The 288,358-nt window shown below is 39.3% G+C and overlaps 2 protein-coding genes across 3 annotated transcripts; one reads left to right on the forward strand and one right to left on the reverse strand.

Moving 5' to 3' along the window:
* Positions 1-14,975: 14,975 nt before the first annotated feature.
* Positions 14,976-139,768, reverse strand: NT5DC1 (5'-nucleotidase domain containing 1). Of its 2 annotated transcripts, XM_061460081.1 has the most exons (12): positions 139,614-139,768; positions 137,389-137,480; positions 135,666-135,737; positions 134,432-134,538; positions 130,989-131,068; positions 127,344-127,425; positions 59,979-60,153; positions 56,851-56,948; positions 35,815-35,933; positions 34,981-35,139; positions 28,467-28,635; positions 14,976-15,221 (listed from the first exon to the last, which is right to left on the reverse strand). In XM_061460081.1, the coding sequence occupies exons 1-12, from the start codon at positions 139,704-139,706 to the stop codon at positions 15,103-15,105; spliced, it is 1,365 nt and encodes a 454-aa protein (XP_061316065.1). In that variant the 5' UTR covers positions 139,707-139,768; the 3' UTR covers positions 14,976-15,102. The 2 variants fall into 2 exon arrangements, with proteins under 2 accessions (XP_061316065.1, XP_061316066.1); XM_061460082.1 differs by lacking the exons at positions 127,344-127,425; positions 130,989-131,068; positions 134,432-134,538; ... (1 more) ...; positions 137,389-137,480; positions 139,614-139,768 and adding an exon at positions 119,114-119,495.
* A 12,143-nt stretch (positions 139,769-151,911) lies between these two features.
* FRK (fyn related Src family tyrosine kinase) lies at positions 151,912-207,350 on the forward strand. The gene is made up of 8 exons (XM_061460079.1): positions 151,912-154,100; positions 177,735-177,856; positions 185,413-185,576; positions 186,214-186,382; positions 196,605-196,763; positions 201,430-201,611; positions 203,773-203,938; positions 205,855-207,350. Exons 1-8 carry the CDS (start codon positions 153,670-153,672, stop codon positions 206,061-206,063), a joined length of 1,602 nt encoding a protein of 533 aa, XP_061316063.1. The 5' UTR covers positions 151,912-153,669; the 3' UTR covers positions 206,064-207,350.
* Positions 207,351-288,358: the final 81,008 nt, after the last annotated feature.

Consider the following 288,358-nt stretch of genomic DNA (forward strand, 5'->3'; position numbering starts at 1 on the left):
TTAAATCATCCAGGGTGACTCATTCCTATGCAATATCCATCTCTAGGTCTGTCCCCACAATGCAGAAGAGTAGTAGGACCTCCCAGCCAAAAGTTCCCTCAAGCCAGCAAAGAAACAAGAAGGCCAATTTGTCAATCTGCTCTTTTATATACGGTGTGACTACTTACATAGGTGTTTCCCATGTAAAACAAAAACCTGAAACACCATGGTCATTCAAGCCAGCCAGCCTGACACTTTTGCAGTCACTCAGTCAAAGATACTTACGAAAAGAATATAAAAGAGGATGAATTAAATTATCTTTTTTTAGCAGTTCTCTTTGCCTTCACAGTCTTTCTAACAAACATAGAGAAACAAACAAACAAAGAAAGCACATGAAGAATTCCAAATATTTGTCAGGTTCCAAAAGCTGAGCATGTTTTATCTTCTTCAGACTTTTGAAATGAAAATAAAAATATTTATATATGATAGGGCAGGATGGTGTCCAACTACCTAAAGTTTACATTTCACAAAGCTTACTCTTAATTTTAGTAATGTGTGTACTGATGTTATTGGATCCATCAGTTCCCTGGCTTTACAATGTAAAAGCTGTGTTTCTTGAGAATGGTTTTAAACAGGCTCTTTGCGGTTTCCACTGTGATTTTCTGCCACTCTATTAAGATTAATAAACTCGGGGAAACTAGATGAAACTAGAAACTATACATTTCCCTTCACTCCTGTAGTATTTCCCAGTGCTACCTAGTGACAGTCGCAGGATAATGAGCAGGGATCCACAAGCTGTTGCTGCAGACTCTGAAAGCAATGCCAGAGCCTGGAATGAAGCATTACTCTTTTACCAGTAATGACATGTCTAAAAGCTCTAAGTGCTTCAGTTTCAGTCATGTAAACACTAGATAGATCATTAGAAGGTATGTTTCTAAGCACCTATGTGAATGGTGCTATGCTATACTGCATTGATAGTAGAGTTGTAAAATACTAATGTTGTGACACGAATGAGCATGGGGAGAGCTACAGACTCCCCCCATCAGACCAGATGTGACTAACAGGATGATTTGACTGAAATTTCTAAAATCATCAGGATTCCTACAGTGATGAGCAGGAAGGTGTCAAAGTCCTAGTCCTGTGTCTGCGTCATTAGGTATTTAAATGTATTAAGTAACCGACTCTGAGTTAAATGGAATTAACCCTTATAATCCTACGGAACAGCATAATACCTGAATGGCTTTTGAAATCCTGACCATAGTCTGTGATTGTATGTGTCTGTATTGCAGAGAAACTGCTCTATGCTGCCTTGTCATGACTGAGTAGCTGTGCAAAGGACACTGATCCTGCCTGTTCACTTGGGGTTCTGCCTCATAGAGAATGAGCTTGGATGTGCTTGGACCTTGCTTCATGCACATCCAAGTGCTTGGCGTGTGATGGAGACAGATACATACACAGAGTGGAGAGCCACAGATCCTCTCTGCCTTATGTCCTCATGTGTGAAATGGGGCTCATTTTAATTCCCAATAACTCACAGGGTGCTTGTCAGGCTAAATAAATAGATTAAAAAGTATCAGATGATTCAGAGGTGCCTGAGAGGCAAGATCAGCTGCGTGGAGACCTCATAGCAGCCTTTCAATATCTGAAGGGGGCCTACAAGGATGCTGGAGAGGGACTTTTCATTAGGGACTGTAGTGATAGGACAAGGGGTGATGGGTGTAAACTTAAACAGGAGACGTTCAGGTTAGATATAAGGAAGAAGTTCTTTACTGTGAGGGTGGTGAGGCACAGGTTGCCCAAAGAAGCTGTGAATGCTCCATCCTAGGCAGTGCTCAACGCCAAGTTGGACAGAGCCTTGGGTGACATGGTTTAGTGTGTGGTGTCGCTGTGCATGGCAGGGGGTTGGAACTTGATGATCTTAAGGTCCTTTCCAACCCAAATCATTCTATGATTCTGTTACGTGCCCATTCTAGATTAATTTCAGCTTTGCAACTAATAATTTTGAAACGAAAATGACCCCAGTTTTAGCAGTTGTCATGAATACAGAATGACTGAGAAAATTAGCCTAAGGGTGAGAAGGTTGGGGGAAGATGTGATGTGATATGTCCTGGTTTCAGCTGTAACAGTAATTTTTTTCTCCTTCATAGCTGCTGGTGCAGTGCTGTGTTTCGGTTTTAGTCTGACAACAATGCTGATAACACACTGATGTTTTAGTTGTTGCTCAGTAGTGCTTACCCCGGTCAAGGACTTTTCAGTCTCATGCTCTGCCAGTAAGGAGCGGCACAAGAAGCTGGGAGGAAGCAGAGACAGGACACCTGACCCAAACTAGCCAAAGGGGTATTCTGTACCACAACACATCATACCCAGTATATAAACTGAGGGGAGTCACCCAGAAGGCCCAGATTGCTGCTCAGGTCTGGCTGAGTATCAGTTGGTGGGTGGTGAGCAATCGTATTGTGCATCACTTGTGTTTATTGGTTTTTCAACTTTCCCCTTTTAGTTTTATATTCTCTCCCCTTCTTATTTCCCTTATCATTAGTATTATTGTTAGTAGTAGTTATTTATATCCAATAACTTCAGTTATTAAACTGTTTTTATCTCAACCCATGGGGTTTATATTCTTTCAATTCTCCTCCCCATCCCACCCAGGGAGGGATGGAAGGGGAGGGGTGAGCAAGCGTGAGTTGCTGAGTTACCAGCTGGGCTTAAATCACAACAGATAACAGCCTTCAGCTACGTAAAAGATGCTGAAAAGAAGATAATAATCTCATATCCTCATTTTCTGAGAACAGCATGTAAGTTGCGTAAGAGAAATTCAAGCTAAGTAGGAAAAAAGAAGTATCTGTAAGGGTACATGAAGCAGGAGTGAATGGCCGCTTTGTCCCTGGAGGCTTTTTAAGTACAAGTTGGACATATATCTGACAAGAGCAGTTCAGGTCTAGAAAGTCTGATGGATCTTGCCTTAGAGCAAGGGGTGGACCAGGTGACCTGTCAAGGTCCTTTCCAGTCCTGTTTTGTATGATTATGTTCAAAATGCTACTTGCACAGGCAAGATTATGGCTTCTCTTTGATCTTCCTCTGCCCTTTACCTCTTTAACCATGGGTATAACCTCCCTTGCTAAGGTTAAGCTTCTCTTGATGGTCGGCTGCATGCCTTGTTGCGTTCCAGTGAATTTGTTGCTGATGACAGCAAGAGGAAAACAATTAAACAATAAAACAATGTCAGTCTGGAGCAGAAATTCTGGGTGGGATCCATCTAACCTCTCAATGTGTCATGCACTTTTGTTCTATACTTGACCAGCAAATACCTCTGATCTAGGCATGTTAGACTTTCTTTATAACTGCAGAGAAAACCAAATAATTTTAGGGCAGAATTCTGTCAGATCTGACCTGTTTTAGATGTCTTCTTTAGGATGTGATGAATCATGTTACATACCTATTCTTGCCACCAGCCATAAAGCTGGTTTAAATGACTCAATAACATACCATTTTACAATTCCCAGTCCCTTGGGCTGCTGTCGTCCCTGAAGTCTGTCACTCCTTCTCTGCTCCCAAGTATCAAAACCCTAGTTTGTTTGTTCCCATCTTCTTTTTTATTCCTTAACTTACATCATGCAACACTGACACATGCAGCAAACTGACCTTTCAAGTGGCATTGCTCCAGAATGGATTTAGAAGAGGAGCTAAGTTTACCTTTTGGAGCTAAGTTGTTCTTTTGCCCAGTTGTGCAGACTGTGATCCATGGAAATTGTTAGAAAACTGTTCAGTTTGACCGTTCTACTCATAATTCACATGCTCTTTAATTTGCCTTGGCCTTTCTGGCAAGCAACATTACCAGGAACATGAAATGTCTGGTGTCTGTGTGGCTGAGCCAGATGTGTGTGGGAAATGTTGCTCTTCTCCAGCAACGACAGTTTTTTTTAGGTCACACACATTGAAGTGTCTGTCTTGGACACCAAAGTATACAGTCCACATCTTGGAAATGTCCGCCACATTGGAGACATGGTGAGCAGCCAGCTCCTGGTTACAAGGTCTTGATAACATCTATCCTTTTCTTTCCCTTATAGTAAATCATGTCTGAGAAGTGAAAACTTCCAAGAAGGCCCCGCGGTTATCTGGCTTGCTGGGAAGGAAATGCACTTTATTTTCCTGCTGCATTGCTGAGCTGTGTCATGAAGACATGAGGAGGGAGCAAGCCCTTGTTGCTGTGCTCAGGCAGTGAGAAAGGAGGGCAGCGGGGCTGCATGAAGCCAGTCATGCAGGGCTCATCCTTTCTGGAGGAGACACCAAGGGTCTGCTGATGCTTCATACATTTTAAAGCCTTTGGTTCTCACTTAGTGGTGAAAATGAGGGGGATGACTCCTTTTTCTTTCTTTTTCACTGAAGATGTTAGCCTAAAGAGAGAACCTGTTTGTCATTCAGCCTGTTCCACATACATAGCTGTGGCCATTCTTTTCTTTCTTCCTGACCAGGCTATGCAACAGCACTTTTTTCCTTTTATTTTGCCTCTGTGGTTTTTTTTGTTTGTTTTTGGGGGTTTTATTTTGTTGGTTTGGTTTGTTTTATTTTTAAATACCTCCTTATCACTGAAGTCCTATTCTCTGTGTGAGCTCTTTGGTCTCTAATTTCCATGTAACAGGCACTTTGACTTTTGTCATTAAGTGTCAAAACTCTTCAAATGAAGAGAGAAAAAAATACAAAATTCTCCAGATTCTTTCACTAATTCTCCCAAAACAATTGATTTTCTTATGGTCATAACCCTTGTGTTCCCTTTATCTTTTGTGTCCAGCTGTGATGATTTCTGATCTTAGCGCTGGGAGCTGAAATCTGTAGGACAAGAACATTACACCAGTCTCTTCTTGTAGCCAAGCTCCACAATTGCAAATGTGGATACTTGCGTAATGCTCACCCTGCCCTCCTTTATTGGGGCTGCTCTGCCCAACTCTTCCTGCTGGACTTTGTTAGTGCCACATGAAGGCAGCTCTGATTTTCAAAACTTATCCCAATTACAGCCTCATACAATGAAACGTTGGCTATCTTCTCTTTTCCAACCAGGGTGTGGACCAGACAGTGTCCTAACTTTGTTCTTGGTCCTACTACATCCTCCAAGTTTATGAGAGTGTTGCATGATGCATACTATTTAATGCTTGGGGATTTGAGGCTCTGGCTGACTGTGCAGACAATGGGCAGAAATAGTTACAGCTCCAAATCTAGGCAATGAAAAGGAATGGCCTGAAATCAGCCCTGAGAGTCTGGAAGAATTGGAAATCTTGAAATCATAGAATCACGGAATAGTTAGGGTTTGGAAAGGACCCTAAGATCATCTAGTTTCTACCCCCCTGCTATGGGCAGGGACACCTCACACTAAACCATCTCACCTAAGGCTTTGTCCAACCTGGCCTTGAACACTGCCAGGGATGGAGCATTCAAAACCTCCCTCAGCAACCCCTTCCAGTGCCTCACCACCCGAACCAGAAAGAATTTCCTCTTTATATGCAATCTAAACTTCCCCTGTTTAAGTTTTAACCCATTACCCCTTGTCCTGTCACTACAGTCCCTAATGAAGAATCCCTCCCCAGCATCCTTATAGGCCCCCTTCAGATACTGGAAGGCCGCTAGGAGGTCTCCATGCAGCCTTCTCTTCTCGACTAAGGTCATCAGGACACCTTTCTGGCTGGGACATTTAGTGTGGCATGAAGCAATTTCTCTCACAGGAAAATCTAGATTGTTTCCAATGGGTCTCTCAGGTGCCAGGTGCATTTATAAGACTGGAAGGATGTGCTAATGCTTCTTCCCTGCTTTGTCTGGTGCTACATCTACAGACTGAAAATGCTTTTCTCTTTCCTATGCATGCAGTGTTACTTTTCTACTTTGTGGCAGCTGAAGTTCCACGGTAGTAGGGTAGCTGGAAGGAAAGCACTAGATGTGTTTCCTAAACAGCTCTTCTGTGTGTGTAAATGGAACATCTTTCTCTGCTTTACATTTCCTTTCTTCCCCTCTCTCTTGCTCTCTCCATGTGTTCAGCCTGGTTTATCCCGAGGCCAGCAGACAGAAAGCCAGATGAGAAAAAATTCCTGCAGATTTCTTAGCGAATGGGAAGCGGCTGCATCAAGGTAAAAGACTGGTGAGTGGAGACAGATTCATGGTCCTCAGGCTTGTCAGGAAGACAGCAGCCATAAAGTAGGTACATAGGTACTTACTGTGAAATGCCAAAAATACCCAGACACAATCAAAAATGATGTGCATCAGCTGGTCTGTGCCTTTCAACAGCAGAACCAGTTTTATTGCTTTTACATTACTGTAGACATCAACTGGGTTTAGGTTTATCTCCTAGTCAGGTTGCCCAACTGGCCTGCTCCTCCTTTAGCACTTACCTTTCCCTTTCTCGGGTGATGATGGTGGGTGCTGTGCAGACTCCTATTCCATTTGTGCTGCTGCCATTTTGTGTCCTGCACCCTCTAATTTGCAAAAGCGGCTGGAAGCCATAACATGGTTTTGAAGTGGCTGCACTGGTTTCTCACCCCTGTGCAAGTATTTAGAAGTCGTTACGGCCATGTGTGAGAGAACTACGTGTGCGCTCTGGCAGCGTGAGTGGGAGGCACAGGGGATGTCTAGCACGGTTCTGATTAAATCAGTTTAGCTGCAGACAGGCAGAAGTTAGATGCGGCACTTCAGATGTTTGCCCTTCTGTGAACTGTGACATCTGGTCAGCTGCAAAACCTCTGCGGTCTTGCCATCTTGCCAGAGGGAGGACTGCTGCGGGTACCCACCTCATCCTGAAAAGATTTCCCTTACACCTTTGTCCTCTATTCAAGAAAATGATTATCATGCTGGCCACAGTGAGTAGTCCACTGACTTGTAGGTAGGAATGCCCGGTTTGCTATTTAAAGATGCTAGCATGCTTTTTGAGCTGGAAATCTCTGAGTCTGTTTAACTTCCTGGATTCCATCTCATTTTGGCCCTGATCCAGGCTCTGTTTTCAAGTTAAGCATTTCTATTTATAATGCTTATGGAAAAGCAGGATTTGTTTCTTGCACTGAAACCATTCAGAAGAAAACCTCTATTTTTTTTACATTATTTTTTTTCCTCTTCTGTGACTCACCAAGGGGGTTTGATGTTCCACTTACTCAGAATTGCAGGAAACAAAATTATAGGCAACTGGATTTATAGTGGGATTGCGCCTTTCCCTTGGGGGACTCTGGATCAGCTACATGCCTGCTGGAAGGGGTGGTTCATGGGCAGTTGTTAGCAATAGATGTCTGTGGCTACACCATTACAGCCATTATACCACTGTAGCTGGTGCTCTGCAAAGGTTCCTGCCTCTTAGCTGCATGCTTTCCCTCCTAAATGTGATGCTATGCTTCAGCTGAAATACTATCTGCCTCCAAGCATGTGTACAGAAAGAGGCTTTTTGTGTTTTAAAACTCAGTTGCTGAAATGTAGCAGAAGACGTGCTTTGCTCCTTCCCTGATGCTGAGGAGCCCCATGCCATACCCCCTTGCCAGGGGAGTCAGAAGCAACATCTTCCTGTTAGGTCCCTTGCTCTAGTGTGTGATGCTTCTAGCTCTTTGCGCAGAAGTGACTCTACTTCTAAACCCAACTTTCTGAGAAGCTGTACTGTAAAACATCAATCTTGTGTACAGAAGCGTGTTTTACCTTTTGTGCATTTTTGTTTCCTGCGTTAGCAAAAGAAGATTGACATGGAAACTCAGACACTGCCTTCTCACTGTTGGCATCTCTCTGCTAATTTATGCATTTTTACACTCTGCTATCATTTGCCTTGGTATAATTCGATGCGTATCTGGCCCCAGGAGGAAAGAGTTAAAGGTGAAGCTACAATATTTGTTTGCCAAGTGATTGGACAAGTCATGAGTAAACACTTAAAACAAGGCCACTCTGAGTAATGTAAAACCACATCTCTACTGATGGTAAGAAAGATGATTACAAATTGTATATTGGTCTGCATGGCTAGAAAATACAGCTATATATCTATAGGAAAGAGAAGCATCACAGGCTCAGGTTGGAAACCATTCATTTTGCTAGGGCAATGGGTGTTTGCCATACCCCACTCCTCTCCCAGGTTGGCTTAGGGCTCCTGTAAAGAAAAAAAGTTGAGGTTTCTGCAGGAAAGTGACTTTATCAGGAAAACACAAGTGAAGAGTTTTGAATTAGAGCAATCTCATGATAAGACAGCTTTTACTGATGATTACATGGTTTGCAACCTGGCTATAGCCAGATCCGATCTAGAGTGTGCTAGACTCTGACTTGGAGCTGGGACAGAGTTTATTTTCCCTCAAAGAAAGATCAGTGTTGTGTATTGTGTGCGGTAGGTGATTTTCTGCATCCAGTTACAATACAGAAGCTGGTAAGTAATGTCCAATTTGCCAGTGAGGTATGTTACAGTTCTTCAATTTCTAAAGTATCTGCCAAAAAGGTTGTTAAAAACCTTACAGCCTATACAGCTGCTGGCAGAGTGCGACCTAGGAGGACGTGGCAGGCATGGTTTTCCGTTGTCATAGTGAAACAGTCATGCTGTCGTCAGTTGTTATAGCCAACTGCTACTATAAAACATCATGCCAGGCAGCGTGGGCAGGGCTAAAGGTTATTTACTTGAATGCAGGTAACATTTGGAGCACTATGGGTCATGGCAGGGGACGGGTGAGATCAGTGGCTACGCAGTGTCTTAAGCCCGAGGACACTGGAGGTCTGGTCCAGCCACTTTGCCTGGAGGGCTTGTCCAGCCACTTTGCCTGGAGCACTGAAGACTTTCCTCATCCCAAAAGCTGTGTCTGTCACATCTGTGTGTGAACTCACCTTTTTGTGATACTGCAGCCCTGTTTTACATGGCTTTTTTTTCCCCCAGTAGCTGTCATGCCGGGCTGGACAACGGCTGTTTGCTACTTACCCAGATTTAAACCAGTTTTGGGGATGCTGCTTCCTGGTACCCATCATCAGTCAGATTTTCCGGGGAATTCCCTTAGGAACCACTCCAGCGCTGCTGCAGTATCACACATCTGGGACTCAGATGAGCTGGAGAGCCCTAGCAGCCCACGGAAACACCAGCCCCAAAGGCCTGAGTCCAGCAGTGCCCCACATCTACCATGGATAAGCGATCTGCAATTGTTTATTTATCTTTCACTCACTGGGTATTAGGAGACCTTTAGTTTCCAGGAACAAGCCCTATCCAGGGAACACTTGCCATGAACTCTGCTTTGCCTCAAAGCTGTCTTCCCTATAGGTATTAAAGGTATTCATTTACTAAAGGCATTAATTTATACCAGGTTTTGGTTGATTTAGGTATCTCATTATGGGTGGGTCAAGTTTTGCTTTGTTCAGGACTATAGCATGAACCTTTCCTTGCACTGCTTTGTGATGACCTTGTCTACCTTTTTTCTTTTTGCTGCTCAGCTATAAAGCAAATTCAGAGAACATGTATATATATATATATATTTTTCATAAATATATCTCTTTATGTCAAAATTCAGACACATGTGCTTTATACCAAAACAGATACCAAAAGAGACTCAGTATTCATTTCTGCTTTTAAGAAAAACTGTGGCTGTCAGGGCTATGTAGCCAGACACAGTGATTTTAATGAATCTTAGCTTTGTCTCCCTGCTGATACTCAAGACAGTTTTGCACGCACTTCAGTGATCTTTCTGTCAATGACCTCTTACAACAGAATCCAAGAAATTTCAGAGATTTCCAGGGGTTAAAAAAACAAAGGAAGAAGGAACGATGGTGTCCTTACAGTGTCATGTTAAATATGGCAAGCTCTCCACCAATTGTCTGCCATGTGCATTTCTTCTCCCTGGTCTTCACAACACTTCCAGTTCCAACAGCTCTCCCATTCCACAGCACTGACTGCCCTCCTAAGATTTGTCCACTGCCAACCTCTGCTTTGTAGTAAGAAAGACCTGTATAATTTTCAGAGATTCTTGAATAAGAGGAGTCGTTAGCAAGAGTTGTTCAGTCATGATTTCACCTGAGCTCTGTTTTCTGCACAAATGCTTCAATTACTCTTCCTTAGTCTTCCTGCAACCACAGGCTGTGGTGGCACATAAGTCATGCTTATACTAGGCTTCTGTTAGCCACTTCTTTCTCTGCTACTGTGTGGTTCTTCCTGCAGCAAATGCAACTGGCCTATGACAGCCTTTGTCAGAAATGGGTACTATCACCTCCCATTTGAGCAAGTCTGAATATATCTTTCTTCTGGTGAGCTTTGTGTTCAGGTTGTCCTTAGAATCAGTCACCTTTACATTAAAGAAAATACTGCTTCTCCACCAAGAAGCCAAGAACTATTTAGATGATTTTCACTTCTATTGATTCAATTTTAATTAATTTTCTTGAGAAAAACCCCAAGAAAAAAATCTCCAACAGAAAGAAATCAGTTCCAAATTCAACACAAGAAAAGTGTGAGGGTACATAATATTATTTGCAGAGGATTACTTGACTCAGGTTAGAATTTCAAATGATGCTGTAATCAGGGATCTGAGATTTTATTCTGGGTATCTCTCTGCTTAATATAAATCATGTCTTTGTCATGACCCAGATCTGCTGCCCAAAACATCAATGATAATTAGAAAATTTCACAATAGACTCAAGTATTAGTTATTGTTACCTTCTTAAGTCAAATATTTTCAGCCTATACTTTTTGTGGAGGGGAATGGCTCTTCCACTTCTCTTCCTCACTCACCTTTTCCTTTTAAGGAAAGTTTTTTTCAATTTTTTTCCTCTTTTATGTTTCCCTTTCAAAAAATGATGCTTAATGTTAAAGTGGAAATGTTGCACATTACTTGTAAGTATACTGGACTACAAGAATGTAAAAATAACATCCTATGTAAAGGTAGGAAGAAAGACACGGACACAAAAGCTTGTATCTCTGAAATGAGATGGAATGGTGTCTGTGTCTGATTCTCACATCAGATATTTTAACTGGTGAGCCTGCAAAAATATAGAGTGAGCTGCGGTGACATAAATTGAGTGCTAACACAAGTTAAATCCATTCTAATAATTTTCTAGGCCTAAGAAAGAAAATTCTCTTGAAAACAAGAAAATACATTTTCTGTTTGTTGTTCTTTAAACTTTGAGGGAAATTTATCCCAAAGTCTGCCACCCTAGTGTGCCAGAACTACTGACTAAACAAGTATCTTTGATATGGTTTTGCATCTGCTACCCTGTATAAGTTACCAAAGGCTCCCTGTCCAAAGCGCTGGAGAACAAGTCTTTGGAACTGAACCCACAGAGAACAGGATTCCTTTTTACTTAAAGTAGCTGGTAAGAAAGCACATATCCAGCTTACGCTTTCAGTCTTGCTTTTCTTCTGGGCCGAGGCTGTACTTAGCAAAGATGGCTCTATATAACTGGGTGCTATATCCTTCCTGCTCTTGGAAGGGTTTCCCAGGGAGGTGGAGAATAAGGGTTTGAATCCACTCCACTTGAGGTTTCTCTCTTTCTGCAGAAGAGCTCTGAAGGTACTCGGGGTACTGAAGACTAAAGGAGGAAAAGGCATGTAGGGAACCTTACTGTTGAATAGTGGTTATGCACTTTGACAAAGGCTTTCAGGACTATCAGTCTGCATTTAGTTGCCTAAATCTCATTCAAGTCTCTTTCTGGGTATGAATGCATCTTCCTATGTGGGCCTCAGTCTTTCTTTATCTCCAAGAATAGTTACAGTTGGAGAATAAATTCCTCAGAACCTGTAAAACACTGATCTATGGTGATAACCTGGGCTGTCCAAGGTAACTCAATGAAATATGGTCGAGCATCTGGTTCATGTCTTTTCTGGGCTTGTGGTAGTATTACTTTAGAATCATAGAATCATAGAATAGTTAGGGTTGGAAAGGACCTTATCTAGTTCCAACCCCCCTGCCATGGGCAAGGACACCTTACCTTACACTAAATTATATCACCCAAGGCCTCGTCCAACCTGGCCTTGAACACTGCCAGGGATGGAGCATTCACAACCTCCCTGGGCAACCCATTCCAGTGCCTCACCAGCCTAACAGGAAAGAATTTCCTCTTTATATCCTACCTAAACTTCCCCTGCTGAAGTTTTAACCAGTTACCCCTTGTGCTGTCACTGCAGTCCCTAATGAAAAGTCCCTCCCCAGCATTCCTATAGGCCCCCTTCAGATACTGGAAGGCTGCTATGAGGTCTCCACGCAGCCTTCTCCAGGCTGAACAGCCCCAACTTTCTCAGCCTATCTTCATATGGGAGGTGTTCCAGTCCCCTGATCATTCTCGTGGCCCTTCTCTGGACTTGGTCCAACAGTTCCATGTCCCTTTTATGTTGAGGACACCAGAACTGCACACAATACTCCAAGTGAGGTCTCACGAGAGCAGAGTAGAGGGGCAGGATCACCCCCTTCAACCTGCTGGTCACGCTCCTTTTGATGCAGCCCAGAATATGGTTGGCTTTCTGGGCTGCAAGCACACACTGAAGCCGGCTCATGTTCATTTTCTCATCAACCAACACCCCCAATTCCTTCTCTGCAGGCCTGCTCTGAATCTCTTTTCTGCCCAACCTGTAGCTGTGCCTGGGATTGCTCCGACCCAGGTGTAGGACCTTGCACTTGGCATGGTTAAACTTCATGAGGTTGGCATCAGCCCACCTCACAAGTGTGTCAAGGTCCCTCTGGATGGCATTCCTTCCCTCCAGCGTATCAACTGAACCACACAGCTTGGTGTCATCGGCAAACTTGCTGAGGGCGCACTCAATCCCACTGTCCATGTCAGCGACAAAGATGTTGAACAAGACCGGTCCCAACACCGATCCCTGAGGGACGCCACTTGTTACTGGTCTCCAGACAGACATTGAGCCATTGACCACAACTCTTTGTGTGTGGCCATCCAGCCAGTTCTTTATCCATTGAGTGGTCCACCTATCAAATTGATGTCTCTCCAATTTAGAGACAAGGATGCTGTGTGGGACAGTGTCAAACGCTTTGCACAAGTCCAGGTAGATGACATCAATTTCTCTACCCCTGTCCATCAGTTCTGTAGCCCCATCATAGAAGGCCACCAAATGGGTCAGGCAGGATTTCCCCTTAGTGAAGTCATGCTGGCTGTCACCAAGCACCTTGTTGATTTTCATGTACCTTAGCATGCCTTCCAGGAGAATCCGCTCCAAGATTTTGCCAGGTACAGAGGTGAGACTGACTGGTCTGTAATTCCCCGGGTCATCCATTTTCCCCTTCTTGAAAATGGGGGTTATATTTCCCTTTTTCCAGTCATCAGGAACTTCACCTGACTGCCATGATTTCTCAAATAAGATGGCCAGCGGCTTAGCAACTCCATTCTCCAGCTCCTTCAGGACCTGTGTATGGATTTCATCAGGACCCACAGACTTGTGCACATTCAGATTTTTAAGATGGTCTCGAACCAGATCCTCTCCTACAATGGGCCCAAGGTCTTCATTCTCACAGTCCCTGCACCTGCCTTCCAAGACTTGGGTGGTGTGGTCAGAGCCTTTGCCAGTGAAGACCGAGGCAAAGAAGTCATTCAGAACCTCAGCCTTCTCCACATCCTGTGTAGCCAGCTCTCCTGAGAGCTTCCTGCATTCTCCCTAGTCTGTTTTTTATTTGCTATGTGCCTGTAGAATCCCTTCCTGTTATCTTTAATACCTCTACCTAAGTTTAATTCTAACTGAGCCTTAGCTTTCCTAACCTGGTCCCTAGCTTCCCAGACGACATCCCTGTACTCTTCCCAGGCCACCTGTCCTTGCTTCCACTTATTATAAGCCTCTTTTTTCTTTTGAATTTTCCTCAGCAGCTCCTTATCCATCCAAGGAGGTCTCCTGGCCCTCCTGCTGCACTTCCTTCTGGTTGGGATGCAACACTCCTGAGCTTGTAGCAGGTGATCCTTGAATATCAACCAACAGTCTTGGGCCCCTCTGCCCTCTAGGGCTATATCCCATGGAACCTTCCGAAGCAGGTTCCTGAAGAGGCCAAAGTCTGCTCTTTTGAAGTCCCGGGCAGTGAGCTTGCTGCACGCTCTTCTCACTGTCCCAAGGATCTCAAATTGAGCATCTCATGATCGCTGCATCCAAGGCTGCCCTGGATCGTCACATTTCCAGCGAGCCCTTCCCTGTTGGTGAGCACGAGGTCAAGCACGGCACCTCTCCTTGTCAGCTCCTCTATTACTTGCAGAAGGAAGTTGTCTTCCACACAATCAAGGAACCTCCTGGATTGCTTGTGCTGGGCCGTACCGTCCTTCCAACAGATGTCAGGGTGGTTGAAGTCACCCATGAGAACAAGGGCCTGTGAGTGTGAGGCTTTTCCTATCTGTCTATGGAGTGCTTCATCCCCAGGTTCTCCTTGATCAGGCAGTCTGTAACAGATCCCTGCAGTAATGTCTCCCATAGCTGTTCTCCCTTTAACCCTGACCCACAAACTCTCTGTGGACTGCTCACCTGTCCCCAGACAGAGTTCCATACTCTCCAGCCTATCCCTAACATAAAGGGCAACTCCCCTCCCTGCCTGCCAGGCCTGTCTTTTCTAAAAAGCCTGTAACCTTCCATTCCAACACTCCAGTCATAGGAGCCATCCCACCATGTTTCTGTGATGCCTATTATATCATACCCCCATAGACGTGCACACATCTCTAATTCCTCTTGTTTGCTCCCCATGCTACGGGCATTTGTATAGAGGCATCTGAGCCAAGCTCCAAATGAAGCCAGCTCATTGGCTGGAGTGGCTGGGATATCTCTACAGTGCTCCGAGCATTTATTACAGGTTCTGGCAACTGACTGGGTGTGTTGGGATGGAACACAAACCTCCCCCAACACATCTACATAGGGATGGTAGCAAAAATGTCCTTGAAGTTGTAGGATGTAACTTGGGATGAGTTATTATTATTACATTTCTTGAAGGCTTTGGGCAGTGCATACAAAAAGCCAGTAGCACTTTGCAAAAGGTAGTGGTGGTTGGAAGATTTGGAGAAGAATGCATTGCTCACCTGTTCCGGATGGACTAGAGAAACAAGTGAAACAAAGGTCTACACAGGAGTCTGCTTTAATCCATCATTCTATTTTATGAAGCATCACACAGCATTTTCACCAATTAGCATTTGACAGTAGTCTAAGTAAGGGCCACAGGGTTATTTAAGGAAAAAGCTGGCAACCTATTTCATAGTCACTGACTCCTCACTTGGCAGCATCACTCTTGGAGGCCTTGGGTAGTACCCAGCAGTTGCTGACCTATTTGAGGAAAATCGTGTAAATCTATAATCCAGTGGTAAATCTGAAAGACAGAAACATACCACATCTGATTAGCAACACAACCCATATCACATAAAAAATAAGCCTGTAGTGAATAGCAGCACTTCTTAAGACCTTGAGCTGTTTGCTCACTAGCTTTAGAACTCAATCAGATTGTGTGATTACATATTTACCGGATGTGTTCAGCTGTCCAAAGGATTGACTTTAAGAGTTTACTCAACTGCAGCAAAGGATATTCAGTTCCTTGATTGCTGAAATAATGCTAGTCATAGAAAATGATTTAACTAATGCTGGAAAAGTAAACAAAAATCTTCATTGAGCCTAGATGGCCTTTTCCCACTAGAGCACTTTTACATTCATACTTCAGTTTGTCACCTTTCTCTAGAAATCAGCAATCTACTCATAAGAGGGCTGTGTTTAAAACAAAAAAGTCTGTTTGTTTTTTTCGGTTGGGTTTGGTTTTGGTTATTATAGCAAAATTCCCCAAAGGCACCCGCTCTTAGACCTTCCTGCAGTCCAGTGTTAACAACATTATTTTGTATTAATTCTTAGAAATCTGCACTTGTAACCTGGTGTACTCATCACTTCCAGTTTGTAAAGAACACTGAATGCATTAAAATAGTTCTGAACAGTCAAAGCTTTCTTTTCTGTACCTTTTTAAAAAAACTTTGCTGCCAGCAGTGACCCACCCACCTTCACAGCCAGAAAACTGATACTTCCCATGCTCACCTCGTATTCAAAGTTCAAGAAACCAAATTAAAGCCCCACACAAATGAGACTTCATTCACAAAACAATCACCCTTAGAATAAATGAGAAAAACCCTAAACCAAACAAAAAGCCAAAAAAATGGTTAGCTCCTCTCCAGCTTGTCTGTTTAGAAGCAAAAGATAAAAACGATTACTTAGCTCATCTGAACAGTAATTTATTAATGACAACTGTAATCTTTTTACTTTGGAGTATGTTTGGGGTGATAATAGCCTATCAGTGTGCTACAATTCTTTTTTTTTTTTTTTAATTTTTTTTTTTAATTCAGCGGCAGTTGTGAAACAGAAAACACGATCTTAGCAGTTTTGGCACAAACAACAGGAAGTTCAGGTCTGTCTCACAAGTGATTCACAGGCAGGCACCAGGACAGCATCCAGGTCTGCAGCTTTAAAGCCATATTAAACCTAACTAAAGCAAGCAAATTAGTATTTAGATCCAGCTGAAAAATCACATAGAGGCTGGAATGAAGTACGACTGGGAGGAGACTTGATTGGAAGTAAATTACGCTTTATTAAGTGGGTTACTTCAGCTTGTCAGAGTACATTTTCTCATTGTTGGAGTCCAGCACAGCACAACAGGCAGATGTTTTTCTAGTCTGTGAAGGCCCAGTGGATTTACTGGCTGCTGAGTCTATTTATGACAGCTCTGTTTAAAACAAAGGTTTCCAAAATAACAAATAATAATGAAAAAGAAAGCAAGTATTTCTGAGTATCTTTATGAGCTATAAAAACACATGCCATACAGTTATTTTTATATAAAACCTTTCACTAGCTTTTTAGTCTAGCAGTCTGGAGTCTCCCAAGAGTAGTTTAACCAAAGAGAAGCACAAATGGGGCAGACTTGCTGCAGAGTTGCTTATGCTGAAAAGAAGAACCATTTGGATCAAAATGGTCATTTTGTTGATATTTCCTGTGAAATTAGCTTTACACAATCAGTTTAAACACCAAACACATACAATAGACAATGCATAAGACTCCAAAAGAGAATAATTACCTTTTTACATATTCAAACCCCAATCTATCCATTTAAATATTGCTTTTGTCTGAGCAAGCTGACTTTGGAAGATGACCAGAAGGTACTTATGTTTAAAAATGTTGCCCAAGGCATCCCTGAAAATTGCATGAAGCATGAACCTGACACTATTCTTCACCTATGAAGCAGATTTTATGTCTCACATAGGAAAAATCTTCACGTGTTTCCATTTTTTTTTCAGCAGTGATTTTATTTGCTGCATCTGTTGCATCTGCTCTGCCCAGAACATGCAATGTTTTATATTATTGCTTGATTTCTGATAAAATCTGGACTGATCAGAAAGACATACCTGGAATCTTAGTTAACAACTATAAATAAAAACACAGTGGGGGGACACCTTATAGCAGTCTTACGATACCTAAAGCGGGTCTACAAGAAATCTGGAGAAGGATAAGACAAGGGGTAATGGGTTTAAATTGAAGGAGGTGAGATTTAGATTAGGTATTAGGAAAAAATTCTGCACTATAAGGGTGGTGAGGCACTGGCACAGGTTGCCTAGAGAAGTTGTGCCTGCCCCATCCCTGATGGTGTGCAAGGCCAGGTTGGATGGGGCTTTGAGCAACCTGGTCTAGTGGTTGGGGGTTGGAACTAGATGATCTTTAAGGTCCCTTTCAACTCTAAGCATTCTGTGATTCTATGATGCTATGAATAATGTGAAGAATACAGGGATAAAATTAATATTTATTTGGTTTTTACTGGGGGAATGTAAAATCTATATATTAAAAAAAAAAAAACAGAAAATCCAGAAACTGTCATAAATGAAGACTGCTCATTTAAACTAAGTTTTTTGAAAACTTTTCAACTTAAAACAAAATGCAGTCGCCCTGGATTGCAAAAGTATCATTTGAAATGTACAGCAATGTTCAATCCATCTTCTTTTGATGTAAACAGCAGTGGTGTCACTGGGTGCAACAATACTGTCTCATCAACAAAAAACAGTGATACAGGTCTGCAGTCTGCCTTCTGGACATAGCAGCAATTAATTTAATATCTGGTCTTAATCCATAGTATCACTGCAGACATGAAGAAATAAGCAGTTCCATTTTCACTAAACTGACATGCTCGCACAGGCCACAGCTTGATGCAAACGCATGCAAAAAAGAAGATACAGTACTTGATAATAAAAGCAGTCTCAGGAAAAAAAACCAACCAACAAACAAATGTTGCTTATTTCCAAGTTGTTTGTTTCCCTGTGGTTTTGCCAGTAAATTTCTTCAGGTTCTGCTACTGTGCATGCTCAGAACTGCTGCTGTCATGGTAGACCTCTGCATCTTGGCACCTGCATCCCAGCTAACCCTGATAGAAAAGTCCTAAAGTAGGTAGTGGGCAGATATCCAGTCCTCTCTGAGAGATAATTTGATAGCGAGGCTCTAATTGGTCCTAACCTACAGTGATGATAAATTCAGCACAAAACTCATCCAATATTGCCACTATCCTAAAAAAAAACAACCAACCCCAAACCCAAAACAACAACCCTGAACAAACTAAACAGCTTGAGGCTAGTAGAATTAACTAGCTGGCTCTACCCAATTGCTTCAGCACAATTCCAGAATTTTTCTGTCATGTAGGCAATTCTTATTTTGTTCCCAAGACACATAGGCTCTATACTTTTAGAGCTGTAGACTTTGAGAAGTAGGACATGGAGGTTCTCAAGGTCTAGGTCCCTTTCTAGATCTACAGAAATGTCAAGTATTAGATGTATCACCCTGAGTTTCAGTCCCATTCCTCTCTTTGCTCCCACTCCAGAGCCTGAGTGCAAGTGAGTGATGAAAACCACTTCTTTTCTTTTGCAGTGACCATTCAGGATTATTAGCATTTCCCAAGAGCTTGCTCAACCCTCCTGGGTTATATGGTGTAGCCTGAGCTCAGAAGCAGGAGTCCTGCCCTGCCCTACCTTGCCTAAAGGACTCCAGCAGCCTTAGTGTAAATAAAATGGCAATGATGATATTTAAACAGCAACCACTGTCAGTAACTGTGTTCCAGCTGCTGTGTTCCAGTTATCCAGACCTAGGTATTAAGTGACATTAATTAAAACATTGTGCTCTGATGCTTATGTATAACCATATCCACACATCTGTTTAGGTGTTACGGATGGGTTTATTTCACAGTTATTGAGTTGACAATATCTCAGTTTCTGTATGCTGTTCAGTTAGCATAAGCCAAGTAAATGAAAGCCACAAGGTTTTATCAGAAGTAAAATCAGAGTTCCAGCCAGAAGGAAGGAAAAGGAAACCACAAGAAGAAGGGAAGATGTAATATTCTCGATGAGTGATCAGGAAAATATTTGAGTAACTGAATGGAAGACAATTATAATCTAATCCAGACACAGGCCTGCTTGATAAACTCAATGCTCACTTCTAATCTTTTCTCTTTTTTTTTTGAGATTTCCCTGAACAAACCAATACATTAAGCAAATAAAATCTTAACCCAGCTTTTTAGATGAAAGGCATTTTTTTCAAGTAAAAGCACAGTCCAAGACTGAAACAGATTTCTCCCAAAATGCACAGCAGAAATGTCAGGAAACATTTTGCAATATTGACCAACAAAAGCAAAGCCAACATTTTTTAAGCATGACACCACAGCAGCATCCCTATGACGAGTGAGAAGCCCTACAGAAAGCAGAACTCCCCTCCCCTCACTGAAATCTGCAGTCAGCAGGGCTGGAGCCAGGCCCTGCAGAGACCTTCCAGTAAACAGCAGGATTATGTTCTTAAGTGAATTCAGATATATACTCCCATTTATCACCAAGGAAAAGGCACAGGGAAGAAAACTAAAACCTCATTAGTGAAACCCAAGTTGTAACTTGAAAAATCTTTAAACTGCTTAATTGTGGCAAATCTCAGAAAGCAGACAGAGCTCCATCTTACAGCTCAGCATCCAGGTGGCGTGACTGCAGAGGCACTGTCAGTCAGCATCAATTCCCCTTTTAAAGGAATTCCAGTAATTTACATTCGCTTAGTATCTTTATCATACATGTTTCCTTGTATTTCAAGGTTGCTAATGAAGAAGAAGGAAAATACGAATTTCTTAATAGTAACAATTTCTAATAATAATTTCTTAACAGTGATTGTAAGCACAGCTGCTGCAGGGGAGCTCACCAGTCTGGCTGCACTGTTGACCATTTACTGCAAGTAAATGATAATGGGTGTTGGGTTTGTCTGAATACTCAATGTGTTTATCTCCTGACCCATTTCTACTTCGTAACAGTCAAAGAAGTAAGAGCTCAGAGTGTGAGCGAGCAGACTAGCAGTAAAAAGGAAAAATACCCAAGGTCACAAGTAAATTTATCTGATAGCAGTTATTTTTAGCAAAACTTCTACGGCTGATTATCCTAAACAGAAGGTCAGATGTTTGCTGTACTAAAACAAAGCTCCTGAAATACTGAACAAAAGGAAAGTGTTCCTTCTATCAATTACATGAAAGTCTGCTGCTGTCTACACACTCTGCGACTCAAAGGTTAGACAGGAGGAGGAGGAAGGGTATCTGTGCAGTGTTGTATGGGAAAGGGGGGACTGTTCAGCACAGGTATGCCTTGTAGAAGGAAGCTGCTAAAACTCCTGAGTTTGCATGTAATTTGTGATATGAGCCAGTGCAGTTTATTTCTGGGTATCTAGGAATAAAGCCAATTAATTAAGCTCTTTAGAGGGAAGGCATTTTTCTTTTTTTTTTCTTCCAGTTAAATTCCTGGGCATCCTGGAATAAAGGAATAAAGACTAAAACTAGCCTCAGTGAAAATGCAGGTTTGCTGCTTTAATTGCACTTCCATGGGAGCTTTTGCCAACACAGGTGTATTGGTTGGAGATCCTGCCTGTGGATCTGCCAGTAGACATTTGTAGCATGATGTTGGCTTGAGGAAGATCTTCACTGCCACTGGGGTTTATCACTGGTTACTATTCTGATGTATGTAACATGGAAGATTATGACACTGGAGAAAACTGAAGTGGCAAACTGTGGGGAGATGTGGAGTAGCGGCTTCACTGTAAGAGTTTTGCAGAGGGATGAGTGCCTGGGGGATGGAAAGACCATGCCATTGTTGCAATTGCCTGTAGTGTGCAGTTTCACCCAATTATCTTGGGAGTAACAATTAGCGTTACTTTGGGTCTACCCTATGCGGAAAGGACTGCTGACTCTGGCTTGAACAGAACAGCTGTGCACAAGGCATGCACTATACTTGCATCTGAGCCTGACAGAGTCTGCAGCAAAGGAAAATCTTAGAAATTCCTTTGCTGTTTTGTGTTTGTGAAAGAAAACATTATCTGTACGTGAGAGAAATTTCTCTCATTTTCGTTTTAGTTTAAATGGTTATTTTTTTTGTGATCCCTGGAGAAGATTGCACTGTGTGGTTCTCTGCTTGATCTGGAACTGATCAAAAGAAAAAACTGGACCATAATATTTTTAAATATTTAGATGAAGACATAATCTAAAAGAAATCCTAGGAGAATGCCAAGATCCCAGTAGCAGGTGTTAGTCTTTTAGGAATCTGTTAATTAATTTCTGTTGGAATGACTCATCCTGGATCTAAGAGCTGTGGGAAGGTCTTCTGAGGTAAATTGAAGAAGTTAGCCTGAAAAGCGATTGTTTGAGATGCCAGGTATTTCTGATTGATTAAGAAAAAGAAATAAGTTGCATTTGAGACTGTGCAGGGGCTATATTAAGATAAATGCAGTGATGATACACCCCTTTACTTTCATTTTGAGGTAAACTCACCAAGATCTAACTTACTCTTCAAACTTGGGTTAATGTTGTCATGTTTCCCTCTCTTGTAAAACAAATGCTTTCTTTCCTTTTCCCTATTCTTTTCCCTTCGGATGGTTTACAAACATTGGTTACCTTAAGGTAAAAAGCCACACACAGAGACACATTAAGCCTCTATTGGGTTTCTTGGTGTGTTTTACTATCTAAATCCAGAGGGAATATATTAGGCACCAATCCAGAGTACATAAATGCTGCCAGCAACTTTTTGTTGTACATGTGAGGTTGCAGGTTGTGTAAAATTCCAGCCTGGTCAAAGAAATATTTCCAATACTTCTAATACTTGGTGACTTACCTATTTCCACATTTTTCACACTTAAAAATTACCAACACTTCGTATTACCAGCCAGTGTTTTTAAAGAAGTGATGTAAACCCACCTCATAAGTCTGCGATCTAGTCAAACCCCAATTATAGCTATAATTACAGCCTGCAAATGAAATTATGCTGCCTGAGTTGAAGGATAACTTTAAAACCCTTTCTTAATGAGTTGCTCATGAGTTCTCCCTTTAATCTTTTAGACGCAGCTGTACTTTGACATCTCACAGAGCAGAGTAACGATGGCAGGAACATTTCTGTCAGTTATTGGCTAGGAAGTAATCTTTCGGGTTCTGCATGATTTGACACAGCCTTTAGGGGCACAAGTCAGTACACCTTTCTGGAGGAGGACAGAAAGGCTGATCAAACTGTAGTACACTGAAAGCTGTCCTTTCTGTGTTGAAAATTACTACCAAGGAGTCAAGTCCTTTGGAAAAGCTGGGGTCTCAGACCCTTTGGGTCATGAAGACTTTTTATAAGCTAGTTCTTATTTACTGAATAATAATTTGTTATGGTTGAAATGCAGCTGATTGTTGGTTTCAGTTATATTTTGCAGCTGAAAAAAAGAAATGCATTATATTTGTCTGTTCTGTTGAGTACGTTTTTCTTTCTGTTAAATGAAGAACACTGAAACTAGTGTCCTGGATCAGAGATCTAGGATTTACATTATCTGATGCTTTTCAACTTGCTTTTCAACTTACTTTTCAACTTAGAGAAAGATGCTGTAAATACGTTCAGAACATGTATCTTCTCTCTAGTAACTTATCTTTGCTACCTGTTTTTTCACTCGCATCAAAGACTCAGAACCAGAAAACCACAGAAATGTTGTTGTTGTATATGTATACCAATTTTCACCAAATGTAAAAAATGTATTGCTTGCATAAAAAGTTTCATTATAAAAATGACCTCTTTGGACTTTTAATAGCAACTACTATTCACAGCAGCTAAGCCCCAAAGCAGTTTAAATCTTCAGAGGATTTTGATAAACTTAGTCTTTAGATGATATCGCACAGATACCTTTTTACATTGTAGCTGCTAAGTAAAAGCATGGTTTTAAGACAAGGTATTAAATAGAACAGGTTACTGCTAATTAACAAGTAATGTATAATACAGATAGTTTTATACGTTTAAGGATATTCTATGCTATCATTGTATTATTTGAATTATTAAGAACACATAGTTATCACTCTTGTTACAGGAAACCCTAATTTAACAGGAGCAGGATTTGACTTTAAATTATGTAATGTCAATGAAAAATATACTACTAATGTATTAAAATATGGGTGATTTTAATCTTCAACTATAATTATCTATATCTTCAGGATATAGAAGTAATATGCGACTACATGATTAGTGAAATTCATGAATCATAGTAATAGTTGATTCAAGGGCATTCACCTTTAAAATACATGTTTAAGAAAGAGCCTGAAGTTTGCAATTTGTAGTTGATCTGTGATGGGCAACCCAGCTACCTGCAACCCATGAGTTGCCAGCGCTGGTGCCCCAGCCACAGCTTCCTTGGGCTTTCCACTGTGCAGATTAATTTGCAACTCTACGCAGAAACATGAACTTCTTTGCCATGGTTCACTGGCAATTTTATCATTATATTTATACAGCAAGCAGGCTGACGACTCAAACTCCTGCAGAAAGTGTCAGGGTACAGATCTCTTAAGTGTCTTTAAAGAGACAGCTTTGGTGAATTATAATGGCGATTTTTCTCTTGTACTAACTAACTGAAATAATAATAAGGTGTGAAGAAAAACTAATGCACCTGTATGGGCAAAGCATGATAAGATTTCATACAGCATGCGAGATTTAAAAGACTGCATTACCCTCATGCATGACACAAGCTTGGTTATCAAATCACCAAGATGGAATAAGCTCTGTCTCCATAGCACATTTACCATTGAACTAATTCTTCTCTGAAACTCAAGAGACTTGCAACTTTGCTCAATCCCCTATACTTGCTTGCAGTAATTTTTAACCCTATGACAAACCTCACAACTCAGAGGTTATGAGACCAGTTCAGGAGATCAGGTTAAGTAACAATCATGAAATTTAAAAGAGGGTTTTTTTTTTTTGCTATTCTCCTTATTAGGATTTAGACTCCACTTAAGCTTTTCTTTGCAATGAAGAAAAAAATCCCAACTTATTAAAATTCCCCCATAAGCTCTGAAATTCCAGTTAACCATCATGGAATTTTTTGAAGTGGTACTTTTATAAAAATACCAGCCATAATGAGATTTAAATGAAAATCATTAGCTTGAAATATATGTATCAATTTTGGAATTAAAGAATTGTTTAACCAATACCCATCTGCAATGATAGCACCAGCTATCGTTTATTTTACCACCTTTTTCCTACAAAAATTTGCTTAGTAAATAAGATATTATGTAGATTTGATCTACTTTGTAAATCAGGGAGATCTTTTGTAATTATTGTTGGCATTCCTATGTGATGCAGGACATATAATCATTTACATAGGTATCTGGAAATTTTATCAGATGGCTACAGTGCAAAAGAAAGTAAAGTTCAGATTATTCAGGAATGGTAGATAACCTCTCTCATGGACAGCTCATACCAAACTCTTTGAAGTGGAGGAGGATGTATTAGAAACTGATTTATGCAAAATGTCATTTTTCAGACAGACCCCCACATATTTGATTTCCATATGTGAGCTTGAACGTAACATTCCCATGGTAATGGATCCTGTTTTGGAATTTTCACTGTGCTTGAAAATGGTCAAAATCTGTAAGCGAGCTGTAAATGAGGCGAGATTCAACAGCAGAAAAGTCAAGGAATGGATGTGTGATCAAGGCATGTAGAATACACAGGAGTAGGGGCATTGGCTTCTACTACTTCAGTAACCATGTATTGTTAATATAATCATGAACTCATCAGTTTTCTAATACTTGGGAAAAACTTCCCTGCTTACTGAAAGTGGGTAAGGAGAATTAGCTCATAGAAGACTTGCAAAATATTTAGGAAACTTTCAGCTTAACTCATCTTCTCCTACAATTACAAAGATATATCCATAATGTTACTCTTCAGTTAAACCTTTCTAGTGTCACCTCAATGTCAAGGTGATAATGTCTTAAATGACATCATCTGATTGACCTTTATCTGATTTCCACTCTGATCTAAGGAAGGTACACAGAAGGTATTATAGAGGATCCTTTCTGTCCTTTGGGCAATTCTAACAATAAACAAAACGTCCTTTTTCATGCACAAGGAGAATGCCGATTCCCGTTCAGGGACTGTCAGGGGAGTTTAGATGATTATGACACAATAATCTGCAATCCCACTAATACTTTCCTTGCCAGAGGTGAGATTAAAGTTCACAATTTCTGATACATCTTTGAATGCAAACACCTTTTGAGTCAGATATTGAATTTTTAAGTAAAGATGACGACAGAAGATAGAAGAATGACTACATTCATGAGCACAGAAAGCTAATCCAGAATGGATTAGATTATTTTTCACAAAGTTGTCTTTTCCTAATTACATATACCTATTGTGTATATGCTCTGTTCTTTTATACTCTGAATGGCCAAAACTGCAACAGCAGCATTCCCTGTGAAACCCTTTTCCTACAAGGCTCTTTGCATCAGATTAGTTACATGTATAAATTCTTCCGGTGAGCTATCAGAAGGCATCTGCACCAAATTTACAACATCTTGGTGAAAGAAGAGAACGGTCTAAGATGTTTCTACTGCAACTTCTCAATCCAGATCTCCAGTTTATTTTTATTTTTTTGACATATTTCCTCTATTTAAAAAAATGGAAACAGGCATGAAGGGTTTTATTACTGAAAATGAATTTCTAATAACTCTCTCAAAAGAATTCTCCTATGAACTTTGATGACAGTGAGTTATTTTTGTAAAACACTGCTAGTATTGAAAAACATTGAATAGCTTTTGGAGTAGTTTTTTTCAATGAAAAATGTCTCTTGAGAAGTAAAACAAGCTGTTCTTTATGCACAGATATATGTTGCATCCAAACAACATGAACCAGTTTTAAAGTTAGCACAGCAGTAATTGTCTGCCTTTCACCAAATATTTCTGCAGAGTGTAAACTGCTGGGATATTGAATTGTATGTGGCACTTCCCATCACTCACATAGATGTACAAAAGCCTGGTGAGACATTGCTGATACAGAAGCCCTGGTGAGCCCATAACTCACAGGAGGCTGCAGCACACCTCTGGGGAGGCATCAGCTCATTTGGCTGGGCCAGTTTGGGCCAGGGCTGCCAGGGCTATAGCAGCTGGGAGCTGGGCTCATAGGGTCAGCATGCAGGCAGCCTGGCTGCACGTCTGGGCTTGGGGGATCTTGAGGAAAGGCCTGTGTTTTTGCAGCTTGGCAGTGGCAAGTCCTCTGCTGGTAATTAAAGTAGATAAATAGAAAAGGAAAAGCTGGAGCGCATCAAACTCACATAACCCATTTGAATCTCTTTTAGCTAGTTATTCCCAAATAGCTGCAGTTGAACTATGACTTACAACTGCAGCCAAAAACTTCAGGGCTTGGCAAAGCAGGGGCTCTCACAGCTTGCTGCGACAGGAGTCAGACAAGGTATTCCAGAGGATTCAGGCATTCCTCAACATCCATAATAATGAACATCTGCTCTTCAGTACAAACAAACAAGAAATACCACTCTCTGTAAGAAGCCAGAGATGTTTTCTTACCTTCATCTTTGAATCTGCTTTCAAGCACACAGCTGCAAGTTAAAAATGTTTTCTCCCCGGTCTTTTAGCTCTGAGGGATAGCTTTTGCAGACACCGGCCCCTGCCCCAGCACCAGTCTGATGCAGCGAGGAAGCACACACAGTGTCCTTTCTAATGGGTGAGCAGACTTTGCAGGTGCTCCAGTGCTGATGACAGGCAGCTATCTGGCTCACTGATTTACAGATAGGTCTTTCTGGTTCTCACCCCTTCATCTGTAGCTAGAAACTTGGTGGTATGTTTTGTGGTCTAGAGCCTTTGCTAACTCTGCAAACTGAGCTATGGTTGCTGGGAGCTGGCTGGGAGGCAGTTTCAGTGTGGCTGACCCATGTGTTTCCTCTAGGCCCATGCTTCCAAAGCAAGCTATAGAATGACTCTGGGAAAGGTATTGGAAGGGAATTTTACAGAAGTTACCTCTCCCTTGGCAAATGACCCTGGTATATTTGGGCTTTGTACCTTTAGGCTGAAATACAGACTGCAACATGGCAAATACCTGAAGCATAAATAAATTGTGGCATAATATGACTTTTCTGCTTTGAGATATCCTCATGGTATACATACAGGTGTGTAATACGGTTGCAAAGGATGGGTCTGTCATGTGTTGTGGTGTAGAAATAACTGCTGGGCAAATCTGAAATCCTCTCTCGGAACAACTTTTTATTCTTTGGAGTTATGCGTGAAGTAGGCAACAGATGCTGAACAGAAGGGTTGGTAAATTAAATGCTTACTGTGTTCTTCATACAGCTAAGCACCTAATTAATTTATTCCTTTAGATATGACCTACTGATAAAGTTCAATAAGGCAAAATGATTGCGGACATATAGATACAGGGTCTTCACCACCACTTTATAATCCAACGATATGTACTGCAGTTGTGAAGTTATTGCAGCATTACTGCTACAGCTATTGCTAGGAACCATCCAAAATAATGTATGGTCCCTCCAGGGCTGAAAATTAGTGGAGATCAGAAGATCAGCCATAAATGAACCTTTGATGCAGCTTTGATGGTAAGAAGGTAGAAAGCCTGAGCTGGATTCTCAGGTGAATTCTTGGAGAACAAGACACTGCTTGTGATTGCCTTGTCTTCTGAATAAGGAATATGTTTTAGGCTCCAGCTCCATCCATAATGACGCAGTTCCAAAAGCAATACGCACATTAAAAGAGAGAGAGAGAGAAAAGCATGGTCCTAGGCATTCTTAGCTTCATTACATTCTTGTGTTTGTTCATCTCCCTTTCAACTGTAATGGGATAAGCGAGCTGACTGAAGAAGGATAACAAGCAACACCAGAGAGAAACACATATGGACGTGTAAAAACCCCAGGTAACTTTGCATGTGTTTGTTTCCTAATGTAACTCACCATTGAAAGCAGAAACAGCAAAATACTGTGGGGAAGTCCTTAACTAGTTTAGGAACTAATCTAAATGCTGCATCCTATTTCTAACCTAGGATAAATTAAACATCTAGTGTTTGCAGAGACAAACAGTAAGTGGTCTATCAGACAATTATTAAAAGAACCACCATCAAAGTAATGAATAGCCACTGGCATTAACTGTTGTGTGAAATGAACAGAGTAGTTTTGAGTGTATTTTGGATACATGTAATCTCAAAGATAGATTTACAGTACTACAAAATTACTATGAATACTACACATTCATCAGGAAAAAAAATGCCATCTTCCTTACCTGCTATTGCTTCAAGACTAGGGATTGCAATAGTGCTGTAAGTGCTAATACATTTACAGGACCATGTGCGAACTAAGGTTTCCTCTGCATTTTCCAGGCCTGGCAATCTGTCCATGAAGAAAGAGCCCCACTGTTTAGATACAGAGTAAGGAGCTTTCAGCTGATCCCCCTGAAAGAAAAATAAAAAAAATGTAATTAAAAAAAAATAAAATCCTTTCTCTATCCAACCACAAGCATTAGTTTAAGGAACTCCAGAATTTCTCAAATTTACTAGAAAAATGGTATTGTATCTCAGGAGCAATGTGAATTTAAAATGTTATAATTCAAACAATAACAGTCTTTTAACAATAACAATCAATTCCTCCCATAAATCCCCAAGCTCCATTTTACACAATTTATGAATTCCCTAGCACATAAAAAGCTGGCTTTAAATATTTTTCTCTTAAAATAATCTCTTTTCCCCATTTTTCTGTTTTTGATAGTGTGAACAGCCTGCTGCCTTTCTCTGCTGGAAAAGCTAGGTAGCTGCAGCACCCATCCTAGACCTCCTCCCAGGAGAAAGGAGTCTCCTGGCGCTGTATGCAGTAACTGTTAAGAACACATCATGCCACCTGTGTTGCGTTATCTGTTTCTGAGTTGAGGAATGAGTGAGAACAAAGCTGCAGGATCCATGGGGAGCCATCCAGTTGCCCAGCAAATTGTGAATAATTGATTTTTTTCATGTATATTTTCAGACAACAACATGTAGACTCATTATGTTTCAAAAAAAGCATTAAAGCAGCATTGGGAAAGCTGATATTTTTAGCAGTTCATCTTGAAACCTGCTATATATTGCCAGAAAAAGCTCCAGGAGGCCTCTACAGAAAGATGAAAAAATGGAAAACAAAACAAAATATATAGAAAATCTGTTCAAGTAATTTGTGTGCAAAGTAATTTTTCAGATGAACACAGCATAAAATAACAAATAGCCTAGCATGTGCCTCCAGATTCATGAAAAATGGGGCTTATTCAGCCTAGAGGAGAGAAGGCTCAGGGGAGACCTTAAAGCAGCTTCCAGTACCTAAAGGGGACTCACAAGAAACCTGGAGAGGGGTTTTTGTAAGAGCCAGTAGTGACAGGACAAGGGGGAATGGCTTTAAACTGAAAGAGGGGAGATTTAGATTAGATATTAGGGAGAAATTTCTCACTGTAAGGGTGGTGTTTTCACTGTGAGGGTGTGGGGCGCTGGCACAGGTTGCCCAGAGAAGCTGTGACTGCCCCATCCCTGGCAGTGTTCAAGGCCAGGTTGGACAGAGCTTGGAGCAACCTGGTCTAGTGGAAGGTGTCCCTGCCCATGGCAGGGGGTTGGAACTGGATGAGCTTTAAGGTCCCTTCCAACCCAAGCAAGTCTGTGATATGATATGATTTAACCCTTTTCTTAATAATTTTGAGAATCTGCTGGAATAATTTGTGTTTATGACAGAGGTCTGTGGCTTCTGACTGCACGAAAGGTGTTGATCCAGCTGAACAGATCACATCAGTAAACACAGAGCCATTCTTTTTGTGATTCTGAGTTAACAGTTTTTTCTCTGAGCATAGCTGGGGGTGAGGAGGAAGCGTTGATTTGGGCAAGTATAAATAGTGGTTTCTGTCTTCTGATATAAATAGGTTGGAAAAAAAAACCCTTTTGTTTCAAAACAAGCAGTTAACTTAAGAGCTGGGCTCTTTTGTGGTTTTAGTTGGGAGTTTTTTTGCTTCACACATCTTTCCCTCCCCCTCAAATGTTATCTTTCCATGCAAATCCTAGGATGCTAAGTCAGTTATAGTAAAATGTAAGTGCTATGCTGAATTGAAATCTGTTTGCCAGCTGGATCGCACAAGCAGAAAACTTGTAAGGCTACTAGAGCTGATGAATCAAAACAACAACTCCAGTACTGGCCCACAGCATTTGCACAAAAGACAGGGCCTTGTTTACTGACAAAAGAAAAAAATCTGAGCCTTCTGCTTTTTAAAATGTATGACTAATACAACAGGCAATTAACACTGCAATCTGAGGAAATCAATTCATTTTTTAAGAGCTGAATCTCAGAGTGGGAATTTCTCCCCTATTACCAAGGAGTGAGTTACATTTTGTATTTATAGCCCAAGTCCTTAGTAAAACCAAGCCCAGCTAGGTATGAGAGCTGTCAAGTCACCTGGTAGAGAACCCTTGCCATTTTGCTGCTGGCTTATCTCCACATGACTGGGATGGTTTGGTAGGCTAAACCTTGATCTCAAATCTGGAAAGAGCTGTCAAAACTTTGCCTACATCCTTAGGAAGTATTGGACATTGCCTTCCTTCTATTCCTAAGTGATGCCTAGAACAAGTCTGTATCTCATCTGCAGCCTATATAGCCTGCAGTGACCACGTACCATGAATCTATACATCTGTGAAATGAAACAAAAGTCCCCTATTAACATTGCTGGTCCTTACAAGCCTGGAAGCACACATTCAACAGTGGGGCTAGAAGCTCTGGAAGGTGCATCAGACACCCCTGTAGTCCCCAGACATGGGGCTGCACTTGCAGCATGACAGTAGATCCTGGGAAGTGCTGAGCAATCCCTCTTTCTTACGCAAAATACCCAAGCATGTGGTTTGGTTTCAGGCATACTGGTGAGACAGTAGCAGGTTAGATGTTGACTGTGTCAGCTGAGGGTACAAAGCTTCAAAGACTACATCTAGACTTTAGAGAAACAAAAGGATGGTATGAGGGTTCCCCAAGTCCCAGGGCTTTCCACTAAGTTGAACCACCTGGAATCCTTACTATCACCTTTGCTTTATGAACTGCGGACAAATAAGGCCTGTTAACAGAGCAAACAGAATCTGTTAATAGGACCCTTGGGTAACACTGGTTTGTCAGCTTACAAATGACCTTTCTAAAATACAAACAGGCAGGGAGCTGAGCTCTGACGTTTTTCTACATTTGGTAGAGAGGTGAAAGAAAGAAGGATGTAAAGGAGACTGGAGTGGAAAATCAAGCTGTTGGTATTTTTTAAAGGCATTATTTAGAGAGACATGCCATCTATGCCATCATCTTTGTACCAAGTGCAGAGCACTAGGATTACTTCACTGCATTCAGTATGACAGATGGTACTGATGGCTGTATGCTTTGTGTCAAGCTAGTTAAACCATTATTGACTCTAAGTGCCAGAAAAAAAAAAAAAAAAAATCAATGCTCAAAATACGGTTTCGCTGGTATAACAGCAAGTATTTGAGGTGTTTCTGCTAGCACAACTGTGCTGGTCACAACATTCAGATGTCCCTGAATAATATATCCATGCTGGGTGTGCAAATGGGCAAGCCTGCCACCAGTCTTAACTTTTGCCCAGAACCTGCCACCCACAAGTCATAGGCAAATACAAAACATTTCAGTCTGTTCCTGAAAGTACTATCAGATTTGCGTTACAGATAAATGGGAATAAAGAGACAGAGCCAAAAGGCACAGAGTAATTAGCCTTGTCTATGGTCATGGCAAGGGAGTGTCTGAAATTTGGGGGGTTCATGGGCCCTGACCCCTCCAACGAACTAATCACTAGGCAGTACCATAAAAATTAGTTTTACTTCTAACTGAAAAAATATCTGTATCTGCCAATAAATTCTTTGATTCCTGACCCATTCATTCCTATAGCCCCAGGGTTTTTTTCCTGACTAGCTCCTCTGTAACTGTTTCCCTTGGAATCCTAGGACAAATTCCAGCTTTTCTTCAAGTTTTCATTGATGGAATTGATCACACATTTAAAGAACAGAAGGCAAAAACAAAGACTGCAGCCAAGCAAACCAACCCCCAGATCTGGGGGGAATCTTGTTTCAAAACAGTGCTTGATATTTTTCCCCCCTGCATGCTGCAATACACTTAGGAGTAATTACACAAATAGTTTTTAGTTTGCTATTCTCTTGCTCATTTGATTATGATTCATCTCCTTGAAAGAACTTCAGTAGTTACCATAATTTCAGAGTTATGTGTATCTGGTCAATATCATGCAATTAATTGAAAGGAAAAGACAAAAACTGCAATGAAAATGGAAATCACTAGCCTCCTAGTTTGTGTGTGAGGAAGTTGTTTACTTCCCGTCTCTTCATTAGTGATGAAATACCAGTTAAACAACTGAAAACAGGTTTTTGTAAATTATTTCAGAAATATGCAATTGCAAATTAGCAGTAATACTTTATTTCTTTAATAATATTTTCTAAAGATTGATAGAAAGGAGGACTGCATATTGTATTAAATTTTCAGTCCCTCTCTGCACACACAGCATGGCATAGACAATCTGCAATAGTGTATTTTTTTATTGCCAGCAAATGACCAGGCTGATGAACAAGACTCAATCTAATCTGTTAGTGCCCAGTTTTCCAAAAACACCTGACATTGTACAATCCTTTGAATTGGCTTTTTTCCCTTCTTAACCAAAGGGTTAATGGGAGAAGTTGATGGGGGAAATGAAAATAAAACTTTCATAGGCTTGCAAAGGGAGTCCCTTTGAACTAGTCCTGTTAAGTTAGTGGTGTCCAATCAACTGCAGAGATATGGATGTGACCTGTTCAGACTCCAGTGAGCAGTGTGGTAATGAAATAACGCCACTGACCTGCCACGGCCCCTCTGGTTCAGGTTCCTTTAATCAACACAATTCATTTCTCCCTTGCTTGCTCGCTGTCAGTGGTAGCGGATGTAAATTGAACAGGGGTTGTGTGTGGCAGCTGCAGTGTCCCCTCAAGATACTACAATCTCTTATCAGGAATTCTACAGCAGTAGTAAAATGTCAAGCACCTGTCTAAAAGTCTCAATTTCCTGCTTGATAACTGCAGTGATAGAAAAGATGGATCTTGTGAGCAGTCAGCCAGAGGTACTGCAACAACAGAAAATCAAATCATCGTGAAGGGCTTAGAAACACATCACTCAATGACTCTTTCTTTGTACTTCTAGGAAAAGAAACATTTTCTGTCTGGCTGTTTAAAAATGTGTGCTTCGAAAGCATATATTGAACATGCTTAAGAAACAATGATTGAATAAAAACCCCCAAACCTTACAGAGATATAAGCTCTTATGCAACAATGCAGCAGTGTCCAGCCAGAGAATGAACAAATTTATGGAGAAGAATGAGTTATTTTTATAGCATTAATTAAATCAAATTATATTAACCTATGTAGCACTACTCCTCCTCTTCCTTTCCCGCCAACCCCCGTTTACTGAGAAACACGTTTTTCTCGATAGGAGACTTGACTTTGTCTTCATTTTTGTATTAACGACCCAGGAAATAACCTAAGCATTATTATATTTTCTCATTGCTGTGACTAAAGTGTCCTTGTCTGAGCTTAGTTTAGAAATCAGCATAGTAGGGAACATGTAGATGCATCTGTTAAAAAACAAGTAGAGAAATAGATGTCACATCTATATTGTTTTAGTACCACTGAAGATAACATTTTCTCTATAAAAAACAGGGGCTTTAAAAATGCTTCTTAGTTGGATTAAACCCATTTCTAGAATAAAAGCACCCCCCAAAAACCTTCCTATCAGTAAGGTAACTTTTTAATCACAAAGAGTAATTATTAATTAAAACCAAAAAGGTTAAGTGCTTTTCAAAGCAAAGTGCAAAAGGCATACGTATATCTCTCTGCAATTAGAAGAAAGTGGCCTATTTATTTAGGAACATAAGAAAAGAAGAAACACTCCAAAGGGAGAGTAAAGCTGCACTCTTATTTCCTACACAGGACACACTGGATGTACAGTGCTGCCGTGTTGGCCATCTGAATGCTGTTCTTATCTATTCTGTCCTTCGACAGCGAAGAGAATGATAAACCATAGTAACCTTCCACCTTCTGTGGGAGGATTAAAGAGCATCTGTAGTTCTAAGGCCCTGCTTCCCAGCTGTGATCAACCTGAAAATCACATTGTCTCTCTGAGGTACCTATGAGTAGCCTGTATTGGACCAGACTTTGAAACAGTCCCTCTTACCTGAGCGCAGCTGCCACCAAAATAAACAGTCTACAAGGGAAGCAGCAAATTACAAAATCTTTGTATATATAGAAATCACAAGAAAACTCTACCTCACAGACAGAGAAAGAAAGCTTTAAAACAACCTAATAAAAATTCCTTTGTGTTTACAGTTGGCTACAACATGCAGGGAAACACCTTGAACTCAGCAGAGTTCAGGCGCTGGATCTGTGACAAGCGCCATGAAATTTCTCCTTGTAGGACAGAGAACAGGTTCTTGTAACTGAAAAGGAGAAACTATGGGGGTTTTGGTAGGGGAAAGCACATACAGCTCTTTTTCTGAGGTTGGTGATTTAGTTCTGGGTAGAGGCCCTGTGTCACCCATGCAATGCTGAGCTGGGACAGAGTGGCGTCCTCCTGGTGCTGCCAGGACGATGTCTGTGAGGGATGCTGATTCTGCCAGCACCCTGATAAGATAAGCAGGTTCATTCTCAGCACAGGTGGCATAAGGCTTTTTTGCAACTTTCTTTATTCTGTTCCAGGAAACATCTGCAAGGAACCCTTACCTCATATTTTCCTTTCTTCTCCAAGGGCTCAGATTCACCCTCTTCAGGCACTGCAACTTTGTCCCCTAGAAGCTCCTCTAAGATGAAGACAGTTTCCCAGTTGCTATAGTGACGAGCTGGGAAAATATCTGAGTGCATGCTGTCACCAAAATAAACAACCTACAAGGGAAGCAGCAAATTAAAAGTCCGTTGTATCTGAGGAAAACACAAGCAAACTGTATTTTACAGAGAAAGAAAAAGAGCTTCAAAACAACATAATAAAAATTCCTCTGTGTTTACAGTTGGTAATGACACACACAGATCTTAATGTCACAGCTTGGGGCTTTATCTTCAAATCTATAAGGAAAAGGCTGGCCCTCATGCTCTCCTCGCTCTCACCCTCCAGGGGCGTTGGATGGGGATGCCCGGCTGGGACTGGCACAGGGGACACCACTGAGTTTTTTGGCTGACAAAAATAGCCTGCCAAGAAGCAGTGGAAGAAACTACCAAGAAAATACAGTCCACAAGGACAACTCTGGAAACAAGGGAAAACATAGAGCATTTGTTGGTGAATGACAACTCTTCTGTGCCCACTAGGGTTTACCCACTAGGGAAAATGTGGTCCCACATTTCAGTGGGCATTTTCACTCATCCAGACCTGTAGTTTAAATAACATGATCCCAGTTTTCACTGATGTCACACAGGATAAAACATCTAGGAATTTTACATATTCTAATGATAAGAAGACTAAAATGCTACTTCCAGTTCTGGACCGCAGTCTGTTAAACAAGAGTTAAGTGTAACCAGAATGAAAATTGGTATTTTCAGGAAGTTTTACTCTCACTTATAATGTACCTTGGGATCCAACTTGCCAGTCATCTTCTTCAGTAGTTCATAAAGCTGGATAGCATTACCTTGGGAATACCAGCCGGGGTTGTCCAGTGATAGCAGAGCCTCCTGCTCCTCGTCATTCTCTGAAATCGCCAAACAAAACCGCTCACTCTTAGTGAAAGCAGTCCATACTTCTGTGTTAGTGACACATGTGAGAAGCTGCTGCACACAGCTTGGAGATCACAGTCTACTTTGACATTATACTAGCTCCACTGTACGGCTCTTGACTGATGGTTCAGTCAACGTGTTAGGTAGCTGGCAGTAGGCAGACATTTGTGAGAAAAGAAGCAGCCAAAGCTTGTCTGCAAGGGATACAGGAAAGCTGAGGAATCAGTCATAGGCTTTGCCTCTGAAACACAGCAGCAGTAAAGGCAGGAAACCCCATGGACCAGACTGATGGAGAAGACGCTACAGACGTAATGTGAAAGCATGAGATAAATCAGTCTGTAAGAGACAGCATGTACCTTTCCCCACACACAAATGACCTACCACTTTTAAACACTGGCATAAATGCAACAAAACAGACTGAGGTATGGGTATTTGCCAGCCTTAGATCAGCACAATCAATGAGCAATTCCAGTTATCATCCAGTTTTGAAGAAATAATAAGGGGACAATATTGCTGCTGATTGTGCTGTCCACACTGGCACATATCCGCACTGGTATCTGTGAATTGGAAAAATCAGCAAAATCCGAAAACTCCCTGGACATCCCCTAGCTGTGCAACAGACTTTTTTTCTAGCTGGTCCCAAAGCAGCTGGATCTGTCTTGGTGTCCGTGTAACCTTATTGTTCATTCAGATCCATGTGCTACTGCCCAATGAACTCTTTTTAGCTTCTTGCTGAAGCCAAAATACTAGACTTAGTGAACTGATAAACTACAATTTCGTCATAAATATTAATAGTAATGTCTTCTGTCTACTGAAATTGTTAAACGAAAGGGTGATTTTGTTACTCAGTCTCAACCAAATGTCCTATTTTTTATGCTAGAAACAGAGGGGTAGAAGTCAATACAGTACTTTGATCTGACTTAGGTGTAACATCAGGACTTCAGATTTTCTCCTGCTTTATAGAATTTTTCAAAGTACTTTAAATCTGTTAGGAAGAAGACTAAGACAAAACAATTTTCATTTGGTTAGAGACTGCTGAAAGCTGGAATGCAAATTCTGGAGAACAGTGAAATGAAAAGAGAGCTTTATGTTTAAAGAGCACTGAAAATGTACATGATGCAGTACATTGGTTCTTGAAAGAAGGAAGAAGTGAAATGTGGGAAATAGGTATGTGGAGAGACACAATAAATAATTCTTTAGTATTACGAATCTAAGAATTTGAAGAAACACAGGATTTATTCTCACACAATATGACTCTGTTAACAGCATTTTATAAACCAGGAAAAAAACAAGGAAATTCAAAGTTGATACTAACAATTCATGTAGAACTTGTGTGGAAATGTCTTTTCCTTTGTTCTGCTTCAGAAAGTTAATGATAATAATAAGTATGATAACATCCATTAAAAAAAATCTTAAATTCAGAAATCCCAACTTCCTGACTTTTCAAATATTTTTGACCAAACAACTTTTGATGAAACAGAATTTGTCAAACTTCAGCAGATTTGTTTTATTTTCCTTGTATTGTCAGACATATTTTTAAGGCTGGCTGAACAAGTAGACACAATCTTCAAGCGATATGGACGCAGAAACACATGAAAACAACTCATTTGAGCTGCTATCAAAAGTTTCTTGTGAAGGTTTGTATAGCTATCATTGTCTCTCCATTCAGTCAATCAGGAAAACACTAGAGAAAAATGGAGCTATTATGAGAGGGATTTTCAGAATCAAACCACTGCATTTACAAATAGGAGCCTTAAGTATTACAGCAACAGCAGAAAGCTCCAGCCAAGAGCAAGACCCTATTTTGCTACTTCTATGGAAAGGCATGCGGGGCCATCCTGATGGAAAAAAATCGCTCTAATTACACGGTAGAAGATCTGCCACTCTGTGAGATCTATTACTGCCACCCTTCATCTCAACTCGATGCATCTGGAATTTAGGCTTCTAATTTACAGTTACAATCTGAACTAATTGACCAGGAACCTTCTGTAGGCAGAAGAGACCACAAACAACACTTTCTAGAGGCGCCAGTTCTCGAGAAGGAAAGGATTTAATTAAGTTAGGAAATGCTTTATAGGCAGGGAAATTTCAAAGCCTTGTTTCCTTCCCTATGCTTGGAGGCACCAAACAACACTGAGATGTCTAATTCATTACGGGAACAACTTGATTTTGGAAGGAGCTTCAGAAATCTGAGGAATCAGGAAAGGTTCTTTATAATATTTGAGTTGTAGGGTCATAGGGATAATGACTGCACTGGCAAACCTTGCCTCGAATCGTCTCATATGGCTGTGCTCACAGATCTAGGGGTGACTTGTCAGTTTTATCTCTATAACCTGAAGTTGGAGGAAATGAATGCTGTTTCAGTTGCAGTAAGTCATTAATGAGAACAGTTTCTAATCCAGTTACACTTTCTCACTGGCAAAATACAGTAAGAAAATTATTCTTCAGCACTGGCTCTTAAGGCCTCTTGTAGCAGTTCTGCCATGTAAAAATTGATATGCAACAACTTAAAAATCCATTAATGGCACCACTGGCTCGGGCTTTGTATTGTATCTATCAGATAGCAGCTATGTGACAGTGCTGAGGAAATCTGCAAATTTCCTGCAAAAATGCTGCATAAATGTGATTATGATAGTTCCTAACATAATTTAGATATTCCAAGCCTAACATTGGCTAAACTCAGACAAGAGGAAAACTGCTGCTGACCTTCCTTCACTTTGCTGTTATTGATTCGTAAAAGTTCATTCAAAGGTCAGAAATGCTATAAATACTCCTTCAGCAGGAAGCAACACATACATAGGCGGGGATGCTAATGCTTCAGGTCTTACAAGCTGGGAGGAAAAGGAGACATCCTGACAATTTCAAACAGACTGGATAACCCAAAAGAATTTCTCAGATGATTTAGATAGAGCAATTTGCTTCCTTCTGAAGTCTAATATATCACTCCAACCCGAATTCCTGGCTGCAGCCTGCAAACGTGCCACAACATGAAATGTAAAGGTAACAAGCAAGTAAAATTAAAATAATTAAATCTAGAAAATTATTCTGTTAAAACACTCACCCAAACCTCAACAGCGATCCAGAGCAGTTTTCCTAAGGGGAAGTTACTGTTCCTTTTTAAAAACAAGAAAAACTTGCCTTGTGCTGGGACAGTGGTAATATTGCTGGAATGGCAGTTTGCATGTGCTGTGTCTGACAGCTTGGGAAATGTTTTCTGATTCAGAAATGTACTCACATTACCATTAGCAGATAGGATTTTGTAGATAAACCGATTCACTACCAAGACTCACTATCTTTTTTCTTGTGAGAATCTTCTTGACTGCCTTTAAATTTGCTTTGCGGGTTTATAACATGGGCTGAGGAACATCTGTTTTCGTTCTGAATGAATATGCAAAAAATAATAGTGAAGCTCATTCCCATTTAAATGATAACTGATGATAATTTACTTTGGCACGGAGTTGCTCCTCGTGAAAGACTCTGCACATGCTTACTGCTGTCTACTTTGCTATCCATTTATGGATTATACCCACTGACATGGAAACCTGAACACATGCAGGGCTGAGTCTTTGTCCACACTGAATCCTCAGCTCAGGGTCTGTACCTGGATCTCTATCCCTAACCTGGCTGGCATTTATACTGTTAAGCCCCACCTCATGGGACAGGGCTCTTTTTTGGGAAGCCTGAGGTTAAGAGAGAAGCTAAGAAATGAGGGTGAATTTACCCTTTAACAGTTATTCAGCCACTTATTCACCCAGTTTCTGGTTATTCATCCAGGTTAACTGTCATCAGCTCACCACCCTGAAGACACCACCCTGCGCTGCTCCTCTGGTTGGGTGCATTATGGTGTTGGTTACTAGTCAGGTGAGGACCCACAAGTAACTCACCCAAGGACACCTCAGAGACTGCGGTATGAAAGCAACTCTAATGCCCGGAGGCCATGCCAGCTGAAGATGTGCTAGATTTAACTGCAGTGTATGTACAGCTCCCCAGTAGCCCCTTCTGCCTTCAGATCTCTCTCTTGCCAGCTTTTTACTTGTTTCCACACAAATGTAGTTAGACAAGCTATTAGAGTTGCTTCTATTTTTTTTGTTCCTTTGAACTGTGCATCAGAATAAAAACGTGGTGACTCTGTCACTGCTTGTGCCTGTACCTGCTCCCTCTTCCCACCTATGGGCAGCTCTTGTGGGCTCTCACCCATAGAGGCACTTAGCACAGATAAGGCATATGCATTTAGATCACTGAAGCCCTGGTTACCACCTCAGGGGCTATTGTAAAACAAGTACGTTTTATGATCCACAACTATCATACACCGCTCTGCAATTTAAAATAATGTCATTTCAGGCCCTGAGGGCATCGATGGAAAAGCTGGGCTATATTCCAGCTTGGCTTGCAAGCACAGTCTGATTCTAGATGGCATTTCAAGCTTCCTTGAGAAACACAAACTCTCTTTCCCAGAAGGGGACTAGGGACAGAAAAGCTCATCATTTTAGAACTGAGGCAAGTAAAATCCTTCTGGTGGTTTCCTCCTATTGTAAAGGTAATGAGACAGGATGACATAAGCTGTAGAGTTTCTATGTGGGCATGCTCTCCATGAAGAAAGCAAGTACTTACAAGCTTGCTGGAGGTAAAACTTCATACCCCCTAGGCACCATTCTGTAGGGAAGCACCCAAAATTCCTGTGTATAGACTGACCACTTTTGCTGGGTGGTTTCCAGATATTACTGTGTGTTTCATCGTCCCTGAGTTACTTCTGTGCCCTGGAAACAGCTGTGATATCCATCTGCCCGACATGTGCACCAGTGCTTGCCAGCCTCCTGTCTGACTGGACAACTGCGGGGAAGTGTTAAGAAACAAATTATTCCCTCAGCATGTGTGCTGAAATAAAAGGTTAAGGCTTCTCAAAGGGAGTAGTGATTTTTTTGCTATCTCCCATACATATCTACCCTCGAATACGTAATAGACATTTTCATGAATTTTTACATGAAAACTATTTATACAGACGAGTTATGAGAAAGCTCCATTCTTTTTTTCCTGACTAATCACACAACCTCAAATCCCTAGTTCAATTTTATTGATTAATTGTGTCTGAAGTTCCAGCTCTCCAAATACTGGCTGCCTCTGAAGGGGTAGTTTTACGTGAACCTTTAAAGACAAACTTATGATTCAAGATTCCACCTTCCCTGGCACTCCTTCATATATGTACTAAATTGCGAGTATTTTTATAGGTTATTAATAATACTTAACAATTAAATAATAAAAAGTAATAAAAATATTTTTTTAAATTAGAATATGATGACGTTAAATAGTTAAGGACCATTTTCTATTAGAAAATATTGAAACTGCCACTTACGCTTTAAAATCAGAGATGACAGAAAATCAAACATACCGGAAAAGAATAAAATATCAAAACTATCACAGTGGGTGGTCTCAATTCAGGAGCAAATAAGACTTTTTTTTCCCCCTGATATGTTCTCTGCTTTATATTGTTTCCCTTTGCTTAAGATAATGTTCAAGGAGCACTGAAAGACAGGTCAGGACCTAACATTGATTTTAGCTTCAGAGATTCTCCCCATGGAGACATATTTCTGTTAATGTATCACCAATGAGACCAATGGGGATTTTGCAATTTTACTGCAACGAGGAAGAATCTTGGATGCTTTTATTATATTCTCCAACATTTTGTATTATTCTCTGAATTTTGTATTATTACTATCCCTTCTATGACATAAACCCAACCCTTAAAAAATTTGGGTGGTGCAGTGTACTCTTGTGCACATTAAAGTCCATCACAGAAAGCCTTTAATAGGAAGTGCTTAAGAAATAGGAGTTGGGCTGGTGAGCAATTAGGTGGCACTACAAGTTACAGCTAAACAGGAGAAAGAGGAGAACATAAACTAGGAAACCTCCCCAGACCATGGGTGTGGTGGAGTTGGGGCCAGCTGTGGAGCAGCATGGCTACGCTGCAGCCAGATCCTTGACTGAGTGCCTTGCCAAGAGATGCAGAGGATGACAAGGATGTCCTTAGAAGGGTGCTCCTCCTTGGGGATGCAGCAGGGAAAAAGCCTCCTAGTACAGCTAGCTTGGGGGATTGTGGTCAGCTGCATGGGGGGAAGATGCTGCACCCATGGTTTGGTCTGGATTAGCACGGCTTTTGGGATGGGGAGTTGCCAGTTCTGCCACTGATTTCCTATCTGACTTCAGGCGTTTTGTATAGAAAGAGAAGTGCTAAAGCTCCCATATATCTCAAGTCCTCCTATCAGTGTAAGCACATTAAGGTTCATGAATTATTTTGGTGGTAACAGTAGTCATTTAAGTGGTTTAAGGGTGAAAAGTGGCATGAAGATGAGAGACACAGAACTGCATTTATGTAGATTGGATAAAAGAACAGATAACTGCACTGTGATGTTGCTCAGGCCTTGAATGTGGAGATGAGAGACAAGAAAACTCCTGAGAGCCAGAAGAACTAAGAAATGTTTTCATCTTTCCACTGATTTGTGCCTCTTCTGTCCCTCTGCAGCTCCTGTTGATGTGGGGTGTGCTCACCAACCTCCTTGTTGAAACAACCTGTGGCGGATAGGGAACAGAAGGGAAGGACAAGGCACATGCCTGTGACAGAAGACAAAGAGGTGATGGCAAGTTCAGTCTTGAGGTCTGGGGACAATTTCATGGCCCTGTGGGCCACAGTTACGGATGAATTCAAAGGAGGGACAAAGAACATGACAGGGTTAGAACAGATGCTTTTTAATGTCTGCTATGGGGTCAGGCATGTCAGGGAACATCATAATGAAAAAAACAAGAAACCCTGTTCATATTGGGTCTATTGAGATATCGTGGAACTTCATATTTAATAAACAAAACTAAAAACATTAGAAAATAAATGTTCTAACAAAGAGGAAAAGCTTTTATATGTGAAACAGTCACTGTAAATCTCAGAACAATGTAACTGGAGACAGCACGGAAAAATGGAAACTATTCCTTTCTGGAAAAGTATGTTTAGTTACTCTTTGATGGTAAGACTGACATGAAAGATTTGCAGTAATGAGGTTTTTTTAAGAAATGATCCCTGTGACACTTCTGTAATACTTTTCCAGTTCCTTATCTGTGCATTTCTTGTGGTTTGCAAAACCACTTAGTGTCTGTATGAAATGCACTTTACCTTGTTTCTCAGAACCAGAGCATTGTGCCAGATCTCCATATGCAAGAATTTCACAGATAAAATCTCCTGATACTATTATTCCAGAAAAAAAAAATCATCTTGGAAGGCTCAGCCTTAGTCTGGTGGTATCACATAGACAGCTGGGATTTGTGGACAGTAATACTACATAAAGTGGTTGTCACAGCAGATAAGAATCAGGTTAGAATGAATATGTTTACTAATGGAAAGAATAAAGTCCTGGGGTTGCTAACTCTACCTAGAAAAACATGCAACATACATATTGAAGTTTAAGACACCTGGAGACCTAGGTGAATAGTAAAGACACACTGAAGAACAAAGAGAGTAATGAAGACGATGATACATCACTTTTACCTTTTCCTGAACTTTCAGCTTGCAAGAAATAATTCCTTCTGAACATCAGCTGCAGAGGACTTGCTACTCATCTAAGCAATGCAGTGTCCCACGATCACTTGCCATCCAAGAAATGTCTGGTTTTGTGCTCTCTGAACTTTTATTTCCCTGTATTGGCTGGGAGAGGCAGAGCTGCCCCGAAGCAGGTATTTAAAAATTGGTAAACTGAGGCAGGGATGCACTGTCATATCAAGGTGAACCAGATCTCAGCCCAGGCTTTGGTCATGATTCCTCCTCGTGTTCTCAGGTCATTTCTAGTGCTTCCTACCCATCTTCTTTTACTGCTTGCTTCCAATAGCAAATCTGATGCCCGCAGTACAAAAATCAACATGTGCTTTCTGCGAAAAGCAATCCTACAGACCAACCTTAATAAAAACTTGACATTTTGAAAGAACACACAAGAGAACTCTAAAGCTCCTTAATGAAAACCAGCACATACAGATTCATGGAAACTATTCTGAAGGGAAGCTTTCTGCAGTGGTTGCCAGCTCTCATTCTGCCAGGAATGTACCATACTTTACTTTTGCTCTGCTATAAACTGCCTCAAACCCAATTTCCAGATTAATTACAAATCAAATCACAAGGTAACTCTTCATGAAGTTCTCTGTCTGATCATCTACTTATTTTTGAATCCTACAGAAGAAAACAGCTGAACAGAGAACAGAGATGAATACCACCCCCCCCCCCCCCCCCCCCAACTTCTGTCATGTATTGCTTACATGCATGTGATCTATGCCAAAGAATGTTTTTTACTTGCAAAATCATACTGGTAAGTCCCCCCCATGACACAGGCAATCCTTCTTTCTTCCAGAAATTCTTTGTGGACTTTGACGGTTGTTTAAGAACTATAATGTGAAGTTACTTTTCACAGGTTTGCACTGAATCTTAGTGGAGCAGTAGAGTTTATGAACTTGTATTGACCCACCCCACAGGCAGCCAGACCATAGGAGCAGACTTGCACAGATCACATCTTTCTACTCTGCAAGTAGCCTGGTTCCATTTAGTTGCTAAAATACTGTTCTGTAGGAACATTTGAGATGTCCTAAGGTCATCCAGCACCTTACTCCAATCTGGGAAAGCATGGGTCTTCCATAGGACCTATGCCAGTTCTGCAAGACCTGTGTTTGGGTTCCTTGGGGTTTTTGATTAGCACTGGAGACCTATGATTAGGCAATGAGTGCACCATGGCTGGGACTCAGATGCAGAAACATAATGTAAAGGCTCTACAATAGGAAGCACAGCAGCACTTGAGTCAGTGGGGCCAATGTATTCTGTACAGCACAGGCACTGCAATTTGGGCACCTGCCCTCCACTTAACCATGTTGGCCATCTCCTCATTGCCTGCAATAGGAGTCGGCCGAGGAATACCAAATGACAGATAGCCAGAGTAGTTTCTATACACTATGGTTTCTGTGGCACTTGTTTCAAAATAGACCTCTGTGATTTTTGACATATGACATCACCCTTACAATGTAGTTATGAGTCAATTTTTGCTTAAGGGAGAGGCTTGCAACTCAATGCAAACAAATTAGCTCCTGAAAACTATCCACTTCTCTGATACAGGTCTGGCAAGAAGAGTAGCCAGGTTTTGAACTAAGCTGCAAAGGGTGTAACATTCTACTTCATAAACAGCAGTAGAGTCTGGTAATGATCTGCATGAGTTAATAAACTTTCCAGTGGGACCTTTATTATTCCATGAACAAAATAAAATGTATCTGTTTAAGCTTCTTGTATTAAAAATGCACAGAACAGATCAAAAGGAAATATGCATTTTCTTAATGCCAAAATAGCTTCTGACTTGCACATGGCTTTGTTTTCCTTGTGTTCCTTTAAGTTTGTATTTCCAATTCAGCTCTTCCCTCCCAGTCATGGGCAGACACTCTTATGTGTGCTGGGAAATAGAATGAAGGTGGAAAGAAATGTTTCATATAACATATAAAATTAAAAAAAAAAACAAAACAACCAAACCTTTTAGTCTAGAATTCTGGATATTGAGTTACCTGTATAAATAATTGCTGGACATTCTTCAGGTATTATACTAGTCTGAGCTCCCACATATCCAATGTAGAAGAGCCACAAACTCCTTGATCATTAAGGATACCTCTTAATGATCGCTTTAATAAATTAAATTTCGCTCACATGTCCTTCAGACACAATTGCTTAGCCAACCCTTCCAGTCCTTTCAGCATTTCAGTGGAGGAATAAACATGAGAACTGTAGGTAGTCTTTCAGAGTGGGTGCTGCTAATGCTGCAACGAGAGTTAGTGTTGCAAGTCTTCATCATGTATGGAAGACGTGTATTTGCTTTTGTCTTCCTCACAGAATTGGGTCTTCACTTTCAGTGCAAAATCTTCTGTAAATTCCAAGTCTTTTTCAGCATCACACACTGTTATCACACTATAAATGTGACCTATGTTGAATGCTGACTGCTTTGCTTCTAAATCTTGCATAAAGTTTGGCTGCCCTTTCTCAGAGACTATGGAGGAAAAAATCATCTCTTCTTAATAATCTTTTCATGTGTTGGAGGAGAATTCCCTTAAGTCAGACTAGTCTGTTTGCTGAACAGTTTTGTCTGGAATACAAAGTGGTAATTTAGGCATTTTGGCTTTGGTTTTGAAAACACAGACTAGGACATTGCAATTCACATTCTGTGGGGACTTACTACAGAGAGACGACTGGGTGGACAGGCCCTTAGCAGCTCATTCTGCTGTAAAAACAAGCTGCTTTTTTTTGATGAATCTGGCTTCCTAAGTGTGGGAGCTGTAGTGCCTTATCTCTCTGGTACTGCAGGCACAATCTATATCAGACTGCATTCCAGTTCCATTCTCTGCTAATATCCTGAAATAAAAGAAAATAAAATAGTAACACCAGAAGGGGATCACAAAACTATGACTGAGGACTTTCTATACATCTTGATTTTTAATGGCCTCCCAATGTGTTTAAATGCAATTATATATAGCTACTATATGTAATTCACTTTGCAATTTAGTTACTGAATGTTGTTAAAACAACTGTTACTTTTAAATCCTGCCGTCACCTCATTGGGAAGCATATTTAAAACATCACCATGACTTAGAGATTTTGCAACCTTTTTTACAGAAACAGGTTAGCTGATAAACTTCCAAGTGCGCAAGCCTGGAAAACTTGGGATAATTCACCGTATTAAGAAGGCATTTGACATGCTTCTCTATGAAGGAAGTTTCTTCCATTAAAATAAAACATAAGCATGACCTGATTTAAGAAATCATTGGTATGGAACTGTCTTCCAAAACAAACAGCAGCTCTAGCTTATCTCTTTCAATGACTTGAAAAAAAAATTGAATAATTACAGAATAATTTGAAAAATTTCAGTATAGAACGCGTCGAGTTCATAGGTCCAATTCCTTGAACATATAAAGGATATATCAGTGAACCATAAAAAGTAAATCCAGTGGAATTAATTGCGATTATGTTATCTTTATTTCCCCATTTTGATAAATCTTTGGAAAGGGCTAATAGGATTTCCACAGTCAAGACTCCCATGAAGTCTTTATGTAAGCTTAATTTACAGTTCTTCACTGCTTCTGGATTAGGACATTAGAAATCTTAGCTAAATATATAGATTTGCCAAAGAAATGATTATGGGCAGGTCATTAAATCTCTTGGTCCCTTGGCTTTAACAGAAAAGCCAATGCTTCTGTTTTTCTGCCACTTGTTTATCTGGTCTGCCTCTGGGCTCCTTGAAGATAGAGACTGACCCTTATCATGTGCTTGCACAATACCATACAGAATTGGGGTTTGTGTTTTATCCAGGCCTTGAAAATAATGTGATATAATCAATAACTAGGATTTCGCAGTTAGTTAGTTGCTGTAACTCCTTTTGAAAATGAAAATCCACTTTCCATGCAGTACTTGGAGTACTTGGCAATTATGCTAAACATGTTTTCCAGTTTTAACAAAAGGGATATTGTTGATATCATGCTTTTGAAGCAGCAGCTTTAGCTTTATTTGAACTAGCTTTCTGTAATATTCTTATCAGCTTTATGCCAAACATGGTATTTAATATCAAAGGTAATCAGCTGAAGCAACCCCTGCTGTCTTTATGCAGAAGCACATTGCAGTTTTTCACTGTTTTGATTTTTGGATGAATAACTTCTTATTCCTTTTATCCTCTGAGGTACTTTGAACACTATGCAAATATATAAAGAAGTTGGCTTGACACACTAATTTTCTTTTTAAAGAAGGATGTGCATTGGAGAATAGATCCCCAGTTCAGCATTCATCTTGATACTCAGAAACAAAGAGGGTGCCAGAGTTCAAAGACTATTTTTTTTTTCCTCTCTTTTTTTTTTTAATAAGCAAGGAGCTGTTTATGAACAACAGTGGAAATGATGAGGCCTGTTTTCCTACAAAATTGTGTCTTGCAATTGGATTCACTGAAGATCAAACAGGGGGCAAAGTCTCATGGATGCTCTTCCAGTAGCTGGGTCATTTGTGGCCAGACTTTCCTGGATGAATATTCCAATATCTAATCAGAGGTAAGATTACACTGCAGCCTTTCTCTGAGTTGGCAGTGACAGATTCATTTTTTCCTCTCCAGCCTGTTGAGGCTCTAATATCTCTGAGAATACTAGGCCACACTCAAATGTGGCTGAAGTTGCCTTACCGATCAAGGTTTTCAGTAGGGGATGGGCAGAAATTCCTACTTACACATGCCACATGATTGCATATGCCTTCATGTTTAGGAAAACAGACTAAATGTTAAAGAATTAGCTTGTGTCCTGGTAGCTCCTCTGGCTAATATGCTGGAGGCATAAGACAAAGGAGCTCAAAAGGCAGCACCCAACCCAATTTCCAGCGGATGGCTTGACTGATAACCAGGTACCTCCCATGCCAGTTAGGAGGGGCCATCAGTTGAAATCCAGCACTTGGCCTGTGCTTCAGGTTTACAGTGAATTGCTGTGGTCGGGCCAGCACTGTGCCCTCCCAATAGAAACAGAAACGGAGGTTGCCCACTCAACCTCTAGCTTCTGATGTGCTGTAAAATGCCTGAAACCCATCATTGACAAGAATGTGTATAAACAACACAATGACAAGCTGGCTTCACAGCACTTCTGAAGCAAATACCAGTAAAGCCCATTCAAATAAACCCAGAACAAACCAAAACTGCTCCATTCCTCTTCCTAGGGGAAAGCAGTGCCTTCCCTGCCAAGAAGGATGTACTGTGATGGAAAGTTGTTCTTTGGCTACCACACAGTCTAACTACTACAGGGTGGCTATTTTCAGAAATTATACCAGTTTAGCTATGGCAGTGTATGTACCATCAGTGCAAACTGCAGAGTGGCCTCTTGTGTCACGTTAACAAAAGGGTTATAAATGATACACTATCAACTAGTAATAAAATGTACTTCCTCAATTTCTAATTCATTTCCTCTGCAACAGAACAAAAATGTTTAAACCGCTTCTTTTTATGAGGCAATGACCATCCAATATGGTAGGCAACTACTTTGAAAACTATCAGAAAAGAAAGAAGTTTTATGCTAACATTTTTCTATCATCTGTTAAAAATGTATTGTGTCTGCTCTGCAAAAGGATACGGATATGCCCTGGCCCGACTTTATTTTGCTATTGCATCTGTTTTAAATGTTTTCACATAAACCAACTTACTGAAGATGTAAAAAACAAAATCCAGACTGTTATTACAAACTAAAACTATGTTTAGCAAACATGAAATAAAATTTAACTGTTAGAAAAGAAGTCCTTAACTACAATCTCCCATCTTACCTATCCCATGATTTAATTACAAATGCTGATGACGCAATAGAAAATAATTCCCAAATTGTTGGTTTCAAACTACACAAAGGTACTATCTAGCAAACTTTAAAAGAATTGGTAAATCCATTTGATTCCAATGTAACACACGCTGATTTTTAAAATGTTTGTCTATAGCACATAAATAATATTGGGAAGCCATAAGTTCCTGAGACAGATGTTTACACTGTCAGAAAAAAATCTGTTGAGTGGCTGGTATCTGTGCGAAGGTGGTCCATGAAGTGGAATAGTTTTAGACTACGATCATTTAAACAAAGGATGGGAGGTGAAACAGTCAGCCAAGAAGCCTGACACTGTAGATTTTTTGAAACACTCTCTGAACTTCTTTGGGGGATGATTTTTCCTTATGAAAACAAACCCTGCTACACGAGATTAAATTTCTTTGTATCTGTGTCCTACTGTCAGCCCTACTGGCCTACCCTAGACTGCTTTTCAGAAAATGGAATCAGGCATTGACCATGCTGCCAAAGATGGTGTCAGCTGCAGGAATCATCTTTAAAAGGCACTTGCATAATCCTTACGGGTTTTCATAGTAAGAAATAGAAAATTCTCAGGTTCTATTACTGCATATGAAGGTCTTTCTATTTCATCATCCATAACAATTAGTTGCTTAAAAAGAAACTCCTCTTTATCCAGAAATGATGGATAAAATGAAAATCTCTGGTTGAGATAAAAGTAGGGAACTATTTCTCACTGGTGGCTTGGCTATAGACCCGATACTTTATACCTTAAATCAGCGGACCTCCTATTGCCACCTATGTACAGAACCTGTTTCTGATTTTAAACAGTTCGGAGACTTTCATCTTAACATCATGATCTCATGAGGTACAAAAAGATCTAGTTTTGAAAACTAGAGTACAAAATGTGATTATTAGTTATAAGTGCTTTTTCTTCTTGAACAGTGCCAATACGCTATGAAGAATTGCTAAACAAGAGTTCATTGAAAAGAACTGCACTGCTTTCACAGACTATATGGCATTGTGGGATGTTATAACAATGTAAAAGCAGTCATTTCAGGAGACATATGGGAATCTATTATAGACTTTATTCCTCTTCAATAATGCAGTCTGCAGCCAGTGAAACCTTTACATGCCACTGTGTCACAAGGTCTCAGCAAATACACATTATTACTTTGACCGGCATTGCAGAATATTTCCAGACAGGCTGATATGAAGAGGCACTATCTCCAGAAAAATGGCAATAAACACAGCTGCATTAAATAAAGGGACAACCTGAGTCACTTGGGGAGTAGGTTACACTGGTGTCATTTGTGGATGGTGGTGTTTTTCTGCTCATGACTTCTGAGAAGTGGGAGAAGAGGTTCCTTATAGGCTTCCCTGCAGAAGGCTTCCTGAGCCCAGAGAGGCTCTGGGAGAGCAGCAACGCCATTCCTTGCTGCAGATCTGGGAGCGCCAATCCGAGCAGCACATGGGTAAATCAGTTTAAGGTCTCTGACACATTAGACTCATTTCAGAAGTCGTCCTTGAGGCAACCCTTTTGAGATTCAGAAAACCCTGTCAGAGTGAAATCCCTCTCTTCTGTGCTTTTATATGCGCTGCTCTGCTTTTAGTCTGCTTCCTCCTATGGTCTCCTTTCCCATCACCTGGCTCCCCCAAATCCTTCTAAGTCATCTTTGGCTCACACATGTGCTCTTATGCACCTCTGCATTTAGGTCAGGAGATTTTCCTTTCCCCTGTCTCCTCTGGATGCACCAGGGATCCATGTGAAACGCTGGAAGAAGAAAGTCCTGTTTAATCCCAGCAATGACCTGTGGCTGGAGGAGTTCAGCACAGATCTAATCTGCGGAAAATATGACAGTCTCTGCAGACTGAGGACCACACTAATACATTTGTGTAAGGATTCACTGGTGCAGCAAAAGACCAGGTTCCTATTGGGAGAGTGAGCTCTCCACCAAATAACAAGTCCCTACATGAAAACACCAACAACTGTGCTATGAAGAGCTACAGGCTAAATCTAAAACTGTTTTAAGATTTAAATCTATACTTAAATATAGAATCATAGAATAGTTAGGGTTGGAAAAGACCTTAAGATCATCAAGTTCCAACACCCCTGTCATGGGCAGGGACACCTCACACTAAACCATGCCACCCAAATCTCTGTCCAACCTGGCCTTGAACACCACCAGGGATGGAACATTCACAACCTCTCTGGCACACCCATTCCAGTGCCTCACCACCCTCACAGTAAAGAACTTCTTCCTTATATTCAATCTAAACTTCCCCTGTTTAAGTTTGAACCCGTTACCCCTTGTCCTGTCACTACAGTCCCTAATGAAGAGTCCCTCCCCAGCACCCTTATAGGCCCCCTTCAGATACTGGAAGGCTGCTATGAGGTCTCCATGCAGCCTTCTCTTCTCCAGGCTGAACAGCCCCAACTTTCTCAGCCCGTCTTCATACGGGAGGTGCTCCAGTCCCCTGATCATCCTCGTGGCCCTTCTCTGGACTTGTTCCAACAGTTCCATGTCCTTTTTATGTTGAGGACACCAGAACTGCACACAATACTCCAAGTGAGGTCTCACGAGAGCAGAGTAGAGGGCAGGATCACCTCCTTCGACCTGCTGGTCGCGCTCCGTATCAGATATGAATATCTGATACCAATTACAAAGCAATTATAGCAACTGAGCTATATTGCGGATTCAGTTCAGTGTGTTTTCGTTGAAGATTTAATCACAATTTTCTAGAGATGGTATTTAACTCAATTTAACTCAATTGAGTTAATGCAAAACTATATAAATGGTATATTCCCTTCTAATGGTGCAATATCTGTTTCAACACTTCCACATTTTTAATAGATATTCTACAGTTTTACTAAAGGTCTTATAAAATTTACTGGGTAGTATTTTGGTATTATTCTGGCAGTAAAGAAAGAAGTCTCAAATAAAAGGAATGACTTAAAAAGAAGTTTTATGGCTCACACGTTTAACTTCCAGGAAAATGAAGGCACTCCCTTCCTGATCCCACTCCTCAGGCCTAAAAAGCCTCAGAATATAAATGTATAAAAATAGTTATATAGGAACAGCCCTGAGTCTCCACCCAGTTCTGCATCCCATCTCTGGCAACAGTCAAGCCCAGATGTTGCAGAAGACAGCAGAAGAAAACTTAAATAGCAGACATGGGATCACATCCTTCTTCTGAAGTCTTGTAGCCCCTAATAATCAAAGACAGTCTGCACTCTGGAAGTATGTAATTTTACATCTCGTCCCATTATTTTATTTTCTAATTGGCTTATAGCGTTGTTCTGTATTTTTAGAAGGCTAGAGAAGAATGCCTGAAAGAGGAAAAAAGCTTCTGCAGTGAGTTGTTAAAGTGACAGTTTCTGTTCCTAGACAATTGAGAAAAAATGGGAGGACTGAGCTTCCTAAATTGAGGGCTACATAATGTAGCAAAGGCACCATAAATTGGAGAGAATTTCAAGTGCAAGAGTAAGGCAGACAGCCTGGAAGTGCAACTGAAAGTGGACTCTGAAAACCTGAAACTCTTCAGGAAAAGGACAGCAGGTTAGTTTCTCTGGGCATTGGGTAATGGCACACTCTCACAGAAATATGGCATTGACTGCACTCCATACATAGGATTGCTTTTGGCCTGTATATATATGTACATGTATATATGAAGATACACATACATTTTAAAATATGCATTGTACATTAAGAGACTGAATAATCAGCAACACATTTTCAGTTTATAAAAAAAAAACAAACAACAACCCAAGACAAATGTTCAAAAAAGACAGTAACTGTTTCTGAGCTAGAAAGGAAAGATATAGAAGTCTTATTTAGGACCAAGTGAGAATTCCCATGTGCATACAGACTTACAGAAGGATTTCAGGGTATTTAGAGTTATCTTTAGCATTTCTACTTTAGTTCATCATTCTAAAAAATGTATTTGACAAAGATCAGCACTGGCAGTCAGGCTAGTAATCTGACATACATTAACGAGTGATGTGATAATGGGAAAGGTCTGTTGTCAAATGTTACAGAAATCTTGGTGTACTGCAGATTATCACATGAGTCACAACTGTATTTGCCATTTGTATTCCTTCACGTCCTTCATGGAATTATATATTATTTTATATGGATGTAGTTGTTGAAAGCAAAGAAAATCCTATGTTCTCAACATAGGATTTACACAAGCATTTTCGAGCTGATCCTTAGATCCAATAGCTCAAGCTATTATTAATACTTTCAAGAACCACATAAAGAATTTCCTTGTGTAGAAGAAAATGTAACCTTGTGAATAACAAATAAATTATGGGGAATTTGTATTATGGATGAAATTTGTTTTTTTTTCTCATATAGCACTGTTCTCATAAACTATGCACTTTGCTACATAAGCTATTTACGTACAAAAATTTATGTATAAAACTTTTGCCAGGTGAAAATAAATGTGGCTGTTCTAAAATCTGTAAAGATTTTAAACTGTTCTTCCATTTAATGAAATGGTAATTTGAAAGACAATTATGCAGATGAAAGAATTAATGATTGCGTTTTTCAGCGCTCCAGTTCAATGAAAAGCAGTCACACAAGTTTTTTAAGATTTCAAACAGTGTTTTGGTTGCTTTAACCGATGCATGTCTTGAAACTCTAATGAAGCAGTGATGCATTTTTAATTGCACAATTAAAATAATTTTCCATGGTTTCTAAAGGGATTAGTTCTAAAATTACTTGTCTACTGAAAAAGCATTTCTCCAGAGCAGTTATCTGATATTACATTTCTAGACAATGCCTTCTTTGTCATCTTGTCCTGTTTCTCATCCATCATCAAATGTTTACTGAACACAGTCTCTGTTTTGAAATTACTCACTGAAAAGAATATATCCTTCTCTTTACACAACTTCAAAACCCTTCCCTTAGTAAATTTGCAGGAAAAATCCTGTTATATATTAACACCATTTAGCTCCAGGACATAATGCAACATTTGGGGTGTTTGAAATTAAAAAAACAGACCATATTTTGTGCCTTAACAATTCCTTTGGAATAGAAGGGAATACGGTTTTACTAGGAATTTATTGTAACTCAGACCCACTGATGGAAGAACATGGCTGAAACTCAGCCATGGAGAAATGGATAGGAATGACAAACAGTTATTTCACTTCATTTTCTGAAACAAATTGCTTCATGGAACAAGCTTTGTTTCACTTTCTAGAGCTTTTTTCCCCTAAATTACACTAACAAAGTTTATTCTTTGTGCTTTGAGAAAATATTTCCTTTGATGTCTACTTCTATATTTTTTCCTATTTCAAACCAAAACCTAGGAAATTTTGTGTCCCTGATGTATTTTGTCCAGTGCTGCAGAGGAAAGAGGGTCTGAAGCACAGTGGCTAACTAATCTTTTCTTCAGCCTGAAATATATAGAGGCAAATTGAAGATAGAAACTAGAAATTGAAATTTTGACTTTTCAGTGATTCTGACATAAAAGAAAGCCTTAAGAAAATTCTGGAAACTGGAAAACTGCCACTCCATTCCCTCCCTTCCCCTCCAACTCCCCACCCACCCCTTGCCATGTATTGGAAGCTCCACTGTATGCTATTTCAGAAATGAACTATGTTCTTTGGTATATGCAGTGACTGGGTAAAACTATCAGTGCCTCCTCTGAAGCTGTATGGCTGCTGTTAGGAACACAGAGGGAGGTCTGCAAAAGATACATTATGAAAACACATTATTATTCTGGACATTTTCAATTTCATAGAATTGCTCCTATTTTGATTTAAACTTCACATACTGTTACGCAAGCTGTTCACTACTTCAAAACATGTCTCTAAAAACCTGTCCTGGATGTGTAAGTCTTTGTTTTGAAAGTTCTGGTTGGTATTTAAGAAGAAACTGCCGATCGAATACAAATATATATATATATATATATACACATATAAAGTCCAGCAAATTATTTATCTGATGATTACTTTAGTTATGTTTGTGTCCCATACCTGTTTAGATAGATGAGGTCTCTACACCTCCATTCTACTCTGTATTAATAAATTTTTCATGTAATGAGTGACAAACCCTCACATGAGCCTCTTTGCAATGCCAAAATATAAAGTAAATGAAAACCAGTCAGTAAGAGGACTCCAGGAAATGCTGTTCGTGTCTGAATGCATGACAAAGAAACAACTTCATCAAACTTGGTACTTCGAATCTAATAAGGCGATTAAGTTAATGCTACACAATATTTCTCAATGCAGGCAGTAATATCAAGTCTTCTTTCTTTATTCTGCCTTTGTTTGCACAAAAAAAAAAAAGCCTTGACAAAATATCTTGGAGGTTTTTGGCTGTCTACTAAATTTACTGAAACTGGCCAACAGGTTCAAAAGTTGCTGGCTGGATTACTGACAGAGGGACACAGCAGGATTTCCTTAGGAAGTCAGGCTAATCAGATTGTTTAAAAAACATCTAAAGTGAATTCTATTTTATTTTCAATTTGCATTATATGAAACTAAATAAAAGACCTGAAGAACTGAGCCTTTTTTCACCCCTTATGGTTTTGCTCCTTCCTCCCCACCTTCATATAAATACTTTCAATTTCCCTTCTGGGTTTATTTTTTCTCAGATTGTCAACTTGGCAGTTTCCTATTTGAACTAATCCTTTAAAAAGCATATTTAGGATATTTCTTACTTATTTTCCTATATAAATATGTGAAAAATTAAAATACAGTTTCAATATAAACTTCCACTGCTCACTTTAGTTTTACTGTAGAAGTTCCACAGGCAAAATTTCTTTTGGGCTGTAGCAGCTGATTTCCTGTCATAAAATGCTAAAATACATTCAATATATGCTGTCTTACACTATTCTGGATATAGGATTGATTTTCAGGTAACAATTGCTCATAAATGTATTTACCAAACTATGGAAAAACTGTCTTCAGCCATGTTACTATTGTTATTTGTAGTTCAATGAATACTGCTCTTATAAACGTTTTTTGTCACAACCTTAATTACCTAGTGGACAATATTGTCAAATGTTTCAGAATGTTTTAATTAAATTGAGTACAGGGGCACTTCCTTTTCACCTACTATGTCATTATTTAGCCAAAGTACACACATTTAAGACCAGATTCCATAAAGCATTTCCTTCACCCTTGCCATTTTATTTGTATCATTTTCTGAATTTCCTTTAAATTCTTGAAATATTTCTGCTATTTTTTTTTTTTTTGAGTTGATGATCTTTAAGGTCTTTTCCAGCCTAGTTGATTCTACGATTTATTTTCTCTGTATGACCTTGTCAGCACAGTAAAGGATTCTTACTCTTTCATTAATCATGCAACACCTAAGCCCCAATGCCATTTTTAATCCCTGCTGTACCTCTGCCTTTTCATTGTCCTCATCACTCTAATTCTTAATTTCTCAGTTGTAAGAGAATTTTTTACTAATATCTCTGTAAGAGTCTTGTGTAGATCCACTTTTCTTTTTCATCCTCTCTTTTTATATATTCTTTTTTTGTTGGGTTTTTTTTTTTTTTTAATAGAGGTAAGCAGATGAGAAGGGAGTCACAACTGCAACTTACCAAGAGTTCGGAAAGGTCTTTGGTTTGGGGTGTGAGAGAAGAAACCAGGTTTCAAAGCATTTGTGATCATAATGTCAAAATACTCTTCAAAATTGTTTCTAGAAAGTAAAAGAAACTGAATTAGTTAAACTCGTGAACTAGCTAGGATGTCACTAAGTACACCATAAGATTTAACGAAATGGCAAAGCACTTCTTTAAGGCTCTTTTTTCTGTCACGATTTTCCTGATTTTTTTTTTTCAGTGTCACTACCAGACTTCTTTTCCTGAGGCTGTTAAAAGGTGAGAAGACAGCTGGCTGAGAACCCATAGCACTGATGTATATTCTTGCATGGAACAAAGAAGTCACAGATGGCAAGTCCAGGGTGGGCACAGGCACTAAAATGCTATCAACAGTAGAGGCAGTTTACTGGAAGTAAAGTAGCTAACTGTGTCATTTTCAAAGAATTCACAATCTCCCATGAGAATGAGATATCTTAACTAAAAGACTGTATGCTCTCCCTATGTGTTTATCTTCTAGCTTTTATTTTGTGCTCTAAATTACATTCCAGCCTTAAAATAGAATCTCTTAAAATTTCCTTCCTCTAATGAGGAAAAAATCTCTTCTACGAAGCTACTGAGTTTATGAGAGCCCATACCTTGTATTACGTTACTACGTAACATTATACTTGATAAAATCAGTTCCACTTACTGCTTGTGCTTGGTATAGTGGCCTGTGATTACAGTAAACGGCTAAGACAAAGGGTAGGATGTATCTCAAATAACTTTAGCCATCCAAAAATTGCATGCTGAGTTCACAGCTACTGATCTACACCACAGGCAGACTCAATGAAGAAACATCCACATTCTTAGAAGGCAGTTCTTCCCACTTATTTCAATGTAATTTTATGGTACAGAATGAATTGCCAAGGACAATGCCCAGTGTCTTCTTCCCACTAACCACAGAGGAAATCAAAAAATTATTTGCTTTTAGGAAGTGAAAAGGTGAAATGACACTCACTCAGCTTCAGTGACTATGTGATGACTGACTCGTCCTTAGGTGTGCCCTGCCAACACTAAACCACTCAGTTAACTGGACATGCATTCTCATGGCAGGTAAACTTGAAAAGTCACACCACGATATTGCTGCTTGTGTGAATGAACTGCCGCTTGCTTCTGTAGGTTTACATACCTTCTTCACCGATCCCAGTAATATATGTGTGCTCTGCCTGGGAAATGGTTCTCACTTTATTTCCAGAGGAGATTTTCTCTTAGACTTCTCTCCTTACTTGTTAAAGACAACTTGGTCAAATGAACACAACTGGGATAGTTTGCTCTTGAAACAGTAAATGATACACTTCAGCAAGAATTTCTCAGCGCTGATTTTACGTAGATAATAATTTCTTAACCAAAAAGGAACTTCCTGAATAAAGTGCAAAAATGTTAACAGCTACATGGTAAGGATAGTAGGAGTAACAAGCTAATAACTCACACACATCTCTGCTTTTCATCTTTATCCCTAGGTTTTTCTCGATTTAATATCTGAACTTCTCAGTGTCATATTGATTAGGGAAACAAATAATTAAAGGACTACACAGACACAATTCATAAGGGTTGACATAAAGAATAAAATGCAGTTAGCCCGATCTAATTAAAGGGCAGACATAATAGTTGTGAATCTAGAATATATGCCAGTACTACAAAAAGCCACACAGATGTGTAGTCTTATTGTCTGATATAAGAAGCATGAAAAAAATAAAAGGAATTAAAAGGTTAAAATTATTTTCAGGAAAAGAAGACCTCAGTAATGTCTGATGGACCCTGGAGTACTCCGTTCTCCAGAAGATACATTGGAAGCCATGTCGCATGAGCCACTGGAAAATGACTGTAATCAACACTGTAAGACATCCTACACTTATGTGGAAAAAGAGTGATCCAGTATCCTTCTAGCAGACATCCATCTTTTGAGAGGGAACTGACCCTTTGCTACCTTGTTTACTGTCTTCCAGTGGGATCTCAACAGCTGCCCTAAACACCTGAAATGTTATTCACCAAGGAAACAAAACCTGAAATCATTATATGTGGCCAAGAATTTAGTTTCATACCAAATTTTAATTCAGAAAACAACTAGACAGATCTAAACAAAAAAATTCAATCAAAGGCATCTTACTCATAAGAATAATTGATTTTTGTGAGGAGGTAGATTTCCCCTAAATGAGCAACTATAATTGTTCATGCAAGGCAGTGAGAGCTGGCACAGCTGGTGCTCTTTTTAGCATTTAGCTCAGAGAATATATAAGAGAAGTGAAACTGGCAGGACTGGTTTTGGAAGGTAGCTGTGTTTTTTACCTTACCTGCAGTTTTCTTATTGTGTTGCTGTATTCACTCTGCTGTTCCCTTGCCCATCCAGATAGCCAAGGCTGGCTTGCATTGCACTACTTTGTTTCTTTGATTCATTTATTAAATAGTCTTACCATATCATCCATCTTGCTATTTGCATCACTGATTAATTCATTTCTAGGGGTGTAAGAGATAGCTCTGCTGAATTTCACTGAATTTGACTTGAACAGTCATGTTCTTAACAATACAGCTAAAAATATCTGTTGTGATGAACTACAACCTCAACCAACTGCCAAGTGCAATGAACTACCTGTTTTATCTTTTCTGCTGTGGTTTATAAATGCACATTTCTCATGCACAGCCATCTCTTGGAAAACCCCACTGGGAAGAAGCATTTGTAAGCTTTTACATGCAGATTTACTGAAAGGAAATGAAATATTACTACTACTTGCACTCACTACTGGAGAAGCAAGTGACATGAGTAAGACAGTCTAGCAAAAACTGATGATAAAATTGGGATTTAGATGATATAATGGCTGTTGGCTGAAAGATATTCCCTGTCATCTTCAGTCCCATCATGATGCTCACAAAAGACGAAGGATATTAGTGTGCTGGGAATCAGATACAGCTCACAGGCTCACAGATAGACTACTTTGCCTCAAGTGCCCTGTAATACTCTACTAGAGAGAGGCCTACCAGAAACCTCAGATCCAAATAATTTACAATGCATAAAGAAACTCAAATTAACTTTCCTATAGCTCAGGCTTATCTGCTATCTGGCAGATGCAATTTGAAACGGACGTTGCACTTACCCAAGAATATGTTCACACAGAAGCCTGCAATAGTCACTGTGAGAACTAGTAATTAATAGCAGAATCTTCCCAGCACTCTTCAGTTGTTTCAGCCACTTCTTTACAGTCTCGGGACATCTTTGTAAATATTTGTCTGGATGATTTTTCACTTCTGGGAAATATGTACCACAGTCTTCTAAAAAATTAAAACATAATAATGCATTATCCAACCCTGCTTGCAAACCGCTTAATCCACACAACAAAAATCCTTTTAAGTGCAAGAAACACAATTTTAAGAAGGCCAAGAAGCAAAGTTAAAAATTTTTCCTGGGCTGTAACTCAATCTAAACCAAAAATCCAATCAAATCAAGAGGATACGCAGCAGCAGAAATGAATTTGTATGACTTTTTTTATTATGACTTTTTATATTATGGAATTTGCATAGATATTTTGTTTGATGTTCTTTTGTTCATAAAAGTAAATAAATATAAGTTACAGATAGTAGCTTTAAAAAGCAAATAATTACTTCCTATTGCAGTTGCTCAATTTGTGGATACTCAATTTGTGATTTTAAAGTCAGTTTAATGTTTAGAAAATTGGAAGGACCTATAATTCCTAATAACATCTGTTCAGTTATTTCTGGCACTGCAGGTTAGCACTGTCTGATCAGTAACACACATTTAAATATTTTTGCATTTTTCATAACTAGCACTATGAGACATGATAAAACTTGCAAAGACTCATATGTGGAATAGTGGGAATAGATGCAACACCCTCCCCTCAATTCCAATTCCAGCTTCAATAATGCTTTTTGCTGAATGTATCAGCAATAGAATTTTGCAAATACATTTGGAATGTAAGATTTTAAGAAGTGTGCAATAACGCTAACTTGGCAGTAAAAGTTACCTATTCATTAAAGTCACCAGTTACCTTATTATATAACCCATAGCTGATTAACCAAGATGTCAAATTAACATTACTTACCTTTTTCATCATTCCTACGATCTAAGACTAAGTATTTTCTCTGTGCTCGAACCTAATATAACCAAAAATGTCAAGCTAGTTAAAGGTCTAAAAAGAAATGTGATAATTGTAGAGACAGAAACGATACCAAGTATTTGGCTCTCGGTGTGTGTTATACTATAATGAAGATCATCATAGAAGATTATTTTTCTTCCAGCATTTGTTCTATATGCAACTGTCTGTGGTCAACTTTGCTGAATGATTTAATAAATCCCAGACATTACTTAGCCTTCTGGTATGTGAGTAATGTTGTTCTCTAGTTTGAAAAAATAACATTTAAACCACTTGAACTTTAGCTATTTAATGAAAGAGAACATGTATGTTTGAAACACTACTATCAAAGGAAGACTGAAAAATGCTGGATGCTAAACTTAACACTATTTCATAAATTACACACTCAAACACCTACAGATGACAGGGAAAAAGAAGTCTCCTAAAAGCAGTTCTGAACTGGCTGTTATCACTGCAACTAGACAGAAGGCAAAGCTATCTTATTCTGTACTGTGACTTGACAGATGTCTTCACAAAAGCTAGAGAGCGGATTACTATATCTGAGGACAGTCTCTCAAACAAAATTTCCCAACTCATAACCAGGTCACTATTCCAGCTCTTCATAGTATTTAGGTCAGGCTGCGTAATAGCCTATATCAGGGGAATAATGCTGCCAGCATTATGGGATGCCATGACATTTGCCTTGAGAGCTAGCCAAGACCGATGAGTTCTTTTATTAAAATAAGCTGATTTACAAAGGAATGGTACTTGTAGTGTTCCCTCTTCCCCCTGACCCTCCCCTCCTTTTCCTGGGGCATGAATAACGAATATTATTTGGGGTTGCTAATGTAGTTTTTAGGAGCAGAAGCTGCATTTTTTTTTCCCCAGCATTATCATTAGTAATAATATTCCATATGCTATGCTATGACAATTTTAATTTGATGTTTTGGAAAATGCACATTATTATATGAGAACAAAGGGGACACAAACAAAGCAGGCTTGGCATTAGCTCGCAAAGGTTCAAACAATTAAAAGAAAGATGGCAAAGTTAATTTATACATACAGGGTAGAAAACACCCATTTTAGATAGGAACTTGACTGTTGGACACTTTGCTTTTCTTTCCTTATCAAATGCTTCTCACCCTCCACTGACCATTCTTTGATGTGCAACTAATTTAAAGATTTTGACTTTACTTCACACTGTCTTTTTTTGTCCATACTCTGTACAGTATCTGCTGTGTGATAAATCTATATTTGGCCTTTTGAGTTACATCTGCATTGGAAAAGGTGGATTCAACATATGAAGTGAGAGTCTTCTTGTAGTTTTCTATCCAGACCCTTAAGCCCAGATGTTAATTGCAGACAATCAGTTCCTGACACTGGGATCTGAAGTTTGTCTCTGGGCTGTTTGCCATATCAGGCAGAGGCACCTTAGAAAAACCCTCATTAAAGCATACTCTACTGCAATTAGGCCAACATGGCCCAGGAGAATAGAGTTTAACTTAATTCCTAACATACTATTGCATCTCGTGAAGACAGTTTTGTTGAATACGTACTCATACCTGTAAAGGAGTTTAATCATCAAAGCTTGCAAGATTTTATTGAAAGCCAAATAAAATAAAAGCTGAAAACCTTGCTTGTTATCCCAGGCCAAGAGCCAGTTCTGACAAGGTCAGCAGAGCCACAGGCACCTTGTTGGCAAAAAGAGTTGTGGAAGTTTTAACATGTGATGGAGAAATAGCAATATGTAAAGCCCTCACAATCAAATGGAACGACCTGACAGTGAGAAATGAAGCACTTTTTCCAAGGGTATATATTACGACATAAGCTACACTTGGTTTTCCTAAAGCAGGAAAACCGCCAAAGTAATAAGAAAACTATCAAGCAAAGAGACAGTAAGAAATCAGAAAAGAACTCATTCTACCAGAGCCAACAGAGGAACTATAAAGTGGAACTATAATCATGCTTTAGAGAACCTTTGTTGGACCAGAAATTCACTATTATTAAAATGGTGGACTTGTGGTTACCACTACAACTGACAGTTCCTCATCTGTACACACCCTAAAATATAATCTGTACATTTTAATCTTTTTTAAGAATATCACTTAACATGCAGCTATATGGACACTGAGATGTATTACTGTGTACCCCCAAATCAGTGAAAGCAAAATGACAATAACAAAACAAATGTCGCAACTTTCACCTTGAATGCCTCTATTGCTTTTCAGTTGTCTGCATGTATGCCAAAGCCTACATTAGTAACCTCTGGCTCTTTGGCAGCGTGAACACTTTCTCAAATATAAGAAAGTATTTCATTTAAAAAAAAAAAAAAAAAAAGAGAAACAAGAAGACCATGACAATTAACATAACAATCAACGTATCTACCCCTTGCGGTTGTATGAGGAAACTTAATCCAGCGATCTGGAGCAGGAAAGAAAATGTGCATTTTATGCACAACTTTGTAGCATATTACATGTATGTTGCCATGGAGCAAATACAGTTTTTTCAGTATCCATTCTTGCTACTAAACAACTTGTAACTTATCTGAAATCTCTGAAATACAGCCTGGAATAGCAAATTAGCAACTGGCCTCTGTAGTGATTAATAATCATCTTCCAAATACACTTTCAAAAATAATAATTGTTTTTACAGTCCATTAAGTGTCCTTTCAGAAACATATACTTACTTTTTAAGCAGAAGATAGAAATACAAGCAATTAAAATGAGTTGCCTAGAACTGCCACATATAAAAGCCTTGCCAGAGCCTCTTATCAGATCTATGTCCTGTTGTACCTTCAAAGCAATAGTTTCCTCTATGTATATTAGCAGAGGTTCCCTCAGTGCCCAGTTTGGGGTTTTTTTTTTTTCTTGTCTCATCTGACACTGTAATTTGATCAAGATGTTCTTTGCATCGTCTTGCCTTACAGTTGAATTGCTTGTAATTCAGCTCTGATAGCTAGTATGATGGGAATTCTGTACAGCTGGAAATGCAGAATCCCCAGACCAAACTCAGAAAGAGGCTATAAAATGCTTGCCGAGACTGGCAGAAGTCCATCAGCACAGACAATAAGCCAGTCTTTAATCCAACTCCTCTACTACAGTCACAGAATTACTTTATTGAAGTATGCAGTTTGATGTTCTAATATAATACGTCTATTTGGGGAAAAAAATAATTGTGTTTTTCTCTTGCACTCTTTATTACACCACTTCTTCTTGGCAGGATCAGTTTACACACTACTGGCTCTGGACTTATTTGGACTCGATGTCTGTAAATCCACACTGCCAGGACACTGCAGTTTTCATCCCTTAACTGTTATTTGGATTATAAAGAGGCATTGTTTCTGGCAAGGTTTCAGAACAGAATTAAAACACAGGAACACAGTGTATTTTTCAGTTATTGTCACTGCTTCTAAGGAGTACCCACCTGATTGAATTAAAAAGAATTTATCCACTATTTATACGATTTAGCTAAGCAGAGAGGTATGAGGCTAAAAAAGTCCTAGATGAAGTAATTCAGCCAAGAAAAACAAACTTTAAGCTGCCAATTTGTAGCTTGCATTTAGTGGCTTTAACAACTAACCATCCCTTACAATGAAAGTAGTATTTGGGAATGTGAGTTTTCTCTCCTTTAAATTCAAAGGCAATTTGATAGTTTAGCTATCAATACCCATAGCCAGATTCTCTGCAGCTCTGATGCGACTAAGAACTTATGAGTAAGTTGTAGTTATTATCTGATAAAGAGTAGAGCTGAAATAAAATGTTACTATCCATAGTGATGCAGACAACTGTATTCATTGTATACTGCTTTTCATTGTAGTCCTGCAGCACTTTGGGTTTTTAGAGTGAAGAGAGACATTTCTTCGACCAGTGTCTTGTTCTCTTGTCTAAACAAACATACCCAACAACATGAGTGTTCAACAGAAACACAAGAAAAATACCTTCATTACAGAAGATTTTTCAAAATGATTGCCATTTCATCTAATGAAAGCAAGTAGGGGGTGATAGTTAAAATTACATTAGACAAGTTGTCTTTCATTTCCTTTCATTTAAGCTCAAGTGTATATTCTAGTAGGAGCAGGAGAAGCAAAACGAGAGACAGAGGGAAGGAAATGTTAACATAAAACAAGATAAGAGAGTAGAGTGAAGCATGAAGCAGGGATGACTGCGCAACATATGGTTGCATTCTGGGGGCCTGGGTTCAGGTGCTTATCAGTAACAGGGAGCAGCAGGAAGAGATAAATCATCCCTTTCCTTCCCCTAGGAGATAAAGATGTTTAAAAACAGAATAAAAGGATGAGAGTTCAGTAAGATAGGAGGTTAGGAAGAGGCAAATGTCATAAGAGCTAAAAAGAAACGTCACAGTTGTCAAATATTCTGTATTTTTATGTTGTCTGCAATTGTCTCAGTTCCTTACTGTACAGTTTCTTAACAGACCAAAGTGTTAAGGATCCTGATCCAGTTCAGGCAGAAAGAATACTAGCTATTTATACCTCTTAGTTAACTAGGAGCAGACATGAAAAGAGGATACAGAGTCTGGAGACAAAGGAGATGTCAATATTATGCTACCAAATCTCTTGTTCTCACATGAAAAATAAAAAAACAGAGAAGCAGTATTTCTGGGAGGAGAAAAGGTTAAAAAAAAAAGGAGTATGAGCATGTTGGCCAGTAGAGACCAGGAATTCAGAATGACATCTCCATGAGTTGCTGCCCATCATGGGGCTGAACTTGGCAGTAGATGAACCTCTCTGGTTGTTGTAGCTAAGAATTAGCTTGTGTGCCCACATGTATGATGGCTTTCATACAGGGCATCTTTCAAGCTACTCTTCTATGTACAAACAGAACAGGAAAAGAAAGGGAAAAAATGTCAGAAAACAGACAAGACAGAAGCTAGGAAATATGAAAAGAAATACAGAATAGACCAGTATTAAGTTGTATTCTATTAACAGTGCATACCCATTGATAGGGAACATGTATGTCAAATCGAATTAAAGAGAAAACTTTTCCTCCTGTGTTTTCAGAAAAGTAAGGATTTTTATGATTGCAAAGTAAATGCTTTGCATGTGGCACTTCAGTTTTGAACAAATGACATTATCAATGGAAATACAGGATCAACTGATCTGACATTTGTCTCTTTTGCTGGTGTATCTGTTAAAGAAAATATTTACAGCACATGTAACATTAACCTTCTCAATATTTTTAGCAACATCCAGGTCTGGTCAGGCAGAAATAGATCATATTTGCTAAAATAATAAACTATTTTCCAGTGATGACAACTCTCTGTGCACCTTAATTTCAAGGGTATGACCAAAAGGTAAGGATCCATGGTGGGCTAGGGAAAACATGATTACTTTTAGTAATAGTGACCACAGGGCTACATAAATATTTAATATACTGAACGAAACACTTCAGCAGAACACACACAAAACATCACCTCTGCAAATACTTCATGGGTCACTTCCTTTTCTACTCATTTTCTACTCCTTTGGCCTACGAGAAGCTTACTCCAAAATTTAAAATGCTTTGGTAACTAAAGACAGGTTTCAAGCTAAAAGGAGGCTGAATGATGAGAAATTATTCTAAGGAAGCCAAGAGCAGCTGTTCTTTCTCCTGGTCTGATAGAATGAGGCAGGAACCAATATGCTCCCTCTCATCCTCGCATTTCTTAGGTGAGATTCCCATGCCAAAGGCTGTCAGGAACAGCACAGGATTTTTAGCTACATTTAAATGGAAGTCACAATGTCAAAATTGGAGGCTATTGCTGCTCTGCCACATCTTAGCCGAACATCACCTCCACCCTGCTCTCTGCGTCCTACAGTGGACTGAAGACCTATGATGGCCAGCCCAGAACCTCAAGGCTGCCGGTTTCAGGGATGGTCCTAACCAAAGTCAGCTTCAAGGTGAGGCTGTATCTCTTCAAGAAAACATAACTTTATTAACTACCTTTTACCAAAAGCCTATCAAGCAACCTTAAAACCAACCATTTGCTGACACCCTTCTTTCCCTCCTATTTGAGAAAACAGCCCCATTTAGACTACCCCTAATCTTAGCCCTCTTGCTTCCCAGTCCTGCCTTATCTCGTATCACATCAACAGTATCCTGGATTCAGAATGGTCAAAGCTCCTAGAAGTGCAATGCCACAGCCAGATGCCTTTTTGTTGTTTTTTTTTTTTGCAAGTAGAATTAATCTTGCTTCTTGTTGAGGTCCACGGACAGTGAAAACCGGGCTATCTTCGTATCTTATCTGTTCTTATCAGTATTCCCAGATGGCTGAGACCAGCCCAGAACACTTCTACCTTGCTGATACTCCCACTGCCAGAGTTAGCCCAACCCTGCAATCCTTGTCCTCTCATCCCATGCTTGCAAATCCCTTCCTCTAGTGAAGGGTAATAACACAAATTAAAAAGTAATGAGAAGCACATGGTATGTGGCAAAGTTTGCAGCCTGACTTCATGAGGGCTGCTAACACATGGTATTTGTTAGAAAGGTGTCTAACATGTGGGTAGTTTGGATGACCTTCCATAGTTTTGTATACACAAAACCTGGAAACAGAATTTGTTTTTTCTTTTCTGTCTGGTTTTATGCTAATATTTACATCAACAAAGCAATGTTTCCACAGTACACTACGAAGCAGGAAGGATGTACTTTGGAGGTAGAAAAGCATCTGTTGCTACATTTTAGAGGAAATAATTTCTTTCTCAAAATAATTAACTTCCTTTATGTTACCATGGTATTCTGCAGTGTAAGAGACCAGATTTATCAAACTGTATAAGATCAATTAATTTCAGATGACACTCTTGTAACTCATGGGCTGAGCACTGAACCCATGCAGAGGTAACTACTATTTGTTGGACAAACATATTCAAACAGCATGATTGTCCAAAACTTCATAATCCCTACTGCAATGTGAATCCCTACTGCAATGTGAATCCCTACTGCAATGTGAATCCCTACTGCAAAGTGAATATTCTGCAGGTAGAAAAATCTGTTTTGTTCCATGGTCAAGAATGTTGTCTTACTGGATTCATGCAACACATTAACCTACACTTGGAAGTGAAAGACAAAAAGGTGATACAGTGATTACTCAAAGCAACAAAATCCACATTTTTTTCTCCCATTAAAGATTTGCATGGACTATTTGTTACAGAAGTATTGCCATGGTGTTAGTATTTATAGGGAGACAACCTATGAATGGGAAATTATGATAAATATTCTGGAAATCTCCCTCTTCACCTATACTCAGATTGCTGAAGCTACCCTTCTTTATACATTCATTCATCACACAAGCTTGTTTTTTGCCATAGAAGTATATTTGAGATTATTCTTCTATATACATTGTAAGTATTCGTACTGAACACCTTCTTTTCCCAACAAACTTTGCATACTCGCAAATGCCTGTTAAACTCTACCTGGGGTCAAGTCACACACCTTTAAAATACAGTCCTGGTAAACACATCATAAAAAACTGCAAAACAATTTAGGACAGAAGGATGAAATTGTTTTGTTCAACTGAATACAGCTAAGAAGGTGAGAAATGGGATCTTCTCAGGATGCTACTATAGTCTAAAAGAAATGCGGGCACCTAGTTAGACAAGAAGTAAAATATTAGAGTACCTTTTTATTTATACATCTGATGAGGTTTACTTGAGCCCATTGGCTTGCATGAAACATGCTGTAGTTTGGTGTGGAAATGAAATGCACAATGAAGAAATAAAACACAGCCCGTAAGTATTTTATAATGACATCCAGGCTACAGGTTGCAAATAAACAAACTAAAAGCTTCATAAACCATTTCATGGACGACACTGCAGAAGTGTATTTCCAGTTCCCATGTATTAAATATTAACAGGAAGATGCAGCAAGAAGGGCCATTAGGATAAGACCCAAAGAGGTTAAATGATGAGAAGAGTTGGGTTACGCTTAGACACTGCGGTGAGGCGTAGTATAAAGGCAGTCATTCATCTCAAAGAAGCCAGCACAGCTGGAGGAAACAAACCCTACATGTACGCATATTTGTTTGCCGTCTAAATAGTTCAGCCATTTGGCACCGGAAAGAGACAGCAGTTTCCCTGAGTGGAAACTTCTCCTTTCAGGCCGTATTTCTTCAGTTCAATGCGCGGGTGGTGCCATCTAGCGAGCAGAGTATCCCAGTCCCCGGGAACCCGCCGGGGTCCCAGCCCTGAAGGCATCCTTGGGAGCTGCACCATCATCGTTAAACACCACTGCTTCTCTGTTATCAAGAACCATGGGTGTCATGGGGAGGGCAAATCCCTGTTATTTCCTGGCTGTTCATGTTTTTTCTTCCCCTGATACTTATTTTTCTTTCCTCTATTTGCCTCCACCAAAGCAGAAGGCCCTTGGGAAATCCCCTACAATTTACAGATCAAATTTTTAAGACAGAACAGAATTAAAATGAGCAGTTTTACAAAAATGACCTCAAATGACAATGATCTGCAAACAGTAACCATCAGAGCTTAATGGTAAAGACTGAGTGATTGGGCAGCTTAAACATAAATCTAAGAGAGAAATAGTATCAATCTTCAAACATGCAGAAAGGTCCTGTTTGGGGAAAAGAAAGAAATAAAGAATATTCTGTTCCCTGAGACTAAGGTCAATCAGTCAAGAAGCAGTAAGCTTATACTCCTGCAAGCCTAGATTAAAGATGCTAAGAAAGTTTCTAATTTTAAGGATACTGACACACCAGAAAAGCTGCCTAAGAGGTTGCATGATCATATAAGTGTAGGTCCTTAAAAAGAAGTTAGAAAATTAAAAACTAATCCATCCCTTACGTAGGGTGGGCTAGATGCAAGATACCTTCTATAGTTCCTTAAAGTACTGTGGTTACATATTACAGATGTATATGTACACCCATTGAGTAAGTGATGCTGGTGTCTATATTCATCAAGCTCACCTATGGATAATGATGCCTATGATCATATCAGAAACATTTCCTTGTAGGCAGTAAAATGAATGAATTCAGCAAAGACTAGCAGCACAGCTGTTGACTTTTTGCTATTAATGACACAGGTTTTGAACAATTTGAACAATATACAAACTAGAGGTTTGATAAGTTCATCAAAACAAAAGAGGGAGACACAAACTGCTGAGATCATGCTCCTTTCATTGCAGACCATCACTCTCCCGTTTGTACCTGCTAACTTGCCATGGAAAGGCTGAGAGGAACTTTTGAGCGCAAAAATCTATTTATTCCATTGCAGTGCTACCAGCTTGAGAACAAAGACAAAAAAGAAACCTGCTTTCTAGAAATTTAACAAGATGTACAGTCTCTATTAAGAATGCTGTAAAAATTGAAAATCTAAACTTATTTTGTGCAAAACGTGTGTTGAGTTCATCACTCTCTTACAGAGAATGGAAAAAAAGAAATTATTTAAAACTATACCTAAAGACTGTTGGAAAAGTCCTTGCTGGCCAGTCTGCCTACAAGAATTTTGAAGTTTAGAGCCTAGGGATATCTATTTAAAAGTCACAAAAATCTTCCAGGTGTTCTATTTGTGACTCTGCGTTTTTTTCTCTCCTGGTTTTATTCTTCATTAGTTTTAACATTATCCAAACAAGGCAAAAAGTAAATTTGTAAATGTCACTTCATATAAAATAGATCCCAAATGAACAGTGGCTAGCCCAGTTTAGTTCCAGGAGTGAGCATGAGGAAGAAGTGTTTCTGTAAGAAGAATTGTGCAAGAAACAATTATTTTTATAATTTCTCACAAATTTCTCTAGGATTCCAGATTTTCCCCTCACCTGCATCAGTATTAAACAGAAGCCCTTAAAATACAGAAAAATAAGTAAGGCAGAAACACAAATGCACATTGACTGGTACTTGCTTTCTGCGTACACGTCCATTTTGCAAGGCAGGGAGAAGTACTGTTTCTGTCTTGCTGGAACACAGTTCCAGTCTGCTGAATCCTGGTGCTGACTTGGTTTTGTTTTTGTGCTTTAATCTCACTTATCTGACCCTCTCCACTTCATATGGCAACAAGGACTCAAACTTTACAATACCTACTGCATATGGGTATCTTAAGCATCAAACCTGGAATTAGTCTCTGGCTCTGTATTTCAAGCTCATGCCTTGGAAATCTCAGTCTAAAACTGCAATCTAAATCTGGCAGAAAAGGAATGATGTGAACACAGGCCCTCTTACATAACATGTAAATATCAAAGGATACCTGATATGCTTGCTCTCTCCTTTTTTTCTCACTCTAATTAGAAATTAACTGTTCAAGTGAGATTGTGCATCCTTACAGCCAGTTCCATTGCCATTTTCTTGCAAGAAGTATCTCAATTTTCTGTTTTTCTGCCAGAATTACAGAGATGCTAGCATGGGAAATTCAATTTGACAGCATTCTTGAAGAAACTTACATGTTAAGGTAGCTATATTTATTTATAATTAGGACAGCGAAGTCCAAACTTTTTTGAAGATACATTTGGATACACGTCTAAGTGTGCTCTCACTTTGAAAGAGACCTCTTGCAGCAAGTGGATTGTACTCTGGATAGACTGTATGTATTTAGACAGACCACTTTGACGTTTTAGGTCATCTATAGGCTCTATCAATTGAGAACTCTTGCCTTTATGAGGTCATCTTTGTATGAATGTCTGCAGCTGTGTCTGTTAATGAAAACTTTACAGGGCTCAATCTCTCAGGTCTCTTGCAGTGGCTGGCAGGCCTGGCAGTGGGTGGCTGGGAACCCACACTGCATATTACAGCAGTGGGCACTCCTGGGCATCCTCCTGCTATTCTCCTGGGTGGGTGGGCTGTGGAGCAGGAGGGTTTCCCTGAATCTCCACTCCTCCGCCAATAGTTCTGCTCCAATTCTCTTCTCCTTGCACTATACCTTCAATTAAACACTTTGATGAGAAAAAACAAGGCAAGAACCCTCACAAGGCTGCAAGGAAGAAAGTCCTGTCATTCAAATACCACTTAGATGGCACTTAGCCAAACAGGACGGAATATTTATGAAAGGAAACACTGTATAAACAATTCGTATTTATACATTGTAAATGTTTATAGAAGCAGCTTCCACTGAGCAACAAAACTCTTCCCTGAATATTCAGGAAGAAACCACACAAACAGCAATTTTGTTTTCCAGACTGCAGGAAAGCTTATTAAGTCCCAAGAAAACACACCTGCAAGGAGTCAAGTTTGCATGCAGCTCATGCAATGCAGAATTCATTTCACCAAAAATGAAACTTAACATTTAATCCTCATTCACTTAATTTTTGGACTGACACCTGAACATCACTGTCAGAGTCTTGTGTTAATCTCATGTGTTAGATAGGCTTTCTTTTATTACCTCCTTTCCACTAGAAGATACTAATTGAATATAGAAAATGCACCAATAATTGATGCTGGTCTTAATCTGCTTATAGTGATATAGGACACAAAAAAAAGAGCTCTCTCATTAAAATGCTCCTATCAGGACCAATTTTAAATTATATCACTCATAGTAGCTACATCACAATTGCTTTTTAAAAGGAATTTTCCTGTTGTATAAGGACTCAAGATAAGCAAGAAAGAAACAGAAGTAGAAATAAGGCTTTCTTTTTCATTTTTAAAGGGAAATTGTCAGGTGCCAGAAACCATTTGAGTATCAAAGATGTAACTGTGTCTGATAATAATATACCTGCAGATCTGTCAGGATTTTGCCCATAAAAAGTATTAAAAAATATATTAAATTGACTCTGAATTTATCTTTTTTACCTTCATACTCTTCCCATGGTTAGGCAGCCAAAGTCTATGATATTAAAAGATGATGCTGGTTTACTCTGAAAATTCAGAACTTTTGGCCTACAGTTTATGTCAGTATCCTGGTAAAAGGGAATCCAATTTAATGCTGCTAGTGTTTATTCCCTTCACTTACAGCATACAAGAAATAAGGTCTCTAATAAATCAAAGATGCTGGTGGTTTTGCCAGTAGTATGTTTTCTATATTAACATTATCAAATATAAGGTGTCAAAGTGAGGACGGAACACAATGTCTGCATCCAGCTGTTATAACTTAAACCTGCCTTTTGCAGAAATTCAAACTGTGGTAATACAGTTTTACTGCTGCCTAGAAAGACTAAGTGTACAACAAAAACTACACTAGAAATTAAAACAGAGGAATGTGTAAGACAGCAATTATAAAATAGTCAAGTGGAAAAATATCTGACAGTCTAGAAGAATGTTTTCATAAGTGAAACAATCAAAATCCATGCAATAGTCGCTTGTGGACAGATCCGGTACAGGCAGGACTGGAACAACAGTCAATATTTAGGTAAGCTGCAATATGACTGGGAAAATTAGTCAACTCTGAGGTGCCTTGATGTGGTAGCTATTTGGATGCCAAAGATGAATTCCCAGTGTGTGATTATAATATGAGTGGTTGCTGTCCATGAAATCAGTAATGTGTCTGCATTTATAGACTAGAATCATTCACCTACAGAAATATCAGCATGAGGACAGCATCACATGCTGTTACGAATGGAAAAATATAGAAAGGTTATAATATAATTTTTCTTGGAACTTTTATTTAACCTCATGCTCTTTCATTATTTACTCACCACAATTACTGTGTTAATGAAAGTTTTTCCTGGTTGCATTCTTAAATAATTTTTTTTGACCAAAGAGTGGGAGTGCTACATAGAAACAAAACGTGCCATGCCATAAGCTGTCTAAACAACTTCTATCTGCTTCTTCCAAGGTTTATACACTTTGAGATGTATGTAGCTGTTGGTACTTGACAATAGCTGACTGTGTACTATTGAGAGATTTTATAGATTAATAAAAGCATGCCTCTTAAGGATTTGTTCATATTCCAATGACAAAATTCACACTGACTTCAGTGGGATAACAGTCTTCAAGGATTTTGTTCCCCTAAACATGAATCTGAGCATCAGTAACTGAAATGTTATACACTCAAAAGACAAGCTGATTTTGTTCCTACTCCTGCTCTCATTTTCATGCCTGTGTTGCAGATGACTGCAAGTGATCAAACAAGCAAATCTAAGCAACTGCCATCTGGCAGCTGAGAAGCTGTACCTACACACCTGCTTTCTTTTCTCCCTTGTTTAGGCAAATGTTTTATTTCACCGTGGGGACAGCATTAACGTGCATGTATACGATCAGTCACTCGATCTCACCTGACAGGCAGTAACTTTTTATGCCATTTGCAAGCCCAGGAACATGCCCCACGTAACATGCCAATCTAAAAACACCTTTTAAGTGCTCATCTGGGAAGTTTAAACTCTTCCTTTCCAGCTTCTTTAGAATGTCCTTTATGTGAGCCAAACAAAATGGATATAGAGATGATTGCAGGAGTGCACGACTGGGAAAAGCACTCTGGCTTATTAAGTGCAGAGAACTAAACCAAGCAAGTGACAGTATTTCCCCACAGTGCAGTAAGAAGCTTGTCTGAGTGACTCAGAATCTTAGGCATGCAAGAAACTTCAACTGCTACATACAAAGTTTGCCTATACAATATGTGTCATATGTTGGTCAGTTGACTTTGAGTTGTAAGCACCTATCTAAATTCTAATGTAACACAACTACATCACTCCAAATAAAAAAACAGAAAGCTGGCTTATTCAAAGTTTTCTGTCATGTTAAGGTAAAGAATTATTTTTTTCCCCAAATAATGACATAACATAGAATATCAAATTTGTGTAGGAGGTGAGAACTGTCTTATACTGAGAAATTGAAGGAGTTTGTTTTTACAGAAATTGTTTGTTCAAGTGTAAGAGAAATTTCAGCTTCGTTACTCACCAATAACATGTTTAGTAATGACACCATTCTGATCTCAGTGTAAGAGCAACTGAAGTATGTATTAAACTACTAAAATAGATACAAGTACTTTGGATAGCTATAAAATATTTTTAATCTGCCTTTCCCAGGCAGCGGTCAACTTCCTGCCTTTTCAAGTATTTACTGTCACCTCCATTGCTATCCACACTACCTGTTCATGATGACCTGGTCCTGATCTTTCAAAGAGTAAAAGTCAATTGTAGCATCAATTTCACTGGGAATAAGATTGAATCCTTAAAATACATCATGTCAGATGCAAATAAAAGAGTTGCCTTCTTTCCACAATTTTGTATTCTTAAATATAATTCCAGTTCAGTTTCAAGGATAATTTATGTTCCCCAAAAAGGTTTTCTAGAAATATTCTGGCAACAATTTAAATTGGAAGTTTACTTACATGCCATGCTGTTTTAGCTTAAAAGATACAAATAGCTTTACCTTACAGACAAAACCTAAAAACCTAATAACAAGCTATGATTTTACACAAAGATTACAAAATGAGACCAACAATTTTAATTTTGTAAGCATAAAACTTGGGAATACGATGAAATAATGTAATGAAATGGAAGGATTATTTATAAGATGCCATTCAGAGGAATATAGGAAGGTATGTGTATTACTTTTTGTATTTACATTCATATTTGTATTTATATTTTGCAATTAAACCTTAGTGTGTCTCTGTGAAAACACTGGCTGAACAAAATCTTCTTTTACAGTAAGATACCATAAATTTTTAAAATAGTTTTAGAGATCTTGCAAGGAAAAGATTTCCTCATTACTGTGATGTAATTAAATTATAAGCCTGGATTCAAATGCCACCAAGCACTGGCTGTGTTAAAACGCCAGAGGGAGCAAGCTTCACAGAAGAGTAAATGTTTTTATTGAGACTCTCCGGGCGTTTCATTATTTCTCAAGTATCTGAATTTAGTCACACAACCTGGAATGGCTGAAGGTATGCTAGTGAAGCAAAGCCCCTGAGCTTGTGATGAAATACATAACAAGGAGCCATGAAACAGCAGAAAAAGTGAGGATGTGCTTCGTTTGGATGGCTGCAGGTTTTTACACACCAAGTTTAACTGACTATGGGATAAAAAGCTAACCGCCTTGCTGTCTTTGCCTAATATATATTATTTTGGTACAGACAGATTTTTACAGCTAGACTCACACTTGTTGTTCACAGCACAAACTCACAGACTCAGTTGTGAGTCACACCTCTTCTAAAAGAGGATTATAAAACCCATAACTGGGAAGTGACCACAGTGTTTCAGCTCCCACGAATGGTATGGCAGCCGTCATTCTGGATGTAACTTTTCATCTGAAGTACTAAGCTCATGCATTTCCAGTGGCTCAATGCAGTTATGTCAGTTTAAAGTTTCTGTGAGAAGCCACTTGGCTTCTCTTTTTCTTTGAATCGTGAGTATTTACCATGTTCAACTGAAGCCCTTCTGTTTTCCCATGAATCTGATTCAGTGGTAGCTCATGGTGAGAGGGCTCCAAGCCAGTGCTGTTAGCAAACCTCATTCACATCATGACAGCCACCTCTGGATGGGACAGTCTTGCAATGCAGCTTGTTCTAATGCATCTTTTTTCTCCGACAAATGATACTGTGACTACAGTTAGTGAGTAGTATGACTCCATCACCAAACTGGTATACCAGGCCTATGGAAGAAGAGTTTTTAAAGATTGGCAGGTATATTTGAATGAAAGAAATACATCTTTGATTTCGTAAACTCCACAGAGCATTTTTCTCTCTTTGTGGTAAGTAGGGAGGTCACTGTAATTAGGGAGTCTGTACTTTTCACCTGACCTTACTGAATAAACTTACTCGCTGTTGGATCCCTTCACTTGCCCTTTTTTAAACTCCAGGACGGAGGCTGTCTGGCACCTATGCAGGCTACTGAGATCCAGCAGCGCTGTCACTGCTTCCCTACTTGAAACAATCCTTTCCAGCCCTCTCACATACCACACAGGTCTCGTAGTTCAACTCTCAAGCTCCCAGAGACCACAAAATATTTGGCAGTGCAACAGGTCTAATATCTTTCCTGTCTGGTTTTGCTCAGGGCTCTATACGGCAAATAGCTGGTGCAAAGGCACGGGAGACTTAAAGGATTTCAGCAGTGGTGTTCTTCCCCTGGGTTTGTTTTGCTGTCTGTGCAGGCAGCTGTGCTGATATCCTCCAGTCATTTGGAAGTTAGTTTCCTTTTGAAATACATATTAATGCCACATACTGGCTTTCATGCTGAAAGGTGGATGCATGCCATATGCCCAGTGATTGGACATATTTCACACTGTTTTAAAATCTACCAGCAAGACAGTTCAAGTCACCTTCTAAGATTGATGCAAGTTACCAGGGTGATAACTCTGTGTTAAAGCAGTTAACATGGCTTCCTGACAGATTTCTTCGACACTTACAATTCTCAAAAAGTGGCATGTGATCATGTATCATTTTTGGTTTTAGTTTTGTCAGAAAATCAGATACCACTAGCATCAATATTTAGCAGACACTTACCTGCTTTTAATGGAAAATGGTTTAGAATTTTTTTCTGGCCTACTTAAACTGCACATGTAACTTCTGGTTCCTTTTCCTCTCCCATCCTTTTCTAAGTCTTCTGTTTTGGGCTGGTTTTTTGTTTTCGTCCTTTTAGAAGAGAAGTTGATCTATTTTTCCTAAAGTTTGATAGCAGTTACAAAGTAGCTATCACTGCATACCCCATACAGAGTTAGATCTCGTATCCCATCAGTATTCTTTCTCTTGGTTTTAATCTTGCTAAAAAGTAGTATAATCACAACACTCTTTATCAAACTTCAAAGAATTTATACATGTTATTTATCAAGCAAGTTTATATTCAGCAAATCTCTGCTTTGGACTTATAAAGCAGTTTCAATAAGTTCAAACCGTGTAAATGTAAGCAACATTTCCTTTTTTTTTTTTCTTTTTTTTGTTTTGGTGAGGAGTTGTATATATTGTCTAATTTTTCCAAACCAGTTTTTCTCACTTAATGCAAAGACTGAGGCAGGTCCAGGTAGTCATTTAGAACAAGAGTTTAACTCAGGTGCTAATTCTGCAGAGGGACTACCACAGAAGGCTCATGGCTAATGCTCTAGTGGCAGCTAAATGATTCTGCTCAGGCTACGTAATTAGCAATGAAGTGTACTGAATACATAAATAAATAAATAATGTCCTAAAAACCTAACCAAGTTACCTTTGAAGTTAATTCATCCATCCCAAGAAATCCTGAAACAATTCACTAACAAGACTTACCCAAGGAGAACAGAAAATATTTTCCAGTTCATGAGGTCAGGAAAGTTATTAGCAATCAAACAGACCTTTCATTATTAGTTTTTCGGATCCAGTAAGTATTTTTTTCTTGAATGGTTTTATTTTTCAGAATTGGGAAGTATTGGTTTCCTTCTCTCCCCTGCTAATGACTAAGATGCAATGGCTCTGCTAGGTTGGTCAGAGGCAGAGAGGCAAGAAAAATGTGTGATGTCTCCCACAGAGATTCTTTTCTCTGGACAATTTAAATGTGGCATGAAAGCAAGACCTGTCCAGGTCAGCTTTAATAGGAAAGAGGATTCTCGCCAGGGATTGTGGTTACCCTCAAGACCTCATTTAAATCTCTTGGGAACACAACTACAAAATTCCATTAACAGCTTGCTATATTTTAGCTTTCAAACGAAAGCCCTAGTGTGCTTTATAATATAGAGGAACAGCAAAGATATTGAGAATATTACTGTTTTTTTCATTAATGAAATCTACGCCAGCAAAAATTTGGACTATCGTCTGAACCACAGAGGGGTACTAATTCCTCATTATCTTAATTTCTTTATTGTCTTTTTTTTCTTCCTACTAGGAAATCTAGAACTAAAAAAGGAATAAAACCAGCACCTCCAGTATTACCTTATTAAAATACACTTCTTTCTTTCTTTTTTTTTTTTTTAAATTTTAATAAGAATGTCTCCTTGTTGTTACTCCTCTCAGGAACTAAACAATATTCACTTTTCCTCCGCTGCACCCCATGGAAGGGGCCCACAGTGGAGCAGTCTGCTCCTGAAGGACTGCACCCATGGAAGGGACCCAGCTTCAGTTCATCATTGAATCTAAGAGCACATGCATTCAGGTTCAACTCAAAGTGTTTGAAGATGCTCATACTGTAACACTAGGGATGTTTCTAAATGTGGCCTTTTACAACTGTCCACAATTACACTGGTTAGAACATCTACAATGGTTTCTCTTACTGCAAAGACTGTCTCTGTGAAAGCTTTGCTTTGTTTGCATTTCCATATTGATTACCCTAATATGTTTCCCTTTGCTGCAGGAAAATTTGCAGGTGCAAGTGGAACACTGGCAATGTCCTGAAACGAGAAGAGATCATGGGAACTCCTGTCTGCCTCCCATGTTTTCCAAAGCAGATTTTCATCACATTGTCATGAAGAAGAGTCAGAAGCTCCCAAAACAGTTTATGCCAGCACTGGTAGGTCACTTCTGGGACTTGTCCCACACAAGAGTTCTCCCTCTTGAGATGAACATACATCCCCAGCTACGTAACTTACAGCTATAATGCAATTGGGTGAGCAAAGATAGAGCATGAGAAGTTTCTCTCTGTCACATGGAAATTTCCCAGATGTGCAAGACAAGCAGAAGACTTCTTCATGAGCCACTTCTTTATTTAAAAACCTAGCCTAGTACAAGAACAGCCCTTAAGGATGGGAATCACCCCACCTACGGCTGACAATCCTTAAATCTGTACAGGATGGCAAGGCTTCTTTCATGGTCAGTGGAGACAAATGGGTGTCTCTAGCAGGCTGCTCCTCCCATGCCAGTGTACACAGATGTCTAAAATAGATCATGTGAGTCACACGCTACAAATGCCTGTTTCTTTCCTTTGCTTAAAAAAGGAATCCAGACAACAGATGCCTAACTGTCGATGTCCAGTGTTCAGTGACATGAAACCCAGTGTGGCTGGGTGAGATTTGTTCAGCTGGGCCAATTAAACATGAACATCTCTAAAATAGGAAACAATGATTAGGCAAGAATGAACTGGATTAATGAATACTAAATGAAGAACTGCAGCCTGTGGGAAGGACTCACATTGAGAAGTTTATGGAGGACTGCCTCCTGTGGGAAGGACCCCACACTGGAGCAAGGGAAAAAGGCATAAGACTGTCTGATTATAAATTATCTCCTTTTTCATCCTCTTCCTCCACTCTTTCATGAAAGATGAGTGTTAACTATGCAAATAAAAGGGTCTTGCTCCAAATATTCATTGTCTTATGCAAATAAAAATAATTTAGGGAAAATGAGATGTCTTAGCTTGAATACAGCCAGTATTAGAGTGCACGGAGACCAAAGAAACCTTTAAAGTAATATTTATGCAAAGCAAAGTTATGTGGGTTTGCTCCTTTTACTTACATTCACTTTCTCATAAAACTTTGAAACTATGCTCTTTATTGCAAATTCTGCAATTAATTATCTATATTTCAATTTGGATTAGACTAAGCTGAATGAAAAAAAAACATGGTAACTAGCTGATCCCAATCCTAAACATCAGGATACTACAGCAGGTAACAGGTGTTTCTGCTTCATTCCATATCCTGGGTTAAGAAACTGGCAATATGGAGATTTTGAAAAAGGCTATCCCAGCGACCTCTGGTTGTCATGCAAAGCATTTCTGCATACAGCAAATAGTGCAGAGTATTCCCAGAGGGGCATATAATAGCCTCCTTTCACATTTGCAAAGGAGAATATTGTCCTCTGTACTTCATTAGCATATTTCCAAAACCTCATTGACTAAACATTTGAATAAACAAGCTAATTAATCCTCTTTCTCTCCACTTAATACAGAAGGAAAAAAAAAATGCAGCCAGGTGTCATTGATGGTGAGGTGTTCTGACTTCTTAAGGAAATATTCAGTTGTGATAGTTGTAACTGTTTATTGAACTGTTTATTGCACTTGTTTATTGAACTAGCTTGCTAGGATCGTGGTCCAGTTAGCTCACAGAAACAAATGGAGGCAAAACCAAGAAGCTGCAGTCCAAAATGGCATTTATCAGTTGTATTTCTCCTTTCTTGTAAAGCAAATGACTCAAGATGGTTGCCTTACAAAGCACTTCTAAATCAAGACAGCAAAATGCCCCACACAGTTAAGGGAGAGCTACATCCACTGAGTGGAATGTGTCTACAGGCTAGTCTACTACCTTCTAATGACTTAAAATTGTGGGTTTATGTCTTAATTCAAAGTTCTTTGTAAAAGTTTCTACTTAAGCAATAATATAGTCACTGAAAACAAGCTGTGATTGACCAGAAACTCTCTTAAGAGTGCACAAACAACATGAGCTAATTTTACTATTAAACATGCATAGCTATTAATTTTCCCTTTAAAATAAATTACTCAGGACAGAAAACATAAAGTACCTTTTCAAGAGCTCCTTCAAATTTATCTGTAAATATTACTCCTCTCAGACAAAAAAAAAATGCTAAAAAGACCAACATATTGATGAAAGACCTGAGTTTCTTTATATCAAATATTCGTGTATTAACTCAAACTTCCATCTCAAGGAAAGGGAAATACTTGTATATACTGTCTCCAGATCCAAATGGACAAATAATGATATTTGATAAAGCAGAGAGCCTACAATGACTGGGAAAAGAAAACTGTCAAAATGGCAAAATTAATTACTCCTTGAAAAAAATATGCTTGAGGAAACGTCAACAACTCATTTATCTATTGGAGAGAAGGGGAAAAGTAGCTCTGGGGAAGAAGCAGAAATATCGTAGTAGAAATTCATACATGATCCCCTAAATAAATTGAAGTCTTCAGTTAAGACAATGTGGTGAGATAAGTATGTACCCATAATCACAGTCAAGGCACAAGCAAAGCTTAAAGAGCTTAATGTACTTGATTCTACTCACAAGCCTACTGTCACCTCAGAACTCTGAAAAATGGCCATATAATACCAGATAAAATAGAAAGGATTTTTAATGAAGATGTTAGTTAGTTTGAGCTACAAAACATGTTCAAATCATAACCCCAAAGAATAAAAAGTGACTTAAAACTCTTAAAACCTTTTGCACCTAAGGCTCTATGTTAATATTAGTATAAAATTTGAAGGAAAGAATAATTAATGGCTTGAAGGTAAATGGACAACAGAATAAACTGTAACTAGCTTTAATAAAGGTAGGTCATGTCAGAGTAGCCTGATTTTGCCTTTGATAGGACATCTGATTTTCCAGACAAAAGAACTGTACAGGGAGATCAGATTTTATCAGAACTCCAGTAGAACATTTGGTAAGGTGTCACAATGGAGATTACTAGGTAAACTGGAAAAAAGCAGGATTAGAAAAAGGCTATGAAGGTGCTGACTAAAGTAACTTGCAGAGGAAATGCCAATGAATTGTGCTGAAAGGGGAACCTCTGGGCTGAAAATGGATTACTCCAGTAGTGCTCTTCCTGGATTAATCTTGGCATTCATTCTGTTTACTATTTTAATTTGTGATTTCACCCCTAAAATAGGAATGAATACCAGAAGTCTGAAAAAAAACTGAGAAGCACTGCCAGTGTGAAGGGAAAAAAAGACTGGAATAGTAAACATGGTATTAACCGCATTAGGGACCAATGCTGGAGCAGCTCATGAAGAACCAGAGCCTGTGGCAAGGACTCACATTGACGAAGTTCATGGAGGAATGTCTCCTGTGGGATGGACACCATCCTGGAGCAGGGGAAGAGTGTGAGGAGTCCTCCCCATGAGGAGGAAGGCGCAGCAGAGACATGTGATGAACTGACCACAGCCCCCATTCCCTGTACTCCTGTGCTACTGGCAAATTCAACTTTAATTTTTATTTCTTATTACTCTTCTCCAATTTGATTGGTAATAAATTAAACTATTCTCCCAAAGTTCAGTCTGTTTTGCCCATGACAGTAATTGGTGAGTGATCTCTCCTTGTCCTTACCTCAACCCATGAGCCTTTCGTAATATCTTCTCTTCCCTGTCCTGCCAAGGAAGGGAGTGATAGAGGAGCTTCGTTGGGCACCTGGAATCAGTCAGGGTCAACCCACCACATACATGTTGAAATTTATGATTCTTGAATTACAGAAATCAAGTTTGAAGACTTAAAAAAGTATGTATCAGTGTGTTCACAAATCAAATAAAAAAATCACTTTAAAGGCAAAGCTCATTGTCTAAATCAGACCAACATGACTTGGACAATACCTAGAATTCTCCTATAAGGAGCAGAGTCTGATCACTCTATGGCTCTAATGGAAACACAACTAACAGCTATTAAATTCATTATAACAGAGCTAGTAACTAAGTATTCAGAATAAAGAAACAATGTTCAATTAGAACTGAAGTAAATTTCTGTGTGTGTTTGCATATGTGTGTGTTTGTTTTACGACTCTGCTTTCACATTGATCAAAAGGTTTAATGACACATTCAGATTAAAACAGCAAAGAAAATGAGTGATTAAATGTCAAACAGTGTATGAATTGAGAAAAGATACACAAATGCAGTGTTCATAACAATATTTGATTTAGGATAAATAAAAGCCTATTAAAGTGTCATATAGCTGTATGCTCTGTATGCAAGATTTACTGCCATGAAGTCAGATTGTATTAATTATGTGATTTTGGTAGTCTTTTCTAGTATTACAATGTCCTGGGTTTATTTTATGCAATACAAAGTAATTTAAGCCAAGAACCCAGGTCTGATTTACATTCAGAACAAGATTTGTAAATAGGATTAAAAATACTTGTCCTTCAAGGGTTTCCTTTACTGTGAAAAAGGCACGAAAAGAATGAATCTATAGATAAAGCACTGTATCTACAGCTAGGCTGGGTTGGCATTTCCACTCCTGAATTGAGTGACTGCTAAATTTCTACCAGTCAGTTGGGATTTTCCACACCAGACAGCTGCATCATGATAAATTTCTTTACCTTTTGAGAAAATATGATTTAGAGAGAGTTTCAGGATTTGGCCACTGCCAGAAACGCAAAGAACAAGAAAAACTTGTTTTCAAAATAATAATAAATAATAATATCAACAATAATAACCACCACCACCTAAAAATCATAGTAAGAAACTCTTACTTTTTATAATATGGGTCCTTGAAACTTATGTCATGGCACCAGCTGAGTCCGGTATTAAAGTGCTCTGGTTTTACATTTTAGCAACAATCTAAAATGCACACTTCTGAAATTTGCATTATAGACGCAGTATAACTCTCCAAAGATTCCATCTTTCCTATGTATTTTCTATTCCTACATAGCACTGCCATGCCAGTAGTATTACATATTTCATTACTCCTGCCTAGAAACTCAATACACCCTGTTCCAAGTCTCCTTAGCACAAAGAGGATCTCATCTGCAATTCCTTCCCCCAGTGAAGAAGCAGCAACAGCTGAGAGCAATGAGCTTCTCAGTTCTTAACTACCTTGGTATTCTGGAGAGGAACAAAAGAGTCTCCCAAGAAACTACATATCTTGAAGAGAAGTAGAGTGAAGATTTTTAAAGAAACAGACATGGGAAAGTGGGACTAGGAAAATACAAAGGGAAAGGTGAAAAAGCCATGATCTACTGCAAAGGAATGATGGTTTAGCATCACAGATATGTTTACTACAACAGCAATGATGGGTGAAAGGTCAAGTACAAGTGCATTTAACTAAAAAAAAACAAAAATAATTTTAAATCAGAACTGTCAAAGACTGATATATAGAAAACACTTTATGGAGACCAACAGCTGACCTGCTGCCAAGTCCTGTCTTTCTCAACACTCCTGCAGCACTTACCACTCTAGACTATAGATACTACAGTCCTAAAGTGTGAAATTAAGCTGATGCTTTAAGGAAGTTCAAATACATGTAAAGAGCTAGCTCAATAAAGATCAGAGAGCAAATGTCACTTTCATTATAAATTCTATCACAAAAATCAAGTCATGCACCCATTATATGAAGTAAATGTCTGAGACTCAAGTACCTGAAAAATAATGTTATATTCCTTGCATTCATTTTTAAATCTTAATATGTCAGGCTCACTACCCTATTTCTACATGCTTTTTACATGCTTGCATATACTTTGTACCCAAATCTATTAAGATGCAGCTATTTCGTTACCCCCATTCTACAAGAATCCCCTGTACCCTGAAGCAGGGAGATTCTGTGGCACATATATTCACTAATTCTGGGTGCTCCTTTCCCTGACATTTTTTCTTGCTTCTAAACTTATTCAGAACAGAACTTACAAACAGAAATACCATTCATTTGTACTATACTTTTCTGTTTTGGCCTTCTGCATGTCAAACCTTCAGCCCCTGAAGGACGATAAAAGGTACAGCACAAAAAAATTAATAATCACCTGGAAAGACATGTGCCTGGTGACAGCTTTGTGCCTCTACATGTAGAGAAGCTCTGAAGTTCAGTAAGAGACTGCCCCTCCTGAAGTCATTGACAAAAATGCCATCAAAATGAATGGGATCACTGCCCCCAATGCGGCAATGCCCTAACACTGGCATTCCCACTTAGTCTTCTCTATGGCACTAAGCTAAAAAATTTTCAGCCAAATGATTTTCATTCCAGGTTTAGAGCCATAACTGGCTTGAAATTTGAATGAAGTTAATGTTATATCAGAAACTTGCTCATCCTCAAGGTGGACTGACTCATATTAAATGGAGGCAGATAAGCATCTCTCAAAGGATACATTTCACGTAGGAGGATTAAGAGTTGTAGACAAATTAGCCTCACAAGATTTTGGCTACATGCAGAAAAGAATCAGAAGTAAAAAATATTTCTCCTATCATTGTAGATAAAATTCAAGGTCATAGAGCCAGTTATAATTTTGATATCTGAACTGTAAATGATTTTGCATTAAATTTTGAAAAATGGTTTGAAATATCTCTGAAACGTAAATGCAGGGAACATGACAATTAGAATTGCCTATATGTTAATGGAAGTATACAATTTTTCTGACATTGCATTTTGAAACAGCACAATAATGTAACTTCAACAGTGTTTAAGAAGCACTCTTAAGATGTAGTTACAAGTGTCACACCAGAGATACATTAAAATTGAAACAGTGACTGTAAAAAAGACAAATCTGCCACAACCAAAGGATATAATTCACACCCTAGATGAATGCACTATAATATTCACAATTTATACTTAATTTTTTAATATTTTTTGTTTCCAGGGGCGATGACAATGACTGAATGTACTCCAAAAGCAAGGTTTTCTTCCTTGGATAACAAAGAACTGTTTATGCTGAATGTAAATATCAGCATAAATCATATCTTACATGAGCAAGATAAAAGCAAGAAAACAAGAGATAAAATACGGATTCAATAAAGCACAGTGTAATAATTTTTAACAGTTTGGTACAGGACTATCATAGGCATGAAACCAGTGTTTAAAATATGGAATTTTCAAATAATCTAAATCCAACACTTGAATTAATAGATTCAGAAGTGGCAATTGAAAGAAAGAAAAGATGTTGATTTGAGATTATTCTCTTGGATTCCAGAAACACTAATACTTTGGACTTACCTATCATTCCTTAATATGGAAAAAAAGGCACAGATATTGTATCTGACCCATACTTTCACAGAAGTGGAAAAATGGATAAAAGACAGGAAGGTATTTTTAAGATCTAGGAGAATTGTCTCCTCTTTCTGAAATCTGAGTTTTGCTACAAGAATATGAATAGAGTAACAAACATGGGAAAACGCTGTAACTTTCTCTCCTAAGAAGCAATTTTTATTGGTTACAGAACATAAAGGAATTTGTTTTCTACTCTCCAAAAAAGCCTCATCCCATTAGAAGGATATATCAAATAAATTTCACACTCCTCTTTAACACAGATAAATAAGAACATGAGGGTTAAATGAGTAAAAATCCCCAATTCCCTTCCGCCTCTCATACAGAACTATTTTCTGCTGGGAAACAAAAGATTATTCTCTCCTGGAACCAAATCAGAAGGCAGAGCCGTCAGTCAGTAGCCAGAGTATGATTCAGCTCAGCTTTTCAATAAGCTAAAAAGTCCAAAAGCCATCAAAAAAAGTTTTTGAATGAGAGGGCTGCTTCTTTCTAACTCTCTTGAAATGTCTGCTGAGCACTTCTGTGAACCATGCCTGCTGCAAGAGGAGCACCTCTGAGTTAAGAAAGCAGGGATTTTCGGTGACAGCTGGCAAGCAGACACTCCCTCTATTGAGGGACAGCTTTTATTCTACTAAAAGGTAGGACAAACACAAATTCCTATAGCTGGACACTGAAAAGGAATTAGACCAATGATTAAAATACATAGCAATTACAACCCTCCCCCAACCACAGTGCTTTTAAAGAAAAATAATAAAATTGTGTTTTCTAAGAAGCAAAATGTTTGTTATATAAAAAAGATGCTTCATAATATACACTAATTTTTGCTTCTATTTTATGATTATACTAGCAAGCATTGAAATATTGAGTAATAAACACTACTGCAAGTAGGAAAAAGACATTCCATTGAAGTCTCGGGAAGCTATACAAAATATTAAAATAGCACTAAGAATTCCACTCATGTTAAATTCAGTGCTTGCACAGCAGAATGACTTAGCTGAGCCTTCAAATGCTTTTAATATTCCTTTATGCAATGTACATAATCAGAAAACTATTTCTGCTGCAATTCAATCACATTTCCAGGGGGATTCATTTTGAATGGGGGTTTTGTCCTACTCATTAAGCCAATTGAAAGAAAACCTACTTGTCTCCCAGATTAATCATACATTAGATTTTTACAAGCTTGATAATTTAACAAATTAGTGACAATTAACATTTCCTTTGTGTTCAGAAGACTGTTTAAAATATTTTAAAGCAACCTTGTACAGTATTAAAGCCTTGTAATACTTAAATTAGCAGTAGGCAAAAGTGCTTGAGCTTAACAAAAACTGCACAGAAGTGTTGAAAAATTAGATTGAAAAAATATTTAATTTTCTTTTATCTGTTATAATATCTGCTGTCACTGTTGAAATACATCGGAAATGTATCTACATGAAAATGTGTAAAAATATGGGAACAAAAATGACCATCTTTTTGGAGGAAGCAGCTTATCACAGCTATAAAACTGAGGCTGCATTGAAAACTGTCTCATTTTTTATTTTCTTTCTACCTCCCAAGATTTCTTATAAACTGATTTGGCTGTTTTTAGGCCAAAGGGGGTGAAATGTTTCAGGTATTTTTAACTATCTACTGAGTAATGTTTAATGAATACATTTTACCCCATAATCCTTCTTTGAAGTTTAGGTGCCTCAGCAACCAATTGTAGTAGTGGCCTTATTTTACATAAAACTTGAAGAATTGAAAACTGGCTTTTGAAGGGACAAAAATTGAATTCAATGCAGATGTCCCTGCCCATGGCAAGGGGTTGGAACTAGATGGTCTTTTAGGTCCCTTCCAACCCAAACTATTCTATGATTCCAGATGACCCTCACCATGCTAACTATTACAGCTCCACTCTACGAACACAGGTAGACTAAACTGTGTAAGTTCCAAAGTACCCATCTCAATAAAGTGAGAAATCATTGTATTAGAGGTTTATTGTGTTATACATTAATACAGAAGGGTCCAAATAAAGCATAGGAAACCACCAATACAACTTCTTCTGTGCCTTCTGTGCCTACTCATATTGTAAAGTGCAAGTATGGGCTTATCTTTGACCACCCACTTCATATCTGAAATTAAATAATGCATGTTGATAACTCAAAAGAACTTCATGGTTTGCTCAATATTACCAAGAGTACTTCATACCTAATGATCTTGTAGACTATTAAGTATTACATTATTTAATTTATTATCTTTTTTTACTGTGTTTTATCTCCATCATATTTACGTAAATACATTTGACCTAGTTCTACTAGAGCTTTTGTTATAAAAGGTTCTCAGATGTATCTTAGCCTGGTAGGGGAATTTACACAGCAGGACACAAATAAGTCAACATGCCCCAAAAAGAGTCTTTAAAAGGAAAGCATAAAAGCTGTCACACCTACATCTCTCAATTATGCTCCACAGCCTTTCTATACAGTAGAAGTGGAGAAGCAGAGAATCAAGGACAGAATACAAATGCTGGGTATGTTTGTTAACCTTGGAATTTAAGGAAAATCAGAATCTTCAAGCTGTTTGGTGTTTGTTTTAAGAAAATAGGTCCATGAAATTTGAAGCATAAGGCTTCATAAAGGCAAAAAGTCAGGGCAAAGATATCTCAAAACCACACATATGTCTGGGGGAGGGAAACAGCCTCTGGCGACTGAAGCTGATCTTGACTCAGGGTCCATTTTGCTGTAGAACCTCCCATCTCTCCAGTCTTCTCCTCCCAAACTCCTCTTCCCTAAAGCTCCTGGCTTTACTTCCTTTTTCCCAGTTCCTCCCAAATCTAATCTTCTGTATCCCACACTGCCAATGCTTTGCCTCCCAAAATTCCAGTCTTCAAGTCTGACAATAGCACAGCACAGCACAGTTCATCTGGAAGGGACTTACACTGATCATCTAGTCCAACTGCTTGAACACTTCAGAGCTGACCAAAAGCTAAAGCATGTTATTAAGGCATTGTTCAAATGCCTCTTAAACTGACAGGCCTGGAGCATCAACCACCTTTCTAGCAAACCCATTCCAGTGTTTGATTACCCTCTGAGTGAAGAAATGTTCTGTAATGTCAAGTCTGCACCTCCCTTAAGGTTTTACTGTCAAATTCTCTCCCACTGAAGCTTGACATCCAAGTACCCTCCTCAAATTATTATTTTCCTGATCCACCTTGTCCAACTCCACATTTCATCTGAAATCTGTTCCTATAAAAGCCCACCCTTCACCAGTCTAGTCCTGTAGCTCCTGACACTGGAATTACTCAATATTACTCAATGTGCTCAATACTTTTTGTGTTTCCATTTCTGTGTAACAAAATAAGCACACTGAAGACACTTCTAGAAAGTAATCAGCACTTCTGAAGCTTGGCATGTCCCTAACCTTTGTTGTGCTGATTCAGTGCTCAAGACTGAATATTAACAGTTGTGCTTCAGAAAAGCTCATTAATAGCCTTTTATTCCAAGCATTTGCAGTTATATTGATAATACAAGCTCTGTAAGGCTCACCACCTCTTTAACCAGGTCTGTTCAATTGGTCAGCATATTCTTAGGGACACATGTGAGATGGAGATATGCTGCAGGAAATCATCACCTGCAAAGATCTCTGCACTGACCATGAGACCTACCCCCAAACACCTTACCAACAGGAGCAGTATTAAAATAAGAGCTGGAGAGCACCATAAAGAAACGGCCTTCCTTTATGCCTAAATTGGTATTGCCTCCAATAGCATTAAAAATTTAAAAGCACTTACTTTTTAATACATTTAAAAGAAGCCAAATGTATTTTTAAATGTAACATTACAAATTTTTATATATTTTTTACATGGATTGATTTATATATATTTTTTTATATTTATTTGTGTGGAAGACCTAAGCAGCCTGTTACAAAGAGGAGAATGCTCTTCCTTTATTTTAAAATGGATATGCCAGAAGTTTTTCTATGATACATCATGCAACCTTCCCAAAACTACAGGCTTGAGGCTTTGCGGTTAGTGAAAGAGTTTAGCAAGACTTGCCATGAAAATTGATAATTCTGTCTTTTAAAAGTAGCTTGGAGAAAGAAAAGTATGCATTTTAATAATGGCCTAAATTACTTTGTGGTATGAGTCAAAGGAGCATATACTTAATAATATTAGATGGAGTGAGAGAGAAATGTACTCGGACAATACTGTTTCTCCTGAACATGGCCATTGCTGATTGAGCTTTATTTTCCCATAATAGTCAGTTACTGAATGCAGTTTTTAAAGATTCAGCGTATCTTCCATTGGTAGCCTAAAAGATCTCCAAAGTGTATGAGTGCACACATCTTAAGATTTTCATTTATTGCATTATTGCCTGCTGCTCTGGCCGCGAGCACAACAACCACAGTCCAAGTCTCTTAACTCCTAAAAGGTGCCTGAGTATTGTCTGGAAGCACAGCAGCTGCCTTGGGCCATGGACAAGGAGAGCCCTGGCACAGCACAGTTTACCAATACAAGCATACCAGATACCATATTAATACGAGTTTACCAGATCAACAATATTTCAGAAGGCTGCCAGTAGATCTGCATATCACTTACAGCATAAAGGAATTAGCAAGATCAAACTAACACAGCTGCTTCACTGAAAGTAATAAAACTGTAGCTGCTATAAATACTCTGCTCTGGATTGCCTAACCTGGCAGCAAATGTTGCAACAGGGATAACCTGAATTTAAACAGAATATAAGAAGTCTGAGTAACTCTGACAGCAAAAAATTTTACTTGTCGTTCCTCCAGTGCCAGAATTGCTTTTCAGCTTCTCTTCAAGCTCAGTGACTTTCTACAAGCATGTGGGAGACTGCAGATCACCAGCCTTTTTCATACTGTAGTTACTCAGTGAACTCAGCTCAGTTATAAATCAAATACCAATGCCATATGTGCAGTTCCTCACAGAACAGTGTATTATTTATTATTTATTACCAATCACATCAATAATTACATGTGCTAAATTTTCATTTTTAACGCTTTCCAAGAAACAGGATTAGTGCTATTTATTTTTGCATCAAGTAATTTTCTGGGTCAAATTCAAAGCATAGATGTATTTAATATTTCCACCCTAAGATTATTAAAGGTTTGATAAATTTTTCTTTGGCAAATTTAAATTAGATTAAGGATGGACTTGCTTGTTAATTATTTGGGGGATCAGAAAAAGGTTACTTGCTTACTAAACCAATTCAGAGAATCTAAATGATTCTGTGTTTTTTTTCCTCATCAACTTACCAGTGACTTTTCTTCTCCTTTTATTACTCTGAAAGCACTCTCTCCCTTACTGGTTATTTTTAGGACAGCCATCGAAATGGGTGGCATTAAGGAACATGATAATCCTCTGTTAGGCCACTCTGCAGATTATGCAAATATAATACAGAATTGGCAGGGCTCTTGCATCAGACACTGGAAGAAAGCAGTAATCAATAGCTCACTGTTCTCAAAATAAGCATAACATAAAAATCATACCCTATTTGATGAAATAGAGGAAATCACCAATCCATTGGTTCAAGGTTGCCTAAGAATAATATATGTAACTGAAACAAAACTATTAAATTTTTATTAGCACATTAGCTAATTATCTTTAATTTTTTTTTTCTAACAAATCAAAACATACCAGAAAACTAAATTTTTATCAGGAAATCAAAAGGAGATGGCATGATACGTGTACATCTCCAAGTATTCAAAAATCATGACTGAAATCCCAAGAACCATAAAACTGAACCCAAATTGAACAGCCTTTTGACCTTTTAATCTTTTAGGATGCCTACTCTGTTCCTACTTTTCCCCCCAAGCATCTGCTTAGGACTACTTTAAGTCAGCACACTGGGCTGCAGGGATATTTCCTTGACAAAGCATGTCATTGCATTCTGGAAGTTTTTTTGCAGGATTACCTACAGCCAACATTGCTTTAAATACAAATTTAAACATGTTGTCTGTGTTTCAGTGAATACACAGATGTTGACCTTCCCCTGTTGCTGGGTACGCAAAGCTGCTATTTCATCCTTTTTGAACAACAGGAAATCCTTTCCAGCTTTCCACTCCAACTCCTTTTGCATTGCTGTCTCCTTTTCCTCTCACACTTTCCTGCTGTCACATGCTTCCTCCTACCCCTCCCAGTTGTTGCCAATACCTGACATTTTTTTGTCACTTTTATGCTCCACTTTTACTCTCTCCTCCTATGATGCAGTCTGTAGCACAGTATCAGGTCACAGTCTGTCCTACTCCCCTGCCATGGCACAAGCCACCCACAAGAGGAGTCCAACCTTGGCACTCTAGTGGAGCTTAACAGCATGGTCCACCTGCAGCTGACTGACCAACCTGTGGGCATGGACAGGAGGGTGACCACATCCCGGACTCCTGCATGCCTGCACTGGAAGACTGGCTATCTGATTCAAGATGCCCCCAAACTATTAAGCAATCCAAAAGGATTTAAAACATCTAGAGTGAGCTGGTATAATCAAACTTTTAAAGTTATAAAAGATACAACATAGCTAATTTTCAGGACTTCAGTTTACTTCCAACCATGCAATGGAACAAATGGCTGTGTTTTACATGGAAGATGCAGGTTTAAAAAAACCCCACAAAACAAGCCCACCACTCAGCTTACTCACAGTGAGTAAGCTATCTGTGGTGCTGTTGGCCACAGCCAAAGACCTGAATTAAAAATATGGGCTATGAAACATGCTAAGTGGTTTATGGACCTGCTCCTTCTCTGCTCACTCCTCCAATCCAATGCTGATGAAACATCTCTGTACTGCTCTTTAACTTTCTAAAATTGGAGAAAACTAAACCAGCAAATAAAGTTGATTCAGCTAAAGCAGGTCTCAGGAGAACCTGACAATTGCCACACATAGCAGAAGAGAATGAGGAAAGCACAGAAGGAACAATGATGAGGAGCACAGAAGGACAAAGGAGTTGACCTTTTGGTGGCAGGGGTCCACTAGGTGGGCTCACCTGTCAAAATCTGTCTTAGCTCATAAAGACTGTAATTAATGACTCCCATAATTTCACATTTACCACAGGCTACTAAGCACATTCTCGCATGTTGCTGCTTTGATGCAAGGTAATTCATTACATGGCACGCCGCAGAATTATAGCACTGAAATAGAGGGGTAACAGCATTATACTTTGGACTCTGTCCACGTGCTGGCAGCTTATCCTGTCTCCAAACTACTTTGAATTAACAGACCACAACAGCATATATTACTCATAAAATGTGAACCTCTACGTACCTACCCCTGGAAATACATATAAACCACTCCAAAGGTTATGGCACTTTGGGGAGGGAAGGTTACTCTGTAAGAAAGAAGCACATATCTTGCAGAAATGTAGGGGATTTGGAGGTATAAAAACATGCACTTGATAAAGATGTGTAATGTGTGAAATTATTTAAAGTCATTGTTTAACAATAAGAGAAGAGATATCAAGTTTGGAATAAAGTTCTTCTCCTCCTGGCATTTTAGATGTTAAGGTTAACTTTTGCAAAAATGTCTCTTAGTGTTACAGTTTTCTTAGGTTTATGCTGATCATTTGTTAGGCCAAAGATTATCTTGAAAGTTATTAAATTAGGAAGCAGTATTATATTACAAAGAAAAAGAGCTGGAACACTTATAAAATATGGAAAGTCACTTGCAAATGCCACAAATGCTGAACATATTACTTACTTTGGCTTCTGTTTTTTTCCTATTTTTTTTTTTTTTGTAAAACAAGTTATGCTACTACAGTGTAAGATGGGAGTCCCCTCTTGCCATCCTTACATCTAAATCCAACTAGTACTACTTATAAAAACAGGCACTACCGAGAAATAAAATGGCAAGAACATGGGACTCAATAGTCAAGGGGTAAATTTTCTAAATACAGTCTCTCCAGTGCCATGCAGACGATATTTTCTGCACTAGACTGAACACTTAAACTGTTGAAATAAACCGCATATGAAATGGTAGGCTGAGCTATTAAAGATAACCATAATGTTATATCTGCAGGAATTACTCAGAGACACTTTTAGTTTTAAATAGAAATGTAAGAACACTCAGGTATGTATTCCTTTTGTTCTTTACACTTTTTCCTCTAAGAGCTATTTCTGGCCTGGAGGCAGGAAGATAAACCCTGCCATGTTTGTCATCTGCAGTTACCTGTATATGAACAGGTCTTCTCTGTTAATTTCTCTTATTATAATGCAAGGGAAGATAACAATTTTTGTTGGATACAAATATATGAATGTTACTGGAGGCTGCTGAAATGGCTTTGATAGGATGGTTAGGATGTGCTAAGAAAAAAGTTCTTTTCAACCATGGAGTTCTCAGTCCACTACATACCTTTGTGTAGTTCTTCTGTCCTACTGAAATAAGGAATTGGATATAAGGCTGTGCAAAAAGCCGTTGCTTAGTGCTATATATGTATTAAATGCATTACAAGAGATACAACTTGTTTCCATTTTATCCTTAAGCATATACAAACATTTATCCTTAAGCATATGCAATAATTACATATGAGGTTATGTGATATACAGAAATATTATTATACATAGGAAATGAGAAAGATCTACAAAGGAAGAAGAAACGGAAAGGGCAAACTGTGCTACTCAGTTTTAGACAATGTCACATACTTCATGCTTTTTTATGTGTTTTGTGGAAATAATGTATTTTTGTATTTCATCACATCTTTTTGGAAACTTAAGTTGAAACTCAAAATACAACGCAAAAAAACCCAATGTATATGTTAAGCATTACAAATTAATACCTACATACACCAGTTGACCTGCTGTAATTTGTCGACTTCAGTACTTGGGCAAACAAGAGAAAAACAACTGCATTCCAGCTTTATAAAAACCAGTACCCTCCCAGGCTAAACTCAAACCACTATTAATTATTTAAATATTTTCTCTATCCTCAGTGTTACTATGAATTTTACTCTTTCATGAACCACTAAGTAAACAAAATAGGTCTATAGAAAAGGGTAAGTTCAAGTGGTACTACTTATAATAGAAGATAATGATTTCTTGTAAGTCTACAAATAATCAACAGCCATCTGCCACTGGTATCTTACATTCTCTACTAGGAAAAAATATGCTTTCTCTACCACCATAGTTCCATATTTTAAAACTTTCAGTTCAAATAAGTAACACTGGTCCTCCTTGCTCAGTTTAAAACGTTTTAATAGACCTTTCAACTAACTTGGCACTGCTTGCCTCTCATACCATGTCTCCTTAAAGATCCTGCAGCCAAAGTAAACATGTTGTGTTTCATGTGAAAAAGCCAGTTTGGAAAGAGAAATTTATTAGTTTACCATATATAACTAAATTAGTGATGGGAAAACGTTTCTTAGCCTTCTGTCACCTTTTCCAGGTTGTAGGTTGCTCTTCTTTTCTCTCTCTCACTATAAACACACATACACAACACACACATATATAAAATTTCATTTGCTTTTAGTAAGAGAAAATGAAGACCATATAAAATAATGAAACGAAGCCATAAACTTCCCAGCCTTTCACAGTAATATTTAGAAGAAAAAAGGTTTAAGGGGAAAATATATTACACAGTTTTCCCAACAAAAAATTTTCTTGAATGAAAAGTGCTTTTATGAACAACACAGATTTTAAAACACTGTTGAGATTTCTTTCCGTTCGTGGGGAAAGAGGGAATTTAGTTACTGAGGAATACAATGACATTTTCCAACAGCTCACTTCTTCAACCATGTCACTTTTGTTCACACAAAACCAGTCATACCTGGCATATAACTGCTTTTGCTGCTCTTTCAAGGTATAACAGCTCATTGCTAACACTGCATTAGTAGCAATGTAAATCAATGTTCCATGGTTCCCTTAGGCTATTTTGGAAGCTTTAACTAAGCCACAACAAGGTGGAAAAGTATGCGTAGATGGACTGGAAATTCACAGACTGAACTAGGTATTAAGTTGTAGCATCATTAAACAATTTGGACACTTTTTTTTTTTTTTTTTTAATTAATACCTACTTTGGAAAATCCATACTCCATTGAATTAAGTCAGGCTAGTATAAAACACCTAGCTGTAGCCAATGTTGCAATTATTAAAGCTGTGGTTGTCCTCAAACAAGCCAATTTCTAGAGTTTTCTGTTCCTCCACATTTTTTGATGTATAACTATACCTATTTGTCTAACAGCAACAGCTAGAAAAAGTAAAAAATCCATCAGGACTGATGGATTTTTAATTTTTATTTTTTAATTGTCATCAAATTCACTTTTGAGTCCCCAAATTTGTCTCTCATAATAGCACTGGCTGACGTAATAGTAGATACTTCTTCTAGCCCATGTTTGGAGGCTCTTTCTGCTGCAAATGAGCCCCAAAATATTGCTTCTATCAGTAGAGTATCAAACATATTTTAAAAGATAAATTAAACTGTCTTCTGTGACTTCTGACCTCCTTTATGGAGGAGAAAAAAGGCACGATCATACTATCCAAAACGATAATTGTTTTCTCAACCACGTCATGGGGCTGTTCATGTGTTGTAAGCAGAACTTTTTCAGCTGAATCAGTAACTAAAAGCATGAGTCAACCTTTAAGCTAAAGAAGGTGGCTCTTATACTATTATCTGAACTAGCCTTTTTAGGAGACAAAGACTAATGCTACCTCATGTCACTTACACAAATATTTAGCTGTTCACATTGTCTAGTGTTTAAAGCAGGGCTTTTGATATATCTACATTTCCAGAATACTAACACAAAGTACGTCTATTTAAAATGAGGAAAGACAACAGCTCTAGAGACCTTCTTAGGGATGAGGCTGTGGGCTGTTTTTTTTTTTGTTTAGCTTAGTTTGGTTTTTTGTTTGGTTGCTTTTTTCTTTTTTAATCTTTTTTTAAAAACTGCAGTAGGTCTGATTTCTCAGAAAAAAGTATTTAATATATAAGTTTAACTACAACAGATGTTCTCTGCTAAAAGGAAAATATCTGCTTTTCCAATGGCTGTGGAAGTATTTATCTTTCACTTCCTTTAAAGTCGCTCAATCATCACCGTGTGAAGTTCTAGGAACACAGTGTAACAGACACCAAAGCTGTTCTTCCTGAATCCACTGCTTCACAGCATACTCCATTACTGGTTGTGAATATTTGTTAGAAACCTTTCCATTTGCCACATGCCAACTACCATATTTTGCAGTTCAGAAGGAAGAAGTTCTGCTCAGAATCATAAGCTCATACAATCACAACAGGATTTCCAGCCTCCTCAGCTCCAAAACCGTTTTCCCCTAAGTGTCCTACAGAGAACTGCTGCTTGGAGGACGCTCCTGCCAATTCCCAGTTTTGTATGCTCTGGCATTTTGATGGAAATAGTTTGGTGTAAAAGAAAATTCTTTTCCCTTTCCAGCTGCGTTTTTGCCGCCCTTCTCATGTTCTGTAATGGTACTACTATTTCTTTTTGCTGCAATTTGATAACTTATTTTTAGGTGACCAGAACTGGCAGTTCTACTCAATCTGTTGTGCACAGCAGAAACATCTACAAAGGCAGGCGCAACCTGACTCTGCTTACACTCTGGCCTGGCTGCGTACAAAGCAGTCATGACCTGGAAGCAGCTGCATTAGCATGGATGTCCCCTCACTAATATATGTATCAGTGCTCAGGTGCTGCAACACTCTCGGTCAATCAAACAGCTTCCAGCTGAGGCATGCTTCACATCCAGTCAGCCTCTGCAGAATTGCAAGTCTGGTGCCAGCCTTATGGACATGTCCAATGGTCTCAGAAACACGCCATCACCCTCAAAACAAAAAGACAAACAAATACAAAAAAGCAGAAGTTGCTTTCCGTAGCTGGCCAGAGGCACAAAATATGCTGAGGAGCATCCTCCTGTAAAGCTGCAGCTGCTAGAGAAGAAGCAACCTCGCCATAACTCAAATGGAAGTACAACAAATCTAACAGGGTCAACGAGACATAAGCAATGGAAGATGCAATGCAGCACTTGCGAAGAGTTAATGACAGCCAGAGGAAAAATACAACCTGATACCACAGTCTCAAATATAAACTGGTGTCCCAAATTTATTTCTGTACAAGTCACAGAAAGGGTTTTATATCCACTCTTCTGGCCAAAGGAGCTGTTTTGGTGTCTCTCAGCAGGACTTGCCAGATGCAATTTCAGTCATGCATCTGTCAACAGAAGCACTGTGAAATACTTCATGTAGGTCATGTAGGCTTTGGACCTGTCAGCCCTGCCAGCATTCCTTTGTTGACTCCTATTTGCTGCCACAGCCTTATTTCTACCTTAGCCTTTCCTGTTTAAACTCATTTTCCAGCTGAAAAATACACTTCAGACTAATTTAGCAGACTATCCCAATAGAAAACCTTTGACAAGTGCAGGACTTTTGTCAACATGGACAAAGTCAGGATTCCACAGACTCTACTTACAGATGCAGGGGGCCAGCCTAGACATTTCCTCTGGTGAACTGTACAATCTGTCATTCTGCTATCCATCATTTGCAGAAGAGATGAGTTTTAGTGTGTAGAGCCTGAAATAATTTTGACAATACTCCTAATTTTGCTTTTGGAAACAGCCTTGTTCTGAAGCACAACAAATTAATTGAGCTCTACACGTAAAAGCGTTAATTAATTTCCAAAAGCTTATTGCATTATTTAAAATTGTTTTGGAAAAGAGAAAAGAAAAAAGATACTTGAAAAAGCAAAGACTCTGATGCAGCTAAGGTAAAGTCTCAAGAACAGTTCAAGGAATATTCCTCCTCTGATAAGAAAAAAATAAACCTCTGTCTTTTGAATTTGGAGATGAAGATATTAAAATAGAAATTACACAGAAAACATAATAAACACATTTTTTACAAAGTTTTGCTTTACCTCTTCTACAGTGATAGTTATCTCTTGAATGTCAATTGGTATGAAAATTGAATTTTAAAGTCAGGAAGTAGTTGAATATTTTCTATGTAATTTCATAATTTTGTCTGAATTAATTTTTTACATCACTTTTCCAAAACTACTGCATATTTTATAATAAAAATTTAATTTAGGATTTTTATATATGTCCTGAAAATAGTTGTTGGAAACAAGTACTGAAGATGAGGTGGTGGTAGGTAACTCTTAATCTCCAAATATATAGGATCATAGAATGACAGAATAGTTAGGGTTGGAAAGGACCTTAAGATCATCTTGTTCCAACCTCCCTGCCATGGGCAGGGACACCTCACACTAAACCATGTCACCCAAGGCTCTGTTCAACCTGGACTTGAACACCACCAGGGACGGAGCATTCACAACTTCCCTGGGCAACCCATTCCAGTGCCTCACCACCCTCACAGTAAGGACCTTCCTCCTTATAGAATCGTAGAATAGTTAGGGCTGGAAAGGACCTTAAGATCATCTAGTTCCACCCCCCCTGCCATGAGCAGACACACCTCACACTAAATCATACCACCCAAGGCTTCGTGAAGCCTGGCCTTGAACACTGCCAGGGATGGAGCATTCACAACCTCCCTGGGCAACCCATTCCAGTGCCTCACCACCCTCACAGTAAAGAGCTTCTTTCTTATATCGAACCTAAACTTCCCCTGTTTAAGTTTTAACCCATTACCCCTTGTTCTATCACTACAGTTCCTAATGAAGAGTCCATCCCCAACATCCTTATAGGCCCCCTTCAGATATTGGAAGGCTGCTATGAGGTCTCCACGCAGCCTTCTCTTCTCCAGGCTGAACAGCCCCAACTTTCTCAAATGTCTTTTACAAAAAAGCTTATTTGTAAAGATTATTTTTGCAAATCTCTTATCCAATTTGTATACTTATATACAGTTTACGCAGATATATACATGTATATATTAATAGCAACATATGTGGTGTATCATAAAACCAACGTATATATCATCTCCAACAAGCAGAAAGATGACAGGATAAAAATCTGATCAAAACAAAAAGAGAGATGAAAACAGCACCATTGAACTAATTTTTAAAGCAGTATTTGGGAGAGAAAAGTGTTCTCAAAATACTACACTAAGAAAAATCAAGGTGCTTTGGAGATTCAGGACAGATTATATGTCTAAAGTAGCCATCTATGATAGTTCCTGATGCTTAAGATTCTCCCAAAACAAGGTCATATAGTTTTACAAAGATCCGTTTTCCTTGCATACTAAAATATTCTAACATAGAATTCACATTTAAAAGCAAAGAAAAAAAACAAATTATCAAAAAGAAGCTTCCCTATTTAGCACAAATCAGGAATGCTCCTGAGACTCAGGATCAGCGTGTGAAGCAACCACAGTTACCCCAGCTAAATAAGGGCTAGGATGTTACGCCCTTTAAGATTCGGCAGAAACAGAAGTTACTGGTCAAGCTTCTTTGGCTTGCATTATGACAGAATGAATTATTGTAATGACCTGCTCTGGCTTCAATCACTGAAAATATTTTAAACTATGCTTTGCTCAAGGGAGAGTAAGTTGGAGATGCATACCAAAACTCCAGAGAATTACTGGGAAACCTGGTAATGATTTCTCCAATAGCAAGAAGGCTCTTCAGTCTCACTGAGTTTAAATAAAATTGAAGAAAACAAGTGGCTGAACAACTGCAAGAAGAAACCTGAAATAAGTGGCATATCATAAAAATATCTGTATTTGTTCCTACTGGAATAAGCTCCTGTCAGGTTCATGGACATAAACAAGAGTGCCCTGAATTCCAAAGATGACCTGATCAAGCAGGCAGCACTCTTGGGCTGCCATCACAGCAGAAACATTTCATCACAAGCCCGAGTCACTCAAGCAGCTTCTGGGAGATAAGTGCCAAGAAGCAGGTTTTTCTTTTTTTGCATGCATACAAGCACAATGAGTGAGAACTTTAAAACTTAGTTTTTGTCCAGTACATCCGGGCTAGCACTCAAACTCAGATGACTTGCTGAATGGGAAAGATACTATTTAAGGTGAGACAGACACAAAATTCTGCTCTCACACAGAATGACAAATTGTAAAAAAAAATTAGAAAATCAAAAAACTTTCACCTAGAGGAGGTGGCGACTCTTTCTGAATTTTCAGGATTGCTGGCTTTTGTCTCAGCTTGCATTATAGGAACATATTTTAATGGACAGATGGACCAGCATCTTCAGTGGTCTAATACTAAATACTGAGTTTCAGATAGAATATTTTTTAAGACATGGAAAATATCACCTAAACTATGTGCTAGTCAAATTACTCTATTTAAAAGCAGTGATTCTATGTCAATATGGTCAGACAATTTGCAGCCAGAATACAGTGTACAATGCAGCCGTTTGTTGTTACCTATCTAAAGCCTCTATTCTAGCCACTTCAAAAATTATTTCATTCTCTGGGCGTCATTTTTCAAAAAAGGACTCACATCCTACTCATGCAGCTTGGCTCCAAGGAACCCCTACCTGATAATGTATGAACATCAAGAGCTGGTATCAGGAGCAGCAACAAATTATTCCACACATGCCTCAGATGGAACACAACAAATAGTGCAAGGAAGCAACAAATACACAGAGAAGCAGACAGCAAAGCTGGAAGATGGAAAGAATGCATAGAAAGAGCCACTGAAAGACAGAGTAAGACTTCATTACTAAAAGTTATTCCTTGCATGTTTTATGTATGAAATGTGCAAGCGTTCACATGTGTTCACATTCCTAGTTAAAAGATAACTTTCTTCTCCATTTACATCCACTTGCACCAGCCCAGAGAGTCTTCAGAAGAAATCCTGCAGCTCTAAAGGGAATGAAAACACATTCTGATGTGTTGTTGAAAAGAGGATAGCTTGAAACCAAACGTGTTTCCTTTGTTGCTCACTTACAGCTTCCTATCTTGCCTTTTGCAAACTTTGGGAAGCAACTTTCAGGAACTGTCCAGCTGAGAAAAACATCAGCAGCTGAGTGGAGGAAAGGGGAAGTATTCTTAAAATGTATTATTTTAATATTAATTGTATTCTACTAAAAACAATTAAAAACTACAAAGCAAAGCAACAAAATCCTTTGTAGATTCATATCAACAAAATAATTGTTTACAAAGAGAAGAATTATTCACTGGAACAGCCTCCCCATGGACATGGTAGTGTCACCATCACTGGAGTTTTTCAAGATGGAATCAGACAAGGTGCTACATAATCTCACCTAGGCTCCCTTTCCCACAAAAGGCTGGACCAGACGATCTTCTGAAGTCCCTCTTAAGCTGGGCTGTTTTGTGTTTGTATGATTCTACTGATTTCTATGATTCCACATCAGAATCTGCTGCTGCTGCATTGTGTCCCTCTATGCTCTCAAAACCAAAAGAAGAAGAATCAGCACGGATCATAGATATAACAGCACATAAGTTTTTACACTTGTTAAATGCCATTTAAATTACTTTGCATAACAGAACACTTCTGAAATAAGATTTTACACTTTGCCACAAGACTAAAGGTAGCAGTACAAGCAGAATGCTCCTGCCAGATCTCAGTTTCCCAGCAGTGTTGACACTCCCTACATGACTAGCCTAAATATATTTTCCCTTAAAGTACCTGCAAACTATCAGTAGACAAACAAAACACCTGTTCTAAATTACATGAGAGTCTCAGGGACAGAGTACTACATAAAGGCCTCAGAGGGAGGAGTCTGCCAAAAACTTAGCATAGTTCATATAAACATCCTGCAGTCATCAGCGAAGCCCAATGCGGAATCCAACTCTGAAACCTAATGCAATTTATGTACACAGGACATACCAGAAAAGATCTGGATTTAGCCACGTATAAAAAGCAACCAGGAGCAAAATATGCTAGTAATGTTAATTTTACTTCTACTAACCAATGCATAAGTAAGCAAACACATCCCACCATAGGTCTGTAGACTCAGGAGGTCTATTTTCTGAAACAATAAGCTCTCTCTGAATGACCTAACATGCATTCTTAGTGACCTAATATTTCAATGGACAAACAGTGCTATGTTAAGGTCCTGAAGAAAAGGAAGACTGTTTGAAGATGCTCTGCTTTATATAAAAGTATTTTAAGCTGCTAAATGAAAGGTTTTTCAACCCAAAAACCAGCTTCCAAATCTCATTTCTGTAACTTTTACTGAATTTGCAAATGGATCTTCTGTTCGTAAGGATTCTTTCTGATTCCACTGCATCTTAATTGAATACTGAAGTTTATTTCCCACTTACCCCAAACTGGAATCTGCAGCTTGTGGGAGGACAAATCTCTGCACTATTTGAATAGCTTGGAATATGTGCTAGAGAAGTTACACCCCTCTTAATTTCTGTCTGAAGTGAAGCCGTAAAGAACTCCAAGTTACTTGGAGTAGATATTCACTACAGATCTTGCTCAACTCCCACTCCCTTATATTTCAATGCTATTGCTGCAATGATCAGATATATTCCCCAGCCAGTCAAAATATGTTTAAAAAAAATTTTAAAGCTCTAATCAGAAACAGAACTGATGCAGTTTGGACAACAGACTTTCTTTTCCAAAGGTTTTCTAAAGTTGACTTTCAAGCACTGTAAAGAGCTACTAAATCCAATCAGTAGTGAGAATAAAATAAAGTTAATTTATAGCAGTTTCATACTTAGACTATAGTGAGTTTCAAACCTGTCACAACAGTATGATACATAGCAAAGTGAGTGCACTCATGAGTATGCCTAAGATGCAAATGCACAATACACAACATCAAATTAATGTAGGTGGAGATTGCTCATTCCCACAACAGCTTGGAGCACACTGCAAGCTAATCACAGAGATTTGTAGCAGCTCAACAGAGGTTGCAGCCAGACTACTAAGTAGAGTAAAACTGCTTCAGCTTTTCAGCACTAAGGTCCAACAGTCTGCGTACACCCAGAAAGGCTGGGTTCAGGCCCAGGCTGAGGCAGTTTAATTTCCAAATCAGCTGTGCCCAAACACCATTTATTTCTCTTGAATTTGTTACACAGGCTTACATTCACGTAGTATGGTGAACTACTCAGAGGTCTTCCCCATTTCATGAAAGTTTGATCAGAAAGTAGATGAGCTGAGCACCAGGCATTGCAGTGTCCTCCCTCCTCTTCCTTCACCTGTTACTAAAGAAACCCACAGGTTCTGCAAGAATTCCTCCAGAAAAATGTTCCATGAGCTAACCATGAAATTCAGACTCCATATCACTATCTAGATTATGTGGCATAGATAAATGACTCCTTCCTTCCATGTCCCATTTCCTATCCTATATGACTCTCTCACTCCCATGTCAGGGTCCTAATTCTTTATCCTGGTGACTGCAGATTGGTGGAAGATTTCCAGCACGTCAGAAGATCTTACTTGAAATCTGTTATCAGTCTTCTGCTGTAGCATATGTCACTGGCAGCAGCTGCTGACAGCAGAGCAGCTTCCTCCTTATTTCTGGACCATGAGCAAAAAGGAGTCCCAGAAATTTTATCTACATTCCTAGCTAAGCTAAAGCCAGAGAAATTGTTTCAGAACAAAATCCAGCTATGGGTTAGAGATGACACAGAAGAAAACGGCTTGTTTGTGAACGAATCAGATGGGACCTGGCATTTGTGGATTCAGTTCCTTGCCCCTCAACTTCTTTGATTTTTAGTAAATCTGCTGAGACTTAAACACATTCATATTACAGCAATTTAACCACACACAATCCAAGCAGCCATTACCTTTTCACAGCTACACTCTTAAGCTGTGACAATTACAAAGTCAAAGGTGCAGTCAATTTATTGTGAATGTTCAGAAAGTTTTAATGGCTTCAGTGGAATCTGCACACCTAAATTTAAGAGTAACACACTCAAAACAATTTCTGCTTGCAAACTTACCCACTTTTACTTCTGTAGGCAGCAGAAATAAATAAGGCTTTTCTGCATTAATTCCATGGAGATCCTTGCTTACACCTCACCATCAATGAGTTCAGAAAGCCATCTAACATCACCTCCAGCAGGAGTTCAATTTTTAGTTTTATTTTTCCACCATTTACCACAGTAACAGCAAGGTCAGAAGTATCACAATTGAAAAAAAGCTGGCAGTTTGGTCAGGCTGTCTGTCATGAGTTTAGGAGTCCCTATCCTTCCCTATTATGTGGATGATTTTTTTTAATCAATAGTTTGAGAAGTATTTACCTGCTACACACACACATGTAAGCATTTATATATAACTACCTTTCTTTCAATCTTCAAATCTTCGAATATGAGAGCCTACTGGTTAAAGTACTTTAAAAAAAAAAAAAATCATCCTTCACATTCATGTCATTTTTCTCCTATGAAATGCAAGAGACATTGAAGCCCGTAGATTTGAGTCAGGTTATACAGTTAAGTGTCACCTATAAAGCCTTGCAGCCCTGATGCATTTTCTGTAATAATAAAAGCAGCCATTTCATTAGCACTTTATTAGAAGCAGGTAATTATGACTTTCCTTTATGACAACATAATGCTTGTAAAAACCTAGTCACAGCTAAGTGAAACTAGACCCAGTCCTATTAATAATCATCAGGAACAATTAGGCTCCATGGACTCAAACTTATTTTGCATAAGGGAGAGAGTACATCAAGTTTATATAGAATCACAGAATCATTCAGGTTGGCAAAGACATTTGAGTTCAACCATCAACCTAGTGCTATCAAGTCCACCACTAAACCATGTCCCTAAGCACGTCTACGTGTCTTTTAAATACCTCCAGCGATGGTGACTCCACCCCTTCCCTGGGCGGCCTGTTCCAGTACTTGACAACCCTTTTGGTGAAGAGGTTTTTCGTAATATTCAGTCTAAACCTTGCCTGGTACAACTTGGAGCTGTTTCCTCTTGTTCTGTTACTTGTTACATAGAAGAGACTAACATCCACCTGGCTGCAACCTCCTTTCAGCTAGCAGTGCGTGATAGTGCAGTGAGTGATAAGGTCTCCCCCCTCATCCTCTTTTTCTCCAGGGTAAACAAGTTCCGTTCCCTCAGCCACTCCTTGTAAGCCATGCACTCACCACACGCATATCCGCCCATATACATATCCACCAACAGAACTTTTAAAGTTTCAATAAATGAAAACAGCAGTATCTAAAATACCAGACTTAAAGAAGCCAAACAAATCCCTTATTTTTAAAGTGAACTCAGACAACTTTTATTTAAAGTCTGTATTTCCCCAACACATACACCTTTTGCACCTGTTTTTAAACACTGCAGTTTAAAAACAACTGTGCCAATTGTCCAAACCACAGCAGGCTCTAAGGTCAATGAATGAGATGATTCAGCAGGCTGACTACCTGCTCCAGTAGGTACACTAGAAAAAGTAGCTGTTACACCTATTTTTCACCAACTATTTGGAAGATTCCCCTAATTACGGGATACTTTAGGAAGCTGCTTGAACTTTTTCACCTTTGGGAAAGTAGGAGTGGTTCCCACCCTTCTTTTAACATGACTTCTACTTTATTCACTATGGTCCAGGGGAGTCTGACAGGAACCTCAAGTTCAGTAGGCAGAGAGGCAGAAAATGATACCAAATAATCTTATAAAAATCAGAAAAAAATAGAGCATGAATTAAAGAAAGCATAAAGATACTCATTCCCTACTTCTTCTCAGGAAAATACTACTATTTAGCATTGTTATGCATTTATGTGAATACTCTTTTTACTGTTCTATATCAGGTTTTCAAACAAGAACATCAGGACCATACTAAAAAAGAAAGAACACTTGCAGTAAACTTTAAAGACCAATTACATATTTCAGGTGTTTAAAAATCATTTAACAGATCCTGTGAAATTATCTGGACCTGTGGAAAACGAGTCTCCCTCCTTCCATCATTCCCAGGAAAGCCTGACTGCATTTTAGTCCAAATCAAATTCTTGTTAATTTGGCTTACAGAAAAGCTTCATAAACCATTCTACTGACACAACAGAGTGCAGACAGAAAGCTGATAATTAGCATTTCCAGCTAGAATGAACTGGAAAACTATTTACCTTGGTATGTTTAAGCCACTTTAGAAACAGTTCTGTGGAACCTCCTTGTCAAAATCCAAAGTCAAATTTTTATATTTGCTTAGGCTATTCAGTGGTCAGGTCCTTTTTGTTTTTTTTTTTTGTCCTAAACTGTGCACAAAGTTAACTGGATATTTCTACTCCTCCCCTCCATCAAGAAGAGGATGCAAAGTCCTGCCATCACCTGCATGTTCACACTTTTAAACAGATCTAGTGGCAATCCAAAACTTTAAACGTACAAATATTTACACAACTTAATCAGAAAAGCATTTGTGGAAGAAGGGATTAATATCAATATATAAAAACAGCTTTGTGTTTTCAAGAGTTTGAAAACTAAGCAGTTTTCATTTAAAGCCACATATCTGAGTTGCAAATTAATGCATGCATTTGAACAGTATTTGTCATTTTTACAAGGGAGGGATGAATAAAAATGAGGGAGGAATAAGGTCATCCCAGCAGCATACCCAAGGCACCGGAAAACATCTTTCCTAACACCAGTACTTCTGTTTGGTATTCTTTTACTCTAGTATCATAAATTCTCTAAGACAGGTGAAGAGCATCTTATCGTTATAGAAGCATAATGAAATTAAGCCACAAACAACACAGTGTTGTTAGAAAGCACTTATACTACCTGACTGAGGAATAATCAGTGTATAATCAGAAATTCAGGTCAGTCTCAAAGCTTTCTCTATATCCTAGGCAGGATACATATTTTCCTGAGGTTTCAGCATGATTATTCAGTGTCTCTTCAAGTTAGCTCAGTTAGAATACAAGTATAAATATTTAACTAGGTGCCATCTATTTAAATACACTGCTATACTAGAGCTCTTGTGATCAACAACCTGAGCTGAACAGAACAAACTGGTCAGCAGTCAGTTCTGCTGTGCCAGAATAAATACAGACCATCTTTCCATTACTACTTGAAAGCAGAACATTTATTCAACCACAATTATAACTGTTAAAAGAATAAGGGCTTTAAATCTATAAAAAGACTAGTACAGGTGTCTAGTAGTAACACAGATTCTTTTGTTTTGTTTGTTTCAAAGACAGAATTTTTATCGTGTCTCAAAATATGAATACAGATAGGACTGCACAGCCCTGCAGGTTACCTCAACAAGCCTCTATGAATTACTAAGCACAACACACATTCTGAAACTCAAAACCAATGTAAATTATTTATTTTGCAATTAGCAAGGTAAATATTTTCCTCACCAAGATGTTTTCTAGTCCCATGCAGTCCAAGTGGTAGCATGGAAAACACCTTCCATATAAATACAAAGTAACAACAGCAAAACTAACCTAACAAAAAAAAAAAAAGTCAAACCAAATCACATAGATTTCACACAGCTACTGAATTCACAAATTTTCCCAGTTCCTATTTCTTTGGGTACATTTGACTGTGAGCAGCAAGAAGCTAAAAACCCTCTGTATTAGTTTTCCCCATTAAGGTACAGTGGAACACTTCTTCTGCACTCCTGTTGAGGGTTTACCTGGTTGCTATCATGGGAGGGTGCAAACATTTCACCATTGTGTGATGGAAAGGGAGAGAGAACAGTTTTAAACCATGGAGTTGAGATGATTTAGGAGTTTCCAGAGTGTCATAAAGTGCATTGCAAAAATAGGAAACAAAATTACTCCTTCAATTTCATTCTAGGCTTTCAAACTCCTCTTAGAAATTACCAAGCACTTTTCTCTGAGAATAATGGAGACTGGAGAATTTCTTCACCAGAGAAGGTGCCACAAGCTAATCTCCCAGGTTCCTCAGGTACCGTAGTTTAACATAAATAATAATTGTAAAAAAGGAAAAAAAAACCCAGCCAGGATTAAGACTAAAATAAAATTATTAAAAATAAGGCAAATTCCAAGTTAAAGCTGTGAATTAATGCTTTCAAAGAACCCCCAGTTTCATGCAACTAAGCACATCTAAGTGCTTAGATGGTACAAAAATCAAGATCACAAAGTCAAAACAATAAATCTGAGCATATTCACACTGAAAATCCTCATTATCAGGAAAATATATAGCCAGTTCCCAACTACTGCAAGGACCTACCCCAACCTTACTCTGATTTTTGCTTCTCCTCTTTCCTTTCTTGTTTTTTTTTTTTTTTTTTTCAGGGTAAGGATGGGGATGGGGTGTGTGACAAGGAGTGGTTGCTTGTTTTATTACAATTTATACTTAGCTAAGATGTTCCACATTTCTCCCTTGTAAGTAGCTGCTTACTCTGGGACTTACTCAAGTCACTTTGTGAGTAACTTGAAGAATTTGGAGAAAGTCAATTCCCATTTTCCCAAAAATGGTGTCGCCTCAGTATTACTTATACATGTGTTTTCACTGACTGTGGTAGTAAGACATTGAAGCAACAGGGGGTTTGGAAAGCATGTGCGAGTGCATGCTTTCTAACAACATCCAACAAACTGAACGTTCGGTCGGCAAATATGACGGAACTGCAGACGGCTGCAAATGACATTCAAAACTCTGTGATTCCAGTACTTACTTCACATAGTCCAGAAAAACTCTATTTTGAGTCTTTTTATTGCAGTTAAGCATCAGACTTAAGCTATTACCTTGCCATAACAGCTACCATGGCTACCCTTAACAAGAGAAGAAGCAGCCAATACATAGCTAAAAAGTAAGTTCTGGAGTAGTGAAACAGATCAAATGTTATTACAGTAGTGGGACAGGGAGAGCAGCAGGGAGCAAAGACACCTTCATTTGTAAGCAAAGACAACCTTCTAAATGCATAACTATAAACCAAAAATATCTGAATGTTTATACTTTGAAAACAGGTATGCAAATAACCTTTCTTGTTTAACATGTGCTGTTACTGTAAATAGATTTACACAAGTGTCTACTGCATGTATTTTTGCATGTGCAAGTATATACCAAAGCCCACCTTTCATATGCATGCTTAGAGCTAAATGTGTGTTAGCACTCTGCCAATAGGAAATGTCCACAGCAAAAGGGAAAATACACAAAAGCAGTCAACACCAATTCTACCGCAATTTCCCACACCCACAAAAAACAAAACCTCAAACCAAAGAAGTAGGAGCAGACAGCACAATGGGGTGGAGCTTATGTTAAACAAAGGGACAACAGATTTGCCTGTATATACCTTTTGACCCTACAATCATCCCTATTTATGCAGACACACAGAGATTATTCATCTTCCTGCCCAGGAGGAGACAAGGCAGGAAGTGAGGCTCCTGGGCAAATATCAGTGTACATTATTGATGCTTTTGTAACCTAAGTGTGCCTGCTTTGAGTGTATTTATGAGTTAGGCTAGAAATTAGCATGGAACTGTGCATGTATAAACCTGTTGCCTGCTGTTCTTAACCAAATACTATCAAATTAGGAACAACCACCCTTCCCACTGAGGGCTGTGTACTTAAATGTTTTAAAATCAAAAGCTATTTTTGGATTTATGTGAACCAAAAAAGGGGATGGAGTTGCATTTCTTCAAGGAGGAAATAAACTCTATGCCAACAGACTTGCTGCCTCTGTCAAATGCGGATGACCGGATTCTCTTTTCAATTTAGAGACTAATTTTTAAACGAAGCACCTTGACAAGTTGCACAAACAAGCTGAGGACGAAGCCTCCTTCTCCAAAAGATTAAAAAGAACTGAATGCACATAGGGAGAGTAGAAATGCCAGCTCAGACATGCAAACATTCTCTGAAAACCACTGACCAAATTGGGCCTGCATGCTTAATTGAGAAAGCAGGTTTCAGTCTGAAGACCCCTGCAGCAGAAAGGGTTTATTAACAAAAATGGAACATAGCATTGTTTAGAGCATGGCTAGGAAGAACTGTTCAACAATACATTAAATAAATTATTGTAGCAGTCAAAGTTGCAACATTAATACAGCCCTCTAGTAAGCAAAGGTATTAGCACAATTGTAAACAGAACAGACTTGATGGTCCATTGGTCTCTTTCAGTACAGTAACTTGTGTTCTAGGATATTTGCCATGATACATAAAAGCTAAAAAGTTGAAGAGTGTGGAACTAAACAAAGACACAAAGCAGGTAAAATTCAGTCCACATTAACCTGTCATTCCACAGGACAGCCATGCAGTTCAGGGCCACCAGCCCTGTCTTCTGGTCAGAACTCACAGTAATGCATGTTATTTATTAGTATTCCTATAACATAACATGCTAGTACTCTTGCCTAATTACAGTATTTCTACAGTTGGCATTAGGATATGGGTGCATATACATTCCTCTGCATAGATAATTGCCTGTACTTCACCAAAAGGCTTCCAAGACAGCTTCCGCAACTGGTATAAATTAACTTGTAAAATAAATACCTGCTCACTTCATCAGGACAGTAACTTGTAGCACACACTCATCTTTCTTTAGTAACAACACACATCATTCATCATTCCACTATTATTTGGTTCTAGGGAAACAAAGAACCTCAAATACATCCAAAAAATCTAATTCCTACAAGACTGAATACCACATAACAATGTCAGAGGAGTCTGAAACTGGCAAAGAACTTTTAATGCACAGATGATTTACATGAAGGTATTTTTGCTGTGATTTTTTGATAAAAGCAAAGTTATATTTAGTTCTACAGTTTCATCATAAAAGAGAAAGGTTTGTTTCTTCTCTCTTATTTTTCCCTTTGATCTTATGTTTCAGAGTCCCAAACAACTCAAGGACTGAAAGTTACTGCCTATTTAGTCCTGAACACTAATCAAAGTGATGCTGAAACACTCTTAAGATTCCATTATTTATTCAAAAAAGAAAATACAATGTGTGGACACAGTCTATTAAGCAAGAATGGTTTAATGAACTTTTTTAATGGCTAAAACCCGTTTATAATCTGACAAAAAAAAAAAAACAAGGCAAAAAAAAAAAGCTGTGATCAAGCTTGATCCACCAATACTAAAACAGCAGTAGTTCAAATTTAAACTGAAACTGTTAAATAGGAAAAGTACAGCAACAACTGCATTTGACTGAACAAACCTCCAGAAAAGCTCAAAAATGCTCCTTCAGCCCAAAACATCAGCTGGTATCACACCTGCAAATTTAAGCAGTATGGTTTTCAACACATTTGTTATAACTAGAGATGATGTTTTCATTGTGTACGGTAAGCTTGTATTTCAAGAATTCATAATACAGAAACATTATATGCAGAATACATCATATATGTAGCACTGCTCCTCCAGCATCAAAACAGAAGTCTAGGAATATAATGTGAAGATGAAAATCTCCTAAAATAACTGCTTAAAAGTAATCTTCAGGTTCTCACATAGCTCCTTATTAACATCTTAGTTGATTTTAAGTTCTCCACTCATATCCCAATGAACTTTAGTGAGGTTACCCCTGAAAGTAACAGCTCACCAACATTCAAAAGGTATACTTCTTTCCTTAAAACATTTACAGAGAAATCCAAATGAAGCACTTAGAATTACCATCCTTACTTACAAGTTCATGATTTTTTCCAGTGTTACCTTTCTCAGTTCTAAAAACAGAGGGGCTGTGGAATTTTAGAAGATACAAGCTATGAGCAATACAATTTCAACAATAAGAAATCCAAGGGAAGAAGGAAAAAAACAACTACAAAAAAAATGTTACAGGACCTAGGATGACTGCCCAAAATAGCTTCCCCACCCCTAAAAAACACATATGCACACAGATAATTACTGCTTACTGATTTTTGGGGAGGAGCTTATGCCCAACAGTCACCCAAATAGGGGAAAAATTGTATAAAAGCTCAAGGGTGACACTTGAAGTCATAAACTTCTGCTCACTCACCAGTGGCAGAAGAACTCTTCAATAGAAGAGGATTCACTGTTTTATCACTCTCCATTAGAGCTCCACAACATTTTGGTATGTTATGATTTCATTTTATTCTATTTAGCTTTGAAGGTAACTTTTGCAGGATACATGTTGTCTACCTGGGGAAGGAAGAGGGTTGATATTTAAGGGCCAGTGTCAGCATCCTTAGCGCCACTGGGGCTATTTGAAAGGCTGCAGATAAAAGCCAGTTTTCAAGCAGGTGATATGAGATTTTTGCTACTGGTGCTGAAAGAACAAGAACTTCGTGCTTCATTTGCTATAGCATTAGACAAAGGCAATAAAATCATGGTAGAAGGTCTATGTATTTCCACTGAAAAACTTTCCTTCATTTCAGTAACTGATTTATGCAGCTCCTGAATTTACTTTTGGAGTCCTGAGTAACTAGGAAAGTAATCAGTGTTTTTGAAAACAGTGGTTTCTAATAGGCTGGCATCTATTTAAAATTATTCTTTTCCTAAGACTGAGACTATTGCCTCTAAGATATATATACCAGAGTTCTATCATTCAGAGTGATAGCAATACTGTTTCCCTTAGAGGATTTTTCACTAGTGAAAGCAGGAGGAAGTAAGCACAAAATAACATTACTTTTAATACCAATACTTTAAGAAAACTTTTTATTCATGCAGAACAGAACTGAACAGCTTTTCTTTATAGCAACCTTTTTCTCCCCTTTCTAACAGAACAGTTGGAAACATGCATCTACAAATATCCTTACTGCTGCTGTTTTGTCTGAACGTTGTCCAAGGTAGCGATGGATATTTTTCTGAGCGATACCAGAAACAATCCAGCATCAAGGGGCCACATTTCCTACCATTCAATGTAAAAAGTCAAGGTAAGTTTACTGTTTTTTTTGATAATAAATTAACACAATTACTTCTAGTGGATCAAAAAACAGTTGAACAAAAGCTCATTGTTTACAGTCTTCATATTCAACTTTTACTAACAGTTTAGGTTTATTAAAATAATTTCTCACTGCAAAAGGAACTGGCAGTTGCTCTGGAAGTTGGCTCCTAATGATAAAGATGCACACTTGTCAGGGTTTTTTGGGTTTTGTTTTGCTTTTGGTTTTTTTACACAATAATCATTAAAGGCATATAGAGCAGAAGCAAAAATCACAGCTACAGATCTTATTCTCAGTAGTGGGAATAATACAACATGGTTGTGTACATAATTACGTACAACGATTATCGAATTTCTTCATTCAACACAGATTTAAACAGTACATCTGTCATCTACAGTATTCAGAAAGAACTTTCACATGGCCTGTCATGTCGTCTCTACTCAAAACAGACCGTTGGTCTGAATGCAAATATATATACAAATATATATCCAATACATCTCAAATGAAGACCTGTTAAAGTCTAGAAAGGCAAAATGAGTTGATATATAGTCACAAAAATGTGTCATAAACCTCTATAGTTTTTTCATGACTTATTTAAGCTTATACTTTAACTATCAGACTAACCTCATGGTAATGTAACATTTCTAGCTTTATTACAAAAAGTTCATTTCATTAATCAGTCATATGGCAGACTGTATAGGCAATATATAATTGCAATGCATTGTGACATCTTATTTCTGGGTATCTTCTCTGTCCTCGTAAGTTAAATGGGTGGCTATACTTAGTGTTTGAAACTGAGTTCTGTTTAATTTTCCCATGCTTAGGCCAAAATACATTTTTTAAACTTGAAATCAAAACTTCTGACTTCCTAGGTACTGGTTTTATTTCATGAATTGTCCCCCAGATTATGATCAGGAGTCTCAATTCATAATTATTATAGCTGAAATTAAGAGAACTGAATCTTCCTTGTAAACATTCCACTCTTGCAACCAAAAACAACATTATTTTCTTTCAGACATCAACTGGCTATTCAGAATAGCTTTCACTTTTGCTGCATCCCACCTACTTTCAGATGTAATAAACATACCTGGGCAGAAATGAGGAAACTGAATGAGGGACTTGGAAAATAGCATTTGCAAATAAGCTTATTTTCACCAGAAAAAGGACATTTTAGGCTGTATCTGCATTAGAAAATAGGGTAGCACAACAGAAGCAGATCTGGAGAGCAGAACAGTTGCTACTCAGGACACTGCATTTCCACTACCTTCATTTAGTTTTTTATTCAGAACAGCTCTAGTTTGATCCTAAGGACTAGATGCTCATGAGCAGCACACATTGGGTCCAAAGTCCCAGCCCTGGTCTCAGCCCAACCAGCTCCAGCACACATGCTCTAAGAACACCCTGCTGTAAGAACAAAGTGAAAGCATTATGGCTGCAAAACTTAACCCCAAAATGTTCTTCTGGGCTGTACCAAAATACTCAGTTTCATCCACTGCATTCAGTATAAGGACTCTCAGATCAAATTTAGGTACACATACATAAACAGCTACTCTAAGGATTTTCTAACTGTAATTCCCACTGACTTAAAGTTTCATTTCCTTTCTCTCCCCTCATTAACTTTTCATGGTGTTTTTCCATGACTTTATTCAGAATAATTTACATATTGATATTGTTTATAACTGAGAGTATTATACCTACATGTGAAAAGTGCAGACCTCAAAAGCAGGCACAGCCTACAGTTTTACTGATGTGGGAGTCCAGTAATTTAAAATTGCTTGACAATTTTCATTTGGGGAATAAGCATTAAAATGGAGGACTGGAAAACCACTTCTATTCTCCAGTCTCGAATATAAACCATTGATCTGGAAAATCCGATTGAGAATTTTTAGAAGAGTTTAAAGAGGGCAGACTGTTAAGAGATCACAATTTCAAGTCTGAGATGATCACAGAAGAATAAAATAAGAGACTGCAGAACCAAGTTCATCTAACTATGGTCTAGTGAGTTCTTCTACATGCAAATAGCATATGGCAAGCTTACTTTTCTTACCTGGCCACCAAACATTGGCTTCTAGAGATTTAGTTGCCATTACATTCTCTTTTTGTTTTGTACAGCTTTGTCAAAAAGCAGCCTGGAACTGAAATTTCATTCTAGGCCCAAACTGGTGACTCAGGACAACATGTAATAGATCATACAATTTCTGTTGGCAATCAAAACCTATTTAAGCTTCATTTAATTTGGTGAAATTGCTTTAACAGTTAAAAAAACCCCACAAACTCTTGTTCTTGATAGCTATCCAGTCAGAATATACTTTCCTTTCTGAATGCATTTACTTTTATAATTTTTTTTGTTTAAATTACCAGGATATAATTTTTAAACCAGTAGCTCTCTGAAAAGTCCCAGTTGAGAATAATCACTGAATTAAATCTGACTGTTCAGCAGTGCTTAAAGAAGCTGTTATAGGCTATGTTAAAGTCTTCACGCTTAATACATCAATAAGGTTTGACTGCACCCAGAGAACATAAACCAATTTTGCATCAAGATACATGCCAAAAAATATAGAAGAGTAGCCAACCACTACTTCAGTTTTCCTGGTAAAAATCCTACTTCATGAATGCATTCAGCTGTCCTTTCTCAGACGACTTACCATTGTCTCCAGACAGCACAATTACCAGACATTTTAACCTAAAAGCAGCATAGCTTTGAAACAATATAGCTCCTCACAGAAAATCTCTTTTAACATGAATACTGACAAAGGTTTTAGCATCTTATACAAAAAATGCAGCACCCACCACTTTGTGAAGCTAGGACTGACATAAAGTTGCATCTAAATCATGGTAAAAAGGAAGAATGAGAAACACTTTGAAGCTAAATTCTGGAAATTTGCCAACAACAGGTACCCACATAAATGCTATGTTTTGGATCTGATGCAGTTGACATAAACCCATATTTGTATTTTTACCCTAATGCTTTACAACTGAAATAGCATTAGCTCAGGAACCTGTTTAGGTATTTGTACTGAAACTTTGATCTGACCTGCCTGAGTTCTCTGATGCGAATAGACAGTTTTTGAAGTTCCATCCATAGACAGAAGCTATGAAATAAATTCAGAGTCCTCCAGCGCAAACTGTTTTTTGTGATGGCAACTCCCTTATGATGGCAAAGAGAAAACTTGTAATGTGTAAAAAACATTTATATGCCACTTCTGCTACAGGGTACATGTTAATTCTGACATATGTGACGTAGCTTTAAAATTTGCCACATATTAAGTCACCTCCTATATAACCAGGAAACCAACTTGCTACTGCACCCGCTTGAACCTGGGAGTTCAGCACTAAGAAACTGAATAATATTAGTAAGATACCAAACACTGCACCAGACTTGTCACTGGTATTTACAGATTCTACAATCTCTTTGCAGCTGAGGAGATGTGTTTGCATTTTCTGTTTGTCAATAAATCACTTTTGCTTTCTTTCTCTGTGTAGGATTTTAACAACTATCTTCCTTTTCATTGGCTTAAGAAGAACAAGATAGAAAAGTGTGAAAATAAGGCAATATGCATTTGTGGGCTTTTATGCATCAGCAAAAATGAAAATGTGTTGTCTATACTTGGTAGCTAAGAACAATTTCCCTGGCAATCTAGGAAGAAGGCAACCTCAGAGATCCAATATCAAACCACAATCAAATGCATTTCATATACACATCTCCATTATTTTTTAAAATATAGTATGTATAAGAACAGTTTTCTTCCTTCTTCATCTCATTTTTAGTTCATCAAGACTAGCCACAGATTGGAAAAGCAATTTATTATCTGAGAGAGAGAATAGTCGTTGCATAAACGTTTACATACACACAAATGCTTGTTTTTGTAAGAGACTAAAACGCAAATGTTAGCTGATCCAGTTGTTAATTGACTGATGTTTATTCAGAAAAAAATAATAAATAGAATATGTTGCCACTATAAATGACAGAATCCTCTTCCTGTATCCCTCAGTTCTTAATTTAAAAATTACACTGTAAATTAACATTCATCATAGGCATGGTATTTCGCTCTATAACGCTGTCAATTGCTGGAAACTACTGAAGTAACCAAATCCATGTTAATCTTTTCTGTAACGTCCCACAAGTAAGCATCCTAATTCCAACAGGAGGCTAAAAGCTCCCCCAGAGTGTACAGAAAACTAAGCAGTGAGCTCGTTTATTCCTTTATTTGTGACATTTGGTTAAGTGACTCCACCTGCTGTTTTGATAACTAAGAAAATTAAGTATTATTAACAGAACAAAACAATGCCAGAATTCTGACTGCAGTAAATTATCAATTGTGGCCTTGCCACAGTTTGAAATTTTTATGACAAATAAAAATATTTCAGACAGTATTTAAAAATACAAAATTCATATGTTACCAAAAAAAAAAAAAAAAAAAAATCAGCCATGGCCCACATCTGGAAGGGTGGGTGGGGAATGATGACAACAAAAACCTCACTACTTAAATGTAACACGAAAGCAGCTAAACCTACATGGGAAGCTTTTCTCTAACGTCAGATTCTCAGTGACCAAGCAGTATTAGAAACTTGGGTTCTGTGAGGTTTAAGTTAGCACTTCACATATTTCTCCACCATTCTACAAGTCTGCACATCATTATAGCTGCCCTGGCTGAATTGGTTTCCTCTTTCTCACAGGTGTACAGATAAGGGGTGAACAAGGACCCCCTGGTCCCCCAGGCCCTATTGGACCAAGAGGACAACCAGGTCCCGCAGGAAAGCCAGGGTTTGGAAGTCCCGGTCCCCAAGGGCCCCCTGGTCCCCCAGGACCACCTGGATTCTCTGCGGTTGGGAAGCCTGGTGTGCCAGGTCTGCCAGGAAAGCCAGGAGAAAGAGGACTGAATGGTGAGAAAGGGGAAGCTGGACCTGTTGGGCTCCCAGGACCAAGAGGGCCACAGGGACCTCCTGGCACTCCAGGCCCCTCAGGACTGTCTGTTCCTGGCAAGCCAGGCCCACAAGGACCTCCAGGAGCTCAAGGGCCAAGGGGCCTCCCTGGTGAGAAGGGAGAGCCAGGTATCCCTGGTATAAATGGACAAAAGGGAGAGAATGGATTTGGCATTCCAGGACGCCCGGGTAACAGGGGTCTTCCAGGCCCACAGGGACCCCGGGGCCTCCCTGGTCCTGCTGGGGTAGGGAAACCTGGCGAGAATGGTCTTCCAGGTCAGCCAGGTATGAAAGGTGATAGAGGTTTACCTGGTGCACCTGGAGCAGCTGGAATCCCAGGTCCCCAGGGTCCCCCAGGAGAACCTGGAGCAGTTGGTATTGGCAAACCTGGACCAATGGGACCACCAGGAGCAGCTGGCATCCCTGGAGCCAAGGGACACCCCGGACCCGCAGGCTTGCCTGGATCCCCTGGCCTTCCAGGATTTGGAAAGCCAGGATTGCCAGGGATGAAGGGACACAGAGGGCCTGAAGGTCCTCCTGGCCTTCCAGGCTCGAAAGGAGACCAAGGCCCAGCCGGTGTGCCAGGAGAACCAGGGCCTGTTGGGCCACCAGGGAACATGGGCCCTCAAGGACTCAAAGGCTTGCCTGGTGCGAACGGCCTTCCTGGTCCCAAAGGTGATGTGGGTCCTGCAGGCGCCCCAGGATTCCCAGGGGCAAAGGGTGAACGGGGTCTACCAGGATTAGAGGGAAAACCAGGATATCCAGGTGAGCAGGGTCTTGCTGGTCCTAAGGGACACCCAGGTTTCCCAGGTCCAAAAGGTGACACTGGCCACGCTGGGTTACCTGGCTTGCCTGGTCCAATGGGTCCACAAGGAGTTAAGGGAGTGCCAGGGATCAATGGTGAGCCAGGTCCCAGGGGACCTTCAGGAATACCTGGTATCAGAGGTCCCATTGGCCCCCCTGGCCTGCCAGGAGCCCCTGGAGCAAAAGGCGAGCCGGGAGCACCAGGACTGCCAGGCCCAGCAGGTATTTCTACAAAAGGTTTAAGCGGACCTATGGGACCACCTGGACCACCTGGGCCTAAAGGCAACACTGGAGAGCCTGGCTTGCCAGGCCCCCCAGGTCCTCCTGGTCCCCCTGGCCAAGCTGTAATCCCACAGATGCCTGAAAGCTATGTTAAAGCGGGAGAGTCTAGGGAGATACCAGGAATGTCCTTCACGAAAGGAGTAAACCAAGCTCTTACAGGGATGCCAGTGTCTGCTTTCAGTGTCATCCTCTCAAAAGCCTACCCTGGGGCAACAGTCCCCATCAAATTTGATAAGATCTTGTACAACAGGCAGCAACACTATGACCCCAGAACAGGAATATTCACCTGCAGGATTCCTGGACTGTACTATTTCTCCTACCATGTACATGCAAAAGGAACAAATGTTTGGGTTGCACTCTACAAAAATGGTTCCCCACTCATGTACACCTATGATGAGTACAAGAAAGGATACCTTGACGAGGCTTCTGGCAGTGCTGTCATTGATCTCATGGAGAACGATCAAGTATGGCTCCAACTGCCCAATTCAGAATCTAATGGTCTCTATTCCTCTGAATACGTTCATTCTTCTTTCTCAGGTTTCCTATTTGCTCATATCTAACAACATCCCACTTACACTTTCCTCACACTCTCTCCTTCAGACCCTTTTAACTCTCCGCTGATCTGTCATCAGCAGGTCATGCTACTTCAATTTTTTAACAGAAATGGAGGAGGGAATGAGAAGGTGGAAGAGTGGTTCAGACCTAATAGAATAATATTGTGTGCTTTAGAGAATTGTCATGAAAAATTTGTTTCAAAATGATCAATTGTCTGACTGAATGCAACATTAAAATTTTACGAATTAATATAATGCACCAGCTTCTCTCGTTTTTGCCGTTTTTTCTAATAACATTTAACCAAAATTTCTATCACTTCTCATAACACATAAAGTAGTAATTCCAGAACTCTAGATCATACTTCTCTATACCTGAATTAAATTAAGGTATTATTCAAAGTAAACAATCTCAGATACACCACGGTCATCACAACAGCTCGACAGTATCAGGAACATTCTGTTACCTGTCAGCTTCGCCTTTAACCTATCAAACAGGAGTCAAGAAAACAACTCTAATACAGTGCATACTGTGTCACAGTTTTAATTTAGTTCTACTTTTCTTACTAAGGAATAACTACCTTGGAGAAATGTAGATTTACAAATTATTACCACTTACTGAAGATCTAAGACTTTCATGATATGAAAAAGCAATCAGATTTGGAGCCTAGTAATCCACTTAGCTTTGGTTGATGCACATTTTGTAATCTGCAGCAACAAACTAGCTCAATATTTTTAAGCTCCTAACATTCTGCAAAACTACAATATTCAGGGTACTGTAAAAAAACTGCCATCAAATCCAGCCATTAAGAGTGTATCTTCACAAGCCTACAGACACAAAATCAGAACTGCTTTGCCACCCCAAAATTGTAGACAATCTTTCCACTGCTTTTCCCTGAACAGTTCATTCATCTAAAACACAATTGTCTGGGGAATATATTTTACTTAGATGGTAAATTTATCAGGTGATAACAGTAATTAGTCAGTAGACATATTTACCATACATACACACACTCATACTCACGTCTTACAAAGATTAGACATCATAGTAATCTATTATGGAACTACGAAAAGTATATGGTATGAAGTAAACTAGCTTAGTAAAATTAGTGCTTATAAATTATGAAACTATAATAGCTTGATCACACATTTCTTCCAATGACAGCTGCCACTCATGCACTTTGAAAGTATTATACCTATCAAAACTTTATGAACTTTTAAACTGTTAAGCTTCATTTTTTAAAAATCAGAAATTTATAACCATTTGCACTAAAAGTAGGTAGGCCTATATTGGCAGGTTTTGTCATATTATCATTTCTTCACAAAAGCAAAACCTGAGGCTTGTTATGTTGTGTATATTTGAAATCAGCAATTGCCTAAGTACTTGATAACACACTGGGATTAATAAAAAAAATGACACCTTTAAGTTGATCCATCATTATCAGAACTATATAATGGTTTGGAAACTGTAAAGAACTACCAGGAAAGTAACTTTGCAAAACTGTTTTTTCTCCCCTTATTGAGTGCTGTTGGATGAGGAAGCCTGTGGTTTAGGCTATACTTTAGTAAAATAACAAACGCTTAAGGAGAGAGTACATGTGAGAACTGCTTAATTTAGCAGCCACGTAAACCTAGAAAAGCAAACTGGCACTATTATAAAATCTGCACACAAAATGGTTGTATTGAAATAATACAGGGGGCAGTACCACTATTTATAAGTAGCAATCCTCCGGTGATACTTTACTTTCAAGCCAAAATAAAACTCAGGATACTTGAGTCCGAACTGTCCCCACTTTTCTACCTTCCTGGTTTAGGCCAAATATTAATTACAGATCTCCTAAGAATTATCTCATTTTTGCACTAAAAAAGGTCTTCCTGTGCATTCATTTGCATTAGTTCAACAGCACTTTCCAGTATTTAAACATAGCACATGTTGCTATGTCCATACACTTTAAATCAGGTTTTTTCCTTTAATGCTTGTGTTCCTTAAATGAGCACATAGGACTTCAAATAAGTCTACAGGTTAGTATCTCATGCCTGTCTTTTTGAAAGCTTTTCATAATTATCGAGACATTAAGTCATTAAGAAAGCAACTCTAAACACTGAAAAGCTAGAGATGACACACAATTGAGGCGCAGGCACAATTTACACCTTGATTTTAGCTCTGGATTCTCAATTTAGAGGAGACCTTGAGAAAATCTGTAAGATTTTTAAGTATGGTTTTTAATGTTTTCTCCACATGAAGATCAGCAACCTACCTAAAGCTAAAGCTCTTTCAGAAACCACATCTCTTCTATATCATGGGCATTAGAGGTAAGAAAATCCAATATGAGATTAAAATGAAAATATAACAGCCTGCAATAGTACAAAACTCACTTCCAAAGAACTACTGAATTTTTTTAAGCTTTAAGGTATCCAAACACACTGAGCACTCAATCTCTTCTGCATTCAGCTGGAAAGCCCAGTAAAGAAGTGGAACACATACACTTGCAATTACCTTTGTTGCAGTTTTCCCAATTAAGCAAATAAAGATTTCTCATTACTGGACTACTTGACATTAGGAATTTCTAATGTTTTGCCGAACTTATGGAAGATTGCTTTTTTTTTTTTTTTTGCCACAGAAGCATCTTTTTTTTTGTGGTATTTAAGGTTGTATATAAAAAATATAACACACATCACAGACCTCCAGATTCATTATCTTCTGCCAACACAAAAGGGTAATGCCATAAAGTTGTGATCAAAACCCTCCGTGTTTGGGTGTATATGCATACATTTTTGGGTATAGGACAGAGTAGTTTAGAAAGATCCAAAGTTTTCCTCCCCAAAGTAACACTTCTTATGTATCACATGACACTTGAGAACACTGATCGATCATATAAACCTTGTTTTTTTAATAACTTGCATTTTGTCTTTTGGCTTTAAGTCTTTCATTTTCTTTCTCTGATAATTTTCCTTTTTTTATAAAAGATGATCAGTGACAAATTTCTCATATGCATCCTGAGGAAACGTCCCATCAAGTCTTTTTTTGGCAATTTATGAAGTCCTCTGCCATACTAGCCACAATATATTTACTTCCAAAATTAAACATAATCTCATGAACTGATTGAAAATATTAGAAATACATCACTTTCACTATGCAACCAAAGATGCTATAGTTTTGAGAAGCGTCAGGGAAATCATATGTAAAGGCAATGTAAGAGACAGAAAGTAGCCTTTAAGAGAAGAATTTTTTACAAAATTATGCTTTAGGAAATTATATTAGGCAAGTTCCTCTTACAAAAACTATTTTTCTGTCAAAACCCCACCAAATCTGAACTGTTTCACATGAAAATAATTATACAGTACTTCAAGCCCCCATTACTCCTGAGAAAATCAAACTTTATTTCCGTAACATGTTGTGGACCTTTGTCCACATATTTATATAGTGTAAAATACAGTACCACATGATGTTTCCTTTAAAACTACATAATATTCCAGTAATAAGTTCACAATTTGCAAAAAAGGATTCTCAATTTAATTCTCAACTTGGATAATTGCCAAGGGCATTCTTGCAGCTATTATTTGACAAGAAATGACCATTTTGCAAATATGAGTACCTGTGTTTATTGCAATCAGACATCATACTTTCCTGATAGTACTTTTTAATAGATTTTCTTTATTTTGTTTCAGTTATTCTTCACAAAGAAAGGTTTGAATAACGCAAGACTTTTGGAACTCTATTACTTTCCCTCTACAAGCCTCAGTTCTTCATTTCATTACAAGCAGAAGAGTGGGTTAATATCCTTCATTAAGCTGAGTTAGAACAATCATTCCTATCTGAAAGAGCCATCCAAAAAAAATATCATAGGGCAATTACCTAAGGCGATTACCATAACTAAGACAATGAAAAGCAAAATTCACCAGACACAATTATGATCAAAAAAATCATGTGAAAAAGCAAAGCACATAAAGAAACAAGGGCATACTGACAACAAACCAAAGTGAACTGCAAACACTTCATGGATTTCAAAAAATAAAAGGGTCAGTCGTTCTGCTCCGTCACTGACAATGGCACTACTAAGATGTTGTTTCAACTTGGGAACTTTGTGTTTCTTCAACTAACCTCTTAAGTTTGCTTTTGAAATTTTACCTTCACTAACTTAATAAGCACTGCTTTCCTCTGAAGGGTTAAACCCTCTATAAGGTATTGGGGGCATGGAGTTAAGTCAAGTGGCTGTGGTTTCCAGGCCATGCTCTGAGCTAAGAAAGGCTGAAGCCAAGTTTAGGAGCTTCCTCAGGAAGCTATGTTAAGCTTGTAACTGGAAAAAAAAAACCAACTCTTTGGCATAAACTTGGGACAGAAAATTAGTATCATTGTTCTCATTTCACAGAGGGCCCTGAAGGAAAAAAGAGATGTACAAGACAAATATCAGAGGTAAGTGATACAGGAAGACATTACCTCTGGCTCTTCTGACTCCCTGCTGAGTACTTCATCTACTGGACCATGTTATTAAAGGAATATAAGACCACTGTGAAGCCTTTCAAAGTTATGCATGACACAGCATAGACCCTAACATGTATTAAAATATTTAAGTAGTATATAAAGTCAGCATTGTTTCACTTCTGAATTTACAGGGCTTTATCAAAAATAACTCATACCTGTCAGTTACTATGTTATTCAGAGCAGCCCTGCAGAGCAAGACTTGGGGGTGTTGGTTGATGAGAAACTGAAAATGAGCCAGCAGTGTGCGCTCGTAGCCCAGAAAGCCAACCATATCCTGGGCTGCATCAAAAGGAGCATGACCAGCAGGTCGAAGGAGGTGAAACTCCTTCTTCTACTCTGCTCTCATGAGACCTCACCTGGAGTACTGTGTGCAGTTCTGGTGTCCTCAACATAAAAAGGACATGGAACTGTTGGAACAAGTCCAGAGGAGGGCCACGAGGATGATCAGGGGCTGGAGCACCTCCCACATGAAGACAGGATGAGAAAGTTGGGGCCGTTCAGCCTGGAGAAAAGAAGGCTGCGTGGAGACCTCATAGCAGCCTTGCAGTACCTGAAGGGGGCCTATAAGGATGCTGGGGAAGGACTCTTCATTAGGAACTGTAGTGACAGGACAAGGGGTAATGGCTTAAAACTTAAACAAGGAAAGATTAGATTGGATACAAGGAAGAAGTTCTTTACTGTGAGGGCGGTGAGGCACTGGAATGGGTTGCCCAAGGAAGCTGTGAATGCTCCAACCCTGGTGGTGTTCAAGGCCGGGTTGGACAGAGGCTTGGGTGACATAGTTTAGTGTGTGATGTCCCTGCCCATGCCAGGGGGGGTGGAACATGCTGATCTCTAAGGTCCTTTCCAACCCTAACTATTCTATGATTCTTATATTTTCACTGTTGTGAAATACGCACTGCTTCGTTATGTTGTCTCATGACTTTTAGAACAGCAAATGAGGTATATTAAATTAGGTACCAATTCTGAAGGAGCTAGAAAGGATTAAGTCATATCACACATTTCGTATGCAGATTCCATGCTTACATATACAAATAAGTACCTGATAGGTAGGTATATGAATAAACGCACAAATGTACACACAAGTAGACATATATAAATAAAAGCAAGGAATTATTTCTGAGTTCAAGAGTCAGACTTTAACTTTTGTTTTCAAAGAGCACTTTTAAAAATTATTCTTTTTGCCAAATGCTGCATGATCCACATCTTCTAAAGCAAAAGGCTTTCACGAATTGAAAAAAAAATAATGCTAAAAAAAATAAAATAAATAAACATAGTTGATTAGGACTGGTATAATATCAGTAGGAAACAAAGGATAAATGTATTTCATGGATGAATGAATTCTTAGAGGAATTCTTAACTAAAAATCACTTTCTAAATTCCAATGAAAACACAGTAACAACAACAAACAGATCATTTTAGGCATATTATGCTGTCTTTTACAATATACATCCTGACATCAACTTCTTTTTTTGTTTGGAACCTCTCTGAGACAATTTTACCAATTACATTTGACAGGAATATAGCAAGTAGTACAGCTCTGGTGAAAAAAAAGTTAAGTTTTAAGAAGGTCGAAACTGCACCCAAGCCTAATGAATACTGCATTAAGAGAGGTAATTCAATCGGAAAATACTGTCAGCAAAATGATACAGAATTCTCAACCGAGCTGCATATAATCATTTTACCAAAAACCCCACAGTAATTCAAAATAATTTCAATTAACTGTGTGCACACATACAATGGTCAGCCATTAATATCAACTTACTATTTTATATGCCTAATAGAAACTCCGAAGTTAAGTCTGTCGAAGAACAGACTTAACTTATTAGAAAGTAATTTCTAGCTGAAGGGTATCCAAGATGCTTTCCAACTCTAATTTGTATTAACAGCATTATAAAGTTAGCTTTGGGTGGAGGAAGACTGTTTATAAAAAAAGAATAAAATATATTCCTTTGCGATTTTTAGGAAGTTTATAACAAAATAATAATCACCTCAATATTGTGTCAATAATATATGAGGAATTCTAATAAAAACTAGAGAGCTAAAGAAAATTATCAAGTATTAGTACTTTCATCTTTTTCCCAATGAGCTTATGATTTTATTTATGATTACAAGAACACAAGGAATAGAATCAAAATATAGTTAGAGGATGTCTACATTACTGTATCAATCACAGCAAGAAATCGTTTTTCCTCTAAATTCAGTGAACTAGCACAAGTGTTATTAAAGACAGCAAAATGGTTTCAGCTAAATGAAACAGAAATAGCAATGATAAATATGTTCTGTTCCAGAATAAACATGTGTCTACTGTACAACTAGTTGTAAGATTTAGAGTTAAAAGCTCTGCGTAGCCTACAGTGCACTTGAAAATGTATTTGCTCTGGCAACCACATGTAATATTTTCAGTGAACCCACTTACCTTTAAAAGCTGATATTTTATAATTATGCTGGACAGCAGCCACCATGTCCTTCCAAAAGTCATATTTTTTCTGACCATCATGCTGCAAGTGTGAAAAGGAACCTAGTCATTATATCAAGTATCAGCTATTTTGAGCTTTCCTACTGAGACAGTGACAGGAATGCCACTAATAAATAAAAGTATGTGAAGTAAAACAGCCTTAGTAGGATTCAGTATTTAGTAGTACTTTAGGCAACCGTAGCTAAGTTACCTCTTGTTTATGCGTTATGGGGAGTTATGGGGTTATGAGGAGTGGGGAAGGAGAAAGGATCTGTATTTGGGATGAGTTCTGAAATGCTACAGCAAACAGGGGCATTAAACAGAACAGCAACTTGCTCAATGAGCCATCTCAGTAATATTTGGGGATTAAAAAAAGTACCTAGAGCTGCAGGTACTGTACTTAATTAGCAGGTTGACATTACCTACAGCCTGGCATTTGGATCACCTTCCACCCTCAAAACTGGCAACCCCTCTTTGCTATAATAGTGCCCTTCTGCCAGTAACTCCACCCCAAACACTAAAACATTCATGCAGAAGCTAGGCTGAGCAGCATTGCATTGCACTGCATTGCACTCTGAAGACTGCCAAACCCCAGCTCCGACAGAAGGGGAGGGGAAGGTGATCTGTGGTTGTGCAGAGTCTCTCGCCATTCCTATAAAGCTGCCCAGGCACAGAAGAGTTCTGGCTGACCTCAATCACACCATCAAGCATCTCACCAAGGGAGTGGAAAAGCTTCTGAACCAGCTGAGCTCCACAGCACTCAAAGTCCACAAATTTTAGGATGCTGAATCAAACAGATGTAATCTCACAGCCAGCCAATATTACAGAAATTAGCTATAGAGCCGGTAAGAAGTGCCCAGAATTACAAGGTAACCTGGCAGCAATAAATCAGGCAGTAGTTTACTTGAGTTTGTACCCCGTGGAAAGTGTCTTTGTAGTGTTGTACAGGCTTTCCATACCTACATTACAATGAAGTTCAAGGCAATTGTTAACAGATTTCACCTCATTGCCACCCTCTGTGTCCTGACCACTGCACTGATACTTGAATAATAAACCCTTTTGTAAGCATAAAACATTTTCTAAAGATGGAAACGTTTAGAAACTAAAAAAAAATCTCAAACCCTTAATATTGACATGCATTCTGTATATACACTGAAGTAAGCTCCTATTTCAGGCCTAATCTGACATGTAGGCTTCCAGAGTAAAAGTTCACCCTCAATTCCACAACCAGCAAGTCACACAAACAAGGCCTTTTGTGCATGACTGACAAGCGCTATGGCAATCTGCTTACCATCCACGGGCTCTACAGGTTAAGAGCTTGAAAGATACAATGCTGTGGCTTTCAAATTGTTTTCTAATCCATTCCTACACCAAACTACCACAGAAATACAGGAAAGAACTAATATAGAGAAAAGGTCTCATATATGTCAAAATTCAGTTAGCTGTTCAGTTATTATTCAGAGCAGTGTCCAAGGAGATGCTGGGGAGCCTATCTATAGAGGTGATGGCACTAACCTACACCAGCATTAACCTTGAGACTGGTGGATTTAACTGTCTGCTCCCCTCACATTACATGTGGTTAGTTTGCTTCTGAGTTTGGGGTTTATGGGATTTTTTTCTGTTTGTTTCTTTGAAAAAAAGAAAAATCAGTGCAATGAGCCAATAGTTGCTCAGAGTGCTGTTTTGAGGACAGATGACTTAAAAGTGGGTATAATTCCTTCAAACCACTTGACCTCAGAGAAGACTGAAGTAACTGCCAAACTATTTCCTTGAAAATCTACAGCCATTGTATACGAGAAACTCAGGAATACAGACTGATGCCCAGAAAACAGAAAGAAAACTGCGTGCTCATGCAGTCCACCATGGCTTTGGTGCTATAATCAAATGTGATTTCAATAGCTGAACTATCAGACAAAGCAGTATTTTGTGCAGCTCCTCAATGAAAAGGTCCAAAACACCGAAAAGCTCCTCTGTTTTGTCTGAAAACACATAGGAGTTCTGGCTGTGAACACAGTAAAAGCAAATTCATCTTTACAAGTGTAGAGCAACCCAACACCCAGCTCAAGTCTAAACCCACTCTGAACCCAAACCTAGCAGTTCTTCCATCTGTTTCCAGCAGAAAACTTCCTGATCCTAGAATGTTGTCTGAAAATGGTAAAAAAAACAATCCTTACTAAACAGGCTTCCAGAACAGGAAACAGAAGCCTCTGCTTCCTTTTAGAGATGTGGAAGAAAAAAGTGTGATGGTTTCTAACATTTAGGATGCAGAATTTTACAGCCATGAGAGCTGGAGAGGTCTACCACCTCCTGCCTTACATCTTTCTCATCTGACTGATGCTAGCCTTCCTTACTGTAGCCCTCCTGCTGAAACTGGGCCATCATCTATTAAAATATTCAAGAACTGCTAGCTGATAAAGAAGGTGCATGACCCACTTCTGGTGCCTTTCTGGAGAAACACCATGGGTTTAATTCTCTCTGGTTAAAGACAGAACTGATCCAGGGTCAGTGCTTCAGCTTGTGAACTAGCAACTGAATGTGAAAGCTTACTACACACAGGCTATCACATGCTTCCTCTCTCAGTGAGTAGGTGATTTGTGTCAAGTCTAAATTAAAGTAATGCAATGCAGGTGTTACATCAGAGACAGGGTTCTAAGCCTTGAACAGCTTAAAAGGAGATTATCGGGCACAAACTTAAGAGTCTTAAGGCACACCTGTCCTCAGTGCTTCTTGATAAGCTAGTTTTAGCTAACTTTTCATGGAGCACTTGCGCTTGGGCAGAAATATACTCAGCTGGAGTGGAGGCTAAAGCATCAAGTCAGCTGATACCTGTATCTCAGCTCTAAATTCGACGTTTAGTGCTGCAGTGCTTTGGTACCTTCAGCCTTTGGTACTCTTTTTACACTGATATACTTACTCTATGAGAAGAACCTTCTCCTACCCCCAGCTGCACACAAGTTAAAGATTAAAGCCTTCTTTAACACAACCAAATCAATCAGCATCAAACTTCAAAGGTAGGATTTAGAACATTCTACCTATCTAAAAAGCATGGGGAAAAAAAGTTCAAGCAATTGTACTCTCCTCCTTGAAAATTTAAGTTATTCTTTGGCAGAGAAAAAAGCCTGGATACTATTCTAGAGGTGTATTTACACCTGTGTACACAGATCAATCCATTTAAGACAAAAACAAGTCTATAAAAGGATGGAATTAAGCTTTCAACTCATTAACACCTTGCAAAGTAGGAAACCATGTTATTCAGAAGACTTACATTAGATTTAATTCAAGTATCATCAAGTCTAATTAAAGGAGATTTTAAGAACTACACTCTGCATATCACAGGGTAAACTTGAGAAAACAGTGCATTTCTATCTTAGTTATTTGTGCCCTCTAGTGGAAGTACATTTATTTTGAACATGGCCATGTAGCTCACACTTATCTTCAGAGCCAACTTTTAACACACTAAGTTCGACCTGAAAAATTCTAAACAAGAAGAAAACTGGAGACCTTAACGTTGTTCAATACGCTATTTGTATGCATTTAATAATGCATCCAAAAAGCATGGTGGAGGAAGAGAAAGATAATGCAATACTTAAACAATTTAGTTCTTACCTGATCTAAGCTGTCCACAACCCTTGCACACAAGAGAGCTCCTGGCAGGTCAAAATAATTATCATACAGATAGTATTTAGCTGGAAAAAATAATTTAAGAAAATCTTTTTAAAAAATCCATACTGTATGCTTTAAGAGCAAGTTAAAAAATACATTAAAATAATAACACAAGCTCCTACTTGGAGTTTACTGGTAATAAGCATTATCTGCTTCACAATCTGTGCTAGCCTTTATTCCCACTTCTGATTCTCATAATTGGCTACTGAAAGTTGTTCACCTATATCAAGGCAGTGAGATTTTAAAAATACATTTTAAGGTTCTAAAAGTTAAGGTGGAAGAGATGGGGGAGAACCATGAGTTTTAAAGAGTGAGGACTGTATCATTCAACTCTTCCAAAGTGCCTATTTCCCTAGCAGTGAAAACACAAATAAAGGGTTTGAGAATCTGTTCCAAAAACATGTGGACAGGTTTTACACAACGTGCTGCCCTTTGCACACACGCATGATGCCAACAGCCGCTTATCCCAAGGAGAAGCATGCCCCCATTATTACATAAACCCCAGAACAGAACTAAATGAGGAGGGTGCAAATGCCTCCCAGGCTGAGGTCATGTTCAACAACTCTTTCCTAGGACTGAAATGACTTAACCAGTGATGTTTTTCGTATTCATGATCTTGTCTGTGCTGTCTCTTAGGTAAATGAAAGAACAAGTCAGCAAAACACTCCCAAGGGAGACCAAATGCACTTTTCAATGAAAAGGAAAATTGCATTCGCTGTATGCCCAAGAATATGTTCCTCTTCTACCATCTTGCAAAAGACTACTTGCAGTTTAGAATAAGCATCATAAACAAGTTTATGTCAGCAAGATCTCAAGGAAAATATCTCCATTATACAGCATAATGCAACTTAACACTTTATGTGTATTACTCACAATTGCCAAGATCAAATTGTGGAAAAGAAGCACAGAGAAAAACACAATTGTAGACACAGTGCCTTCAAAGTGACTCCCATCCTAAATCTAATAAACTTCAACTACAAGAGGATAAGTTTTGTTCCCAGATCTGCTCTGTTCTTTGCTTTTGCACCTAGGCCTCCATTAACAGCACTGATGGTAATGAGTCACTAATTAAGAAAAACTTAAGATTTGCCCAATATGTCCTAATTGAGACAGGCTGGTAATGTCATTCCATTCCATCAAGGAACAAATGTGCCCACCTCTATAACCAAAACATGTCCCTAACATCAGCTCATTTGTCTCATAGAATCATAGAATAGTTAGGGTTGGAAAGGAGCTTAAGATCATCTAGTTTCAACCTCCCTGCCATGGGCAGGGACACCTCACACTAAACCATGTCACCCAAACCTCTGTCCAACCCAGCCTTGAACACCACCAGGGATGGAGCATTCACAACTGCCCTGGGCAACCTATTCCAGTGCCTCACCACCCTCACAGTAAAGAACTTCCTTATATCCAATCTAAACTTCCCCGGTTTAACTTTTAACCTGTTACCCCTTGTCCTATCACTACAGTCCCTAATGAAGAGTCCCTCCCCAGCGTCCTTATAGGCCCCCTTCAGGTACTGCAAGGCTGCTATGAGGTCTCCACGCAGCCTTCTCTTCTCCAGGCTGAACAGCCCCAACTTTCTCAGCCTATCTTTATACGGGAGGTGCTCCAGCTGCCGATCATCCTCATGGCCCTCCTCTGGACTTGTTCCAACAGTTCCACGTCATTTTTATGTTGAGGATGCCAGAACTGCACACAATACTCCAGGTGAGGTCTCACGAGAGCAGAGTAGAGGGGCAGGATCACCTCCTTCGACCTCCTGGTCACGCTCCTTTTGATGCGGCCCAGGATATGGTTGGCTTGCTGGGCTGTGAGAGCACACTGAAGCCGGCTCATGTTCAGTTTCTCATCAACCAACACCCCTAAGTCCTTCTCCACAGGGCTGCTCTGAATCTCTTCTCTGCCCAACCCGTAGTTGTGCCTGGGATTGCTTCGACCCAGGTGTAGGACCTTGCACATGGCATAGTTAAACTTCATGAGGTTGGCATCAGCCCACCTCACAAGTGTGTTAAGGTCCCTCTGGATGGCATTCCTTCCCTCCAGCGTATCAACCAAACCACACAGCTTGGTGTCATTGGCAAACTTGTTGAGGGCGCACTCAATCCCACTGTCCATGTCAGCGACAAAGATGTTGAACAAGACCGGTCCCAACACCAATCCCTGAGGGACACCACTCGTTACTGGTCTCCAGCTGGACATTGAGCCATTGACCACAACTCTTTGTGTGTGGCCATCCAGCCAGTTCTTTATCCATTGAGTGGTCCACCTATCAAATTGATGTCTCTCCAATTTAGAGACAAGGATGTCGTGTGGGACAGTGTTGAACGCTTTGCACAAGTCCAGGTAGATGACGTCAACTGCTTTACCCCTGTCCATCAGCTCCGTAGCCCCATCATAGAAGGCCACCAAATTGGTCAGGCAGGATTTCCTCTTAGTGAAGCCATGTTGGCTGTCACCAAGCACCTTGTTGTTTTTCATGTGCCTTAGCATGCCTTCCAGGAGAATGTGCTCCAAGATTTTGCCAGGCACAGAGGGGAGACTGACTGGTCTGTAGTTCCCTGGGTCATCCATTTTCCCCTTCTTGAAAATGGGGGTTATATTTCCCTTTTTCCAGTCATTTGGAACTTCACCTGACTGCCACGATTTTTCAAATATGATGGACAGTGGCTTAGCAACTTCATTTGCCAGCTCCTTCAGGACCTGTGTATGGATTTCATCAGGTCCCATGGACTTGTGTATGTTCAGGCTCTTGAGATGGTCTCAAACCAGATTCCTCTCCTACAGTGGGCCTAAGATCATTCACACAGTCTCATCAATACCTACAGTATAAAAATCATCAATATCTAAAGGGGGCCTACAAGAAAGCTGAAGGGTACTTTTTACAAGAGCATGCAGTGACAGAACAAGGGGGAATGGCTTTAAACTGAAAGAGGAGAGATTTACATTAGACATTAGGAATTCGTTATGAGGACGGTGAGACACTGGCAGAGGCTGTCCACAGAAGCTGTGGCTGCTCCATCCCTGGCAGTGTCCAAGGCCAAGTTGAACACGGCTTTGAGCAACCTGGTCTAGTGAAGGGTGTCCCTGTCCATGGCAGGTGTTTGTAACTAGATGATCTTTAAGGTCCCTTTCAACCTAAACCATTTTATGGCTCTACGATGATCACTGGTGACCTAAATTTAAGTTGAACTTTTTCATTAGAAGTTGAAAATACTAAAAAAAAACCAAACCCAACAAAACAGCTCTCCCCCAAAACATTTACCTATTCCAGGAATTCTCAGCTCGAGTATTTTTAAATATTTGTGATAAGAACTAACAGCATGAGGCACTGAAGGGGCCAAAGGAATTTCAATGAAGATGACATGCTAAGGCATAGCTACCTGAGCGGGAAACCATTCCGCTGACTGTATTAAAATGCTTCCACTCCCTCCTTCCATACGTCTCCAGAATCTCTTCATTTGTCATACTCTTTGTACCATGGCTTGCCCTATTTGTGTTGTTATTTATAATAAAAGAAAAGAAAAAGGTTGAAAACAGCCAAACTACTCCTTGTGCCCAGTAATTCATGACAACTGAATACTTAGGTGCAGGCAAGTTGATTGAAAGCAACTCTCTTTATAATGTAGAAGCTTCCCAGGACCTAAGCTTTTAGCATATACATTACAGTCCTTGATAAAAGCCTTGCTACACAGAGGTTTGGTTGGCTGGGAGCACAACTACTGTGCCTCACCTGCTAACACAATCATTCTGTATTGCTCGAATGTTCTCAATTGTGTGAGGACACTCACTATACTTAAACTATCAATATAGGCTGCACAATAAAACACAGTGCAGAAAGCCTATACATCATTCTGAAGCCTGGTAACATTCACAGAATGCAGGGCAGAACTATGGAAAAGTGCTAGTTTGAGTCCTGCAAGCAGCTGTGTAATACAGAAGTACACACAAGCCTTTTTAGGAAGTAAAAATCAAAACAGCAGTCTTCTATATTTAAATAAAGAAAAAAAAAAAAAAGGAGGTAAAGAAGAACTAAGGATGTACTGAAATTATGGCTGAAGGCAAAATATAGCTTTTAAGAGAAAAAAAAAACACCAGAAATTTGAAAGCAAATGTGTCAGTTTCTGTGTTTAATTTACCTCAGGTTATTTAAACTATGTGTCATAAGCCTGAAGAATTTTGAATGTGTATGGTACAAAGATAATAGTGCTCCCATCACTAGCATCAGTCATTAGCATTGACTTCGAGTCAGGTTTTCACGGTCCAAAGAAAAACATTACCCTAGATCACAGCAGAACAGGATCAAGAGTACACTGGTAGCCACTGAAAAAGTGAAGTTACCTTCAAGATCACTATGCCCTCAGAGTCTTAGACCTTTATTAAAAAGCAGATATTCTTTACTATTAGCTAACATGTAAATATTATGAAAGGACTGCATATGTAACATTAAAAGACACTGAGCACCATATTACTAAAGCGTATTTATACTTTAACAGCTAATAAAGAAAGTACACTGAAATTAATTTTTAAAAATTTAGTAAAACTGACAGATGGCTTTCAGAAAGAGGATAAAATTTTGGTGTCTGCTTAACAATATAAACTTACTGTCAATATTACCTTAAAACTGTTCCATCTTCTGCAAGTTTCAGGAAGTTTCCTTCTTCAATGTCCAACACCAAGCCTTTGCAACTAAGAATAATTTTATTTTAAGGAAGAAACAAACTATTAATGCTTTCAGAGGAATGCCTTCTTATGTATCAGTGAAATGCAGTTATAGAAGCTATACAATGCTGCTACACAAAACCAACCAAGTCAGAACCCTTCAAATACTTCCATGTTTGAACAATGCTCTGTATATGCAAATACGCATTACTCAACAAGGAATGGGTTTCATTTACATAGCAAATTCCTAGTGACTGTTCATATAGATAAGGTTGGAGGATTAAGGTCCAAGTATATACAATTAAGAAATGTGATATTTAAGTCACATCCACTAAAGAAATCGCTTTTCTTGGTGGCAACTCCCCTGCTTATTATTACTAGACTGGTAACACCAATTATTAGGACAATGTTCTACCCTTCTCTTAAATGAGGCAACTGAATATCCAAGGAACAGGTAAAGTAAAAGCATTGCCATGCTAGCCAGAATTAACAAGGTAAAGAGTTGATAGCATAGGGCAGACAACAAGAGTTTCTGACTCTCCTAATAAGTCTACCTTCCAGACAATTGCATCTATGTTTGCTCAGGTTGCTTGAAAAGTTAATTCAGAATTCAGTGGCTGAAATAATAATGAGACTGAAAAAGTAATAGCACCTTCATCCCCTGTTATAAGGTACCCAAAGGAAAGACGGTATATCAACAAGGCAGGAAGCATTCCCCAGTGTTTCATGAGTGACACCTGGATGAGCAGCATCAATACACATCTACCAGCACAGTAGGCTTGCAGGTCCACATTAATGAACCTCCAGCTCCAAAAAGGGACCAAGACAGAGATATCTAGATCTTAACAAAGAATTTCATGCATCAAAGGCCTCAAAAAATGAGAAATACAGATAAATTGCTTGTCTCGTGGAAGTTTAAACTGATCTTGTTGGGAACTGTTCAGTGAAATACTGACTTGTAAAAATAACTGATCAAAACCGTTACACACAAGTGTGTGCATTACTTAAAAAAAAAACAACAAACCAAAACAAAAAAAAACAGTAAACTGTTTCTCCTAAAAAATTTAGTGATTATTTGGCCTTCAAGCTCCCACCCTGTGGCCTAGATAGTAACCTATCCAAGTTGGAAGATCAGAGATTCAAGTTCAAGCTCCTGCTCAGAAATCACTGAATTCAGAGCATGGACTTCCATTTTAGTGTCTTGCATCACAGCTTTGTGCCTGACATGCCACCCAAGGGCTACCTCCTGGCACCTCACCTTTCCACAGTTCCTTAGAAGGCTGTTGGGATTATTTTGCCTTAAACAAAACTACATCTGTTGAGATAAAAATGACTAAATTCTGATGGTTACTGGATTTACCAGTTGAACTGAAGGTAAAAGACAAAGGAGACAGATAAAACAAGGGAGTAAGTCAGACTAAAATACTTGTGTCTAGACAGCTAGAAACTCAAAGCAAGCTTGGGTGCTCAGTTCTCCCTTCAAAATACCACCTTAGAAGTATCTCATGACAAATACTTGTTCAAACAAGTATTTAAAACTGTCAGTTTGGATTCATCTATTGGGCTTGACAATCAGGACAACAAATGCCTAGCAAAACCAGCTGTTTCCCTAGCTTTGTAAAAGTTACAGCTTAAGGGAAGTTATAAAGAAAGTTTCTGTTATTTTCAATGTACTCACCAGAAGTCTAAGCTGTCTGGAGCTAGAGTCAGCAAGTCTTTGTCATAACCCTTTTCTGTTACCAGGTACTGGGCAAAACTATCATATATTAGCTACAAATGAAAAAAATATATGCATTAATTATATTGATTAAGCAAGACCAAAGATACTGCTTCCCCAGAAAATGACAAGATGCAAGAGTTAGTACCTCCTAAGTGATATCAAACCAGGGAGCTAGGGGCCCTGTCTCACTGCATCTGCTAATGGGAAATAGTGCTCCACATTATTTCTGTCACGGCTGGGAAACAGCTCAAGATGCCCACACAACAGTTCTGGTGCAATGTTTCCAGCATAACCAAGTTTACAGCATTCTACCTTATTGCCCCTGTGCTTCAGGAACATTGGGAAACCAAGATGATAAATACTTCAGACTAGTCACTGCTTCCCCAATCATATTTTGTTTTGCTTTGCAATTTTAAATATTGTGGTTATCAAGATTCAACAAGTAGCTTCCAAACCAATGAACAACTACCCTTAGGGCCATTTCAAATGTATTCAGAAGAACATATTTTGAAGGAAACAGGCAACTATTAAGAAAGTTTCTAAGATCAGAAAGAACACTGTTAAACCCTGGTACAACAGTCAGCAATTTATTGATGTAATGTGCTGGTGAAGTACATGGATGCTGCCAGGCCCTTAAACTACCAGAAATGGTAATTGCTCCCTTTTTCTCATGGTTCTTTCATTGAAGCTGTTCCTTGGACTTTTTTTTTTTTTTTTTTATAAATTACTAAGGCTGCTCTTAGAATGAATAATGCCTGAGAAGGAGTAACATGAAGGCCAACACTGGAAGAGTAAGAACTAATTGCATCTTCAGCTGTGCCTGTCAGCCTATTTTATTTCCAATAAATAAGGAGGAATGTCATAGGCACGCATCAGCCTGTCTCTGTGCTGTGTGAGAAGGGCAAAAGTGAATTAAGTTTAATAAATGTTTGGGGTTTTGTGATATTTTGGGGGGATTTTTTTTTGGGGGGGGGTGTGTGCTTGTTTTTCCTCTCTTTTGTTCATTGGTTTGGTTGGTGTTTTCTTTTCTCCTTTGGGTTTTTTGCACGCATTTTTGTTAGGTTAGGGTCCTAGGGGGTTTTGTTTTCATTTTTTATTTTTCTTCTCCAAACTCTTCCAGTTAGCAGTTGCCTTCATTGTACATAATTCTTACTGGGAAGCAAGTGCCTGCGTAAGATGCTACATGTGTGGCACGACAGAGAGAACATGGAAGGCAAGCCTAGAGCTGCAGCATTTCCATCAAGAACTTAAAAGAGCACATAAAATTTATAACTTTACACTATTGAACCCCCTGTTGTAAGGAAGATGCCTCTACAGAAAGTCACCCACAGCTAAAGGAAGCAATGCAATTTTTGAACACAGGATGCATTGAACCATGCCTATTTATAAATGAGGGTCCTCAAACATTTGCTTCTATACCAGATTCTGAAGTACCCTGCAATTGTGTACAAGTTTTCTGTGCAGTGAACAATATACCGTAGATAAATGGAGGCAAAAGGAGAGAGTGGGACACCATGAGCATCCATGGCACAAGACTGCTCCATGGCAAAGTCCCCACATCAACAAAGAAATACGAGTCAATGAAAAACTATCAGGGAATTAAAAAAGTGCCAGTTGGGAAAAAAAAAAAAAAAGCAGCGCCAAGGGCGGGAATGCACAAACCCATGCCTCTAGCTGCTCTCCGCAACCGGCAGCAGGGCTCAGTCAGAGATGCTAAGCGCCTTTAAGCTCGGTGTTTCATTTCAAGCACCAGAAAGTCTGCAAAGGCCGCCTGGCCAAAACGCTGCAGGCTTCTAACCGTCTGCAGCATCCCTAGGTTTGGGGGGGGGGGGAAGGAACACTCCACCTTCTTCTCAGCGGCGCTACAGTTCGGAGTACTCTCAAGCGGCAGAGCTTTCAAGGAAGAAGACATGGCTGTCCCCCGTGCTCGGGCAGAGGCCTGCTGAGGAAGCACCGGCAGGAGCTGCGTTTGTGTTGCTGCTCTCTTCTGGGGTTTCCCCATGGGCACGGAGCAGAAGCCTCAGGGCTCGCTGCCCTGTAGCGAGGTCTCGCTCCCCGCCGACACTTCCCTTTCGCTTGGACAGGCGGCGAGCGGGTCGGGGAGGAGCGGAGCTTGGAGGGGGAGAGAGCGCGCGGTTCCCAGCTGTGCCGTGCCGTGCCCCACCGTACCGGCCCGCACTCACCCGTGCGCTCTGCGGAAGATGATACCGGCAGAGCGTGTGGTCCAGGTCGAAGCCCACCACGTCGCAGTCAGCCAAGGAGAAGTACTGCTGCATTGCCGAGCCGCCGCCGCGGGGAGGCGGGCGGAGGAGGAAGGGGCAGGGGCGGTGCTTCCTGCGCCGCTGGGCGGGGCGCGGGCAGGCCCTGCTGCTCTGCGGGTCCGTCGTCACCTGTGCGGTGTGTGGGGCTGTTCCTGGAGCCGAGGGGTGGTGATGCTCGCTCCGCCCCAATAGGCCAGCAGGCCGTCTGTGTTCGGGGTGCTTAGTGGGAGAGCGCCAGGCATCAAGCCCGGGGGTTAGAAAGGCGGGTGCAGAGCAGTTGGGCGGAGGCGTGTTTAAATGCTGGGATTTAAAAGGCACGTTTCTCACACAGGGATCGTGTGCTTGCGAGCGGAGTGGCTCCTTCCAGGTCAGCCCTGGCTGCAAGTCGTAGGTGCGAGGCTGGGGGGGGCCTGCGAGCCGAGCCGAGCCGAGCCGGGAGGGGAGGGGAGTTAGATTTGTGTTAGGTGGTGAGAGGGTAGTCGCGCCGTAAGGGCCCTGCTTCATGCAGTCTGCTTATGCAAATAGACAAGCAGGGCTGCTACTACATGACCCAGGTCCCTGCAGGGTTTAAGCAACACTAGACGGTACGAGCAACATTACACAGTAAAGCATATTATACTCTACACTGAGCTCTGGAAAAACCAAAACCGCGGAGGTAACTACCTACCTTTTAATTTATTGACAGCTTTGGTAGGCAAAAAAAAAGCATAACATGAAGAACGGAACAGCTGCCTCCAGGTGACATTATCAAACGGGCATATTAGTAGGTACTGGCCCAGCAAGTATTACCATATCACAATTAGAAAGGAAGTGTTGTGTTTGGAGGAAAAGGAACAGATGAGGTTTACATTGACTTAATTCTGTTCTCTGTGGTTGGACTTGAATATAGTGGCTCGTTAAGGCCAGGGGCAGGGTGCTTAAATAGCTGGGCTTAACAGCCTTGCTTGCAGGACATGATGATTCCTTTCTACAGTTGTTTTCTCTTTGTAGACCAATGACACCATCAAAACTTTGATTTGATTCGCGAAAGGTGAAAAACACCTAGTTCAATTACTGTGCAAATATTATTTTTAATTCTTGTATGGTTATAACTGGAATAAAGAGAGCCCAAACGTACTTGAATTGAGAGCAATTGTCATAAAACATTGAATGCAAATCATCTTTTTTAGTGTTGCCTTCCTGTGTGCAGCTGTATGGTGTTTTGCAGGTGGGTAAGTTGGGGTGCATAACCATAGCAGCAGTGCACAGCAGCAGTTTTGATTATACAATAAATAATAATTATGTTTTGATTATATCAAATTATTTGATTTTTGCAGGCTGGTTCAATGATTATTTGGTATTCCAGAGCAAAATGCTTTTGAAAATACTTTCAAGTAGTTGAATGAGATACAGTGTACTTGTATATTAAAATTCAGTTTGCTATGCTCAGGTAGACACAGATGAGAGAAATTTAAATAGCATGACCTATCACATATGTTTAAAAATGCTACAGAGAAGTTCAGTATCAGATTAAAAAGTGGACTAGATGGGAAAATACATAGAAATAAGGCATGAAAATTCACTAATGCTAATAGTATGACAGGATGAGCACTTCAGGTGTCAGAGGAAGAAAGAAATGGATTGCATAATTTTACCTCAGCCCCTTATAGAGCAGCTTCTTTTAAAGGTTCAGTACCTCCCACTAACATTAATATACCTTCTACTGCTGTTGTGCATATATATGCACACCATACATTATATCTGCACTGTATATTATATGCATTTTAGCTATACGTTAAATAAATATGTGCATATATGCTTAAATAGAACTAAATTACCAGGTGTGAAACCTGAGCAGATACTTTCAGGATCATACCCACAAGAGGGATCTATGTATCTAAAACATAGCACAAAACCAACACACTGTAGTGTTGAAACATCTGGACAGATATTGAAAATCACATATTCATTGGTAGAATTATAGGATGTTTTGGGTTGGAGGGGACCTTTAAAGATCGTCTAGTCCAGCTCTCTTTTCACTATATTCACTATCAACTGAATATAACCTTGAACGCCACACAATTAGATCAGCAGTAATGACAAGCTCTCTTAGAATTTGCTACACAAAAGTACTAATCATATCTAATTTTAAACCACTTTGAGAAACAACCCTCACCAATGGAGAGATTCAGCAAGTTAAATTTCAGGTATGTGAAGCTGAAGATTAAATTGGAGGTATGACAGCAAGAAATATTGAAGAATGTTGATGAATGGAATTCATTTTCAGTTCTGAGAAAAGAGACGATAAATGAGAGAATATCACCTTCATCTTCAGTATTTGCAGCACAAACCTGGTAACAGGAAAATCTCAGAAGTTTACTTTCAGCACACTACTCCAAGTTTTTTGGTTTTGTTTTTTGCCTTTAAAGTGTTGCTTTGTTTCTCAGTTCCTTGCTTTCAGATGAATCCTTTAAACATACTGACATCCCACTCTAGGGCTTTTCTCAGAAAAGAGCTGCCTTTAATCAAAATCCTCTGTAACAACTGAAACACCTTAATGTGTTAACAGCATCATTTCAGATTACTTTTTCAGCACTGTTTCAGATTTGATGGCACCATGAGCCGCTCAGAGATGTCCACATAACTGAGGTTGTCCTTTTGGACTATCAGGTCCTAACTGGAAATATTTTAGGTTTCCCCATGGTTAATTTATGCATCACTGATTACTCTTATATTGTAAATACATGGTATTAATCCATTGGGTGCTCCCCATGCTCAGCATCTTCACAATTAGCAGCCTTCAGGAAACACGCATGAAGTGAGAGATCTGACATGTCAAAGCCTTTGAGACACACGGAAATGCATTTCAGTTTTCATTGTGCCTTATGCCTGCTTTCCACGCAGAAGAGGCTCCTTCCACCATGTAGCTTTAGGGTGCAGGAGCGTGCTGACATGCCTTGGAGGGTGAAAGGAATGTAATAGAGTGCAGTAACATACATAAAAGCATGAGAACCATGTGAAAATACCTTACATAAATCTTTGCTGTCACACAGAAGTTGCAGGCCTCTTTGCAAGAGAGGTTCTGCAGCTCCTCGCTTTCTTTGTCCTTAAGAGGGCAGCATTACGATACAGTGGAGCATCTCCGAGTTTGAATCGTCAGCACCTTAATCTATTTTACTTTCCTTAAACTTCGTCTTTATTTTCTAAGCCTATGTAAGCTTTTTCAGTTGTGTTTTGTCCTAACTATGCAGTTGCAGCCGTTTGCCTATTATTTCGGAAAAGGTCATAAGAATTTAGTTAAAAAAAAAAAAGGAAAAGGCTCTGCATGTTGCTACAGTATACAGTTGTGCTGTGTGAAGATAAAACAAGAATTTAGACAAACAAGAAGCATTTTCATTTTTAGACAAGTAACACCTTATGCAAAAGTGAGCTGAGAAGAGTCTGGATTTTTCCTTGTTTGTTTTTAAAAACAACTGAAAATACTTTTGGAGTAGAATGTCAAACCAAAAAGTGCTGGTTTTTTTTTTATAGAATTTATTTTAGCACAGTACAGTCTCAGGTTTGCACTCGATTTTGCTTTTAGCCCATGAGCTGTTCAATAGCCAAGTAGAAGAGTGCCTTACAGCCCAGTATCCCCATTCTGCAATGACAGAATATCTCCATTCCCCTTGAAGCATGATGTCTGCTCCCCGCACTAGGATAACTCCATGCTCTTCACAACACAAACTCCCCATCTGAGAATTGTCACTTTCATCCCAGAGTGACAGGAGGACAGAGCCCACATCTCAGGCTCACCCCACTGGCCCAGCTCAGGAAGCTCTGCATGCATGTCTCCTGAGAGGACACTTAGAAGGAAACACTTGTGTAGAAACCATCAGAGAAATCAAATAAAAATATACAGGAGCAGACTTCTGACTTATTACAAAGTGATGCTTTATTAGACATAGATCTAACAACTCTAATTCATTTCAAGGATAACCTGGTTCTCTGTGAGAGAATGAAAGCTGTCGAGAACACATTTGCTTTGTAAAACAGTCACTGGCATTTACTGTTTCTTTAGTAGACCTTTAAAAAATTATCAAAATGGTACGTAGTCCTCAAGGCATCCCTCTGTGACACACAGGGTGCCTTGTTCCTAGGTACAGAATCCTGGTGAGCAAGCTTGACTATTGATTGGGATTTAGGATTAGCTTAAAGAGATTCCAGAAGTTTTACTGTTTATTGTGTTGTTTAATAGCCTTTTTATATGGCATAAAATATGTACACATTAACTTTTTCAGCAGAATCATGCACATACAATTTATAGCATCCTGCCAGGAGTACTGATTACATCTGGCACCTTGGTAATATAGTGGTTGCATTCTCTGTCTCACCAGCATAGAAATGAGACTCATGCTGCTAAAGATTCAAGATTCCCCAAACTATACCCAAGAGATCACTAAAAGGTTAAACAAAGAGTAATCGACTAGATGCTGAGAATCTTTCAGAAGCCTGCTTATTGTCCTTATCACCTCTCTCAGATCTTGTAATCTAACTGAGGCTATTCCCATGCAACGTGAAAGAAGGAAATGAAAATCGATGATTTTGGCAATGTGATTAATAGCCATGACTGATTGCTGGACCCTTAGTGAGTATATATTTTAAAACTTGGAATGGTTTTCTAAAGGTCCTTTGAAAGATTTTTCTTTTTGAGCTGGATAGATGTTACATTTAGTCAAAAGAAATTGTACTGGAAATATGGACTTTTTAGGAAACTATACGTCCAAAGTAGACCTTGTGTGAATTTTATGGTGAGAGAATTGTGCAGTTTCTATAATCTGTGGGACATGGCCTTATTTCTTTTATGTTTTGTTGTTTTAGTTTTGTTTTGTTTTGGGGTGTTGTTTTTTTGTTTGTTTTTTTTTTTGGGGGGGGGGTGTTTGGTTGTTTTATTTAACATACCATTTTTTTATTTTTACAAACTTCAGAATAAAATCCAGAGTAAGACTCTGAAGTTCTCCATCCTCATTTCCCATTCATTCATGGTGTATTAGCGGGAAGATAACTTAATTGCTTATGGCTTCAATTTCTTCATGAGTAAAATTGGAATATGTCTAATTCAGACATTCTGAAGATTTCTGAGTCATTCAAGAAGGTTACAGGTTTGCATTTGAAGCCTGACACTTGCTAATGATTGCATATGAGATAAATTTGATGTATTTCAATACACAGTCTGCACAAAAAGAACAGAGCTATTGAACAGCCAGTGGGAAATGCCACAACTGTAAAACTATGGACATGAAGGTAACAGAACCAGAAAAACCTAAAGACAGTCATCTTTTTGCCTTGGGGCAGGATCAATCTGCCTACAAACATCCTTAAAAGACAATTGTCTAATTTCGTAAAAAGGAACAAAGACCTGAAACAATTTCTTCTGGTGTTTAACAGTCCTTACACACAGAATGCTGAATTTTCACGCTCCCTCCATGTCACACCAAAGTCTCTGTTGCTCTAATACGTCTTCTTTCTTATGTTGTGTCCTATTCCTTGCAGATCAGGGAACCACAACATTGCACATCAGCCTTCTATTTCTTTGAAGGCTGCTATCATATATTTTCCCACAGACTGTTATTTGTTTAGTTATTTAAGGTCCTTAAAGGCTGAGGTGTTTTGAGCCTGCTTATCTTATCTTTCATTCTCAACCTAGATGATATTCATTCATCATTTATTCATTATCAAATGGATTAATATCCGGTTTTTATTTGATTTGAGGTTTGTTTTTTTTTTTTTTGGAATCAAAACCTGGATGCTTTGCTCCAGTTTTGGCTTTCTTAGGGCTGAGTACTGAAATAATGAACCCACAGTAATGTAACACAACAATCTGTGTTTTCAAAATAACATCCAAGTTACTTAATTCATTACAATCATTGCCATGTTAGGATTTTCAAGATGAATTTCCATTCTATCACTATGATGAGATCTTCCCCCCTCCCCTTCTTTTAACAATGTCATCTTTTCTACCTGATCTTCTATTTAAGAAATATTTTCTTCTATATATGTTCATTGATGAGCATACTGGACACCAAGGGTGATGTTCCTTGGAGCTGCAGTAATAAAATTCTAACAGTAATTCTTATAAATCTCAAATATAAGATCTTATTTGGAATATAAATTGCATTTGTTATTTACTGTTCTGTTTTTGCCTCTAGAGGGTGTCTAATTATCTTATGAAAGGATAAAAAAAAGAGCTTCTGGGTTTTTATAAGAAGGAAGTGATCTAGAAGAATATATGCTAAAACTCCAAGTGTATACTGAGCATCAAGAAGATTCTATCATACTGATGTAACTCTTTAAAGATCTGTACTCTGTTTCTGTGTACATCTGTGAAGAAGGTCGAAGCCACCTCTCCTATTTTAAGGAAAACAGTATGTTCACATTTACCTATGCTGTTGTGTTGAGTATCATGCTTTTCTCAGGGAGAGCAGGTTAAGGTTTAAACCTATGGAAACAAAGACAGAGGAATATGAATTTGGGAAAATTTTGTCAGAGAAGGAGAGTGAATTATTTTGTTTAGTACAACAGAAATTTGTACCACAAGTGCTCACCGGAGGTATCACTAAATGTGTTTACTTCCTATCCCCTTTCCTTATGTTTACGGATACCATGTGTTGCATGTTGGGTAATGTTCTTTTTACCGCATCTCACCGCGTATCTGTGAAAGACACAGCAGAAAGAAAAGAGGAGGTAGGAAACTATATAGGAAAGATATAGGAGAGAGGGAGAGAAGAACACGTAAATGGAAAGGAAGAAGAGTAAGAGTATACATATTTGCAGTACAAGTTACATCAGTTTCATTTGTAAAACTCTATTTTGAACACACAGGAAATGGGTCGGACTGCTGATGAAACATAGTAAAGAAGTAACATCACATACTGCATCTTTGCTTTTACAGAAAGACTATTCTAAACATAAGTCAATATCTGCTAAAAATAATAAAACATTAAGCATAAAAATGAAATCCTGCTCTCCGTTAAACCAATGTTTACAGTATATTGTCACTGACTTCACAGTAAGAAAACCATGATTTTAAGGCCTTTTATAATGGGTCAAATAAAGAAAGAAGCGACTTAAGCATCGGCATTTGTTGACCTTCATATTATACCTATGCTTCTGAAGATGGGTAGGTAAGAAAACAGTTTTTAAATCAATTGTGCCTTTGGCCATAGCTATGTTATGGCGTTTAAGATTGTTTCCACAGTTTAATTTATGCCCTGGCTGCTGCTTCCCAACATAATTTTGAAGTAAACCCCAGGATTATAGTTTTCTTTTTAATATGGAAAATATATAAATGCACATCCTGAAGGGACTCTGGGGCACGTCTGATCCTGTTCCTCTGGCTTGAAAAGACAACGTCTTCCATGTTGGTGATATTCTTTGTACAACATTTCATTTCATACCTGTGAAAGACAGATACAGCAGAAAGAAAGCAAGAGATAGGAAACTAAATAGAAAATATACAAGGAAAGAGGGAGACTTAATTCGGCAGGTTGATGGACCATGCACAGTATACATATAATCACCAGAACTCATGGTAGATCCAGCCTTTTTCCCGTAGAGATTTTATCTGTACAAAATCCTAGTGTGTTGCACAATTTACAGTAATGTGGAACAATCTTTGTAAGTATGGTTTACCTAATCAGGAAGAATAAAAGAAAAATGGTGTTGAGAGGAAGGTGCTGATGTCTTCTCCCTCATAGTGATAGGAGACATGGAAATCCTTTGAAGCTGCATTGAAGGTTTAGACTGGACATTAGGAGGCATTTCTTTACTGAAAGAGTAGTCAAACATTGGAACCAGTTTCCTAGAGACGTGGTCAATGCCCAAGCATGTCAGTGTTTTAGGGGCATTTGGGCAATGCCTTTAATGATATGCTTTAACTTTCGGTCAGCTTCAAAGTTGTCAGGCAGTTGAACTAGATGATTGTTGTAGGTCCCTGTCAGCTGAACTATTCTATTCTAAAATTAATAGCTAATGTTTTTCTATTGGTTTTGTGTGTAATATTTCAGTAATTTAAAGTAATTGAAAAGATGGGTTCTTTTATATAGTGAATCAATGTATTCTAAGTTTTAGTTCCTTGCCTCTCTCACATACACAGTACAGGAGAGAGTGCCGATTTTATATTTTGGAAAAAAACCAACACTTTCATTCACAGGTGAAATCATGAGAACAGTACTTCGATATATTATTCCTTTCCATCCGTCTTTGGATTCTCTGCCTCTCTTGATGGAATTGCAACTTCTTAAGATAAAGATGGTAAATCATGTTTGTAAGTCATCTGTGGCATAGCATACGTACAGTTACATGAGAAATTATCTTGACCCGTCATAAAATCTTCATAAATGTATACACTTTCTAAATTTAAAACCTCTTCATAACAGCGTCAGTTTTGGAATACATTTTCTTAAAAGAATGGGAAAGTCATGTTCACTGATAATTCTTTGTCATCCACTTACCATATTTTTTCCCACTCACAGATAGTTTCTATTAGAAGTATTTTTCATGCATCAGAGTGCCGCAGTGGTTTTATTCAAAAAGGCTGCTTCATGGAAAGCAAATTAACTTAGAGTTTTTAACAGTGTGTGCTGTATATCATGTAGAATAATGTATGATAAAATGAAAAATAATGGCTGAGGTCTGGTCCCATTGCACATAATTGCAAAACTCACATTATATTAGGCAGAGTGAGATCTGATTGTTTGAACAAATAAAGATAGTTTCTGTTCTTTCAGTTCTTGACAGAGCCTTATTGCATTGTGTTCATTTGTTGTCAGACATAGCCTGTTCTAGGCCCAAATTCAGCTAATAAATAAGCAACCCTCATCACTGAAGCACTTGAAAATGTACTTTTAATGCTTTTCAGAGTAGAGATGGATTATTGGATCAGCCTTATGAAAATAAATAGCCAGAGTTTTCTCATTAGGAATGTAAAAGATTTAAGGTTGGAAAATGCCGAATCAAATATATCTCTATGTCTTTGTGGATTTATGGTTTAAGATTATACACAAAACCAGGAAAGTGATTAATCAATAAGAATAAGCAATTTTGTCAAGAATAAAATTACACACATAATTTATTTTCATTGAAAAGAATCGCAATTTGCAAATTACAGAAACAAAATGGAAGTGATGATTAAATGGCTTTTAAAAATCCTACAAAGTGGTGGTAATGTGTTCCATTCTAATGGGCAAATGGCAAGAAATATAGCTGAAAAGACAGCTGTAATAAAAAAATTACTGTGCTCCATTTCAATTTGTTACCTTAAAAAAAAACCAAACAACACAACTTTAAAATGTTCAATCATTTAGATTATTTCCCAAGCACAGGTTCAGAGCAGTATTCATTTACTTTTCTTATAATTTCTTTAAAGATCATATTATTTGAATATTTTACTTTGCTGGAACATTTTACTTGCTTTATCATAATGTATTAAAATTTTTTCTAAGTGAGGTATAATATATCAACTATTTAAATTAGCATATATTAATGCATCAGTATAATGACTTGAAAAAGATTATACAATATAGAAAGTTATGCTACAGGCAGCAGTTTCATACATTATTTAATTATGATTCTTGTATTTTATGTCTTAATTTCTCATTTTCCCTCATGGAGTTTTTTCCTGTTTACCAAATTTGAAACAATTCTGGAGGAAAATGTTTCGGTTCTAATCTCATCTTATTATGAAGAAAAAAACTACTCTCTTTTTCAATTTCACTTTGAACTGACTCATATTTATTAAAAAAACTCATGGTGGATATTGTCTTGGAATATTCTTTTTTTCCCCAGCAGAGTGCTGTTCTAGCTGTGATTCTGTGCGTGGCATAAGGATATTGTTTCAAACATCATGTATCATCAGTACCAAAGGCTGGTGCTTAGTGATCTCCGTCATATTTATGAGGTGGAAGATGGTTCATTTTTTCTAAAACTTTAAGGGTTTATGTAATTATACCTATAGTTACATACAGACCACATACCAATCAATAAACATATAGGAAATATCTGTAATAAAAACTCGTACAAGATTAGTTTTGAAAGTGTGGAACAGAAATAAAAATTATATCTAAAACAAGGCTTTTGAATTATTACGGATTCAAATATTATCTGTACTTATTTAATATGCCTCAGTTTGATAACTTAATTCATGCAGAACAGTACCTCATTCAAAGAGCATTTCAATTAATATCAATGTTGTGGATTAGGTTTATACTAACTTTACTAAAACATATCATATTAACACATTGTTCTTCTGTCCATTCAGTCAAGTAAGAGAAATGTGTTTCACCACCATGTTTAAACATGATTGTTTTGTAGAATAAACAAGGCCTAAAGTATATTGACTTCCAGTCAATTACAATTCGATTTAATGAATTTAGAGTACTGCAAATTAATCCTCTAAGCGGGTGTATGGTTCTTTGCAAGATTCTTACTTATATAGGACTTTGCAAGCAATATGCCAAATATAAAAAGTTACTTCAGATATCTGTCATTCTCAAACCTATAGTCTCATTGTGAACTTTTTTTTTATTGAACAAGGAAATATACTTTAAAAGCAATAGGGAATTGTCTAGTTTGAAGGGGGAAAGTACTACTAGATTGGACAGATTTGTTTGCTTTTCTAAAATCTAAGTTTATATGATCCTGTCATACAGAGATTGTAAATGATCCATCTTTGCTTTAAGGTGTTCCATATTTCAAGAAACTACTTGCAAAACTAATGAGTTTTTAAATAATATATGGATCAGAATACTAAATTTCAGTATCCATACTGTAAATGTTCTATACTGATCATAATAAATTCATCTTTCTCACCAGCTATTGCTGGCTGTAAGAATGAGGTGAGATTCTTGTGTCCTTCTGAAAGCATTTTTGCTAATAAAATTCATCAATATACCTGATTAAGTCTTTCACAGACACTTTACATCCAGTAGCTTATTTATTTGGACAATTTCTGGTTTGACACTCAGCCTCCAAAAAAAATTAATTAAAGAATAGAAGGCCAGTAAGGATTACAAATCTGTTTGGCCTCCTCTGTAAAAAGAAAATATAGTGGAATGCAAAGCAGCAAAACTAAATTAAGTCCAGAAATAGGTGCTGCGAAGATTATCCTGTAAAATTATATGTAATACCAGTGGGGAGGATTCGAACAATAGTTTATATCAAAAAGCCCCATAATATACATGATTATCCTAATTTATTCCAAACTGTGAGCATGAAAATTAGGATCATGGGTTTTATCAGCTGGGTTCGGGTGTTTTTTTTTCAGTAAAACCAGCAAAACCGATTTTTATTACTTGTTCATTTTTTCTTGCCTGTGATAAAATTATATAGTCTCTAAGAGATAGAGTACTGCTTTATTTTCAGAAATTCAGAGAATCCTCAATGAAGTCAGCAGGATGGGAACAAAGCCTTGCAGACACACTGCTTCACCATAGCCACCACAGCTCAGCCACAGTCCCGCCCCATACAGGCTTCGGAATCTGCTCAGCATTTCTCAGTAACCACGCTCCTCTCTTTTTGAGGGGTGTTTTTAATCTGACTGCTGAATTTCATGGCTATTTTTTAAAGCCTGCTTGTTTCATAAATAGAACTGATCCTGAAGAGTTGGTTGGGAAGTAATCTGATTTATGGTTATTGATCACTTCCAGCAAGTCTTTCTGGTCTTGTAAAGCCAAGCAGGGCCATCAGTTTGGAGACAAGATCAATTTAATGCCTAGGTTTATTTCAGGTAAGATACTCATATACACAAATGTTTGTAGGCTTAAGCCCCATTCTAGCTACAGTTACAAATATTTATCTGAGTGGTCTCAGTGAATGCAGTGTGATTTCTAATATGTATTCATATTGGTACCTGAGTATAAAGATGGGTCTTGAACCAGAAAAGAACCATACATGAGATTGATTCTGTACAATGCAAGTAGCTCTATTGTCATGATGAAACTATTCTGTGCAGTAAATGTCTATGCAAATCTTTGCTGGATTAATGCCCAAGTTGCCATAACCACAAAACTACAGGAAAATCCAATAAAATAGTCAAACAGAAAAAAACACAGATTTAATACATTTTTTTCTAATATTTTTGATTTTAGTAAATATAGACAATTCTTTAAACAAGACTAATGAAGGTAGTTTCTTTTCAACACAGGCCTTTTCTGACTTTACATATTGTCCTTCAGAGCCAAGAAAAGAAAATATCTCTTGGGTACCTCTGTTGTTATTGATCTGGATAATGACTAATAATTGCTGTGGAGAAAAAATAATCTCCAGTGGTGCTTCAGAAACTACATACAATTCCCATAATCTGCAAAATCAGTATGCCACTTTTTTACCAGACCCAAAGGGTTCACTACAGATTGTGAGGTTTATTGATCACTCAACATGTATAGTACTTTCATCTTTATTCAGTGTCTTTTTCAGCACTGCAAAACAGGAGTAGGTAAGCAGTTCCCTATCCCTTTTGAGTGGAGATGCACCAGAAAGTCATGAAGTTTCAGTGGAAACTTCTTTCAGTCATCCCACAGCTCCAAGTCCATCAGTATGCTTCTGCCTGTGCCACTGGTCTCCTCATTTAGAGGACTGAGACACATAATAAAAACAAGTGGCTTTGTTTTCTAAGTGATTTAGTTGGCTTTTCTTTCTAGTAAAGCAACAGAAGCCAGCAATTCTAAATGGAGCTGAGAGATGTGTAAATGGTTTAGGAAAACAGCAGTTATTCCTGGGGGACAGGGGAAAGAAGCCAGCTTTCTTTATCACCAGGAAGCTATAGGTCCATGTGTGGGTTTTGATTGATGTCTCGTCTGGAAGAGTTTGCTTCTTACTGAAATTCCACTGCATTGCTCAGATAGGTTATCTCCTGTGCTTCCTGACGCAAGCATCGCATGTGCCCCAGGCTATGGTGATTTCCAGTTGTTCTAAAGCTTGGGCTGAGCTACTGGGATGTGGCAGTCAGCTCTCCCGGCTGCTTTGCCACAGCAGTATCTGGATGTCTGTATGCCAGTTTATAGGTGGTTTAGAAATGGAAATATATTGGTCAATGTAGTTTCATTAGTTTATATGGTGACTGGAAGGCAGCTATCATTTTCATATGTGGTTGATGTAATTAGCCAGCCATCTAGAGCAACATTTCTTTTGCAAGTGCCTTTGTTTCCTTAAAATGCAGAATAAGGAATGAATTAAAATCTGTTGCTGTATTACTGTAAACCCCATGTAAGAGGTGCCCTGTAAGAAGTGCCAAACCCAACTCAGTAAAAGGAAAAGCCAGAGGATTGGTTTGAAGGGCAGGTGCTCAGCGGAGGAAAGTGTCCGAGTGTGAGTGAGAGCAGAAGCCACAGATGCAGTCCAGGTGAGGGCGTCTGCCAGCCTCAGGCGAACAAAGGCTTCCCTCCAGGAACCGAAACCAGCGCAAACCAGGAAACAAAGAGAAATATTCAGGCTGTCCACGTCAGAGACTGCTAAGGAAACAGGCAGGTCAGCTTAGTTAATCATTAGCAGAACAGACTTTACAGGCGTTCACTGCTGATCAGATGACAGGACCCTATCTGAGATAAGAAAACACCCATCCCAAATAATAAGAGTTGAGAAGCCTCCCGTGCTCAGATGTTCTGACTTTGTCGTTTTGCTGTGGGAGAAGAGGCTCCATGCTGCCCTATGGTTCCCGGAGCTCAGCCTAGCACAACTTTCCTGTTCTGAAGAGGAAGTGAGAAATTCCCTCCACATGTGCTCCAGCGCTGGAATATTCAGGTTTCAGTCCCGATCCAGGAGCTGCCTATAATGAGCTCTCAGTGGTCCTCAGAGAGAAGCTGCCAGCTGTGCCAGGAGTTGTTTCATTTTGTGCCTAAGCAGGAGGGAGAGAAGAAATCCTGCAAAATGCTAAAATGTTGATGGGGCAAAAATTGGTCTAAGGGTATTGCAACTGGGAAAACAGAAAGAAAACTAGAAGCAGAGGAAGGCACAAGGAAACAGGATGGGAAACTTTTGTCAGAAGCACTGCGCCTGTTTGGAACCCTACGTCCCATTCTTATTCCCAGGGAGAGATGGTGAGCAGAATGAGAAAGCTGGCCAAGTCTTCACCAACTTTGCTGTGGTAAAAGATGACTGCCAAGCAGGACAGAATGGCAGAGAGAGTAAGATAAAACAGAAACCTTTACCTCCACTGCCTGGCCAGCATCTGGTGAATATTTGCACATTTGTGGCACTCTTCGACTACGAGGCTCGCACTGAGGAGGACTTGAGCTTCCACGCTGGGGATAAGCTTAAAGTGCTGGATGCATCCCATGAGGGCTGGTGGTATGCTAGGCTTCTCCTGCCAACAGGCTCAGTCTGTCCTGGCCGCAAGCTCCAGGGCTACATCCCTGCCAACTACATAGCTGCTGACCAGAGCATCCAAGCTGAGCCGTGAGTACCCATGTAAAGCACAGCACAGTATCTTTCTGTCAGGTTAAATAGGACTGGGACAGGAAGTTATGGCCTTTTCTCTTGCTGAGGAACACCCTGCCATAGTCAGCCTCTAGTGGTCCTACCAGTGATAGCTGTAGTTGGCATGTTCAGGGGAAGGACACTTTTCACAAGAAAGTAAATTACAAAATGCAGAGTGCTGAAGGTTTTGGCTTGGTTTGGTTTAAGTGATTTCCCTTTCTGATATACCCTAATCACATGTTTGAGAACTGCCTGGGAATATAGGTGGGTTACCACTGCCATGGTTCAGCATTTTTGTTTGCATAACAGTAAGAGTCTGTCAGATGCTTCCCAGAGAGTGCAAGGAGATGACCCGTGCCCTAAACAGTTTTCAGCCTAGCCAGCTGCAAAGTTATCAATTAATCCGTTTTAGGAAGCTGACTTTACACCTTCTTACAAATGCTGGGTCTCGAGCAGCTACGTTTTTGATGCATTACTTTTTTCTTCTTTGGAGGCAAACCTCTGCTCTCAGGAGAAACTAAATTGGAGTAAGTACTGCAAAGGGCAGAAGAGTGGATATAACAATAGAATACAAATTTAATTTGTTAAACTTTCACGGAGTTTAATTATGCAGTCCATGTTTTTCTGCCCTGTCAAAACATGTCCAATCTTATTTAATATTCTGAACTAGAGCAGAAATCACACAAAATCGGTTACTTAGCTCCCTAGTGAGAATGAGTAAGGTCTGAGTCAGCCTGGGATGCAGAGTTATTTATGTGTGTTACAGTCAGAGGCAGTGTTTGCTTAAATAGGTCTGACTGCAGTTCCAGAGGTATGTTTTGGCAGAAATTATCTGTGTGGAAAGAGACGGGAGAAATAGCATTCATTATTAGTCTCAGAATTAATGTTGACTTTAGAGGGATGATGTTGCAGCTTTTCAGTTAAATCTTATTTGGACCTGAAACATAAGCTCTGATGTGATCTGCCCACCATAGTGCCAATGGCTAGGAAAATTGGTTCAGGTATAATTATGCCAGTCTTTTATCAGCTGTGCTAGAGGCATCTTAGGGCTACTGTAAGATTGCTCTCTAACCTGAAGACCTTAATTTCTGGAGTCTGACCAGCTGTTTCTCTTTCTGTATTCAGGCAGACAACCTTTTCAATGTTCAGAAGAATTCTTCCAATTGCAGAAATTAATCCTCAGGGATGGCATTTTCTGAACCGCTAGAGAAATGGTTGTAGGCTCTAATTCAACTCAGCTTGGCCTTTGCTCTCTTTCAAGCACTAGTTTTATTACAAGTCATCTAAGTTTTCTGCTTGCTGTTAATACTCTGAAAGTAATTTTGCTCAGTTGTACAACACTCTCAGCTTTTAAGGTCCCTCTTTCTGTAATCTACAGCATCAAATACAAAGTTAAGTTTGCTAAAGTACATTGTTAATAACCTTTGTTGTTTTCTCTTTACAGAATCAATTTGATTTTATTTTACTCCTTTTATATACCGTTCTTCCTTTTTTAATAAAGACTAAGTTTTGGCAAAAGAGTTTTCTTCATATGTTTCTAGAACATTGGAGAGAAGAAAATGGAGAGCTTTTATATCTTTTTAGTTTCATATCAAAGTTAATCTGGCTAAACATGTTGTCTTTTCTCACATTACCTTCTAAGTCAGTTGGCTTTAGTTGTCTTCTTATGTATACAAAATTGCTGTCACCCCACGCACATATAACCATAGGCTAACTCAGAGCGGAAAGGACCTCTGAAAGACATTTTAAACCATTCTCCAAACTCAGACATGGCCAAAATAAAATTAGACCCATTTGCTTAGCTGGACATTCCCTGTCAAGCTTTCTTCTCTCCCATTTTTAGTGAGGATTTTTTTTTGCTTTGTATCCAGTTGGAATATTTATTTCTACAATTTTTTCCAAGGATTCCTGTTCACTCACCTTCTTCCTTGCTGAAGCACCTGTGATTTTTTTTCAGGGAGAAAGTCTTTCTTGAACTTTTCTTTGGTATGAAAGAGAATGAAGTAAAGTAAGAAGAAAAGTGAGAAACTTCTTCCTTGTCCTCATTTAGATAACAGGTTTTCTTCCTGGAAGTCTCTTTGACTCCATGCAGTATGACTGATGTAGTGCTGATAAGGTGATAAATAACTGGATGAAAGGGCAGAAAGGATGTGCAGTATCTCCAGACTGAGGAAAGTAAGAATTACATACTATTTATAAGAAAGGAAATTTTCATGTATCCTTGGCTATCAGAATGTTCCATCAGAACTGAGAAAGAATGAGATTTCTTTAGTGAGTTGCTCTCCTCAGACCGAAGTTTATTGGCAGAAATTGCATGCTAAAATTGAAGGAAGACTTTGTTTATACTACATTTTGCTAATATATTTGTATTATATAATATGACAACTTATGCCAAAAGTCAAACACTTCTTATTTGTGCATAACATCATGTTAAAAAAAAGTTTCTCTTTGGCTTGAGTGATCCCTTCCAGTGTGAATCACTTGGATAAAACCTTTAACAATCTGTGTGAAGAGGGGAAGGTGAAAAAAAGGTAAATCCATGGCTTGGGTTTTGCCTGCTGCAGCATTGCCGTCCAAATGTGTGCTGCATAAGATTAAATAAGTCCAAGGAATGCACACCTGCTACCATGAAGGTTGTTTTGGACAGACTGAGGAAACAAGGCTCTTCATTTTTATATTTACCAGTAAAGCATCTTCTTATTGCTGATCTTTTCTAGCACCTGCAGTGCTCCTTATACTAACAACAACCTGTCAGGTGGAGCTATTGTGAAGGGCTTGTGCCTGGTGTCTCTGAAGACAGGTCTGTTCACCTGGCTCTACCTGGAATGGGTGAGACAAGGCAGCCAGGCAGGGGAAGCATTCGTCTAGCAAATCATAGTTGCGCAGAGAACTTTCACTTCATGAGAAAATAAATCTGTTACTACAAAATTGTTATTTTATTTAATATCTGACTAAAAGCAGATGCAGACTGCGCTGTATGATAAATTAGCAACTGTGAGAACACTTGGTGCTTTTCCTCTCTCTGCATCACAGATTGCAGTCAAGACCACAAGCCAGACAGATTTTTCGTTTCTAAGGAAGTTTGAGTGAGGTTGTATCTGCCTTATCCAATGGCATCAGAATGCTCTTCTTCCTGGGTTTAAATGCATAATTCAACTTGCATGTCCAGCAAAGAGCAATTCAATTAACACCAGAATATGAATTTAATGAAATAAATTTCTTTGGCAAGGAGTTTGACCTTTCTGTGTCTGTGCTCTTTCTGTGCCTGCTTTTCTGCACTATAAACAGGAAACATAGTAATGCATTCACTGTCCTTATTTTATTATTGCCAGTTGTTTTAACTAAACAAGAAAAGGACATAGTAGAAATTGTTATGGACAACAAATACAGCCCAGCTGTACAGTTAATTTTATTGAAGAAAAAAAAAAAACAAACAAAACAACCAAACAAAAAGAACTCACTTCAGGAGTGACATGAGTTCTTTATTTCTAGAGGAAGGGAAGAGTGTTCTTAGGTGGGGTCTTGCCGGCCACCCTGATGGACCAGTTTGCTCTTTACTGAAAGTCACCTTCACACACATGTTCATGCCAGCATTATTAGCACAAGACTGCCGTGCTGAGGGAGGTAAATCCACACAAATTCATGGTAGATTAGGTCAAAGAAGATCACAGTGATTACTTTAAACTTTTGCCAGTTTCAGAAACATTCCGTATTTCAGAGAGATTTCTTATGTAGGCATTTCCCAGCTGGTGGAAACTGAGCCCCAGACCTAATCAATGAAACCTCACCAGTCAATTCCACAATGAGCATTTTAAACAACTCTTTGAAGGCAGAAGTGACTTGTAGGTTATTGTTGTCGATCACCTTCTGTGACCTGGCTCAGCTTTAACTATTTCGTACACTGAATCTGAGTTACTGTATGTGAACAATAAGGCATTCTCTGGACTGACCTGCTCCAGACTTTCTGCAAAGTCAGGCTGGGGGGGTATCTCTAGTTTATGTAGGTCATTTTTCAAAGTGGTATTTTGAGCCAAAATGTATCTGGAGACCCTTTTTAAAGGGAAACCTTAGATTCTGCTGATCAGCTCAGAAAACTGAATGTAATCCACTGTGGTTTCTGTGCACTCCCTCTCTCTCAGTCTCAGAATTTCTCTATTACAGTACAAACTCCTGAAGACACCATCAGCACCAGCACTAACCCTTGTATTAGAACTGCTTATTGCTTACATGACTATGCAAAGTAGTAGAAGGTTATTCTCATATTCTTGGATCCTGTTAACATTAAGTACAAAAGCTATTGTCATACAGGTTTTGGTAGAAAAGGTTTCTTTATCATCAAAATATGTATTTATTATAAATCATTGAAATAGCAGCATGTGAACTCATTTAAAATTCCATCTTTTTTTAATTTGAAATTTCATCCTTTCTTTCATTTGATATATTTCGTATATGTGCTTTTGTGTGTGCAAACACATTTGCATACACACCATAGATAAAGTTTGTAAGACTGATACTTTTAAGACCATTCAAAACAGCCCTGTGAAAATACGTGTGTATTGGAAACCCAGAAGATCATGATTTTGAAGTTTTTTCATCTTGTGTTTATAGCATCTCAAGTACCCAAAGTTTGGAACTTCCATACATGTTTTGGAGTGCTTTTCTTGAATTTAAATGATTGAATACTATAGAAAGATAACAGATTTAATCACTTCTTTAGTTGTGGTTGAGCATTCCAGTGCTGTCTTCAAATATATCTCAAACTTTGTCTTCAGTTTTGCTCATTTCTTAAATATGCCAAGATACACTGAAAACAAAAGGAGGTAATTTACAATATTGTGAAATGTCAGATTTTGTCAAGTGCCAGAAGTATTTAGACATCCATGTGTATAACCATGTCCAGAAAATGTGTGTCTCTGCTCAGAAAGCTGGAAGGAAGTGTGGCATTGTAGATAGGCAATTCATGGAAATTTAAGTCAGCTATTTTCTGGCCATGAGATTTTCTAAATATATAACCTTGCCTATTTAAATTCTGAGAAATGAAGAAAATTTTTCCTACCTTGTTTTTATTTGAAATTAGTGTGTACATTATACAGTATAATAATGATACAGTAGTTTCCATTACCCTGTTGCGAAAGATTTGACAATAATTCATGGGAAGACCAGAAGCAATACCCTTAAAACCTACAAACATAGCCAGTTAGTTTTTCTTACTGCGCTGTGAAACCCAGGTGGCCTTTACAGTGCCTTTTGGAAAAAAAGAAAGACCATATACTGGACAGAATAACTCAATACTCCTCTTTGATGCTTTTTCTCCAGACTCAGTAGGAATTAGCATTGCGCATGCTAGCATAGATTAGTTGGTTTTGAGCAATGTTGTTGTAAAAACATTTGCCAGGTATTGTACCATGGTTACTGTTTCCTCAATAGTTGCCTTTGATGGCTGTCCGTGTAGCACAACAGAGAGCTGTGCAGAGCTGACTGATCTTTGAGTAGGTTTAGAACTGAAAAACAGTAACCAACAGTTCAGCCAGGCTAAAAGTTCTAAAGCTGGTCTGATTTTAAACAAACTAGGTCATATATCTCTATGAAGAATCATTTTCTAACACGTAAAAAGCACTACTGGTTTTTAGAAGACTTTGGGGCTTTCTTGGTGTAGGATCATACCTGTATTGAAGAGATTAAGTCATAAAAACATGAGAGAGATCCTTCACGGTCAGATCAATGACCCCTCTACCCCCATTATTGTGTTTAAGACAGGATTTTATGAAAAGTCCACAGGCCTGTCCTCTTTCTTTGATCTGTTCTCTCTGCACTTCACCAGAGGCTGGAACTATTGTATAAGCCATGTCAGAGGGTACATCACTGCCATATCTAATTACAGACCTATTGTCAAGTCTGCTTAGCAAAAGTGTAGGTGTTGACATTGCACAATCCTTTATTCGTGCCTGTGGGCAATGACCAAGCTATTAGGAAAAAAGCCCAAATCCACAATGAAACAATAGAAACCAAAATCCAAATCCCATAGAAACCCCTATCATCCCTGCAGAAAGTTTTGTATTCCTAAACAAGTGTTTGACTTTCTTCTCTCTGGATTGCTGCTTGCTTAATCATGAGTGACTCAAAAAGACCCAAGATCAAAATAAATAGGCATGAAAGGAAATTATAGAGCTGCACAGGTCCCTGTCAAATTCAGGGATCAGTTTTTACAGACCACACCTGCCTGCCCCATCTACCCTAAGCAACGCTAGTCAGCCTGGGCTGCAGACCTGAGTGAGTTTACCCTCATGGATTTACCTGTCAATTCATTTTGCTTCCTAACAAAGATACAGAACTAAATCCAGGGTGTGTCCTGTTATTATTTTACACACATTGTCTTCTAGCATGAGGTTATAGCAGAGATGCTTTGGGTAAACATAATAATGATGCAGCCTTCTATAGCCTCGTTTAGACAACAAAAAATTTACCTGCACTTTAATTGTAAAACAGATTAGTAGAGAAAATATGATTAATCAGGATTCAGATGCTTTTCTGTAATAAAATATTTTGTTCCTTTTCAGATTATGCAAGCAAAATATGCATAGCAATATATATATTTTATTAGGTACTATTTAAAAAAAAGATGAAATATTACATATTTACTACATATACGAAGAAAAAAGAGTTTTCAACGTTTTTTACAAAGAACCATATGGGATATATTTGATGACCCTTCCTGTGTTAGAACTTTAAAAATAAGAGATTAAACTTTAGTTAAGAAGCTTATTCCTCATTGGCATTTTCTTAAATGTTGACATGCAGGTTTGCACCTCATAACTGTGTAAAGAAACCTGAAAGAGTTACAAGACATTAAAAAGGAAATCCACATCTTTGCAGTTTTCAATTCTCTAGACATGCCTAGGATTCATCTAGAAATAGGTTTTCAGAAGATCAAACAAAGTATTGATCATGAACGCATTCCTTTTCTTTATCACTTTATTCAAACAGAAATGCATTTTTTTTTTCTATGCTGGTACACTGATCTTAACAAAAATTGGAAAAACAAAGGAGTGAATTAAATAATAAGTGATGTTTTCATAAAGGATTGCACGAATTGGCATTTTCATTATTTGTATGCAGGCTACTCTCTAATCTATATTTTGCATTATAAATTTATCTGCAGTAACATCGGTAAACATTTTCCCGTAGCTTTCTCTCACTAAAGGAGGTACCTTGCTAGTTTAATTAATAACATTTTTCTGTATTTATAGCACAAATGATTTTGCAGCACACCTTTTCAAACCTCACTGCAAAAGAGGAAAAAAGCCCTCTAAGACTCACATGTGGGAATGAATATATACCATGGATTTCAGAAATTATGAGAACTCACAAACCTCAGTCTTTTGAAACTACTGATCTTTTCAGTCCTTTCAAACTACTGATCTTTTCAGTTAGTGAAAGTCTCTATAAGGGTATATGGAAGGAGTGTCTGCTCCCCTAAGGTATGTGGTGAAAGAAGCTGTACACAAGAACCTGCAGAGACAAACCTGAGGGACATGTGAAGAGGGAGGTGGTGATGAGGACAAGCCTGCTCAGTCACATTCACTGATAAGGGTATGTGGAGTGTGAGAATGTTTCTTTTTCAGCAAGCCTACCAGGGGACTTTGCCCATAACAAAACACAGAGACACCAAACCTGACCAATTAATGTTAACAAAGACAACAATCAGAAATAAACCCAGTCAGTCACACTAACTGGTGTGCTACCAAGAAACAGCATGCAAATTTGGACTTTGCAAACAATAGGGTTGCACACCTGTGAGTCCAGGATGTTGGAGGGGTTTGTGGAGCTCTGTGAAGTGATAAAACAAGGTTTAGGGGAAAAGGATCAGATAGGAATAAAGAGGTTGGCAGAAAGGGGTATAAAAGATGCTGTTCACGTGTAAAATGGAAATAGTCAGTACATTTGCCCGGCTGAGCCCTATGCCTGGTCACCACATTCTGTCTTCTTGTTATATCCTTTCTTGACTATCTCTCTGTTACCCTCTTGACTTCCTAAGAGTGTAACCTTACCCTCTGTCCCATGGGTGAGTGCTGCAAGGACTGTCAGCTATGTGGAGACTGATGTGACTTGGTACTGGGCCAGCAACTGAAGTGAGAGTGAGGGTGTAGGTGCCCTGGCCTGTCGTGTCAGCTGCTGGAGTGAGTCAGGTCTCAATGCCAGATGCTGGAGTGGGTAGGGTTCTCAGCCACCAGCCAATGGGGTATGTTTCAAATTCAGCTGCCAGGGGGACCTTCCTGTGTGAGACGAGTGTGGGTAAGAGGGGCTGGGATCAGGTCAGGGTTGTTGGATGAAGCTGGTATATGTTGGTCTGTGCTGGTATTTGGGGGGTGGGATCTGCAAATGTGCTTGTGCTTGTGAATCTAGAGAGAGGTGTGTATGTCATCACTAGTGACCTTCTAGCTCTGCCAGCCAAAGTGGAGGAGGAAGGGACTGTGCTTGTGTTCTTTGTGAGTCCTGTGAGCACCTACATGGGTGCTGTTGAAGGCAGCAGCTTGTCTGTGGCAGACTGTGTGCCTGGCCATGTCAGTGACCCATCTGTGTGTCCGTGTGTCTCTGAGACACATACCCATCTTCACCACTGATTGAACCTGCAAACGAGAAAACACCAGCCACATTCCTCAGCATGGGCAGACACCCTGTGTCCCCCAGTTTGGGGTCCAGTGGCTGAGCAGGATGTCCCTGGAATGCAACAGCTGGAGGAAGTGGTTGCTCCCAAATCCCCTTAATGGTCGTCTTTACCTCTACTTCAAAAAAGAGTGTCTTGGCTTTCTATTTCTTTTATTGTATGCTTTTCCAGACACCTGCAGATTTACGCTTAGAAGTGTGTGTATATTCTCAGCCACTGACATGGATGAATCAGTACCCTTTTTATCCATAGAAAGTCACCTGATTTTTTTTGCTGTTCCAGAATGACAACTTGATTAGTTTGGAAAGATAATGATTAGTTTTCTGAATTCCTACAAGGAAAGAAAAGAGAAAATGAGATCTTGTTCTTATTACAGAGCAAAAATGTTTGAAAAATCACCCAGAAACTTCCTTTGATGCTGATACACCTTTCTGACATGGTGTTGTGATCTCTTACAAAAGAAGCCATGTGTGTGGATTTTGGGCTGATAATATACAGACTGATATGAAGTTTGATGTGCTTTATTTCTTGAAGTTAAAGGTGTCTTTAGTGTGCCACCCTTCCCATCTATCATAGAATCATAGACTAGTTAGGGTTGGAAAGGACCTTAGGATCATCTAGTTCCAACCCCCTGCTGTGGGCAGGGACACCTTATGCTAAATCATATCTATCATCCTGAAAAGGTTGCCCTGAAAACATGGAGACCATTTGGTTAAGAAATTTGTCACCATCTGAAGGAATCATTCTGTTGTGTGGCTGAGGGTCACCTGGGAGTGCCAGACTGCACAGTTCCTTTTTGAGACTCCTGGAGGCAAGAGTGACCTGGTTGTTCTCCAGTGAAAGTTGACCTGAGAGAGGGTAGGAGTCTGCTCAGACTGCTGACGATAGGCTGAGTGTGCCCAAGTGAATGTCCAAAAGAGAGCTTGGCACAAAATGGAAGGAGAGATCTCCTCTGACACCAGTGTCCTGTGCAGGTAAGGTGAGGCTTTTTCTTTCCGATGGTTTCTTCATTATTTCTGTACTGAGGTGCGTTCCCTGGGAGAAAAAGAAATAATTTCTCAGGAATGATTTTCTCAAGAAAATCAATTGAATGCTTTTGGAAGCTATAATGGTTTTAAGTGAATTTATGATCGAACATTTTCTTGTCCTTTTGAGTTTTCCTTAATGTTAAATCTATTGATGTTTTTTGTGTGCTCTGTACCACGTTAACATTAAGGCTACCTCAAAGTTTCAGCTTTATTCCTCAGTTGTTATGAATAGCAGAGTTATTGCTACTTTTAGAGTATATTATGATAGTAAATCAGTACTTTTGTTCATTTGTGTTAACAGATGCATGCAGGTACTACTAGCATTGATGAAAGACTTTACAATGCTATTTGGAAAACACTATCCAGCAGAAATAGGATCTGAGGAACACAGTTTACATTTTTTAAGGGGGAGGTGATTATATGGGTGTATTTCACACCCAACATCCAAAGCAATGCCCATTAAAGCCAATGGTAGCCTTTCATTGACCTCAAAGACAAGTTGTTTTAGAACAACTTTTAAATGCAATGAAATCCTTATCTGGGTACAAAACCACTACTGGGAGCAAACTTTGATGATTGAATTTAGTCTCTTAAGTTGAAGGAATACCAGGGACTTATGTAACTAAATCACCACAAAAAAAGGAATATGATATCACTTTAGTGTACCATTTATTTTCTCATATAGAAAAACGTCAGAGCAGTTTAAATGATATAGCATGCAGATGACCAATATGGAGAATGAATGCAAATGTTGAAATTCATTACATAATAGCAAAGTTGGGACTCAAAGGATGAAATTTATTTATGGAGATTTCTGCAAATTAACTCTATCAGATTGTGATTTGGTTGCTGGTTTGTTATGTATTGTTCGTATTCTGCAGTGAAACTAGCTTTGTGTGAGCTATGTTAATTTGCAGATTTCATGCACTAGGCATTGTAATACTATCCCTACAGGAGAAATAGTCACTTTCCAGTCATTACAGAATGCAAGAGTAGCCAAAAGTGCAATGGTTTGTCATTGCAAAGACTCAGAGCAAATTAATTTTCATATTTGGAGCACAGTCAATTGCTACTATCAACTATTGAAAAATTACAACAGAATCACACACAGTACAGTTATGGCCTACTGAGGTACTTACTGAAAAGGTTTATACACAACCTGTCATGGATCTTTTAGACTATGTAATCTTTGTGTACATTTACAAGACAGTAAATTTGTTCTAGAGTGTAAGAGGAAATGCCTACCTTTGTGGTGGTTTTTCCCACACTTACTCACTGTTGAACATTACCTTATCCAACCAATCCCACATGGCTATTTACTGTGAAAGTCCCTAAAGCCCTGGCAGGCCCTTTCTTTAGGGCACAGATTGTTATTTCTAACAAAAACAATGGAGTAACACAAAACAAAGATGTTTCTCAGACCAAAACAGACTTCAGAGGCTCAGAGTCCTCTTTGATATACCTGCTGCCCTCTTCTCATGAGCTAGTAATCTCTTGCAGTTTCTTCAGGTGGGCTCCCCCAGTGATTTGTTAGTGCAATCTTGAGCTCCTTTTGGGTCGTAGATATACGCAAGGTCAGTCTGCCAGGGTAGGTGGGTGTTTCACACATTTACTGCAGTTACATTGCAGTCATTGGGATTGTGTGGAGTAAGCTACTGTTTAGTGTTAAAGTCAAGATTTCGTTGAGTAGTAAAAATATGTTTTTAAAAAAGGCACTACGCAATGTAAATGTGGTGAATCTGATCCTTGAGTCTAGAAGTATAAAGCTTTTTTCCTGCCAATAACCTGAAATTTCCCTTCTTGCTAAAAAGAAATGGTAGCAAAGGGTCTGCCTAATTTTGGTGGTAGCTCATGTACATTCAGTTGCAAAAGGAGTGCCTCTGATGCAACAGTGGTACATTCTATAAATTACTGTATGTGAGCATCTATGCATGTTGTATATCCCAGCAACATGGTGACTGTGGTATATGAGAGGCATAGCCTTAAAAAGATTTAAATTGCTTCATTTTAACTCATTTTAAAACTAAAGCCCTGATAGAATTAACACTGGCCAGGGATGTCAAGGACCACAAGGAAATCTATGGGTATGTCAGTGATAAAAAGACTAGGGGAAATGTTGGCCCTCTCCAGAAGAAAATGGTAGGACTGGTCACACGGTACGTGTAGAAGGCTGAGGTACTCAATCACTTTTTTGCCTCAGTCTTCGCCAGCAAGTGCTCCAGCTACACCACTCAGGTTGCAGAAGTCAAAGACAGGGGCTGGAAGAATGAAGAACTATGTGCTGTAGGAGAAGATCAGATTCAACACCATCTAGGGAACCTGAAGGTGCACAAGTCCATGGTACCTGATGAGCATCTGTGGGATCTGAGGGAACTGGACAAAGAAGAGGCTAACATACATCATATTTGAGGAGTCATGGCAGGCTGTTGAAGTTCTCACTGACTGGAAAAGGGGAAACATAACATCCATTTTTAAAAAGGGAATAAAGGAAGAACTGGGGAACTACAGGGTGGACAGTGTCATCTCAGTGCCTGGCAAGATCATGGAGCAAATCCTCCTGGAAGCTATGCTAAGGTACATGGAAAATAAGGAGGTGACTGGTGACAGCCAACACGGCTTCCCTGAACGCAAATTATGGCTGACAAATTTGGTGGCCTTCTAAAATGGGATTACAGCATTGGTGGATAAGGGGACAGTGACTAATGTCATCTACCTGGACTTGTGCAAGGCATTTGACACTGTCCCACAAGACATTCTTGTCTCTAAACTGCAGAGGCATCAGTCTGGTGGATGGGCCACTTGGTGATTAAGGAATTGGCTGGATGGCTGCTGCACTCAAAGAATTGCAGTCAACATCTCAATGTTTAAGTGGAGACCAGTGGCAAGTGGCATTCCTCAGAGGTTGGTACTGGGGCAGGTGCTATTCAACATCTTTGTCAGTGACATGGACAGTGGGATTGAGTGCGCCCTCAGCAAGTTTGCCGATGACACCAAGCTGTGTGGTTTTTTGATACGCTGGAGGGAAGGGATGCCATCCAGAGGGACCCTGACACACGAGAGGTGGGCCTGTACAAACCTTCAACAAGGCGAAGTGCAAGGTCCTACACTTGGGTTTGGGCAGTCCCAAGCACAAATACAGGCTGAGTGGAAAGCATCCCTGAGGAGAAATATGTGGGGGTGTTGGCTGACACGAAACTCAGCACAAGCCAGCAGCTGAGAAAGCCAACTGTATCCTAGGCTGCATAAAAAGAAGCGTGACCAGCAGGTCAAGGGAGATGATTCTCCTACTGCTCTCATGAGACCTCACCTGGAGTCCGTCATTCAGCTCTGGGGCCCACAACACAAGAGGGACATGGACCTATTGGAGTGAATCCAGAGGAGGGCCATGAGGATGATCAGAGGGCTGGAGCACCTATCCTGTGAAAACAGTCTATGAAAGCTGGGATGGTTCAGCCTGGAGAAGAGAAGGCTCCGGAGAGACCTTAGAGCAACCTTCCAGTACCTAAAGGGGGCTCACAAGAAATCTGGAGAGGGACTTTTTATAAGGGCCAGTAGTGACAGTACAAAGGGTAATGGCTTTAAACTGACAGAAGGAAGATTTAGGTTAGATATTGGAAAGATGTTCCTAACTGTGGCAGTAGTGAGGCATGGGAACAGGTTGCCCAGAGTTGTGGCTGTGTTCAAGGCCAGGCTGGATGGGGCTTTGAGCAACCTGGTCTAATGGAAGGTGTCCCTGCCAATGGCAGGGGGATTGGAACTGGATGATCTTTAGGATCCCTTCCAACACAAATCATTCTATGATTCTATGGTGATTCTATAAAAGATCCACTGTTTCATGGATCAGTGTGCCACTTATTTCCTTGTGCTCATGTTCATGATCAAGTAAGTATAAGAAGAGAGAAAGGAAAAATCACTCCCTTCTCCTGGAAGAAAGACACAGCAGTGTTTCTAAAGAGTCCTCCATTTTAACTTTTTATCAAATCAAAATATTTAACATGGTCTGAAATCACAGAATCGTAGAATCGTTAGGGTTGGAAAGGACCTTAAGATCATCTAGTTCCAACCCCCCTGCTGTGGGCAGGGACACCTTACGCTAAACCATATCACCCAAGGCCTTGTCCAACCTGGCCTTGAACACTGCCAGGGATGGAGCATTCACAACCTCCCTGGGCAACCCATTCCAGTGCCTCACCACCCTAACAGGAAAGAATTTCCTCCTTATATCCAATCTAAACTTCCCCTGTTTAAGTTTTAACCCATTACCCCTTGTCCTATCATTACAGTCTCTAATGAAGAGTCCCTCCCCAGCATCCCTATAGGCCCCTCTTCAGATACCGGAAGGCTGCTATGAGGTCTCCACGCAGCCTTCTCTTCTCCAGGCTGAACAGCCTCAACTTCCTCAGCCTGTCTTCATACGGGAGGTGCTCCAGTCCCCTGATCATCCTCGTGGCCCTCCTCTGGACTTGTTCCAACAGTTCCATGTCCCTTTTGTGCTGAGGACACCAGAACTGCACACAATACTCCAGGTGAGGTCTCATGAGAGCAGAGTAGAGGGGCAGGATCACCTCCTTCGACCTGCTGGTCATGCTCCTTTTGATGCAGCCCAGGATACGGTTGGCTTTCTGGGCTGCAAGTGCACACTGCTGGCTCATGTTCATTTTCTCATCAACCAACACCCCCAAGTCCTTCTCCGCAGGGCTGCTCTGAATCTCTTCTCTGCCCAACCTGTAGCTGTGCCTTGGATTGCTGCGACCCAGGTGTAGGACCTTGCACTTGGCATGGTTAAAATAAATATAAAATAAAATAAAGGGCATTGCTTGGCTGTATCTTGTTTTCAGATAACTTAATCCCTTCTGAAAAAAAAAAAAAAAGAAAAAATTATTTCATTTTGATGTAAACTCCATTTAAAAACAGAAACCAGAAAAAATGTGAACAATTTTCAAATGGAACACATTCACAAGTTAAGCTATATTTTATTGAGTAAATATACGGAGAACCATAACTTAATTTTCTTTCCCTTTTTTTGCTTCTACATCTTTTATGTTATCACCTCATATTCTGCCATCTCATCAATAAAATTCTCTCAAGTCTAATATAGATTTAGTGTTTGTGGAAAAATGCCAACCAGTCAGCTATAATCTGTTGATGAGAACATTAACAAAATGTTATCCAAATACAAAGAGCAAAATGGGATCTGTTATTTTCCAAAACGGTGTCTCACATTGTAATGGTTATTTAAAGAAAAATCACACTGTGGTTCTGAAATGTGGAAAATACAGTGGAACCTACAGTCTGCTGCTACAGACAGACTGTCACTTTCAAGCATACTTCTACATAAAACATAACATAAACTGATGCTGCTCTGTCATTTTGATAGATCTTTGCTGCATACATAGTGTAGAAATGAACCTTCAGTTTTTCACAGCTATTAACATGTTCTATGTTTTCCCGCGTGGAAAAAACCCAGACTTATTCCATCCACTGCCGTTGTGAAAAGACTCAGAAGCTCCATGTCCCACACAGAAAGTGCGCGGGTAGTCTTCATTTTAGTTTGCGACAAGTTATTCAACAGCAAGGATCAGAGCCATATGCATGACTCAGGTCTTTACGTAGGAAGCAAATTCACTGTAGTTGCGAAAGCTTAAGTGTGCTGCCCTACATAACCACCCCTGAAAACCTGAATTTCTAGTTTCAGATGGAGGAAACTAGTTTCTGATTATGGTAAATAAGTAATCAGAACTGAGCTCAGTCACTACAAATGTACATTTTAAATGATTTAGTATTTCAGTTATTGTCCAAGTACTTTCTGCAGTGTGTTAAGATTATAACTAATTTACTTATGTGGGTACAGAATGTTCTGATTACCAAAGCATCTTGTAAAAGACTTAAATCTGACTCATTTGTTGATGATCACACTTCAGTGAGCAAGGTTTAAACCAGTACATTTAGCAGTGACCTCTAGTAAATAAATGTATGATGAAAAATGAATGTTAAAGTGTTCTCTTGTCAAGCATAAACCTGAGTGGTGTGGTGAACTAGGAAAGAGAAAGGGAAAAGATATGTAGAGAACAGTCCTTACAGTGAGAGTTAATCTGGGAAATTGATTCAAGAGATATTCTGTGAAATTGTTTACCCAAGGAGGACTGAAATTGCTGCCAGAGACACATGCCCTGTGGGAGCAGGATAACCAGCAGTTGCTGAGCAGGTGCAGCAGCTCTGGCAGCAGGAGGTTATAGCCCTTGGGCAATAAATGCAGTCCTCAGTTTTGTCTTGTGTTTGTTTTCTCTTCATTGTTGCCTGTTAGCTCTGACTTCCTCCCTTCTCTCCTTCCATCCATTTGATAATATGCTACAGTCCTCTCTGCTCTGAATTTTTGCTATCCTGTTTTCTCCCTCCCTCCTGTGGTATCCTATGCATTCCTTTATCATTAGCTTCAAATTCCTTCCTCTTAAATTTTGTCATTGTCCATCCTTCAGTATCTGATAATGAATGACAATGAGAGACAGCATTAAAACAATCCCAGGGAAGCCTGTAGAAAGAATTAAAAAGGAAGGGTTCAGTTTCCAAATGGCCTGAAAACAAATCTTGGATTTTCCAGCCTCTGGCCAGTGAAAGTCTGTGAAACCTAGAGGAATCCTGGACCTTTCACAATGTAGATTCATGTACTATCTCTGGGAAGGCTTGTGGTTTTGAAAATACTCATGAAAGGAACCTTTTGCAACTTTTCATCTTCATTGTTTAGCCTGAGTACAGTTTTTTATGGTTTTATGGTGTGTTTTTTTCTGGTGTGTTGTTTTGTTTGGTTGTTTTTGACTATTTTTTTCCTCTCTTTTTTTTCTCTTTTTCCCTCTTCTTCTTTTTCTCTTTTTTTTTCTTTTTCTTTCTCTTTTTCTGTTTCTTTTTTATTTTCTTTTTCTTTTGTTTGTTTGTTTGTCTGTTCGGTTTTTTTTTTCTGATGCCGTCATCAGGTTCACTTGTAGACTGTAATGGGAAAATTGAAGCAGCCAGTGCTCATCTCCCATGCTCTTCTTCACGCCTGCAGTTTACCATTTGTAAAGCACATATGTTTCTTAACTCTGTTATATCTGGAAGGCTTTCATCTTTGCAGTGATATTTCTTAATTTCTTGAAACTGTCAGCTGTTGGAGAAATTATATTACTTCATTAATCCTATATATTTAAGACAGCCTAATATTTTCTATCGGAAGAGCTTGTTTAGTAGCATATAATTTTTCTAGGCTTTTCCTGATTGGATGTAAAATTTCCAAGGTTGATGCTAGGCACATGCTGCCTCTTTCTCTCCCTGAAAGCAAAAAAAAAAAGTAGCTCAAAATAATATGGGAAATCCTTTGTGCATGTACTTTGGAGGAAGGGCTTGATACTTGGGAGGGGACATTGCTACATTAAAATGTGTTCTTTTATGCTATCTAGGACAGCTTTGCTTCAAACTAACCAGGGCTTTGAAAATAAAATCATATGGTAACTGAACATATTCATTAGAATTTGACAGCTCCATTCTGTATAGTTGATATTTTGGGAAAACCCAGCAAGTGCTTGGAGCCTTCCTCTCAGTGCAGAGGACGTGCTGGTGGCACCCTTGGTAAACTTCTGTCCCTGCTCCTGCACTACTGTTTACCCACAGCAGACTGCAAACCTGGCATGGATTAAAAGCTGGCTCAGCAACGCTCTTTGTCCTGCATGGATGACGGTAGTGAAGAGTGGAGCATGCAAGCCTGTTCAGGTTTCCATGTGCTGAGTAAGGACAGTGATCACAGGATGGTCATATGATGAACATAACTGAGTAAGATCCTGGAGGATCCCCCTGTCTCTCTTCCTCTGTCTCTAGCTTTCCATGCATCTCTCCTTGTTCTCTGTGGTGCAGAAGCTAGCGGCCATTGCTTCTGAAAAAACTACTACCTACTGCACAATGCTAAATTCCATGAAAGGTAGGCCCTTGGCATTTCAAACTGGACATCTGAAATTAGTAGAAAATGCTATGATAATGTAGTATAATAATGTCTTATTGCCTTAGTCCCTTCCTGTGAAGTTTCTACACTGTAAAACATTTTATAAGCAGAAGTGCCACAAAAAGAATTTAATGAATGTTCATAAGGCATTCAGATATTATAGTCATGAGCACTATAATAGAGGCTGCTAGGAAATTAGTCATTCATGTAATTTTATAACTTGTATTGAGAGCAGAGACTAAACAATGTACAGTAAATAAACCCTATCTACGCAATGACAAAACAAAATACAGGCTAACTATTCAGTGATCAGCATTCATATTAACACTGTAGGAAGCACTGGATGTGGCCATGTAATTAAAGATGGTATCATACTGGACTTTCCTGAAAATGGCTGAGTTGATGCCATGAAAGCAATATTAATATTCCTATCTCCTAAATTTGGACTTCTTGACTTTGCAGTTACAGCTTTCTATGACTTTTGATTTTGAGGCATTTAAAATATAAACCTTATATACTGATGAAGCTTTTCTTTATCTGTTTTAGCTATTGCACAAGCCTTCTCATTCCAGAAGAAACTGGCATATATTTGGTTTCATTATAGTAGTATATAATAGTACCTGTTTTTCATTGTCCTCATCCATGACTATTGCTCGAATTGTAGTAATGTTTTGTTCTTCTCAGTCAAGGAAACCTTTTCTTCTTCTCATAGCCTAGTACAGCAGGCACAGTTAACACACTCCTGTTAACCTTCTGGAGGGCCAGATAACCTGTTTCATGGAATCATAGAATGGTTTAGGTTGGAAGGGACCTTAAAGATCATCTAGTTCCAACCCCCCTGCCCATGCAGGTTCAGCCCATGCTTAGAGTTAGGATTAGCAAAGAGATGAATACTGGTGTTCCAGTTTGACTTATGGCCCCTCAGTTCAAGAAGGACAGGGAGCTGCTGGAGAGAGTCCAGCGCAGGGCAACGAAGATGATTAAGGGAGTGGAACATCTCCCTTATGAGGAAAGACTGAGGGAGCTGGGTCTCTATAGTTTGGAGAAGAGGAGACTGAGGGGTGACCTTATCAGTGTCTATAAATATATAAAGGGGGAGTGTCACGAGGATGGAGCCAGGCTCTACTCAGTGGCAAACAATGATAGGACAAGGGGTAATGGGTACAAACTGGAACACAAGAGGTTCCACTTAAACTTGAGAAGAAACTTCTTCTCAGTGAGGGTGACGGAACACTGGAACAGGCTGCCCAGGGAGGTTGTGGAGTCTCCTTCCCTGGAGACATTCAAAACCCGCCTGGACACATTCCTGTGTAACATTATCTAGGTGTTCCTGCTCCGGCAGGGGGATTGGACTAGATGATCTTTCGAGGTCCCTTCCAATCTCTAACATACTGTGATACTGTGTGATACTGTGATGGCTGCTGAGGGGCTGCCCAAGGAAGATCAAAGCTGCAAAAAGCAGCTTGCAGGCTAAGGCTGAAACCAGGTCTAGTATTAATGTTAGGGCATGGATTTAGGATTAGGAGGGTGACAAACGCTGGAGCTTCAGTTTGAATAAAGCTGGAAGGGTCTGCCCCAGAAAAGGCTTGTCTCCCAAGAAGTGTTTTGTCTGGGCAATGACTGGTGTGCTTTGGCTAAAGCTCAGCAAGCACCTTGCATTATAGTTGGGAGTTAGAGTGTTAGGGATTTAGGAGAGACCAAGCACAGAGGTCCAGTGTAATGGGTAGAGGGGAAGCTGTAAAAGGGCTGTCCAAACAATCATAGAATCAACTAGGTTGTAAAAAGCCTTTAAGACCATCAAGTCCAACCATTATCCCAGGAGTGCCAACACCAACACTAAACCGAATCACTGAGGCCCTCATCTACAAAGTTTTTTAACACTTCAGGGACCATGTTTCCATTACTTCCTTGGTATGCTGCAAAAAAATCCCCCAAAACCCAGTGCTTCCCCAAAAGTTCTTTCTTCTGGACTATGGCTGGGAATCCTTTTGTTTGGGTTTAACTTTGAGTGCTGGACAGAATTACTTTCAGGAGAGAAAAAGAGCCTAGTTCCCAGATTAGTTGAGATCTTCTGTTAAATCATCAGTGTCTGCCTTGAATGAGTGCATTACACTGATACAATCAGAAGGGGATATTGCATTAGTGGGAGGGAGCACAAGGAATCAAACTAATTTTGCAGACTCTTTTTTGGATGGGGTTATTTGTGGTTTTTTTTCTTTTTCCACTGGGTTTTCATCTTCTTCTAGGCATGTTGCCAGACACTGGAAACTTTTCCAGTGGTATAGTATTGCCTCCCTTTGCCTCCCTTTGTTTAGTGATTCTGTCAGTGGCTATCTGGCATATGATAACCCATGGCCAGTGTTACTCTTCCTCTCTTCTACTTTCCTGCCATTTCTTTCCACTATAAGAAAAAAGGTGCATAAACAGAAGTACCTTTTTTTTTTTTTTTTTATATATTGTAGCAGATTTTTATATAACAAAGCAGAGGAAGACAAAGCAGAGGCATCATCTGTACCAAGTAAAGATTGTGTTTGTTATGCACCTACATGAAGACAGTCTTTTCTGTCCTCAAAGTCCTCCCATATATGGTGACCAGAACTGACCTAGAGGTAGGCTGGAATTTTTACTGAAGGGATTCCTGAGACCAATGAATAGTTTGGAAACCAGAGATTTTGAGGAAGCTGCTGAAACAGTCCCCAAAAGCATATCTGGCATCCTACCCTGAAAAGGGAGCTGAGACATTGGATGCAGTGCTGGCCAAGAAAGCAATGTTCCTTGATCCCATTGACAGAAGAGCACCATTACTGTGCTAATCAGACAGCTTCTGCTAGAAACGGAGATTTATACCCAAGTCTGAATGCCGTCTTTTGTGGCATACCTGGTAATCTACTGATCCTGCATTGACAATTGTGACCCAGAGTGATCTGGTTGCAAGCTGAGGTTCAGAGTGAAACTGGGTGAACTGCTAACTCAACCTTCTCCTGAGCTGTCTAGTACCAATATAGCACACTAAAGTCAGAGAAAGAGCTGGTTAAATAATTTGTGCAATGCATCGTGCTTGAAGTTTTAGTTCTGCTTTGCCAAGCATTGTGTTTCAAAACCTTCATGTGTCTTTGAGCTATAAGACACAAACAGATTTGCCAAGGATTGGGTGTTGTTTTGGTCTGACCTTTGTATCCCACAGAACGGTATCTCATGGTGAACAATTACTTTGATTCATTATTACTCTTTGGAGTACTTTCCCCTCTAAGCAACACACTTTTGCATGAAGTAAAATATTAAGCCTTTTGAAGCATAAGTTCAATCCCTAGAAATTGAAATAAGCCCTTCATGTTTTATAAAAGGAATTTAAACTTCCATTTATAATGAAAATAGTATTTTAAATTCAGATGTGGTTCTGTTAAAAAAGTTAAATCAAATTAAATTATTTGCTTTGAGGTTAAGGGGTTATTTTTCACAACTGTTATTGCTTTTGGTACTGTATGATTTCTATTGCAAACCCAATGACTTTGAACTAAGAATCCCATATTCAAGTGCTAGCTATTAAAAGTAATTTTCCTTGTATTTTTCTGAAACATTTTAATCAGATCATATAAAGTCAGGCAAATGAGGTAATACACAATATGCATCCACTTTTCACTCTCCATAGTAATTGCTTCAGGTACACTTACCTTCTCAAATACTGTTGCTCTAATTATCTTCTTTTGCAAGCCAGAATCTTTTAACTGCTAAGATTACCTGGAGTCAGAAGCAACATATTACATATCCTCCATATCATCTTTAATAGTGAATTCATATTAATGTAAATAAAGTTTTCCCAAACTAATAAACATAAACATATAATTTGAAATATTTTGAAGTCAAAGGAACAGAAACATATGCCTAAATATAATAAGTACTTATGTCTTTTTTTCCAAAATCGTAGTCTATACTGTAGACAAGGCTTTACACACCCAGGTGTGATACTATTTTTTCCCAAATAAACCAACAGTTTCCTCATGTTGCCTACATTGTATTACTGCTCATGTTTTCAGCTTTGGTGACTTGAGTTACTACACTATCAGTGTATATACAAGTACTGGGCCGTGTAAAGACTATACTTTTGACTATCCTGAACATAAAATTCAACCTTGCTAACAATGCTTTGGAAGCTTTTTTGGCTTTGGTACAAAATGAAATCCTTTTGAAAGCGTTCTATCCTCTTAACCTGTGAAGAAAGGAGACATAAAATTAAACACCTCTTCATATACACTCTCATGAGAATCAGTCACTTTGGATATTGCTAAGTTAGATCTTCTAGTTCAAGGAGAAATACATCCATTCAATTTTTTTTCAGATCATGTAGTTTGTTAATTTTCAGGTGTTCTCAGAGCAGGTGCATTTAGATTTTTCAGAAAGATTCTAATTCAGTGGTTAGGGCAGGTAAATTTTCTCTGGGACTTGTATAGTGTTGAACTTGTACTCTGTCCTCTCATTCCTTTGACCAGAACCTCAGTTAAGAATTTGAATGTTGATTGCTTAGTTTTCTTCAGTCTAATTAATGAATTAATTTAATTTATTAGTTGAAATAATGAACATATTTAACTAATTAAAATTATTACTAACACATTCTGGCTTTCTAATGAGATTCCTCTCCTTGCCAAATACATACAAGGGCCCATTTTATCCAAATCATCTTCAAGTCAGAGGACAGGAATGCAGTCTGGAATATCTGGGTTTCATTTTCTTTTGTTAACACAGCATATTCAGTGTAGGTTGGCGCCGTCTGTATTTGCCTCTTTGTATTTCCTCTTTATTCATACAAACCCATTTTTCATTCCTCATGCTTGCTCAGCCAAGGTGTCACTCAATATTGTCATTTATTTCCTCCATTCCACTTGATGATTACAAGCCTTGCAGATACTGAAGTAGTTTTAGTTGATGACTCCTTTCATACTTTCCACTAGTAATTGACAAATCAAGTAGTTAATTGAATAGGCAACTTACATGTGGTGTGATACATTGATTTATCTTAAAAGTCTGCATAATAGATTTAGCTGTGATTAATTTAAAAGGAGTTGTCCTGTGAGTATATGGCACATTTCTGATCACAATTTATCATCATTTGCTTCAAATAAGGGGTAGAGATAATCTTGGAAAGAGCTTTGTTGGATGGAAGCTGAATGCTACCCCAGTTGAAAATGCTGACTCATCTCAGTCTTATTTCTATTTAATTTACACTCAGCACAAAGCAGCAAAAATGCTAAATAGTACCTTGAAAGGAGCAAACTAAAGGTCCTACTTAAATGAGTCCTTGAGAACTATAAGGCTTTGTGAAAGAGGAAAAATATGTTTTAAAAGGCATAGATAGGAATAGATTTTCACAGAACATGAATGTCGAGATGTTTACCGTGATTTTAGGGACATACGGGTTTTGTTTGTCAAACAGCAGCAGAGCTGAAAAATTGCCAGTAACTCATTTGACGTATTGACTTGGCAGTGGAATGGGGAAGGCTGCAGGGTGGTTTATATCTTGGAGCCTGAGAGCCCTTCTGCAGCTTTAGGGAATTTTTGACTTTTAAGATATTGGGATGTTAGCATATACCTGCACCTCTACATAGCTCAAATGGCATCAATGGATTTAGCACCAATTTCTGCCACAGTAACTTTGGCATAATTTCTTGGTGAATTTTTCCTGGGACAAGACCAGTTCATCACTTCTTGTTCCCTTGAAATCAGTAGGGCTTTCCATCAGCAGTAAAATCCAGATTTCACTCAAATGTGTAAGAAATGTTTTCAAGCTTTAAATTTGTTGTGTAGTTCTTGTTGGCTTTTTTCTCCCATGCTACTGAAATATAATTAGCATAGCACAGATTATCTTCTAGTCAATATGCAGCATGTTTATAAAAGCTTTTTTTTTTCTTTTCCTGGTATGTTTCACTGACTGGTAAAATTAATGGTTTTTATTTGTTCAGATGGTTTTTTGGCCCAATCAAACGAGCAGATGCCGAGAGACAGCTGTCAAGTCCTGGAAACCAGGCAGGAGCCTTCCTAATCCGAGAAAGCGAAAGTCTAAAAGGCGAATACTCACTTTCAGGTATATTCTAGTTTTTCCTCATAAGCAATGTTTAAAAGTTTCCCAGGTGATCTGGACTTTTTCATTTTTGAGAATGATAAACTCTGGGTGTGAAAATGAAATTAAGTTCATAATAATATTTCTTTCCCAGGAGGCTTATGCAGAAAACTTGGCAAGAGTAATTTGAGTTTTTGCTAACATTTTTATAGGCTTTTTTTATTAATATGCTCAGAACAGAAATTAACTTTCTCATGCTTAGTGCTTCTAGTGTGCCACTGCCTTAAAATAGAAACTATTTTCATGATTAAAATGCCAAAAAGTACATTACAGTTGTACACTGCTGTTCTGATTAGTACACAAAATAAAAATTAACCATGTTGGCAGATATCTGCAGTTAAAGAAAATGAGATTTCTGCTAGAGCATGCCCTAAGGTTTATATTTATTTGTTTTCAGGGGAAAAATGATAGGAAGATCTTCAAAGCTGTACTTAAGAATACCATATTTCATTGAAAAGCTACTTGTAAACATCAGTAAAAAGTTAGACTTATGATAATGATGGATATTGAAATTTATAAGTCCTTTCTTTGAATCCAAAAGACTATCAAATAAGGGCACTTATTTGATATAATTGTACTTATTCACAAAAAGATGATGTCGTCTTTTTCATGTTATAGGTATTTGTCTTTTTAGATAATAAATGTGATTGTTTGCTGTTTTGTTTTTTTTTCCCCATGAACTTTTTCTATCAAACATGTCATACAGGTATGAGTAAAGATAATTGTTACCCCTGAGATAGCAGAGCTATATGCCCAAACTTCCTAATGTGCTTTACTTACACCATTCTTGACATCAGTAAAGATATCTTGACATCTAGATGTTTGTGAATAAACAGTAAGTTGTCATATAGAATTATGTCAGTAAAATGAGAGGCATCTTGTGCATAACCAGATTCTTTCGTATTGACTCCTTTTCTGCCTGGATGTTTACATGTGAGTCACCTGACTGTTACAGAATCACATTAAGCAGCTTAATGATCTTTTGACACATTCTTGGTTTCTTTTGCAAATCATAAGAAAATGGTATATACCCCTAATGTCTGTGGTAATGGGAGGGTTAGTTTTTATTGTCATGACAAAGAAATGTATGTTGCCTGTGGAGTGAAATACAGGGAAGTTTATGGAATAAATATGATATTTACAGTTCTGGGAGAATTCATTGCATAATCTTCAGCTTGCTCTCCAAGAAGTTTGTTCTTGCCAAGAAGCACTTATAAGAGAGTTAACATCGACAAGGAATCTGACTGCTCCTGAACTGTGACAGAACTGACCCCTGTGGTGCGCACTTTTACCCAAAGACTGTATTATAGCTGCAGACCTTTCAAAATGCTTTTCCTCTATATGCCAACTTACCCCTGTCTTACATGGCTTCAGCTTCAAGTGCTCTTCCAAGGATTTCATTCAAGGACTGGGCCAGCAGGGAAGGATAGATAGGCCTGTATTAGCTGCTTAATGCTGAGATTTATTCTTTTTATTATTCTCTGACTGTAGCCTTCTAAAAAAAGATACAAAATCTTAATTCTTTACCCTGCATCCTGACTAATTCTGTAACAGGAAGGCAGAAGTACTTTATGTAAACTATGAGGTACTGCTGAGAAAAATCTATGAGAATGAAAATAAATATTAGGCCAGCTTTTGTGGTAGAATGAGATTGCCCTTTGATGCTGCTGTTTAATTTTTTTCCTTGCCAATTGTGGATAGAAACTATAGTCTATCTGCTTCAGTATATTTGATTCAATTATAAAAGCTTGTGGTAGACATTTTTCAAGATTCTTGTAAGCTTATCCAGGAACAGGAGATTTGATAATTGCTGAAAACAGCAAGATATCAAACTGTCAATGGGGATTTCTTGCATGCTGGTTTGTTTGATGAATGAAGGGAAGAGTGGTGCTGAAGAACCTAATATATGTGGGGGCAAGGCTCCAGCTCCACAAGCCAGCCCTCCTTCATACACAAACATGGCCTGTCCTCTGAGCACGTATGCATATATATATGTGTCATCTCAGATTTATGAAACATCTGTGCTTTTAGGCAGAGAAAGAGAATAAACTCTGAAGCAGTCTGTAGACAGTGAGTATTAATTACATGATTTACCAGTGCTGCTAGATCTTTTAGCAGCTTTCCAGACTTGAACGTAATTTAGCCTCAACATGCTACTTCATCCTGATGAGCTAAATATTATTTGCTGCTCACTGAATAAGCTTGAGTGAATGGCATCTGTTTGTGTTGTGCAAGGTTTTTTGCTTCCAACCTAACAGTATACATAATTATCTGGACATTGTATGTCCATAATCTCATTACTTACGTTTATTTTTGTGAGAGCTAGTTCATTCGAAAGCAAATGATGAAGTGCATTGTACTGTGGGGAGTACTAATTGGAAGAAAGATTGTTTAGTCCACCAGATGCTATGGAGAAGGCAGTTTTGTGACTTTCTCCTCTTTGTTCCACCAGAAGGAGTTATGAGACACTCAAAGCTGAGGCAGAAAAACAGTGTTTTCTTGAGGAATGTTGGTTCAGAACTGTTTCTTTTCAAAGCTTTTGGATGGCTTCTATCTCCATCACAGCTGATACACCAGCAGGGTAGAAATCAAACCCTGATGTTTTGGAAATTTTGTGTCCCTAATTTATCTTTCCAATTTTTTCAGTGCAGAAAGAATAGATCCCAAAATTCCCATCCTCTGTAGGACTGGTTGCATTTGCTTTACCTTCTACTGCTGTTTTGTTTTAATTCCACAGTAGATGATAATGGCTAGAAGAGTGACAACCGGGCTTTCAGAATTAAGGTCTTTAAGGATATATCACAATTCTCTGTCCAGCCTAACATTTAGGTATAATAAACATAAGAATGAAAAGAAGTTGAAAAGGAAGAGAGATTTTTTTACCCAAGCACCCATAAACTGATTTTACAATTTTCAAGCTGGATTTCATACTAATATGTGCAATGTACTAGAAACTTAATGTTAATGAAAGAAACAAATGGATCTCCTTAGGGGGAAAAAAAAATTAAAAAAATAAATAAACACTACCTTTCATTAAAATGACATTTTTCACTTCTAACTTGACTTGATGGGAAAACTCACAGTTTTTAAGATTTACATGATAAACGACTATTTAAATTAAAACCAAAAAGTCATGTTCAAAGAGGTTTTCCTCATCTGTAAATGGTTAAATTGGAAGCTCATCAAACCAGATAGGACACTGAGATGTGTTGCTATAATTTTAAAGTGTTTGACATTTTAAAAATAGGTTTTCCCATTTTAAAAATGCACATGTTGTCGACAGATTTTTATGTTGATGACTCCAGCATCTGGTGTGAAATGTATTAAATTTTAAACATGTTGGTGCCATCTTAGACATTGCCTCTTTTTAATTAAAAGCCATAATTTAGATGTGCTCAGCTTAATTGAGTGTCATTGCCAATGATAGCAGGAGGCTCTCTACTTCCCCCCTCACTGAATAATGGTATCTGAAATACCGATTGCATTAAATGACAATGTAAATGTTTTATGTTTTCTTCCATTTTTTTTTTTCCCCATGCTCTTTAAAAAGATTGTGTGTTTTTCTCTAGGCCAGACTGAGTTCCAGCACAGGGAAGAGTAGGTTGTTGTTTAAGGAAGCAGACTGGTAGGAGTGGTAAAATCATGGCCATAGCAGGAGAGCGATTTTGGATCAGCCCCTGCACGGGTTCTGTGCTGGTGAGAGTGATCTCTGAAGCCACCCTCCTCCCACATCCACTTGGCATGGAGAACAAGCACAGCTCCTGTTGGCAGTGCTGCACTGCTAGTGCAGCAGAGGACTGCTGACAGAATAAGTGGTGGAACACTGGTGGTAATGGTGCCTCGGTGTCCCCTGGATAGATCTGGTGAAGATGTGAATGCTGCTGATGCCGCTATAAATTTTGCTGCCCTGGGGAGGGAGTAGTAAATTATTTATTCTCATTCTTGGGGTGCCAAAACCTACTTCTTCATGGCCCAGCCTTATGAAGATGGGAAGCAGGGAGAGGAGAATGTTTCTGTTAGACTGAAACCATGAAGAAATCTAATGGGGAACTGTGATTCTTTTGGGAAGGACAAAGTTGAGGAGAAGCCACTTCAGGCTTCAAACCCAGCTGCTCTCCAGTTGTGTGAATCTGAAGTTGTGACCCTGTCCTATTTAGCAGTTTGGCACATATGTAGGGAAGACTGAAGGCACTTCCCTGAGTGACACGTACTCTGTTTTGTGTTGGTCACAGGAGGCACACCATGATACAGTGCTGCAAGTGTGCAGTGCAGGATTTGTACAGCTAGAATCAGCCCTGAAATAGAAGTAAACAACCCCATAATAAATATAGCAGTAATCTCAGCTGCTTATCACAAGAAGAAATAGCATCAGTGCAGAAATTCCCTCCAGCTTCTCTACACACATCACTACCACACTTGGAGACTGCCAGTTTTAAGACTTTAAGCAAGACTCATTTAAGAAATTAAAGCACTTCCTTCAAATCAGCTCTTGCATTAACATTAACTGCTTCACAAATAATGATTATAATGCTGCTAATAAATTAAGTAGGTAGTCAAACTACTGTTGGTAGTGATATACAACTGAGACTGGATTAACAGTCATCCTTCTGGCCTTTTATTCAATGTGTCATAAATAGCAATTCATTTGGTCAGATGCATTTCCTGTGAACTTTGGAAAAGTCATTACATTTTCAGCCTGTTGTTACTGAATTACCCTTTCCTTCATTTTGCTTCAGCCCCATTTCTAAATGGTACATCACAAAAATATACATGCATTTTATAATTAAAATACATTAATTATGGATGTTAAATTAAAAAGAAATGGAATTTGAAAGGTGTGATGTAATTATACTCTGGAGTTATATTAACAAACATTCTAATTTCTGGTTCTCATGCAAAATTGCAAGTTCTCGGGTCTCTCAAAATATTACCTGTGGCAGATATAAAATCCCCTAGTATTTTCAACAGCTCCTTTATGCCCTCTGGTGGTCTGGGATGACAATCGCACAGTACACTAGGAAAAATATTTGATCTGACATGATAGTACTTAAGGAAGGAGAGTTTTTCCTCTGTAATTTAACCAGTTAAAAGACAAATTATAACTTATATCACCTTTGTTAATTGCATGTAACCAATACGTTTCTCGATTTTTTTCTACATATGATATATAGCTGTCTGCTGTGTCTGTTACTATAACAAAAGTGATTGCCAAACTTCATGGAGTGTTGCCTGTATCAAAGATCTACCAGCTCTAATATGTCCAGAGGAGAACAATAACAATATTGGGCTTTTTTATAATTATCATTTCAAATGTACCATGCTGAGGCTGCTTTTATGATTGAAAAATATTTTAATTTTCTATTAAATTATTTAACTAAGAGACCCCCCTGGTCAACATTACCAAATTGAATATGTTTGCTGGAATTTTGGCTACTGAAATACATACTGCAGGTAAACAGCAGAAGGCCTTTTCCCTATGCCTCCCTTTCGCTTTTCAGACTTCTGTCTTGTGTAAGGGGCTTGAGAACCAGACAATGGTAATCTCCCAAACTGGTGGATGTGGAAGAACCCACCTGGTCTATTGCAAAGGTGTAATGTTTGGTGATGAGAACCAGGATGGCAACTGAGGCAACCTCCTTCCTTTGAGAGCTCTTTCTGCATCCATCTTATTGTTTTAAATGCAGTCTGGGAGACCACTCTGATTTTTCTCCCCTTTTTTAACCTATTGCTACTTGTCTTTTACCAAAATTAGGTGCTTCACATTTAGTCCTACTCCAGTGTTTCTCCTTCTGACCTCTTCCCCAAGCTCACTAGATGATTCCCATTTGCCTTTTTTGGTTGATTCTCAGTCTCACTGGTTCCCAGCCTGATTAAGCAGGCTGTTTCCCTTCACCTTGCTTCCACACCAGCTCTAACAGGTGGCAGAAGTACCCCTCCACACCTTCAAATACTCGTCTCACTTAATCTCATTACAGCTTGCTACCATTCCTTGAGCTCTAAGCATTTTTCCACCTGCAATTCCTAGGATCCAAAACCCTCTTTCTCCTGATGCATGTATCTTCTGTTTGAGATGCAGAAAATTTATCACACTACTTATCATTGTTCATTGTTCACTATTAATATTAGAGTTAACAGACATGACATTAGTAGTATCTAAATCCCTTACCCTTCAGTATGTAGCATAAAATCTCCATTGCCCATTGGAAATGGACAGTGATGTCTCAGTCATGGAGTGTTATGCATCAGCAATAAACTCCCCTTCCAGCTCTTCAGAACTGCCCTCTCTGTTGATGCTCAGCCACCACTGCTACTACTGATATTCTTTTAATAAAGGAGATCTTTAAGCTAGTGGTCTCCAAACTTTTTTGATTGTGCACCCCTGTCAGTAAAAAGACTTTTGGTCTTAACCCTCATTGTATGTTCATTTATTTATTTTTAAGTTATATACATGTGCTACTGTACTGATAGATTATGTACATTATAGAACATACACACACACACAAAAAGGATGAGAAAGATGAAATAATAAAAAGCATTTTAAAATATTTATCTTATTTATTAATGGTACAAAAATACTTTTTTCCCCACCCCAATGGATTGTCTTGAGTACTCCCTGGGTTGCATGCAGTCTGCTTTCAACACTGTTACTTAAAGTCATATATGATGGAGACATCAGAAATGGCCATTACAAGCTTAGTATTCCTTAAGTAATGCACTAGATGAATGACAGTCCATTTTTTTGTTTATCTGTCTCTGGTCTTTGCTGGTCCAGGTCTACACTAAGCATGCAATGGTCCAGCCTTCTTTCTGACACATCTAAAGAATGCTCACACAGTCACAGGGGAGGACACTTTGGGTGTCATGAAATGTGTGCAGATAACCTGCAGAGGGTGAGGAGAACAAAGTATTTTTGATTAGGAAAAAACAGATTAGAATAAAACATATTTCAAGGGAAAGAAAGTCACCAGCTACTTGAAACAGAGCATTATTGCCCTGATTTTTACCTATTCCAACCATGCACAAAATGCAGTAAAACCAGTGGAAGATGTGAGTACTTTTCAGAGAATCATGGCCATGGGGAGGTTATATCTGTTTGCTGTAAAATGCCTGTCAGCCCATCAGCTGCTATTTAGAATGTTAACACTGACAAATGAAATATTAAAAACTGATTAAATGGTTACTGTGAATTAGATGCCTCTGGATGGTTTTGCTGTCCTAAATGATGGAAAATATGAGCTGCCTCACAGAAGATGTATTTATGTATTTTTGTGTAAATTCTTATGTTGCAAGCAAGAATCTCCAAACCGGAACAGCTGAAGGCTTATAGGCTAGGTATGTTAAGGTATCTAACTGTGAACTTTAGTTTGAAGGATATTTTTCTAGCTGTCATCTTTGAAACTAAAATAAATTATTTGAAGGTCCTCATAAATATATTTAGGAACTTTATGACACTTTGGCCATAGGCTATATTGTACCACTGCTATAATTCTTGGAAACTTAATATGTTTAAATTTTCTTAGTTTTTGATGGTGTGTCTGTAAAGCACTACAGGATCAGAAAGCTGGATGAAGGAGGCTTTTTCCTAAGCAGAAGGAAAACTTTCAAAACTCTGAATGAGTTTGTTGACTATTATAGTAAGAACAGTGATGGCCTCTGCGTCGTGCTTGGAAAGCCATGCCCAAAGGTAAGAGTGGATGCTGCACTGTGCAATGCATTTTTTGCAAGCTAACTCACCAGAGATCAGGCAGAAGGTGTTAACCCCATATCTGCTTCTACCAGTTCAAAATGTTGATGATCTGCTTATTTTCAGAAAGTTCTGGGTAGCCCTACTCTTTCATTCTTGAAGCTGACATGTTAATAATAAAACACTATGTTGTTTTGGACAAACTGTCACGTAATGTAGGAGAAAATATGCCAAATCATGATTTATGAATACCTTTTTATAAGTGTATATGGGGATGAAATCTCCAACATCATAACTCTAGTTGTCCATAAGTAATTACAGAGATAAAACCACAAGGTTCAGGCAAGCAATTCGCCACGGTTCAAAAAGCTTGCTAGAGGGATGATTTCTAATTTTTACTTTTAATGGCAGAGTATTTTCTTTGTAGTATTTCCTATTTCTCACAAAAAAATACTCAGGATGTGGGCTGTATTTTATGTTCTCAGCTCACTTTATCACATGTGTGAGTGAGATAAATAAAGGAAACTTTATTTATATCAGTTATGACTTTACATGACATAGTTAACAATGACTTGTATATGCTGTTGAAAAAATATTAGAAGTATCAATTACTGTATTATTTACTTTCCTTTACCAGGTACAAATTCCCACTACTTTTGATTTGTCATATAAAACTGTTGATCAGTGGGAGATAGACCGAAAATCTCTGAATTTTTTGAAAAAATTAGGATCTGGACAGTTTGGTGAGGTATGGGAAGGACTGTGGAATAATACCACCCCCGTGGCAATCAAAACACTAAAACCAGGTATGTGAATTACTCTTAAATGCTAATAATGTGAAATACTAGCAAGGGTGCTCCTTTATTTTTAAAATGCTGCTGAACAGACAGCCTTTTTGTATATGCAACCATTCTTAAAATCCATGCACTTAAACATGAAGGTTAGTACAGCTCAAGGTCCAGATATTTTTTGGCATTTTGGATTAAAATTTTGTACAGTTTTCTATTTCCATATGAACTGAAATCATTCAACATTGCAGTGTTCAAGACCAGGTTGGACGAAGCCTTGGGTGATATGGTTTAGTGTGAGGTGTCCCTGCCCATGGCAGGGGGGTTGGAACTTGATGATCTTAAGGTCCTTTCCAACCCTAACTCTTCTATGATTCTATCTATATTACATAAAAAGGCAGCCCCAGCAAGGACATCTCTTTTGTATGATCTTGCTTGTATGGAATTGAATGGACTAGAGCACCTCCCATATGAAGACAGGCTGAGGAAGTTGGGGCTGTTCACCCTGGAGAAGAGAAGGCTGCGTGGAGACCTCATAGCAGCCTTAAGGTAACGGAAGGGGGCCTATAGGGATGCTGGAGAGGGACTCTTCATTAGAGACTGCAGTGATAGGACAAGGGGTGACGGGTTCAAACTTAAACAGGGGAAGTTTAGATTGGATATAAGGAGGAAATTCTTTCCTGTTAGGGTGGTGAGGCACTGGAATGGGTTGCCCAGGGAGGTTGTGAATGCTCCATCCCTGACAGTGTTCAAGACTGGGTTGGACAAGGCCTTGGGTGATATGGTTTAGTGTCAGGTGTCCCTGCCCATGGCAGAGGGTTTGGAACTAGATGATCTTAAGGTCCTTTCCAACCCTAACTATTCTATGATTCTATGATTCTATGACTTCATTTCATCAATTTACTACTGGTTTGTCACCTGCAGAATTTCTTCTACTGCCTTAAATGCTATATTATAATGATTCCTTTGGTAATATAGAATACGTACTATGTTCAGTTTGTATTTAAGAAGTGCTTTAATGTTAATATTGATCAATTACAATTTCTCAATGTTTTTAATACCCAATATTTGCATATAATATAGGCTTGTTACTAATAAAGCTTTTAACATTTTTCTTAATTATTTTTCATTTACTTCAAGTAATTTGTGCATTGTAGCTTGACAACATTAAATACTTGCCAGCAGATGGCAAGAACCACATAGATAGGTGTCATGGTTTAAACCACAAGAAGAAGAATGGTAGCCTGGATGATATATGTTTTTTTTTAAAAAGAGATAATATAATGAGCTGCGGTTAATTACAAAAGCTTGTGCTGGGCATTGATGATCATGTTTCAGGAAGCAGAACAGATTCAGATCTTTGATTCAGAATAACAACAATATGCCTGAGCTCTGCTTGAATGGTCTCCTGAACAAGGAGGAATTTAAGCATGTGGTTTAGGACTATCTTGTATCAGGTTATTGTTTGTGTTTTGGGACTTGCAAATCAAAAGCAAAAAGAAGCACTTTTTTTTTTCTGTTTAACTGAAATTAGAGAAATTGCTCAGACTAAGAAACCCCTTCTACTGCGGTACTTTTTGTAGTATCGCAGTTCAGCTGGGAAAAAGGGTTGTTTAATCAATACTTTTTCCATCTCTTTTTTTTTTTTTTTTCTCTAGTCTGACTCCTGTTAAGGTCAACAGTAGTAGTCTTATTGATTTCACAGTGTGTTATATTAAGTTAGGGAAGATACAAGCTCCACCTGGATGTGATGCTTGGATTGCAGTTTGTGATCCAATACTGTGATAAGGAAATAGCGCATTGCATTTAGTGGTGCTTAGAATGAAGACTTTGATTATTAAAAACATCTTGATAAATTGGGTAGGTGATACTGAATCTCCTATCACTGTAGCTTGTGAACTATCTCATTCTACAAATCCAGTTCAAACAGTCTCACATGGAAGCATTTAACCTTGTAGTACACTTCTTTAGGGAGTTATCCTCCTCTACACAATGTTTTTCACCACTTGGGGTGCCTTACTGTAATCAGTTAGCACACTGGTTTTGCATAGCTTGTTCTCATTTTACCCATGAGCAATAACATTTCAATAATTAAATACCCTCACCCTAATCTAAGTGAATGCTTAGTTTGATACTAATAAAATTACAACAGAGGCTAGGTTTGACAATTTTATTCATCATAATATAAAGATGATAAGCGAATGGAAAAGAGTAGTTCTATGATTGTATGATTCTATTCTATGATTCTATGAGTAATCAAGGAATACATTATGTTATATGTTGTTGACTGAAGCTTCCAATATTCACATAGGTGATATTTCAGGCTTCAAGTGTAACACACTGTAAAATGACCATGTCCTGTTGCGTGGCTCAAAGATCTAAATCTTTAAACTGGGGCAGTAAGGAGTGTATTTTAAATCAAAATCTCTTTGCTAAGCTGCTTTACAGTATACACCTGCTGGAAAAAGAAAGTCATCAGAACAACAGAGGAATGTGATAAACAGAGTATTCTGTCAAATATTGGGGACTGAGATAGAGAGGGTTCTATTAATATGGCTTTACCTCAATAGAAATTGTAACATGGAACCATGCTCTCTTTACCAAGTTGGAGCAGGTTAATCAAGTAAGGTAATCAGATAGCAGACAATACAGAAGAACAAAGTGAAACCAGTACATCGCAAATTTATAGGCTTGAAGAATAGAAGAGATTTTGGGTATTTTGAGTTTTTCTGTTGAGCATTATTTTGCAGTGTGCATCTGTTCTATATCATGTATAGTCTGAATATTTTGCTGGCTTATGCCATTTCACTTCACCCTTCTGCTGAGATAGAGTATTTATATTTAATCAAAACACAGCTTATTCTTGGCTATATAACAAGTAGAAATCTTCAAGTCCTGAGATGGAGGCACAAAGAGAAGTTACCTCTGCTGTCTTTGACAGTTTCTATCAATGGTGTATCACTACATCTGTAAGAATGTGGGTCTGATTTCTCATCTGGATTTATCCGATGTCTTCTCTTTGACTCTTGTTATGTCTTCTTGTGATAAAATAAAAGCTTCCATGTATGCATTATTTTTCTTGTTCTGCGTGTATATACAGAGCGAGTTAAACCAATTTTCAATTGTCTTTAGAAAGGCTAATTATAGTTTCTTGTTATATGGTATTCCTATTTTTCAAGCAGTTTTTCTGGACTTACACTAATTTAGCTATTGCTGCTAAAAGGCATAAAATGATTGTGTTTAGATACATGACCTTCCAACATGTAGGAAAAATTAAACTTCCAGAATTCTCATGATGGATTTTTTCCAGAGCCAGTTCTCACTTGATGCAAATGTGTCATTCCTGCCTTGTGAATAATTAGGGTATTCAGAAATCTGTTTCCATTCCAATTTGAAGCAAGAGCCAATTCTTCACATATTGCACACAAACTGGAAATTTCACAAGTCTTTCTTTCAGAAACATTGAGGCATAGCATATTAGTTACATTTCCCTATTTTTAGGCATCTAACATCTTAGATATTTCAGGCTTTTTTAATAATTAGTGGGAAGAAATAAGTACTTACACGTCAGGTAAAACAAACGATAGATTAGAAATGTACATTATAATGGGAGAATAACGTTATTAAAGCATGTTTCTTTCCATTGATTGTAAAGTCTGGGTGACTAACTCAGGTCTAGGCATCTGAAAAATGGCCTACAGTTGGAGGAGGCAAATTCAGCTACCAGCAGTGTTCTGCAGTTCCACAGAATTTACAAACGTACTAAAACTGATGAAAATGTTGAGCTGGTGGAGCCTATGAGATCTTAAAGCGGTCAGCCTTGGAACCCTCTGACCAGGAGCTGCAGAAGGATTTGGTTCCTAAGGAAGCCACAGAAAATGTCTTCTGATGAACCTGTGTGTGGGGGGGGTGTGTGTTACCACCTGCCTTTATGATTAGGGAGTATCTAGTTTAAGCAGCTTCAGTGTTTGGGGTCTGCAGTCTACTGGCTATGAACAATGGCTCCAGGCACAGTCCTTATAGATTGTAAGGGAAATTTTGAAGGAGAAAGAACTCAACCAGAGATGTTTTCCAATTTAATGAACAGTCTTTTTTCAACACATTCCTGTTTCTGCCAGCACTTTGTTGCCCATCTCTAAACAGAATGTTCAATGCTTCATTATCAAGAATATCAGAAGATGAAATCTATTTATCCAAGACCAGTTCCCCTCCCCTGACTCTTTGGAGACTTCCATCAAGAGCCAGTAGTGGATTATGGAGACCTTCAGAATGTGAGAATGATTAGTCTGCAATCTTTGTATTTATGCACGATTTCAATTAATCTTGCAAGAAGAATCACAAGACTCATGATTAAATTAGTCTTTTGGTGTAGTGGGTTGACCCTGGCTGGATGCCAGGTGCCCACCAAAGCTGCTCTGTCACTCCTCTCCTTGGCCGGACAAGGGAGAGAAAATATTACAAAAGGCTCATGGGTCAAGATAAGAACAGGGAGAGATCACTCACCAATTATTGTCACAGGCAAAACAGACTTGATCTGGGGAAATCAATTTAATTATTACAAATGAAATCAGAATAGGATAATAAGAAATAAGAACTAAATCTTAAAAACACCTTCCCCCCACCTTTCTTCACAGGCTTAACTTCACTCCTGAATTCTTTAGCTTCTCCTCCACAGTAGCACAAGGAGGATGGGGAATAGGGCTGTGGTCAGTTCATCACACATTTTCTCTGCTGCTACTTCCTCCTCATGGGGACAGCTCCTCACACTCTTTCCCTTCTTCAGGATGGGGTCCTTCCCACAGGAGAGAGTCCCCCATGAACTTCTCCAATGTGAGTCCTTCGACGAGCTCCAGTTCTTCATGACCTGCTCCAGTGTGAGTTGCTTCCATGGGTGCAGTCCTTCAGGAACAGGCTGCTCCAGCATGACTCCCTTCCATGGGTGCAGTCCTTCTGCTCCAGTGTGAGTGGCCCACAGGGTCACAAGTCCTGCAGCAAGCCTGCTGCAGTGTGGGCTCCTCTCTCCATGAGGCCACAGTGCCAGCCAGGAGCCTGCTCCAGCATAGGCTTCCCGTGGAGTCACATCCTCCTTCAGGCATCCCCCTGCTCTGGTGTGGGGTCCTCCATGGGCTGCAGGTGGAGATGTGCTCCATCATGGATCTCCATGGGCTGCAGGGGCACAGGGGCCTCACCATGGTCTGCACCACAGGCTGCAGGGGAATCTCTGCTCTGGTGCCTGGAGCATCTCTTGCCCTCCTTCTGCACTGACCCTGCTGTCTTGCAGGGCTGTTGCTCTCACATATTCTCACTCCTCTCTCCAGCTGCAGTTTCTATGGTGCAGGTGGTTTTGGTTTGTTTTTTTTTTTATCTCTTAAATATGTTATCCCAGAGGTGCCACCATTGTCACTGATGGGCTCAGCCTTGGCCAGCAGTGAGTCCATCTTGGAGCTGGCTGGCATTGGCTTTATTGGACATGGCGGAAGCTTCTGTCAGCTTTTCACAGAAGCCACCCCTCTAGCCTCACCTCTACCAAAACCTTGCTGTACAAACCCAATACTTTATAACCCCACCTCGGTGAATCACATATTTAAGAATGTTCATGAAAATCTACACTGATCACACTAACTTCACAAACTTCTCTCACATCAACAAAAAGAGTTCCCCACACCAAAATCAAAATAATATCATAACAGCACCAAAGTGGACAATTTAGACACAGCCTTGTGCCTTCACCACAATTACAATAACTGATACTCTGTGCCATTCCCAAATGAAATTCTCAAAATTCAGTCCATGTTTTGCCTGTTACCTCTCCTTATCCTTATTGCAATCTGTTGATTACAGTGATTACACGAAAAAGCAGTAGTAATGTGATGCCTCATTCTTTTTGTTTGCTGGTGGTTTTGACTCCACTTTGGAGACATTTGTGACACTTTACCAGCAAAAACATAGTGATGAATATGTGAATGAAAAAAACAAAACACAAGAACATCTTCACCTTAAGGATCATCTCTGACTTTTAAGTTGTTGACCCACAGTCATCAAAGAGGTGTAGGGATCAGCAGATAGAAAAAAATAGGAAAATTGCTGTTTCTGTTCTTGGCTTTGCACACCACTGTCTTGCTGTAGGTCCCTGGACATGTCATTTCACATTTCTGTTTTTGTTTCCTCACTGTGACATTATTTTTTCTATTTAAGTGGAAATCATTGCAGCAGGATTTTTGCTCTTTGTCCTGTGCTGAGTGTGATGGGTTCTCTAGAATCTATTGTCTGGAGTAGCTTGCTTCTCCAACTGTCAGCATGTAAAGCAGACATCTATCATCACCAATTAATCCTATCTGAGAAAGTTCCTTATGCCTATTCAAGTTGACAGATGCATTTGTCATTACCACATTGTAAAGCATCTCCCATGCTTCTCTCTTTGCATGGAAATTGCCCAAGCATGATTTTTTATTTTTTATTTTTCAGGAGGCTTTCCCAAAATAGTCTCTGGGTTGGTGCTGTCAGCGGAGGCTTTAATAATATTTTCAGTTCTTCAATATGTCATCTCTTTAGTGCATACACATACGCAGTGTAAAATGCTCTGCAATTAGGAAAGCCGCTCAGTTTCCCTGAAAAGAAGAAACTCTTTTATTCCATTTAGTTCAGTACCTAACCTTACACTAAGTTGTAATTTCACTGCTGTATGGTGAGAAAGCTGCTTGGGGATTGTTAGATACCTGAGATATTCTCCTGTAAATGTGCATAGTTTACATTCAGTCTCTTGTGTTACCGAAAACTTGGTCTTTTTAATGTTATATTTCCTTATTACACATAATCTTATTCAGAAGATTGCAACATACGCTCAGGGTACTCTGCACATTAATTCATTTTGAATAAACTTATTCAGAAAGCAAGGTTGCTCTGAAGGCCAAGGGTAGTCTGAAGTCATTTGGGAAAGTTTATTGAAAGCTGCAAAGAAAGGGAGGCTTTTGTTAAATATTTAAGGTCCACTCAGCTTTAGGCCAGTGAAAGCTGGAAAATGGCTGACCTCTCTCTAACTCATTTCCACATTATGAGTCTTCATCTTATACAGTGAAGTGTTCTCAATACTGGAAAAAAATTTTCAGAAAGAAAGTAATCAGAAGTGGTATTACTGGCTTTAAGTAGGCTTAAAGTAGAGGCAAAGTAGAGGCAAAGCAGCACATCATAGAACGCATTAAAGAAGCAAATTCCAACATTTTATTCTTAGGGACTCTGACATTTACAAAAACATTTTTCATTCAAAAACCAAATTATCAAAACTTTATTTTTTCGGTATTCATCATTCTGCTCCTAACCGGTGTCTTTTACAATGAATACTTGTTTCAGTAGAGGTTTCTGTTGACTAGTTGGTTTTTGATCAGGTGGTTTCTACTTACAGTAATCTGCTCTTGATACTGTTTACCACTTGCTGCTGAAAACATGCTTCATCAAAACCACATTAATTCAACTACAAACTAAGGAAAAAAGGTCCAGTTATCTGAAACTCCAGGTGGCATATATTTTATATATTTCACTTATATAAACTTCCTCAAAGAAATGCATGGGAACTTCTTTGGCACTATTGTGACAGGCTTCATCTATTGTTTGTAACAATCATGTTTGCTTGGGTTTAGAAGCAGTTTCTACTTTGCTTATCTAGTTGCTAAAAGCTAATCTTGGACAAAACACTGATAAAGACACTTTTTTCAGGTAGCATCCAACCAACTTATTAACTACAGTATAAGAGCTACAGGGCTCTGAGGGGTTTTGGTCACTGCTACTTGTGCTATTTAAAGATATGAACAAAATAAAACCAGAGGTTACATAGGCTCTTTAAAATATGCAGGGAATACTAAGTGATCTTTGTCACTGGTTATCATTATTACAATCAATTACTTCTGCAAAGTAAAGAAGGATTTGCTGCTCTTTGGATAATAGAATACTTCCCTCCTGATAAATTTATTGGAAGTTGTCGTATGTGAAAAACATGTTGCTTGGTTTCAGTTGTTGGAAGAATTTTATAACATGATTAAACTCAGAGATTCCTTCTAGGCAAACTTTGATGATGGGAACAAATCAGACTGTCATTTTCTGTGGTGTGAAGAAATCCTGTATAATGATCCATAGAGGAAGGAAGGTTATGTGGTAGACCCCAAGTTAGTATATACTCTATCCTTTTTAGGATCAACTTGTCTAATTTTGGCACTGATGTTAAATCACTCGTCATGCTTATGCATTTACCTTTAGAGGCAGAATACTTCATACCACGCAGCTTCTTTATAGACTTTAGGGTGATTTCCATGACAAATGCATATATCTTATAAAGAGTAAGGAAATGGAACACAGTATTAAATCAGTACTAAGGTGAGTCCAAACTCTATAAACACAACCCTAGTTTTTTATTTCACAACCTAAGATTGGTGTAAAGTTCAAACAGAGCAGTAAAGAATGTGCTGGTTTAAACAGGAAAAGGTCATGACATTAGTATTGCAGATGTGTTTTTCCACCTGACTGTCCTGATCTCTGTTTTATCCAGACCAAATATGAGTCATTTGCTTTTCATGCGAGCCACCACTTTCCTACGACAGTGACAAAAAGAAACAGGTATAGCCTGTACCTACTTAGATGTATTACTGGCTGCTATCCATTTATTGATAGCATGGAAATCCATTAACTTTCACCATCCCTCCTAAGGGCATGCTACACAGTATTGTCAAATTGGACCCCATGGGATTGCCAAGGAAAATATGAGGACACGGGAGAGAAGCACCTTTCTCTTGCAATAATCTTTGCTCTCATAAGTTACAAAGTCAAGTGGCTCTTTTTTCATAAGGTCTGTATCAGAAGCATTTCTGAGTCATTCCTTTTGCATTGATACAAGGTTCTGAAATCACACATCATTGCTATGTTTTGGAAAATAGGTTGGAGCACTTTTCAGGAGGTGGCATTCAAGGTAGATTCTAGGGCGAAGGTGCCTGTGCTGATTTACAAGTGCATTCTGTAGAACAGATTTTCTGCTGCAGTTTTATTGCTGAGCTATTTAGCATCCTCCCAGCATTTTGCTTCATTTAAACTTTCATGTTTGGAACAGAGCCAAACTCCCAAATGAATCTTATTGGTTACCTAATGTTAAAAAAAAAACAAAATAAAGACTCCTGCAGCTTTGGCTTCTCAAATGATTCATTCTGCTTACACTAAGAAAAGAGTTTGTTTTCAAATGTGGCATAGAGGAAACTAGACTTGGGTACATTTCCCCTTCCCACCTAGACTGTAGACTTTTCTTAATGAAGCTGTTTTGATTTGGGGAAGGAAATATTTGACTAGTTGGATAATTTCACATTTATTTCTACAAATATTGTGAGGTAGATTTTATTTACCATCTTCCTCAAACATCTGAGAATATCTGATCTCTACTGGATCATTCACAGAGAAAGCTCTGCTTCTTAATTTGTGTATACTTTTTCTAATCAATTCCCTACTCAGGACATATGAGCTCAAATACTGAACATGACACTGATTTTAACTCCCTGTGCCATTTCTGTATGGTTTCTTTGATACAGTTTATGATCTAGAGATATTATGACCTGATCTAACAATTAAAAAGTTGGGATCATTGCCCATTAAGATACTTCTTCATTTAAGGGAACGTAAAATTAGTGTTACATCTATGCAGACATTGGGATTTCTAATAAGGTTGCTATTATGTGAATCTTAGTTTTTCTTATTTATTTATATAAATGCACACATCTACTCCTTATATGAGAACATGATTTCAATGCTTTCAGGCTTTGATGGCTGAAGCAGAAAAAATGGCGCAACAAATTCTTATTGAAGCACTATTTTTCAGTCAGAAATTTTATGTTCATTACCTAGGTACTCCTTCCTCAGTCTTTGGTCATTTCATTAACCAGCTGTAACATAGTTGTTTGCTTAAATTATATCAGTTAACAGTCTATCCTCACTTTTTTCCTGTTCGGTGGAGGGCAGGGTGTGGCTAATTTTAGCCTTTATATTTCTGGAGGCTGGAACACATATGTTCTCTGTCCCTGAGCAACTGGTATGGACATTAACTGTTTATTTCCGCTGCACTGTCTGTTTTCTGGGGGAACTGTGAAGATTTGAGATGCTAATATACTTTGAAAGACAGAAAACAATCTCAGTTATTCCCTTAAGACTGCCAGGCTGGTAGGAAGGCCTTTAATAACCTCAGCTAATGTTTTGTTATATGCTGTTGTTTCAGGTTCAATGGATCCAAAAGACTTTCTGAGGGAAGCACAAATAATGAAGAACTTGAGACATCCAAAGCTTATACAGCTTTATGCTGTCTGCACTTTGGAGGACCCAATTTACATTATTACTGAGCTGATGAGATATGGAAGTCTTCTTGAATACCTTCAAAGTAAGCAAATGGCTATAAACTCATTTCAAGGGGTGTTACAGCTGACTGTTTAGTAAATACACTAACATAAAGACAGAAGTACAGCACTCTGATTTAATACAAAGGCTACACTATTCCTCACATGTGGGGATGAGAAAAGAGGAAAGAAAGAGGTTTATGATTTTTTGACATGCCAAAGTATTTTCACAGTTTGAATCCTGCCTTATAATGACCCACATTTTTTCACCCTGTTCTATGAGTAGATGGGAACATACACTGACAGAATAAAAATATAAGCATCCAGAAGGATAGGTTATTGTATTTGACATGAAATAGAGGCACTTCCCCAAAATGTTCTTAACAGCTTTGAAATCTATTACTAGGCAGGGATAGCCTTTCACTGTGAATTTGTCCCTTGCCTATCGCATCAGGGCTTTTATTTCAGCAGCACTTCAAAGTGCTCTTTTGAAGGCAAATAATAATTAAAAATAAAGTTGTACAGCATGAAGCAGACTAGCATAATGATTGCACTTCAAGTTCACCCCTGCTATTGAGAAATGCTTGATTCTAGTTTTATCTGTTTTCAGTTTAGCAGATGTCTCTGAGGTGCTAAATGTCTTTAAGGCTGTCACTATCTCTTGAAGACAAAATGTTCACTGCAATTGTCTTGCTAAATTTTTTTTTTTTCTCTCCAGCCCATAAGGCAGAGCCCTGCTAAATACCACAGACAGTATTTACCATGTCACATGCCTTCTGCCATCTTCTCTCTGGAACCATTTTTTAAGTGTGGCTGAGACCAGGAACAATTACAGCAATAGAAATCTCTGGTAGAGTGACAGCCCCACCAAGGAATGTGCTGCATTGAGCTTGGACTGGACCAATGACAGCCTTTTTTTTAGTGGCCACAGGTAGCAATGCACAAATTTCCTGTAAATTCTTGTGTTTGGTTCCTTTGAGAGCAGATTACTACTTACCTGATTGAAAGAGCCTGGCACATCAGGAAATGATTGCTGTGCATTAAAACATTTATTGCACCACAGAAATAGCTCTGAGAAAGACAGGATGAGTCACAACTATTGCAGAGGTGCAAATTAGCCTGTTTGTGCACAGAGTACAACATGTCCAGGACACATCAGCTCTGCAGCCTGTGTGTGGATCAGCTGCCAGCAGCTGCACAGCAGCTGCACAGCAGCTTCCCTTGCTGTGGGCAATGCATGTATGTGGTCTGATCTTTGCCCAAATGCTCATTCCTGTAGCCCTGGAGAGATCGAGGAAAGTCAGCTGGTTTCCAGGCGGCTGTCAAGATAACTGTAAAAATGATCAGTTGAAACCCACACTAATGGTATGTCTCCTTGTCTGATGGCCTGTGCACAGGGAGATAAAGAGAGCTGAGAGGAGGAGGCAGAGATCCAGGTGCTTTGATAAATGTTAGTCAGAGAAAAGTTGTTGTCGTCAATAAGAGTAATAAGGAAAGAGATCTGAAGTTTGCGTAAAGCCCTGTGACTCAAAGTGATCTGTATTGGCTGGTGATCAGTGCACAGATCCTGATAAGCTTTCTTGATACTCAGCCACTGCAGGAAGATATTTCCAGAAGGCTACTGGGTTTCTGTGTGCACTATGGGTAAATATGGCAAACTACTAAAAACTAACTAATAGAAGGGAAGTCCAGAGATTGTTCTTTGGTCAAGTTTCCCCTCCTAGAAATGCATGGTATGTTTTTCCAGCTTTAAAAATCTCTAATATTTCATGCATAGTGACTATCACGTACCACCATAATGACAGCTACTTAATAATGACGGGTATGTGAATTCCCTGTGCACCCTGTAAATGTACTTTGGGATACTTCCTGATGAACACTGCTATGCAGAGTTATTGAGCTGCCACCAATATGAGAAAAATGCTACTGAAACCTTTTCTTTGTTATTAAATGTGAATGAAATTGTCATAGAATGTATGAGTGTTTTTATCAAGTCTGATAGACCTGGGGCTTGTTCTGCCAGGGACACAGTCTTGAGGTTCAGTGAATTATTACAGAGGCAATGCTCTCAAATGGAGAAAGTGCTGCTTATTTATTTATTTATTTATTTAATGTCAGACATCTGTCAATGAGAATATTTTCCTGTCTTGCCTATATGAGAAGTTGTGAAGGATTGCTTAGAACAGGGTGTAGACCCTAAGCCTTCTTTAATATTTTCTCTAATAAATTTTTCATATAAGGGCAATAGTTTTGTCAAAAAATATTAGTAAAAAAGCACATGGAGGCAGTACATTTTCTTTATAGGATAAAGAATAAGTCATGGAAGGTTTTATAAATTCACCAGTAGTGCCTGGTTTTGAGTGTGGAAGTTATATTAACTTTATTCTTTTGTTGCAGTTTTTCCTCCTTTAAAAAGCTTTAAAACAAGCTGAAGTACATGTATACCCATATGAATACAGCTGTTAACTTTTCTGACCTGCTCTGAACTAGCTACATGGGAGCTGGCTCTGGTCTGGAAAACTCTGTAGTTGCACTAATGTAGTCCTGTGCTTGAACTTGTGTGCTTGGCTGGCCCAACCTGGAGTTTTGGCAGTATAGTCAGAAAATTTTGTGAGACAACTGTACATGATTTGGACTTCAGATCCCAGAGAGAACTGTGCTTTCATCCTCTATCTTTGTGCAGTTTGCAGCTCCTGGTCAGCTGAGGCTCCTCCTTACAGCTTCTCCTTCTTTAGCTCCAGAGCAGCAGCAGTGCCGAACCAGCTCACACAGACAAACCCTCCAAGGAATACTGCAGCATCCAGAGCAATTGTGGCCTCTTCCCCTCCTCAGCCCATATGCTAAAGGCAGTAGAGCAGCCTGGTCTGGGGTACCAAACAAGCCACAATGGAAGAAAAAATCTTTCAGCTGCAACTTCACCATTAGAGGTGGATCTCATCCTTGTCCTTTAGCACAGTGCACCTGTGTATGCTGCAGGGCATAGGACAAGGAGGGGTTAGCAGCTCCAGCTCCTGTCCTCATTGAAGCAGCTCATTAGAAACACGAGGCTTATGAGTCATCCTTTTTTCCCTGTGACATTGCTGTGTTTTGGCTCTTGAGCAAGCTCGTATCAGGCTTTTAGAGTGCTGTATTATGCTGTGGCCTGATGATGGATTTTCTTGACGGTTAAGCCATAGATTACCGCACAGCCTGATTTTTCTTCTTATCTTTTTTAAAGGTCAAGGAAACTATTAAACATATGTGTGTGAGAGGAAAAGACTTTCTGAGTCACAATAGAAATAAATAATCTTAGTGCTCGATTATCATGACAATGACTTTAGCCTCAAAAAGGAAGTAGGACAATGCACATACAGGGCAAATTTAATAATTTAAAATTCATTTCTTTTACCTATTCATCTCAGAACATCCAGATAAGCAGGAAATTCAAGGCCTGGATATTGCAGAGTAGATTAATAAACAATGGAATTTCACACTCTTCATAAGGGGTGATTGCAAGGTTAGGTCAGATAAAATGCCAGAACTGGAGGAGGTTATGCAAACCAATGCTAAGACACGCTTTACCCAGGAATCAATTCAAAGTAAGCAATAGAAAACCGCCAGCTACAAATTTTTTATTTAGCAGAAAGGCTGTAAGGAAAAGTCGCCATCATAATGAGAAAGGAGAATTGCTATAAACCTTGCAGCAAACACTCAGCTTTCTGGTATTGTTAAAATTCTGAAACAGAAAGTTGAAACCATTTTAGAGGCTACAGAGGTAGGCCCTCATGCTTCAGTGCTGCAGCATTTGAGTTTGGGTGACAGTGATGCCTGAATATAACACTGATTTGGCGTACATAGATTACCTCAGGGTATAAATTCTTTTCTATGAGGTCAGCTGTCCCCCCAAATGCCAAAAAGGCCCTGAATTTGTATTCTAGTGTTTATACTCAAATTACTTTTTTGGGGGGTACTTGTCTTACAATTTTTGGCTGCAGTTTTTCATGGCCTAAGGCTCTTTCCTTCATTTGTGGAGGCAAGTTGCTTCAAATTTCTTCTACTACTTTATTTGAACAGCAATCTTTGATTACCAAATCTCTATATCTGAGACTTGCTGATCTTACAGCAAGTGGTCAGAACGGCATGCACATTGCTTCAGAAAGTCCTTCTAGAGAGGCAGGCAACTTGAAAGCAGCTCAAGGAGTCCTACTGTTGGGTAGCAGCAACAGAGAGAACAGTGTGAAGTAGTCAAGTGGACTGGAAAGTGAAAATGAGAGTTGCAGTTGACAGCAAATGGTATATTAAGAATTACTGGAGAACACGGAACAAGGATAATCTTGTGCTTTTCCATCTTCAGTCAGCTTTGGCTACTCTCAGTGAGTATTGACATTAATTCTTGCAGTTCGAAACTGGTTATGCACTTGTCAGAAAGGCAAACATCTGCCTTTGTATCAGCAGATAAATGCCTTTCCTTTGGACTGTGTCAGCAGCTCCTTCCAGGCCTAGATCAACTGCTGCGTTTAGTATTTACTCTTTTAAAGAAGATGGGACAGGCACTGTTAGTTGTTGTGAAGTTAGCTGCATGACTTTCAGTAGTGTCATTGACTAACCTGTTCCATTTGGTTGGGCGGTTACTTTATTGTATTGCATGGCTGTTTGAACCAGACAGGATATTATTTATATGTTAATAACATAAATATTATGTTATCTTTTCTCTCATCTTCTTTTAAACAGAAGATGCAGGCTCCCAAATCTTCCTGCCACATCAGATAGACATGGCTGCTCAGGTGGCTTCAGGGATGGCTTACCTTGAATCTCAAAACTATATCCATCGGGATCTGGCAGCCAGGAATGTTCTTGTTGGTGAACACAGTGTTTACAAAGTGGCAGACTTCGGACTTGCAAGAGTTTTTAAGGTGGGTTGTGAGAGGGTGTTCTGGCTCTACTTTAACTCCGGGTAACAAGGTGGAGGAGGTCAACTAAAAGATGAACTGTAGCCTCTGCATTGCTGGGTTCAGGCAAAAAGCATGCCCAGGGAGACAAGGACCTCTACTGTGTTCACTTGTATCCTCTACCTGTGTTATCCCATGCAAGGTTAGAAGCTGGCCTATGCCTTTGTGTCAGTCTGAAGATGGCATCCCAGTATCTGCTTCCCACTCACCCACCAAGGAAGGAGAGTGGCAAGCAATACGTTTTACTGCACAACCTTTGTCCACAACACTAGTGTCTGCCACATGGAGAGAGATCACAGGAATGATGGCAAGATTATACTCCTGAGCCTGTGAGGGAAGGCATAAAAAAGTGTATTGACAGCTATTCTCTCTTTGTTCACTTCCCCACTGCCTCCTTGATGCTTGCAAGTGCAGGTAGTAATCATAAAGGGACCTTATTCCTCTCCGTGGCTAACAGTGGAGTTCATAACATGAGCTCTTAGAGCTTTAAATCTGATGTGTTTCAAGTTCTTTCCCATTGCACTGTTTTTTTTGTCTCTAGCCCTTGAGGATGTGGAATGCCAAATAGTGCTGACCAACATCACCCTAGGAAAGAGCTGTGGTTTAGAAATGAGATTTCCTAAGTCTGAAAATGATTTTATCAGAGTTGGAAAGATTTGATTTGCCATATTTTATGGATTTCAACATGTAATCCATAATTTCTGAGGTCTTATTATTGTTTTTATTGATTTATATTCTTGCACTGAGAAGAAAAATGAAGAAAAAAGCCCTCTGCTTCTTGTTTGTTTCTTTCCATTCAAGCAGCAGAAATTGAAGTTCATAACAGAGTTGGATTTATTACATACTGAAGTATAGAATAATGACTAGGCAATGGCATCAAGGGACTTGGAAAGTGCTTTTTTGCATAATTTTGATTCTTCTAGTTATGCATAAGTTTAGATTACACATTTTTTAACATGAAAAATATATATTTTGAAATGAACAATGCTTACAATGGATAGTTCTCCTCTGTCCTCACTAAAGAAAGTAATAATTTACAAGTGCTGACATTTCTTGTTGAAACTGAGCTTTACTGAGACGCTCTGTCATAGAGTCATCTTGGCAGACTTTCTTAGGAGTATTCTGTCTCCTAAGCCAAAGCACTACCATGGTCACATTCAAAGATCCCAGGGTAGGTGTGAGAAAAAAAATCTGTATTTCTGTATGTGTTAATTAGCATAATGAAATAATTTCTTGTTTCTAGAGATGAACAGTATGGTCAAGATGCTAGCTGTATCAGTAGATCCGTAGACATAGATACAAAACAGTAACAACCAGTCTTTTCAGCAGTATAGGGCACAACAGATGGGAAATGTGCATTCTGTATTAAAAAAAAAAAAAAATCAAACAAAATCTTGTACACATTTGCCTGGATTTGCATGTGAAAAGACTGAGCAAGGTTTGGGTGTGACTGATATACACTAGATTATGTGTAGGAATCAAAGACAGAATAAAGTTTAGATATCTGTGCTGTAAAACTTTAAGGATATGATTCTTCAAATTTGCAAGTAAATAATTTGTCTTTTTTTATGTGCCTTTCATCTTCACTTTACATGAATTAATTGGATCCACTGTAAGCTAATATTTTATTTTTAATAACTTAGAGCTTGTTCTTTAGTCCTCAAAACCTGCTTAAGTGATTGTTATCAATGTCAATGGCCCTTCAACACTGCAATAAATCACAGAAGAAACATTCTGAAATTTATTAGCTCTTCCTCTTGCCTTCTCTGTTTACTAAAGATCAGACGTAGAACCATTTGGTCTCTATTGTCAGCAGGATGCTTACACTGCCACTCCTGACAGACTTGAAATCATGCATGCCAGGTCCAGAATTCACAGAAGCAGGTCATAATTAATCATGAACCACTCCAACGCTGTGTGCTCACTTGAAATGATGAATGCTTTAGAAAAGCCTCTGATGAACAGTAGCATTGCACAACTGTGAAGCCCAGTTCAACAACAGACTTCAGAAAGTGTATGCTTTAACACCATGAAAGGCAAGTGCTTGGATGAAAGATGATAAGGTTAAGCACATGCTTAGCTTAGTTGGGTGCTTAAGTGCTTTGCCTTGTTTTACCTGTGACAGGTGGAAAATGAAAACATATATGAAGCTAGGCCTGAAACAAAACTTCCAGTGAAATGGACAGCCCCAGAGGCAATCCGGTACAATAAATTCAGCATTAAGTCAGATGTCTGGTCATTTGGAATACTTCTGTTTGAAATAATCACCTATGGGAAGATGCCTTATGCTGGTAAGTGCTTTTACCTAAAGAATGATGCCCAATGTTTTCTTGCTTTAAGAATGACAACACAAAAAAATTGAGTACTTGTACTACGGGCATGTTAAAGGTTAAAACTGTAAATAAAGAAAAAAGGCTGCTCAGATGAGGTCCATTTAGTGGGTCAGACCTTCTGGCTGCCCCAGGCTACCTGGAAGCTTTCCAAAGGTTGTGATTAGCAGCCGTTTGAGCTTTCCCTGGCTGGAGCCAACCTGCACTGTGCAGGCACCTCAGCCAGCTGTCTTTTTCCCTCCAACATCAGACAAAGATGCCAGTTCTTGGAATGTGGAAAAAAGGAAGGTTTTTCTGTCTCCCACCCTGACCTTGGTGGATTTTTTTTTGTTGTTGTTGTTTTGTTTGTTTGTTGTTTTTTTTTGAGGAGGAGAGAATTTGTTTAGGATTTGTTTTTTGTTTTTTGTTTTTTGTTTAATTTATTTTTTTAGGATCTCTCATAAGGAAAAAGATTATTATGCATGAAGTAGTTCTGCACAGGCAGTTCAGGAAGAAGGTGAATGAAAAATAAATCAAGTGGTTTTACTCCCTTCCCTCATATTTGACTTTTGCAGTGGAAAGCCTTAAAAAAGAGAAAGATCACAAGAATTAGGAATAAAATGTCACCAACCTTAAAAGTATGTGAGCTGCTATTATTCCTAGCACTGTGAGAAATGCTCAAGGAACTGTGCCTCCAATAACACAAGATATCAGTGAGATGATTGACTGTGACTCATTTTGTGCTGTGAGGAGAACACAAGGGAAGGACTAAAGCAAAAAAAAGTTACGCTGCATCTGTATAGGCCTGAGGGGTGTTGTGTTCATCATACGCTACATTTCACAGGGTCCCAAACTGGTACTTCCTGTAAAAGGAAAAATTGATTTTGTTTTTGATTCCTACCCTCACCGCCTGTGAAACTGTTCTGAAAAGAGGAACAAAAATAAAAGGAAACAAAAGCCCAAACCCCTCAACTCTTTCTTATATAAACTATAGGTCTGGGCATATGGACACGCACACATAAATAAACTATTCAAGTATAAATTATGTGTAAGAAAGACCATGATTCTCAGTATTGTCTGAAAATATGTTCAGCATTATCCCTTTGCAAAGGCGCAGTTTACCTGTGACTTAAACAGTAAAAAATGTCCTTTTGCTATGGCTATTTGCTTACTTGATGTTACTTTCAGGAGCTTGGCCTCAGCAATTAATTAGGAGAAGAGGTATATTGATACATAGTGGGTAATGTAGAGAGGAAATACCATTTAGAGATCTAAGGAAAAGAAGAAAAAGTTACATAATTCAAGATTTAATTAAAAGAGTAAAAATTAGAAGGGAAGGACAATAGTCTTAATATAGAAATGTATAGCAAACGTAGGGGAGTGGTTTCTTCTCCGTGACTTGTAGTGACAGAGCAGGCAGGATGCCACCACATAGCTGCTCCAGAGGAAATTTAAGGGTCATATTAGGGAAAACTTTCTAAATGTGAGAAAAATTCATAATTAGGGCAGATTTTCTTGGGATATTTTGGAGTCACTGAGACTAGGGACATTTAGGAATAAATTAAGGAAAATAGATCTCAGAAAAATTTCAGCAAACTCATGGGGTGGAGAAAAAGCCTCCCACCCAGAGCAACTCATTCGCTATGCCTCTCAGGTGGCTTAGTTGGGGCAAAGGGGCTGGGAGATGCTGGATGTGTTTTTAGCTGCTGGTATGGGATCTTCCAGTGACTGCTGTGGCTTGTGGCCATTGAAGGCACCCACTGAGGCCAGCTCTGCCCTCAGTGTGCAGGTGTACTTCTCAGTGAGGCATCCCATTGCCTCATCTCAATAACAGATACGCACATGTGGCATCACTAAGTAGACCCCCAGCAGTCTGATGAACTCCTTTCTGCTTACAGGGATGCCAGGACACCAGGTGGTCCAGATGCTGGACAAGGGGTACCGACTTCCTCAGCCAAAGACCTGCCCGGTGCCTCTCTATGAGCTGATGCTGCAGTGCTGGAGTGCAGAGGCAGGTGGGCGCCCCACCTTTGAGGCCCTCTGCGGGCAGCTTGAGTGCTACTTTGAGGCCGACTCCTCTGCCTATGCCCATGCCCAGGCTTGGTGAAATGGCCCCCAGGCAGGGACGGAGGGACAGACCCTACTAGCATGGCTGTGGAATCAGCCTGAGCCCAGATGTGGAGATTCTTAGGGAGTGCTGAGGAATTCTGGTATGTTTTCATCCCTGTGCTGGTACTCAGACAGTTCAAATTCTTGCTGTTAGCAAGTGTTTTGTGAGACAAAGCATCAGGGACCTGGACGGGTGGGGGCTTCTAAAAATTAAAATGTCTTCTATTTATTTTTTAAACGCCAAATTGCAAGAATGAACAAATGAAATGAGTGTTGCTCGATAACCACTGTAGTGTTTTGTCATTTTTCTGTTGGAATGATTATTTGCTGCTCCTTAGATTTTTTGTTCCTACCATGTTGTTCTCATGAAGGAATGTGATGACTCTGCACAGCAGGATCTGTGCTTCCAATGACCTCTCATTGTAAAATAATATAAAAATAATAGCGTGATGGTGATGATGGCAGAATCCAGATTAATTGCCCTGCTTAGACTGTACCTGTGCTTTGCTATATCAGAAAATAAAACAGATGTTCATGGGAGAAAAGGAATTATTTTGTGCTGTGGATGCAAAGAATGATTCTTTTTAATTTGTTTACTGTTCCTCTTTTACAAGAGTAAATATTATTAGATTTAAAAGCTGCTTGTTCTTAGTATTATTAAATAACGCCATGGAACTGGTGAATTACTGTCCACTGAGGTGTAAGGATTTGTTTTGTAGTTCTTCATTTTAGGGATATTGGAGGAAAGGATATTTTAACATGAACTCAAGACTGCCTTAGCCTTCTACAGTGACACCCTTTCCCATCCTGCTGCCAAAATCACAGACCCTTTCCAACAGGACAAGACCCAGGGCAGATCTAGGTATTTTGCAGAGCAACTATCAATCCATGGTTCCATATTCTCCAGATGAAACTTTAATAAAGGAGGTTTAAATAATAGATGGTCCATTTTATTTTGTTCCATGGGGAAATGGAGCCCAAGTGCTTCTGCTAACAGTCTTTACAGCTACAGATTTTAGAATATTTTTGCAGTTTGTCTAATTTACTACAATATTGGTTTTGCTAAAATCTGGTATCACTCTGGCAGTTTTATGTTCTCAGTTAGGTTTAGAGAACCAAGGTTTAATTATTTACTTATGATGCACAAGTTAATTATTTAACAACATAATCCAGGAATTAATAGCTGTACTGTGCTAACATAGTGTGAGCTCAGTATGAGTGGTCTACCATTTTCTTTTCCTATAAAAAAAGGGTATAAATAAATGAAAAGATTCATTACTTTAAAGATTGGGTGGCTTTTATTACATCTTTTTTCATTTTCTTTTCTTTTCTTTGTACTTCAAATCAATTCATCTCAGTGCCTTGCTTCTAATTTTTAATTTCCCTTTCCCCTCCTCTACTTTTGGAAGGCAGCACACCTTTTTCTTCTTTCATACACATCTCTTGCTATTTAAAACTCCTTTCCTTATTTATTGTTTTTCTATGCTTTCTATCTTACTACACGTGGAGCCTTCCTAGCATTGCGTCTCCGTTCACCTTCATTTTCTATGCAGTTTCTTCCTGCTAACCATCTTTATACTAATTAAATTTATAAAGCATGAGACAACAATAATTAATTAGCTGTCATAGCATCCATGCAATTTTGGAAAGTAATCATCCACTATGAAAGAAGAAGAGGTTAAATGGCTTTTCAAAACTCATCCTGATAAGAATTGGCATGGAGGGAAATGGGAGACTCCTAGCTAAAGTCTCCTGCTGTCCTCCATCCATGTTTGTTTTGAGACTCATGCTAGCTACTGGCTCATGGCCCCAACCAGAGATTTTTATGAATATCAAACCTCCATCAATCCATGTCTCTCATCTGGCTAGGAGCTGTGTTTAACAGAGTTACAGGATGAGGTTAGCAAATCCCACAGAGCAGGTTTATGTAATAAGAACAGGAATGCTGTTATTTGGAAAGATCTCTGCCTCAAGCTTGCAATTTTGATGTTCATTCACTATTTCTAAAATGACTTTTCAGACTTAAAGCATTAAGAGTGTTGCAAACGAAAGCTCAGTTTGCCCAACTCAAAAGAACTGTTGATGAAAAAAATGCAGTTTTAAAAAGCACAGATGTGTGCAGTTCATAGATGAGCTACCAGGAAAAAAAGAAAGAAAGAAAAACTTACAGCAGGGGAATAACAAAGTTTTCAGAGTTCCAGATTAGACCAACTGGTCCAAGCTGCACTGTACTGGCCTCTGCCCTTGAGTGGAAGGTTTTTGTAGGACTCTACTGAAGTGACATAGAATCATAGAATAGTTAGAGTTGGAAAGGACCTTAAGAACATCCAGTTCCACCCCCCCTGCCATGGGCAGGGACACCTCACAATAAACCATATCACCCAAGGCTTTGTCCAACCCGGCCTTGAACACTGCCAGGGATGAAGCATTCAGACCTCCCTGGGCAACCCATTCCAGTTGCCTCCCCACCCTTACAGTAAAGAATTTCCTCCTTATATCCAATCTAAACTTCCCCTGTTTAAGTTTGAATCCATTACCCCTTGTCCTGTCACTACAGTCTCTAATGAGGGGTCCCTCCCCAGCATCCCTATAGGCCCCCTTCAGATACTGGAAGACTGCTATGAGGTCTCCACACAGCCTTCTCTTCTCCAGGCTGAACAACCTCAACTTCCTCAGCCTGTCTTCATACAGGAGGTGCTCCAGTCCCCTGATCATCCTCGTGGCCCTTCCCTGGACTTGTTCCAACAGTTCCATGTCCCTTTTGTGCTGAGGACACCAGAACTGAACACACAATACTCCAGGTGAGGTCTCACAAGAGCAGAGTAGAGGGGCAGGATCCCCTCCTTTGACCTGCTGGTCACGCTCCTTTTGATGCAGCCCAGGATACGGTTGGCTTTCCGGGCTGCAAGTGCACACTGAAGCCGGCTCATGTTCATTTTCTCATCAACCAACACCCCCAAGTCCTTCTCCACAGGGCTGCTCTGAATCTCTTCTTTGCCCAACCTGTAGCTGTGCCTGGGATTGCTCCGACCCAGGTGTAGGAGCTTGCATTTGTCATGGTTAAACTTCATGAGGTTGGCATCAGCCCACCTCACAAGCGTGTCAAGGTCCCTCTGGATGGCATTCCTTCTCTCCAGCGTATCAACCGAACCACACAGCTTGGTGTCATCGGCAAACTGGCTGAGGGCGCACTCAATCCCACTGTCCATGTCACCGACAAAGATGTTGAACAAGACCGGTCCCAACACCGATCCCTGAGGGACACCACTCGTTACTGGTCTCCAGCCGGACATTGAGCCATTGACCACAACTCTTTGCGTGTGGCCATCCAGCCAGTTCTTTATCCACCGAGTGGTCCATCCATCAAATTGATGTCTTTCCAATTTAGAGACAAGGATGTCATGCGGGACAGTGTAGAACACTTTACACAAGTCCAGGTAGATGACATCAACTGCTCTACCCAGTCCATCAGTTCTGTAGCCCTGTCACAGAAGGCCACCAAATTGGTCAGGCAGGATTTCCTCTTAGTGAAGCCATGCTGGCTGTCACCAAGCACCTTGTTGCTTTTTTTCTGTTGCTTTCCAGGAGAATGTGCTCCAAGATTTTGCCAGGCACAGAGGTGAGACTGACTGGTCTGTAATTCCCTGGGTCATACATTTTCCCCTTCCTGAAAATGGGGGTTATATTTCCCTTTTTGTAGTCATCAATCTCTAATTCTGAATAAAGCACACCTGTATGGTAACTATCCTCTTAAACCAATACATAGGGAATAGAAGGTCTGTTCATCCAGGTAAGCTGAATACCTTGTATTTGTAATTTCTCCTATAGCCAAAAGAGAGAGAGAGAGGCTCCTTGAAATGGTGAGTCACCACCAAAAAATGGGTTTCTCCTCTAAAACACCCCTAGCAGGCTTCATTCTATTTGCTACTATGAAGTTATCTAGGAGAGATGAGACTCTTTGCTGAGGGGTGTGTGTAATAACCCCATTTTACAAACTGAAATTAGCCAAGGTACCTCTACCAAGCGTGGCCTCATGAACCACCTTTAGCTGAGAGGAGCAGAGCCTGCCAGTGAGCTGCATGCTGCTGAGCTGTGTGAGGAGCAGGCACCTGCATGTGATGACCTCCAGGTAATACAGCCTGGCATGCTGGGCTCCTGTTGAGATCCTGTGGCTTCTTTTTCTGGCTTAAAACCATGCACTTGCTGCCTTATTTTGCCTGTCTGTAAACTGCTGTTATACCAGTGAAATGATATATACTCTAACATGAGCTCTAATTTTGCATCTCTTTTTCCCTGGTCTGGCAGGGGAACAAAGAGAAAAAAAATCAGCAATACAATGGAATTAGCAAAGCTCTGGAAATAGAGAGCAATGTGGAAACTTATCAGTTGTTTTCAGCTCTTTCCATTTGCAGTCAAATGGCTCCATTACTGAAAAAGACTGTAGGACGAATGTGGCAAAGGGTTATAAAACTTTGCAGATTTCAATTTGCTTACAAGCGATGCAGCAAGCAAAACTATACCTTTCCAAGTCCAATTTCATTTTATAATAATTTTATTTATATGACAGATAACAATTATAGTCAGAAGTCTTTGCTATGACTTGATTTGAATTAAGCATCAAGGTTATCGTTTCGAGTTATAGCGCACAGTGAGATGAGTTTAACTTATTCTGTTCTTGAGGTCTTTTATGTTCAAGGTTCTGCTAGAGATATCTATTGCACTTGTTTTTACCTGATCGATCATAGAGGGAAAATAATGGACTCACTTATGAGAAACAGTAATAGATTTGTTTGAACTGACATAAATTTCTATGTTTAGATAGAATAAAAGGATCAGAAGAGAGAAGTTGAATTTTCTACAATAGACAAGTCCTTGTGAAATTCACTTCACATAAATTGCACTGAGATGTCTTTTGTGTAATGTTTTATTTATGTAATTCAGTTATTTTTTGAGAACTAAATCATTTTATGTGGTCCTACAAAAGATAACTTAAAAATGTCCAACCAGAAAGAAAGAACCTTTATTTTTCCTGAACTCTCCATTCTTCAGGAAGTTATGGAGCAATGCAATTGAGCTGTGTTAGGGAGTCCCTAGTGTTTATTTTTGACTTCTATTGGAGAACCTTTGCTTACCTAATCTGCATTCAAGAACATATGCACGGATACTAAACACGTGATAGGGCAACAGGGAACCTTCTATTACTTGTACTGTTTTCTTTCTTTTCTCCATTGTATTTGGTACTTGCCCTCTGAATGACTTGAGCAGCAATTTTCTTTGTATAGATTTGTAACTTACAGTACACAAGAACCAGCACAATGCATTATTTTATTGTGGTTCAGACTCAGTAAACTATCAGTGTACAGAAATGGAGCACACAACTCATTCATGTGATCACTCCTTATGCTGTCCTATGTGCTTCTGTTTCATTCCTTTACAAAGTGCTGTAGAATCATGTCCACACAGTGCTCCCATGGTTATGTTGTCTCGCTGGTCAGCTATTTGTAGTGTGTGGATCTTGGAGCAGATAAAAAAGCTGCATATAAGAGCTGTGCCACTGTGCTCAGAGAGACACAGATGTGTGATGCATTTTTATGGAAATCTGTGTGGCTTCCATTCTGTTCCAACAACATATGGGCCAGATGTGTTCTCCAGTGTGTGACAGATCCCTGCCTTAGCCAGCTGCTGCAAAAGTGTGCCTGGAAGAACTCTGCATATGCTCAAACAAAATGCTGAACTGGGATCTATGAAAGACTTCATTCTATCCATGACTGCTGTTAGCAGGTCCATGCAATTTATTTGTTCAGTCTCAGGCTTCTCAGGAATGACTAATACAAAAGAAAAAAATCAATGACATTTATAAGCAAGCTGGGGAAATCACTGAAAAGTACTTTGGCATTTTAATCTTCACAGCTACATTGTGCTGAAGAATTCAGTCCTTCCTTATTTTGATATAAAGAAAATGAAAATGTACTTTTGAAGCATTCAGTATTCTAGAGGTGTGTTTTAGCTAATTTCTGGATCTACGTATCACTAGAAATGAAAAACTTGATGGAAAACTACCTTGGTTCCCACCACTATTTTTAATAAAATGAATTCTGCAAAAAATTAAACAGATATGTGAGAAGACAGGTATGCAACAACTTCGTCCTTTCTTCCTCTTCTCCCCAGTTCTTTACTGGTGTTATTACAGTAAGATTAGAATTCCCACAGAATAAAAAGACTTTTTAGTTATGTTGAGGAATAAGAATTTTTTTGTGTTCTTTTTCTGAAATAAAAAAAGTTGAGCCTTGAAGATTATAAGCTTATTGTGCTATTTACCTTATTAAAGAAAAGCATATTGCACTGCATTGTTTTCTCTAATTTCTTTGAGATAAATATCTAAGTATATTGACTGGACTTCTGTGTTTATATATACTAGAGAATTCAAATGTATATACAGCATCATACAGTTTATTTTATCTCTCTCTGCGGCTGCAGTTATATTCCTGCTTAGAAGATTATCTAATAATGTTAAGGTTTTTCTTGTTGGTCATGATGGTTTTCAGCGTTGTTTTTTCTCTCATTTTTTCTTTCAGTTCTTAATATTTTAGAAAATTTACTTGGCTGTTTTTATACTTAGTTTATTTACATTTGCAATCAGCAAAACCTGCTCGTATTCCAAAGTGCTCCATTACTCTGCCAAACATTTAAAATTACCAAAAATAGAACAGTGTCTCCAGTGTTCTTTTTTTGATGAGGGAGTTTCTTAGAAATAAATACTTGTCCAATTTGTGGCCTCACCAGCATCTCAGTTCCACATCCCTATTAGAAGCCAGAAGAATGAAAAATGAGTTTACATGTTCCTCTAGAGCTCCTTGAGTCTGGGTTACTCACTTTGCACCAAAATAAAAAGTTTCAAAAATGTATATCTCTCCGTTCTTTTTATCTCACCTTTTGGATGTAGGCACCAGTTCTGCAAAGTCAGAAATGTCACCTGAGCCTACATTCTTATCACAACACTTCAGTAATAACTATCATCTCTCTTCTTCCAGTTTCACCATCAGCATTGTGTGTATCCTTACTTAGCAAGCTGGCTCTCATCCATACTTATCCCTGCCAGATAACAAATCTGTTATAGAAAGAAAGACATACAGTAACAAATCAGAACCCCACAGGTCTTCTCTGATTTATTTAACCGTTGCTCTGCCACACACACCCACATACATTGAATTAAGATAATAAGATTCTGTCAAAGCTGACCTTTAGAGTTAATGAGAAATGACTTAAAGATCTTTGTGACTCCTCAACTATCAATGAATAATATCACTGTAGTCAGATTAATAAGGTTCTGGATTTTGAAAGAAATGAGGTATGAGAGCTGTTACATCACAAACTTCACAGCCACCTTCCCTAAAAGAGAAACACAGGCCTATTTCTGTAGGAAGGAGTAGTGGGAAGAGAAATTCATTGATGGCAGGGCAACAGAGATTGTGATGATTCCCTAAATTCCTAGACTCTCAATATTGATCTGGCACGTTCCTGTGAGACTAGAATTAGAAAATGGACTAGACTTTTAGTAGAAGAATCATTGACACAGGGCATGACTACAGTCTAATAAAATGTTACCAAAGTATAAATCTGCAACCGTGGTTGGGTTGGAGGGCAGGCTGGTATGCTCTTTTTCTACCTGTACAGTTACTACATGAGGGTCTGACTCCCAGGCAATCTACCTCAAAAAACAAACACACATCGGAGACCAAAACTGAGAGGAAATGTCATCACTGTCCATTGTCTTTAAGGAAAACTCTGCCTTTGGTTACAATCCTGTAAAGCAAACACTGGTGACAAGTATTTGTGCTCTGTGGATGTGTGTAGGATTGCCCCAGCCACTTTCAGATTGTCCAGCTGGGATTGCTGCTGTCATCTGACTATGGCTCTTTGAAAATAGCAGCTCCTAATGGAGATCTTTTCTGACTGGATGTGGATGAGACCTCTGATTTCTGAAAAAAACACTGGTACGTGCTGGAGCTCGCACACAGCCAAGACAATGCTCTTGCCTTTGAAATTCTGGAGGCAAAGGCTTTGTTTTGGCAAGTGTTTATACCCTGCTCAGCTTCTTTCCCATGATCTTTGAGAGAGTTTAGAAGACTTCAAGTTGCACTAGCAGAAGACCCACTCCTACTGCCAGTGACTTTCTATATTAGCAGAAGTAGATTAAGGACTTAGGTTAACATGATTTTTCAGAAGAGTATAACTACATGAGGAAGGAAGCAGAGAATTCAGAGAAATTAATTGGGTTTTTGACCAGTTATCCATTTCCATCTTCAGATTTGTATGGATGTTAAATTTTACCCTTTTCATTTCGTAGCTTTTTCAGCTTTTTTGGTCTCACAGGAAAACCTAATCCTAACCAAGGCCATTACTAATGTCTAGAACATTCTAGCTTATTTTAATTTAGCTTGAGAAGTGTAACATTTTAGTGTCAAACTGACTGCGTCAGCTGAAAGTTGGAAACATTCCTTTGCCAAGCTCACAGCATGTAGCTCTATCTCTGTATAGCCCAGTAATGCCACAGATTACTGTGTAGGGTCAGCGGTAGGATGAAGTATCTTCAGGGTGATCCAACAGCTCCCCCCATCCTGGCACAACAGTGGTAGGTAGTCATGTTACTGAATGTCTGACTCCTGAAACCACTTACCCCTCCACTTAAGAAGCATGCAATGTAGCTATGATTTTCCTCTAATCAATTGTCACGCTAATAAAGGAAGTGCGTTTGCTAATCCTTGCCTTATACAATGATAAGATAGTTCACTATACTTGTGTTTTCTGGAGGCCTGATGAGTGCATATCATACCCTCTTAGAGGTCCCAAAGCTCTAACATAATTTTATGAAGTTTTTTTTTTGCTCTTCAGATAAGAGATGTGGCTCCAGCAATCAATTATCATGTGAAATGATTCTTAAAGACAGAGATAAAGCATACAGAGTATTAGAGAATAACCATAATTTATTTCTTTAATTCTTCATATAACTAAATTATGAGTTATAATAAGACAAGATTTATTTCGGATGAGTTTTTGAACTTTATTGCAGGAAACATGCTTACAGTTATAAATTGTTTATTACATTGGCCTTTCTTTACCATGAGCTGTGGAATAACTGTATGCTCAACAGTGAATTCTTAATGTACTTTACAGCAATGTAATTTAAATATAGTGCAACTGTCAAATATTGATTTGGAGTTAACTTACGACTGATATCTAAATCATAATGGTGCTGCTTCTTAAGGCTAAAAACACCTGACCCCTTACTTTATTATATTTTACATTTTATGACCAAAATTAAAATTTACAGCTGCATACTCTCAACATGAATATATTTCTGTGGCAGTTAAGAAACCTTCTGGTATTTCAAAGTACGCCAGTCTCTGTAGTGAGAGCAGCAATGTGTCATTCATGGCATCTATCTCCCCACTTTGAACAACCAGGATCTTTGGCTCAGAGCAGAGCTGGGGGGCAGACCCACATCTCTAGGCACCTCACATCTTGCATTAACCACTTGGTTTCTATCTTAATGAGTAGAAAGCTATGAAATAATAATATAGCTCAAGTTTTCATACATGTATTTAGAAATGTAACCTAGAAATACATTCCTTCAGAGGAGTCGGCGATAAACCAAGATCAGATGACCTGTCCTCTGCACATGCTGATGATAGCCTTGCAGAAATGCCTGGAAGAAGCAGGACGTTGCTACAAACTTGGTCATTGGCACCAGAGGTTGCAGACTGGGGGTTAAGGGAACAGCCAAGGACAAACAGCCCTGGCTGGGAGAGCACCTTCAGCACAGACTTTGCATCAGGCAGCAAGCTGACACAGTACACGGCTGGGTGGCAGGTCTGCCATCTCTCCCTGGAGGGAGGCTTTTTAAGGAGGCCTGGTAGCTGGAGGAGGGTACAGTTGTCCTGTCTGGCTGCTGCCAGGGGGTTTTCAGCCTGAGCCCCACTCCTGGGCATCCCCTGCCCTTTTCTGTTTCTCTGTGTTTCAGCTTAAAGAAGGGACACTGCAGCAGTCCTGTAGCCTTTGCAGGATATATTTCTTAATTTATTTTGGGGGGGGGGGGGAGTGGTGGTAGTAATGTTTTTTGTATGTGTGTGGTTTTGTTCTGCTTTGCTTTGCTTTGCCTTGCTTTGCTTTAAAATTTGCCTCAGCAAAGATGTAAATGGTTTAAGTTATGAAACAGCCTGGGAGGCATTGTAAAGGCTTGGGTGGAGACCCCTGCATGGTCAAACTCCCTACTTACCTCATATTTCACTAAAAGATCTTTCAGTTACTCTGCCAAACACAGTACTGACAAGCAGGTGTTTGCTCAACCTGATTTTACCTGCTGTGATCCTTGTAGGTGTTATCAGAATGCCCTGCTAGTCTTAAACTTAAAATCAACCTTTAACATTTCTGACTGAAGAATTTCCTTTTCTGTCTTTCCAGACAGGGGAAAATGATGGAGGACAAACCCTGAATGCAGAGGCAGATACTTGCTAGAGTATTTGATTCCTCCTCCCTCTCCTTCATGGAAGCTTACTGAAGTCCAGGAAAAAAGTAGAGCAGAAACACACTGGTATAAATTATTCAAGGACACTGCTGCTTCTAAGAAGGAGCCAGGAGAAGTCTCCCTATAAAACATTAACATGACATTTTTGAATTGTGACAGGGGGATTGGGAGAAGAAAGCTTAAGAATGAGCAGAGCACAGTTCTAAGAAAGCAGAGTCTTTTTTTTTTGTAACTGCAAACAAACCTGCTTTATCACTGAGTTGCATGCTGGCTTCCAGTGATTATGGGTTGCGGGAAAAGGAGATGGGGTGGAGGAGGGGATATTAAAATCTTAGAAAGTCTTCACAATAGGTTACAAAAGATCTGTTCAGTGCTGCTATGGGAAATCAGAAAGAGGGTCAAAGTCAGATTCCCGTTGGGTTTCTCTTCTATTCCACTCCTTTGGCTAAAATTGGGAGGGGTGATACACTTGCCCTGCTTAAAATGTTGAAAACCCCTTTTGCTTCTGATTGACAATTTGGGATCTGCCTGATTTCCCTGGAGACTCCAAAGTACAAAAGGTGCAGTGAACGTATAATTTTTATTTAACTCAGTAGATAGTAACAATATAATGATGCCAAATTCACTCCTCTGATAGAGCATTTTTTTTTTCAATTGGGAAGCCCTACGGCAATGTCAGATGCCCTCTATTTAATGACATCCCTGTATCTTAGAACTAAAATACTATTTTAGACAGACTGAAGATAGGTTTCTAGGTGAATAAAATATCTCCCACGACTAGAGGCAGTGAACAATGTCTTATATTGAATGGAGCAACTACGTAGCATTTATGAATTTGTCACTGTATTTTTTGGCTTTGTACCTATAGTTCAAATCCTTGAGTCCTATGATTTAGCCCTATGGCCTTTCCCTTTTTCCCCATAGGTGATTCAAGCTTTCTTTTCCTAATGCATGGTTTTCTGCAAAAGCAATGTCTGCTACCTATATAGAAGCTAGGGATACAAGTGATGCTCACAAAAGGCTAGCCTACAGAAGTAGATCTCCTTCTCTTTTTCTTTCTATATATAATTTGTATATAGTACTATTTCGCTTCCCAGCTGAATTTCTTTCTTTACTGTTTTTGTCCATCTTGGGTTGATATTTTTGCTCCTCTCTGTCCTGCAGTGTATGATTTTATCTACTCACTGTTCCTTTTCCCCTGGATATAAAATGCCAATAATATCTGAGTCAAATTTTTAACAGATGAATACATTTGAAAGGGTACAAATTGATCCTGCCCACTTGCCCATGCAACATAGGGAAATAACGCCATTTCATAATTAACGAAAGGTGAGAATCAGAACTATGACTGAGTTTTCATCAGATAGAGGCCCCTAACACAGAAATATCTTGTGTGGTGTAGATTTGTTTCAGCTTCCTCTTCTTGTTTAATGCATGGCAGAAATGTCTGAGTTAATGCTTTAAAAACATCCTGAAAAAGGAGACTTCCAAATTCCAGGCCTTCTCACTGTACAGAGGAGTAAATTTGGGGAACTGAATGTCCTTCCTGAGAACAGCAATCAAGCTTTCCTCTGCAGGCCAGGTCCCCATTCCCACTTAGGCAGGCTCATCATCTCCTGTAAACATCTTTGTTTGGGGGCATGGGGTTATTAATTCAAAGGAAACGAAGGGCTGTATATGCCAGCCCATGGAATTCTGAGCAGAGGAGCATTCTCTGGTGCATACTGCTTGAGTTTGTAACAGATTAGGAGATACTATTTTAAGGCTATGTGTTTTGTTTTCCACACAGTTTTGTTTTTTTCATATCCTCCAAGGTATCAGCTTCGGCGGCCATCCATGCCTGCAGGTGATGGCTGAAAGCACCGCTCAGCAGGTCATGCTGGCACAGTGTCGCATTTGCTGTGCATCTCCATGCCAAAACTCTGCTGCCAGGATGCTCCAACTGTTCACTCTCCATTTTTGTCTTGGCTGAAGGAAAAGCCACCTCCTGCCACGTCTGCTGCTACAGAGCAAAAAACTAGATTCTCACTGTTATCACAGTTCACCAGCCAACTCCTACTACTTCTACCAACTGCAGAACGGGCATGAGCAATCACATTTATTCAGTGTGTTTGCTTCCCACATGCTAACCCAGACATTCCTTTGGCTTACCAGTCACTTGCTCCTGCACCATTAGAATAATACATGTAACGCTTCTCTGTCTTTTGGATGGAGGTGAAACTGACAAGATCTCACCTGTAAATCACATGCTTGTCTTGACAAGCCAGAAAGCTTTATTTTCTGAATCAAAAATGCTAAGTCAAGATACTAAGAAAATGTCCCCTTCTTACACTAAGTTTGGCATGATGCTTGGCAGTGGTAGTCTGAGTAGCCATGAGGGAAATCTGTGAGAGGCTTCAGACTTTTCCTTCCCCAAGGACTGGATGTGAAAGAAAGTTCAGCTCTAATGTGCTGAGTCCTTGGCATGAGAGAGACAGGCAAAACAGGCAACAATTCTTCACTCCCAGCTGCTGGTTGATTGATGGGAAGTGAATTGGTGATAACTCTGGTGGGAGATGTTTCCCTATCTTCCATCTGGAGCTGCTGTGTTATGACTCACAGAGATGGCTATTGAACAGGCTGGGCTGACAGACCTTCTCCAGCAAGTCACACTGGAAGCTGGGGAAATACACGAGTTATCCAGGGGTGCTTGGAGTGAATGGAGTTTGGTGTATCTAATGCCTATAGCTTTCATAAAAACACTCAGTGCTGGGAAATTGTGGAGAGTGAAGGGAAAACAGAGTGTCTATCTTTAAGACAAGGAAACAATTGCAGATGGCATCTTCCATCTCTCAAGATTTGATTCATCAGGGCCATATTCTGTCTTTGGATCTGCTTGGTGCATCACTGTAAAGTGCTTCTATCTAGCATGTAAAATGGTGCCAAGCTGCCAGTTGAAATCACGGTCAGAGACTATCTCGTTTTCCTTGAGCCCAGTGTCCTTCTCTGTCTGATACTTGTCATAAGGTTCTGAACCAGACATGTCATTGCAACACAGTGTGTTAGACAGAGATGTGATGCTTTCTAAACTTGACATTCTTTCTTTAAATAGCATTCATTAATGTATATAGTGTGTCTTCATCTGAAGTAGGTGTAATAAGTTGCTTCATTTTTGTAGCTCAGGAAAAACAGAGCTCTCAAGTGAATTCAGGAGAAAAGAAAACAAAGACATGAATCATGTTGTATGGTACAATGAAAAGAAATATCACATACCCTAATGGAGGTGATATCTGGGGCAAATATGCATGTTGCAGGGTATTTGGAAAACACCATTCAGTTTCTATGGCTTTCTTGGTATGCTGGGGGGGGGGGGGGGGGGGAAAGTGTTTCTAAGTCATAATATTGAAGAAAATACCAAGAGAGTTACCCAGAGCACAGCACCTTTATGCTGAAAATATACTGAAACTACTCTCTGCATAGAATTTCTACTGCAGTTCTGGGTAGAAAAATGGAGAGAAAAAAATCTTTTAGCTCTGTTCACAGAGAAAAATCTTCACATGCAGACCGCTGGGGATGTGAGGTCAGACTATGAAAGCTATTCAGCTGCTTCAGTTCTGAGCAAATTATCCATATAATCCATACAGTATTAAAAGAAAAAAGTATTTTAATGCCAGGCTTTAGTTTTTTATTCAGCCAAAGGTGGGTGTTGTTGGTCTGTTTGTGGGGTTTCATTTTGGTTTTTTTTGGATGAGGGGTTAGTTTTTCATTTTACTTTATAACTTACAAACAAAATATAAGAACTTTCACGATGTTTTCTACATATTAAAGAAATTCCACTTTCTGTAATGATTGCTTTTGCTGGTCAATAAGTTCAAGAGACACATGCACAGCACCAGAAAAATAATTTTTCTTTTAAAATCTTCTATAAACTTTTAATTATTTCTTCTCTTTAACTCAATCTTTAATTTCAAACTCTCATTTTACTGCCTACTATTTTTTCTTCTTTTCATCTATAATTTAGGGTATGGTTTAAGTATGCAATTTTATGCAGTCATTCATACCTGACAAATACATGCAAGTTCCCTTCTTTTGTGTCTAATTTTATTTGTAACATTTTATATGAGTTACCCTTTTTGGAAAAAAAAAAAAAAATTATCTCCCTGAAAATGCAATTGCCCTGTAACTAATTTTTGTTTCATAGATTGGAATGGCCCTTAAAAATAAAAATAAATGAAAGGCCATATATTGAAGGCAAAGAAAATGCTCAATTGAAAGCTCTAATTGAGAGGTTTGTAACCTTTGGTATTTATCCAGAAGTCCCACCTCTAAGCTCTTTTGCATTCAAAGTGAAGTGCTAGCACACAGGGAAGAAACATGCTGGGGGAAATGATTGCTGCTCATTTCTTGTCTCTTTAACATTGTTGGAATTCTTCAACTAGTTGTGCAGTGTTCTTGTCCTTCATGGTCCCTTTGAATAAGCAAATGAGATTTTCTCATCTCTTGGTAGGTTTGCTGAGTAGATTAACCCAAAGTGTTCAGTAAGCTTTGCAAGCTGAGAATCTCTCAAGTGACTTCTTTCCTCTGGTTGCAGTTAGTGGGCTGGCAAACCTGTAACACCAATGGGATTTTAATTATTTTAATTACCCTGTGTTAAACTTTGAAGGCATTCTCTGCATAATCTGAAGAAGAGATCTGTGTAACTTTTTAACAGGTTTATTGGGTTAAAGAGGAATTCTAAACATCCCTCTGCTCCAAATGGTATAAAAGCTATCACCATTGGAAAGACTATGTATGCAGAGCAATGTTTGTCCTTGTCCAGCATAGAACAATGATGTTCGTTAGATGCTGTTTGTGCCTAATAGTTAGGTAACAGAGCTACTCAAAATTTCTTGACACACAGTTACACATATAAAACTTTGAAATACATGTTACTATGAAGAAAAGACACCAGAAAATGTTAGTTCTGATATTTTCCCATTTTTTTAATTAATCTAATTACAGAAATTTTAAAAATGTGCATCCAAATAAAAATATTTTGTCTTAAAATGTCAATATAATTTGTTAATGATTTAGCAAGATACAAGGTCTAAATTCTCTTCATATGTTATAGTGTTTTCTTTCAGTAAAAATATTTTTCACTGCTTTTTACTCTAACAATTTCAGAATTTGTTCTTAATAAAGAGAGCACTTTTCATTTTAATTATAGGGATTTGGATAATCTTAAAATCTCTATAGAAAGAGAATGTAATTTTCCCTTAAGTAACTTGATTTAACAGAGCTAGTCTCTAAGAGATCTTCTTACCTCCCCAAACAGTGAATAGAATGCCTAGACACCTAAAAATCGCATTTCTATATTATTTGAAACCCAATACTGTTTGATACTGTGGTCAAGTGAATTATTTCTGACCTATATAACCCCTCAACTATCAAAAGTTATATTTAGATTCTCAAATAATCTCTGGGTTTATGGAACTGAAAATGGCATTCCAATTAATTATATTTTTTTAATCTAATGCCATTAGAACTACAATTAAACATTTAGAAATTGCTCAATGAAATGAGATAGTTAATATGAAAATACAGCAACAGTAACATAAATTTCACATTAACTTGCAGTGAAAACCTGTTGAAACTTTTATTTAAGTAAAATGAAAAAGAAACTGTAGTGTTTCACTTATCCCCAAACAAGATGTGTCTTACTGTCAACATTTAATGACTGTAAAATACTGAAATCAAGTTTGAAATTGTGCAACATAAAAAAAAAAAAAGTAGAATAATAGAATGGTTGAGTTGGAAGGGATGGTAAAGGTCATCTAGCTCTAAACCCCCTGTCATGGGCAGGGACAACTTCCTCTAGACCCGGTTCCTCAAAGCTCCATCCAACCTGGCCTTGAACACTTCCAGGGATGGGACATCCATGACTTCTCTGGGCAACCTGTGCCAGTGCCTCACCATCCTCAAAGTAAAGATATTTTTTCCTAATTTCTCACCTCAATCTCCCCTCTGACAGTTTAAAGCCATTCCCCTTTGTCCTGTCATTATATGTAATTATACTCTTGTAAAGAGTCCTTCTCCAAACATCTTTCACTGGAAAGCAACACTGGAAGGATGTTATAAGGTATCCACTGAACCTTGTTTTCTCCAGGCTGAACAAATTCAACTCTTGGCCTGTCTACATAGGAGAGGTGCTCCAGTCCTCTGCATCTTTGTGGACTGAGAGTCTGTCCTCTGGATTCACTCAAGCAGGTCCATGTGCCTCTTGTGTTGGGAGCCCCAGAGCTGAACACAATGCTCCAGGTGGGTCTCACAAATGTGGAGTAGAGGGGGAGAAAGCAGAATAGAGGGGTAGAAGAGAGCATTATTAGGTGTAGATCAAAGTGCGTACTCAAAGTGGCATAAAATCTGTGGATGCAGACAATGCTTTTTATTATACTGGCTAGTATACTGGGAAAAATATACAGAATTTGGATTTAGAGACCATGTAATGGCTTGAAAAAGGGTTTCTCTGCTTTATTTTTCTACAGTTATAATAATTCTAATACTCCACCAATAAACCTTTATTTGCATATGTCTAAACACTATTTGTTCCAAAGTGGTCAAAACCCATTACAGCTGGGCTAGAACTAAAGAATCCCAAACCTTACCATGTACATTATGGCTGCATGTCAATTCCAGTAGACTTAAGCCCCAGGTTTAAATGTTAGATAGCTTCCCAACTACTTGTTTCAAAACTGTCCAAGGCTTCACATCTCTTGGTCCCTTTGGATCAGTATAAAGGAGCTCAGGTTTGGCCAGCTATTGCTGACCAGTTTATTCCAGAATGGAGGTGAATTCAGCTGTCAGCTCCAAACCACAGCCGGGCAGCTGAGCCATCCTTTCCCAGCTGAGCTCATGCCTAACTATGGTTGCAATACAGCAGGCCAAAGCATGGAGTTCAGATTCTGTCTGAAGACAGCATGTGCATAGTTTTGCCAGTTCAAGTTTTCTTACCAAGGGCAATGTATGCAAAAGAAAGATGTAAAGAGCCCAGAGATTAAACGACTTGTCTCCTCTTTTTCCTTTCCAAAGTGCCAGCCTGTCCAGGCTGAAGTCAGTGGCAATCTTTCCACTGTCTATCATACTGAAAACTGTCCAAATTGCCTTAAAAGCTGTAGGAAAAATATCATTGCCTTCTCCGGGGACTGGCTCATCCCTTAATGCATCTTTGACAATGAGGCGCAGAGCTGCTTTTTATAGAAGAAATGTGAACTCCTGTGAATTGTTCTATAGTCGCTGCACAGCTCTTATTACCAGGTTAACTAATTTATCCTGGTCTCACTATTTAAAAGTCACAAAATTTGCAAAAGGCAGAAAAACAAAGCCTGAGCTTCCTATGCATATACTCAGACCATGCTCACCATTTCATTTCTATGACACATAAGCTGTGCTGTGTTCTGCAACTGCGTGGTTAGCCCGCTATTGCTCTTAATTCTTTAATGGCCGTTTATGTATGGATGTTAAGTGTCACACATCTCCAGAAGCATCTAATGGAAACCAGCATATGTAAGCACAGACATGATGAAGCGCTCTCAGAGGACTGTATTGTAAAAATGGAGTGTGGTTTACTGTTTACATACATAGATAAAATGTGGCTGTTTTCTTGCTTCATTGTTCTGTATTTTTCCTTTAATGTGGGAGTTCTAATTTTATTTCTAGTGCGAGTGCATATAAAATCTATTCAGCAATAATAATAATAAAACACAGATTTGCTTAAGTCTCCTTATTATTTAGCCACACTTCAAAACATTTAAAAAGGTAACAGTGGCAACAGGGAAACCTGTGACAGATTACTGAGTCTGGCTGATGCACTCAAAAAAAGATTTGCTCATTATGATGCATAAAGAAAGAAGGATGGCTTTAATCTGTAACTCTTCCCAGATAGGGTTGTTTTGGGTTTTTTTTATAAAGTGTCACTAACATATTCTTAGACCTACGCAAAAAGGAAGAATTGCACCCAATTACCAAAAGCAAGAAGTAAATCACAGTGAAGTCTGTTAACAATCAAACTGCATTAAAAAGCTGAAATACATTTTTTTTTGGTCAGGATGCAACACAATTTAATTATTTGATATCCATCTAAATTATTTTAATTACAAGGTGAGAAGGTGAAAGAGTACCTATAAATGTTGTTAACTTCTGAGGTTGGGGATCTCATAGAATAAAAAAACGGACTGAAGTTCTTTAACCATTCCTTAAGTCTGGAGAAAGGTTGGAAATTACCCTAGGATTAAACTATCTATGACAGAAAATAATACTGATTAGGTGATCTGATTCTGAAAGAGGCACACATACACTTTCCCTACCGCAATGCAGTGCCTCTATGTCTCAGGATCTATCAGGATTAATATTTTTTAGCCCTGACATGTGAAAGAACAGATGTTCTGACTTATTCATGAAAGTTTGTGTATGCACTGGACTCAGTGAAGACTTGATCCTGATGTCTTATCATGATAGGATTATTGTTGCTTGGTGAAACCCAAGTCGGAAATGCTTCTCCTACCGATTACTGAGACCTCCACTATTTTTCAGAGCTACCTTCCCCTCAGTCCAAAAAGTAAGTAAAACTCAAGTCATCAGGTTATCCAGTTGAGTCAAAGAAGATTCAGTTATTTTCAAATAGAGTAGAATGTAAGACTTGTGTCTTACATACTTAAGAGGAGTACCTTAGTTCACAGGTGACTACCTGTTAGATTTCATTCTCTTCTTTCTTCCCTCCTGGTTTTTACCTGAATTACATCATGCAAAAAACTGTCTTATCAAGAACTAAATTAAAAGGGGTATATTTTTATCACTAGTTTTTATTTCCCAAGTAGATCTGTTCCAAAAAAATAAAAAAATAAAAGGGAAATTTCTTATCCACTGCAGTCTGAACTTGGTCTGCTCAGGTAGGTTCCCTCTAGATAAGCTCTCATCTCAGTGTGAGTTCTTTTCTTCCTTGCACACTAATCCATCTCCTCAAGGCATTGCAACTTCCCGTTCCCCTCCTTCCACCGCAATGTTCCTGCCACAGGCTTGTTGATTAGACAAAAACCAGTCAATCTTCTCTTTCAGTTTGGGAGTGATAACTGGTTGATCCAGTGATATGTAGTTTATTAGCAACCAAACCTTTATGTTGGCTTAAGCATGACACAGTTGCTCTTTAGGGCAATGCTTGTATAATGTGTCTTCTCAGACAGTCGTGCTGCCCAAACATAATATCCTGCAGTCTCCCACCTCTCAGGTACATCCACGTGTATATTTTGAGTGGTAGCTTATACCATCTGAAATGAATAATGCTGTTTACTGTGAGCCCGCCATAGAAACTGCATTGTCAGAAGCAGGAACGCATGTTACTGGAATCATAATGGATTCTAATAGTGTTATATAAAATCTATATAAAGTAAAATTCTATTATACCTATTCAAGTATTCTCTTGTACTTATGCTAAGCAATGACAAACTAACTACTAACATTCAAATCACTTAGTGTTCCAACTGCTACATATTCTACAGTCCATGCTTTGATTTCCATGCTCAGATCACGGGATACCTGTAGGCCTGGCTCAAGGCCAGGTAAGTGGTTATACCTCCCTCTTCTTCCATTCTTGCTGTACCTCATTGTGTTACTTAGTGAATATATAATTAGGATTTTTTTTGGAAGGGCATAAAAATGATACAACACCTCTATTAGCATTTGTAGATTGCCTTCAGATCCAGCCTTTTATTTGTTATGCCTGTGTTATGCTGAAAGAAAGCATGCTATGAAAAAGCAATTGCCTGGTACAGAAATATAGTAATGCACAAACAAACCCAGTAATTTTTATGATGAATACCACATCCTGTGGGTAATGATTTTTAATATTTCCAGAGAAAATCTATTTGGAATGATTAGACTGGAAATGTTCAGTGAGGAAAGTTAACAGGATAAGAAGTGGATGCAGTGTGGATTTAGTCTTTGCACCTGTTGAAACCAAACCAGACATCTTCAGAAGAGAATTGAAAATGGCATTCTCCTTCGTGAATCATCTGAAATAATAATATTACTTGAGATGATTCTTCTCACTTGAGTACTGCAAATGTCTTCATAATGAATAAATCTCATGATCACCTTTGTGCAAATAGAGACATGGAAGCAGAACAGGGTGACTGAATTATTAAAGATCACCTGATACTTTTCTGGTAGAGCTGTGAATCAAGTTCCTATGTGCATATACGCCAACTTTTAATGTAGATTTCAGTTAATTGGTCTTTAGATAACTACAGTTTCAGTGTCTGCGCTTTGACTACTCTTTGCTGCTCCTTTTGTAGTTATAGGAGGGAAATGGAAAGTAAGTTTTAGACTTTACTTTATGTGATGTAATTTGGTTGGTTGTCTCAGAATAGGATGGACCACTCCTTTGAGTACAAACAGAGCCTGGGGAGACTAACATGGGTGTATGCATTGACATTTGTTAATATCTGCATTTACTCAGATGAAACTCATACTTAATTAATTCCATCAGCACATCAATTACTAAATGTGCTGTCTGTAGGATGGTATGTGCTATGTTAACCATGTTACACCAAGCAGAAATGGCAGCTAATATACTTTCTGAGCAACATTTTCCCAGTGCCATATTTACCTCCTGTACTTTCTTCAAAGTATGATGTAAGACATGCTGAAGGATGTCTTACAAAAAGAATCAGTGAATCTACTTCTCCTGCATAAAAATCTCCAGGAAATATTAATTAATTAATGTTTAATCGAGTACATGATATTTCAATGAAAACATTTATTATTTACATTATTCAGAGGTATTATTGGGAAGCATTGTGACAAGACAGGTTTTCTTTCCAAAGCTCCCAAATCTCTACCAAGACTTGCACAAATTTACGTCCAAACAAAGTGTAACAACAGATAAACTGAGGCAGAAAAATATGACTTGAACAAAACTATATAGCAGGCTAATGAAAAGGAACCAGAGTCAGGACTGACGCTGAAGCTCACAGACACATTTCAATCTGTTAACTACAATCATCATTACTCTAAAGCACTGACAAGTAAAAAATATTCTAGTTAAGCTTTGAGTTTGAAACAAACCAACAGACAGTCTGTTTACTCTGGTTGATTTTCTTATCATAAAGAACAGGTGTGCCTTTTCATTCCCAGCCAGGCAGTGCAAGTGTACTCATCAGAGGCATTGCACAGCCTTTTGTAACTCAAAGTGTTTGTTCTAAAACAGACATGTTTTCATTTCTAAGCTTAGAGACCTGAAAAATCCAAGGAGTGGTTTCCCCCTTGCAGTGCTCTTTGGAGGACACATGATGGAGCCAGAAAGTTCACAAATAATTTCTCCAGACGATCTGCAGAGAAAACCAGCTAATGCATGCTGGTTTCTCTGCAATGTGTCCAGGGACAGAGGTGTCAAAGTGCTTTGTCACCAGTGGCCATTAATGAATCTCCACAAGCTCACAGAGCAAACATAAACAACTAGCACCTGAAGAGTATCTGACAGAGTCTAACGTTTCAGTACATTTCTTTGGCAGAAATACCTACACTGGGGAAGGGGACTGAATTCTTAAGATATTGGGCCAGAAGACATTGCCCTGCAAGATCCCAGACCTTCCTGGGTTCCTTCATTATTCTCATCTTCTGGAGACACAGCTTCAAGGAAGGTGGATTTGAGCCTATGTCCTCAGTGTATAGGCTTCTGTTAGATACGTCTTTTGAAGCTTTGAAATGCCTTTTTCGTGAGATTTTTGTTCAGAATCTGGGGTTGTTTCTCTATGAGTCTAATAGCAAGGATGTCTTTTTCAACTTTCTCTGCCCTTGGGCTTCTTTGGATGCTTGCAGCAATCTTTATGGCAGCTGCAGAAGCAAACCAGCTGGGGACTGAAACAAATCTTTACCCCTTGCCTCTACTCTCCTTGTGCTAATGGATAAGCTACTGGTTTACACAATCAGTACAAGTGGTTAAGCTCTGCTGTGTTTGCTGGGTCAGTTGTCACTTTTTCACAAACTTGGGTGTAATTTTCCCTTTCAAGTTTACACTGCAGTGAATCATAGAATCATAGAATAGGTAAGGTTGGAAACCATAATAGCATTCTGTATTTGCTATGAAAGAACCAAAAAAGTTTGAAATATATTTACATAAAAAAACTTTCACTGTCTTCTTCTACTTCATCTGTGATTCACAAGGTGGTGGAATTTCAAGCAACTCATTTGGAAAGTAGGTGGGACACTGCAGCCAGAATTACTTTGCATAGAACATTTCAGAGTTGGTAGGAATAGTCACAAGTTGTCTTAACATACTTTCTTTCATATACAATTTTAGGAATTGTGTTGATCCTTCTGAGGAAGTTTCATTTTTTACCTGAATCTAGATCTGGCAAGTTGAATATCACTGCATCTTAAGTATCTCCTGAAATACCTGTCTGTGTTCAAGGTCCGTCTGTATATATATGCAGAATCAGATCTGAATTTCCACAATAAAAAAAAAAAAAAACAACTCATTTTTTTCCCCCAGGATTTCTTTGCAGGTGCAAGATACTTTAGAGAAAGTGAACTGGTTCCTTTTATTTCTCTTGCCCCATTAGCCAAATTTCATCACAGGAGCAGATTGTACTCTAACCAATAAGATAAATGAATTCCAGCCCTGTAGCCCTCACCTACAGTGGATGATCTAAACCACTCAGAATTGGAAGGTTCAAACCCCTTTTGAAGGATTTAGGTAGATAATGGCTCTCTTTCATTTGTAGTCTTCAAGTTAAGAGCATATATTTTGACCAAAACATTAAAGCTTGAATAAAACTGTGGGTTGGATGCCAAGGATATCCAACCAGAGGAACCCCATATGGGCAGCAGGTCAGAGGACCCTATTGCTGTGGTTCCTTTTCCTTCAAAAGCTGTGAAAAGAAAGGAAAGAGAGGGGAGGGGGAGGAAGGGAAAGAAATGCAGAAGCCTAAGAGCCTAGGCAATAGGAGTTTTCTATTACTTTCTTTTGTGTGTATGTGTCTGCAACAGTGATTCTTGGTAAGATGAATACAGTGTTTCAAGCAAAGATAGTGAAAGAATTCACTGGCATATACAGAGAGTGCTGAGGTGTTTACAGGGTGGGACGTTCTTAATTAAGAATCATGTGGAAAGTGCAAGTTTCCAAATGAACATAGGAATAAATAATGCTTATGAGGGAATTTCTCCCACAGTCCTAGTACTTTGCTGTTCAGCCTGGGAAACCTATAGTTATTGATTTTAACCTGGACATTCTTTCCCAGATGGAATGCCTCAAAGTTTTCTTTCCCAAGGGAATCAGGGCATGACTGTTTGGACTCTGTTTTACCAGAACCTGAGAACTGCAAAAAGACAGTTTAGATGCATATTAGTACATTATCAGAATCTGGAGCTAGTGCATACCCTTCTGGCTAAAGAGGAATAAACCAGAACATATCTGTGCCTCCTAAGGATACTACATACAGAGTTAGTACTGCACAGGCTCACTCTGAACTGTAGATTGAATAATCACAGCACTGAACCTGAATAAATATTCACTGTTTTCAGGGTCTGAGCTAATACTGCTGTGAGCATGTAACTCTGCTGTGCTCTGTTGAAAGATCAACACTGTCAGATCTAGCCAAGGAACCAAGAGAAAGGTGTTGCTTTTGAAATATTTACCCTGGCTTTAATTCCTGGAGGTTAGGATGTTATTCCAAGTTGTTTGAGTCAATACAGGGAGGTTGATGGGAGTTATTAAAGGTATCTTAAGATACATACAGTTCTGTGACAACTGAGGTGAAAGGTTAGAAATAAAATGGACAATAGCAAGACGTTACTAAAAAGGGATTAACAAACTCTGCAAATAAATTATATTTGTGAAGAAGAGATTTCAGGGGGGCCACTGTTATGCCATTCAATCCTTTCCCCCCAAAAAAAATCATAGTACCCTGGTTATCAAAGCAGGATTTTACTACTAAGTTATATTTTTGAGATCAATGATCCAGAGAGTAGTACTCCAGAGTATTTTCTGTTTAAATCAGGAAGCAATTACTTCATCAGTTTGAAGTGTAACAAAATCCAACCCCCCCCCCCAAAAAAAAAAATAAAGAAAAATTAGTTATGTATAGCAACATGAGAATTCAGGTAATGAATTAATAAATCCAGTTTTTGAGAAAAAGGAGTGATTGATGTGATACTGCAGTGACATTGCAAAGGCAAAGTCTTACCACTGCACTATTGAATTAAGTATAATGAACAAGTTCTGTTAATTTCCTTGCTCTTACACTATGATAGACTGAGATTATGAGAGATTATACATTCCTATTGCATAGCAAGGGTCAGAATTCAAATGTCTGTTTTTCCAAGATGAAATTCACCCTTGTGAAATTTATCAGGGTCAGCCAGCAATGATGTGTTATCTGAAAGAATCTTAAAGTCTATAATAGGAAAACTAACCCCTTCACAAGAAGCAGAGTATCAAAGAAGATCAGAATATAGCATAAGCATAATAGCACTTCTGTCTTATTTGCGGAAAAAAATAGCATTATATCCTTTTATGCACATTCCTGTGTTTAAACTCCCACTCATAATGAGATCAAGTTGGCATTCTTGGATGAATCTCAGTCTTCAAACACAGCAGGATCAGATCCAATAATACTTGCTATCAGAAGATGCTGAAGTCCAGATATTCAGATTTATTTATCGATTTATTTCTGATAAAAATGTATGATAACTTTCTGAGTCAAAGAACTCGATCTAGCAAATCAAAGGCCTATATCTTTATAGAACTCAGGCTTAGCTATTTTATACTGTAATTAAAGTAATTCTCCTCTTTGATTAAGAATTTAGGAAGAAAGATTGGAGGAGAGAGCAAAAAGAATAGAAAACCCATGGCTGATGCAGGAAGTCATGAATATCTGGGATGGGTTAGTCAAGAAAGGAAAAGACAGAAGGAATCTAAAAGATGGCTATGACATGGAAGGCAATAATCTCTTATTTGACTCACAGGACATAAACCTCCTTGTTTTCATTAAAGCAGGGAAGATTTAGATTAGACATGGAGAGAAAAGAATTTCAAGTTAAAAACAGGAGTAGGCTTCTGAGAAGTTGACGAGTTCACACTACTGGATGTTTTCGAAAACAAGCTGGACAAGCTTTTATGAGGAATGCCATTGGTGCAGCTAATCCCACCTTTGGTCAGGGGGTAAATGAAACAACCTTTGGATATTGCTTTCTAGTCTTACTGTCTATAATTGCAATGATTTATGAGTCATCGAGCAGACCAGGTCCTACATTTGTGCCAATTTGCATAGCTGAGAAGTTGGCTTACTGTGTGCCTAATTCTTTACTTGCCATTAATTTGTAGTTAATTATCCTACTGTTCTAACATGTTAGATTGATTTGCAATAGAGTATGGTCTGCATATCCATTCTTAGCAGCATTAATGGAATGCTTGCAATCTCCTTCCTACTTATTTTTATTGTATTTCAACATAATGGAGAATTTGTCAGACTGAGCTTAACGTTGGTATTTGTATATGTCTGTCTGCCAAAAATAATCTGATTTACATAAGTTCAGCAGTTATTCTATTTAAGAAGGGAAAAATATAATTACTGGTTTGCATTTATTTACCTTAATTAACTTATCTAACAAAAAATTAGGTTAAAAAGAATGGATTTTTTCCAAGCTCTTGATAATCAGATCAAACCATTTTAGTGTAACGACAAAAATATTGTTAAAATAGCAGAATTTTCAATGCCCAAAGTGCAGCTCTGTTGTATTCAATAATGTTTTGAATGTGGGCTGCATTCCTTATTTCACACTGTTGAGGAACATCCTTCTGGAGATTTACGTTAGAATTCATTCTCTAAGCCTGCTACCACATTGCTATTCTGCAAGGGTGTAAGAAAGATTACTACACATTTTGTAGTATCCTTAAACCATATGTCTGAGCAGACACAGCACTGTCAGTGAGTGATGAAATCCCAGAAGAGGTTGGTGTAAATAGAAAAACTGGGACAAATCAGGCCCCAGAAGGAACGGAAGTTAATAGTTCAGTTCAAATTGAGGTGGGTTTGAAGGATCTCTTGTCCTTTTATTTGACTGAAGGTTTTATTCTGGTTTTGGTACACCAATCCAATGCTCCAGAGTACTCTGTATAATATTAAAGTAGTACAATTTTACAGACTTACATTTCAACTAATAAGGCTTTTGTCAGAAAATTTTGAACAGAACATTAAAGTCTTTCTTCATCTCTAATTTTTGGTACCTCAAAGTTAGAGACTATTCCAAGTTTGATGCCAGAGATTAATAACCCAGAGGAAAGGGTTATTTCTCTGAATGCTGATTTCTGAGGCAACCTGGAACCTAACTTAGGTTTGGCCTGTAATGTAAAGCTACCTAAAACTGAATGTGATAAATCTAGGGACCAGGATACTAATGATAACCTTAGCCAGATTTCACTCCTGCAATACAATGATCGAGAAGGAACTTGTACTTGTGCCTCAGCTGTGCAAAATAATGTGGAATTAGAGAACACAAAGCTTTTTAAAAACGTAATTATTGCTATGGATACAGCTTTGGGGGTTTTATGTGTTTTGAGGTTTTTTTCTTTTTTCTTAATATAGACACAACTTGCATCTATAGGGCCACACTGGAAGATCAGGATTACTTTTCAGTCTTGAACAAAGTTGAAATAAGATGAAAATGACTGAGCGTCATGGTTTAAGCCCAGCCAGTAACTCAGAACCACACAGCCACTTGCTCCCTCCTGCCCCTACTTCCTCCCCTGGCTCCCAGAGGGATGGGGAGGAGAATCGAAAAAATGTAACTCCTACGGGTTGAGATAAGAACAGTCCAGTAACTAAGGTATAACACAAATCACTGCTGCTACCACCAATAACAATAATGATAAGGGAAATAACAACGGAAGAGAACACAACCACTCACCACCCACCAACCAATACCCAGCCAGACCTGAGCAGTGATCTACCCCTTCTGGGTAACTGCCCCCAGTTTATATAGTGGGCATGATGTGCTGTGGTATGGAATACCTCTTTGGTCAGTTTGGGTCAGGTGTCCTGTCTCTGCTTCCTCCTGGCTTCTCCTCCTCCCTGGCAGAGCATGCGATTCAGAAAGTCCTTGGTCAGAGTAAACATTACTGAGCCACAACTAAAAACGTCGGTGTTATCAGTGCAGTTCCCAGGCTGAAAGTCAAAAACACAGCACTGCACCAGCTACTAAGAAGGAGAAAAATGACTGCTACTGCTGAACCCAGGACACTGAGGAACATTTTCATCTACTCAATATCAGAAACTTCCACCTAGGAGGTGAGTAAATGGCAAAGTGAAATCTCTGCATACCAGCAGGCCTTTCATTTAATATAGGTCTCCAGTTCCCTGGATCCTACATGAGTTATAAACAGTTTCTTAGTCTGGCGATGATGATTAGAAAGGAGTCCTCAGATCACCAATCAGTAAATGCACCTATATTATAGTCAGCCATCACCTATGGAAAAAAGAGATTATAATGATGGCAGGTTCTTCTTTACTGGTATAGTTCTATTTTAAGGACTAAAGCAAAGTAATCCCTGTTTTTATAATTATTGTCTTCCTCTTCCAGAGAATCACAAAACAGCTAGAGTTGGAAAGGACATTACAATCATCTAGTTCCAACTCCCAAGAAGCCACAGGAAAGCCTGTATGTATATGATTTTGGATGGTTCTGGGAATGGAGGCCCATCTCATGCCTTTGAAAGGACTGTGACTAAACTGAGTTTGCCCTATTAATATAAGGTGACCTATATGAATGTATTCTCCAGATGCAGGGTCCAATTAATCTCAGTAGTCATGAAGGAAATACGACCTTTTCCATTCTCAATAAAACAAAGCCTTGTAAGAAATAAGCTGCAAATGGGAGTTCAATGCCTATTCCTTCCTAAGACGCTTTTAATGTAAGAACACCATTTTGCTTTCTCTTGACAACATAAAGATGTTTTCTTGGTAATGAAACTAGTAGTTTTCTCCTACAGTGGATAAAATGTATCTGTTATCTTAAATCGACACCTGTGAAAACCTGCAGAAATTACATTCTTCCAACAGCACCATTAGATGGACCCAGCTGCAGCTTCTTGTGGAGCAGATAGAAGGGTTCACGTGCTAGAAGGAAATGGAGGTATGATAGGGCAGTAACACTTAGCTCAGCAAGGGAGTGGGAAAGGAAGTGATACATGAAAATCTCTAGGCAGGCATTGGTCATGGCACAATTATTTTGTGTGCTATGAGATGACAGCAGCATTGCAAACAGATGGCAGAAGTAGTATTAAGATCTTGGAATGGTCTTTTCTCCTTCCCATCATAAACAGGTTTAGCTTCCATCAAGGTGAGGCAGAACTGTGTCTCAGGTAGAAATTTCTGGAAGGTGCAGGTAGAAAGTAAAGAGAAAATGCCTTTTTGTTTTTTTTTTTTTTGTACAGTCGTTAGATCCTCAAGTTCTCTGGGGGCATTACAGTGCTCTGTGTGTTGTGGTTACAAGTGTTCTCTCTGTGAGCCAGGAAAAACCAATTATCTTCCAGGGTCAAGCAAGCCCTTTCTCTAGTCAACAAAGGGGAAGCATGCAGTCTTCCTCACATTATGGGTATCCATGCAGTATAATGCAAGTGTGGTACACCAGAACTCTGAAATATGAGGGTGGTCTGCCCTTAGATTTGGCCTCTAAAATTGGTCTAACCATGCATAAAAGACTTGTAATGTGATCTTTTTAGGGTCAGAATACAATTGAAGAACACTTTCAAGCCTCCATAGCAGATACTGGATCAGAATATTTTAGCAATAGTCTGCTGCAATTAACTTTCCTGCTTGACAGCGGCACTGATGTTTTTGATTTTGTACAGTCCACAGCAATAGACTTGCTGATATCACTGCTGCTCCACAGGTTTTATTCATATCTGGCATAGATGTCTTCCAAAAGCTGGTGCCTGATCATTTCTGGACTGAGTTTAGATCTAGAAATAAGACTGTTGCAATCAGTTCCCTTTTGTTTCTGAAGCCAGTGAAAGTGGCTTTTTGCCTCTGGACATTTGTAGCCTGTTGCAACTGTAAGTCTGGGGCTTACAATACAATAGGCTGGTGTGATTTCCCACAATGGTGCCATTGTTTGGAAATACAGATTAGTGTGTCTAGGACAAGATGCAAGACTGGTGTTTGGACTTAGGAGAAGTATTGATCAGATAACCATGATTATCTCCACAGTGCAGTGTTTTTGTGAGAACTAATTTCTTGCTTATTTCTCCTGCTCTATGTCATATCTTTCACGTGTTGCTAATACTGCTAGGCTAAGACTGCTGACGTGTCAATGTCAGGGTGGACAATGGGGTTCAGTGAGCTCCTTATACAAGGACGGATGTGTATAAAGTGCATTGCATGATATAGATAAGTTTGCATGTATATAGTTATTGCAGAATCATAAAATCATAGAATATCTTGAGTTGGAAGGGACATAAATATTAGATAATGTCTGTCATGTACCTGGGCTTGGGGATTAGAATTACCCCTAAATCTCTCATCTGGGTATGCAAATCCCATAATGAGCGTATGCACGGAATATCTTAGAGCTCCATTCTGAATGTGGACAACTGCTCCAGACTGAGCCTTCATCACACTGCTGTCTCAGGAGCGCCCTAAAAGATCAATCGGAATGTGTCCATACAAGCTTGAACTCGTCAAAGAACATGTGTGTGCCTGTTTCATCTTAGAGAAGCTCATGTTCATCTCCCATTGGCTTCAAAGGAATTAGAGAGGTTCTTAAGCACTTAATATGACCCAAAACATAAGCTCTTTCTTATTGCATATAAAATGAGTTCAAAAGTGAATTTACTAAGATTACCCTTAACTCAATGTTTAATATCCTTCCTTCTTGTCTTTTTTTTATTGCACCATTGGATTTTAATTTCTTTTTAGCATCAATGGGGTTATTTTATAATGTCTTTCTTGTGCTTAATCACAATTTAGATAGGTCATGAACACCTGTTTAAAGGTGCTTTATTAAATAAATCAGTATTCACTCTAGTTTTGACAGGCTTTTACGCCTATATATACATTATAGAGATAACATGATTCATTGGAAATATTGCAAAACTATTGTCATAAAAAATAAAGATCAGGTAATAGTGTAAGAAATGCAATTTTTTTTCCATAATTTTTATTTTTGCACATATAAATCACTTAACATCCTCTCTACCCATATTTTAATTTTCTATATTGAATGCATCACATCTTAGTTTAATACTGGTACTGGCCAAAAGAAGGATACAGTATTTTTTATATAAATGTAAAGTTTTATTTGGTAAGGAGAATGTTTTGTCATTTACTTGAATTATTTGTGGAAAACCTGTTCTTGTAACAATGCAAGAAATTAAAATGGTTAGTAATAGTATACTAACATAAGATCATCAGAATCATTCTTTGCTTGTTTGTAAGAGTGATAACGGCATATTTTGCTGTCGATAAAACTGATACAAGTTAATGTGTTGTTATTAAAAATAGTCAATATTTATTCATTTTTTGATTGATGATAAAGATTGATTTTATTTAAATTATTTGCTTTTTCCACTAAAGAAAATGTTGATTGTGTTATATTCTCTTAATTATGCACAAAGGAGTTACTGTTAGCATAACTGTTACTTAAACTTGATATTTTTAATTACCATGACTTCTTTTGTCTGTGGGATATGCAATATGAGCTGCAATTCATGACATCACAACATTCCAGTTTCTCAGGCATCTCTGAAAATGCTGTAAATAAATGCCAATAATGACAGATTCATCAATACCATGTAATGAACTTCATTGTTAGAAAAAAAGGAAATTCATTTGTGTTGTTGGATTTTAAACACTAGGACCGCTAGCTTTGACAAGTATGTAAAAAACTCCTTGTCTTGGTAAATAAGCTACTGATTATACTTACTTTCCTTGGACTAGAAAAATTATGAGAACTACTTCAAGCCTGAGTGGCGCATATTCTCAGCATAGTCACTGGTGACTGACCAGTGAAGCAACCTCTGCTGTCATGTACGCTGACATCGATGACTCACTGTACACATAATTTTCAGCATTGGCACATATAGTCCTACTCCCTGAAGTGATTGGGCTCTATTGTTGACAGATGGGCAATGCCAGTGGATGTTTCACTGCATGCTCATAGTATTACAGGTGAATAAGAAAACCTCCTATAGTTCTTTTTCTTTGCATTCCTGATAAAGAGCTGAGTAAGATATTAGCCATTCAAAGAACATAAAAATGATTTTAGAGATGCCAAAGCAAAAGACCCGCATCCTTTTTCGTATAGTGGTTTTTCACAGAACAAAAGAGTAGCTGAAGTTGAGAGGGACCTCTGGAAGTTGTCCAATCCAGCCCCCTGCCTCAAGTATGGCCATTTAGAGCTTGTTGCCCAAGACTGTGTCCAGACAGCTTTTGAATATCTCCAAGAAGGGCCTCAACTGATACAGACAACCTGTGACAATTCTCAGTCACACTCAGAATAAAAAAAACATATCCTGATATTCAGATAGAACCTCCTTTGTTTCAGTTTGTGCCCATTAGCTCTGGTCCTGTCACTGGACATTACTGAAAAGAGCCTGGCTCCATCCCCTTTGCACCCTTTCTTCAGGTATTTATGTACATTGGTGAGGTCTTCTCTGAGCCTCTTCTTCTCCAGGCTGAACACTCCCAGCTCTTTCAGCCTTTCCTCATATATAAGATGATCCACAGCTTTCACCATCTTCGTGGCCCTTTGATGGACTCTCTTCAGTAACTCCATATTTCTTTTTTACTGGGGAGCCCAGAAGTGGATCTAGCACTCCAGGTGCAGCCTCACTGGCAGTGAATAGAGGGGAAAGATCACCTCTCTAAACCTGGAGGTAACATTTTGCCTGATGCCAACCAGGATACCATTTTCTCTTTTTGCAGCAAGGACGCTCTGCTGGCTCATGTTCAGCTTGGTGTCTGCAGGAACCCAAAGTCCTTTTCTGCCAAGCTTCTTTCCATTGGGTGATGCCCAGCATATTCTGGTGCCGTAGCCTATTTGTCCCAGGTGTAGGACTTTGCAGTTCTCCTTGTTGAGCTGCATAAGGTTCCTGTCAGACCATTTCTTTAGACTGTTTTGGTTCTGGATGGCAGCATGACCCTCTGGTGTGTGAGCCACTTCTCGCAGTTTTCTATCGTGATCAAACTTGATGAGGGTACACTCTGGCTCGTCATCTAGATCATGAATAAAGACGTAGAATGACACTGAACCCAGTATTGACATCTGGGGTGCATAGCTTTTTACTGACCTCCAACTTATAGGTGAGGTTGAACAGTTTGTGCTTCCCTGGGTCCTCCTTCTTGCCCTTCTTAAAGATAGGAGTGACATTTGCTTTGCTCTAGTTCTCAGGCACCTCTCCCAGTTGCCATGAATGATCAAAGATTATCAAGAGTGGTGTTGCAGTGACATCAGGCAGCTGCCTCAGCACTTGTGTGTGAATTCTATCAGGGCTCATGGCTTTGCATAACATCCAGAGTTCTTAAAAGAAGCTACAAATATTATCTACCTATCATTTTCTTTTAGTTTTAAAATTAAATGTAAAAACACTTTTCCTGCATCCCTATTTTAAACCCCTATGTTATTGTCTCTGTCCCCAGACCATATATTGTATGTTCTCACACACTAAAACTTACTATGAATTGAGAAACAGAGAAGTGTAAACTATAAATTTCTGCTGTTTTATCAGCATTAGAAGCTACTATCAATTCCAAGAGCAATTTTGAAAAAAGACAAATAAAGTGGTCTGCTTTGGTTGTCATGTTTTACAATATTCTCCTTACCTCTCCCCCAGCTACCAAAAGGTTAGTATACCACTTTGAGGTCCCCATTGCATACCATAAATATGGCTAATGCAGTTGACCTTACTAGAAGGTTTCTTTAATATTGTGATTCATCAGCCTGTTTCAGTGATGAAGTATCTTTTTAATTACTACAATACAAAAATCTTTCATGGTAAAGGCCACTTTCCCTCTGGCTCTAAACTTTTCTTCTTTTAGTATTTTTCATATGTGAGCGAAAATTAGAGGTACAGAAATACAGCTATTTTCCACTTCAGATTCACTAAACCATTAAATGCCTGAGTTCAACGACAACCTCTTAATGTTATAAAATGATTTATAGCTTTTCTATTGCTGTAGCTCAACATGCTATCCTTATTACCCAACATAGTAAAGAGTGTAGTCTGGTAACCACAAAAGCTGAAAGATCAGAGAGAAAAATGTCAATTATTAGAAAGACAGAATCTTCAGTTCTAATAGGTGACTCCCTAGTGTAACATCAGGAGAGCAAAACAGCTGTGTGATGAACTCACTTCGATCCCTGTCCTCAAACAGTGAGATTGATAAATATTGGCTGCGCACCCATCAGCTCTCTCTGTTGACAACATTTGGGTCCAATGGAGATAGAGACACCAGAGACATCCTGTTTTTGGTAATCAGTTCATTAGCCACATCCTCCAAAGGACTTTCCAGTCATGAAAAAATGTATGACCAAATACTCTGAGGCACCAAGTATCAAGGTTACAGCTCTAGACAGAATTGGTTGAAGTTGAAAGAGGCCCCTGGAGATGTCCTGTCCCCCAGCTCAAGCAGGGTAAGCCCTGTGGATCCCTGCCTTAAATTTTCTTTGAGCACTGAACACTTGAATGAGTAGGTGCTTCAGTATACAGTTGAAACCTTCACAAAGGCTCAGGCATAAAAACAATGCTCACAGTCAGAGGCCCAGTTTAACAACTCATTTGAGTCACCATACTAGCAAAAGACAGAATTTCATATTTGCTAAACAAAAGCAAGAACTAAAACCGCATGCTTACTTTCAGCTGTTTTGTCTTGACTACATCTATTTGTGCTCCCTCACCTTACTTTCTACAGTATCCATAATATTGTTGTTATATCAATAATCATAAATTAATTGAGCTAAGAGTAAGCATGCAGTACTGATTCACTCATTATTAATAATGTACTATCCCTGGAGAGCAATATTGCCTGTCTTCTGCTTCTTTCTGTCTCTGAACTTCACAGCTGATTGTTATTCATAGCCCTAATTTAGATTGTAATTTTCCTGTAGCAAGTATCTTGCTCTTTTATTCACCTGCAAAGCAATGCAGCAATGATACTACACATGGTAACACTAAGGATGAGATGATACAGCTCCTTTCATAACAAGATGAAGGTGCTTTTTTTATGAACTTACATTGCTACGCTCCTACCGGTGTGAGTTTTCTTTTTTCTTTCTTCACCTAGAATCCCATGTGAATTGTAGATGAGCTTTGTGAAGTCTTTGTGAAGGAAAATCATAGGAACATCTCAGAGTTACCTACAGGCTAGATTTCAGCTGTGAAAGCATGGGAAGATCCAACCTTAGCATTTTCCTTTGTGTAGATTTTCAGGCATATCAGAAATTGATTTACTGCTTATCCTGAAAGCTTAATGATGCAGTAGCATTCTGCTCATTTCTGGAAATAAAACCCCAAAACATATACTAGACTTCTTAAGAAGAGAAGTTTCAAAATACAAAACCTTGGTCTTTGATTCTGTGGAAAGGAAACTTCTTTAGAAAGAGAACATTCTTAAGAAAATTACCCTTTCTTTTGTAGCATTAATTACTGTTGGTTTTGCAAGCATTTGCCAAACTAATCCATTCATCAAAAAACAGTGAATAAGATGTGACCATGGATGATCTTGATTTTTGTGTGTTTGTTCCCTGTAGCAGTATGTTCCTCAGGGAAGGAACTGGCTCTATTACATAGTGTTTAGCACAATATAAGGTATTGTGGCAAAAGTTAATAAAATGCTAGCACTTAGTAATTTTCCTGGTTTTGATATCACATGATATTTACATTATAGCTCCATGTATGCCCTGTACTGTTCCATATTATAAGTTAGGGATCAGACATAAAAGAACCCCCAACAAACCAAACATGTATTTCTGCATTTTTTTAAACATTTGTCACTCTTGTTGATGAGAAATTTCAATCTTTTTCCTCTCTGCTATGTATTTTTCTTCTATACTGACCTACAGATATAACATCTGCACAACTATCAGTCAGAACAGCAGTGAAGGACAACATTCACCATATCCCCTTTTTCTGAGGAATACCATTTGTGTATGGGAGTATGTCAAACTCCCCACTCTCTCTTTGTAGGAGAACATGGAATGGTCACTGTCTAAACCTGTGAAATAGATGGACCAGCATGACAGCAATTCCCTGCTTCATCAATGTGCTTAGAAACAGGCACTTCAAGGGAGTGGGAGAATCTGACAACTTTTGTAATTATCATGGAGTCAAGAAAAGGCAATTCAGGGCTGAATGCTAATCAGTTCTTATTAGGCAAAGGGTGGTCCATAAGACTGGGAGGACTGATGACACACTAAGTGGTGCTGGTGAGGAAACCATTGCTCTACAAACCATTGAGCCTTTGGGGTAAATTCATACCTTTGCACAATGTCCTTGTAGTAGTGGGACATGTGCCCTGTTACTGCAATAGTTACAATGCAACCTGGCTACACTGCATAAAAATATACTGTATGCCGTGCTGTTGCCACACAGGAAATATTCACAGTATTTAGAAGGTCACCTGGAAATGTTTAATCTGCTTTTAAGCCTTTTTCTTAAAAAAAAACAACCCCCAACCCCAAACTTACCAACCAAAACACCCCCCCCCCCCCCACTATATATGTTAAATTTAGTTCATGTATTTCTGGCTCTCAGGACTAGTCTTTAACAGCTGGTCATCAAGGCATAATAAAAAAAACAAAGGGAAGAACAAGAAAGGGTGAGAGTAATTTTTCTTGTAGATAGTTTTCTTCAATAATTGATTATTTTCTGTAGTTTCTGCAGATGTGTTGGTTATTTGACCAGCATGGTGCGTCTGTTGCCATAATAGACTAATTGAGCATTTAGATTGCAATGGCCCATGGCTGTTCACAGTATGGCAAGTTTCACCACCTGGTTTGCCTGCAGTTTTCACTGTGCTCACATGGGAATTTTGAAGCTGCTCAAGCTCCTTTCATCTGTGACCCTCTTTATAGATTTTTGGTGTGTGTGATACTTGCCCCAGGGGAGACAGTTCACTTCAGAAACTTGTCCTGTAGGTAAGAGCAATAGGCCATCCATTACCCTCTTCCTTCCACTCTCAGGTTAATGACTGCATTAAATATTAAACAGAGTTCCATCTCCAGAGTGCCTATGTAAGTGATTTCACATTATCTCATTCAGCCCTTCTCTGATTTCTTCTAAAGTGTGTTGTTTCTTTCTAGCATAACTCAGTGAAAAGCATGATTGATATGACAACCATTAACAAAATGTTTAATATTAACCTTCCTCATCAGTGAATGAAGAAGATGGTGAAAATGGAAAGTAGAAAACACAGGTATGACGTGATGTGATGTTGATTTCCCTTGTTTAAAATGTTATTTTATATACAGCAAGTTATTACTAGCAGACGTGGGGCTGCAGGTTTCTTGGAGACATAACTAAGAAATAAATGGGACATTTTGTACCAGTCGGGATTAAATTCATAAGCAGAGGACTGAGGTTAACAAATGCTAGAATCATAGATTCTTTTAGGTTGAAAAGAATTTCAACCTAATTTCAACCTTTGCAATCACCAAGCCCAACCATTATCCTAGCACTGCCAACTACACCACTAAACCATGTCACCATATCTTTTAAATACCTCCAGGGATGGTGACTCAACCACACCTCAGGCAGCCTGTTGCAGTGCTTGAAAACCTTTTTGGTGTAAAAATGTTTCCTAATAGCCAATCTAAACCTCCCAGGGCATAACTGGGTGATATTTCCATTTGTTCGATTGCACATTACTTGAGGGAAGAGACCTACACCCACCACACTACAACCTCTTTTCAGGTAGCTGTAGAAAGTAACAAAGTCTCCCCCAGCCTTCTTTACCCTAGGCTAAACAAACCCAGTTCCCTCAGCCACTCTTTATATGACTTCACCTCTTGAGTTTTTGCTGTTCTTTCCACACACTCCAGCACCTCAGTGTAGTGAACGGCCTAACACTGGTGAGTGTGCCAGTGTCTCACCATCCTCACAGCTAAGAATTTCTTCCTAAAATCTAAGCTAAATCTACCCTCTTTCAGTTTAAAACCATTCCCCCTGGTTCTGTAACTACATGCCCTTGTAAAAAGCCCCTCTCCAGATTTCCTCTAGCCCCCCTTTAGGTATTAGAAGGCTGCTTTGAGGTCTCCCTGGAGCCTTAAAAAACTGCCACAACAGAAACCAACATTCATTTTGACCTAGGTTGGGAATTACTATGTAACTAGTGGTACTATAAAGGTATTATTATATCCTGGGGGAGGAGATGCATGTTCTAAAATGTATCCGCTAAATCCTTCTAAAGGATTCATTGAAGACAGCAAAAAAAAGCAAACCTACTATCTGTGGCTGTAAGGACACTATAGAAGACCCACTTCCACTAGGAAAATTTTACAGGGGTAGCCAATCTGAACATTAGGACTTCAGTGGGGTTATTCTTGATTTATTATAATGTTAGGAAAAGGAGAATCAAGAAGGCTGCATTAGAAGTGCACTGAAAATAAGAGTTGGAGCAAATGCTCTGCTTACCAGAAACCAGTTATAACTATACAGACAGCCATATAGTTGTTAAATGTCTGACATGTTTCCATCATAGTCCCTGACAGAAACCAGGGAGTTCTGCTCTTCTTTCTGTGAACAGTTTTGCTGTCTCCATCTTATGTTCTGGTTTAAAAAGGTGCAGTGAGCACAGCTCCAATGCACAGACCCAGCTTCCATAGTTGGAAGCTCAATGACTGACTGGAGGTTGAAAAAGACCCTGACTTAAGGTGCACCACCACCCTCCCCCCCAAAAAAAAAGGAAGAAATGTCAGTCAGATAGCTGTGAGGGATCTGGCATTAAATAAGCTGCTTTGATTTCATCATTCCTCTCTGCTGCTGCCCCCAGTTCCCAGCACTGCCCTCAGCAGCAGGTTATCTCAGAGCTGGCTGAATCTACACTCTCTGCCTGGCTCCTGGCATGCTCTCCTGTAGGCTGAACCTCACAGGTCAGGAATGAGCTGCACTAATGGCACTGCTGAACACAAAAGACTATGATGGAGCTTCACAGTCTTAAGCCCAATAAAACAATCACTACAGAGGAAACTTCATTTTCAGCTTTTTTCCAGCTTTCACCATTTAATTGTAGTTAAGTCTAAACACGTCACATACAGTTTTTGTTTGTAATCTAGTATCAAATCTCTCTGAACTTGATGTGATAATGCTTTTTTTTCCACTCCTTATTTGTTTCATTTCGTTTATGGCTTGGTCTACCCATTGTTATATGTGTAGTTAATCATCCTTACCAAAACAGCTTGCTAAATTATCCTCTGAGAGTCAGAAGAAAGCAATCTGAAATGACAATTTAAAGGAGTGGTACTTACTTGGGTCAAATAAAACACATAAAACCCAAGGAGGTATTTTCATACTTTCTCTAGTTCAACCTGAATTACATTACTCTTTGTCACCCCCTTTGTCATTATTCTCACCTTTCACTGACAAATCACTGGCAATTAACACTGAGGTAAAATGGTGAGATAACATTTACCATATCACTGTCATTATTCTGTGGTTGATATATAGGAAATCACAAGCAAGTGACCAAATGGGTCAAAAGATTGGGATTGAATGGCCAATAAGTAAACAAATAAATAATGACAATAAAATACCAGGTATTTGGTAACACCTTGCGAGTTGTTTTATGCAATTTAAAAGGTGTTATTTATAACAGACATCTTGTGTTTGTTCTATAGAAGCACCAGATTTTTCTTGGTATTTATCTTCATTTGTTGTTAACTGGAGCAGGCTGTGAAAATCACAAAGGACACACACTGTCTATATAAATTTAAAAAGCCATTTTTCCCCTTAAAATCTAAACACCAGTTAAAAAGAGTAAATCGGAACAGATTTAATTGGTATTTACACACACCAGCGTTAGCAATTAGTAAAGCATCAGTGGGGGGAGAAGAACAATTACTGCACCCAGTCTAATTGGTCTTTTTGGATGAATTAAAAAAAAAAAAGTCAGATTTAACCAGCTGTTTGCAGAAGAAATTACTCTTTATTTTCATAAACATATTTATTTGAATGAAATTAATCCCTATGGGCAGTAGGGCAGGATTAGAGTGGTTTTCCTCCTCTTATTCTGTGTATATTGTTACGGAATATCGTAAACATTAACAGCTTGCCTGTTTACCTTAATGATCATCTAAGTACAATAAAGGATGACAGATTAATAGTATTTCTACTCATTGTCCTGGGTTCAGCAGTAGCAGTCATGTTTTTTCCTTTGTGTTAACTGGTGCAGTGCTGTGTTTTGACTTCTAGTTTTGAGAACAGCGTTGGTGAAGCCGATGTTTTCGGTTGTTGCTAAGTGATGTTTACCCTGACCAAGGACTCTGTGAGGCTCATGCTCTGCCAGGGAGGAGGGGAAGCTGTGAGGAAGCAGAGACGGGGCGCCTGACCCGGGCTAGCCGGGGAGGTATTCCATACCACAGCACGTCATGCCCGGGGTGGGGGGTAACTGGGAGTGACCCGGAAGGACAGGAGCTTCCGGGTGGAACTCGTTTTCTTGGCCGGTGGTATCGTATTCTCTTCCCTTGTTATTTTCCCTTATCATTGTTTTAGCTGATAGTAGCGGTGGTGATTTGTTGCTGGACTGTTCTTGTCTCAACCCGTAGGAGTTGCACTCTCTCGATCCTCCTCCCCGTTCCTCCGGGAGCGGGGAAAGGGAGAGCCCCGGTGCAGGGAGGGGGGGGGAGACGAACACGGACCTTGATTGTTGTCAGCTTGGCACCACTCACTGGGAGTGAGTGAACAAGTTACCTGACTGGGTTTAAACCACGACAGTTCTTTTTGGCGCCCAACGTGGGGCACGAGGGGTTGAGATAAGAACAGATCTGACTGGATTGATAGTCACTCGTCACAATGCTGATTTATTGGCTCTCAAGGTTTTTCCTCTTGATCTCACAGTTTCAGTATACCATATCTTACGTCCATCCGGTATTGGCTGTATTAGTGTTTTTCAAGTGTGGGGCTTGGGCTAAGGTTTTTATCCCATTGTACTTTATGGTAATGACTTGTAATACAATAGAATCATTGATCATGAAACTGATCTGGCTTATGTTCCCAGTGTGGTCACCACCTTTATACTTTGGGAGGTATATGATGGAGGTGCTTAGCAATTACACATCTTTTTTCTCCTTCTCAGGTGCTCAACCTGTGAAGGAGACATCCTTTTACCCTCCTAGTCGTCCCCCCAGACCATTTACATTTGAGAGTTTCGAATTTTTTAAATGGCCTTTTAATGCTCTTGAGACTTGTTTGCTGATGGTGATGGGAATCACCATGCTAACACGCATACAGAGTGTGTTTTGCCCACTACTGATTTCAAGAGTTAAGCAGATTCAGGTTTGGGTCTTGTCTGGGGTCAAACGACGATGTAGGAGGACCGAGAGATTTTCCCAGAGGCTGGACAGCCATGAGTGGCAGGGTGTGTGGGATAGTATGGGCAAGTATCTAGGTCAGTGGGCCCCCCCAGTATTTTGGAATTTCACTACCGAACAACTGCAAAATCCAGAAGAATTAGTAAAACACTTAAATGAGGTGTGTGGTCATTCTGGCCATACCAGAGATGGACAAATCACGGCAACGTGCTGGGGCTTGGCCTATGCTTACAGGGCCTTGTTCAACACTATCCAGCACCTTCAAAAGGAAAAGAATGTCGGCGGATTTGAGGGCAAAGTGACAGTCGCTACTCAAACTTTGGCTGCAATGAACTGCGCAGCTACCCCAGTGGCAAGTACAGCAGCTGCTCAAACTTCAACTGCAACAGACAGCGCGGTTACCCCAGCTCCAAGCACGGTAGCTACACCACCCCCAGCAACAAGTACAGTCGCTACTCAAACCACAGTGATAATCACTGCAGCCAAACCAGAGGACCAATTCGTACCAATATCAGTTGCCCCTGTACGCAAGAGAACAAGCAAAAAGGAGGCAAAAAGGGTGAAGCGAGATGAAGAACCAATGAATTCACCACCCGGTCCAGAATCTGATCAGGAGTCATCCTCACATGACGAAGAAGAAGAAGAAGAGGTAACTTCTCGACCTCGGACCTCAACCGAGCTGCGGAATATGCGAAAAGATTTTACCCGTCAACCAGGGGAGCACATCATCACCTGGTTACTCCGATGCTGGGACAATGGGGCCGATGGTCACGAACTAGAAGGTACAGAAGCCAAGCAGCTGGGTTCACTTGCTAGAGAAGGGGGAATTGACAAAGCAATTGCAAGAGAGAAAAAGTCCCTCAGCCTTTGGAGGAGGCTCTTGGCAGCTGTGAAAGAAAGGTTTCCGTACAAGGACGATGTTACGAGTCGTTCGGCCAAGTGGACTACTATAGACAAAGGCATCCAGTCTCTGAGGGAATCGGCCATCGTAGAGATGATCTATCACATCAAGCCGAATAACGGGGATACACCTATAGATCCAGATGAAGTTGAATGTACACGACCCATGTGGCGAAAACTTACACGGAATGCACCGTCATCATATGCCCATTCATTGGCAACAGTGACCTGGAATGACATAGTACCACTAACAGTGGATGAAATGGTTCATAAACTCCGAGAGTTCGAAGACAATCTCACTCCTTCCATCATCTCAGCTGTGAAAAAACTGTCCCAGGACCTCGACAAATTGAGGGACGATGTATCTGATTTATCCAGCTCCTCACGTGTACCAACACGCGTCTCAGCTATTAACAAAAGACGTCCTATTGTTCAAGAGAGGAGATACAGAAGGTATACGCCACGGGGTACCCTATGGTTTTACCTGCTGGATCACGGAGAAGACATGACAAAGTGGGATGGAAAACCTACTTCAGCTTTGGAGGAACGGGTGAGTGAACTGAAGAGGGGAGCAAGGGCCAAGACTGATCGTCCCATGAGAGCTACGGCTTCAGTTTCTGGTGAGCAGTTTCCCAGATGGAGTGGAAGAGCTGATTTTACTCCAGCTCCTGTGATAACGAAGAATAATCCCTTTCAACACGACTTAAGTGTCCAATGCTGTGACGACCATTAGAGGGGCCCTGCCTCCAGCCAGGTGGAGGTAGGGGACAATCGGATTTACTGGACTGTGTGGATCAGATGGCCTGGCACATCAGTCCCACAGAAGTATAAGGCTCTAGTAGATACCGGTGCACAGTGTACCCTGATGCCATCAAGCTGTCAAGGGGTGGAACCCATCTATATTTCTGGAGTAACAGGAGGATCCCAAGAGTTGACTGTGCTGGAGGCTGAAATCAGCCTGACTGGGAGGGAGTGGCAAAAGCACCCTATTGTGACTGGTCCAGAGGCTCCATGCATCCTCGGCATAGACTACCTCAAGAGAGGGTACTTCAAAGACCCAAAAGGGTACCGGTGGGCTTTTGGTATTGCTGCTTTGGAGACTGAGGAAATTGAGCAGCTGTCCACCTTGCCTGGTCTCTCAGAAGATCCCTCTGCTGTGGGGTTGCTGAAAGTTGAAGAACAACAAGTGCCAATTGCGACCACAACAGTGCACCGGCGGCAATATCGCACCAACCGAGACTCCCTGATTCCCATCCATCAGCTGATCCGTAGACTGGAGAGTCAGGGAGTGATCAGCAGGACCCGCTCACCCTTCAATAGCCCCATATGGCCAGTGCGAAAGTCTAATGGAGAATGGAGACTAACAGTAGACTATCGTGGCCTGAATGAAGTCACACCACCATTGAGTGCTGCCGTACCGGACATGCTAGAACTTCAGTATGAACTAGAGTCAAAAGCAGCCAAGTGGTATGCCACGATTGATATTGCCAATGCATTTTTCTCTATTCCTTTGGCAGCAGAGTGCAGGCCCCAGTTTGCTTTTACTTGGAGGGGTGTCCAGTTCACTTGGAACCGACTGCCCCAGGGGTGGAAACACAGCCCTACCATTTGCCATGGACTGATCCAGACTGCACTGGAACAGGGGCAAGCTCCAGAACACCTGCAATACATTGATGACATTATTGTGTGGGGCGATACAGCGGAAGAAGTCTTTGAGAAAGGGAGGAAAATAATCCAAATCCTGCTGAAAGCCGGTTTTGCCATAAAACGGAGTAAGGTCAAGGGACCTGCACAGGAGATTCAATTTTTGGGAATAAAATGGCAAGATGGACGTAGACAGATCCCCACAGATGTGATCAACAAGATAACAGCAATGTCTCCACCAACTAATAAGAAAGAAACGCAAGCTTTCTTGGGTGCAGTGGGGTTCTGGAGAATGCACATCCCAAATTACAGTTCGATTGTAAGCCCTCTCTATCATGTGACCCGGAAGAAGAATGATTTTAAATGGGGCCCTGAGCAGCAACAAGCCTTTGAGCAAATTAAACGCGAGATAGTTCATGCAGTAGCCCTTGGACCAGTCCGAACCGGACCAGATGTAAAAAATGTGCTGTACACTGCAGCTGGGGAGAACGGTCCTACCTGGAGCCTCTGGCAGAAAGCTCCAGGGGAGACTCGAGGTCGACCCCTCGGCTTTTGGAGTCGGGGATACAAAGGATCTGAGGCCAGCTATACCCCAACTGAGAAAGAGATACTGGCAGCGTATGAAGGGGTTCGAGCTGCTTCGGAAGTGATTGGCACTGAAGCACAGCTCCTCCTGGCACCCCGGCTGCCCGTGCTGGGCTGGATGTTCAAAGGCAGGGTCTCCTCTACACATCATGCAACTGATGCTACATGGAGTAAATGGGCTGCACTAATTACACAACGAACTCGAATAGGAAATCCCAGTCGTCCAGGCATTCTAGAAGTCATCATGGACTGGCCAGAGGGCAAAGATTTCGGAATGTCACCAGAGGAGGAGGTGGTGCGTGCTGAAGAGGCCCCACCATATAATAAACTGTCAGAAAGTGAAAAGCAGTATGCCTTGTTTACTGATGGCTCTTGCCGTATTGTGGGAAAGCATCGGAGATGGAAGGCAGCTGTATGGAGTCCTGGACGACAAGTTGCAGAAACTGCTGAAGGAGAGGGTGAATCGAGTCAATTTGCCGAGGTGAAAGCCATCCAGCTGGCCCTGGACATTGCTGAACGAGAAAAGTGGCCAGTACTTTATCTCTATACTGACTCATGGATGGTGGCAAATGCCCTGTGGGGGTGGTTGAAGCAATGGAAGCAGAGCAACTGGCAACGCAGAGGTAAACCCATCTGGGCTGCTGCACTGTGGAAAGATATTGCTGCCCGGGTGCAGAACCTGGTGGTGAAGGTACGTCATGTAGATGCCCATGTACCCAAGAGTCGGGCCACTGAGGAACACCAGAACAACCAACAAGTGGATAAAGCGGCTAAGATTGAAGTGGCTCAGATGGACTTAGATTGGCAACATAAAGGTGAATTATTTTTGGCCCGGTGGGCCCATGACACTTCAGGCCATCAGGGCAGAGATGCAACATATAGATGGGCCCGTGACCGAGGGGTGGACTTAACAATGGACACTATTGCCCAGGTTATTCATGAGTGTGAAACATGTGCTGCAATTAAACAAGCCAAGCGGTTAAAGCCTCTTTGGTATGGAGGACGATGGTTGAAGTATAAATATGGGGAGGCCTGGCAGATTGACTATATCACACTGCCACCAACCCGCCAAGGCAAGCGCCATGTGCTTACCATGGTGGAAGCAACCACCGGGTGGCTGGAAACATACGCTGTGCCCCATGCCACTGCCCGGAACACCATCCTGGGCCTTGAGAAACAGATTTTGTGGCGACACGGCACCCCAGAGAGAATTGAGTCAGACAATGGGACTCATTTCCGGAATAACCTTATAGATATTTGGGCCAAAGAGCATGGCATTGAGTGGGTATATCACATCCCCTACCATGCACCAGCCTCTGGGAAAATCGAACGGTACAATGGGCTGTTAAAAACTACACTGAGAGCGATGGGTGGGGGAACTTTCAAGCATTGGGATACACATTTACCAAAGGCCACCTGGTTGGTCAACACCAGAGGATCTGCCAACAGGGCTGGCCCAGCCCAGTCAGAACTTTTACATATTGTAGAGGGGGACAAAGTTCCCGTGGTGCATATGAAGAATTTGCTGGGGAAGACAGTCTGGGTTATTCCTGCTTCAGGTAAAGGCAAACCCACTCGTGGGATTGCTTTTGCTCAGGGACCTGGATATACTTGGTGGGTAATGCGGGAAGATGGGGAAGTCCGATGTATACCTCAAGGGGATTTGATTTTAGGGGAAAACAGCCAGTGAACTCAATTGTATGCTGTTGCCTGCTGTGTAATGCTTTTATAGCCCATCAACTAGATGTCTCCAGGTCACCAGCGACTGGCCCTGACTTCCCTCCAGCCATCATCCCAACAGAGAATGAACTTGGAACATCATGGACCGAATGGACTCGGCAGCATTATAGGGATTGGTCCATGCACTAAGAAAATGATTTTTTTTCCTCTTGGTCTGTATGTATATGGATGTATATATGTGGGAGAGCGATGGTGTATTGAAAATGTGGGATCTGAGCACGACGTGAATGGTATGGAATAAGGGGTGGATAATGTCCTGGGTTCAGCAGTAGCAGTCATGTTTTTTCCTTTGTGTTAACTGGTGCAGTGCTGTGTTTTGACTTCTAGTTTTGAGAACAGCGTTGGTGAAGCCGATGTTTTCGGTTGTTGCTAAGTGATGTTTACCCTGACCAAGGACTCTGTGAGGCTCATGCTCTGCCAGGGAGGAGGGGAAGCTGTGAGGAAGCAGAGACGGGGCGCCTGACCCGGGCTAGCCGGGGAGGTATTCCATACCACAGCACGTCATGCCCGGGGTGGGGGGTAACTGGGAGTGACCCGGAAGGACAGGAGCTTCCGGGTGGAACTCGTTTTCTTGGCCGGTGGTATCGTATTCTCTTCCCTTGTTATTTTCCCTTATCATTGTTTTAGCTGATAGTAGCGGTGGTGATTTGTTGCTGGACTGTTCTTGTCTCAACCCGTAGGAGTTGCACTCTCTCGATCCTCCTCCCCGTTCCTCCGGGAGCGGGGAAAGGGAGAGCCCCGGTGCAGGGAGGGGGGGGGAGACGAACACGGACCTTGATTGTTGTCAGCTTGGCACCACTCACTGGGAGTGAGTGAACAAGTTACCTGACTGGGTTTAAACCACGACACTCATGTAAAATAGCAATTGTCTACAGGTTTTCTGCATATGGATTTCCCCACCCACTTGCTCGTAGAAATTAGGAGAAGGAGTTGATTTGTCTTCTCCTGTCTTTCCCTTTTAGACTTTATTAGCAAAAGAGTAAGGGATATTTGAATATGCAGCCTGCTGTCATCCCTATTCTAAAAGTCAGTACAACATACACAGAGCTTATCTTGCAATTGTGCAACTCTCTCCTAGTTTAGAAGGTGAAAAGTAGAAAACTTTGAACTGATTTTACTGTCAGCTGATCGGAGCTAGCCCAGCTAGAGCCGCAGCCGGGACGCTTCAGCGACCGCGAGGTTCAACAGATCAGGAAAATCAGAGGGGATAGCGCGGAGACATCGCGATTCCCGTCACCTCCCGATCCCCGAAGCCCCAGCAGCCCTTGCGAGAGAGCGGCTGACGTGGCGGGGGGCGTTCCCACGGTGACGGTGACCATCCTGCCCCTTGCCTTGAAAGAGGCTCAGCTCGCTCCCTGGAATGTCTGTACACCAATGCGTGCAGCATGGGAAATAAGCAGGAGGAGTTGGAAACCTGTGTTAAGTCAGGAGACTATGATCTGGTGGCAATTACAGAGACGTGGTGGGACAGCTCACGTGACTGGAATATAGTCATGGAGGGCTATGTCCTTTTCAGGAAAGACAGGCCAGCCAGGAGGGGTGGTGGGGTTGCTCTTTATGTACGGGAGCAGCTACAATGCACCGAGTTCTGTCCAGGGACAGATGACGAGCGAGTTGAGAGTCTGTGGGTGAGAATTAAGGGGCAGGGTGGCAGGGGCGATGCTGTTGTGGGTGTCTGTTACAGACCACCGGATCAGGGTGAGGAAGTTGACGAGGCCTTCTACAGGCAGCTGAGAGCGGCCTCACAGTCACAGGCCGTGGTCGTCGTGGGGGATTTTAACTTCCCTGATGTTTGCTGGAAGGACCACTCGGCAACCCAGCCGCAGTCCAGGAGGTTCCTCCAGTGTATGGATGATAACTTCCTCCTGCAAATGGTGGATGAGCCGACCAGGAGAGGAGCGCTGCTGGATCTCATCCTCACTAACGAGGAGGGTCTGGTCGAAGCAGTAAGGGTTGAGGGCTGCCTTGGTTGCAGTGACCACGAGATGGTGGAGTTCAGGATCTTGTGTGACCAGTAGAATAGCAAGTAGAATTGCAACCCTGGACTTTAGCAGGGCAAACTTTGGCCTTTTCAAGCAATTGCTGGGGGAAATCCCATGGGCAAGGCTGCTCGAAGGTAAAGGGGCCCAAGATAGTTGGTTGGCATTCAAGGATTGCTTTTTCCGAGCTCAAGATCAGAGCATCCCGACACGTAGGAAGTCAAGGAAGAGGGCCAAGAGACCTGCGTGGCTAAATAGGGAATTGCTGGGTGTGCTCAAGTGGAAGAGGAGAGTTTACAGGTCATGGAAGGAGGGGCTGGCCACTTGGGAGGAATATAAGGCTGCTGCTAGAGGATGTAGGAAGGCAGCTAGGATGACTAAGGTCTCCTTAGAATTAAACCTGGCGAGAAGGGTCAAGGACAGCAAAAAGAGCTTTTTCAAATACATGGTGGATAAAACTAACACCAGAGGCAATGTAGGCCCACTGATGAACGGGATGGGTGCCCTGGTGACAGAAGATACAGAGATGGCAGAGTTACTGAATGCCTTTTTTGTCTCTGTCTACTCTGCCGCAGGCAGTCCTGAAGAGCCCTGTACCCCTGAGACCGCAGATGAAGTCAGGTCAACGGAGCGGTTTGCCTTAGTCGATGAGGAATGGGTTAGAGATCAGTTGAGCAATCTGGACATCCATAAATCCATGGGTCCAGATGGGATGCACCCGCGGGTGCTGAGGGAACTGGCGGAAGTCATTGCTAGACCACTCTCCATCATCTTTACCAAGTCTTGGGAAACGGGAGAGGTGCCTGAGGACTGGAGGAAAGCAAATGTCACTCCAGTCTTCAAAAAGGGCAGGAAGGAGGACCCGGGTAACTATAGACCGGTCAGCCTCACCTCCATCCCTGGGAAAGTGATGGAACACCTTATCCTTGGTGCCATCTTAAGGCATATCAAGGATAAGAGGGTTATGAGGGGCAGTCAACATGGCTTCACCAAGGGGAAGTCATGCTTGACCAATCTCATAGCCTTTTATGAGGAAATAACATGGTGGATGGATGATGGCAGAGTGGTGGATGTGGTCTACCTTGACTTCAGCAAAGCATTTGACGCAGTCTCCCACAGCATCCTCACAGCTAAATTGAGGAAGTGTGGTCTGGATGATCAGGTAGTGAGGTGGACTGTGAACTGGCTGAAGGAGAGAAGCCAGAGAGTTGTAGTCTATGGGGCCGAGTCTAGTTGGAGGCCTGTAACTAGTGGAGTGCCTCAAGGGTCAGTACTGGGACCGGTATTATTTAATATATTCATCAGTGATTTAGATGAGGGAATTGAGTGTACTATCAGCAAGTTTGCTGATGACGTTAAGCTGGGAGGAGTGGCTGACACGCCAGAAGGCTGTGCTGCCATCCAGTGAGACCTGGACAGGTGGAGAGTTGGGAAGGGAGTAACTTGATGAAATATAACAAGGGAAAGTGTAGAGTCCTGCATCTGGGCAGGAACAACCCCAGGTTCCAGTATAGGTTGGGGAACGACCTGTTAGAGAGCAGTGTAGGGGAGAGGGACCTGGGGGTCCTAGTGGGCGACAGGATGACCATGAGCCAACACTGTGCCCTTGTGGCCAAGAAGGCCAATGGCATCTTGGGGTGTATTAGAAGGGGGGTGGTTAGTAGGTCGAGAGAGGTCCTCCTTCCCCTCTACTCTGCCCTGGTGAGACCGCATCTGGAATATTGTGTCCAGTTCTGGGCCCCTCAGTTCAAGAAGGACAGGGAGCTGCTGGAGAGAGTCCAGCGCATAGCAGCTAAGATGATTAAGGGAGTGGAGCATCTCCCTTATGAGGAAAGACTGAGGGAGCTGGGTCTCTATAGTTTGGAGAAGAGGAGACTGAGGGGTGACCTTATAAGTGTCTATAAATATATAAAGGGGGAGTGTCACGAGGATGGAGCCAGGCTCTACTCAGTGGCAAACAGTGATAGGACAAGGGGTAATGGGTACAAACTGGAACACAAGAGGTTCCACTTAAACTTGAGAAGAAACTTCTTCTCAGTGAGGGTGACGGAACACTGGAACAGGCTGCCCAGGCAGGTTGTGGAGTCTCCTTCCCTGGAGACATTCAAAACTCGCCTGGACACATTCCTGTGTAACCTTCTCTAGGTGTTCCTGCTCCAGCAGGGGGATTGGTCTAGATGATCTTTTGAGGTCCCTTCCAATCTCTAGCATACTGTGATACTGCTCCTGCACCTCAACTACTTTGACTAGGTGGCTGGTTTTTTGCATTTATCCTTCAAAATCTGTGACTGAAGAGAGATGCTCAGCATATTTTGTGAGAATTTGACAAGCTGATGCCTATTCCTGAGTTTACTACTCTGGATGCTGTAGTGATGCATAGCAGACTTAACCACTCTAAGAGCCTATGCCATGCGATGTTTAAGGCTTCATTCTGAGAAATTTTAATGGAAATAGCTGAAAGGAACTGTCAGAGAGAAAGTGTGGAATAGAAACTTCATTTTGGCCAATTTATTTCCTTGCATATTTTATTTTTTTTTTTTAATATTTTAATTAGAACATTCAGAGTTTTCAGGGGGTGGGTTTTTTTTTTTCCTTTTTTTTCTTTGCATGTGATAAGTTTAAATAAGGAAAGCTTAAATGTGTACAGAACTAAGGAAACATTTATTCACACAAAATAACTGTTTACTCACAGAAAAGGTTGATTCATAGGAATGACATAAATGAGGACTTCATAGGCAGGCAGGGAGCTGAGACATCCCTGAAATTAATGTTATGGACTGTAATTTGGAAACAAAAGGATATGTTCAGTAACATACTTTGAGCAAACTCTTGTGTCTAACCCATAGGATAATTTTAATATCACTGGAGACTTTTTTCATCCACCAAATTTTAGAAAAAGGATGCAAAGCGTGGCTTTGATACTTATTTTAGAATTAAAACAATCACATGACTAAGCCGTGGTCCATCATATTTGAGAAATCATGGCAGTCAGGTGAAGTTCCCGATGACTGGAAAAAGGGAAATATAACCTCCATTTTCAAGAAGGGGAAAATGGATGACCCAGGGAATTACAGACCAGTCAGTCTCACCTCTGTGCCTGGCAAAATCTTGGAGCAGATTCTGCTGGAGAACATGCTAAGGCACGTGAAAATCAACAAGGTGCTTGGTGACAGCCAGCATGGCTTCACTAAGGGGAAATCCTGCCTGACCAATTTGGTGGCCTTCTATGATGGGGCTACAGAACTGATGGACAGGGGTAGAGCAGTTGATGTCATCTACCTGGACTTGTGTAAAGTGTTCAACACTGTCCCACACGACATCCTTGTCTCTACATTGGAGAGCCATCAATTTGATGGATGGACCACTCGTTGGATAAAGAACTGGCTGGATGGCCTCACACAAAGAGTTGTGGTCAATGGCTCAATGTCCAGCTGGAGACCAGTAACGAGTGGTGTCCCTCAGGGATCGGTGTTGGGACCAGTCTTGTTTAACATCTTCATTAGCGACTGTAGTGACAGGACAAAAGGTAACGGGTTCAAACTTAACCAGGAGAAGTTTAGATTGGATATGAGGAAGAAGTTCTTTCCTGTCAGGGTGGCGAGGCACTGCTATGGGTTGCCCAGGGAGGTTGTGAATGCTCCATCCCTGGCAGTGTTCAAGACCGGGTTGGACGAGGCCTTGGGTGATATGGTTTAGCGTGAGGTGTCCCTGCCCATGGCAGGGGGTTTGGAACTTGATGATCTTATGGTCCTTTCCAACCCTAACTATTCTATGATTCTATGAAACCCATCATGTGTTAGAAATTCATCCAACCAGGTGAACACATGGGGCATCTGCTCCAGCATACTTCAAAAGGGGCAGCAGCTGAAAGGTGAGGATGCATATGAGGAGATATGTGAAGAGATACATTGGGAGAAATGTGAAGAAACACTCTTGGACACACAGAGAGGGGGGGACATGTGGCTGCTGAGGACACATGTGGCCAGGAGCGCATTCTTGGAAGAAGGCACTCCATCCTAAAGGAACTGACTGTGAAGTGTTGCCAAAAATGGAGACTAGAGAGGTACAAGAAGTGATTGGCTTAAATTAAGTTTTGAGAAGGTGTTTACCTAAGTGTTTATATTTTTTTATGTTTTCTTTTTCTTAATACTGTATTCAGTGTTTACAAGTTTGTGTTTATTTGGAATAAACTGAATTAAGTAAGAATGATCTGAGCTGAGACTGTTTTTGCTACTACTGTTTATAGGACTTATGAAGATGTGTGACAGTTGCCTTTTTGGCTGACAGCATGGGACTGAACCAGAGCTCTAAGTATATGCTAATTACAGTGACGTACTTTTGCATTAGTTTATACACTTGTAGGCAATCTCCTGCAAAAGTTCCTCAGGTTCAGAATGGAACATGCAGTAGCATGTCACAGAAATTTTCTAGAAAAAGCAAAAGAATATAGAAGAAGATAGAAACTTCTTCGGGAGATTACTGAGCCGTATATGTTGTAATGATACTCTTGCTTTGCAGCTCAGATCAGTAACTGTTTAATTCATTCTTTGGGCAAGATAGCATTGGCTGCTCAGGTCTATGTTGCTATCTTTCACTTGGGTCTACAGAATGGTCTCCTGAATGAAAAGTACAAGCTGTTAACTAATCACAGAAGCTTTGTAGCAGGAGTAGCAAAGTCTTATCCTTGACAGTGCAGTGGAAATTTGGAGCCATAGCACATACACCAGAGTGCAATGTACTTGCAACAGGTGGCTTCACACTGATGTGGATGAATGATAGCAGATCAAAAGTGGTTGTGTTCAGTCTGAAGGGATAGAAAGGACTATGTTGAGAAAAATTTGAAAGAATAGTAAACACTTTTGAGTACTTCTTTGCTGAAAATATCAAAAGAAAAATTTAAGTTAAATTGACGAGTATATGTAAGCAGAGTAAATAGCAAGTAATAAGGAAAAACAAGGAAACAAACAAAAAACAACCCAGAGGAATATCTGTGTTGTGATAGAGAGAAGTAGGAAGAAAAAGCATCTTGCAAATGTGTGCCAGGACCTGAAATGTAATAAATTACATGATATTCAGAGATAGTGAAGTGTGAGTATTTAGCATCTCCTGCTCAAGGAAGACTTCTGTTGTGTGTTTTTATTCTATGAAAGAAGCTGGCCAGAGAAACTGAAAGGAAGTAAAATACATGGAAAGAGGTTTTCCAACACTGACATATCCAACTTGATTGATTCAAAATAGAACAATGTATGAAAATAAAATAGAAGAAATGAGGGTCAGTGTGTAAAAGATATATAAATATCAGGGAAGAACTATTGCTGGTGGGTTCAAGTAAAGAAAAGATGAAAAGATTCTTTGAACTTCAAGGAATGTACTTTTTTTTTTCCAGAAAAATCTCTCTCCTCTATTCTGCTATTAAGAAGAAATGGGTCTCCTGCAAAGAATTTTTCTGTTTTGAAAGCAGCTAGAACAACTATACTTTTTATTCTTTTTAATAAACCCCAGACCTTTCAGTGTGGTCATTCTTAATTTGCCTCTTTCTTCTATATATTTATTTTCCATTCTGTTCAGCAGCTCCAGCAGCCATGTCACTGGGTGAGTTCTGAAGACAGATTGTCAGGATTGATTCATGGAGGGCAGGGAAACAAGGTTATGATGTCAGTGTATATTCAAGGAGAACTACAAATAGAGATGAGTGACTTCTGATGATTGATTATTAATACAATCACTATCTCTGAGTTGATATAGGACTTAACAGTTCATTAGCAAAAAGTGCATGACAATGAGGAGAACATTGGTTAAATTGCTTGGTTTTATTGACCCTCTAGGAAAAAGGAACAGTTCTCAACATCAACACCACTTTCTAAAGTGGGCACTTACTCACAAAACCAGAAATTTAAACTTTTCCATGAATTGTTTTACTAATGGTATTAAAGCAACTTTGTCTAAAAATGAAGAGAAAATTACCCTATTGACTGATTTGGAGAAGAGTGCCTGACAGTGTACAGGGACCTGACTAAAGGTTGTGACCAGCAATAGATTAAGCAAGAACATGAAATAGGTAAGGGGCGTGTGTGTGTGTAACATTGCTGAGTTTAGTGTGTTATGTAAGAATATTTTGATTTATTCTCTGGTTTGCTTTATTTTCTAGTTTTCTTCTCTGACTTTCTGCTTCCTCTGAGTAATTTTATCTGCAAAATGGATTGGTTTGCTACCCTTAAAACTGGAGTGATGTACTCTTGCTTATAAGAATTTTCACAATAGGATTATGGAAGACACAAAAATAGGTAGAACAGTCAGTAAAGCAATAGGTTTTGATTAAAATTCTGTGTGTTCCTTCTGTCTACAGCTTGGTTTATGAGTGTTGTTTCCTAACACTGGCAGTTTTGTCATATGCTTTGCTATGATAGATGGTCATGTATTCTTTAGCAATAATAATTGCTCAGTAGCTGATAGGTCTCAAAGTAGCTACTATGAAAGGCAACCTTGCTTCCATGTCCAAACAGTTCAGTACAGTCTTCTCTTTGTCATGAAGGGGTACAAGAGGAGAGATTTCTGGCTTGTGGTTGCTCCGTGCCTTGCCTCCATTTCTGGAGACTAAGTGTCCTCTTTGTTCTGACTCTAGGATTTCATTTATTCAGCAAGTTATTTCAGAAAAGATGCCAGGCAGCCTTTCCTAGTAAGATTCATTAAACATGCCATGTCTGTGCCACTATAGACAGGAAATCTATATTGGTTAAGCCAGATAAGTTCTTTTGCTCTTGAGAAAAAAATCTAATTCTCAACAAGTCTGTAGTTTTTTCCTATCCTTTCCCACCCATAATTCTGGAATAGCAGATATTAAGCCAAGACTGGGAGGGAAGCCCGAAGTTTTTGAATTTCACAGTGGAAACCGTAATGGCTTGGTCTGAAATGAAAGGGATAGAGAATAATGTTTGCTTCATGGCATGAACAGGAGAAGGCTGTGGGAAGCCTTAGGCTTCTCAAACAAAAACTTGCTTTATTTTCTCCCAGATTTTTTTTTTTCCACAAATTCTGATTTTTGTACTATTTGTGAATTAATATCAAAGCCAAGAAATCAACTGAAAGAGTTGATGTATTAGAGGAGCCATGTAAAGCTTGCTCTTCCTTCCAATCATATTGCTTGTGAAGAAACTTCACAGCCTCATTTAAATCTTCCTTGAAGTGGGTCACACAGGGAAGCTGATTAATAAGGTGTTGGAACTTTATGGCTGAGCAACAGACCTCTATCAACTCTGGGAAGGGAGGTGTTCCACAAATAGAGCTGTCACTGCTGCAACCCTGCTACTAAATCTTTAAAACTGGCAAATTTACAGCCTGGAAGAAGGGGCATGGGCTGATCCACTCACAGAGATTGAATATGGAAGGAGAATAATTTGCAACTGCAGTGAGTTGTTGGCAGGAGACTTGAACTCTAGTGAACAAACCTATCTGAGCTTAGTTGGGAAAAGTGTGTAGTTGTGCTGCCCTTCATCAGTTCAGTGACAGGCTAAAAAAGTGTGCTAAATCTCTTAGTACAGAAGCATTAAATTCAGTTTGCGCTTTTTTTTTTTTAAGGGGGCTTTTTTGGTGTTTTTTTTTGGGGTGGGGCATGGGGTTTGGTTTTGTTTTGTTTTGTTTTTAATTTAGAGCATGAAGCCATGAGACCAAAAAGATAGAATATTGGCTATGCCTGAGCTGCAGAGGTAATCCTGTTCCCTGGCTCCCAATACAACTGAAACAATGTCTTTGAAGAGGAGTATCCATGTGCAGACCTCACAGATGCTAGCAATGACCTCCCACAGAGTCTTTGTGTTACTCCTGTAATCAAAATCATACCCTTTTTTTTTCATCTTTTTAAAGTTAAAATGTATTGACTGATGTCCTTAAGAAACTGGATATAGCCTATGCTTCCTTTCTGTATTTTTTTCTGTTTTTTTTTTATATGCCATTCTAGGCAATCACTTCTGATTATGAACTATACTTAGATTCCATTGCAAGATCAAGTAAAAGATCAGAATTATATGCTTAACCCCCTAAGTATTTATAAAATAACATACAGATGTTGAGCTGATATTTGGTAGATGTCAAAGAAGACAGCAGGTAAAGATGGAGATAGAATTTATGGTTAGGACTTTTTGGAAAATAGTAAAAAAAAATAAAAATCCTTTCCCTATGGATTGAATCTTAAACATTACCAAGAAAGAAACAGAGATTAAAAAAATAACTGTACTTCATCTCAGAGTAACTATTAGTTCAAAATAGTTCTGCAGGCTGAATAAGAAGAGAACACAAGTCTGTGTTCTTGCTGATTCAAATCAGGGACTTGAACTTCATTATCGCACATGCCAGATAAATATCCTATCAGCTGACCTTTCTGGTTGCTATTGTCCTTCTTGTCTCTAATTTTGACTAGCTATTCTATCTTTTCTGGATCTGATATGTTCATTCCTGCAAAAGGTCTCTATTTTAATGAACACGAAAAAGCACAAAAACCCCTATAAAAACCCCAAACTTGGAAATTCCTGAACAATTCTCTTTCCTAGGAGTGTATACTACTTTTAGGAGGTGCAATTCTGTAGTTACATTTAGACTCAGGAAACAAATCAAATGCGCCAGAGATGGTCCTCTTGCCCTGAGGCTGCCTGCCATGGCAGAGTTTGCATTCACATAGTTAAAATCTCCTGCCACTTTCCACAGTGGACAGGTTTGTTAGCAATGGTTCCTGGACTGATCCACTCTAGAAATAACCTGGGCATTGCTAAGGAGAATACTGTTTGACCCAGTCCAAAACTGCAACAGTCATTTAACAGTACAGAAAGTTACAGAATAGAACTCAAACTCATGTTTTCAATTCACTAGCATAGATGTAGCCTTTGTATACCGACTACTGAGTCTTGACTTAATGCTTAATGCTAGTGTTAGTTACAGGATTGTGTTTTTACATCAGTGTGTGGGAGAGCAGGAGCACATCAAATTAAAAATTCATAGGCTCACTGAATCTTGCTAAGCTTGATTTTTCTTTTTCTTCTTTTTTTCTTTTTTTTTATGTTAAAAAAAAAACTATAAAAAACACTGTAGGTCAGGATAAGTATTCACTATTACTATCTACCTAACCTGTAGTCTGATGCAGTCTGAAATGTGAGCAAAAATTTCAGTGTCAATGGCTTAAATTTTAAGAAAAGCAGTGAATTATCAAGACAAACAAGAAAAAAAATTCTTCACAGCACTGTAGGGTTTGACTAATGAGTAAAAGAAACATATCTGATTTTTTTACAGCATTTTGTTTATGCCACTGGCACAAACAGTAAGAACTGTAGGTTACATTTCTAATATATTAGGGGAAGTTTCTGTAGTAAAACTAATCTCTCTGAATTAAAGTTGTTGTTTAGGAATATGCCAGTTAAAAGAATAAGAGGGTGATTTGTTATTCAGATCATCAGATAGTTAAGAAGAAAGATGAAGGAAAATGTCCAGTTGGTTATGTTGAAAAGGGAATTCACATCTGGATAGATTAAAAGTGTTCTTCAATATTATCTTACGTAACATTTCTATTAAAGGCTTTGGCATACAAGTAGGTGTGTACTAATGAAATCTAATAATGACATATGGGTAGGTGGCTGGCATTTATTTTTTAATACTAAACTAGAGTCTATGGTTTTAATTTTATCCCTCTGGGATACATGGGGGAGTATATGTAGGCCCTAGAGAAGGATTTTCTTTTTCTTTTCCTATTTTTTTTAAAAAACGCTCTTTATTTTATATGATTAATTTGAGAGACAGAAAGATTGAGCTTGGCTGTTGCTCTTATGAACTAAGACTATTCTTACCGTAATGCAACGTTTCTTAATTTATAGTGCTAATTCAGCTTCTCTGAAGGCTCATTATTTAAAGTAACATAAAGGCACTTTTTTTTGTTGGGTTTTTATTGTGATGGGTGCATTTACCTAATGGTGCGTTATGAGGGAACTCTTATTGGAGGCAGAAAAAAGCATTACTTGAATACAAAATTCATCATCCTCTGTGTTAATAAAAAAAAATAAATGAATTCATAATGCGATCATTTAATGTGCAACTTTTCCCTCCTTAATTGTCTTTAGGAGGTGAGAGATGCATTGCAAATCAAAGTAATATTGGAAATACTCTGGCGTTAGTACAAGAAAGTAGGCTTTCAAGAGTGTGTTATGTCTGTGCATCTTGTGTCTGATCTATATACATATGTATAGGTTCATATTTATAAACCTATGCAGACAAAGATGTGTCATATCATGAAGATCTAGAGAAATATATACACATATATGTAAACACAATCATGAATATGACTATGAACCTGATTCTAGGCTAGTATAAGCCAGCAGCAACACTATTAACTTCTGTGCTGAGGATTTAGCTTTGAGGAAATTTTAGAACTGTATGCAGGGCACACCACTCAAGGTGCTGTCTCATGACCTAACACATACTGATCTAAGACTATGTCTGTCTGAAAAAGGGAGTCCTGCCTCACGTGCTCCTGGCCACATGCTTCTACCCTTGAGTCTTCTTTTCATGGTGCTTGTCATGGTACAATTCAGATTCCTGCCTGGTCTGAAAACAATTCACTGAATGTATTCCTAATGTACACCATCCAGAGGCAGCCCAAAAGGAGGAGCTGGAACCCACTCTTGAGGGTGGACAAATATGTCAGACCATTTCTTTGCTCCACAACTCACAGGTCAGCTAAAGCTAAGCTATGGGTAGCAACCTTCTATATAGCACAACACTTAAGTGTGGGAGGTCTCTTTGAAGGCTTTGTACTACCATCACCAATTAATTTTATTTTTTCCTGTCCCTTATTGTATCATTTACACCTTAATGAACTAAATCACAGTTATCTCATTCCCTTAAATGTCATATTTTGCATGCTGCTTACTTAAAATTATAAGAATAGAGAACTGAATTGGGTTGACTTTTAAAGGAAGTCATTAACTAACTATCACTGAGAAATAGTCTTATCTCAAGCCAGTGTAAGTGTGAATATGCTCAGGTAACTAGACATAAGGCATGTCAAAATCTTTTCCCTTGTTTAAGTTTTAGGCTTCAGTTAGGGTATAAGGGTGAAAAGAGACATGAGAAAGGTATTTTCAACTGGTTTGAATTCATATAATATACTGTTTTCTTTACCATCTCCCAGAAGATCAATTTGTGATCAAAATTTTTATTTTCCAGAAGTTAACAGGATTTTCAATTTTGCAGTATTTTGACTGCAAAATTTGTATTTTTTGTACACTAAACACTTCTTGCCCAAGGCAAACAAGGAAATAATCCTTACAACACACTTTTCTCTGGTCAGCCACAGCATTTTCATGCAAATCTCTACTTGAATATGGTCTAGAAACAAGTCTGGTTCAACTCCATATACCAAGTGAATCAGGAGCTCAGAAGAGCACCTCTTTTGTTTATCTCCTTACTTTTACTGAGTACTAAACTAATAATGGAAAGTAAATATAAATGAGATTAAATATTTGTCTCATGTGATTATTTCTGTTTAGTAAAAAGCCCAGCTAAGAGTGTGGGAGTTTAAGTACATAGCCTGTCCTTCTAGATAACTATAATTCACGTTGAGACAGGTAGTAAGTATAAACAAGCTAGTAATCATCCCTTTTTCTGTTCTGTGACTGCCAACATGTCTGTTTTTGATGGACTCCTGTGGTGCATTACCCAAAGTCTTCTGACGTGTCAGTTCTGCTGACAGGCACTGTCACATGGGCTCTTGTCAGGTGAGGGCCATGAGCTGGAGTAGTGTAAAATGGCTGCAACTTTAAGAAGACATTTCCCGGGATAATTTCAAGTGCTGAATGTTGCATCTAGTAAAAAAGGTTCAGAACATTTAATTCTGGCACATATTTCTTCAAGAAATCTCTCTGGGATCCAAGTTTTTTCTACCTTCTGCTATAGGCTTCCCAAGGGAAAGGATTAAGGGCTGATATTGCCTGTTTTCCAATCTCTTTTTGCTCATGGAACGGTCAGTCCTAGTTTCTTTCCCTGATGGAGGAGATGAAGCATGGAGCAAATTTGGAAACACTGGGGAGCAGCAGCAGGGAAGTGCTTCTCAGATTTAGGAAAGGGCTGTATGACAAGTACAATTTTTATGGTTAAACCCCTGACCTGGTGTCAAAACACTAGAGCCTGAAAAGGCTGTGACTAATAGCTCCTTAAGGGAATAGGGTCTTTTCCTACGAGACAGGTTGAGTGTGATAACATGGCTGTAAGGGGCTCACCAGTCCTGCTTGAGGCTGGGCCAGGGCCTTGGCCCCTGGGTGGGCCTAGCTTGGGGGTCTCATGGAGGAGCTGGGCCAGGGCTGTGGGGAGCTGAAGACCAGGTGGGGCCGGGGCTGACAGCCCTGGGGGCTGACATGTGGTCCTGGGCTGTGGGTGCCCTCAGCAAATGGATTGACATGTTGGGCACTTTCTTGTTATGATTATGAATTGTATCTGGCGTGCCTGTATAAAAACCTCTGGGCTCTTTACCTGCCCCTGTGTGAAGGATGAGTAAACAGTAAATGTACTAGCATCTAACTAGTGCCACAGTGGGGATAGGATAATTTCTAATGAAGAGATACTGACCATCAAAAAGTGCCTAAAAATTCATTAAGAGGCTTAGGAAGCTGTGCGAATTCTGCAGTAAGGATGTTTTGCAAAGTGTTTAGTGATGCCTCAGTTTTGGTGTGGGGTTTTGTTTGTTTGGTTGTTTTTGTTGTGTTTTTGTGGTTTGTTGTGTTTGTTTGTTTGTTTGGTTGGTTTGGTTTTTGTTCAGATGACTCTCAGTTTCAGAGTGGAGTTAGGTTGAAGTTGCTTTTGGAAAAATTAGTCCTAATATTTGAGAAGGTTTTGTATCCTCAATTTTTCACCTCATACTGATGCTGTTTCTCCTCTGACATACAGAATTTTCAGAAGAAATTGGCTTTGTGGCTCTTCAGTCTGCAGTCAGTTATCCCTAAAATTTCCCTTAATTGTAGCAGTAGGTGAGTAGAAGTTTGGAAAGGTGCCTTACTGACTTTCTTTTCCACATAGCTGTTAAGATAATCTTTATTTTTGGTCTGGAAGCACAGTGGGGCTTATTTCAATTAGTTTTGCAGTTCTGAAGGAAGCTCTGAGGAGCTGTGAAGATTTGTGATACACTGTCTCCTTGAAAGATAAGTCCAGTAATATGCTAGAATATTTATATGAAAGATATATGCTACATATGAAGTTTATGGCATCTAGAAATGATAGTGAAAATTTTTAAAATTAAATTAAGAGAATATGTATGTTAGCAATCTCTGAGATCCAGCCTGCAATAAATACAAAAGTTAGGCTTTGAGGGGGCTTTAATCAATAATCTAATTAATGCAAGTTTTTTTGGTGTATCGCCTGCTCTTCACAGTATGCCTTATTTGCGTATTTTTTGAATATCTCCAGCTAGACATTTCTTCAGGACTCCTTTTGTCACCAGTGAGGTCTGGACCTGATGCCACTTTATAATGTGCTCTGGGCAGACATCAGCGCACACAGACAGAGGGATGCAGTGTGTCTACAGGAGGAAGTTATCCAGTGAAGGGTGTTGCATAGCTTTGCCTCTGAAGACTGCTAGGGCCTTGGCATAATGGGTATTTTTGTGCTAGGATGCTATTTGGAAATGTCAAACTCACAGGCTAGTGTCTACCTCAACACCAGAAAATGTTGACTGGCATTTTTTAGTAACATTTTATCCCTGTACTTGTACCTCTGGATTTTTAAGCCAGGTAATAATACTGCCAAATTATCATTAGTACTGAGAAAGCCTAATCACTATTTAAATGGAAAGAAGTATTGTGAGTAAATGAGGGATATGAATTTTGTTATTTCACTTTGCAAATCAGTAACTCTTGGGAAATTTCTATTTTAATATGCTGTTTGTTTTAACATAATGACTAAAAGGTTTAAGATCACATATATCCTGTGGATAATGTAAACAAACATTTCTTTCAGCCTCTTTTATTATCTGAACAGAGGCTCATATGCTGTAAGGTTTATTTATTTTCTTACTTACACACTTACTTTGCCAAGCACTTTCATATTTGTCATCCAACTGGCCTTTCTTCTTCTGTCTATACTCTTAATTCCACGGTGGTGGTGCATGTTAACAAGTTGTTTCAATGTAGAGAAAAGAAGTGGTAGAATATGATCTTACCCTTTAGCCCTGTGTTTAATAGAAACCTGTATTTTCTCTGGACATATGTTATTTATTACATCATTAGGATTACATCAAAAGATCAGTGATTGTGCTCTGGTATTAGGAAATAAATCAGGCCTTGAATTTCAGAGGTGCTTTTTATGACATGCATGAGACGATTTTACCTTAACCCTGTTATTTTGCCAATGGCTATTTCAGTGATGTTAAAGTCTTTAGAGAAAGCATACACTGTATCTTTTCCAGTTCCAGACCAGAATCTGTTTTTTATATTTTCCTACCTTTTTCCCCTTGTATTTTACTGCTACTGGGTAGAATTACAGTAGCTTATCAATTTTGGGAAGAGTGGGGATTGTACTAATTCAGAAAATATCTTCCATATTTGAAAATAGATAAATGCATAGGTAAATAAATGAAGCTGAAGGATTATCTGGAGCAGTGGCAGATTGATTTAGCAGAGAGGCTGGGATCAAATATTTTTACTTGTCTTAGTGGTCTTCATTAGGCAATTAGAACATCCTGCCGTGAAAGACTGGCATGCTTTGTCTCTGCCACTGCCAGGCTGCACTATAAACATGCTAGTGCCTCAACTGTGAATTGCTTGCCACACAGATGAATGTTTGTCACAGTCACTGGGAGAGAGATGTCAGCCTAGTGAAGGTCTGCTTATCATTCATGTGGTCACTTCTATTACCTCTGCTTGGACTGTGTTGACCTGCTATTAGTGGCTCTAATTTAATTTCCCACACCAGTGTCATGGGTTATTTCTTCCATTACTTTAGAGATTTAATTTACAAGGTAAACTCCATCACTTGAAAGAAAGAATTTTTCATGACATGAAGAACAAGTTCTTTTTGAAGATTAACATGATGCTAGTGATTTATCTTGGTCATCTCTATGGCATGAGTCTTAAATGTCAGTGAATAGCAATATATACATATGTTGGTGCTGTTTCCAAAAGACATGAAATAATGTATGTTTTCTCTTTTCAGGTATACTACAATGTCTGAAAACGATTTTGTGCACAGGTTTATGATAGACGGGTTACACTTTTGTTACAGTTATTAATAAAATTCTGTGGAGTTGAGCCTGGGCTCACATTGAAAAGACTGGCACATAGTTATGGCAGTAACTGTGGTAGACAAATATGTTCACACTTGTATCCTAGATTTCCCACATCTTATTAATTCCAAATATTGAAAAACTGTGATGCAGCAATCCTAAATAACTGAATATTATTTTCATGTCATTAATATAATGATATGAATTTTCTAGAACAAAAACCCTGGTAGTGACTAATTGATTTCTCAGATTGTTCAAATTTGAATGCATTCACCTCCTGAAAAAGAGCAAACCTTGACTGTCTTTAAAAAGAAATAATTATTTCCTTACATAATCATGAGTGCAACTACCAGAGCATAATTTTGTGTGTTAGTGAAATAGTTTTAACTGTTTGCCAGAGGCTTATTTTCCTGTGTGTCTAAGAACGTTCTCCAGGAAAATATTTGGCAGCCAGCTTTTTCAAGAATGCTAACCTGAATTAATTTCTCCTTCCTCTGGGAATTGCTACACCTTTACAACCTCCTGTCTGAGAATGCAACCAAGGCCCATGAAAACATGGCTTGGTCACTGAAAGGGAGTGGGCAGGGCTTTCCTGGTCCAAGCAGAGAATGAATGAAGGTAAGAATGAAGGAGAGAAACCTGCTTGCTAAGTTCTTCAAGGGCTACACGACTCTGGGTTCAACAGAGACAGCAAAGGGAAAACTCACCTGTGAAAGGTTTGATTTTGAAGGAGAAGGGATAGCATGGATAGGTAGATGTGAGGCTGGAATGCAGTTTATGACAGATCACTTGGTAACTGGCCACAATTTCAGTTGAATCAGACTAAACTTTCCAAAGCAGAGTGGAACTGTTTGTAAGGAATGAATTACATGATCTTGTACTGGAATGCCTTCACCCACTCTCTGCCAGTCCACCTCACGTCAGTTTTATAAAACAGAGAAGCAGAAGCTGCGGTGAAGAAGCCCAGGTTTCCCATTTCTGAATTATAATTCAGTAAGACATTCATGTATATTTTATACTCACGCATATTCAAGTATGTACTTAATATATACAAGTATATACAATGTGTTTGTGTGTATGTGTTGTATTTGTTTGCTTTAAAGAAAGGCAGATCATTATTGATTTTTCAGATTCTGACTGGCAATAAACTTACACATATATATAACATCTTTGAAGAGTTCACTGGGAGTATTTGTCATTGAAACTGTTGACTGGAAAAGTAGGTCATGTTGCTATTTCCATTCACGTGAAACTCAGAATCAAGTTTTCTCTATGAAGACTCAGTATTACTGATTTATAATTTACTTTCTGCAACTGCTCTGCATTATTCAGTTAGAATTAAAGTTAGAATTGCCTTACAAAGAAAGATCTTACCTGGAAGCTTTAAAAAGAATTTCAGTTTAACTGCCTCCTGCATTTCTCTTTGTGCTAGGGCCACCTCTTGAAATTTGACTAATTCAGTCAACAGGGGTGCAAACATTGATTAGAGGGGTAGAAAATGTAACACAGAATCTTATTGGCAAATATTTTTTTCTACCAATAATCCTGGCTTACCTCTCAATCAGAATTTAGTCTTCTGTTTGTGTCATCATATACTTTTCATATTTGAAGAGGAACAGTTCAGCAAGGAACATGCAGTAAGACGATATTAAATTATAAAAAAAGTTCTGAATTTTATGCAGATTAAGTTGCTTATGTAAAAGTGCAAGAAACGAAGTAAATATCTGAAGACAGAGTCTGTTCAGTGTCATAGATTTACATGCAGAAATGCAACTGAAGTTTTCAGGAAGCTATTTTTATTTAAGATCAGGTTCTTCTGTTTATTTTGAGGCACATAAAGCAGGGGAGACAAGGCAAAAAGGAAACAGATAAATTCCCCATGTTGTAGGACTGCTCCTTCATCTCAACATGCTCAATGAAGCTTCTGTGGTTTTAGAATGAAGGACCTGGTCTGGAAGGAATTTCGGGGTACTGAATGGTATAAAGGATACAACTCAAATTAGAGAATCTGGCTTATGAAGTATACTATTTGTTTAACTATTTTAAAAATATTTTCAAGCTCTTCAAGCAGTTCTGGAATGTATTTAATTGCCAAAATCGCTATGTGATTTTAAAGTGAATGTGTATTTCAAAACAAATGTGTAATCCTCTTATTGAAATGTCTAGCCATACATTGCAGAAAGCAGTTCTATTTTGAAGTTAATCTTCAAGTAATTTAGTACAGTGAAAGAGATACTAGTCTTTTTGTTTTCTGACTGAAACAGTTCGGGGAGTGACATATTTCTTTGTTTTAGTTCTCTTCCTTTCAAGTGCCTCGGAGAAGAGATGTCACAGCAAAAGTGATATGTGTAAGTTAAAAGCCAAAGTAGCAAAACTAATATTTCCTTTCTTGAGTACGCAGCTTTTGAGCATAAAGTTGGTGGTGTTTCAACGTATTCAGTGCCCCAAATTCAAAACATAACCGAGAGCTTTTTTTCCAGCGTCTGCTGACAGAGCAGTCCAAAGGAATGCTTACTGCAACAAGCCTCTGAGCCTTAGGAATGACTGAAGCTTACTTGACAAGATTCACTTACTAAACCAAATTCGCGTGATGAGACCCTGTCACACTGGGTGTGACAATAATGCAGACTCGTGGAGAAATAGGCAAGGCAGCTGAGTCACTATATTTACAAGTCACTAATCCACTTTGGGTATAATCGTTTAAAAAGCCTGTGGATTTGGAAAAAATATTTGAGAGTGTTTTGTTGGTTTTTTTTTGCAAGAGTAGCTTTTGAACTAATCTTCCTGACTTAATAGTGTCTGTTAAAAAGAAATTGAGTTTTATAATCAAAAATGCCAGAGGAGGAAGAGAAGAGGTTTATTTTATGGTGTGGAAAAAAAATTTACACAGCTGACTGCGTTAGCTGTTATTGACAAAGAGCTCAGAGGAATTTATATGTGTACAGATATATCCAGTAGTATTGCTCATACAAGTGTCTTTTAGTACAGGCACAAAATACCTCAAAGAAACAGCAACTAAACCTAAGGTTTTGCTAAAAAAAAAAAAAATACAGAAGAAGAAATACATTTTAAAGTGCATAATTAGATGCGTTTTTAATGTAAGATGAGGTACAGTTGTGTCTGGAGATTTAAGATGTTCCAGATTGCTTGAGTTTAAAATTACTATAGATCACCTTGTGGGTTTTTTTGGACACATCATCTCTTTCAACTCCTAGAGCCCTGGCTGTGTGGGTTCCTTGTAAGAAATGGCTACTTGATATTCCTGACAGAAACATTTGGCTTCTGAAAGAAGGGCCATGGAAGAGTGTGGTCTTGGCTTCAGCTGTTACTAGGAGCTTGGCACCAAATGCCAGGATCGTGGGGAATGCGGTGAACAGGAGGTTAGAAGTGAATTGCTGGGGAGCCAAACCTGAACAAAGTAACAGTAGAAGGAAGGAAGAATTTCAGTATATGTGCGTGTATTTAAAAATACAATTTTTAAATGAAGTGTTTTAATATTGTGAGTCATAAGCTTTAGGACACATACACAGAAAGTTTTATAGTAATGGTATGAACAAGGGGCTTATTAATACACTGGAGATGTGATGAATCAGGTGATCTGATGTGAAAAAAGAAATATAGTTCACTGGGTGAAATGAGTAGGAGTTTTATGGTTGGGGCACCTGCCATGAGTGGGCAAAATGGCAGCCCTGAGGAAGGCGAAATGGGAATGAGGAGCTCTCCATTTCAGGTTAGGGGTGTCAAGAACTGCCCTACGTGTGTCCTCTTTGCTGTTTAGAAATAGAGTAGCCCAACAGAGGCTGAAGATTAGAGGCTTCATGAAATTCAGTAATGACGACGGTTAAATGGAGAAGTCAGGATCAATAGAAAAGTGCATTGCTGGTAACACACTGGCTGTGGTCAGGAAAAAAACCCCAAACAAACAAAGACAAATGTTCCCATGAGTTCTGAAGCAGAAACTGGAAACATAATTATCATGGTTTAAACCCAGTCAGACAGCTCGTTCACTCACTTCCCCCCCTTCTTGCCTTCCCCCTACTCCCGGAGGGACGGAGAGAAGAATTGCGAAGAATGCAACTCCCACGGGTTGAGATAAGAACAGTTTAGTAACCAAGGTATTACACAAATCACTACTGCTACCACCAATGATAATAATGATAAAGGAAATAACAAGGGAAGAGAATACATCACCTCACCACCAGCCAACCGATAACTCTCCCCCCCCAAGCCCGACCAAGCTCCAACCGATACCTTCTCCAACCCTGCAGTCCCAGCCCTTCCACATAACTCTCAGTTACATCCTGGGCATGACGTGCTGTGGTATGGAATACCTCTTTGGCTAGCTTGGGTCAGGTGTCCTGTCTCTCCTTCCTCCTGTCTTTCCCTCCTCCCTGGCAGAGCATGAGGCTCACAAAGTCCTTGGCCAAACCAAAACATCATTGTTATCAGCTCTGTTCCCAAGCTGAAAGTCAAAACACTGCACTGCACCAGCTACCAAGAAGGAGAAAAATAACTGCTACTGCTGAACCCAGGACAATAATACAAAGATTAATACAAGAAATATCCATAAGATAAAACTGATTCAGCCTCTGAAGTACATCTTGTTCCTAATTGGGATTGTACTTGTCAACAGTGTGAGCTGCTAGACATAAAGCAGTCCCTGAGAACAAAGAAGGGATAATCATATTTGTTAAGTTTTAGCTCACCATCATATTCCATAATGAATAGCTGCTTAAGGAAGACTTAGATAATTGAAACAGCCTTACACAAAGAGGGAAAATATCTAGGTATACACCTGTAGATGATAATTGTAAAATCAGGATTTTTTCCTTTTAAATTACTATTAAAAGCACTTTAGTTTACATGCCTAATACTATCCTTCCTACTGCCACTGAATTCAGAGGACACTTTTAAACGGAAAACAAACAGCAGATGCAGTTATAATGAAACAAGAAACCGAAGTACAAGATTTGGAGACAGATTATAGCATCTGGACAGTTAACTCAGAAAATGCTATTTTCCAGATGTAGGGCAGAGTTACACATTTACTTCCAAGGCTGAATTTACAGAGAAGAAAAGACCAACCCTTGCTTCAGAAAGTTTCCAATAGAAGGGAAGACACAACAGAGCAACTAACAGGAGCATCTGGAGGGGAGTGTTTGGAAGAAGCAGGAAAGCAGCCTCTCTCAGACTTTGCTTCACTTGAGCAAAAGTTCGATGGATGTGAGTGGGCTGAATGGGAATTACTGAGCATGCAAGGAAAGAGAAGGAAAATATATAAATAGCCTATACTTTACCCGAGTTTCTGTGGACGCTACACGCTTTTGCTGTAAATTGCTGCAAGCACTTTGCTCTGAAGTGGTTGCTTTTGGTCACTTTCAATCAACCACTGTTTACGATAGCAAGTGAGAAAAGGGGTCAGATTAAGAAGCATAGTTAGATTTATGGGCACTAGGGAGCTGCCACATGGGGATCTAGTCCTTGTTTATGTGGTCTGTGACATTAAACTTTAGAAGGGCTGTAGATCAGGGCTCTCACTTCTCTGGACTGAAAGTGGCTGAACTGCCTTCTTGACCCACAACTCTGAGAGAGTGTCTGGAACACTGTCAGGCAACAGTGTAGAAAGTGTCCTTGTGCTTTGATTGATAAAGATGTTCTCTACCCCTACTGTCAGGAGAGAAGTGGAAATGCACTGGCAATATTTCTGGATGTGTTTGTCATTGCCTTACTCTAGGGATGACTAGAAGTCACCCTTCTGAACTTCCCTCAATTCAAATATGACATTTAGTTTGACCTCAAATATTGATAGAGGACTATCAGACTGCAATGGTTTGTGAAATCTTCATAATTTTTAGACTCTGTCCCCTTAGGTTTTAGATTTACTCATGGAACAGAAATCTCATTGTCCCCCTAGCAATCATTAGCCTTCTTTTGAGGGTGTTGATAAACTGCCTGCATTTATTTATTTCTGTCTATTGTTATTCATGGATTCTGCCAGCTGCATATAAACTTTTAAATGCATAAATATTTTTTTAACAAGGCTTTTGGGGTTGTTACAGAGTGTTCCTATCTCTCTGTGTCTTTGAAGAGTGTGAGAATGTTTTTTTACACTGAAGTATTTAATTTCTCTGCAATGTAGAGAAACTAGAGTTAATCTTGTTTTGATGTCAGAGACTGGAAAAAACAACAGAAATGGCACCTGTAACTAGGCAACATGATTGCCAAATGTGACACAATGAAACAACTGGGCATTATTAGATCACAGGCTTCCTGGCACTGGAGGTAACAACCATGGTCAGAAGTGTCTGGTGCATTTGGTTAGAAGAGGTTGATGTGCCCTCTTGCACTTGGACCCCACCACTGCTATCTGTGAATTTCATCATTAAGTTCTAATTTCTTCTCTTGGGGCTGCACAATCAGACTATTTTAAAGAAAATTAATCTTCACAACTACTGCTTTATAGTATTAGCACATCTATCATTTACAGAATATTTAATAGTGGTGTCATGTAACCTGTGCCTGTTACCCTTTCAGAAAGTACTTTCCTCTTAAATCAGATGTGTTAACTTTCTGCACATCTTGTGTTTGAGGCCAATAAGCTGGAGTGAGTCTCTATTCTTATTAGCACTGATTTGTTAACGTAGTAGTAATGAAGTTTATCATAGTATGACTGAGGAAAAATTAATTGTGAAACTAAATATATTAATTTTAATATCATAAAGTGCTTGTAATACAAACAACCTGTCATTTTATTATTGAAATATATAGATGTAAAAAAATTCAGAGGAAACAATTTTTTATTTCACACAGGTGGATCTTCTCCATCTATTCTGACAACGAGCTATGTAGTACCATCCAAATAATCATGACAAGACCTACCCGTGTGCTTAAATTTAAATAGACATATATATGAATTAGATTCTGACACAAAATTTCATCATGTCTTTAAATTTGGAGACTGAGAACAGTCTCATTAACTTCTTACTAGTACTTCCAGAGGCCAAAATTGGGCATATGCTTCAATCCTTGCATTGTCTTACACCTTCTATTGAATAATCTAGTAACAGATTCTCGGATGGAGTTTCAGATTAAAGCATTTAACTGTAAGAACAGTCAGCTATTTCAGCTTGGCAACTTTTGTGCATATAAATTTATTCCATGCATTGTCTATGCAAGAAGGAAGTTTGACAAGTTATAAAAAGATTAATTATGAAAAGAAAGCTTAGCTTTTTAGACTTTCTAATAACAAGTGTCTCAAATGGAATGTGCTATACAGTGAGTTTGCATGAGGCAAGAATGAAATTATTTTATCTCCTGTTATAGGAGAGAAAAATAATTTATTACAGTAGCTAGGTAAAGAAAGAATGTCATGAAAAGAAGCAATTACAGGTTGTGAGCTTAATGTAATCAGATATTATTACTTTAAAAAGTTGCTATCATTAAGGTTGCACACAAACTCCAAACAAAAGAAAATTCTGAGTCCATGATTTACATTTTTTTGGCAACCAATTTTATTTTGTATCATGAGCACAAGGCTCAGAGCTACAGCAAGGGTGGGATAACAAGGTCAGCAGGGCTGGGGCTTCAGCAGTGTGGGAGCAATCGAGGGAGGTAACATAACCTAGCAACGGGAGCAGGACAGGTCCGCAGGCACTGACTGAAACCACCCACAGGACCAGATCATGAGACAAATCCAGAGTGCCAATGCAGGCCTCAGGTCAGGCTGGGAAGTTGTGTCTCTAGGTCAGGGTCCAGATCAAGGGTGTGATCAGAGTGCCTGCAGTGCAACTTAGGCAAGGATCGGGGGTGAAGGCTGGGGCTGAATTGCAGCCCCTGAGTGATGGGGGAGCCCAGCAGGGCTGCAAATTGATCTTTCCCCTGCAGCTGCTTCCCGGAAGCTGGACTTCATGGTGACAGAGCAGCAGAGCTGGCTGCGGGCGTAGGTAGCCAGACCCCTGTGGAAGGGGAGCAGAAGCCTTTCAGAGTGCCCAGGGTCCTGTGTTAAATGGCCTCATACAGCAAAGAAGATTTACTTTACTGAAAAAATATTCTATAGAGTTTGCTTTTATGTATAAATTCTTGTTGTCCCACAATTTTGTAACTGAAGTTGGTATTTAAATACTTTGAAGGTAAATTAAATTTTGGGTTAAATACTTGTGAAAACGTTCTCAGTTCATGTCTATGAACAGCAGAAGGAAAGAAAAAAATTCATGAGTCCTTACCCAGCCAGGTCCTAGGAATCTTTCAGAGACATTGCCACAGTAGTTGGCTTCTGATTGACCCACCACTTCAACCACATACATGTTAAATATTTCCCTGGAAGAGAAAAAGAAAGCAACAGAAGTACTTACTTGACACAATTACTTCCTTTTTTTTTTTTTTTTTTTTTTAGTTTTTCATCAGATAACAGATCTAGAGGGTCTGAGGAAGAGCTGGATGTGTGCCTCAGCTAAGCCCATTTGTCACAGAGGTCTCCTTGTCTCCTGGTCCCTTTGTCCCAGAGAAGTTGAGGGCTGAGAAGAAGGACACCCTGTTGAGTCTTCTCCCAGAGCTGTCCCAGGAGAGCCTCAGCCCTGGTGCTCAGGTGGGACGCCTACCAGGAAGACTGAGATCCAGGAGCAGCTACTGGGCAGACTGTCTCAGACCAGCTATAGCAAGAATCCATGCTTTACATCTCTCTCTGGAAATATATGTATATGTTCCTCTAATCCTGGTCAGTCAGTGGAATAGATGAAGTTGTTCGTGCTGCTTGTGTGAATTCTGAGACCTGGATGAGGGAAGGAAACAACAATTACAGTTTTCTTCCAGTGCTATGATAAACCAGTATTTTCCATTTAGTAAAGTCATTCACAAGCAAACACTTGAGGAATTCAGAATTTTTGTGGATTGTAAGCTTTTTGTGCTATATTCTTCTCTTATTGTTGAAAGAACATTCCCTCCTTCTTCTTTCCAATTTCACAATAGAGGACAGTAAATCCATTAGGTAGATTGGCATTAAAATGTAGGAAAACAATATAATTCCTTGTCATGGGACTTCAAAATTCCATGAGCATTTTTTCTTCAGTTTAACTCAAGTTTAATCACAAATTCAATACTGCAACTGGGCAGTCAATAATGTAGCTAGCCTACTGCGTAATGATTTTCAATTGAAGTCCCACTGACTTCTGTCCATAGTGATAATCTTTATTTCCATGTATTAAAAAATAATGCTTGTATTTATTTGTATAATAGTGGATTTACAACATGATTTTCAAAGAACTGCTATGCAACTATATACAACATTTGTCCTTCTGGTGACCCTTTCCTTTTGTGATTGTAATTTTGACAGATGCTTTTGCTTCAGGCCACTCAGAGACTTTATGCTATTAACTGTGGTGATATTTTTCTCTCTTGAATTGTTCCAGGGGAAAAAGCTGATGAGAAAGTTCTGCTTTTGTTTTGTTTCTCTCTGTTTCTTAAGGGCTTAATGTTAGTGCCATGGTGACAATCAAAAAGTTAACATTCACCTCTAATTTCTACAATAATATAGCTGTCACGGCACAAATATTTCAATGTATGTGCCATGGCACAAATATTTCAATTTTTCTTTATGAAAACTTCAATAATGTGCGTCAATATAAGTGCAAATAAATTACCAGTAGTAAGCAGTGACCAACAGTGAAATGGAATCACTGTTAGTAGTAAGATCCTGACCTAGATCTATAGCCCATCTTCTTTTTATCACTTTCAAGGGACTCTGAATCAGATTTTTAGCCTATGATTAAAGAAACCTAGATAACTTACCTGGGTAATGGTCTTGCTATGATCTTAATTAAAAAACACACTTAAAACCCATTGCCCATTTATTTAATCAGACACAGAACCTACATTAGTGGCTTAGGCAACATTTCATGGGAGACCTTTACTACATATAGCGTTTAGATTTATTTTCTTTTCTGATTTATTAGTTTGGGGTTGTTTTGTTTGTTTGGTTTTGTCTTTGAGCAGTCTGTGTTGTTATGCTGAACAGGTTAACAGCACTGCAATAACTGTATATCAAAATGTTTGTCTCTATCACATTCAGTTACATCAAATATGCCATAAAACTTTTGATAGTTGTTGTGAGGTGAGAAAGCAATTGCACATTGAAAGCTCTGGAGAGAAGAACCTTGTTTTTTTTAATGATATTGTATTGAGGGAGATTTTGCTCACATTAATTCACTGGCCATTTAAAAAAACAAACCAAAAACAAGTCCCAAGCATTCTTTTTCATTCGAGTTACCTACAGATTTAAATCAACATCAACATCCATGGAATTTATTAGTATTTCCTGGACTGATGTTGTGGGGATAAATCTTATTTTACATATATCTTTGTTTGGATCTATGTCTCAAAAGCACTACTTACTTGTCTATTTAATACTATTTTCTCTGAATAAATACATCTTCTTTATCTTCTTGTATGTGTAGGTATATGTGTGTGTATAAATGTATATAAATGTGTATATTTATCCATTTGTCCTCTGCTTATTATTATTAGGCATCCTAGTAACACTGGTGGTGCTGAATGATTTTGTATTTTTATGCTAGAGCAATTCTGGCACTGAAAATAAGTTCCTTGAAACTTCTGTATGGAAAATGGATAATGCATTCAGAGAGTCTAGTCCAACGTTTATGTCATTAATCTGGCTCCAAGGAGACCTGAATATGATTCTTTGCTCCACCACAGGTACCCTGTTTGACCCTTGGCAAATTGCTATGCCTCTGTATCTCTGTTCTTCAAGCTGCCAAATGATTGAGAATATGTGTTTATCTCTCTTGACAGGAACAGCATAGGTAAAGAATAGGAGCAAAGAGAAAGATTTTGAGAATAAACATTCAAATGACAATAAGGGGACTATGCAATACCCTCCCCCACACCAAAAAAAAAAAAAAACCCAAACAAAACCTGACCAAAGCAGAAGATAATCTATGTAACATTATCTGGGCTACTACTTTTGAGGGCTGATGCTCCAGTGTTGTCTGCCTTGTACTATTAGTGATGGTAGTGTAACTATGAAAAAAATGCCATCACTCTATGCATGCAGGAATACCATATTGGCAAAGGGAGTATAAAAAAGCAAATTCTGAGTCTGTTTTAGATACTATAACTTCATGACTTCAAGCTGGACCTTATTAACAATTTTGGCTCTGTCCTTGCCAATGATACATTCAAGTTGTCTTCCTGATTCTTGATTTTAGCAGGATGTCATGTAGTGGTATGAATCACTCATCATTTCTATATTAAACTGGTATGTCTAGATATATTGAATCATCCTCCTCCTGGAAATCATAGGGGTTCAATAGCCTTGTAAGAAGCCCTAAGGACATAAAAAGCATGCTGCGTATAGGTCACTGGCAGAAGGTTTATAACCATATTAAATTTATTTTCTATACCTTTTATATAGACACCACTGAGAAGCAATCTTCATTTATCAAAACCTACTAAGAAAGGGGTAGGGGATGGTGTTTTAAATGAGTCTTCCTGTGACAATAAAGGTAGTTACTTCAAGCTCATATTATGCTATATTGAAGCAATATATCACTAGTTAATATATGTATAACCCATTATATCTTTCTTTATGTATTTCAGGTAATGCTTTCCTCTATACTGAACAAAACCAACAGTACTACGAACTCATGATCAGAATGCCTCCATAATATCTCAGAGAATGTACCCAGTTACCTACCATGACAGAACAATGTTTTGTTTGAATCATTATCGTAAAAAATAACTAAAAAAATAACTAAAGAAAGGTTCCTAAATCTGTATTTAAGCACTTGAATAAATGAGGCCATTTACAGACACACATAGCTTTTTTTATGCAACATAGTCGTGCTGTTCACATACACTTATTAAGTTACTCTTATTAAGCTGTTAAAAAAAAGAATGTTGTAACTCAAGTAGACCTCATATTAAAGATCAACAAGAGAAGAACCCTTGCCTGTAATCACCCTTGCCTTTCTCACTGGAAGTACTGGCTTTAGCTCAATACTATTGGTAGGTTAATAGCAAGAAAACTGGCAAGTTCTTATAACATAGCAAAAGGTAAAAATTATTAAGTTACTGGGCTCTTGGATATTAAAGAGATTAATGGCCTTTTTAATGGCTGTATGAATTAATTTGCATGAATGATACCTGGAACCTGGAGAAGAATAGACTGCTCCTAATGCAACATAAATGATCTGTATTCAATTAAATGATCATACATTGAAAAACAAAGGGGAAAATCCTTCGATGCAAATGTCACCTTTACTGAATTCCCAAGTTCATGGAAAGTCTAATTAAGGTGCTGGCCAAGACAGCACTGCTAATGATTTTCTAAAAGGTCTCATCGTTCTTTGAGCCATCACAGGATGATTAAGCAAGGTTGTTTTAAAACAAATAGTCATTCGTCTGTTTTTGTACTTGATTGTGCTGCCAGTGTGGTTGCTAATTATAAAGACTGTTGCATCTTATTTGCAATCTTGAAAGCATGTATGTTTCAATATTATAGCATTTAGCTTTTCTCAGATTATATAGATATCTTAGTTTATGCTGAAAGATCACCCCAACTTTTTGTCACAGTAAGGCATCTACTTCATCAATTCACTTGTAAAGAATATTGACCCCTTATGAGTTTCAAGGATCTCTTTGTACTTTCAGTCACCTAATGACATGTTGGACAAGGGGTAATGGGTTAAAACTTAAACAGGGGAAGTTTAGATTGGATATAAGGAGGAAATTCTTTCCTGTAAGGGTGGTGAGGCACTGGAATGGGTTGCCCAGGGAGGTTGTGAATGCTCCATCCCTGGCAGTGTTCAAGACCAGGTTGGACGAGGCCTTGGGTGATATGATTTAGCGTAAGGTGTCCCTGCCCACAGCAGGGGGGTTGGAACTAGATGATCTTAAGGCCCTTTCCAACCCTAACGATTCTATGATTCTATGAAATGGGTTTCATCTGCACAGATACATCAGAGCCGGATAAATTACAATGTGGCTTTACTTTTCTGCTGTCTTGATCACAAGTCACAGGGATGCAAGACTAATTCTATATAAAATCAGAGCACAGCTGAGAGCCACAAAGAGTGTTTGTGATATTAGAAGACATCTTCTGTATGGTGGCATCTTCACCGTTGCTTTTTCCTATAAGTTGCACAGGTGACACTAGCAGCATGAAGCTGGAAATCGTGAATAGGATCATGTTAGCACTATATCCACCTTCAGATTTTCTTAAACTTTCGAACATCTCCAAGCTTGGCTAAGCTTTTCTGAAGAAGGTAGAGTTTCAAAGATGTTTTAAAATCTGCTGTAAGGTTTAGAAACATAATTCCAAAACCAGGATTTTGCAAGTTTTCAAAAAGTGTTTATAAGAGAACTATCTTGCAACCTAGTTCCAAAGAATGACTTAGAAGCTGGAGCCTTTGAATATGGATCCTAATTAGCACATGGTTTCCTAGGGAGAATGAGGTGGGAAAGGTATGGGGAGAGTGCTACATGAGAGTCATTGCAGTCAGCGCTCTCAGTGGAGGAGGCATGTAATGTGGCCTAAGAGAAAAGTAGCTGCAAAGAAGCAGTTCATCTTTAGGAGTCATGTCACCCAATGCTAATATTTAGAAGAAAGGTAACTAGTCTGTTTTTTTGGAGTACAGCCTGTGGAAGAGGAAAACAAGGTCCAGAGGCAGGTTTGTCCTAACTTGAATTTAATGTTTAGAACTGGTAATTCTTCAAGATGGTACCCAGTACTAAATTCCCCCTGAATCTTCAGCTTGACATGTATGTTCAGAGATACTTTATTGATTTGATTATTCCTGTAGGTTTCAGTGGGATAAACATATCGAAAGACCTGAAAGGAACCTCACTAGTGTTGACAGAAGTATTCAGATAATACATGCCTGAGTATAATATTTTGCAGGACAAAATCACAAATGTTTAATAAAGCAAAACTGTTATTGAGAGAATATGGCAGAGATGAGTTTGAAATAGGACAGACTCAGAAGTAAGTAAAGATGTCAGAAGTTAACTCATTAAAAGCACTGCTATGCAGACAGGTATAAGGTCTGTTTGTACGATAACTTTTTTTCTGAATTTTAGAGCAGGATCAGATTCCCAGCATATGTCACTGCTAAGATATAAAGTCTGACAATAAATCTTAGGAACTGCTGGCTAAAATTGTAATAGGCTCTGCAAACTTTTACAACCGCAAATATACTTTGAAATAAAAGGTTTAGTTACAGTGAATATTCTGTACCTAAGCAAAGAGCTGGCACAGATTGTCATGATGAAAACACTTTAATTTTTCATATTTTAATAGCATTGACCCAGTATTAAATCAATGGGAAAAACACTTCTATTTTTTCTACTGCCAGTCTTGCTACCATAAATGTTGGTTTTTACAAGTCCGTATTTGGCAGCTTGTGTTTTAGGCCATTTTCTGCTCACTGCTAGGTACACTAAGAGAATTACTTGGTTTATCTCACCTTCTGCAGTAGGACCTTGAGAATCTCAGTCATTTAACATCAACTTTTTAAACTATGGCTGGCTTCTAGCTCTTCACCAAATGAGCTTATTCCCTTTTTGTTTTTTAAAGTTCCAGCTATCAGGAAAAAAACATCATTCTTATTTTTTTGTTGAAAACACTGAACACAGCTGAACTGAATGTTGTAATTTCTGCTGAAAATTAAGAGGCAGAAAACCCATGTGGCAGTTTGAATACATTTGAGTGATACTTAATGGGAAATGCAGCTCAGTGACTTGTGTTGCCCTTCTTCTTTGCTGTCCAGGCTTCCCAAATAGACTTCTTAATCATTGCTTCTTTCTGATGAAGAGAAAAGCCAATACCAGAGAATTTTGAGAAAATGAGCAATCAAGAACAAAATCTCAGTCATAGAATTGCCAGTAGTAGCATCTGAAAAGAACAATTTGAGATTTAGGTTGGTTTATTGCATTTTATTTTGGAACTAAAAGCATTATATTTTTGGCAGAATTATGCCTGATATCCAGTGTTATTAGTATTTCTGTGATGAAAAACTACCACACTTAGGCAGATCTCATAAGAGCTTATTTTAAACTGTTGCCAGTACATACCTGCTTGTGACCTGGCAATTCATTTTTGCAAGCTAAGTTTTGTCATTGAAATGGTTGTGAAAAACTGTTGCAGAATGACTCTAAGAGCAGAACCATAGAGTTCTGGAGGACTGTGCGAGCAAGGCAGGGGGTGACCCCCACAGGTAACCGGAGACCGGACATGGGAGGAGAATGTGGAGGAAGCTGTGTGGGGCTAACCAATACTTGTTGTGCCAAGGAGGAGTGGCTGAATACCACTCCTATATATATGTGAAGTGAGTCACAAATAAAGTAGAAGTTTGTTTATCACCCATATTGGGTTGGCCTGTCTGCTTCTCCTCGCCGCTTACAAATGGCGCCCGAACAGGGACGTGGACTACAGGGCCCTGGTCGCTGGGGACCCGGATACAGGGCCCCGACTACTGGGGACCCGGATACAGGGCCCCGGTCACTGGGGACCCGGATTACAGGGCCCCGACTAGCGGGGACCCGGATACAGGGCCCCGGTTAACATTTCGGGCATGAAAGGGTTAACGTAAAGGTGCGGCTGCTGGCGGGTATTTATGGTTGGCAGGCAGGCCACTATAGTTGCTGCCCAGCAGGATGGCTTTTGCAGGGACTAAAAAAAAGGGGGTCCATGGCGACTGCCTGCAAAGTTTGTCAAGCCTTGCCATGAGCTGGACAGACGAATGGAAAAACCTGATGCCTCAGCTACAGGAGCTGACCGTGAATATCCCAAGCAGAATGAGATAGAGGAAGAGAAAGAATCATTAACTGCAAAACATCACTTGGGGGCAACTGAAAAGTAACATCCTGAATATGTGTGCTTGTAAAGTAGCTATTATTAGAGGTTGTGATTTTGTATATAAAACCACCTGTATTTACTAGCTAGTTGCTAATAAGAAACTGCACCTTGTATTGTATAGATTTGTCACTTGTAAAAGAGATGTTAGAGTATGGAAATTTGCAGTAGCTGCTAGAAAAATGCTAAGGCAAAAGCTAGAAAAATTTTAATACAATGGTAGTGTTATAAAGCAGGTGATGGAACAAATTAAGAGGGGGGGAGAATTCCACTGATAAGAAATTTCTTTGGCTAGTCCCTGTCGTGGTTTAAACCCAGTCAGGTAACTTGTTCACTCACTCCCAGTGAGTGGTGCCGAGCTGACAACAATCAAGGTCCGTGTCCGTCTCTCCCCCACCCCCCGCACCGGGGCTCTCCCCTTCCCCGCTCCCGGAGGAACGGGGAGGAGGATCGAGAGAGTGCAACTCCTACGGGTTGAGACAAGAACAGTCCAGCAACAAATCACCACCGCTACTATCAGCTAAAACAATGATAAGGGAAAATAACAAGAGAAGAGAATACGATACCACCGGCCAAGAAAGCGAGTTCCACCCGGAAGCCCCTGTCCTTCCGGGTAACTCCCAGTTACCCCCCACCCCGGGCATGACGTGCTGTGGTATGGAATACCTCCCCGGCTAGCCCGGATCAGGCGCCCCGTCTCTGCTTCCTCACAGCCTCCCCTCCTCCCTGGCAGAGCATGAGCCTCACAGAGTCCTTGGTCAGGGTAAACATCACTTAGCAACAACCGAAAACATCAGCTTCACCAACACTGTTCTCAAACTAGAAGTCAAAACACAGCACTGCACCAGTTAACACAAAGGAAAAAACATGACTGCTACTGCTGAACCCAGGACAGTCCCTCACTGCCATCAGCATCTTCAACATGCTGCTGCACCCTGTAATAGTTACTCTGCTAATGTAAATTTGTGTGTGCCTTGCTGTAGTAGCGACTTGTTACTGGATGAAGCAGGTGAAACTCTTCATTGACAACAAGGTGCAAGGACTGAGGCTGACCAAATGCCTGCTACCACAGTCAAGGGCAAGACTGGGTTGGCCTCTGTGTTTGCCACCAAGAAGAACCTTTAGCTCCGCTGTTGGCTGCAACCCAGCAGGCATGGAGCGGTGGGGACACACGCCATGCCAGACCTTGATGTGAAGGATCAGAAAGCTATACAGCCTGTTACCAGAGAGCCATACAGCAGAAAAAAGGCGCAGGCCCAGGCAGCCTCTAGTTGGCTTATGTTGGGGATATAATCTAGCCCAGATCCCCTGCTCAAGTAGGGTCACCCAAACCATATATAAAACATAAAGGGGGAAGATGTGGAGACAGTGTTCTCATGGGAGAATGCATAATTGGTACATAAACTTTGAATAGTCCTGAAAGATACAGCAAGGCCATGAGAGGCCCGAAGAAGCTTAAGCAAGCAAGATAAGAGACTGGAATTCACCAAGTTAATGAGAACTGTGGACTGTTGGCAAGCTTTCAAGGTTGAGTTCTCACACCTGTGTTTAACCAATTATATGTTAGTCACTAAGGGTCTTCAAAACATGTATCCAATCATAGTATGCCAGATCACTGTAAGTGCCTCAGCCGGGGCCATGGCTCAACTAAGCAGACTGGGTTGCTGAGTTGCTAAGCAGACAATTCTACAGCGAAGGTAATTCCTGATTTGTTTTAATGTTGACTCTGTAAGACATGCAACACTGCAGAACCTTTTGTTGTTGGAACAGGGACATGGATGTGAAGAGTTTGATGGAATGTCTAGTATGAGTCTCTCTGATTATGCTAATTCGATGCATGCACAGCTGAGAACCCTGGCTCAGCTTACCCAGCAATAGTAAATGAGCAATATCTTAAGAATAATTACATGGTTGTCTTCACAGGGCATTACAGGTTGAGTCAAACACTGCTGTTTGAAGTATTGCACTTATGTATCATTGTTAGGTTAATCATCGTAACTATTAGACTTGCTTATAGTTGTGTGATACAACAGGTGAACGGAATAACCCACAATGCCTTGCTTGCACAAAGAAAAAGGGGGGAATTGTTGCAGAATGACTCTAAGAGCAGGACCATAGAGCCCTGGAGGACTGTGCAAGCAAGGCGGGGGGGGGGCCCACAGGTAAGCGGAGACCGGACATGGGAGGAGAATGTGGAGGAAGCTGTGTGGGGCTAACCAATACTGTTGTGCCAAGGAGGAGTGGCTGAATACCACTCCTATATATATGTGAAGTGAGTCACAAATAAAGTAGAAGTTTGCTTATCACCCATATTGGGTTGGCCTGTCTGCTTCTCCTCGCCGCTTACAAAAAACAACATGAGTATATGCTTTTTTCCAGTGCTTTTTCCCCTCTTATATTATTCTATGAATGTTCATAAAATTACTCTACTTTTCCAGTAGACTAATTACAATATTAACATTTTTGTTTTCCTAAAATTTGTAAATTTATGAATATTAAAACTAAACCAGTGAGTTTAAGAAACTTAAAAAATAGGCTTTAATTATGAAAAGGATTGTTATAAATTAATAATTATGCTTCTCTGCATTACATCCTTACTTGTTGTTAAATTCAAGCATCTCTGACTAGATGTCATAGGCATGTCTTAAAATCCCCTAATTTACTTAGTGGCCTTCCCTTAGGATATGTTTCTAGGTCATAAGACTGAGAAAATAGCCTTTTATGACAGTCTCTGTCCAGCTTTTATTTTACTAGACTATATTCTAGCAGCAGGTGTATTAATAGAATTCAAGTACAGTTGGCACATAGATTGAGGTAGCAGACTCATAAAGGGCACACTTACAATACACTGATATCTGACCCAGTGTTATGTAAAGGTCAAGCAAACTAGATGGCTTTTATGGAGCTCATTATTTAATCTTAATATTAAAGAGAACCTAGTATAGAAGACCCTAATCAAGATTTGTAATTAAGTGTGAACATCATTCATAACTTGATTATAATTGCAGGGTTTTATAGCCCTTTTCCAGAAATCAGCCTCTTGTTGATGTGATGCAAGGAGTTTTAGACAAAGCACGTCTTAGATTGTTTGAAAATCAGTTATTAAATGCATTACATGAATTTTTAATATACAGTGGTATTTATAAAATTCACCTCACTGATATCATGTTAAGTACTTCCAAAACATGGTTTAGAACAGTAGGAAAAAGAATAAAAATAAAGCCAACATAATAATTTGGTTAAATTAGAAATGTCTCATACTCAGATTTCATCCTCC

Source organism: Pezoporus flaviventris, unplaced genomic scaffold (genome assembly GCF_033815535.1).
Source record: "Pezoporus flaviventris isolate CSIRO_AGI_PZ_B2104156 unplaced genomic scaffold, CSIRO_AGI_Pfla_v1 ptg000031l, whole genome shotgun sequence".
In the NCBI taxonomy this organism is placed as follows: Eukaryota; Metazoa; Chordata; class Aves; order Psittaciformes; family Psittacidae; genus Pezoporus; species Pezoporus flaviventris.

Bases quoted from the DNA above. Each gene is read 5' to 3' on its own strand.
- NT5DC1 (XM_061460081.1), bottom strand. From the start codon at position 139,706: ATGCAGCAGTACTTCTCCTTGGCTGACTGCGACGTGGTGGGCTTCGAC. The intron at 56,949-59,978 runs GTAAGTGCAACG...TTTACTTTCTAG, and splicing joins CTGTGTGAACATATTCTTGG to AAACAATTTTGAAGAGTATT. The intron at 35,934-56,850 runs GTAAGTTGCAGT...TGGCGATTTCAG, and splicing joins AAGACCTTTCCGAACTCTTG to AGAATGACGAGGAGCAGGAG.
- FRK (XM_061460079.1), top strand. From the start codon at position 153,670: ATGGGAAACTTTTGTCAGAAGCACTGCGCCTGTTTGGAACCCTACGTC. The intron at 177,857-185,412 runs GTATATTCTAGT...AAATTTTCTTAG, and splicing joins AGGCGAATACTCACTTTCAG to TTTTTGATGGTGTGTCTGTA. The intron at 185,577-186,213 runs GTAAGAGTGGAT...TTCCTTTACCAG, and splicing joins TTGGAAAGCCATGCCCAAAG to GTACAAATTCCCACTACTTT.